The sequence below is a fragment of the Cupressus sempervirens genome, chromosome 2 (genome assembly GCF_028749045.1).
Source record: "Cupressus sempervirens isolate cs-2001-9-10 chromosome 2, ASM2874904v1, whole genome shotgun sequence".
Taxonomy (NCBI): Eukaryota; Viridiplantae; Streptophyta; class Pinopsida; order Cupressales; family Cupressaceae; genus Cupressus; species Cupressus sempervirens.
Genome location: NC_143119.1, coordinates 421,127,997 through 421,416,354, shown reverse-complemented (window position 1 = coordinate 421,416,354; position 288,358 = coordinate 421,127,997). Strand labels below are relative to the sequence as shown.

The following is a 288,358-nucleotide window of genomic DNA, read 5'->3' as shown; positions in this document are numbered from 1 at the left end:
AGGGTTAACATCTAGGATGTCGTTCCTAATTATTTAAGTAATATTTTTTTAGCCAAAATAATTTAGTAACTTGTAGTCATCCTTTTACCATTATGCTTTGTTCTATTTGTACTTGTGAAATGTGGGCCTTTGAACCTCACAGACACTTCGACATTGTCATTACCTGCGAAATCATCCTCGAATAAACATTAGTTGTTTATCCAAGAGGTCTAATAGAGCGACCTGTTGCCTTCTATCTAGAAGGATTTGCCTAATTAATGTCCTCAGATTTGAGGTGTAGGCAACTAGACCTTCTAAGAATGAAGGATTTAAATGAAATGCAATTAGTCTATATGATCCTACAAAGTATTCTAGAATGAAAGATGCATTCTAATCTAAGAACATGTAAAGTAAATTAATCTAAATGTATGCAAGATTAAATCTAAGTGAAAATTAAGCTAACAATGAAAAGATGTAAAAATATGCTAAAGCAAGGTGGGTGTAAAATGCGACAGCAATTCGATAGCATGAAAATTCAACCCCTATAATGAGGAAATGAGGGTCTCTTAAATAGACTTTTTTGGAATCCATCAACGGTTGAGATCAATTTCAATAAACGGTCAAGATTGAAGATGAAGTCTAGTCATAAAGGAAGATTCCCAAATCAAAGGGAGTTAACTGGCTCAGATCTGAGTGTAAGAGCCAGTCAACTCAGATAGACTTCAATGTAAAAGCAAGTGATCTGGGTCACTTCTAATTTGATCAGTAGTGAACTGAGAATTTCCTTTTTGAACTAAAGAGAGATTTTGGAGAAATATTTAATTTAATAAAATGATATATGCTCTCATAATTACCTTTTTCATTTAATTAAATAATTATATTTAATTAATTAGAGGCACTTTTCTTATTTAATTAAATAACTTCATTTAATTAATTAGGAATGACTTCCCATTTAATTAAATAACTTTGTTTAATTAATTAGAAGTAAGTTCTCCATTTAATTAAATAATTTCATTTAATTAATTTAAATAGGCATATTTATTAAATTAAATAAATTTAATTCCATAGTACATTAGCCTTAGGATATAATTTAATTTAATTAAAATATAAATACTTAATAATTAAATTAAATATTAATCAATAGGTTTAATGTAACTAATATGAGTAAATACTATAGGAATTAAGTAATAAGCATGATGAATGTAGATTAGGGTTTTCTGCATCTGACAATTAAGTCAAGTAGCGAGTAGCAGAATAAGAATTGCCTAGTGACATAGGACTTAGAATTGATCAGAATAGACCAGAACTGGTGATCATGGCAATAAGCCAATTTTGGGGTATTACATTTTGCCCCTCTTTAAATGAATGTGTAAACAACACATTCAATTCAAAGAAAAAATAGAAAGTGTGATGCGAAGATGAGATTGGTTCCGAAGGTGATGACACAGAGACCAATTGATAAGCTTTTAAGGACCATCTCTAGAACAAAGCTTAATCCTAAGGAATCCAAGTAGAGCACGTAGATACCTAAGATTGGTAGCATTTAAAAGACTATCTCCATAATGGAACATAATCTTTAAGGATCCAGACAAAACGTCTAGATACTTGAAAATGATAAGCATTTAAAAGGTTTCTTCAAAACAAAGTTTGACCTTTAAGGATCCAAATAGAACACCTAGATACCTGAGAGTGATAGCATTTAGAAGATTATCTCCAGAATGGAGCGTAACCTTCAAGGATCCAGATAGAACACCTAGATACCCAAGAGTGATAAGCATTTAGAAGATTATCTCCAAAATGAAGTGTAACCTTCAAGGATCCAGATAGAACACCTAGATACCTGAAATTAATAGCATTTAAAAGACTATCTCCAAAATGGAGCGTAATCTTTAAGGATCCAGATAGAACACCTAGATACCTGAGATTGAAAGCATTTAGAAGACTATCTCCAGAATGGAGCATAACCTTCAAGGATCCAGATAGAGCACCTAGATACCCAAGAGTGATAAGCATTTAGAAGCTTATCTCCAGAATGGAGTATAACCTTCAAGGATCCAAATAGAACACCTAGATACCCAAGAGATTGAAAAAAAGATAACAAGGTCCAATCATGAGTCATAGAATCATCCCCAGAATGAGGCTTGATCCTTAGGAGTCGGGGTTTAGATTGTCCCAATACCTATCCATCGAGCTCTAAGAAGAGTTTTTATAAGGTTGATCAATTGATGAAAAGATAAGATAGATGGAAAAGATGCCAGATAGAAGGGAACAAGATGCCTGGAGTGATGAGATGCCCCAAGTGATAAGGACATAAGATGGGAACCAAATTCCCCAAGCAATAGGTATTCAATGATGTGATCATCCTGCCCCCTCGAGAGAGAAATGGAAAGATGACACACCAGAAATAGCTGTGAAGCAATATAGCAATAGATACAAAAGAAATCTGAGATGTAGCAAAATGTAGAAGAGATCAGAATGATCTGAAGAAAAGGGAAGAGATCAGAATGATCTAAAGAAAATTCAGAGTTGTTATGTAATGATTGCAAGGTCGCAAAGACCAAGTTTGACCAAAAGTTGACTAGATTTAGCTATAGTTGAATTGAGTTGACTATTTCCAAAATGAATTTTGAAAATATGGCGAATGTAGAGTTGAAAGGATGCCAAGAATCACAAAGTATCAAAATTATTTGGGCTACACAAGCATTTGATTGCGTCGGTCCCCAAAATTTTTAAAATGCATTTTTGAGGCTCTTAGGTGTGTTAGATTTTGAATTCGATCCCAAAAAATGGGTTCTAAGCAACCAAAGTAGCCAAGAGGGTAATTAATCAATCATTTGTGCAATTGTGGAGAATCCTAATATGTTTGAAGATGCCCCTGATCCTTCATCACACATGGGAGAAATGGAATCACAATCGAATTGCATGCTTATGCATGTGAGTTATGTAATGCAAGACTATATTAAATGCAACCCTAGGTCTAGTTACCAAGCCTCGACGATTTATTATCACTGGATATAGAACAAAGCTTGTAGGTCATACAATTCCCACTGACATTGCAATCATGGAAATATGAATATAACATACGTTATTGGTTTGTTGGGTTTGAATGTAAGCATTTGAGGCACAAGAAGCCAGAATGACCAGAACATTTGTCCCTTTTAATATACCAAGTTAATGTAAGCATCAGAGCATAAACACTAGGATGACCTGAATGTTTCTTGCATGACAAGCACACCAAACACACGGGAGATCCCTCTTATGCTAAGTATTCGGTATTTATTCTATCCACAACAACCCTTGTGTTCATAACCTGAGACAAAAGTGTGCTAGATATACTTGCAGTGACCCGTACGTTCACTTAGCAGGACGAGTATTAGTATTTATTGTAGCATGAAGATTTCACTCCAACAAACAAGGAGAAGAACCAACGGTATTGACGTATTTGTATAAAAAGAGTTGAGGTACACATGACCATCTAGTACGAGATGGAGGCTCTTATAGTGGACACCCCTTTTATAGGAATAGATCAACTTATTGGAACTAAACTGCAAACAAAAAGCAAAGAAAAAGATCATGCCCCCAATCATTGCTTCTCTAGTCAAAGATGACATCACTGAGTTGCTGGAGGAGATATGATAAAGAAAAACAAAGAAAAGAAAGAAAATGCTCAGCATATCCAAACAAGTATATCATTTTTGAGTTCAATGTTTTGAGATTGATGTCAAGTGTCAGTGTCCAGAACATGTTTGAAAGAAATCTCTTTAGTAGGGTGACGACAGTAGGCAGACGCAGTCAGAATGACTGGCAACTGAGGTCAAAGAGGAATCTTCACGATGAAGAACCTAAGAAGGACTGAGCAACAGTAGACAGACACAACCAAGATGATTGGTGATTGATGCAAGAGAGATCTTCCATAGAGGAATCTGGAGACATAACCCAAGCAATAGTAGGTAGAAACAGTTGAAACAACTGGTGACTATTGCAAAAGAGATTCTATGAGGAGAATCTTGAAGAGAGTGACACTAGCGATAGTAGGTAGACATAGTGAGGACCACTGGTGACTTTTGCGAAGGAGATTCTATGAGGAGAATTTTGAAAAGAGTGACACTAGCGACAATAGGTAGAGGTAGTGAGGACCACTGGTGACTATCGCAAAGGAGATTCTATGAGGAGAATCTAAAATAGTGACACTAGCGACAGTAGGCAAATGCAATGAGGACCACTAGTGACTATCGCAAAGGAGATTCTATGAGAAGAATCTAAAATAGTGACACTAGTGATAGTAGGCAGATGTAATGAGGACCACTAGTGGCAATTGCAAAGGAGATTCTATGAGGAGAATCCCAAAAAGAGTGACACTAAGGGGGAATGCCCCTGAGCTATAACCAGACTCAATCCATGGATATATGAGTAGAAAGTAGGAAAAGCAGAAAAGCAAAAGCATGAAAGCGACTGTACAGAAAGCCTGAAGGTGCATTGCAGGATGGAGCATTGGGAATAAGAGGCACCTATTTACCAGGTTTTCACCTTCTTGGTAGGATTTCCTTTTTCTGCTACCATGATGCCTGTTTCCAGGTTTTCACCAATGGCACTTTTCTTGTTTTTTATTTTTTTTTGTATTTTGCTCTTTTTGATTTTTTTTTGAATTTTTGAGATTTTTCACTTCTTCTTTTTTGTGTTACGAAGGCGCCTATTGCTAGGTTTTCACTTCTTCTTTTCCTAATATGTTTGAAGATGCCCCCGATCCTTCATCACACATGGGAGAAATGGAATCACAATCGAATTGCATGCTTATGCATGTGAGTTATGTAATGCAAGACTATATTAAATGCAACCCTAGGTCTAGTTACCAAGCCTCGACAATTTATTATCACTGGATATAGAACAAAGCTTGTAGGTCATACAATTCCCACTGACATTGCAATCATGGAAATATGAATATAACATACGTTATTGGTTTGTTGGGTTTGAATGTAAGCATTTGAGGCACAAGAAGCCAGAATGACCAGAACATTTGTCCCTTTTAATATACCAAGTTAATGTAAGCATCAGAGCATAAACACTAGGATGACCTGAATGTTTCTTGCATGACAAGCACACCAAACACACGGGAGATCCCTCTTATGCTAAGTATTCGGTATTTATTCTATCCACAACAACCCTTGTGTTCATAACCTGAGACAAAAGTGTGCTAGATATACTTGCAGTGACCCGTACGTTCACTTAGCAGGACGAGTATTAGTATTTATTGTAGCATGAAGATTTCACTCCAACAAACAAGGAGAAGAACCAATGGTATTGATGTATTTGTATAAAAAGAGTTGAGGTACACATGACCATCTAGTACGAGATGGAGGCTCTTATAGTGGACACCCCTTTTATAGGAATAGATCAACTTATTGGAACTAAACTGCAAACAAAAAGCAAAGAAAAAGATCATGCCCCCAATCATTGCTTCTCTAGTCAAAGATGACATCACTGAGTTGCTGGAGGAGATATGATAAAGAAAAACAAAGAAAAGAAAGAAAATGCTCAGCATATCCAAACAAGTATATCATTTTTGAGTTCAATGTTTTGAGATTGATGTCAAGTGTCAGTGTCCAGAACATGTTTGAAAGAAATCTCTTTAGTAGGGTGACGACAGTAGGCAGACGCAGTCAGAATGACTGGCAACTGAGGTCAAAGAGGAATCTTCACGATGAAGAACCTAAGAAGGACTGAGCAACAGTAGACAGACACAACCAAGATGATTGGTGATTGATGCAAGAGAGATCTTCCATAGAGGAATCTGGAGACATAACCCAAGCAATAGTAGGTAGAAACAGTTGAAACAACTGGTGACTATTGCAAAAGAGATTCTATGAGGAGAATCTTGAAGAGAGTGACACTAGCGATAGTAGGTAGACATAGTGAGGACCACTGGTGACTTTTGCGAAGGAGATTCTATGAGGAGAATTTTGAAAAGAGTGACACTAGCGACAATAGGTAGAGGTAGTGAGGACCACTGGTGACTATCACAAAGGAGATTCTATGAGGAGAATCTAAAATAGTGACACTAGCGACAGTAGGCAAATGCAATGAGGACCACTAGTGACTATCGCAAAGGAGATTCTATGAGAAGAATCTAAAATAGTGACACTAGTGATAGTAGGCAGATGTAATGAGGACCACTAGTGGCAATTGCAAAGGAGATTCTATGAGGAGAATCCCAAAAAGAGTGACACTAAGGGGGAATGCCCCTGAGCTATAACCAGACTCAATCCATGGATATATGAGTAGAAAGTAGGAAAAGCAGAAAAGCAAAAGCATGAAAGCGACTGTACAGAAAGCCTGAAGGTGCATTGCAGGATGGAGCATTGGGAATAAGAGGCACCTATTTACCAGGTTTTCACCTTCTTGGTAGGATTTCCTTTTTCTGCTACCATGATGCCTGTTTCCAGGTTTTCACCAATGGCACTTTTCTTGTTTTTTATTTTTTTTTGTATTTTGCTCTTTTTGATTTTTTTTTGAATTTTTGAGATTTTTCACTTCTTCTTTTTTGTGTTACGAAGGCGCCTATTGCTAGGTTTTCACTTCTTCTTTTCCTAATATGTTTGAAGATGCCCCCGATCCTTCATCACACATGGGAGAAATGGAATCACAATCGAATTGCATGCTTATGCATGTGAGTTATGTAATGCAAGACTATATTAAATGCAACCCTAGGTCTAGTTACCAAGCCTCGACGATTTATTATCACTGGATATAGAACAAAGCTTGTAGGTCATACAATTCCCACTGACATTGCAATCATGGAAATATGAATATAACATACGTTATTGGTTTGTTGGGTTTGAATGTAAGCATTTGAGGCACAAGAAGCCAGAATGACCAGAACATTTGTCCCTTTTAATATACCAAGTTAATGTAAGCATCAGAGCATAAACACTAGGATGACCTGAATGTTTCTTGCATGACAAGCACACCAAACACACGGGAGATCCCTCTTATGCTAAGTATTCGGTATTTATTCTATCCACAACAACCCTTGTGTTCATAACCTGAGACAAAAGTGTGCTAGATATACTTGCAGTGACCCGTACGTTCACTTAGCAGGACGAGTATTAGTATTTATTGTAGCATGAAGATTTCACTCCAACAAACAAGGAGAAGAACCAACGGTATTGATGTATTTGTATAAAAAGAGTTGAGGTACACATGACCATCTAGTACGAGATGGAGGCTCTTATAGTGGACACCCCTTTTATAGGAATAGATCAACTTATTGGAACTAAACTGCAAACAAAAAGCAAAGAAAAAGATCATGCCCCCAATCATTGCTTCTCTAGTCAAAGATGACATCACTGAGTTGCTGGAGGAGATATGATAAAGAAAAACAAAGAAAAGAAAGAAAATGCTCAGCATATCCAAACAAGTATATCATTTTTGAGTTCAATGTTTTGAGATTGATGTCAAGTGTCAGTGTCCAGAACATGTTTGAAAGAAATCTCTTTAGTAGGGTGACGACAGTAGGCAGACGCAGTCAGAATGACTGGCAACTGAGGTCAAAGAGGAATCTTCACGATGAAGAACCTAAGAAGGACTGAGCAACAGTAGACAGACACAACCAAGATGATTGGTGATTGATGCAAGAGAGATCTTCCATAGAGGAATCTGGAGACATAACCCAAGCAATAGTAGGTAGAAAAAGTTGAAACAACTGGTGACTATTGCAAAAGAGATTCTATGAGGAGAATCTTGAAGAGAGTGACACTAGCGATAGTAGGTAGACATAGTGAGGACCACTGGTGACTTTTGCGAAGGAGATTCTATGAGGAGAATTTTGAAAAGAGTGACACTAGCGACAATAGGTAGAGGTAGTGAGGACCACTGGTGACTATCGCAAAGGAGATTCTATGAGGAGAATCTAAAATAGTGACACTAGCGACAGTAGGCAAATGCAATGAGGACCACTAGTGACTATCGCAAAGGAGATTCTATGAGAAGAATCTAAAATAGTGACACTAGTGATAGTAGGCAGATGTAATGAGGACCACTAGTGGCAATTGCAAAGGAGATTCTATGAGGAGAATCCCAAAAAGAGTGACACTAAGGGGGAATGCCCCTGAGCTATAACCAGACTCAATCCATGGATATATGAGTAGAAAGCAGGAAAAGCAGAAAAGCAAAAGCATGAAAGTGACTGTACAGAAAGCCTGAAGGTGCATTGCAGGATGGAGCATTGGGAATAAGAGGCACCTATTTACCAGGTTTTCACCTTCTTGGTAGGATTTCCTTTTTCTGCTACCATGATGCCTGTTTCCAGGTTTTCACCAATGGCACTTTTCTTGTTTTTTATTTTTTTTTGTATTTTGCTCTTTTTGATTTTTTTTTGAATTTTTGAGATTTTTCACTTCTTCTTTTTTGTGTTACGAAGGCGCCTATTGCTAGGTTTTCACCAGGGTAACAATTTTTTCAAGACTTTTTTTAATTTTTATGATTTTTTTTAAGACATATAGATATGTACAAAGAGTTTGCTGAGATTAAATCAACTGTAAAATTGCTTCAGGTGGAGAGTGTTGAGAGGCTCTTTAAGCACTTCTCCTTCGGTTGTGGAAAGCTGATAGGTGCTAGATCCATATACTGCAGTAATGATGTAAGGACCTAGCCAGTTTGGTTCAAACTTTCCCTTTTACACTCACTGTTGTTGATTCTTAGGGTTCTCTCTCAGGATGAGATCACCTAGCTAGAAGTCATGTGGCCTGACCCTCTGATTGTAGCTTTGTGCCATTCTTTGTTGATATGCTCACAAATGATCACATGCCACTTGTCGTCATTCATCCAATAACACAAGCTCTTGAAGCTAAGCTATCATGTAGTCATCATCAGTGATAAGGCCTTTCATAGAGATTCTCAAGGTAGGAATCTCGACCTCTATTAGAAGCACAGCATCCACCCCATACACCAACGCAAAGGGAGTCATGCCTGTTGGATTTTTGATGCTTGTCCTAAATGCCCACAGAGCTGGATTGATCTAGAGATGCCAGTCTCTCCTTGATTTGCTGACTGTGTGATGAAGAATTTTGAGGATCGCCTTATTGGATGCCTCATCTTGGCCATTACCCTGGGGGTAATAAATGGAAGACCAATGTTGTGTGATCTTAAATTTCTTGCACAGTTCCTTGAGGTCTTTATTCTTGAATTGTCCTCCATTGTTAGTAATGATTGAGGACAGTACACCATATCTACAGATGATGTATTTTGTGATGAAAAGAGCTACAGTTTTTCCATCAGCAACTGTGAGAGGGACTGCCTCTACCCATTTCATGAAATAATCTGTAGCTGTGATGATGAACTTATGTCCATTAGAAGAGGTTGGGTGAATCTGCCCCACCAAGTCGAAGGCCCATTGTTGAAATGGCCATGTTGTAGTAGAGGGAATTAGCTCTCTGGCTGGAGTGTGAATGAGATCCCCATGTAGCTAACACTACTTGCAGGACTTAGCATACTTAATAGCTTCTTGCTCCATTTTAGTCCAGTAGTAACCAGCACGAAGGAATTTGCAAGCTAGTGTCAAGCCATTGGAATGAGATCCGCAAATTCCCTCATGAACGTCAATTAGTGCACATTTAGACTCGTTAGGTTCTAAACATCTAAGGAGTGTTCCATCGAGACCTCTTCTATATATATCATCAACAATAATAACATAATGTGAAGCATTATGGATTAGGTAATGTTTCTCATTCTGGGTCAGACCTTCCAGAATGGTTTGATTACAAAGGTAAGAATAGATGTGATGGTAGTGGGATGATTCTTGTCCTATAATAGAATAGATCATCCTGGAATCAGGGGTGTCATAGGCTAGGTAGTGTAACACTTCCACCAAGAACTCATTTCGGAGATCATTTTCTGGCATTTGTAATAGGGAGGCCAGAGTGGCCATGGCATCAGCCACTTAATTATCTGCTCGTGAAACTTGCTAGAAGGTGATGTGTGTAAAATACTTCTTCAAGTCATCAACCATGCACTTGTAAGGAATTAGTTTCTCATCCTTTGTTTGATACACATCGTTTACCTGGTTGATAACAAGCTGAGAGTCACCAAAGATGTCTAACTAATCCACTCTCCATTCAACTACAATTTTCATGCCATTGATCAAAGCCTCATATTTAGCAATGTTATTTGTACAAGGAAACATAATCTTCTATGCTTTGGGAAATGAGTATTTTTGTGGTGTAATAAAGAGTAATCCAACACCTAATCCCTGTTCTTTGAAGGACCCATCGAAGAACATAACCCATGTATGGTGTGTAAGTGTTAGAATTGACTCATCTGGGAAATCAATGTTCATTGGTAGAAGACTCTGTATGGGTGCCTCGGCTAGCTGGTCTACAATTTCTTGTCCCTTTATAGCCTTGCGTTCAACATATTGGATGTCAAACTCACTGAGTATCATGACCCATTTAGCCAACCTTCCTATGAGAGATGCCTTACTGAGCAAGTACTTTAGTGGATCTATTTTAACCACAAGCCGTGTAGTGTGGACAAGCATGTATTGTCTCAACTTCTGGGAAGCAAAGACAACTGCCAATAAAACTTTCTCAATAATGCTATAGTTCTTCTCATAAGAAACTAGTGTTCGGCTCAAGTAGTAAATAGCTCTTTCTTTGTTGTCTTTATCTTCCTGAGCCAACAGGATTCCCAAAGATGTTTCAGTGGTTGAAATGTATAAAAGCAAAGGCTTCCCATGAATAGGCATAAGAATTGGAGGATTGACAAGATATTGCTTAACCTGTGTTAAGATTTGCTCACAATCCTGGCTCCAATTGAATTTCACACCCTTATGTAAGGTCTTTGTGAAGGGTTGTGATCTATCCACCAATTGTGAAATAAACCTACGAATAGATTGAAGCCTTCCCTGTAGTCCTCTCGTCTGACTGATGTTCCGAGGTGGTGGCATGTCCATTATCTCTTGTCCTTTCACTAAATCTACTTCAATTCCTTTTGCAAAAATAATGTATCCCAGTAACTTCCCTGATGTGACACCAAATGCACATTTCTTAGGATTGAGCCGAAGACTAAATTTTTCCATACGATCTAGGATGGGTCCCAAATCTTGCAGATGAGTATCACATTTAGCACTTTTGACCAAGGTATCATTGACGTAGTCCTCCATGGTTCTATGCATCATGTCATGGAAAATTGTAGTAATAGCTCACTGATATGTAGCACTAGCATTCTTCAAACCAAATGGCATCACATTCCAATAAAAGGTTCCCCATGCACATGTGAAAGTCATTTTCTCCTGATCTTTTGGCTCAATTTTTATCTGATTATATCTAGAAAAACTATCCATAAGTGAGTACATCTCATAGCTAGACATCATGTCCATGATCATATCAATAATAGGGAGCGAAAAGTCATCTTTAAGACATGCCAAGTTAAGATCACGGAAGTCTGTACAAACTCTGATAGATTTATCATGCTTGGAAACTGGAACAATATTGGATATCCATTCAGCATAATCAATAGCACGGATGAAACCAGCCTTTAGGAGTTTCTCCAATTCTGCTTTGACAAGCAATGCAACATGAGGGTGCATTTTTCGAAGCTTCTATTTAACTGGTTTGATGCCTGGTGCTATGGACAAATGATGCATGATAAGATTAGGATCCAATCCTGGCATGTCAGAGTATGTCCAAGAAAAATCTATTTTCTTTTCCTTGAAAAAGGAAATGAATTGTTCCTTCTCTTCAGAAGATAGTGACTACGCCAGATGTATCATATAAGGATTTTTTTTGTGCCCAGGTTAATTAGCTACATCAGCTCTACTAACACTAATGATATCTCCTAAAAGTGACTAGGAAGGACATCAAATATCTCATCCGCGGGCACCTCAGAGAGGTTTTCACCATTGGATATGTCTTTTGTTTTTACTTTTTTTGGATCCGACACTGCCACAATGTGGTTTTCACCATCGGGCCTCTTGCATTTTTTCTTTTCAATTGTATGACTGAGATATTTGATGTTAGCCTCAGTCATGTTGATGCTCTTCTCATTGGTGGAAGATGTTACAAGTTCGATAGAATTTAGGTAACAAGCAAGAGCATAGTCATTCTGGAACATGGGGACTTGGTTAGATGCATTGGGGTTCCAGTCTATAAGCTCGAGATGTGTGAGTGAGAGAGTAGTGGCTGGTTCAATTGCATTCACAGTATAGTCATTAAGTGCATGGACCAGCAATTTGAGACCTACGATGACTTCGTCCACAGGTGTGTTCAAATGCCTCAGAATACAAACATTAGTAAGTGACGACTCTAGGACACTAGTTGGATCAGACCTATGTGACCTAACCCTAGATGTTTCACCCACTTCAATTTGGATTTCATAGACATGCACTTGGTCAATGTCTTTATCAGTAGTAGCTTCTGAAAGAGAGTCAAACTCATATTCATGAGAATCGGTGCTACATGGTGAGAGACTATAGAATTCCCCAATAGTGATAGGGACATACTCTCCTTCAGCCTCTAGGTTCTTACACAAATACTCAATATGGCATGACTGACTAGATTATCCCTTTTCTGAATGATATTTGAGTTGCTCAGTATTGTCCTCAGAAGAATCACTAATATCATCCACAATGCTAACACATGGCACAAAGTCATCTGGTTCAGCAAAGAATTTAGCGAGATCATAAGGGATAGGATGAGGATAGGAATCCTCCTCATCTGATTCTTCTTCTTGAGTATCTGACTCAGCTTGTGACTCGTTTTCAGATGAACTCTCAAGTTTGGGGATGAATTTATTTGATCCCAAATGGAAAGGGACCTTCTTAAATCCTAGGCCAGTTGTATCACTATTGCTTCGAGCTTTTGCTTTGATAGGATCGATTAGGCCATTGTTGTTGCACCCAATAGGGCCAGTTCCCTTGTAACCAAAATGCTTCATAAGCCTAAGGTCGGGCCCATATTTCTTAGGAGTAATTTCTCGAGCTTGTTCTGTTAGGTTCACTGGAGCTTCTTCTCTGTAAAGCCATGCAACAATGGCTCTGTTTTCACTTTCATCTTCTAAGGGAACTGTAACCTTGACAAAAGTGACATTATACTTGGTCTGAGGTGTCAGCATGAACGACTTCTTTGCCTCTGAGGGTCTCCCATAATATTGAGGAGACTCTGGGAGAGATGTCAATGACATCACTGGTTCAATGTGATACTCTCCCATGCAAGTTTCTTTTAGTTTGAATGATTGCTCAATTTGTTTCAACTTATTATTGTGATAATTAGTGGACTCATGGTTAGTAGGGATGAAATTTTTAGCAGCTTTGAGCATATTGCAGGTGTAGCTAGTGGTGGCAAGAATAGTAACTTCGGAGCCATGAAATGGGAACTTGATGCATTGGTGGTAAGTGGATGGCATAGCGTGCATCTCATGTATCCATGGCCATCCCAAAAAAATGTTGTAAGCCAAGGGAATGTCAAGCACCTGACAGGTAACATCCCTCTCTACAAGACCAACACGGATGGGTAAAACCACAAGACCTAGAAACTTTCGTTCCACTTCGTCATACGCTTTGATAGTGATCTTTCATCAAGGATTGATAGAGTCCTCAGAATAATTCAATTGTCTAAGCAGAGCAGCAGAGACAATAGTTAGGCTAGCACTGTTGTCAATGAGTACCCGACAAACACATGTCTGGTGGATCATAACCTCAACATGTGTAGAGGCTGATTGTGTGGGTGATTCAGTGAGTTGTCATCTTCTTCAGAAAAAGTGATAAGGTATGGCGAGGTCAGATGACCTACCATGGATTGAAATCACTCAAGATCAAGATCTTGATGAACATTTGCCTCAGCGAGGGATTTATCCAAAATCTGCCTGTGAGCAGGCGAGATTTTAAGTAGCTCAAAGATAGAAATTTGAGCATTAGTTCATTTCAATTGATCGAGAACACTATAACTGGTTGTTATCAAGTTCGTTGTGGGTTTTTCACCTTTATTGGATGGACCAACAAGGGCTTTGTCTTTGTGTTGTTCAGGATCTGAAGTAGGAGGCGCGGGGCCTTTGAGCACCAACTTGGCGCAAGATCGAGTTATAGCGTTAGGATAGTGTTGCAAAGGTGCATTATTCGTTGTATTAGAAGTAGGGCCCCTCAAGACAAATTGTGTCTTGGGTTTGTCGTTATCTTGCTTGCCCTTCATTGTAATAATGTTGCAATATTCAAAATCCACAGGTTCAACCATATGAATGACATTGTCATCATTGGAATATGTATAGTTGACCTTGTTGTAGGGTTGTGGTTTCAAAGTCTCTCCTTTTTCATAAGTTGGGAAAGGTTTTTTGAATGCCTTGTGATCTGAGTTTTTGTTATGTCCATCTACCACAAGATCACCAGCATCAATCATGTCTTGGACTTTATGGTGCAAGTTTATACAGTTGCTAGTTTTGTGTCCCTTGTTTTGATGATACTCATAGAATGAGGTCTCATTCCACCATGGTGGATGTGGTTGTGGATCATAGGGATGAGGGTTATCCATTGGTGAAATAAGCTTGTGTTGTAGCAATATTTTGTAAAGCACATCCAGGGGTTCTCCCAAAGGTGTGTATTCTCGCTTAGGGCGTGTTGCCCATGATTTTCTCGATTTTTTCCTAGAAATCTTATTGTTATGAGAAGGTTTCTCAACATTTTTGGTTGCTTTGAGGCCATCTATGAGATTAAATGCAGCTTTAGCAGTTTTGGGTGTGACATTGTCAACAACTCAATCATGTACAATTTCTCAATTCTTGTTGACATGTTTGGTTTTATCCCTATTGGAAGTGGAACCTTGTTTTATGTCTCTCTAAAGAGTGAGTTCACCTTTCTTGACCATAAATTCTTCGATACAGATAGCCTGTGTAATCATGTCTTCAAAGGTACATGGATCTTATAGTTGGACTCTATATCCGAAATCAGGTAAGAGGTTATCAGTGAAAATGTCAAGCTTCTCCATTTCTGGAATTTTGCGAGAATACTTAGTGTATAGTTGTCTCCACCATTGGAGGAAAGTGAGAAAAGGTTCACCAATCTTCTATTTAAGGTTGCATAGATCTCAAATATTGACAGGGTGTTGTATGTTATGAGAATATTGCTAAACAAAGAGATTGGCAATTTTGTCAAACGTCTTGATACCAGGAGGTAAATGTGAGAACCACTCCAAAGCCTGACCACCTAGGCTTCTAGGGAATAAATGCATGAGGTAGGTTTGATCATGTATAAACTCCATAGACAAAGCACCAAATTCCCGCAAGTAATCTTGGGGATCAGTAGTACCAAAGTACTTGTCATATTTGGGTAACTCTATGCCTCATGGGAAAGGCGGCATGTTTATGCTTTTGTCAAATGGAAATGGACAAAGAGCGTCCAATGTGTATGTCTTTGTGGGTTTCTCTTTCTCATGCATCATCTGAGCCAATTGGTCTTGTATAATTTTCAGTTGTTTTCAGAGTTTAGAAGTCTCAGTTTCTTCTTCAGGTGTGATAATGGTTTCCACATTGAAATGAGAGGGTAGTTTAGCTCCCTCTTGGTAAAGTTTGAGAAAGTACTTTTCTTTCTCTTCGTTGAGTAGGATTCCCATGACCTTTTGGAAGTTTTTATCTCTTCGACATTTTACTATGTGTTCAGGGAGTATTTTCACCTCTTCCTGTTTCTCATCGGTGTTATAGTCTTTCTCTTTCTCTTTGTCATTCCTAGGTGGTTCTTGATGTCGACTTTGACCACTATGTTCAGGTTCACAATTAGTCATTATAGGAACAATGTTCATTTTTAGTGTGTTGTGTTTCAAAAGGTCCTTTGAAAAATAGATCAGACATCGTGTTTGGTAATGCAGGACCTCTTCCTATCTTAGTATCCTCTTGGTACAAAAGATTTCTAACTTGTTATAGGTTTATGGAAAAATTTTGTTGAGTTTGAGGTAACCTGGCAGGTGAGGGGGATCGTGAAGAGGCCTCACTAGCCGGACTAGATACTGATTGTGTAATAGAAAGGTAAGCAACCTCTGCCATGATTACGACCCCTGGCACGACCACGTCTAAGTCTAAGAGGATAAAACATGTTGCCGCTTTTGGTTGCAATAGTCATAGACAAGGACAAGAAGCTAGAACCTAGACAAGGACTACAATAAGACTGAGTCTCAAAAAAGGACAAGATAATAGCAAGAATGCTATACACTAAGGCACAAATGGTCTAATTTAAAAGCTAGAACAACCAGAGATTATGACCAATGCAACACAAAGTGTGACAAGCATTGAGAAACGAAGACAAAAGGTGACTTAAGAGACGAGACCAATCAAAGTACAAGACTCAAGTCTTCAGCTAAGCGAAGTGTCACTATTTTAGGACTGTTGGCAGATAGAGAGTGATAAATGGACATAGAAAAAGATAGCGTGCAGGCCGTAGATAGCTAAAATAGACCCAAATTGGTAATATTGAAACAAAATCCCGTGCAAGAAACTTTTGCAGGCCGTGCGAAGAAGTTTTACAGCCCGCGCGAAGAAGTTTCCTGGTTCGCGCAAGGGTTAATGATAGTGTTTTAATTTCGCACGAGAAAGTTCACAGGGTCACACAAAGACTCATGACAAAAGTTTAATTTTGCACAAGAAAAAAATGGTTACACGTGAGGACCAGATGATTTCACGCGAGACTCAAATGATTTCACTTGAGAAGGCAGACCAATTTTACAATAGCAATTGATTTTGACAAGGTTTCTAGATAGATTGGGCAAATTTTTGAGACAAGTTCAATTGGATAGACAGTGAGATTAACCTAGCAAGACATTTGGACAAAGTTTCAACTTTTCAATTTAGGTAGAGTGTTCAAAGAAGACAATGGGAAGCAAGCAATAGTCGAAAACAGTCCTACCGAGGACAAGGCAACTCGATAGGATAGGGGAGTCTTGACTTTTGTTTGTTGTAAAATGGTTTGGACTTTGTTGATGACTCGATAACAGACATGCTTTATCCCTAGAAAGAAAAATTGGTAGAGGAGGCAAAACCTTTTTCCCACATCTTATGTGCATGTGTGTACCTCACATAGCCGTGTCACCCCCTAGAGGGTGCCCATTTTTTTGGTATATTCAAAGGACTCAATAGTATACACTGAATGAGCACCCTTGTGGTAGGGGATGAGCGTGTATATCACCTTCAAACGTCTAGTAGCATGCCTATGGTGAGTTCTACAGGAGAGATTCTTCCCCCTCCTTGCACAAAGATTATGCCTCCTTTCGGAGGTGAACCGAATAGCTTCTAACTAGGAGGTTTTTACTTGGCTTCTGTTCGAACTAATCCCCGATGGCTCCGCAAGCTAAGTTGAGGCCAGCAGCCCACACCAGCATCTGAAAGTGCACACTACTTGCTTAACAAGCCAGGGGCCAATGCCGACCAGTGCATAGACAGAGCTTCCCCTTGATATGTGATATCAAGAATTAAGGGGAAGAAATTAATCCGACTTTGGAGTCTTTCACTCTACAAAGAATCTTGATTATAGTGAGTTGGAATCTTCGACGAAAGGAGTGTACTCACTTGGGTCATTCCCAGAGGTTGGATCACTCCGACAGGCCCTCTAAGGGATTGACATGGACTAGTGGTTTAGATCTAAGGGTCTGAGTTTCTGATTTCCCTCAAGGGGAAAGAGCATAATCCTCTACCTTATTTCCTCACCCAAACATGCAAGACAAGTTAATTACCAACTTGGATTAATCAATCTAAACTCATTCTTCCTTAAAGATTTTGATTCCCTAAAAGGAAATCACTGTCTTATCATAGAAGAGAATAAGCATTGGAGAACCACCAAGCTGCTTGCCTTCTTCGGAATGCCATCTTTCAAAAGTGTTTAGGTTTCTGATTCACTCTTGGTCATGACCTCCAAGAAGTGAAGAGCATATTCCCTTATTCTTCCGTCTTGCACCCTAGGAAGTTCACAAGCTCCTAATGAGACTAATTTTGAAAACAAAAAAGGAAGACACACATTGTTTTTGTGGGTTTGAAAATATTGTCTTTAACAAGCGTATCTTTGATAGTGTCCTGCAAGAAAATTGTCAATCTATTTTCGAGTGGGTTTTAAAAAGGAATCTTCGGCAATACATCTTGCAAACAACAGTTAAGTTGTAAGAAATCAAAGAATAGATTAAGACAAGTATGTTAGCAAAACCAGATAAGTTGAAGATTGAAAAATAATGCTAAAAACTAAAACTATTGTCATAGGATTTCGCGCGAAATCTCTGTTTAAGCCACATGAAATTGTTCGCAGCCCACGTGAAATTGTTTCATGGCCCACATGAAGAAACAGGTGTCGCGCAAAATTTTGCGCGCTCAGGCACTTTCTCGCGTGACCCGAAGAGAATCTTCGTGCGAAGATTCTGGATCCTCACGTGAAAATAAATAGTTTTGCACGAAGATTCTTGAATCTGTACGGAATCGTACGGACAGAGAATTTAAAATTTAATTTAAAAAATGCAGAGAAGCCCTGAGAAATTGATTTTCTCGGGCCCCACGGTGGGTGCCAGAAATGTACCTGTGAAATGTGGGCCTCTGAACCTCATAGAAACTTCAACATAGTCATTACTTGTGGAATCATCCTGGAATAAACATTGAGTTGTTTATCCAAGAGGTCCAACAGAGTGACTTGTCACCTTCTATCTATAAGGATTTGCCTAATTACTGTCCTTAGATTTGAGGTGTAGGCAACCAGACCTTCTAAGAACGAAAGATTTAAATGAAATGCAATTAGTCTATATGATCATGCAAAGTATTCTAGAATGAAAGATGCATTCTAATCTAAGAACATGTAAAGTAAATTAATCGAAATGTATGCAAGATTAAATCTAAGTGACAATTAAGCTAACAATGAAAAGATGTAAAAATATGCTAAAGCAAGGTGGGTGCAAAATGTGATAGCAATTCGATAGCATCAAAATTCAACCCCTGTAATGAGGAAATGAGGGTCTCTTAAATAGACTTTCCTAGAATCCATCAATGGTTGAGATTGATTTCAATCAATGGCTAGGATTGAAGATGAAGTTCAGTAATAAAGGAAGATTCCCAAATCAAAGGGAGTTAACTGGCTCAGATCTGAGTGTAAGAGCCAGTCAACTCATATAGACTTCAGTGTAAAAGCAAGTGATCTGGGTCACTTCTAATTTGATCAGCAGTGAACTAAGAATTTCCTTTTTGAACTGAAGAGAGATTTTGGAAATATATTTAATTTAATAAAATGAGATATGCTCTCATAATTACCTTTTTCATTTAATTAAATAATTCTATTTAATTAATTAGAGGCACTTTTCTTATTTAATTAAATAACTTCATTTAATTAATTAGGAATGACTTCCCATTTAATTAAATAACTTTGTTTAATTAATTAGAAGTAAGTTCTCTATTTAATTAAATAATTTCATTTAATTAATTAAAATAGGCATATTTATTAAATTAAATAAACTTAATTCCATAGTACATTAGCCTTAGGATATAATTTAATTTAATTAAATTATAAATACTTAATAATTAAATTAAATATTAATCAATAGGTTTAATGTGACTAATATGAGTAAATACTATAGGAATTAAATAATAAGCATGATGAATGCAGATTAAGGTTTTCTGCATCTAACAATTAAGTCAATTAGCGAGTAGCAGAATAAGAATTGCCTAGTGACATAGGACTTAGAATTGATCAGAATAGACTAGAATTGGTGATCATGGAAATGAGCCAATTTTGGAGTATTACACTACTATGTTCATTGCCTTTACTAGTTTCTAATGTATAACTCCTTTGGTACAGTCTTTACACACTTGTGCACTTGCACACATCATAATTACACTATGTTATATATGTCCTTAACCACACACAAGCCAATTATCACTCTATCATTCACACATGATAAATATTTTCCTATACTGCTAGTGAAACTATTTGATACTAAAATAATTTTATGTTCTAACTATGAAATACTTATTTGTAAACTATGCCTTCTTTTCCTAAGATATATGTTTCCATAAATGACAACTCTAACTTTTCCTACTTATCCATATTTCTAAAAATCCCCCCTTTGGCATCAATGTCAACATGTGGGAAAATTGGAAAAGTGCCAAAATGTTGTACAAACAAAAAACTTTCTTCAAAAATTGGCCTTCAAATTTTTACAAAACTTCAAAATTCAAAATTCTGGATTATTACATTATAACCATCTTTCCTTATAACTCGTATTACAATATTGTGTAATACTACTTCCTTTTAGTATATTTGTGTTAATCCTCCTTACATTATACTTTATACAATTTTCTTGTACTTCTCTCCCCCTTGACATCAATGATAAAGGTGTAAGAATTTGTATACATGTGAAAAATTTGGTTCTTTATCTCTTCACTAGGCTAATAGTCAAGAAATGCAGTCTACAAAGCTTACCTTTGGAATCTTCAAGTTCTTCTCCTAAGTGTCTTTAAATCCCTTTGATATGATGAGGAGAGTGCATAACTCATAGGATGCAATTGCTATAGAGTTCAAGTCTAAGTATACAAACTTGTCAAAGGATGTCTTTGCTTTCAGATACTCCTCCACTTGTTGTTCAAGTGTGTTGATCTTCAATGATAGATTTTCTCTTAGAAGTGAGAACCTCTTTGTGTCATTTCTTGATTTAGATCTATTCTACTTATCTCATCATAAGCCTTGTTTATTTTCCCTTCAATGTCTTCAACTTTGGTGGTTTATTAAGTAAGCTAATTTGCTAATGCCTTAACTTCATCATGCTTTCTTCTCAGCTCATCATGACTATCTATAGTGAAATTAAAATTCATACCACATTTGACATATAATTCCTTCAAGCTCACATCTCCTTAGCTCCTTGATATAGTCATCAAGAGCTCCTAGATCATTTCGAATGTTTTGAAACACTATGTCAAGCATTTGAGCATCATGCTTTTCTTTTACTTGAAATGCTACCACATATGAAAAGTTGGTGAATTTTGCATCAAATACTTGAATCAATACCTTATCTATGTCCTCTGGACCAGGATCTAATATTCTTACAACAAGTATTCCCTGTAACTTTTTAATTACATATATGAGATTTTTCTATAAACTCTTCACATGTTTATTCTTGTTTATTATCTTATTTAAAGATAATATCAGCTCTTTCTGTAATGAACCCTTTTGCATAGTAAATGGAAATATTTAGGGAGATCTATCACTATAAAAGGTTTGATGATAAATTCCATGAAAATTTGAATCTTGCATTATTTCCTCATAGTTGCCCAATTTATTAATGGGTTGTGAAAGAAGATAATTTATTTGAGGCTGTGTAAGAGTAAATAGATGCATTAGAAAGAAATAATACATTGTGGAAAATGGTAATAGAGTAATAGGCCTATCGTGGAAATTTATGAAGTGAGGCCTCTTCATTAGCAAGACCTCACCATATTATAAGCATGGTAACATAAGTCACTAATTAAGAAGGTCACAATGTCATGAGTTACATACTGGTCACACTACTTAAGGTAGTAACTATACATTAAATGTGTGAAGTAGACCATCTAAAGGGTACTCTATATATTTAATAATTATATTCCATTCATCACTACAATATAATATGGACTTAAAAACATAAATATATATTTTGAAATATTATCAATATTCAACAAGACTTCAATAACTATTGAAAGTACTTCTAAAAATCTTTTAAATAAATTGATTTTAGTTATTCCTATAATCTACTAAAGAAAGGATGCACTAGAAATATTGAATGAATAGATGACAAATACTAATCTCAAAGTAGGGTAAATCTAAATAAATGGTGATTTTGATGTCTGTATACAGTTTCGAGAGATTCTATACCTTGCACCAGACTGGAAATGCAAACAATCTCACAACTTTCATCATGTGTAACATTGGTGAAGAAGTCAGCCCTGAGGTATGGTACCTATAATTGAATAGAGACATTATAAGTATTAGAGTTAATCTTCTAAATATCAAAAGGTGATTATTTCCACCATAAAAATTTTGTAGATAGTATGAAGTACAATACTGTAAACTAGGTACCACTAAGATTTAAAAGGGTACTTGGATAGAGTGTGCAGTTGATTTTACACAAACAAATGACCCATAAAAAGTCATTACAAATGAAAGGACCCGGGAGAAAACATATTTACAATAAGAAACCCTAATGTCCCAAAAAGGGGACATTACAAATGGAAATGGAAATTGTACCTAAAATATCCTATTATTTCCATTTGAAATATCCTAAAATATCCTACAATTTATGTTTTATTAACGTATAAATTGTAGCATACGTTTATATTAGTTGGCTTAGGTTTATTTAGTAGGTTTGCGAATTAATGTTTTGGTTAGTATTGACTTAGGTATAGTTTATTAGCTTTTTATATATAAATGTCTATAATATATAAAGACATTAATTAATAATGTTTATAATTAATATCATTATGAATAATATAAAATTATGTTATTATTAAATAGTTGAGTTGAATAAATGGGCTATAAATATTTATCCTTTCAAAGATAATATATATTTAAATATGTTATTTATATATTATTGTTAAAATATGTTATATAATATTATATGTTATTATAACATATTATGTTATGTAAGTATAATACCATATTGTATTATTGCTTATATTAATTCTTATATATTATATTGATTAGTCTATTTAATCAATTTATTATAATTATCATTAGTTATTAATATCATATATATTCAAATGTGAATATATTATAATCTTCTTTGGTTTCATAATGTAATTATAATATTTATTATTATCTATTCATTATTATTCTTAATTATTATCATTGTGTAATATGTTATTCAAATATTCATATATCCTTAAATTTGGGCTCATGACACTATTTGATCATCATCGTCTGAGCTTGGTAGAGCTCCAAGAGTAAGAGATGTGCTTGGTGCACTTTTCTTCTTATCCTCTTCTTCTTTCTTCTTCTTCTTCTTTTCTTTTCTTCATCTTCTTTGTTTTTCAGTTCCTCTACCTTTTTCATCCTTTTTCTCATCTTTCTCTTTCTTCTTTTTCGCTTCTTCTTCATCTACTTCCTCTTCAAAGTTGAAATCACTAGAGATATTGTCAAGAATGTTTATGTCATGATCCTTAAAAGAATCTTATGTTCTATCAACTATGACCTTAGTTCCACCAATTTACATAGTATATGTCCCAATTGTGATCTGGGGTGTTTTTGTTATTTCTTTATTCAAGTCTCCCATCATTTGTACAATTGCCTTTTCAATTTCTTTATTGACCTCCTAATAGTTTCCTCCCATTATCAGCATGGCCCTTTTCTTATTTCTAAGATAAGGTTATAATTTTTTTATCAAACTTGCAATATGTTGTTTGATGTCAACTTGGCATAGTTTTCTTATTTGATTTTGTCTGATGTTCTTATCTTCTTCAACAACTCTTTTTCTTCTTCTTGTTAGCCTCTTATAGAGGTCTTTTGCAATCTCATCCTTAACATCCTTAAATTTCTTATTAGATAGGCTAATATTTCTAATAAAAACATCCTCTAGCTCTTATCTATCAATCCCTATATATAGATGATAAAACTTGTTCAATTGAACAAAGTTACCTTCACTAATGATGGCATTATTTACCTACTCCATTTTAGGTTTCCAAGTCTTCCTTCCTAATTGCTCAACTTCTAGTTTCTTCTCTATAGCTTTCTGAGGCCCTACTTGACCTCACATCTTCTTGCTAGGTATGCTAGGCATTATTTCTTTCTGTCTCTTATTGGGTCCTATTGTCATTGCCTTCATTCTTTTCTTCCTAGAAGAGTAAAGTGACTCTTGCTTCACTTCTTCAAGTATGACTAATTTTTTCTTCAACTTCCTTTTCTTCTAATTCCTTGGTCAGTGGAATAGCATGTGTAATGGGTGTTTTTTGTTATGAGGCTACTGCATAGGGGGCAATAGGTGCTATAGTAGCAGGTGCAACCATTGTCACTCCATTTGTTGGTCTTGCAGATGCTAAGGATGGAATATGAATTATCCCTTGTTGACCAATTTTCTTAATGCTAGTGACTTTTTTCATCACTACACTTTCTTCCTCAATTGACATTCCAGCTTGCTCCATAGTCTATTTCATCACTACCTCTACTTTCTTCTTGGTTGATTTCTCCAATTGGGCTTTGATTTGTTGATTGGATCAACTCTTCACTAACTTGCCAAATTCCTCATCTTTATCTACTTCAAGGGTATCTTAGGCATATCCTTCTTCTTCTTCAGTGATCTCGTATCCCAAAGGTTCAACATACAACATCATTATTTCTATTGCCTCAATATATGTAAAATTTGTGTCCACCATAAAGAAAATATCTTCTTTTTAATTTTCTATCATAGAGGGTGGGATTCTAAATCTTTCCCTCATCCTAGTCTGGTATGTCTTCATAACAAGATTAGCAATATCATTAACCTTCTTTATAAGGTGTCTATTATACACTTCAAAAATCTTCTCCATTGTGCTTCTATCATTGCTTACTATAGTTGATGCTTGGATAGAAGGAGATCTTTTGATTAGATGGAAAAACATATGCATAATCAAAGATTGGAATCTAAATTGACTATTTTAAACTTTATTAATCTTCTTCATATTCTCTATCAATTTCACTCTTAGGATCTCACATTAGTTGACCTTTTCCTTATCTACACAGATCTTATAAGCTACTTGTATAAAGCTAGTTCTCATATCATCTTCTCTAGAGGTGTAGCACATCCTTGCTGCTATGATTCTGCTCAAGAATTTGGAATCATGTTTCTTGATCTTTCCTATCACAATGCCTCTGCCATTTTAAACTAACTTAGTGTTGTCAAACACTAACTTCTTGACATTATTATCATTCATTGGTATATTTCCTTCATTGCATAGTCTAGTGACCTCATGAATAAGGTTGGAAAAGATTTCAACCACATTATCTCCCAACCAAAACTTACCTTCATGAATTTTTCTTAATACTATCTTGGCCCACTCTTCATCATCAAACTCATAATAGAAGAGAAACTTAATTAGGTCATTTTATCTCATCTATTTGTAACCTTGTTTATAACTCATGTATTGATTATAAATATGATAAAATTCCTTAGAGATGTGTTCTTCTCCTACATTCTTAAATTTACTTCTTAGATAACTAGCCACATCCTCTAAATGAATGACATTCTTAGGCATTTTTTATAAAGTGGCACTAGGGTCATCACTCGCACATGCTTAACAAGGTTAATCTTCATATGAATTAAAGACCTATACATATCTATACTTGAATTCTTGACACAATTTTTAGATTAAATCATTTGTTAGGTGTAAAACACCTTGTTTTATTGTGTAATTAGGGCTACCTATTCTTTGCACTTGAAAACTCTTCAAATCTCCTTTAAGTATGTTGTCAAATCACTCTTGATTGCTTCTTAACTCTTCATATGATTGAATGATGCCCATAATCGTTCTCACATGAATTATATCTTTTCAAAATGATCTTTGCATTATTGTGCAACTACTTAATCCACAAAATTTGTTCTTTGATAACTAGTAAACTTGTTTTCATTTGTATGCATTATGCAATTTCAAAATGACATGCACTCTTAACCAGAGCTTCCTTATGACTCATTTTACCACATAATAAATTTACAACTTCCAACTCAATCTCTAACTCTTGTTCCATCTATTTGATTCTCCATCTTAAATAGATAAATGCTTAATTCAAATAAGATGAATCACATATAATTGATGACTTCAATCTTTCATTAGGTGCATCAAAATATTGTTCTTTTAATACCACATGTGAGCTTGATGGGTCTTTTGCCTTCAAAAATACCTCTTTGAATTCTTTAACATGTTCTTTGAGTGCATCTTTGACACAAGGATGAGAGAAAATAATGAGGGCCAAAGGTACATCTAGCTATCTAGACCACCCTACAAGAGTTAACATAGTGGAAAGACAACACAAGGAACAACAACCAGAGGAGGGAGAAGCAAAACAATTTATTGATTCTTCAAATACTCAACATGCATGCCTAGTTATAAGGCCTTCTAGGTTACGGCTAGATAAAAAATACAATCCTTAGATCCATGATCAAACATAAATTTTCATTCATAGGCACATATCTTTTTCTTTTAATAACCTTCTCTATTCCCACAAAATCTCAATCCTAGACCTCCTTAAATATTTGTGCGGCTATAGGTCATCCTATCACAAAACTAAACCTTACATTAAATTCATGCTTAGCCATAGGTTGGCCCACAATAACTACTTATACCAAATTAAATGAGAGAAAGGTCAACCCAAACTAGAATAAGAAATAGACTACTCAAAAAATGGAAAATTTGCAAAATATTGGCACTCGACAACCATACACACTTGGTGACCACACGAGCTCGACATCCAAAAAGATCACTTGACAATAATACACACTTGACAAGCAAAGGGTCACTCGGCACCAACTATGAAATTGACATCCTCCAATGCTCAACAACCATGGAGAACTTAGTAACCACAAGCACTCAGCAATAAAGGATCACTCTGAAACAACTACAAACTTAATATTCTTCAACACATTGCAACCATTGAAAGCTTGGCAATGCAATACATTGGAACTTGGTAGAAAGGAAAATTGAAAACATGCAGGATAGCAGTGCAACCCAGGATGCTCCTCCATTAGACAACCAAGGTTAGAAGAAATGATTCTCCTAAATCATGCAAGTGTCACAACCTGAGTTGAATCCAACTTAGATTGAGAAATCCACATAGCATCTTCCATAGGTTTGTTCTTCCACTTCACCAAATATTCATAGTAATATTTTCCTCTTGTGCTCTTACCAACTCCCTGATCCAATATTTGTTTAACTTCTTCAATATTTTTCTTAAGATAATCTTTTGAGACAAAAAATTTATCATCTAACTCATTACGTATACAAATCAACAACATTGAATATAGGAGATATATCCATGTCATTAGGTAATTCAACTTCATAAGCATTTCCACTATCAAACTTCTTCAAGATCTTACAAGGTCCAAACTTCTTCATCTTTAGCTTACTATATGTTCCAACATAAAATCTTCCTATCTTCAAGTGAACCATCACCTCATCACCAATTTGAAAAACATGATGTCTTCTAGACTTATTAGCATTCTCTTTATACTTCTGATTACTTTGTTCCAACCTCAATTTTACTTCCTTATGCAAAGATTCCATAAAATCATAAAATTCTTCCCCTACAACACTTCTCTTCTCTTTACCAGCAACATCCCTCAAATTTGATACTCCTCTAGGCTTCATTCTAGTAACAATCTCAAAAGATGTTTTTTCTATACTCTTATTCATAGAATTATTATATGCAAACTCAGCTTGTGCTAACACTACTTCCCAATTACTTGGCTTATCTCCCACTAAACATCTTAGCAAATTACCCAAGCTTCTATTCACAACTTCTATCTATCTATTTGTCTGTGGATGGAATGTAGAACTAAACCTCAACTCAGTACCCATCTTCTTCCATAAAGTCTTCCAAAAATAACCAACAAACTTACTATGTCTGTCAGAAATAATACTTCTTGGTAATCCATGCAATCTCACAATCTCTTAAAGAAAAGTTCAGCAACATGCTTAGCATCTGATGTCTTCTTAAAAGGTATGAAATGAGAAATCTTAGAAACTCTATGCACAACAACAAATATAGAATCATTTATGCCCAACAGATGCCCGCTCTATAAAAATCAGTCTGAGTTGGGAAATCATATCTTCATTCAATGTGACTTTGCTAGGGAGGTGTGGAATTCTCTTAATAAAGAAATGGAGATTCTCTGGTGCTGGCCAGATAACCTTATCGACTTTTTTAGTCATTGGAAAAGCCTCTGTAAAATTGCAGGTCGACAGGATAATTATGCCTGGTTTTTGCCTCACTTCTGCTGGAGCATCTGGAAGGAAAGGAACAACAGAATTTTTAGGGACAAAGAGGAGTCGGCAATAATTTTGGGAAGGAATATTTTGAAAAACATAAAAGAAAACCTTCAAGTGATGAAGGAGGGGGAAATTCATATAGGGGACAGGAAGACGGTTAAAGAAAAAGATAGGGATCCCAAAAGACAGGATGCCAGATGGATTCTACCCCCAGAAGGATGGTCAAAAGCCAACTTCGATGGCGCTTCTAAGGGCAACCCTGGCCCCTTTGGAAGTGATGGAATTATAAGAAATAGTTTTGGGGAGGGGATTGCGGCCTTTTCTCTCTCACTTGGAACCTAGACCAACCATTTGGCCAAAGCCAGAGCCGCGTGCAGTGTGGTAAAGCTGGCTTTTGAAGCTGGCGTTTCCAAACTTTGGCTCGAAGGGGACTCCAAAAACATAATTAACAATATTAATGGTATCTCCCCTCCCTCGTGGTTGATTGCAAATATAATTGATGAGATATGTGCCGCCCTCACAAAATTTGAGAAGGTCCATGTCACTCATGCGTTTAGAGAGGCAAACCCAGTTGCTGACTGGTTCACTAACAAAGGGGTGGGAGTAGACAAAGAGATGATTTGGCATTCCAAAAAAGATATTCTGATGGAGGCTACGTCAATAATAGAGCTGGAGAAAATCCATGAAAGTACGGGTCAATCTAACTGTAATCATGTTTAATAAAGAAAGAATGGATGTTGGTACGAGCCATAATAAATTTCTTGGTTTTCATAATCTCAAGGGATTTTCTCCATCTTGTTGACACGTTTGGAGGATCGTTATCATTTTCACTTGCTATTGTATCAGAAAGGCGAATGATCACGAACCCAATAATAGAAACAGAGCCAAAATCTTGGCTGGAAAAAATTTACAGAGATTGTGGCTCATGAGAATTGTTGAAGAAAAAATGGACATCATGACTGGAGAATGGAGTAGAAAGGAGCCAGCGGGTGAAGTGGAGAAGTGGAAGAATATGGGCAAAGTCTAGAAAAAACTGAAAAAGGGCGGGGTTGCGAATTTTTTCGAGAAACTCCATGGTTTTGACCCTCAGGTCACCAACAACATGGTGAACTCGTGGAATAATGGCAAGGTCAAGGTGAACAGGGTTTCTTTCCAAATCACAGAGGAGGAGGTTGTGGAGGTCACTGGTATCCCTATGGAGGGTTTCAAATTCTATAGGGACAAGAAACTTTCATCCAATGCAGTCAAGGAGTTCGTGAAAATTTTTGCAAAGATGAACAAGCTGGAAAAGAAAGAGTCTTTCTACATGACAGAGACTATAAAGAAGTTCTGGAGGTATGTTTTATTTGCCCTCATTGATTATGTTACCCTGGACCCTAGGTTTTATCGGGTCAGAACTCACCATTTTGTGATTTTAAATCATTTTTGCCATAAGAAAAGAATTTCCACTCCCTTTTACCTTCTCACTTCTATGAAAAAGGAAATCTCTAGTTTCAAGAAGAAAGCCACTTTTAACCCTGCTTTGCATGAGGGATTATTGCTCCTCATCCATGAGCATTTCAAAGCTCAGTCTATATGCAAAAGCCCTCCTCAAGTTGAGGATGTTGACAAAGGCAACTCCAGCTTTTCTTCTGACTCTAATGACATTGAGAGCATTAGCTCGGAGGAGGAGAATGTTTCCTCAAGAAAGAAGAAAAAAGGTCAAGCCAGGAAACTGTCCACAGCTACAATTCCCAGCAGGAAAAGCCCTAGGGATCACGGCCAAGCCCAAGCAAAAGAGGGTTATGCTGAGGAGGAGGAGGAAATGGATACGGAAGATTCTAACAAAGTGTCGGAGGAGGAGTTGGAAGAGGAGAAACCTGGGAAAAAATGGAAGAGGGAGGTAGTGAGAGTTGAGGAGACTAGAAATCAGAGGATGGATGCTATTCCTCTTCCCCTCTCCCCTGTCCAGTCTCAGCCTCCTTCGGAGGAAAAAGCAAATGTCATCACTAGTGAGAATGAGGGGGAAGTGCAGGTCAAAAATAGGATAAAGTCCTAGAAAAACTTCAATGTGAGAACTGCTACTATGGGGATTTTTAGGGAAGTTATGAACCCTCAGATCCTGGTGGACAACCTAGAGCAGCCTAGGCTCAATGAGCTCATAGACCCAGCTATCTTGGCCATCTCAGACAATGCAAGGGAGACTGGAATGAACCTTCTCAATAATGCCCGCAGTAGTATGATTGACAACTTCAGATCAATCAAATGGCTCTTCCATGAGCTAGAGGAAGTAAGAGAAAGGGTATCCCAGATGGAAAGTATTAAGAATAAGACAGGTAATGACAGCCAGGAGGACTAGGATAACAGAGAAAGCTTAAATGATAGGAGATTAAGAAATCTTGAAAACTACAACCACAACCTGGCAAGTCAGATGATTTCTCTCCTGAGTTCGATGAATGACAACATCCAATCCCTTGCAGGTAAACTTAAGGACAGGGGCTTCCTAGTGGAGGAGGGAGGACAGAATAGGGATAAGGCCAGGCTAGATGATGACAAGGCCACAATCAGTGCGTTCACCAGTATGGATCAGGGCATGGAGAAGGTCTAGGATCAAATGGAAAAGGAGCAACAAAAGATAGTTGAGGTAGCTCAGACTATGCAGGAAATGGAGAAGATAACTGAAGACTAGTTTTCTTGTCTTTTTTCTTTTCGTCTTCCTGGCTTTTGGCTTTTGGACAGGCTTTCTATAGTCTGTTTTAGTTTGTTTGTTTTCTAGCCTTTCTGTGGGCCTTTGTTTTGGGCTGGGCCTTCGACCTCTGTTTTGGCTAGGCTTCTTTGGCTTATTTTCAGCCTTGTTTTTGTAAAACTTATGGGTTTCAGGATCCCTTAAAACTTGTTTATCTTATCAAAAAAAAATATAGAATCATACCCCATCATTTTTTTAGGCAATCCAAGAACAAAATCCATATTGATGTCATTCCAAGGTTTCTTAGAAACAACAATAGGTATATACAAATCAATATTTTGACTTACTCCTTTTGCAACTTGACAAACTCCACAACTCTTCACAAATTTCTAAACATCCTAATACATTTTTGGCCAATAATACTTTACTTTTCCTTGATCAAATTCAACATCATAGAACTTCTAGGAATACACAACTAAATACCTTTACAAACAACATACTTTCTTGAATGAAATATTCATCATACTTACTTATGTGATCTATTAAATTTGGTGCTTTGCACTCTCTCCATGACTTAGAAAAATTAGGGTCATTATCATACAACTCTTTCATTTCATCAAAACCAAGAACTTCAACTTTCATCTCAATTAATAAAGAATGTCTTCTACTCAATGCATAAGTAACTCAGTTAGTGACTCCACTCTTATGCTTGATAACAAATGTAAAATTTTACAAATACTCAACCCACTCCATATGTCTCTATTTCAATTTTGTTGACTTCCCAAGTACTATAAAGCTTTATGATCAGTATATAACACAAACTCCTTAGGAATCAAATAATGTCTCCACTTCTTCAATGCTTGAACAATAGCATAAAACTCTTGATCATATATAGAATACTTCCTTTTAGCATCATTCAACTTCTCACTAAAGAAAGAAATAGGTTTCCCTTCTTGACTCAATACAACTCCTATTGCACTACCACTAACATCACATTCAACTTGAAATACCTTATTGAAATCAGACAAAGCCAATATAGGCAACTCAACAACCTTTTGTCTTAAAGTCTCAAAACTATTATCAGCTTCATGTGTCCACTTAAATTCCTTTTTATCTCCTCTCATTGTCTTAGTCATAGCATTACAAATAGAACTGAAATTTCTTATGAACTTCCTGTAAAAACTAGGCAAACCATGAAATGATCTTACCTTAGCCACATTCTTAGATGTAGGCCATTCCAAAATTCCTTTTGCCTTCTCAGAATCCATCTTCAAACCATTAGCTAAAATCACAAATCCCAAATACACAATCTCCTCTTGCATAAAGAACACTTCTTCAAATTAATCATCAATTCCTTCTCTTTCAATCTCTACAATACTTGTCTAACATACTCAAGATGTTCTTCTTTATTCTTACTTAATACAAGAATGTAATCCAAATAAATAATCACAAACTTACCTAAGAATCTTTCTAAATTTTCTTTCATCAACCTCATAAAAGTAATAGGTGCATTAGTTAAACCAAAAGGCATAACCAACCATTCATACAAACCATCTTTTGTCTTGAAAGTAGTTCCATTCATCATGTTCTTTGATTTTGATTTGATGATAGCCACTCTTTAAAAAAATCTTAGTAAAATACTTTTCTTCAATCAAAAAATCTATTATGTCATCCATCCTCGACATAGGAAACCTATATTTTACTGTGATCTTGTTAATAGCTCTGGAATAAATACACATTCTCCATTCTCCATTCTTTTTAGGTACCAATACAGTAGGTACAACACATAGACTCAAGCTTTCTCTGATCAAACCTTTCTCCAACAACTCATGGACTTATCTATTAAGTTCTTCATTCTCTATAGGTACGAATCTATATGGTGCTTTATTTGGAAAACTAGCTCCAAGAATCAGATCCATACAATGACACATACTTCTCAATGGAGGTAAACCATCAGGTATATCCTCTACAACAATATCTTTATGCTCATTCATCAATTTTTTAATTTCTTCTGGTACTCAATCAATACTACCAATTGTCACTCGGCCATTACTTCCCAAACTTGGTCCTCTAGGGATTATAGCAAAACACACTTGGTTCCTTTTCATTTCCTTTCCAAATTGTTTCCCATCGACCATGCAAAATTTTTTTGTAGTACAATTAACATCATCTAGACTTTTAATCAAAGGCAGCAATATTTTTTCTTCTTGTTCACCCAAAGAGTGTATTGATTCAATCTTCCATCATGCATAACATATCTATCATATTGCCAAGGTCTACCCAATAAAATATGACAACAATCCATAGGCATAATATCACACAAAACTTCATCAAAGTAATGTCCAATTTTGAACTTCACAAGGTATTGATCACTTAACAATATCTTATGCTCATCTTTGATCCATGAAACACGATAGGGTTTAGGATGCTTCATCCTCTGCAACTACAAATTTGTAACTAGCTCTTCTGATGTCAAATTTGTAGAACTTACACTATCAATGATCACCTTGCAATATTTTCCAACCATCTTACATCTAGTTTTGTAAAGACTTCTCCTAAGGATAGGTTCCTCATCACTTCCTTTATTACATAAGGTCCTTCTTACCATCAGATTTTCACTAGCCTCATGTCCACTTGGTGAACCCTTAGTGTCTCCTTGAATCACAACATTTATGCTACCTTGCCCACTTTCAAAAGATCTACATTCAAAATATCTATGTCCCTCTTTACCACATCTAAAAAAATTACCATGAAAACCACCTCTAGAATAAGAATTAATACCTCCTCGATAAGAATTACCACCTTTCCATTCAATCTTGCCTTTGTCATCATTCTTCCATTCAAATTTTCCCTTATCTTGCATATAATTGTTAGATCTACCACCTTCTCCATAAGATCTACCTCTGCCTCTCTGGAATCTACCACCTCTACCTCTTTGTCTTTTTTCATGCTTCTTTGTCAATATCTCCTCAACTTTCAAGGAACATTGGTATGCTTCTTCCACAATTTCCAATTTCACAAAACTTATCTCATCTTGAATTCTAGATCTCAATCTATTTAGATATCTTGTAATTTTCTCAACATCATCATCCACATGTTTAGATCTAATGTCCAATCTATAGAATTCTTCAGAATACTTTTTCACACTCATGTTTCTTTGCCTCAATTTTTGAATCTTTATCAAAAGATAACTTGGTAATCAGCAGGAAGGAATTTGTTCTTTACCTTGTTCACCATCTTCACCCAAGTTTTGATCTTCTCCTTTCCTCTCCTTTGTCTATCAAATGCTCCCACCATAGTGAGGCATGTCCCTTCAACCTATTAACTATGATCTTCACCTACCTATTATTAGGAGTGTTTTCATACTCAAAGAACTTCTCCATTTTAGATATCCAATCCAACACAACATTAGTGTCCAATTCTCCATCATAAGGAATAACTTCTACAATAGGCTTTGAATTTTCCCTAGATAATACTCTCAACAACCTTGCTTCATCTTGATCTTCCTCAAGCTCTAGATTAGGGTTTGGTGCTACTACTTCATAATCACTTACATCATCAAGATGTGCTCCTCTCCTTTGGGCTATCTCTACAACATCTAATCTGGCTACAATTTGTCTCAATGTATCCAATATTGCATTATCAACATTTCCTCTACCTTAAACCATCTTTACAAATAAGGTTCCTACAAGATCATACTCTCTACAAGTTATAGGTCAAATTCATAGATCTACAACCCTACAACCAAATCTGAATTAGAGTTCTACATGATCTAAGGTCCTACAATAAACTACCTCACACTTTGATAAACTACTTGCACACTTAGAAACAACCATGCTCTAATACTATCAGACGCAAGGAAAAGACAAAATAACTAGGGCCAAAGGCACACCCAGCTATCTAGACCACCCTACAAGAGTTAACACAGTGGAAAGCCAACACAAGAAACAATAACTAGAGGAGAGAGAAGTGAAACTAGAGGAGAGAGAAGTGAAACACTTTATTGATTCTTCAAATATTCAACACACATGCCCAACTATAAAGCCTTCTAGGTTACAGCCATATACAAAATACAATCCTCAGATCCATGATCAAACATAAATTTTCATTCCTAGGCATATATCCTTTTCTTTTAATAACCTTCTCCGTATCCACAAGATCTCAATCCTAGACTTCCTTAAATACTTGTGCAGCCACAAGTTGGCCTATCACAAAACTAAACCTTATATTAAATTCATGCTCAACCATAGGTCAGCTTAAAATAACTACCTATTCCAAATTAAATGTGAGAAAGGTTGGCCCAAACTAGAACTAGACATAGACTACTCAGAAAATGAAGAGTTCACAAAATATTAGCACTCGGCATCCAAACAAACACTCAACAACCACATGAGCTTGGCATCCAAAAAGATCACTTGGTAACCAAACACACTTAGCAACCAAAGGGTCACTTGGAAATGGCTATGAGCTTGACATTCTCCAATGCTTGACAACCATGGAGAACTCAATAACCACAAGCACTCAGTAACCGAAGTATCACTTACCAATAACTACAAACTTAGGATCCTCCAATGCTTGGCAACCACTGAAAGCTTGGCAATGCAAGACATTATAACTCGGCATAAAGGAAAACTAAAAACATGTAGGATAGGGTACTCCTACATCAATATTTTTGACTATTATTGTTGTTTTCATTCTTTCTTTAATTTATGTTGTTGTTCCTTCTAAATTTTCGGTTCATGTCGACATTCCTCATATCCATTCTACAATATCTTATAATTTGACCAAAATTGTTACATAACTGACATACAGGTGCACTCCTTCTCTGATTAGGTCCATTTTGATTGAGTGGTGCTCTATAATTCCTAGCAATGTGTCCAAATTTGTTACATTCTTTATACATAATATTTCTCTTTGATCCATTATCTCCTTCATTGGATCTATTTGAGGATCTCCTTCTTTCATTACTTGCAGGGTTAGTATCCTTAAACATTCTACTATTGCTATTATTACTATCAAACTTAGGTCTCCTACAATCAACTTATTAATGACCAAAACCATGGCAATTATAAAACATAAATTAGAAATAGGTTTGAATGACTTACCTGTATTGTCTCTCTTTATATGAAAAAATTCATTGCATATAGAGCATCTACCTTTCAATTCATATCTTAGTTCTTTGAGTGGAGGTGGTTTAACTTGTTATGTTTTCTTAAGTTCATCACATTTCTCAAATTGATTTACTTGTTCAACTTCTTTAGGTGCTTCTTTAGATTTACTTGGTTTAATCTCATTCTAATCATTCTTCTTAGTCTTAGGAGTTTCAACAATTGGATTTAGTTCCTTGTTTCATATTTCTTTATTGATTTCTCTCCAATGACATACCCAAGACTAGTTTTATCATAGGATGGTCTCTGATAATATAGTTGCTCTTTAATTTTCTCACTACTAGAATATAGCTTCTCTAATTGTTTCTTAGTCTAGGTTAATTATCCTTTCACAATAGTATTGTATTGCTCAAGTTCTGCATGTTCTATTTTGATGGAATCAAGTTCATATGTCACTTTTATAAGATGGGATCTTAGATCTACATTTTCATATTTCATATCTGATTTAATCTTGCTATCATCTTTCTTCAGACTTAGATTTTGTTAAAAAATGTTCAATTCATGTTTCAAAATCTCATTTTATTTCTTTAAGGTTGCTACCTGATCATTATCTGTTGTCTCTGGTCTAGATTATTTTCTAGATTTGAGTTGATCAATCTTGTCTTTAAATTTTCCATTGTAGTCTTTTGCATATTCATACATTTCTTTCAGGTTGTCTCTTTCTTTAGTAAAAAGATCAATTTTCTCAAGGGATAATTCAACATTCTTCTTTAACTATTCCATATTCATAGGAATCTTACTCAAGTTGTTAAACCTCTTTAGAGTAACTAAGCTATGATACCAATTGTTAGAAATAGGTAATACTGAGAGTGGGGTGAATTAGTATTCTACAAACTTTTTCCTACAACTAAATACTGTTAATTACTTTATAAAATGCATATGAAAGTAAACTAACAATGTTGAGCAATAATGATAACCATACACAAAGAGAACTCATAACATCATATTTTGTTAACCAGTGTAAACCTAGCCAAGGGAAAATCCCAATGGGGACGGTACCCACAAAATGATCCACTTAAATAAAAGTATCTTGTTAAGGATGTTGATCCTATTAGGAGTCTATTTGTTGAAAATAATTATTCAATTATATGTTCTATTTGATGTTATACAAATGTCAAGCCTTTATTGAGCAATCAATGATAGTCAAGCTCACTCAAGCATCAAAGGAAATTTCATGTGTATGTCGAGCGTTGAGTGATAACCAATTTTAGAGATAATTTTGACCAAGCTTAGTTGGTTAATGAAATAGATTTTGTATTGATCAAGTTCACTTGGTTACCAAAGGAAACTTAGCATGAATTCAGTATTGATTGAGTTGAATTGGTTGACATTAGAACTCCTTTTCTAACTAAGTTGGGTCGGTTAATGAATGGATTCTCAATTTTGACCAAGTACTCAATTCTATATTAGCCAACTATCAATATATTAAGTTTGATAAATTTATTGGTTAATACAATCTAACTTAAGGTTTAATATTTGATTGACTAAAAGAGTATTCAAGCTGACTTGACAAGGTGAATCATATATATGAATGGTAAAATTGAGGATTGAACTATGGAACTAAAGAAGATTAATCAAGGAAGTGAATTTGAATCAAATCTCTTAACAGAGTTAGCTTAACAACTATTCAAAAAATCCTCTAACAAGGTGGCACTTCTAGACTGCAATGTCTAAATACCTCTAACAATGCCAATCCTAACAGGGTGAAATGAATTCTCTAACAGGATCACACCTAATAGTGTGTTTTGTAACTTTTAATAGGTTTGGATCCTAATAGGGCTCACTTCTTAAGAGTGAAAAATAGTAACTGGTTGCGATTGGTGGTTTTCCTTAATTGGGTTTCCAAATTAAATCTTTGCATCTCTTGTGTTCATTTTATTTCCTTTATGTTGCTACAACTAAGTTAATGAAGGCTAATTGTATTAATATCTTGAGATATAATTATTTGTGCTAACCATATGACAGTATTATTAAGTGTTAACTGAGTTACAAAAAGATTTGGTTTTATATTGTGTTGACATCTTAAAAGGGACTTTTGGATTATTTTTTATAGTAACTGATTCACCCCTGCCCTCCTAGTTACTTCTTCCCATTTCCAATAATTGGTATTAGAGTGTTTGGTGCTTGTAGATAAGGTTCCAATGACCTAAGCTAAAGATCAAGATGCCTTATAGAAGGGAGATTCCTAATATAAATAGAGATAACATCCAAGCATGGAAGGAACTCATGAAGCTACATTTGGAAATCATTATGGAAACATGCCTGGAATATTTGGAGGAACCTTCTAGAACTTTGTATATGAATCAAATTGTGAAAAAGAATAATCACAACATAATGATGATTGACATCACCTCTACTCTTAGTTATGTTGAATTTGATGAAGTCAAAGATTATCCTACTGCTCATGAAATGTGGAACAAGGTAAAAGATATCTATGGAGGAGATGAAAATGTGAGAAGAGCTAAGGCATGAAATCTAAGAGGTCATTTTGGGTGGGGGCCCTAGCTCGGTTGGCTAAATCTTCCCTGTTGCAGGGGTTTGGTCACGGGTTCTAGTCTCCCCTATCCTTGTGGTACCGGTGGGCGTGTCGTGCCAGCGCTACCGGTCACGTTAAAAAGTTTACCAGGCGCACTGCAATTTAAATAAAGAAATCTAAGAGGTCATTTTGATCAGATGATGAGTAGAGAAGATGGGAACATTACACAATACAATGAAAGAATGAGAGCAAGTATGGGTGTAATCAAAGCCTCAGGAGGGAAAGTAGATGATGTGATAGTATTCAGCAAGATACTCAAAAATCTTCTTCATCTTTATGCAATTATAGTTTCAGCTATTCAAGAAATGAGATGTGATCCTAAAAATGATATAACTTTGGATGCACTAGTAAGAAGGTTAATAGACTTTGAGTTAGATAACTTTGATAACTATGCTCCTAACTCTAGTAGCATTGAGTTTAAATTTTAGACTAAACTATCATTCAAGAAGAAAGATGCAAATTCTAAAATCAAAAAGTCTAACAGTGAAGATGAATATAATTTTGATGATGGTCTTGAAGTCATTGAAGCCCTGCTTGCATGAAGAATCCCATAAGGCAAAGGAAAGTACAAAGGTAAAATACCTCTAATTTTTTTTTCTTATGAATAAGTTGGTCATATTGTTGCATGGTGTCCAAAAAAAGAAGGAAAATAAGAAAAGAAGTATGAAAAGTACAAAGGCAAGAAATATTTCAAAAGCTACAAAGACTTTAAGGATAAAGGTAAGAAATCTTGTTACATGGCTAAAGACTCGAATAGTAGTGATGAAGATGAAATGGTTTGCATTACTATTAAATATGAATCAAATGATGAAAATGATAAGATGACCCTTATTTTTCATATTAGTAAGAATGATACATAGATTATTGATAGTGGTTGTTCTCATCATATGACTAGTGATAAATCAAAATTTGAGCACTTGGAACACTATGATGGTGGGAGTATTAGTTTTGGAAATGATGAACCTTGTTATGTAAAAGGAAAAGGTTGCATTACATTGATTGATGAACTTGGATGTGACAATGCTTACTGGGTTGAAGGACTGAAACACAATCTAATTAGTGTGATATAATTGAACAAAATTGAATTCAAGGTAGAATTCATGAATGGAAAGGTGAAACTACTAGATGGAAAAGGAAACCTGGTTGGAATTAGCAATCAAACAAAAGGCAATCTATTCTATCTAGATCTAACTAAAAGTTCATGTTTCCTAGCTCAAGTGGAGGAAAGTTGGTTATGGCATAAAAGGTTGTGTCATGTAAATTTTGATAACCTATTCAACATAAGTAATAAAAAAAGAGTGAGATGCATTCCAAGTCTAAAGAAACCTAATATGGGCATGTGCAAAAAATGTCAAATTAGAAAGATGGGAAGGACAAGTTTCAAAAGCAAGAACTATCACTCTGAAGAAGTTCTAGAACTAGTTCATACAGATCTTTGTGGAACCATTGGCATAGAAAGCTACTATGGAGATAAGTGCTTCATTTTATTTTTTGATGATCATTCTAAGATGAGGACAATGATGTACCTAAAAGATCAATCTAAAGCCTTTCAAAGATTCAAGTGGTATCTGGCTAGAGTGGAGAAAGAAATGAGAAAGAAACTAAAATAAATAAGATCAAATAGAGTTGGAGAATTAATCTAAAATGAATTCAATGAAATCTACGATGAAAGAGGAATCAAAAGATAGGTATCTTCACATGGTACACCTTAGTAGAATGGCATAGCAAAAAGAAGAAATAGATCCATTATTCATTGTCCAAGAACACTAATGATAGAGAAAAATGTTGCAATCAAATATTGCAAGGAAGAAATGAATGCAAAAGTTCATACCTTAAATTGAGTTTAGCTAAAGAAGGACTCAAATCAAACACCCCGTGAATTATGATATGGCTATAAACCTAATGTATGTTATTTCAAAGTATTTGAAAGCAAATGTTATATCTTGAAAGAAACCAGGAATGGAAAATTTGATGTGGAAAGTGATGAAGGAATATTCTTAGGATAATCCAACAAGAGAAAAGCATTTAAATGTTTAAATCTTACTACTCACAAGGTCATAAAAATTACACATGTTAAAATTAATGAGTTTGCAAAAAGGAGTGAAGAAAAAAGTAGAAAAGAACCTAAAAGCTATAGAATCTTTGTCTACTTTGAACCTAATATTGTACCTGAAATTCAAGCAAATGCAATTGGAAACCAACATCCTTCACCACCCAAGTCCCCTAAATCTACAGTTCAACCCAAGCTGCAACTAGTGCAACCTGAATCATAGTCTAAAGGACTTGAGTTTCAGCCAATGCAAACTAAGTCACAGTCTAACAGACCCAAGTTATAGATAAGGGGACCTAAGCATTATTCAGAAGATCATTCAAAGCATGGTCAATATAATGAAACAAGTTCTAAATACAAAGAGAAGGTACCTATACTTGATAGATATGTCAGAAGGCATCATGCACCTAATAAAATCATTGGAGATTAGTCAAAAGGTACAATGAAAAGGCACAAGTTAAGAGGTTAATGTTTGTGTACTAAGTTTGAACCTAGAACTATCAAAGATGCATTAGAAAATGAAAGTTGGATTGAGGCAATGAATGAAGATATTGAAATAATTAAAAGGAACAAAACATTGACTCTTGTTTCTAGACTAAGGACAAAAATGTAATTAGCACAAAATGGGTATTCAAAAATAAGTTGAATGAAAATGGAGAAGTTTCAAGGAATAAGGCAAGCTTAGTATGCAAAGGTTATACTCAAAAAGAAGGTATTGATTATGGAAAGACTTTTTCTCCTATTGTAAGATTAGAAGGTGTTAGAACACTAATTTCTTATGTTTCAAATTAAAGATTCAAAGTATATCACATGAATGTAAAGTCATCTTTCCTAAATGGAATCCTAATAGAAGAAGTCAACATTGAGAAATCTAAAAGTTTCATAGATCCTAACAAAAGAGATATGGTTGCAGATTACACAAACTTTATATGGTCTCAAACAAGCCCCTAGAGCCTAGTATAAAAGATTACATAGTCATATGGTAAAAATTGGTTTTCAAAGGATAAATGACAACAATAGTCTATACATCAAGGAAGGACTAGATAAGAAGATAGTGTTGGTAGAAATATTTGTAGATAATAAATTATTCACTAGACATGATGATTTATGAAAATATTTTTCTAAGGAAATGAGTAAAGAATTTGAAATGTCAATGTTTGGAGAGATTCAATTCTTTGTTGGCTTGCAAATTCAATAGATGAAAGATGCTATCTATATTACTCAATCAAAGTACATCAAGGAGATATTGAAGAAATTTGGAATGGAGGATTCTTGACCAATTGGAACACCTATGTTTACTGGACATAATCTTTCAAAAATGATGATTCCAAAGAGGTAGATCAAACTACATATAGATCAATGATTGGAAAACTTCAGTATGTAATACACACAAGATCTGATATTGCATTAGCAATTGGTGTGGTGGTAAAATTCTCTACTAATCCAAAGGAAAATTGTATTGATCACTAGAAGAGTACTAGTGGTGAAGCATTCTTTCTTGGAAAGAATCTAGTGTCTAGGACAAGCAAGAAATAGAATTGCATCTCTCAGTCTATAGTAGAAGTAGAATATGTTGCAACAATTGGTAATTATTCCAACATCATTTAGTTCAAATAATTGTTGGTGGGTATGAACAAATAAATCAAGGATCTATTGTGGTACCACAACGCATGACCCATTTCCTAAAGGAAATGGGGACCCCCTACTTTTTTTAAGATTCAGGCCAATTCTGAGGCCCTAAGTCCTGTCAAAAAATCAAAAAAACCAAAAAATCATAAAATTTTAAAAATCATAAAAAATGAAAATTGGAAAAAAAAAATAGACCAACGCACCTACACTAGTGCATGGTTTTAGAGAGTGCAATACTCATCAGTGATGCGCAAGGTGTGCACCTGCACACTTGTGCAATTGTGCATCATGCACACCACCGACAGTGGTTGGGGTTATATAATCCCCCACCCCCTCCAAACTTTTCACTTTGCTTTTATTTGCATTTGTCTCTACAAAAAACCCCTTCCGCATGTCAACTCACTACACCATGCCATGTGCACCTCACCAAAATGCGCATCATGCGTTGTGCACCATGCCCAGTACCATACCTCAACTCATCCAAGTGCTAGAAAATTAAAAATGTTAAAAAACTTTAAAACCTTAAAAAAAATGTAAAATACAGAAAATGAGGTGCGCAATTGCACACTTGGTCTAGTGTACAGTGTGCACCTTATTTTTATTTTTTTATTGATAAATAATCGAAGGGAAATTGAATGGTTTTTGCATTTTTTTAATTTTTAGTTTTTCATTATTTTGAACTAATAAACATTTTTTCTTTGTGCAAATATAATGGTGTCCACATTTGGTGAGGAGATGGCACCTAAGCCCGTGGTTTTCAAGTTCCAAGGGGTCCTGTCCAAGTCAAGATTTTAGAGTGACTATGCAAAAATTAAGGATACTAATTTGGGACACACTAACTTGGGAGAATTTTTAAGAATTTTCCACAAACCCTTAGAGAGGTCAGCTTTGGTATCCACTTTGATCCGATCAAGGTTGGTGAGCACAACTTCGTACCCAACCTTAGTACAATCAGTAGAGTTAATCATGACACTAGCACAACACTTTGTTTTAGAGGAAAGGGTAGCTAAGAGTGTGACCAAAGAATTTGTACTAGACTTCCAACATGACAACATTAAAAGGGTCTTTCATCTCCTGAGGGAAGATCAATTCATAAGACTCTCCTATGAAGCAAAAAAAAGGTGGTATATGGAGCACCTGAAAGAGGCGATAGGAATCATTCAGTCATCTTACCTCATTGAGAAGACTCCTTTGGGCAGGGTGACAAGAAAAGTGGATATGAAAAGGGGGTATATGAAGGAAGATATTGGCTATTCCATCATTCTTCTAAGTAGGGTCATGGGTTTACCAGTAGCCAGACATTTGAATGTCTTCATGATTAACTTTATTGAGACAATCAAGATGACAAAGATGCCACTTGACTGGGCCACCACATTAAAAGTGAGAACTTGTGTGAACAATTGGAGGTAGTCAAGGATAAGAAGAAGTTTTATATGACTTCCTACATGGCATATTTGCTAGTGGCTAGGGCAAAAAACTATCCCAAATTGTACAAAAGAGGCAATATGCAAGATCCCAATGCTTGGCCCTACATTGTCTAACCTCAACTAGTGAGGAAGAAGCTCTCAGCATAGAGCAAGGAATACAAAATTGTGAATGATGTGATCATATTTGCAACCATCTAATTCATTGAGGGAGATTATGCAAACAGGTTATCTAATGAGGCAATAGCATAGATAATATCTCTTGGGGCCTACTACATCCATTTTAAAACATTCACATATATGCGGGTAGCTAGTGCCTCTATCAACCCTAAGAAGCTCCCTAGATATCCAAGTGATAAACTAGTTTTATTGGAGATTGCATGGTAGATTGAATTTGAATATGATAGGGTAAGGAAATAATGAAGACCATGTTGGACATGGCCCCTGGTCATAGGACCATACCGATTAAAGCAAAAGCAAAATATTTTTTCTTTTGAGTGGGAGTGGGAACATTATCTCCTTGAGGAATACAACTCTCCCTGGCCCTATTTTGACAACATTGGCAAAGTGGAGGGTCTAGCTGGTAGAGAATTCAATCACGAGGAGGCCATTGCAGAGCATTGGATGAGTGCAACAAAGGACTATGACATTCATATTAGGGACTACTGTAGAATAACTTAATATTTAGTAGACAAGGCTCTCAAACTAAGCATTCTAGAGGAAATAAGGCATCGAGATTCTAGGGAGCTATTGGACCCCTTGTCCAGCATAGACAAAATTACAGAGAGATCTATCATGAATGTTGAGGTTGACAGGGAGGAGGGTGATGATATAAATCGTTAAGAAAAGCATGTAATCAGAATGACAAAAGATTGGATCAAGAAACCTTTTCAACTTAATCCAATACCTAACACCGTGATCTTTCTTGCACAAGCCTACCCAAAGAAAGGTAAAAGAGAGAAAATTATAATTCCTACCTTTGCGGCCTAGCCTCCCATCAGACCAGAAACAATATGCCAACTTGACCACCTGGTAGGATACTATCATTCTCTAGAGAGGAAATAAAAGGGGAAAAGAAAGAGGATCTCTCCTCAAAGGGCTGAAATGGAAGAAGGTGAATTGCAAGCACCTCCGCAGCAGTAGGAAGAAGATGTACAAGGGTTTGAGGATACTGGAGCTGGTCAAGTCTAGGATGACCCTCAATTGCCTCCATTTGTGCTCGGCCAAATCGAAGAAGAAGCAATTCAACAAGTCTCTATTCCTCCTCCACAAGAAAAGCCAACATCCCCTTCTACCTCCACAAAATAGAAAAGGATTAAGATCCGTATGAAGAAGAGGCAAAGGGTGACTAAAAGAATGGTGCCTTGCCCATCTATCCCTAAGACCATTTAAGAGGAAGAAGAAGAGGAATTAGAGGAATATGAAGAGGAATAAGTGCCTTTGCAAGGGAGAACCCAGCCATCTAGAGTCATAGAACAAAAAAGGAGAAGACCCTATAGGAACCCTTGGAAGTCTCTTCTTCAAAAGATGAAGCACAAGAATGGGTGGATGAGTAGAGTGAAGAGGGCGATGACATTTTCAAAATGTTAGATTTTGATTTTATGCCCATGGGGATAGAGTTGGTTGGGGACAAGATTAGGGATACCCCTATAGGTGAACCCCAATAGGAAGACTGGATGCAAATGTCGCTTGATTCATAGGGTCTCGATCTTACTTCCCCATTTCCACCACAAGCCAGTGCGGTGGTAGATAAAGGCTTGGTTACTCCTCCTCCCCCACCAATTCCAAAAATAGAGCTTTCCATGCATCTGAAATGCATTCTAACAGTAGTTTAACTCTAACAAATGCCTAGTAAAGGATCAACTTCCATTTTTAGCACTTCTAGACACTTCCACTTTGACTCAAAGCTTTCTCATTCTTTCTTCTCTCATAATTATTTATTTTTTAACATGTAAATGTAAGGAAACTCAAGTGCAGAAACAACTTCCTACACTAACCTCTTAAGAGAAGTATGGTGCAAATCCTATTAAAATCTTTTACACTTACAAATTCAATATCATGCAAACAACAATATTTCAGCCAACCAAGCATAAAGAAAATAGATAGAGAAATAAACACATAACACAAAGATTTGCTGGTGGGGAAAAACCTTTCGGTAAAACAACCCCACCCCTAGAAATCCATATTTAGGTTCTGGAATCAATCAAAACTAGATGGAATAAAGGATTAGAGGTAATTTTGGCTAATCACAAAACATTCTTGGATAAATACCAACTGGCCCTTGCAAACCTCAAGCCTTATAGTGACAAAAAAAGGGGGAATTATCATGAAAGGGGAAATCATTCATGGCATTCAATCATATCAGAATGATCAAAATCAAATAAGTTTGCATTATAAGCTCACATACATGTATATATTGTGTATATAAGAGTTAAGTTTTGAAGACCGAATCATAATCTCAGGGGGAGTGCTATTTTTGATATTTTGTAATTTTGAATAGATTGCTAAGTCGTGACAAAATGTTTTTGCCACTAATGTCAAAGGGGGAGATTTTTTATCTCTAAGCCTTGTTTCCTATTAGTTTCCCCTTTTTTAAATTTTCTAGACAATATTGGTTGGTCATCACTACATCTGAGCCATCCAAAGAAGGTCGAGCTACATGGACTTATTTATGTTTCACTATATGTTGAGCAAGTCAAAGGTTATCGAGCACCCCAATAGAGACTGAGCTACTCTACATGCCAAGTAAAAATTATGAATATTGAGCAATGTACAGATAACTTATGCTAAGTGAGTTTATATATGCCAAGCCTATAGAAGCTAAGAGACATCATGAATGTTAGTTATGACCAAGTGTCAGAACATTCAATTGTTGAGTAAACCAATTTTGACATATGTGTTTGGTATGGCAGAAACACTTATGTAAATCATTTTGGCCAACTTCTATACAACATTTATGGATTGTAGAGATATTTAAGGAGAAAATTATACATTGTTTTAGAAGGCATTAATCCCTAGGAAGGTAGATTAACCAATTAGAAAATCAATAGGGTTAAATGACAAAAGAATGCATTTTGGATTGTTGATTATGATCTAGAACTTTCACAATTGTTTATTTAAGAAGGGATCTAACCCTAAACCATAATGGGAGTTTAATGGAAGCATAAAGGAGCATGATGAATGTGGAGAAGATTATGAATGTGTGAATAATCTAAGGATAGAGAAAGGAAGGCTAAGTTTGATAAGGAGACCAGACAAAGCAACCTAGCAGTGAAGGGCTGAACAAAGAAAATTAGATTAGGAGATCAGATTTAGACATTAAAGTGACAAGATCTGTAATCATCTTTGTGAGAGAAAATCTAAGGATCAAGTATTGAGACATTCTAATGAGTGTATCAGGGAAAATCTCTTAACAGATTGGTTTTAAAAGACCTTGCTAAATCTCCTAACGTAGTGCTTACTTCATTGTAGTTTTAAATCCTTTAATCAAAGTAGGCTTAAGAGTCTTGTAATTTTTTCAACTAATCAAACTCCTCACATGGTATATCATTAGAAGTGATCAAATTGTAGCCCTAACTGGCAAACTTTGTTATTGCAGCAATAAAGATTTGTGGGTGTCATCCCCACCCTAGTTTTACCTTCACCTTGGAGGATTTCTGGGATACCAAAATATTTGTGTTATGAGTTTACATTTTCATGTTGATGGATGTTATGCTTAGATAAATTTCATTTTATTTTTATAGTTTATGATCATATGGTATGAGATCTAGATATGAGATGGATTAGGAGTGAATCTAGTTAATCTATTATTTTGTTCAAGAAGTGAAAAGTTTTATAGATCTTGATTCCCCCCCCCCCCTCAATATCTTGCTTCCTAATAAGACTTCCAATAGTATCACCATAGTCAATTCCTTCTTCTTGGGCACAACCTTTGCAAAATAATCTTACCTTGTTCCTAACAACTTCACCATTTTCATTTAGATCTATTAGATTTCTACAATCCATGCTAATGCACTTACAATTTCTGGATTAGATTGTGTCAAGTATTTTTTTCATCAATATTTTAGATCATACTACATGATCCATCAGCAGGATGCTATAGAGAGGATCATGTTCTTTTCCTCTCTAGCATCTCGATGATGGATCATGTAGTATGATTTGAAACATTGTCGATAAAAAAATTGACATAGTCAAATCTAGAAATTGTAAGTGTATTTTCATTTAGTTTTTTTTCTAAAAATCTACTTTGTTCTAATCACATTCTTGTCAATTGGTTTTAGTACTAGGATCCATGTTTTATTTTTCTCAATCTGATCAATCTCTTTGTTTTGGCATTAATCTAGTTTTTGTCATCAAGTTTAGCTTTAGCAGTTCTTGGTTTAAAATCAACAGTTAAACATGTAATATCGTTCAACTTACTTCTTGTCATAAATTCAACACTTTTATCTCCAATGATTTTCTCAGATGAATGGTTCCTTCTTACATATTTTGGTAGCACAGGTTCAATTCTTTGATTACCAACATTATCTTCACTTAGTTGATGCTCTACATCCTGCTCGAGTTATTCTATCTATAACTTGGGTACTATAGGTTGACACTTGATGGCTCTCTATTATTGTTCATACATTATATTGGGAACATATTTATATACATATTAAAAAAAAATTATAATTAATTGGTTCCTTTTTGCTTTCCTCATCATTTTTATCTACAAACTCATCAAGTCTTATATTTTCACTTTCAATCATTGTGCTAGTATCCTTATTTAAACAATTATAGGCCTTGCTCTTAGAAGAATATCCAAGGAAAATACCTTTATCATCTTTATAATCAATTTCACCATTCCTTTCATCTTTATGAATGTAACATCTACTTCCAAATATCTTGAAATAACTCACATTAGGTGTATGACCATACTAAAGTTCATAGGGTATCTTGTTTTTTTACCTTTCTTTAGTTGAACTTGGTTGAGAGCATAAACTATAGTGCTAATGGATTCTACCCAAAATATTTGAGCAATTCCTTTTTCAATTAGTAGTGTTCTTGCATAGTCAATAATTGATCTATTTCTCCATTGAAGAATCCTATTCTATTGTGGTGTTCTTGGTGCTGACAATTATCTCGTGATGCCGTGATCATTACAAAAAATAGAAAATTCAACAATAATAAAGTCACCACCTCTATCAGATCTTAAACATTTCAATTATTTACCTATCTCTTTTTCAACTCTAGCTTAACACCGTTTGAACATATCAAAAGCATGTGACTTCAACTTCATGAACATGACAGTCATCATCCTAGAATGATCATCACCAAAAAATATGAAATATATATCACCATAATAAATTTCTACTCTCATTGGTCCACACGAATTAGTATGCATTGATTCCATAATGTCATTAGAAGTATGGATCTTACTTGAAAAACTTGATTTTGTCACCTTACTGAGCTGACATTATTTGCACATAGTATTCTCAAGTTTATGCAAATTTTTTAAGTCTCTAATTATTTTCTTTCTATTGACCTTAACAATATTCTCAAAATTTACATGACATAACCTTTTGTGCAAAAACCACACATCTTCAACTTTTGCAAACAATCATGTATCAACAGTAGGATCAAGATCAAACATATTACCTTTAGTTTATTCACTAGTGCCAATCAGTTTTCCATTATCATCATAGATCTTGACTTTTCCGTTATGAAAATCTAGGTTGTGACTTGTATTATTCAACTAAGAAACCCTCAATAGATTATATCTTAGTCCTTGCACCCAATATGAATCATCATATTTGATCTTGTCATTCAACATCAATGAACCTTTTATCTTTTACTAAACAAGGAATGCCATTTTCTAATTTAACAATTCCACCATCACATTCCTCAAATTTATCAAACTTACTAAGATATCCAGTCATATAATGTGAGCATCCACTATCAATGATCCATTTATCATTCTTACTAATATGTGAAATAAGGGTTTTGTCATCCTCATTAGGATCTTCTTTTCTAATGACATACACCACTTCTACTCCATCTTTCTCATCTTTGGTATCTTACTTGTTGTGCTCTTCCTCAATAATGTAGCATGATTTCTTCCCTTTGTCCTTATAGTCTTGGTTCTTCCTATACTTATGAACCTTCTTATCATTTTTGTCTTTCTTGTCATCTTTGTACTTGTTAGGACATTTTGTAGCAAAGTGACCAACTTCATTAGATTTGAAACATATGAGAGGTAATGTACCTTTAACTCTTGGTAACTTCCTTACAAGAAATGCTTCAATGTCATCTATGTCATTTTCTTATTCTAACTCACTTTCATCTTTACTACTTTTTTCTTGCTTCAAATTATCAATGATTAGTAAAGTCTTGAAAGAAGCTCCAAGTGTAGGTACACTATTGTCAAAATTGCTTAATTCAAATGTAGTCAATTGGCCAGCTAAACCATCAAGTGTAAGATTACTACCAAGCATAGCTCTAACTTCTTGTATTGCATAAAATTTTATATCATAAACAAGTAAAAGAGTTATGATAACCTTACTTATAGCATAAGAATCATGGATATCTCCTCCAACAACTTTGATTGCACTCACAACTTCCTTGAATCAGTTCACAGTTGCACAACATTTTCAACTTCCTTCATTCTCATGTCATTATATTTGCCTCTCATACTTTTTAATCTTGCTCTCAGCACATTCTCATCACCATCAAGTACAAGTGCCAACTTGTCCCACATCTCTTTTACATTAGTATAGTTCTTGATATCATTAGACTCAACATCATTCAGGGAAAATGTAATCTCAATCATCAAACTATTACGCTCTTTCTTCTGTTTCATCTCTTTCATAGTCATAGGAGGGGTAGGAGAAACATTTGTATTTTCTAGCTAGTATAAAGTATTGTTTCCAATACTAGATACATGTAGCCTCATTCTATTTATCCATGAGGAGAAATTCTCCCTATTCATATTTAGTACCCCTCTCTTATACATCTTCGAATCTTCAGGATTATTCATATCCAATTACCCTACACACTTTTAAAATAATTCAATACCAATTCAAACATTGTAACTTTTTGCAACAGTAACTTGATAACCACATTCAATGTCTCATATAAAACTTATAATATTTTTACTTCAAATTTTTATCTCATTGTCCTTTACTTTACCAAGTATTAGAATATTGACTTATCTTATACAGAGTTGCAACAATATGTAAATAACATGAAAATAAACTTGTAGCACATAAGCATTCACACATTTTGGCACAAATATTTAATGTGGAAACCTTGTAAAGGGAAAAACCACCTAGGAATTGTCAACCCAAAAATTTCACTCTTCTGAAGTTAGCTCTGCTAGTAGCCAACCTTGTTAAAGGTTTACATGCACATTTTTAGTGTGACCTAGTTAGAGGATTTTAACCAAATATAATCTAGACCTTATCACTCCTTGTCATTACTAAAAGTGACCTTCTCTAAAGGACTCACAAACATCACTAATCGATGTTGCTATATAGGATTTAACATACTTGTTCGGTCCACTTGGTTAAGAGATTTTATCTACTACAATGGTTTAAAAAAAGTAACAGTCAAATGATCTACTAGGTTTAGCACTATCTTGCTTGTTCATATCTTTGCTTCACTTAGTTTCTACCTTTTAATCTTTTTCTGGTTGATTCATGTTCTTTCTCTTTCACCTTGATCTTCCTTTGCTTGATATTTCATCCTTTATCTTGCTTAGTTCACCTTGTTCTTCTTTCTCCCCTTTATCCCTTTTAGTAGTTTACAATTTACCAACAATTTCAACAAACAATCAACCACCAAAAATGGTCTCATTCATCTCCCTAAATAGCTAACTACTTCCTTCCAAATCGTTCCAGATTTTGCCACTTAATTACAATCATAGATCTCAGATTTATTGCATCTAGTCATTTGGTCAATACTAGTTCACCTCAAAGTTTGTTCTCATTCTGAAAATATAAAATCTTCTCCATACAACCATCTTTGAATTATTCCAGTCATTGATCTTATAAAAAAGATTATTCTTATTTTTTATGCTTCTCAAACATTGCCAAATTCATCATTCGTCAACCTCGAATTAATCCTTTATTTTGTTCTTCACTCAATGAATATTGTGACTTCACTTGGGCAACACATCACTCAGTTAACACTAGGATTACTCAATTAGCACTGAACTTTAACTTTGCTTTGCCATATGCTTAGTGACGACTTTAATCACTTGATTAATACTGTGATCCTTCTTTCACTAAATCACTAGTTATGAACTTAATTACAACATACCATGACTGCAAAATCACCAGACCAACATTTTCATAGTCTAATTCATCCAAGTACCCATTGAATATCGATATTTATCAACTCTGTCATCATCGTACTTTCTTCAAATCCTCTTCATCAATCAAATGATATGGTACTCTACTTAATTAGCATAATATCTAACCAAGTAAGGCTTGATATCAATGACAACATAACAACTCATATGCCTCTTTTACATACAATAGAAACATTCTCAATTATATTATAAGTTGGGCCTAACAGAAACATTTTCAAATATTAAGGTAAAGAGATTTCTATCTAGCATTGAAGGATCCTTTGTGGAAATTTTTTCTTCAAGATCTAGCTTATTGTTGGCCATCAAGGGAGGAGATGGAGGAGATCTCCATTGAAGAATTCATCATCTTCTACATTGATGCACACTTACATCCATGATACCATGATGGGATTATGGTAGATCCGCTACAAATTATGGAGATACCCTACATTCATATACCTAATTCAAGATCTACAATACACTACAAAAAAAATCCTTATTGACAAGGATTTTAAGCAAGATGAATCCTAAAATATATATATTTTTTAGTCATTTATATTTCCCATTTACAATTAATTCCTTAACCTAGGGCTCGACCAAGGTAAGCCCTTGTCCAACCCAACAACAAAAACCCTTCATATTCTGTAGGAGCAGAATAACATGATTTCACATACAAATCTAGAAATAACTCCTCAGAAGCTTTCTAGAGAGTTTGGTTCAAATTTTTCACAATTTGGTTAGACTATGCCAACTCCATGGAAAGACATCCTTCCTCAAGGTTGACCTATTCCTTTTTTCCTTCTTGGCGAACAATTTATGGGTTTTGTTCTTTTCGCTGTTTCATTCAAGAAGCCACAATCATATATTCAAAAATAGGCTTAGATACCAGACTTTTAGATCTAAAATAAACTTTCCTCAAGGTGAGTCTTTTATATTTTGTTTCCTTTCAAACCCTAATCTTAGATGTACATCTTGATTGGGTTGATTGTATACACAACATCTAGATCTACATTATTTAAGAAATTGCTTTGATTTTACATACACATTATCCAATAAGTGCTAAAGAGAGTGTTTCCTTGTATTGCATTCTCCTTTACAATTCAAACCTGTTATTGGCACCCTTCATCATTTGGGTTCTAGATAATATAATTTGGACTATAAGTGCAATCATATTAGGAATTTTCCCCATTTCCCCATTTCCCTCACATACATATTTGAATGGCTTAGTAGCCTAGAAAAATGAAAGATCTACAATCCTATTAAAGTGTCTTCATTTCCCCCCTAAAGACTCATTCAATCTCATCCATTGACCACTTAGAGTCTGAAATCAATCTTAGCCATAAAATCAATCCAAATTATCTATAAACTATGAATTAACTTCCCATTTCCACAAATAATAATTTTATTAATTTCTTTTCTTCTTTTTCACCATTAAGCTTTTATGTTAGAATTGTCCACACTTTAACTTCTAAAAGCATTTGGTGTAGGAGCACCCTTCCAAGGCTCCCACCATATCATTTTTTGTGTGATGAACTTCTCTTAAGAAGTATGTGAATACAATAAAAGCATATAGCTCATGCTTGTGTGTCTAAGCTAGGATAGGTTTTAAAGATTCCTCTTTGGTCTTTGGTGGGAATGGTACCTTGACCTTAGATTGATATCATTATGAGTTCTTTGTTTTTCCATGTTGGTGAAAGGTTGAGTTAGGATTTTTTGTTTCATTTTGTGCATATGTGGGCTTTAGAAGAACTTCCAAGGTGGGTTATTAACTTGGAAGAGCACAATGCTTAAATAATGCAATGTTATGTAAAATATGTCACCATATGGAATAGATGTTGTCAAGAGTTTAGAGGTCTTAGGTGAAGCAAGGTGGTACTCCCAAGGATTTTTAGGGAAGATCTAACATGGTCTTAAAAGATGGAAACAAATAATTCCACCCAAGCAATAAAATTTGCTTAAAAGTTGCTAAGCAGCTTCTTCCAATTGTTGCAAAAGGGCTTACTTTGTAATGTGGCTATGAAAATGCCCTAAAACCTATTTATATCCTAAGGATAAACCTATTTAATCTTGGAAGAGCCCTAACCAAGGGTTGGAAAATCATTATTTGTACGGGTCTATACTGTTGCAGCACATACAGTAGACTATGACTGTTTTTATGACAACGTTTACTAGTTTTTAGTGTTGTTTTGAAGAAAATCATATTGTGAATATCATCTAGTTGCATGTATTAGTTTGTAAATGGTGTGTCCTTCACTGTGGATGCATTAGATTAGATCTGTGATCAAGTCTCATAAGATTTTCATAAATTTCTTTAAAGCTAACTGTGTGCTGTCCATTTTGGAGTTCTCTACAATGGAAGGGTTGTAGCTCTTGTTTCCACCATGGGATTTCCACGGCCTCTTGGATTCCAAGACTACAAAGCCTAAGTTCTATTACTATGCAAGAAAGGGCCCTAGAAACAAGTATAGAGAATTATTTGACAAAGCCCTAAGCAAGCTAGGGTATGCCCAGCTAGGAGTAATCAACAGAGAAGTAGTTCTCCATAGCAAAACACGAAGATTCAAGACTTTCCCTTCTCATAGATTCAAGAGAGGTATGACAAGGTTCTTTCTTGAAGAGGAGGAGTCTTGATGAAGTGTGGAAATGTTTTAAAAGTGCAAATAGCAAGCAGCCATATAAACCCTCCAAAACCCTCATTTTCTTCATATTTGTTGTACTGCCCTTTGGTGGCCAAAGACCCTAAAAATATTTGAGTATGGACTCTATGTAGAAATTTTTCTTAAGGCCAGATGTGTTGAATCTCTAAGGGAAAGGAGTTATTAGCCCTATAAATTTGGGTGGAGGCCTAATTAGGAGCTCTTCTAGTAGCCCTATTGTGAAGGAACTTGGTAATCGGGGAGGAACCCATTGTCACCATCCATTCAAGCACACTAAAAGTGTTCCAATAACACCTTAAAACTCATCAAAATGTTGGTTGGACTAGGGAGTGTTGTGGAACCCTGATAGACCTACATATGCCTTTTGGAAGAATTGCATTCCTAGGAGGATAAATGAGTCATGGAGCAAGATTTGATCATTTCACCTTGTGGGAAGGTTAGGAAAGGTCAGGGGATGTTCTAAGGATTAGGAGATCCTATAGACCAAGTTAGGTGTTAGGAGAACACCAAGATCCTAGTGTGGATTAGTGGCATAGTGGTGCAAGAGTACTCTCTCATGGAACAATGAAATAAGGGTGTTTGGGTCATTTATGACCTTGTTCAAGTTTATTTTCTATGTTTTCAATAACACAATTATTTTAGACTCCTAGGTTTGTGTGGTCCATTAGCAATTTGGGTGTTTTATAAGCCCATTGCTCAATCAGGCCACAAGGGCACAATTTATGTAATTTGTATACATATACTTGTAATCTAGGGTCTATTAGCTGTATTGAGTCAATTAAGACTCATTTGAATAGTTAAAATGCCTTTTAGGCTAAAAAATGTAAGAATACAATAAAAGTTGCAAAAGTTGTTATGCAACTTTGCAACTTCTTGTGCAATTAGGCAAAACAAGTTGTGATTAGTCCTCCAATGGTCACAACCTCTGAAAATTTGTTGGATCAATTAGGGAAGGCCTTCATATAGCCCTTTTCAGGTGGGTGGAAGGCATGATGTATGATTTTGCCTTGAAATCAATAAAGAATAACCTATTTTTCTACATTCTAGGCAAGTTTTCTGCATGTTATGGACCTATACGGATGCATAGAAGTTTGAGCCTAGTATGGTTGGATGCATATTTGAGTTATCTTTCTAATGCAACTAGTTTGAGGTCTTGAAACATCCTAGAACTCAAGTTATACTCATTTTAGTGTTGACAACCCAAAATTTGAGGGTTTCAAGGGTTTTGATTGAAATCACGTTATAACTTGAGATTCCACCATAGGAATTTTATGGCCTTTGGTATAATCTTTGTATTCTTAATGCTCTTTGAGATTTTTGTGGTTTTAGTTGAAGAGATGTAGGCACAAGGAAGAATTTTAGTGCCCTATGTGTATATCTCAAGTATGCACCTATGCACAGTTTGGCTATAAGTAGCTTTTGAACCCTCAAAACTTCATGTCTTGGTCTATAACTTTGCTCATAGAATATTTTGGCATTCCTCAACTAACCTAATTGGTTTCATTTTTTTGTCACATGCCAAAAGAGGACTTCCTTTGTAAATGTGGCCTAATTAGCCCTTTAGGCCTTGTGGTTGTCATGATGGTTTGGGAAATTACTTGCTTGTTGGAGTCTCAACATATTTTGATATATTTGTATATCTAAAATAGAAAATAATCTTGGTGGTTTGGTTCTTGCTTCCATTCAAAACATACAAGTTGCAAGCCAAAGTCTCATTCCTTGGGCTACTAGGGATCCTAGGACTTAACAAAGGAACTATGCCATTTTCTCAGTTTGGGGTCTTCATATTCAGTCCACATGTTCATGCTGATGTAAAAAAAACATTCCTTGATTTTGGGTTCATGGTCCCATGTCTGGAGTAGGTTTCATTTGATAAGCCATTATTGATGTCAAGGTGCAAGTGTGGGGTCTTGGATCTTGTTTGGCCTTTTAAACTGTGTTAAGGTATATTTGTGGGTTGTTCTCTCCCAACCTACATTGTCAGTACCCTAACCACTTGCATCACATAGATTGGTTAGTCTACCCTAACTCTACCCATCAGATTGGTATTAGAGCTTGAAAAGATGTGGGACAAAGCAAGTGCAAAGCAAGGTGAATGTAGTCACCTAGTGAATCTAGTGATTCTAACATAATGGTAACCAATGCTAAATTGACTAAGAGGGTAGAAGAAGAAGAAGAAGATAACATGTCTTTGAGAGAAAGATTGGCACAACTAGAACAATTGTTAAGCGAGGTCCAAGACACTACAAATAAAGTCAAGGACAAGATGGAGCAGAAAGAAGATAAGGAGGCTAAAGAGAAAGACATTGAGTTGGAAGAGGAAACTCCAACACCAAACCCTATTTTACCAGAAGAGCCTTTCTTGAACGCAATCAAGGTAATAAATAGTAAAGCCTTGGAAGGTATTCCTCTATTGGGTGGCAAGATGGATCCTAATCTCATAATGGAATGGATTGAAGGAATGGAGAACCATTTTAAATGTGATGGTGTCTTTGATGCTCAGAAGGTTAAGGTGGCAAGGTCAAGGTTGAGAGGCACTACTCTCACATGGTTGAAATTTGTGCAGACAAAGAGGGAAAAAGTCTTATTACTTCTTGGAAAGGAATGGTGGCTAAAATGAAACAAGACTACATTCTTGAAGACTATGAAATACAATTGCATAAGAGGATACAAAATTTGAGGCAAAAAGACATGGATGTGCATTCTTATACAAAAGAATTCCAAAAGCTATGCTTGAGGTCTAAAGTGGTGGAAGATGAAAGTATCAGGTTGGCAAGATATCTAAATGGACTCAAATGGTCTATTCAAAAAGATATGAGCCTTGTCACTCCTAAAATAGTTCATCAATGCTATCAAATGACCCTAAAAGTGGAAGAGAAAGGAAAAAGAAAGTAGAACCATACTTCCAAGAATAGAGGAAGAGGTAGAGATTCTAGAGGTTGTCAAAGAGGTGGTTCTAGTAGAGGTGGTGAATCAAGAAACAAGGGCAAAGTAGACTCTTGGAACAAAGTTCTGAAATCAACACAAGGGGATCTTTTGGTAGAGGAAGAGAATCTCAAGGAAATAGAGGAAGAGGAGTAGGAAGGGGTAGCTCCTACTTTGCCACCATGATGTGTTACCAATGTGGATAGCTTGGACATCCTACCTATAGGTGTCCTGATAAACCAAAAACCTCTAGTAGTGAGAAGAGAGTAACTTATGCTCAAGAAGATGGTAGTAGCTCATGCATTAATGAAGTCAACAAATTAGAATTAGAAATGGGTGAGAACTTGATGATTAGAAAGGTACTCATAAGGTAGCCCAATTAGAGTGAACCTAAGCAAAGGAGGGCTCTTTTTAGATTCAGGTCCAAGATTCAAGGCAAAGTTTGCAAGGTTATAATGGATTTAGGATCTACAGATAACATCATATTAGAGGAGGCAACAAGGAAGTTGAAACTTACAAAGGTTCCCCATGCAAATCCCTACAAGGTGACAAGGTTGAATCAAGAGCAAATTGTACTTGTTAATGAGCAAACATGGGTTGAGTTTTCTATTGGAGCTTATAAAGACCAAGTGCTTTGTGATGTCTTACCCATGGATGCATGCCATCTTCTATTGGGAAGAGCATGACAATTTGATAGGAAGGTGATCTGTGATGGAGAAGAAAATGCCATTTCTTTCAAAAAAAGATGGAAGGACTTTCAAAATTCAGTCCTTAATAGAGAATTAAGGGGAAGCTTCTAAGATACCTAGTGTGTTACTTAGTAGTGGTAAGGAGTTCTTGCAAGGTTTACAAAATGAGGAGACCATAGGATGTGCAATTATGGTCAAGCCAAAGGAGGAAGATACTAAGTTGCAACCAATACCTCTAGAAGTGCATCAAATTCTTGATGATTTGAAGGATATTATTTCAGATGGAACACTAGCAGTACTACCACCTAAAAAATCAATCAGTCATCAAATTGATTTTGTACTTGGTGCTTCTTTGGCTAACAAGGCAGCCTATAAGCTTACTCCAAATCAGAATAAAGAAGTGGTAAGACAAGTGCAAGAATTATTGGATCAAGGGCTGATTAAGAAGAGCATTAGTCCATGTGTTGTCCCAGTGGTCCTAGCAGCAAAGAAAGGAGGAAAATGGAGGCTTTGTACATATTTGAGGGTTATTAACTAGATCACTATCAGTATAGATTCCATATTCCAAGAATAGAAGACTTGATAGATTGTTTAGGAGGTGCTTTGTACTTTGCTAAGTTGGAGTTAAATGGTGGTTATCACCAAATTATAATCAAGGAGGGTGATGAATGGAAGACTATTTTTAAAACCACAAATGGATTGTATGAATGGCTTATAATGCCATTTGGGCTTACAAATGCCCCAAGCACTTTCATGAGATTAATGAATGAGGTCTAAAAGGACTTCACAAGTAGATTTGTGGTGGTATATCTAGATGATATACTCATCTATAGAAAAAAAAAAAAGAGCACCTGGAACATGTGAGGTTGGTCCTAAAGAGACTCCAGGAAGAGCAACTAGCCATTGATATGGAAAAGTGTGTATTCGTGTAGCAAAAATTGGTTTATTTGGGCTTTGTAGTGTCCAAGGGTAATCTAAAAATGGACCCAAGCAAAGTGGAAGAAATCTTGGATTGGCCTACTCCTAGAATAGGAACTGAAGTGAGAAGTTTTCATGGCTTGGCACAATTTTATAGAAATTTTATGAGGAACTTTAGTGGGATTTGTGCACCAATACTAGACACCATCAAAGGAGGGCTGAAAACAAAGTTCAAATGGACCGAGGCAACAAAGAAGGCATTTCAAAAATTGAAACAAGAGGTAGCTACAAAACCCATTTTAATCTTACCTACTTTTAATAAATTATTCAATATTGAATGTGATGCAAGTAATATAGCAGTAGGGGGTGTATTGAGTCAAGAAGGAAGACTTGTGGCATTTTTCAGTGAGAAACTCAATGAGGCAAGGAAGAAGTATTTAACTTATGACTTGGAGTTGTATGCATTAGTACAATCTCTCAAGAAGTGGAGACATTACCTCCTACCCAAAGAATTTGTTGTTTTTATAGATAATTAGGCTTTGAGTTATATAAACACTCATGAGAAGCTTAGTAATAGGCATTTGAAGTGTATGGAGTATCTACAATCACATTCACAATCAAGCATAAGAAGGGATAGCTCAACTAGGTAGTAGATGCCTTGAGTAGGAAGCTTTTGACTATCCAAGAAGTGTAGCTACAAAATATTGGAATAGTAGGTTTCAAAGATTTGTATAAAGAGGACGAAGACTTCTCCCAAGCCTACAAGGTATGCCTAGAGTTTGAGAATCATTTTCATAGTGATTTTGCAGATTATACCCTTCAAAATGGATTGTTATTTAAAGGTAATCAACTATGTGTACCTAAGGGATCCATGAGGGAAAATCTGATTCAAAAGAAGCATAATGGTAGCTTGAGTGTATATTTTGACATAAACAAGACATTGGAGTTGGTACAGAGATACTACTTTTGGCCTAAGTTAGCAAGGGATGTATGAAGATATGTTGAGCAATGTGGAATATGTCAAAGAGCTAAAGGAGGTTCAAGCAATGTAGGACTTTATCAACCCTTGCCAATTCCAAATAGGCCTTAGGAATGTGTAAGTATGAACTTTGTGGTTGGACTCCCTAAAACCAAATCAGGTATGGATAACATTTATGTTGTGGTAGTCAGGTTCTCTAAAATGAGTCATTTCATTCCATGCAAAACTACTCATGATGCAAGTTATATAGCATATCTCTTCTTCAGGGAGATAGTTCGGATTCATGAACTCCCTTTGAGTATTTTGTCTGATAGGGACATCAAGTTCATGGTTCATTTTTGGCACACCTTATGGAAGAGACTGGGAACTAATCTCTCTTTCAATTTAGCATACCATCCTCAAACTAATGGTCAAACTGAGGTCATCAAAAAAGTGCTTGGGAACTTGCTAAGGTGCTTAACAAAGGAGTATGGGTAGACTTGGGATCTTGTTATATCTCAGGTTGAATATGCTTATAACGACAGTGTTAATAGGACCACAAGAAGTTCTTTTGAGACAGTGTATGGTAAACACCCTAGAGGAGTGAGTAAGTTAAGAGACTTAGGTCCTATGAAGTCAAAGAGTGGACAAGCTGAATATTACACTCAAACTATCCAAGAAGTTCAAAAACAAGTGAAGAAAACTATGTTGGAATCTACTCAAAGACTCAAGGCCAAAATGGATGAGAAGAGGAAAGAAGTACAGTTTCAGACTGGAGACTATGTCATGGTCCACCTCAACAAAGCAAGAATGTAGCAAGGTATACCCACTAAGCTCCAAATGAGAAGAATTGGCCCATGCAAGATTCTAGCTAAATATGGAGAAAATGCCTACAAAGTGGACTTGCCATTAGACCTAGCCATCTCACCACTGTTTAATGTTGCAGACCTGATCAGATTGAAGGGAGAAATCAGTCAGCAAAGTGCAGCTCCACCAAGGGTCCTACAAGACCTTGACACCAATGCAATGCCCAAGAAGAAGCCAACCAAAGAAGAGAAAGTATTAGAATCCAGGGTGAAGAAAGCTACAAGGAATCAAGTTTATATGGAACATCTGATTAAATGGAAGGATCAACCTGAATTTGAAGCCACCTGGGTTGAGGAAGGACATTTCAAGAAGTCTAGCATTGATCCAACACTTCTTGACCCCAAAGTGCCTTAGTTTGTGCTAAGTGGGGGGAGTATGGTGTAGGAGCACCCTTCCAAAGCTCCCACCATATCATTTTTGGTGTGATGAACTTCTCTTAAGAAGTATGTGAATACAATAAGAGCACATAGCTCATGCTTGTGTGTCTAAGCTAGGATAGGTTTTAAAGATTCCTCTTTGGTCTTTGTTGGGAATGGTATCTTGACCTTAGGTTGGTATTCATTTTAAGTTATTTGTTTTTCCATGTTGGTGAAAGGTTGAGTTAGGATGTTTTGTTTTGTTTTACACATATGTGGGCTTTAGAAGAACTTTCAAGGTGGGTTATTGACTTCTAAGAGCATAATGATTAAACAATGCGATGTTATGTAAAATATGTCACAATATGGAATAGATTTTGTCAAGAGTTTGGAGGTCTTAGGTGAAGCAAGGTGGTACTCCCAAGGATGTTTTGGGAAGATCTAACATGGTCTTAAAAGGTGGAAACAAAAAATTCTACCTGAGCAATAAAAATTGCTTAAAAGTTGCTAAGCAACTTTTTCCAATTGTTGCAAAAGGGCCTACTTTGTAATGTGGCTATGAAAAAGCCCTAAAACCTATCTATATCCTGAGGATTAACCTATTCAAGCTTGGAAGAACCTTAACCAAGGGTTGGAAAGTAATTATTTATACAAGTCTGTACTGTTGCAGCACATACAGTAGACTGTGACTATTTTTATGACAACATTTGTTGGTTTTTAGTGTTGTTTTGAAGAAAATCATATTGTGAATATCATCTCGTTGCATGTATTAGTTTGTAAATGGTGTATCCTTCACTGTGGATGCATTAGATTAGATCTATGATCAATTTTTATAAGGTTTTTGTAAATTTCTTTAAAGTTAATTGTGTGTTATCCATTTTGGAGTTCTCTACAATGGAAGGGTTGTAGATCTTGTTTCCATCGTGGGATTTTCATGGCCTCTTGGATTCCAAGACTACAGACCCTAAGTTGTATTACTATGCAAGCAAGGGTCCAGGAAACAAGTGCAGAGAATTCTTTGACAGAGCCCTAGGCGAGCTAGGTAATTCTCAACTAGGAGCAATCAACAAAGAAGTGGTTCTCAAAGAAAAGCATGAAGATTCAAGACTTTCCCTTCTGAGGGATTCAAGAGGGGTATGATAAGGTTATATCTTGAAGGGGATGAGTCTAGATGAAGTGTGGAAGATGTTTTAAAAGTGGGGACAATAGGAAGCTGTATAAACCCTCCAAAACCCTCATTTTCTCTATATTTGTTGTACAACCTTTTGGTGGCCTAAGACCCTAAAAATCTATGAGTATGGACTCTATGTAGCAATTGTTATTAAGGCTAGGTGTGTTGAATCTCTAAGGGAAAGGAGTTATTAGCCCTATAAATCCAGGTAGAGGCTTAATTAGGGGCTCTCCTAGTAGCCCTATTACGAAGGAACTTGGTAATTGGGTAGGAACCCATTGTCACCATCCACTCAAGCATACTAAAAGTGTTCCAATAACACCTTAAAACTCATCAAAACCTTGTTTGGACTAGTGAGTGTTGTGGAACCCTGGTAGACCTACATGTGCCTTTTGGAAGAATTGCATTCCTAGGAGGATAAGTGAGTCATGGAGCAAGATTTGATCATTTCACCTGGTGGGAAGGTTAGGATAGGTCAAGGGATGTTCTAAGGAGTAGGATATCCTATAGACCAAGTTAGGTGTTAGGAGAACACCAAGATCCTAGTGTGAATTAGTGGCATAGACTGGTTAGTCTACCCTAACTCTCCCCATCAGATTGGTATTAGAGCCTGCAAAGGTGTGGGACAAAGCAAGTGCAAAGCAAGGTGAATGTAGTCACCCAATGATTCTAACACAATGGTAACCAATGTTGAATTGGCTAATAGGGTAGAAGAGAAAGAAGAAGATAACAGTTCTTTGAGAGAAAGATTGGCACAACTGGAGCAATTGTTAAGCGAGGTCCAAGACACTACAGGTAAAGTCAAGGACAAGATGGAGCAGAAAGAAGAGAAGGAGGCTAAAGAGAAAGACATTGAGTTGGAAGAGGAAACTCCAACACTAGACCTTGTTTTACTAGAAGAGCCTTTCTTGAAGGAAATCAAGGTAATAAATAGTAAAGCCTTGGAAGGTATTCCTCTATTTAGTGGCAAGATAGATCTTGATCTCATCATGGAATGGATTGAAGGAATGGAGAACCATTTTGAATGTGATGGTGTCTCTGATGCTCAAAAGGTTAAGGTGGCAAGGTCAAGGTTGAGAGGCACTGCTCTTGCCTAGTGGAAATTTGTGCAAACAGAGAGGGAAAAGAAGGAAAAGGTCCTATTACTTCCTGGAAAAGAATGGTGGCTAAAATCAAACAAGCCCACATTCCTAAATATTATAAAATACAATTGCATAGGAGGATACAAAATCTAAGGCAAAAAGACATGGATGTGCATTCTTATACAAAACAATTCCAAAAGCTATGCTTGAGGTCTAAAGTGGTGGAAGATGAAAGTATCAGGTCAGCAAGATATCTAAATGGACTCAAATGGTCTATTCAAGAAGACATGAGCCTTGTCACTCCTAAAATTGTTCATCAATGCTATCAAATGGCCCTAAAAGTGGAAGAGAAAGGAAAAAGAAAGTAGGACCGTACCTCCAAGAACAGAGGAAGAGGTAGAGATTCTAGAGGTGGTCAAAGAGGTGGTTCTAGTAGAGGTGGTGAATCAAGAAACCAAGGGGAAAGTAGACTCTTGGAACAAAGTTCTGACATTAGTACAAGGGGATCTTTTGGTAGAGGAAGAGGATCTCAAGGAAACAAAGGAAGAGGATCAGGAAGGAGCAACTCCTACTTTTTGCCACCATGAAGTGTTACCAATGTGGACAGCTTGGACATCCTGCCTTTAGGTGTCCTAATAACCCAACAACCTCTAGTAGTGAGAAGAGAGTAACTTATGCTCAAGAAGATGGTAGTAGCTCATGCACTAATGAAGTCAACAAATTAGAATAAAAAATGGGTGAGAACTTGATGATTAGAAGGGTACTCATAAGGCATCCCAATCAGAGTGAACCTAAGCAAAGGAGGGCTCTTTTTAGAGTCAGGTGCAAGATTCAAGGAAAAGTTTGCAAGGTTATGGTGGATTTAGAATCTATAAATAACATTATATTAGAGGAGGCAAAAAAGAAGCTAAAACTTACAAAGTTTCCCCATGCAAATCCCTACAAGGTGACTTGGTTGAATCAAGAGTAAAGTGTACTTGTTAATGAGCAGACATGGGTTGAGTTTTTTATTGGAGCTTATAAGAATAAGAAGATCAATGTAGGCTAATAAAATTGAATATGTTTGGTTTACATTCACTTTGTTTTTAGTATTTGAATTCTATCTCTTAATTGAGTAGATTAGCTTATTTTCATGAAATTAGAATCTTCATTCAAATGACATGTTCTATTGAAAATAAATATTTTTAAAAACTCTTTTTACTTAACCCATTATTTCTCCACTTGAAGTGTTCTCATTTAATCTCATCCATTGATTGCTTAAAGTCTCAAATTAATCTTAGCCATCAAATCAACCCAAATTATCTATAAACTATGATTTAACTTCTCATTTTCATAAATGACAAAATTTTGATTTATTTTCATCCTTTTCACCATCAAGCTTTTATGCTAGAATTGTTGCACACTTTAACTTCTAAGAGCGTTATGTAAGAAAGAATAAGAAGATTAATGTAGGATAATCAAATTGAATTTCTTTGGTTTGCATTTGAATTTAATATCTTCATTGAGTAGATTATCTTTATTTTCATGAATTTAGAATCTTCACGACGATCCATTGTTCATGTGTTTCCCTTTGGATTCAACTATACAAATAATATTTTTGTCACTACCAAGTTTGTTAGTGTGAAAGGGGTGTTTTATTTAGCTAGTTCACCACCTAGGTCTTATACACACTTGTTCTTTAAGTTTAATTAGAGTGCACATAAGATAGTCATTGCTTAAGTCTTAAGCCATAAGATTAAGAAACATGTAATAATATGACACCATCCTATGTACACCATGCCCTATATAACCAAGAGGTTTCATTTGTAACCTAAATTTGTTTTAGTAGAGCATTTTTGTCCTTTGATAAAATATTATTATTCTCTCATAGTTGATCTATCTTGTGTTTTCACAAATCACTTAAATATTGGGTGGCTATAATTTTCAACCAAATCTTGTATGGTTTAGAACATTCTATACCAATTCTATGAATGTCTAGTGTGTAACATGGGTATTCTGTCTTTTCACTTTTATTCTAAAATCTTCTACCTACTCAATTTACACATAGATTAGCATTAACCTAATGCATTATTAAATTATAATCATATTTATTTTCTATGCAAACTTAATTGATACATTTACCAATTAGGTCATTGTCCCATGCAACTAATTATGTAAATTTAGCAAGTGATCCCATGTAAATTTTAAACCAAGTATAAATGATGATTTCAAATCTTCTCTTATAACGACATACTACAATTTAAAGATTGAAAATAAGTTATAAAAATAAGGAGCTAAAATTATACATTTGCTCATAATGGAAAAAATATCACATATCATTTTTCCTAAAATTTCATCAAAATTCTTTTACAAACACATAACTGATATATTATTCATTTGTGAATTATTTAAATTATTATTTTTATATTATTTTCTTAAATCTTTAAGAGGAAAGGATCAAGTAGCCTCCATGTTCCAATAATAGTCACTCTACCTTTGCATAACTATAATATAAGATACTATCTTTAAAATAAACAATACACAATAGTTAAACCTCGATTAAAATATTCCACATAAGCTAACAGATGTCTATTGATGTATTAGTAGTTAAGATTTAAATATCTAACCAAAGGAATTCTAAAACATTTTTGGTAATAATAGTACATGATTATGTGGTATTTACGCATAGATACTGGTGATAATAGTTATTAGAGGAATATGTTTTGGATCACTTGTATTTTTTTAAATTTTTTTTAAGACATCTATGAATAGGCATTAAACGCCACTACTAAATGATCACCATTGACCTTTGTGCATATTACAAATCCTCTTGCATTTGTTGAGACTGTCCATAAACTAAAATAATAGGTTTAAGCTCTCAAATCATGTATAAATAAACCTATTTTTTAATCAAATTTAAATATTACCACAAAAAAATAAAATACTCAAAACTTAAGATAGATGGCTACTAAAATTCTTTCTCCCACTATGTAATCCCTCATTTGACTTGTGTACACTTAACATTTGTCATGTTAATTAATTAAATATTTTAATATTTAATTAATATTATTCTTTTATTATGCAAGAGCATGACACAATAGTAAATTGTGTGCCTCTAATTTGAGAGGTCTTGGGTTCAAATCTACTTGTGTTTAAAAAGTAATAATAATTTATCATAATAAATAATAATAATAAACCTTGGCTTTGGCCTTTTACCCATAAAAAGAGAACATTAGTCCTTTATTAACAATAATATTTTTCAAAATTTATTCTGTTAATTCACCTAGGTTATGTCTCATTATCCTAAGTCTCCTAAATTAATCCTATTGAGTGATTTTTTAAATTACTTAATTGCAAAATCATGATTTGATTAAGTTTCCTAGTTCATGTCACTTGTCCAAGTTATGTGATACATCACCCTTGCACCAATAACTAATGTAAATTAATTTTTAATTATCCCTATTTATCATCATCTACAAGTCTTATTCTTAAGTAGTCAAGGAGAGGTATGCGTTTACATTAGACTTAGTCCTGTGGACACTTGTCTCCTTATGACAAAGTCCTTGCCACCTCCCCTACAATCTAGTGGACAATCATGCCACCTCACTTAGTCAAGGGTGACCATGGGACACTTTACCAATAGTCCCCGTGAGGATTGAGTTTCACCACCTTTCCCTCAAAGGTCTTTGCAAGACACATGACATGTCTCTCCCTCCCACATCAAACACTTTTGTGTCAATGTGAGAGGAACATAGCCCCTATACTTCCTCTTACATTCCAACCACTCCCTCTTTTCTCTCAACCCTCTCAAATAAGTCAATCTCAACCTTCCACTTGTCCAACTTTCTCTTGCAACCTTTGGATTGCGCCACATAGATTATCATAATATTCTACTATCATTGGCATGACATTTTTCATAATGTCATTATGATCATAATTCACTCGTTTGCATGCATCATGATATTTGTATCATTATAGGATTGATTATTCTAGTTGTACATTAGATTCAATAATCTCCAAACTTTTGAAATAAAACTTGAAGGAGTTGATTTAAACAAATTCAAGAGCTTACCAATCAAACACTCATTCCCGCTTGAGAGCTTCTGCAAAATGGTAAGGATGTAGGTCAATATCAGTAAAATTGAAGTCATGATTTTTTCTAAAAGCAATAAATAACATCAACATAAGTTCCATTTTGAGGGAAATGTTCTTGAGGATGTTGTTGAGTATAAATACCTTAGAATTGACTTCAACAAAAATCTAAGTTGAGAAGGTTATAGGAAAAAAATCGTTTTAGCAAGATGGAAGGCACTTTATGTGTTTCAAAATAGGCATCATGATGCAAAGGTTTAGGATTGGAAAATTACTTAAACTTTGTTTGGGCTACTTGTGCTATTGGTTGTTCTTTATGGATGTGAAACATGGCTAGCAATACTTCAACCTTACAATTGAAATAAATCGTGAGGATTCAGAAGTGCTTGATCACAAGCAAGTTTAAAATCAAAAGCACTATTTCATATGATATCATACTTAACGGAGTCAGAGCTACACTTATCGAGGCTCTTGCCATGGTTTGCCTCATCAACTATCTTAAAAGAATTAAAAAATGAGTGCAAGTAGATGGCCTAAAGTGTTCTTTGATGATATTTTATGCAAATGTAAAAAGACATGGATGCAACAAAATATCAAGTGGATGAGAAAATTGAATATCCATTTCATTATGTGTCTCATAAATGATTAAAAAATAAAGGTCTTTGTTATGGAGAAATTCTAAGAGTTATTGGGGAAATGAGTTTGGAAGGAAAAATACTTTACATCAACAAGTTGAACCCACATGCAATTAGCTCCAAAAGGCTTACATAGAGGCCAACATTTTTTGGAGAAACTCTTATTGCACAACTCAAAACCAACTCTCGCCAACTCTAATGTGAGATTAGATGTTGGAAGAGGCCAAAAGAGTCTTTCAAAGAGAGAGTTTGCACGTTTGCAACTCTGGGAAGGTAGAAACTGAACAACACTATATTTTAGAATGTGATGCATACAGGGACAACATGGTCAAATTGCAAATATTATATCTAACATCTCTTTATACAACTTATTCAACATGAAAATCATTGAGAAGTTAAGTGAACTCATCATCAACTTGCACAAAAAAGAATTGGATTACTAAAGTTTATTTAGTGGGAGACTGTCCCATAGGCTATGTTTAGTCCTTAGACATTTAAAATCTATCTATCTATCTATCTATCTATCTCAAAGACAACTTGTACATGATAAGTGTAAAATTGTCATTTTTATGACTTTTGTATTTGTATTCTTCATTGAGTGTGCATTAGTAGCTTAGTTTTAGTAATTTATAACTTCTAACTCATAATTTTGCATACAATACCTTCTAACACACAAAATGAGATATAACAACCGCAAAAAGAAAGAAAGATTTTTTTTAACATCCATAAGACTAAACATAGCCTATGGGACAACCTGCCACTTTCATTAGATCAAGTCTTTTCCTATTTAAAATGCCAACGAGGGCCCCAAGCTTGTCAATGTTCTCCTCACTAAAAAGGTTATGCTAGTTGCACACAGTCAGAACATCAGTGAAATTGGCCATGTTGTCCTTAAAAGCAATGCATTCAACCACAAAGTGATGCTCTATTTCCACATTACCAAAGTTGTAAAAGGTATAAATTCTCCCCCCCCAAGCCTATTTAAGCCTTTTCCAATGTCTGGGTTCACTGCAGAGTTGATGCGAGTGAGGCCTCAACTAAGCAATAAAAAGTTTAGCTTTCCAAGTAAGGCTTTTGAATTTTGTTACACGTGGGATTAAACTCATTGATTTAATACCTTTTTTCCTTACCTATTTTCTTATAAAATTTATCCAAAACAAAGACCTTAATTGCTTTGTTACTAGAAGGACACACATTGAAATGTTCATTTACTAATCCAATTGATGTTTTGCCACACCCATGTCCTCTTCCTTTTGCACAAAATATCTTTAAAGGCAATCTTAGACCATTTACTATTTTTCATTTGTTGAATTCTTATAAGATAGCACATGAGACTGATCATAGGGGTAGCCTCAATTTTATTCATATCTAGGTAATCCCTCTTGGTTTTTTCGGTGGACATTTGTATTCATCCATGTCGTCTTTACCAGAACACACCACTTGGTTTGGGGCAAGTAGGTGTTTGCCGCTGGGATGATGAATAAACTGCGAAATTATAATCGAAGTGGACATAGGCAGTGGAGTCGTCCGCTGGAATAAGCCCCTTCTATGTGATCACCCGCTTTCGACATTGTTTTATGCTCCCCAAGAGCAGACCTTAATGTTGTTACTGCTGTAGGGGAAGCGGCGGTTCTATACTAACTAATTCCAGAGGGAAAGAGAGATTCGCGTTGAGATCCGAGGATGGAAAGGAGTATGACGCCGCGCTGTGGGTTTGGACTGCTCATTTTTTCCCTGATGTTTCTGGCCTGCGTATGTATTCTTCCTAATTATTTCCTTGATATTCCTTAGTTCTTGCTGTTTCGACAAATTACACACACATCACTTCTCTGTGCTGAACGCATTCGGAATTAATTTCAGATAATCTGTTCAATTTTTCTGGTTTTTGAATTGGCTTATTGTTATTGGCAGGCCATTTTTTTTGATTTTAGCATTTGCTTTCCTTCATTACATAGTCTTGCTTTTCCGTCCATTGCCAAGTTATTCATAGCAACCACTTATAGCTATTATAACTATACTTTTGAATATGTTGACGATCTGAACTCCATACATGCATCAACTGGGACAGAGTAAAATTATAAAGATATTGAGGCAAATAGAAATCTTAAGGCAAAATCTTCAATAAATCATCTATGCGAGTGCCCCATGTAAGGCAACCCGATTTTCTGAAGTTAAGGGTACTATTAGAATGTAATGGCATGTGTCATATCGCGAGCAACCTGGCAGCTTCCTATCATGTCGCGAGCAACCTCATTGACAGTGATATTCGAGCCACTTGAAAATTTCCTCTTAATTAAGAGTTATGTCAGTTTCTTAATAGTATCCTTATCCTCCTTGACTTCCAATAAAAGAGTTAAAGGCATACAAGTTGTTCTTGTGATTTGCAGTCCATTTGTCGTTGTTTACAAATATGATGAATTGGAGTGTTCATTTCAAAAGAAATAACAATTAAGTGCATCGAAGAAGGAGATAAATGAAAGTGTAAGTTCATCATTATTTGGAGGTTCTTAAAAAAAGATCCTAACATTTTCATTATGATCCTTCAAATGGAACGAGCAAAATTAATATTGACTGGTTATAACACTTACACCTTTTGCATTGTTTTGACTACAAACATATCTGGTAATGATGATGTACTGTCCATTTCTAGAATTCTTTTTTACCAAATAGTAGGTTTTATGCATAAACAAAAACACTCATTGAACAACATGATTCACTCTTTGTTAACTTTATCCAACAACTATAAATTATATTCAACACCTCAAAAATTAGCACAAATGATTCAAAATTCCAATAGAATTGATTATAATTGATCTCTACAATAAGGGACTATTACAATAGTCATCACATAGAAACACACAATGGTAGCTTGTTCACATTGACCAACTAGATTATCTAACAAACACTTGAAGCTCCAATGCACTCCACAAGTGAGAATGCCCTCCAAGAACCTAAGAGTTTTCATCTTTCCATTCTAGCAACTAACGGGTTTTTTTCCACCTATTGCAGTCTGCTATGCATTTTCATCATTAGAAAGAATTGAACACAAATTATCTGGTAGATAGAGTAACGTAACATACCTCGCACAATCAAAATGTTTTCTTGGTTTTATCTTGTACTGCTCAAAGAACAAACTTGTTGGCCTAGATTAAAATGGCGATAAGGCTCAAGTTTAAATCATACACAATACATCACAGATTGGCCTTGTAGACCTTACAAATGTCTTTGATGGAGGTTTAGAGTTTTTCTTCCCTCCCAACTTGCCAAAGGATTGGCAATACTTTGATCCAAAATCCTTGTGCTGTTGAGTTTGTGCCATCCTTTTGCTTTGGCATGCATTGAGTCATAACCCTTAACCCTACTTCAATGGCTCTTTGACATGCGTTGGGCTGTAAACTCAATGTCTAATTTGAATGGCTCCAAGGCATGGGTCACTTAGTGAAGAGTCTATCAATTCATTGAAAAAGGGATGTGACGAGTCCTCCCTTCCTAAGATTGCTGATCCTCAAGCTTTCCAAATTGGGATCCTCAAGTATCTCATGTCTTGTATATATCATACAATGCAACCCTTGCCAAAGGGCTTTATGCAAACTTGAATGTTTAAGTTTCTCCATGCCAATGGCATGAATCCAACATGATATCGTGCAATCTTGGTCTCATAGCTTTTCCACCTTCAACTTAGAAGCATAGGATCAAAGGATGGCCCATGAATCTGCCTTCATGGTTTTGTTGCACCACTCTTGTCTCATGATAAAGATGTCTCCCTTGAGTTTTAAGAGGCCTTTCTACTGTGTTGTAGGCTATTATTCTCATGAGTTCAGACTAATCAGCTTGCGTACATGCTAGAAAGAAGTTGCATTCAACAAAATTTATTCCAAGCCTCTTCCAAAGCATAAAGTAGCATTTGGAACAGTTGTTTTTTGCAGATTCAACAGCTGAAGCCTTTCAACAATAGCCTGATTCATGATAATTTTCCATAATTTGTAAACTGGTAGCTAAATATGATTGATATCAGCAGTATAAAATAAAAAACTGACCCAGAGATCATGGTAGGAGTGTCCTCAATGAAGATGGTCAAAACCATGCAGAATGAGTCAACACAGTGGAAGCAATCAACTCAAATACAAGAACAGATAACCAACATGCTAAACCGATCTTTGCATTATCTCAGAATCAAGGATTTACATCAAACTGGCCTGCAACATGCAATTTACATACTAGTAGCATACATGCCTGATTATAACAAAAAATCCAATTCAAAACCCTATCCAAAGGTTATTTTGTGACTCTTCAATTTTATCCCAAATCGCCCTGCCCTCCCGCCCCCCCCACAAAATAAAAGCAAAGACCAAATGCCTGAATATGTAGAGCCTTTGCTACTAGCAAGTTGGTCTAGAATGAGCCTTTTCTACAAACAAGTTGGTCTAGAACAATTACATTCTTCAAGAAGAAGAAAACATATTACAAATATAGGACATGACCTAAATTACATAGATCTTATCCCATAAGCCGTGAAATTAACTGCGAGCTAGGATTCAAGTCCACACAAGATCCAAGAACATCAAGATATGTGCCATTATGCTTCACTGATTGGAAATACCTCGGTGTGTTCAGAAAACATGAACAAGCTACAAAACTGTGAAGAGTCCAACATAACTCCAACAAAACTCAAACATGATGTACCCAAATGATATACCTTCTCTAGAGCACATCTTTAGCTATGCAACAACTAACTCAAAGATTTGAAGGATTGTTGCAAGAAACACTCCAACTGTACCAACAATAAATTGAAGGACAACTAGAACCGAACAAGAATCTAGAATATCTTCCAAGACATAGGTAGAAAAAGATGTCCTGATTTTACTCCTAAGTTTGCCACAGCAATCGAAGGTTTGCTACCTAAAACACTAAAACTAGAAAATAGGAAATTGAAAGGAAATATTTTTGGGTGATGCAAGATTGCCATCGACCTAAGAATGTTCCTGCTTAAAACACACCTGGTGAATAGAAGATGTTCCATAAGAGGAACTTATGAACATCTTATAGGATTCAAGACATAAATGTTACACTCATTCTTAATCGTAACATCCTTTTTATCCGTAGCTCTCATTTTCTGTAAATCTGCTTTATTCATTGTTAGATTCATCAGCCTACTCTACTGTCCACGATGTCCTTCAACAAGATCAGATAATAAAGAGTTTATAACTACTACCTGCCCTCTTCTGCTTATTTCATTTGCATCTGCTACAAGTCTTCTTCTGATCAACAACTAAAGTACTCTACTGCTCAACTTTACCTCTGTCAGTTTTTAGCACCCTCTCGCTCTCAGATTTGTTCACAAGATCATTGTTCTCCATACCAACCTCTGATTTATCTTCTGCACTCTGCTTCTCCAAATAGTAAGTCTTCACGATGCTCAGATTTCTTGCACTTCTTCCCTCTTCCTCCTTTAAAAGAATCATTGTAAACTTCTGCCCATCCCTTTTTATTGAGACCAACTTTCTTCTGCAATAACGAATAGCTCCCCTATCATATTGCCAAGGTCTGCCCAACAGAACATGATAAGCACTCATGGTCCCATGGATACCACTTCACACAATACTTCATCTTTGTAAGGTCCAATGTTGAAGCTCACCAAACATTGTTCTCTCACCTCCACCATATGATTGTCTTGAAACCAACTTATTCCATAATGACAAGGATCTTTAAGCCTCTTCAATCCAAGCTTCCACACCATCTCTTTGATACTGGTATTATCAGTACTACCGCTATCCATTTTAACCTTACAAGATTTACTTCTTGACTTGCATATAGTCCTAAATAAATTCCTCCTTTGTATAGATTCAATTTCCTTCTTACTCAACATGATTCTTCTAAGCATAAGAGACCTCTATCTCAAGTTCTGCCATACCTTCCTCAAATTCATCGGTAGTCCATTTCTTATGTGCGTCAAGATTCTGTTTACCCAATCCTTTGCTATATCCCTCGAAACATTGAAAAGCTCTATGCCCTATGGCACCACATTTAAAACAAGTACCTTTGAATTCCTTGCTGGCACTTCCTCTCTTAAGTGTTCTGTGATTAGGTTCTTCTGCAAAGGTCTGCTTCTCTTTGCCAATGCTACTAGCTTGCTTCTCTTTTCCTCTAGGATTACTCTATTTCCTTTTGAATTATCTTCTATCTTCAATGCATACTATATAAGCATCCTCAATTGTACTAGTCCTTAACATACATATCTCATCCTGAATATTGAATCTCAAACCATTGATATACTTGGCTACCTTTTCCCTACTCTCGGTGTCCAGATCTGATTGTCATCTTGTATAATTCCTTGGTGTACTCCTTCACACTCATGTCCTTCTGCTCAAAGCTCTGCAACTTTTTCAACAATTCTAATTCATAATCCACAGGTATGAATTTAGCCTTCAATCTACAAACCATCACCCTTCATCTAGTGATTTTCATTTTACCATTATCTTCTCTATCCTTTTGCAATTCCTTCTACCACAGGGCAACATGACTCTCAATTGAGTTTGTGCTAACCTAAACCTCTGTGAACCTTTGATGTCTTAAAGCTTAAAGTAATCTTCTAATTCACCTCTCCAATCTATCAATTCTTTCGGATGCAATGAACCAGAGATATTAGACACCAATGAGAAGGTTGCAGGAAAGACATCAATAAGGTTGCGAAAAGCCTAGTCAGGCCTGGCAAAACGAATTCCTGCTAACTTCGCACAAACCCAGGATGAATGCTATATTTTTTGGACAATATTTACCATTAAAACAAAGGAATAAGAACTCAGAGATATTAGTCTTTGCAATACACTATTTTCTTTTTACCTCTGTTCTTAATTCCACCAATGCCTTTAACCTCTTCTGATTTTTCTTCTTGATCTGCTATCATAATTTTGAATGTTCAGTAGTTCTTGTAACTTTGGCCAAAGTTTGAGATCTGGGCTTATAAGACTATCTTGTTAGATGTTGATAGCTTGATTGGCGAGAAAATCTGCTTCAGTATTTATTTCTATCTATATGATTTATATTATAGCAAGGTTTTTCAAATTGTTCAAAAGAGAAATCTGAAAAAGAGGCTACTATTCACAATTGACATTATAAGCTGTTAATTTTCTTTTTACCTCTGTTCTTAATTCCACCAATGCCTTTAACCTCTTCTGATTTTTCTTCTTGATCTGCTATCATAATTTTGAATGTTCAGTAGTTCTTGTAACTTTGGCCAAAGTTTGAGATCTGGGCTTATAAGACTATCTTGTTGGATGCTGATAGCTTGATTGGCGAGAAAATCTGGTTCAGTATTTATTTCTCTCTATATGATTTATATTATAGCAAGGTTTTTCAAATTGTTCAGAAGAGAAATCTGAAAAAGAGGCTACTATTCACAACTGACATTATAAGCTGTTAATTTTCCAGGTCTTCATTCTCCCTTTTTAACTGCTTTGCCAATTATCATTAACTCCACATCTATTTCTATATTTGTGAAGTTAATTTTTTTGCATATTTGAAGACCAATAATAAGGGCATGTATTTCTGCTCAATTGTTAGTACTAACTTTTGAGTTTTTTGGAAGCAATAGCAATAACTATTACTAAGTCATTTTTGAAAATACAACCTGTTCCTTTGAGACCGGTATTCCCTTTTGAGGCCCTGCTGAAGTCAAGTTTACCCCAATTTTGTTTTGGTGTAATCCAAATAGCATCCTACTTAACAGTTTGTGACTCAACTTTTCCATCTCTCTTGTTAAGGAATAATTTGATGCCTTACCAATTGTTTCTCATCTCATTATTCCAAGATGAGAAGGATCCTCCTTTGAAGGATTTTTTTAAAGACCTGTTATATAATTCTTCAACAATTGCCACTTATAATTTGTTTGAGGAGTTGTTTGAAATATTATGATCCTCAAGAATCCTTTAAATTAAGTATAGTATACAGTGCAACGACTTTTCCTCTTGTGATTCCAACCCACAATAATGAAAGTATCAGCAATTATATAGAAAATATTAGAAAGATAGTTCACACATGGGGGTGACACTTTTCACAAGATTAATCACTACAAATTTGAGAACCAAGCGTAGCTCAATCAAGTTGCTTTGTAAAACTCAAAAAGATGTAGCTCTCGAGAATTCCCTAGTTCTTGGGTTGCCGCCTATGTCTACTCCTGAATCATAGATCCCATGAATTATTGGACAACCATCCATTGCTCCATCAAGTTGTGTCATGACCCTCAGAAGGGTATAATTCACTTAATCCAGAGACTCACAAACTATTCAGGCATTAATCCATATTGAGTTCATGTGAGCCTTTCCCCATCTTCAAAGAGATAACAATATATGCGTCCTTTAACTCTATCAGCATCAAAAAGAGGAACGCAGAAATCACATATGCTTCTCATACAAAGCACCATCTGTAAGCAAGTAGCTGTCTTGAGATGATGAGAAACTTGCATCCTCTAATGGTGAAGACTCAATATAAGTGTCCATCAATGGTATCTTTCAAACAATTTAAGCACCATCTAGACGGTCCTCATACTTAACATGATCTTCAACATAGGCTAAGTTAACGTAACTTGATTTGTTTTGAGTTTTCCCTTAACATTCTTAACATAATCTTCAACATAGGCTAAGTTAACATCATCTGATATTTTTTGAGTTTTCCCTTAAGAACATCATTGGCTCGAGCTCTGCAAGTCTAAGCCATGTGACCTTTTTCCTTATAACATTCAATTTCCTTTTTTAAAGAATTATTGCCTCGTGTGTATAATACATTCTAATGTTGAGATCAACTTTTGATTTTCTTTTGCATTGTTTCTTTTTTCTTCTGCTATAAGCGCTGAATTTCTTCTAATGTTTGAGAAGTTTTTTAAGTTTCCCCTTAAGATAATCTTATTCGAATAGTCTTAATATTTTAAGTATCTTTCTATATTTAGCTAGTTATAGTTAATGATCTTTTAGGCTTTCTCTTTAGTTAACTCCTTTAGTTCTATTTATAGATGTCTTTATCAAGACAACCTTGGTTTTTTGTTCACGCTATAATTAGCATATGTAAACTCTAATCAAGAGTCCATTGCTAATGCAATATTAATTCCGTTTTTTTTGTTTATTCAGTTTTTAACAATTTCATGGTAGTAGAGTAGGTCGATGGGGTTTCAAAAATTCGGCAATATTATTTTCAAACAGTCCTAGTTTCTTCTAGTCTAGAATTTCATTTCAGAAATAACTTTTTATTATATTTTATGAAAATAAAAAATTTGTTAAGGGATCTTTTTTAAAGTTTGCAGTTTAAAACAAACCTGTCTAGGGTTTATTGCAATCAGTATTTCTGGTTTTCTGGAGTTAGGACAAAACTTGTCTAGGGCTATTCTGTACTATTTTCAGTTGTCCATTTGCATTGGCAATTAGGGTGGCATTCAAACCCTATTATTTCCTCACCAAAAAGAACAAAAGAAAGAGTCAACATCGTGCCTAGTCATTGGCAGTTCACAGTTTGACAGAGTATGCATTTTGTGGGAATGGCATTTACCTGCCATGTCAACCTTCTCACCTGAGTTTTCTGGCTCCACACTCCTCCTGTGATTCTTTTGTGTGGTTTCTGCCAGGTTCCCATCTACAAGTTTGGACTCTCTTGGCGTTTGTCTCTTTTAGCAGCCATTGTTTTCTGCCAAGTCAGCAACATTGTTCAATAACTCTGTAGTCTCATGCACACCCTTTTTTGTCGGATCTTAAATTTTTTTCCGCCTTGGACTTGCAGTCCACACCTAATCTTATTTACCTTGTCAAACACAGGTAGTCACAGGGAATGTTTCGGCAAGTATTGGTGTTTATTTCAACCACCTTAGTAGGTTGGGAATTTTCAGTCTTCCATCCGTCCAACACCTGAATATTGTTTTAAAAATCTGCAATGTCTGGAGTATTTTTTAACCTGCAGTTTTCTGGGGATTTCCAACCAGGTTTTTTTTGCAATGCAAAGGACACATCAGATGGGCATTTTTACTTAGTTTTTTAGAAATTTTCTCGGATTTTTTGTTTCTAGGTTTTTAAACCCTAAACACAATTAGGGTTTTTTGATTTTTTTTTTTAAATTTAAATTTTTGATGAGTTTATTATTTTTTCCCTAAAATTTTTTTGGGAGGGTTTTAATAATTTTTACCTAAAAAAATTATCTGATGGGTTTTCTTAAATATTTAGGTAGGGTTTCATAATTTTTCCCTTTAAGAAAAATTCAGTTGGATTTTATGGAGTTTTGTATTCTCTGACTTGTATCTCTTCTTTTGTTTGGTTTTGATTGATTTTTTGTTAAGTTGCCATATTCGTGCATCCGACCCTTGATTCGGATTCGGGTCCGGATCTGCATGTGGATCCTCGAGGATCCGAGCAGGATCCATAATCTTGATGGATCCACAGGCAGGATTACGGATCCTGCCTAGATCCTCGAGGATCCACGCAAATCCGTGGCAAAGCCCAAGAAAACAAATAAAAAAGTGGGCTTATTCGAGTTTCTTAATGTTTTTTTTTGCCTAAAGGCCCTAAAGCCTAAAAATGACCTTCTAAGTCATAATGCAAGTTCATTTACTCTCTATTTTGCTCTCTCATACTTGCTAGTTTGAAATGAAGTGCTTGGATTCAAAGGAGATCGGTTGTGAAGCTCCAAATACCTTGCAAGAAGTGTTTAAGGTATGCATTTCAACCACATTCTTGAGTTCTTTCATAGATTATTGATTTATTTTTAGTTTTCCAAATTTTCAAATTTTTGTGTAAGTGTGAAGCATGGTTTTCTTTCATTTTTTTTTTCTAGATTGCAAGAATAGAACAATGAATAGTCAAGGCTCAGTGGGTGGGGGTGGGGCTGCATCACCAAGCTTTAAAATTGATAAGGGGTCTCCTTTATGGAGACACACAACAAGTCTTGCACAATTTCCTGGGGGTGGGGCATATGTATGGAAATGTAATTATTGCAACATACAACATAGAAGCTCCTATTCCCGAGTGAAACTACATTTTTTCGGCCCTGTGGGTGAAGGAATTAACATGTGTCATGGCAATGATAAGAAGGGATTACCAATTGCACAAATAGCAGCGTTAGCAAAAGAGCAAGATGATGCTAATAGAGCAGATGCAAAAACAAAACGTGGTGCTTTCAAAAGAACAAATACACCAACACCATCATCCAATCAAACAAACACAAGAACACATCCTTTTTTGCCTATGCCAACTACAAATGATGAAGATGAAGACCCATCTCTAGTCACTCGCAAGAGAGGCCCACTAGATAGGGCATTCCAAAATGAAAAGAGAGACATTGCTGATCACAAAATTGGACGTTGATAATTGCAAATGGTGTTTCATTTAATTTTGTGAGATCACCTTATTTTAGGGAGATGGTGCAAGCAATAAATGAAGCACCTAGTGGTTACAAACCACCTGGTTATGAGAAGTTGCGCACTACCAGATTACATGATGAGAGGAAATCTGTAGAGGTTGAACTTCAACCAATAAGAGATTTTTGGGTTCAATCGGGTGTGTCTATTATTTTGGATGGGTGGAAAGATTGTAGAAACCGTCCATTGATCAATGTTATTGCTGTTTGCCCCAAGGGGGCAATGTTCTTGAAGGCAGTTGATTGTGAAGGGCAAGTGAAAAATGCAGAATTTATTTCACGCATTCTCATTGATGCCATAGAGTCAGTGGGTCCTGATAATGTTGTCCAAGTGGTCACAGACAATGCAAAAGTTTTTAGGGCTGCAGGGATAATTGTAGAGTCTACATATGATCATATCTTTTGGACACCATGCATCGTCCACTCTCTTAATTTAGTGATGAAAGCAATCGGCACCGAAATAGATTGGTTGAAAAAGATATATGAGGAAGTCGAAGAGATTCAAATGTTTGTGACAAATCACCATATTTCACAAGCAATTTTTAGGAGTTTCCCGGACTTGGAATTATTGAAGGTAAATTTGTATATTTAATATATAATTGAATATTATTGGATTCCATAACTTTTTGTTGTTGAGTATATTATATTAACATGTTTTAATTTTTAAATGTATTACTAACTTGAGTTTAACATATTCTTAGGTTGCTGAAACCTGCTTTGCCTCTCACACAATCATCTTGAGACGACTTGTGAAGGTAAAAGAAGTATTGAAACATATGGTCATTAGCCCCCAATGGGACATTTGGAAGAATTCCAATACAACAAGGGCCTTAAATGTAAGAAGAATGATACTAGATGAGGATTGGTGGGGTCATGTGACTTATGTGTTGGAAATCACTGATCCAATAATGGCAGTGCTTCGCTTTGCCAACAGTGATGAGCCATGTCTTGGGGATATTTATGATTCCATGAACACTATGGTGGAAAAAATAAAAATGGTAAGTTCTACGCCCTTTTACAACAATTTTTTTTTGAGAGATATCTAGATTCTAAAGTTTAAATTGACATATTTATTAATTATAATTATTATTCATATCTCATATCCTAGGTCATATAGAGGAGGGAGAATGATCCTGAGGACACCCTTTACAAGAAGGTGGAAAAAATTGTTCATCATCGATGGAATCAGATGACCACACCTTTGCACCTCCTTGCATATGCTCTATCCCCTAGGTACTGTAGTTCTTATCAAATGCTTGTGCTTATTTTATCCAATGTTTGTGCTATTGATATTTGATAGTGTTCCATTGTCTTTATCCCTAGGTACAATAGTGTAGATGTACTTCGCCTTCCAGGTAGAGTGCCACCATTTAGAGATGCAGAGGTTGCAAATGGGTATAAGAGGGCACTAGCTAAGATATTCCAAGATGCAGAGATTGGGTAATTGTGAGGAGTGAATTTGCTGCCTTCATCTTAGGTGAGGATTTCCATCCTATTGCCATAGCAGACCAAAGCAGGATGGGTGCCATCAAATGGTGGTACCTTCATGGGCAAGCCTTCACGTACCTCCAACCTCTTGCCATAAAGGTCCTATCCCAAGTATGTTTGAAAAATTAAGCTTAAGGTTAACACACTCAATTCCTTGAATATATTATTTAATTTAATAAATTTATTTATCTTGATTGTTGTATTGATAATTTTTAATTTCTCTTTAGGTTGCTAGCTCTTTTGCAGCTGAGCGGAATTGGAGTACTTACTTCTTTATCCACTCAGTCAAACGCAACCGGTTGGCTCCAAAAAAATTAGAAGACCTTGTGTTCATTCACAACAATTTGCGGTTGTTGTCACGAAAGGATCCAATGTACAAGAAGGGGCCCGAAAAGCTTTGGAATGTAGCACCCAAGACTCTTGATTTAGATATGACCATGTGGGATCTTGCTAGATCCACTTTGATTGATGTGGATGATGATGAGGAGGATTATGAGTTCACAATCCCCTCTACTACTAGTGGTTTGGGTTCCTCTACTGATATAGATGCAACACTTGCAGCTCATTAGTACCCCTCTGATGTGGATTATTTTGCAAATCCATTTGATGATTAAATCAAAAACTTTAGTCTTGAGTCTTGACTCTTTTATGAGTAAATCATGTTACAAACTTTAAGTTTAATGATCTATATTTTAAATGTTACAAACTTTCACTTTCAGTATTTCAACGTGAATGTGTTGATTTTCTTTGTAATCGTGAAAATAGATTAATTATCATTCATCAAGTATACTAGATTCATAGATGCATACTAGAATCATAGATTCATACTATGAAATGATTTAGTTTAGAATTATATATATTTCTCTTATTTTTTAGTGTGTGTGTGTGTATATATATATATATGCATGAATCCTCCACGAATCATAATGGGGAAAAAATCCCGAATCCATGGATTCGATTTAAGTGCCTGAATCAGATTCGTGTTACAAATTGGCAACTAAGATTTTTCACCTTAGAAATCATGTTTGGTTTTCGTCAGTTTTTCTCCTCAAAAATTGTTTATGGTTTCTGTAATATGCAAAGTCATGTAGGAAGTTATTGTAGAGTTTTTATGATGCATTGTAGTCTTCAATCATGGTATTTTGCAGTCAGTTTTGGGGCATTTTACTCATTTGCAATAGTTTAAAGCTATGTCACAAGGTACACCGAATTTTAGGCTACAATTTTGAAATTCAGCAAACCTATAAAAAAAAAATTGTAAAAGTTCGCCATAAATTCGTACGACAACAAAGTCATTATCATTTCTAAGAAAAAAATATTTTAATGTGTCTTTTTTGGGGGTTTTTGGCAAAGGAAAATAATAAATATGGCCCCTCTGTGCAATGAAATGGCATCAATCGATAGATTATTGTCACTTACAGAAAATAGGGCAAATATATTCAATCTGTTTGTCTGCAGTATTCACTTGTGATGGCCATTGCTTGCCTGGTCCAATGTTTTGTGATCATATTTTCCTAGGCATCGGTGCTCCCTGGTTTGTGAACAATGTTTGGCGGCAATTCAACAGTGTTTCTTCTACATTTTTTGTGGTTATTATGGTTTGTCTGCTGCTCATGGCTCTGTTGCAAGTGATTCTTCTGCTCACGGCCCTGTTCAACATTTCACAAAATCATCCTGTTGATGGCAATCTGCAATTTTAATTATGTTTCAATTGACTAAAATTTATTGAGTATTTCTTTAGGTTTGAAGATTATTTAAATGTTTAAGTTTATTTAATGCGATTTATTTAAAGATTTGAGTTTATCTAATGATCTAAGTTTATTTAAAGATTTAAGTTTATTAATGATCTAAGTTTATTTAAAGATTTAAGTTTATTTGTAATATTTATTAAAATATTAATATTATATTTATTTATTAGTAACAATTATAGTACTTTATCTGTAATATTTTTATTTTATTTATCAAAGGAAAAATAGAATTACATATAAAAAGTATGGCGCTCCCGATTGCCTCTGCTGCTGTTGCGGCGCCTAGGGTTTTTTCTTCCGGCTCGCTGCATGGCAATGGTCGAATTTGATGGGCCTCCTCCCCACTGGCTCAGCTCGGAAAGGCTAAGGACAATGGCGGAATGGTCAAAGGTATTCAGGCAACGAATGGTGTTGGAAGCATTTCTTCAACGGATAGGGACAAAACCACCATTGCAAACAGTCACTTCTTCATTTCGGTGGACCCAAGAGCGTAGACAAAGGAGGGCATAGGATTAGCGACAAGGAAGAAGGTGCAGATGGAGGTAAATGGGGTGCACAGGGTTTTAAGAAAGTCAATGGCCAGAGTGAGAAGAGAATCAGCAACGGGGGCAACAGAGGCCATGAAAGGGTAGGAAGTTTTGGTGGCAGAAAAATGGGAGGCTTTTCTGCTGATGGGGGTGGATTTAATGGTGATGACGAGGATCTTGCTAGTGAAAGCAATGAGGGAGATGGGATTGTTGGAGGTGAGTGTAATGAACGCCATGATGGAGGCAGAAAACAGGGTATAGTTTCGAGACCCCTTGTGCAACAAAAAAGAAGGGGGTTTGTCTATAGTTTTAGATACAGGTGCAAATGAGGAAGTGGTGCATAATGTTTTAGTCTTCTCTGAGTTTGGATTAATAGGAAGGTTCAGTGGGTTGTGGCCAAGCTTGAGCGAGCTGCATAAATAGATCTCAGAGAACTGGGGACCCTTGTTAACAGGAACAATCCAGATTTACCCTGCAGCTAAAGGGTTTTTTATTGTAGTGTTTGAGAACACCCAAGATAAAATGATGGTCTTGTGTGATCATTTTTGGTGTTGGGAGGATCAAAATGTCTTGATGCTGAAACCATGGCACCCAAATTTTCGTCCGGACTCATAAGGTTTTGAGATGATCCCAATATGGGTAAGGCTTCCCTATTTTCCTTTACACTTATGGTTTAATTTCTGTTTGGAAGCTATTGGGAATTCGTTAGGTGATTTTTTAATGGTAGATGAAGGATCCTCAAACCTTCTACATTCCACCTATGCTCGGGTTTTAGTTGAAATGAATATTTCACTTGGGCTACCGACATAAATTGAGATTAAAACTTCAAAGAGTTGCTGGATTCAACCCTTGGATTATGAAGGCATCCCATTTAGATGCAGGAGATGTCACCAAGTGGGACATATGGCTTCAAATTGCTCAAAAATGAGAGTCCAGCGAGAAGCATCTTGGTGGAAAGATAGCAAGGAACAACACTACACGACAGCGAAGAATGTGGATGGGGGTGAGAAACAAAAGAGTTTCTCCCAAATTGTTACGGATTCTTCGCAAAGGATATCTCCAGCAGCCACAAATGTGCCTCCAAAATTGAAAAGAAACTTATCAATCGAGGGAGGAAAGGGCATGCAACAGGCTGAGGTAGGCACAGATACTCTAAAAGGACAGGAGAAGCGTAAACACTATGAAAAGGTTGCAGCACTAGTGACATTGCAAAAAAAGGATAATGGAGAGGTTTCTCATTCTCAGAAGGAGTCGGCATGGCAGATGAAAGTCACAAGGGTGGAGGATGGATGGCAGGTGGTGAAGGGCAAAAAGGAGAAGTGGGGGGCAAAAGAGCCTTTTGAGATGATCCTTTGGTCTTAGTCTCGGGGTAAAGGAAAGTCATAGTTCCTAACCCTTGTTTTAGTTGTTGATTCTTCCTGATCTATTGACTTTTTTGGGTTGGATGTATCTCCCCTCTTGTTGTTACTGGTTCGGGCCAAGGTTAACCCGGTTATAATCTTTATTTCAACAAACACTTACTATCGATCAAAAAAAAAAAAGAATTACATATTAATAATTTTTATGTTTAATTATTATTAAAAGTTAAATTATTAATACTTTTGTATATTTATAATTTTTTTTTTTTATATTACTTTATTAATATTTTGAATATTAATAACATATATTTATATATTTTTAAAAAATACATAAGGGGAATTTAGTGTCGATTTTTTTTCAATTTTTTTTGACTTGTTGAATTTCATCTGAACTTCATAGTTGTCAAATTCAAACTTGAATTCGAACCTTGTGACTTAGGTTTAAAGGGTTCCACAATTGTTCTCAATATGTATCTATGTATCTCTATTTTTAGTGAAGGATAGTTCAGTTATCCAATATCAAGTTGGATGTTTTTGTGATGATTTTTGGTCTTTAATTTTGCCAATTCTGGGAGGGCCAGTGGATGAGTTTGTGGCAGGTTCTACTTTCCCACCAGAAAATAATTTTGAAGAATGGGACAGTCTTATCTATTTTTTCCTAGGCTACTCTTGATCATTGACATTCTACATATGTAGGGAGGGTTTGCAAAAATTGTGACTACAACGCATGTATTGTCTGAAGTATTTGTGACTAGAAGACATACCGTTTATGTAAGGTAGTTGATAGAATGACCATTAAGGGAGGGTGATGCAGGAGCATCTATAAAAAATGCACAATAAGAGGCTCCATGAGAATGAAATACTTTATCTTTTAAATGTATTTTGAATCCATTTGATCCAATATGTAAGGCTAAATAAAGCCATTTGTAATATATTGTCAAAGTTGTCTAATATGGTCAAATTATGTAAATAAACTCATGGAAGGGTAAAATTTCATAAATTGTCATTTATATTCCATTTTGTTATGTTAGTAAGAATTTTATGAAGTTTAGAGGTCATTCGTAGGAAAATACAAAAGTTGTCAAATATGTGAGTAAATATTGTCATAAAATGTGACAATATGAAAAAGATGATGTAAAAGAAAAGGTGAAAGGTCATAGCAAGTATCCAATAGGTTAGAGGAATTGAAAGGACATTAAAATATCATGTAATGGTCATGATTTACACAGATTGGAATGGTTGGAAAATTATTTGAGGAGAATAGAAATGAAAGGAGGTTTTGTTTTGCAATTTTTATGTAAATTTTCTGTGTAGTTTTCCAGAAACCCGACTGTTGTTTCTATTGGTACAAATTCATTTAAAAAAAATACAGACCTGCAACTTATATTTTCGGAAAGGTATTTGAGTTATTTTTCTTTTGGTTTTGGTTTGGTTGAATTTCATTGTGATTTGAATAAGTTATGAGCATTTGAGTGCAGACTGGTTTGAACCTAATTTTTATGTAAGCAGTTTTTGAAGAAGATAAATAACTTTTATTCTACTAATTGGATTGAGATATAAATTGGGGAAAACATTTTAAAATTATCCATAATCAATCAAATAAAAGGAATTTGTGATATCTTTTCATTTGTAAAAGTTATGAGTAAATATTTGAAGCACTTTGATGTTGTCTAGCTCATTAATTTGGTTGAAAATATCCATTATTGAAACCTCTTGAGTTGTAATCCCAAAAGAAGTTTTAAAAAAGGTGTACCTCTGCATCAGAGGGTATTAGAATAATTCTAATAATATTTAGTATCTTACCACATTTAACTAGTAATTGTTGATGGCCATTTAAGCTTTCTTTTAATTTGCTCTTTCAATTCTATTTATAGACATTTTTGCTTCTTCGTGCTATAATTAGCATCTTTAAACTCTATCTAGGAAATCATTATTAATGAAATATTAATTCCATTCTTTCCATTCATTTAGTTTTTAACAATTTCACATCTTTGATTTTCTCTGAGTTTTTTGTAAGAACCGTCTAGATGCCCCCAAATGGCATAGTGACATTTCCTTGTTTCCTGCTAATTCTTGGGCAGGGGGATGACAGGGGGACACCCACTTGATATTTTGTCATCCTTGAAATGGCTATAGGAGGAGGATACCTGCCTCCATGACTAAGGACAGCTCCCTGTGTATCGTTGGTTGTAACATATCCCACCTCAATATTTATTTTGTGTGGATAGTGTAGTTGATACCTCATACAAATAGGATTTTCTCTTTTTGGCAGATCCAATAAATGACAAGAATACCAAAATGTAGGATTTTCTCTTTTTGGCAGGTCCAATAAATGACAAGAAAACCAAAATGCAAAGGCATAACCATGAAACCAGTTGAAGAAGGTTAAACCATTGAAAGAGCACTTAAATTTTTCATGGATTTATCAATGGAGAAACTTTACTCACAGTGACTGTTCTGCAGGTCTTTCTGGTTTTCTTTCAAAACATTTTGTTGTAGCTTGCCACTGCCATCATTCCTTGGGTTGCTGTACATTCCCCGCCCCCGCCCCCTTTGTACTGGGTTTCAAGGCCATCAGTTCAGTATATAGTTTTGGAAAGTTCCCTGGAAGTCTTTAATAGGTCTAAGTTTGAAGCATTCTTTTGGTCCCAGACCTTCATTATTTGAACTGATTTCCAATATTCTATTTTTATGAAGTGCAGTGATAACATTTTCATTTAATTTGTGTGGAAATTGAAACATTTTCCCAGCTGCACTCTGTTGCCCCAATTACCTTTTGGTTATCTTTGTTATGTTAAGGAAGAATTCATCAGCAGGTTTGGATTGTTGTTTGCAGTGTGCACAGCATTTATTACTACTTTTGATTTCCATTATTGTAATTTGTTTTCTCCGCAAGTTTTAGCTTTGGTCAGAATGAATGATTTATTTGTCTTTTAATAGGTGGATAGAAGTTATTTTCTTATCAATAATTGTTTTCTGTTTTACTTGGATTGAAAACTATCAAAAAATTGTGTAAATGTTGTCAATGCCAAGTTAATCTAGTCGATATTTTACAGCCGTGCAGATTTACAATGCCTAGAAGTATAAGCATATACATTTCTGTTTTTCAGATGTCTGCAGGAGGTTCTTTGAAAAAGAGAATTCCAGTGACAGATAAAGTTAATAGAGCTTCCGTACTATCCTTATTCAACCTTAAAGGCAGGAGTAAATTTTGGAGTGAAACCATATTAAGGGGCGGTATGTTCATAAATATTTATAATATCAGTGATTGAGGAAAGGTTTTATAATAGGGTTGTCACTTAAATGCTTGCAGTTTCATCTTTACTCTTTTGTGCAAATGCTTTTCATTTGGATTTGATGATTTTGTGGGGATTTATTAACAATCAATTACATAAGTAGATATATTTTTTCGAAACTGTTTCTTTGAGTGTATGCATGAATTTTACTTAACAAACTTCCAACAAGAATAGAAGACAGTAGCTTAATAATCATTTTAATATGTAAAGAAAAGAGCATTTGAATTTATATTAGAAAATACGTGCAAATATTGCAGATATAGGGAAAAAACCCCAAACAATGTGAAGGAGTTAACAGTTTGATTTATCTGTTAGAAGTAGATTATTAAGCTAAGTGATTCTATTGAGATAAATTGATATAGTTACAATTTTAATCCGAGCATAACATTGTTTTTAGACTTTAATTATGATATATTTAATAAAAACAAATAATTTCATCACCATATTATGTTTTACGTTTAGTTTAAATAAAAAATGTATTTAGTTTAGTGAAAATTTGTTGTAACTAATATAGTAATAGTGATAAAAACTGTGAAATATGTATAAAATTTAAGTTTCAAAAAACATCAAATCCAAACACAAAATTGGATGCACGATATTTATTCAGATAGATTGAATGTTATTGTATAATCAACAACAATATACAAGTTATCAATATTTTAAATCATGATTGAAATAAAAATAATAAATATGAGATTCAATCATCTAAAGTTGTGTTAACTACGTTGAGAGGCGCAACTCTACCGTGGTGCCACCATTCTTATCTGTTTCATCTAAATGAAATGCCAGGAGATAAGATGTATTCTCTTTTTTTTTCATTTTGAAAAGGATGATTGGATGCATTGTTTTTCTGCTGTTTTGTAAAGAAAAACAATATGTAGCTCTGGCAGTTTCTTCCACTGAATGTAACTGTTGGTGAAACATTTGACTTCCATATAATTGTATTAATTTTTTGTATATAATTGTCTTTTTCTTAAAATCTAATAGAATTAGAAGGAATTGACCACCGATGGGCTTTTGTAATGTCCCTGCTTTTAGGGTTAGCTTGGGACAACTAATACCTGTAAAATAAATGTCAGATTCTTTTAGCAAAATTTTTATATTTATGTTAACTGGTTCAAAAGGTTCCTGGAGAATAGAACCAGTGAAGAAAAACTCCAATCCTTGCCCTTCAAATTACGATATGAATTTTGCAGGAATGTTACATCTGTAAAAGTATAAAAAATTCCTATGTCTACCTATATCATATCCCTTTACAACCAATAGAACTATATAGATGCATACAAAGATAACCCCAACTATCTAGATACAATGAGTATCTCTTACATCAAAATAGTGCATGAGGCTAAATATAAAATTTTAAAAATTTGCAGCATCCAAATATTCATTTTGATATACATGCAATTGTGCATGTTCCATCATAATCATTTACACTAAACCCCCGAATGCAACATCCAAAAGTATGCAGGCCGAATAATCTGGGATGTCAACATAAGTACATAGTTGACGGCCAAAATCTGTTCAACAAAAAGAGCACTGCCACATTCAAAATGATCTGAAACAAAACATCTGCACAAGATTCAGCTATCATTGACTTCCATATCCCCGGTACCCTGTTTTGCATTGTCAACAAACTGGCTGTCAGTAATAAGATTATCCAAAAGAGAGAGGAATTGCTGCCATAAGGGCTTCCCAAGCTGAGTCTGCAAAGGAAGAATGAGCTTCAGATTCAACATCATGTGGCTATGTAACCACTCTATCCACAACGTTAGAAGTTGGGGAAGCCACACGTTCAGTATGATCATGGTCAATAATATCAACCAAGGCATTTACTTTGGAGAAGGCCTTGCTCTTATAATATAATATTCTACCCTTTATCCTAACCCAAATCTTAAAGACGTCTCCAGACTGGGATCCCTAACCCTCTTGAGGATCTCCAAGGTTTTGAACAATATAATATCAATTCTAGAACCATCCTTGGTTATTTCATCGTCTTCTTTAGAGTGCACCCCCTAAGGTTCTTCGTTTTGGGACATTCCTTATCCAAGGCATTATCACATATGCATATGTTGACTCATTAGAATAAACTGGCCATTATATCAATCTTATCTAGCCATTCATACGGGGATTAACTAATCTCTCACACTGACACTATCAACCATTCGTACGAGGATTATACTAACCTCTCATACTGCCACTATGAGGTTCTATTTATCCCATCTTATCCATTCATATATAGATGACCCCAAACCCTACGCTAGCTCTGTAGCCATTCATATAGAGATGGGCACAATCGTTATACTAGCACTATTGGAATTTGAAAATTACTTCTTTATAAAAGATATCAAATTTAAATAATTATTAAATATAACTTTTTGCAAATTAATATTTACATTTGTTACTGTTAGTGTAGTTTCAGTCAGATAAAATGAATTGAAGTATTTGTATATATATTGAATACTTTGTATATATATATGTGATATATACTTAATTCATTTAATGTATACATATATATAATATTTGATATATATATATATAAGTTATTATCTTACTCTTATTCATGACAATAAGCAAATGTTATTGATAACCAATGCGAGTTAAAGAGACATGTCTCTATGACCCAGCGAGGGATGAAGAACTAGGGCCAAAGGCACACCTAGCTATCCAAACCACCTTGCAAGAGTTAACACAGTGGAAACACAACACAAAGAACAACAACCAAAGGAGGAAGAAGAGCAAACACTTTCATTGATTCATCAAATAATCAGCATACATGCCCAACTATAAGGCCTTTTGGGTTACGGCCAAATACAAAATACATTCAAGATCCACGATCTAGCTTCAAATTCAGATTTCCAGACACATATGCTCCCAACTTTTGAAATCCTTCTGTCCTCAATTCTCCTAAATTCAATCCTAGACCCCCTTAAATACTTGTGCTACACAGGTCGACCTATCACAAAATTGAACCTTACATTAAATGCATACACAGCCAGAATTTGGCTCACATCAAATATAAACTACCAATACCAAAATTAAATACGCACAAGGTCGGCCCAAACTAGAACCAAACACAGACAACTCGGTCAAAGAACGACCAAGAAACAAAACGCTAACACTTGACATAGCTTAGCACAAATAGGAACACTCGGCACCAACAAGAACATTCGACACATGAAGGAACACTCGGCACCAACAAGAACAGTCGACACCAAGAGGTTCACTCGGCACATGATGGAACACACGGTCGACACTAGATTGCTATAGTAACTCGACATCCACTAGAGCTATAGTAACTCGACATCCACTAGCACTACAATAACTCGACATCCGCTAAACAACTTGACAGCAATAGAATATTTGGAAACCACAGGCACTCGGCTCCAACATGCAGAATGAACAAAGATGAGTAGGATAACAAGGCAACCAAGGATGCTCCTGTATCACTCTGCGGAGGCATGCCTCTTAAAATCATAGACATATGCTTTGAGAAGGTAACTTGAAACACACATAGAATCTACAAGTGCTATAACAAGTTACAACAAATGACAAAATGATCCTAATTTAATATGGTAACGGAGTAGTTTCCTTACCAAGAAGCGTGTATGTTCAAGATTACCTATACATGTTAGGACTAGTTAAAGGACATCAATGAACAAGCCATGATGGAGGCGAAGCCCAAAATGTTGAAGGATGCAGCCAACTTCATCTTACTTGGATCGCCCACGTGCATCATACGAATGAAATCCAACCTCAGTGGGATTGCTATGTAGTTACAAAAACAACTGTAATTGAATGAGGATACAATTGGTATACAAAAATCAAGGGATGAGGAAATTGTACCATTTGTAGTTTATTTTTATGTTATGAGAAGTCCTCAAGTAACAGGAGATTGCAAGGGACTTCCGACAAGTCTCATTGGATCAAAGTTGGACATCATTGAGAGCAGAAATATGGAGTTTCTTTTCTATGCAATGATTAACATAAGAATGAATCTCTATTAAATCATGTTCATGCAGTGATTGGTCATTAGTTATTTATTTTCTAGAAATATGTAAGAAATATCGATATATTTCTTTTGACTGCATGAAGAGATCAATATATTGTTGTATAATTTTTACCCAGTTGGAAGACAATGAAGGCATCATGACAAAACTAGGTTTCTAAGCCTCACTTTCAATAACATTAAAGGCATTAGATCATAGTGGGCAGCGTGAAGAAGCCCTCAATGATGACTGGTGGTTGTGAAGGTGGGAGTCCTTCAATTGAAGTATAGACGACAACATGGTCCTATTGATGAAGAACTAGAGTGGCTGCTAATACAAAGGATGAATGTAGTTGCAATAATATTAGTGTTATTGTTAGCACTGAGTATTAGAGAATCATCAAGTTTATTAATTGTGTTAGCACTGAATATAGCATTAATTCTTCAACATCAATATTTGTTAAAGGACATAAGATCGCCCACCTAGTTCATCATCAATTCCATTAAGCGTTTGACATAAGTTGATGCAATCTCTATACCTATTGATTGAAATTTACAAGGTTGGAAGCATATATTTATCAAATGTAAATTGGGGGGAATTGCTTCGTACACCACCTCTCAGCATGCCAGTTGAGTGAACAACGTTTCACTAGTTAGATGAAAACAAAGATGTTCATGCAAATTCATGATAAGATTATTAAATAACAGATGGCTTTGTTCTTGGCAAGCGGTGATTTGGAGAAAGTAAGCAGTCACAACCCAGTTGTGGATAGCGACACTAGTGTCTTTGACCATTGTTGTGGCTTCTACTAGTGAACGCTTGTCTTGAGCAGTGGATGCTTATATCTCTCTGGTGCGATATGTATCTAGATATATCTTCTAGAGGCCATCGATTCTAGTGATGCAAATAAATAATACTTAGTGACAAAGAAAGAGCATTTAACATCACCAAACTTTGGAATGTTTGTGGAGCTCAAACCCTCTGAAGCTCATCTTAGCTGCTGTGTATAACATATATTTGAAGATGCCTAAGATCCCTGAGACACATAACACACCTTATTGAATTTATTTCAAATTATTGAAGATACATCTACATATGTGATGGTCCTCTAAAGAATGTCAATAAATAAAACATTAGTTTTGACTCTCATAGATGTGGAATTGTGTCTAAAATTTGTAGATTATAGTTATGCTCCAATATTGCAAGGTGCCATGACCCAGTCACGACGTGGGAGTAAATACCATCAGAAAACATTGGGTATGGTAGAAATGAATAAGAAGAGAAAGAATTCCTCCCATTGCAATCACAAAGACCATGATTTGATTTTCCAATGAATCATAGTAATGGCTATGAGGATCAAATAGTTCCTTCTTATTTATATATCTACAATGGAAATTCACTAATAGGACCATTACAATGAACACCCAATTAACATCATTCTTCGTAATATCTAATCTAGTCAGTGATTAAAGAGAAAATAACCGGTTCCAAGACAATTTCGCACGTCCCTAATCCCATTCTTAGAAGCCAAGTATGATATGATTTCAGAACAATCATTATCAATATAATATTGTAATGAATATGAGAAATAAGGCCTAAAATATAGTCTTCAGGCCATTTTATGGAAGAGGAATAATCAATTTGTTAATTCATACCTAACTATTAAACTAAGGAGTGTAAAACACAATTATTATGAAAAACTACATATCTGTAGATAGTTGAGTTGGGAATCAACATGGAAAATATGTCAGGGACCTTATCTTTTATGAAGGCATTTACATGTAATCTAGATTTGATGTAATCATGCAATTAGGTTCGAAGGATGAGATTACATGTAAATGCAAATGAAGAATCAAATTACATGTAATTGCGGATGGAGATTAAGATTACATGTAAATGCTCTTGGAATGTAATTGCATGTGAAAGCAATGAACGCAATGTGCTTTGGCATGTGTTGGTGAAATGGTGTGATGCACTTGCATGTAAAGTTGGAAAGTGGAATGGTGAAGAACGATTGGGGATTGTTGGGAAAGAACCTTAAGCTTTTAGAAAAACAAGACAACAACAAACAACAAACATAAACCAAGCACAAAACATAAACATACCTTTGGCTTTTGACTCAAACATGGCAAATACCTAGCTACTTTCCTATGCAAATCCGAAATTGGAATTTGGGGAACTCCAAACACTTGAAAATGAATGTTCTCATCTTATTTAAAGAGAATTTGCGCTTTACATGGCATACATGTGGACAAATGTGCAATAACAAGCGATAATATGTATACAAATAACAAGATAACCATGAATTGATGAGCAAAGTTGAGAATATCTACTTGGAGGTTAAAGAACCAAAATAGGAAGATTGATAGGTTTGAAGACAAATTCTCCTCTAAATTCAAATCCACAAACAACTAACTTGTCACTTTCAATCTTGCAAGTGATGGATATTGATGAGCATTGAATGGACATTTTGCATATAGAATATCCAAAAACGTGGTCAAAGATCAGTTGAACACAAGTTGTTTTTGCTAAAAACTCTAAGAAAAACCTGTTTTTATAAAAATCGTGGTCTCAAAGAGTCATTACATGAATCATTTTTGCTCTTGGAATGCAAAAATGTGTTTACCAATAGCAAGATCATGCATTAAAACCCCAAAATGATTCCTCTTTGAGCAATAACGTGATAAAAAACCTCCAAATCTGGATTTTTTTTTGCCAAAGAGTGGCTCCAAAAGATTATGAAATGCAATGTTTTTTGCATGAGTTACATGGGAATGCAAAAAAACACTTCTACCTAGAGAGATTCCAAGCCATAACATGGACAAATCTGGGCATTATCGTCAAAAATGTGTTCTTTAAGGGCACAAGCATGGATGTTTTGGCCTTGGAGGCAAGATAAGGACTCCAAGTGGAAATGCATGTAATGGAATGTCCAAACACATTTTTTAAGAGAGATTACATGTTTTTAAAATGCATGCATTTGGTCCTTCTATGAAAACACACTCTCTTGGAGAGTTCACATATTTTAAATAACATGTAAGAGGCGAAATGCATTCTCCAAGCCTCATTACATGTTTTAAAACTTGCTTTTTGGAGTTTAGATGCAAAACACATTCTTGGAGTGCCTTTACATATTTTAAAACTTGTCAAAATGATGTAAGTAGTGCAGAACACACTCTTGGGAAGGCATTACATATTTTGAAACTTGCATGTAAAGTCAATCCTTAATAAACAGTAACACACATATTTTGAAAATATTCAATATGTAACATGTTTTTGACAATTTTGACTTTGAAAAGCCAAAATATGGACTTGAGATGCATTTGCATTTAATTTGAATTACATGTAAAGAAGGTTTTTAATGCAAAATGGACTCTAGGAATTCCATTACATGCATTTTTAGTACAAAACACACTCTTGAGGGTCCATTACATATTTACATGTAATGGTTTAAATGTTGCCTTTACATAACTTAAATGATCAATTAAACAGAGGTTTAATTGATTTTTGAAGAAATATCACTTAATTGGGTAAAAAATAATTACACTATATAGTTTAATTACTATATGCAAATATCATTCAAAAAGTAATATTTACTTAAATGTTTTAAATTAAAACATAAAGTAATAAATTTTTTAAATCAAACTATATAGTTAATAAAGTCACTTAAGTGAAAAATTTAAAAAACAACTCATCATGAAAATGTAACATAAAGTGCTCTATAGTCACTTAAATGATAAAATAACCTAAAAACATAACATAGAGTCAATTTATGTTATATTTTTCAAAAAGTGAATGTCAACAGTAAAATATTCCGTGATATTTTTTTTAAAATATGCAATTGCATCTCGAGTTAACACTTATTGGGCACATAAATGGTCGTATCTTTTGATTGTCGAACCCGATTAAGCCCTAAGATATATCGAATCAAAGGGAAAACCAAAAGCAAGGGTTTGAGCAAAACTAAAAGACCAAAAGCAAACGAACTCACACAAAAACATAAAAAAGGACGTTGAAGGCTTTAAAAATCAAGCACATGCTTAACAAATAGAAAAACTAAAAGGACTTGACGAAAGCCTTCAGTAAAAGAGTTCATTATATGAATTGAAGTCGATTGATTGATCAATAGATTCAATACTAACCAATTAAATAATGAACTTATCTTAGAGAAATGCAAAACTAAGTTGAAAAAGTTTCGTATTGCTACCTACATTTTGCAATGACAAAATGCATGACAATAGGTCCTAAGGATCTCTGAGGTTTTGAGCGATATAATATCAATTGTAGAACCATCCTCGATCATTTCACTGTCTTCTCTGGAGTGAAGGTTCTTCTTGGAAGGGATATTCCCTATTCAAGGCTTTATCACATATACATATGTCAACTCATATCAATCTCATTTACCATTCATATGGGGTGATGCTAATCTCTCACATTGACACCATTAGCCATTCATATGGGGATTGTACTAATCTCCCACATTGGCACTACGATGTTCCATTTATTCCATCTTATTTATTCATATAAAGATGACTCTAAGCCCTACATTGGCATGCGACCATTCATATTGATATGGTCACAATCCCTACATTGTCACTATGGGAATTTGATAATTACTTCTTTAAAAAATATATCAAATCTAAATAATTATTAAATATTAACATTTCAAATTAATAATGATTTCCATATATAAGCTCATATATATATATATACCATTTTCTTATTTTTATATAATAATACAAAGAAAACTTTAAATATATAATATGCCGCATACACTTAATGGGGTTGGTGCCTCATGCCTTTACCACCTTATTTGGATGCTGTAGTTCTTATGTTGTAAATGCTAGGTGTATACAATTATAAGTCTTCTTGGTTATTTCCTTTTAATTCCTTCATGCCTTATCATTGGGTATCTCAATACTAATCAATTGGTTTACTTAATCAATGCCTTAGGACTTGTTCTTATTAATTTTATAATCAATTAAAAATATCTATTGCTTAGCAGTATCGATTAATACATTTCATTGATTTCCTCCCTTTCCATTTATTAGGACTAGTTATCAGCAACGATAATTATTCTACTCCTTTGTATAGCATGATAAAGGACTTCTTTTTTCGCCAGCATGAATTGTTTGACGCAAACATATATAATATTTATTATTCAATACAATAGATTTGTATTGTTTGTGTTCCATTCATTTCTTGTCAATGGTGCATTAATATTGTTTTCTTCTACATAGCGGAATTGCCTTAGTGATTCAATATTCCTCCTTGTTCTCCTGTTTAGTTATATTTATGTGGCTATGGTGTTGATTTGTGTTGAGTGGTCAGACAAGTACTGTATACTTTTCATGAGGCATTTTTTTTGATTATCTCGTCAAGCATTTTCAAGTCTACTTGTCAACCATTTCCCATGTTCACTCGTCAAGTATGGTTAGGGTTAACTTGTTAAGCCAACATAAGTTGTGTAATATTTGTTTAGGGATTTTCAAAAGAGATTATATAGCTTCTTGCAGCAGTATTGAGCTATAAGGGAGATGGAAGATTGTAATGGGTTGAAGTTATTGGATAAGAATATCGGACTCTTTGTTTGGTGGATGTAGCTCAGGATTGGGTGAACCACATTAAATCTTTGTGTATTTTGTTCTATTTATGTGTGCTTTATTCCTTTGTGATATTTGTTATATTTGCATGTAACTATTATCTTCCGCTAAGTAATCCTAACAAGTGGTGTCACGACCAAGTTGTTTCAATTATCTTCTGTAGGAAGGTCTCGCGGTCGAGTAGGTGTAATGGAAGACGAGGGTAAGTTGAAGGTTGAGAAGTTTAATGGGCAAAACTTTTAGTTATGGAAAATGAAAATGGAAGATTATCTTTATTAGAAAGATTTATGATGGCCATTGGGAGGAAAACCCAAGAAAGACCTAAATATGTTTGATGAGGATTGAGATATTTTGGATAGAAAGACACTTGGAAGTATATGTTTATGCTTGAAACAATCAATGGCATTTAATATTACAAAGGTGAAGATAAATGAAGATTTGATGGAAACCCTTGCAAAGTTGTATGAAAAGCCTTACGAATCAACTAAGGTATATCTCATGGAGTGTTTATTTAATATAAATATGGTAAAAGGTGGGTCTGCTACTAATCATTTAAATGAGCTCAGTACAATTACAAGTCAAATATCTTCTGTAAATGTCAATTTTGATGATGAAATTAGGGCTCTCTTAATTTTGTGTTCTTTGCTTGGAAGATGGAATGACTTGGTAATGGCTGTTAGTAACTCTATTTGTGGTTCAAATACCCTAAAATTTGAAGATATTGTTGGTGTTATTTAGAGTGAAGAAATTTTAGGAAAAGCTCAGGTGGATCTACATTAGGTAATGTTTTGAATGCAGAAAGCATGGATAGAACATTAGAGAGAGGAAATAATTTTGGAAATCGTGGGAAATTAAGAGGAAAATCAAATGGAAGTAGGTCTTAATTTAGAAGACCAAGAGAGTGCTGGTATTATGGGAAACCAAGACACAAGAAGAAAGATAGTTAGCCTTGAAAGAATAATGAAGGAGATAAAGAAGAAGGAAAGGAGGCAAATGTGGTAAGTAATAATTCTGAAAATGATGCTTTGGTTCTTTTCCTACAAAATGCAGATGATTCATGGATTTTAGATTCAGGGGCTTTATTTCATATTACATCCTATTGAAATTATTTAATTGATTATGTCTAAAGGGATTTTGGGCTAGTCTATTTATGAGATAATGAACCCTGCCAGATTGTTGGAAAGGGAAGAATTAAGATTAGGTTGTAGAATGGGAATCATTGGCTACTACAAGAAGCCAGATATGTTCCAAAGTTAAGTAGGAATTTAATCTGAGCAAAGCAACTAGGTGATGAGGGTCATATAGTTACTTTTAATGATAAAAATTGTAAGGTCTCAAAAGTTTCTTTAATAGTAGCAAAAAGTGTTAAAGTAGACACCTTATATCTTTGTACAGGACATATTGTTCCTTTTACTTTGATTGTTTCAGAGAAAAATCAATGTTCAGGATAATTGCTGCAGTTGAGCAGGAAGAATATCAAAAAATTGTTGTAGACTCTTAAACAACACTATGGTGCAACAGACTTGGCACATGAGTAAAAAAGATATGAAATTACACAGTTCAAAGAAAGTTGTGCTTGGTCTAAAATGTGTCAATATGGATTTTTGTGAAAGTTGTATGTATGTATGGAAAACAAAAGAGAGAGAGTTTTTTGAAGAGTAGGAAGGAAGATAAAAATGAGAAATTAGAGCTTGTGTATTCAAATGTGTAGTAACCAGCTTAGGTATCTTTCGTTGTTAGCTCGTTGTATTATGTTACATTCATTGATGGTGCAACCAGAAAAGTATAGATTTATTTCTTAGATAAAAATTTGATGTATTTGAAACTTTATAAAATTGGAAAAGCTTGGTTGAGAATGAGATTGGTAAAATATTAAAATGCCTCAGATCTAATAATGATGGTGAGTATTACAACAATTTTTTTCAAGATTATTGTTCCACTAATGGTATTTATAGGCACAAAATTGTTCCAAAGACTCCACAAGAAAATTGAGTGTCTGAACACATGAACAAGACAATAATGGAGTGTGCAATGAGTATGCAGATGCATGCTAGGATTTCCTTAAACATGTGGGCATATTATGAAGTAATTGGAAAATATTTGTTTGTTATTAACAGTGATCAAGAGATCAATTTATACAAGAGACTGAACGATGTTTTCTTAGGAAACAATAGTAAAGAATAGATACATTCTATTCTAGAAATAGAAAACTAAATATTAGAAACATTTTAATATTTATAGAAGATTACAATAGATAACCATTAGATATCAAACAGAGAGAATAGAAACTATCTATTATCGTTATACACTCTCTTAATGGTTAATTTGTCCAGAGCACGAAGCTGTCAAAAAGTGTAAAAGGCAGATTTTGTTTGCTAAAGGGGCTCCGCACTGTTCGCTTTGGGCTGCGAACTAGATTGCTTAGATAGAGTAGCTAAGCGCTTCCGACATTGAACCTTCATATGCCCATACTTGTGGTAATAGTTTCATTGAATGCTCTTTTTCCAGAAGCCTTTTGAATCTGGAGCAGAGAATTTCTACTGAGAAGATTGCTGATGGTACTTTGGATAATGCTCCAAAACTTTGCAAATGAGCAAAATGCTCCAAAAAAAACCACAAAAAACATGATTATTAGGAGAAAACTGAAAAAACTAAACATGATTTTTGGAGTGTACAATCAATCAAAACCCAACATGATTTTTCAGGTGAAAAATCAATCAAAACCCACTATGATTTTTGAGGTGAAAAAACAATCAAAACCTGACAATACAAAGCTTCGTTTTTTTATAGGAAAAACAATAAAACCCAACAAATAATTTCTGAGGAAAAAATTACAAACCCAATAGAGGGATTCCACACAACTTTGCGAATTACAAAGTCATAAATTTTTAAGGGAAAATTTATAGAAACCCATAATTTCTTTTTAGTGAAAAAAATGAAAACCCATCAGATTTTTTCTTTTTTAAGAGGATTTTTTTAATGAAAATCCACTAGAATTATTAAGAGAGGCAAAACACGAGACTTTGCATGGTAAAGCAGCTCATGCAAACAACATGCAAGTACATGCAACCCTAAAAGAGTGGAGACCTAGAAAATTTGAAGGGTGACCCAGAAGAGAGCCCGAAAAACCCAAAAAGAATATGTTGTCCATTTTTGGATTGGTTGGCTCAAAAATTGAGGCACTTAGAAAAAATAGACAACCTAGTTGAGATCTCAAAAAACTCACCAAGAATCTATAATTTTTTTGATTTGGTACAAAAAAATTAGGGTTTTGAACAAAAATGACCCTGCTGCAAAAAAAATCCACAAATGGTGGAAATGTGAAGAAAAAACAGATGGATTTGGATAGAAATGGGTTGCAAAACCGAAGTAGCAGTCGATGGATTTAGATCTCTTAGAACGGAAACCCTAGTCAGATTATAGAGAGTTGGAAGCTAATATGCATGTAGATAATTTTATAAATAAAAGATAGATAATTTCAACCAAAAATTTATAATTATTTTTGATTCTTTTTAGAGTATTGGCTCTAATACCATATTACGAAGTAATTGGAAAATATTTGCTTGTTATTAACACTGATCAAGAGATCAATTTATACAAGAGACTGTACGATGTTTCCTTAGGAAACAATCGTAAAGAATAGAAACATTCCATTCTAGAAATAGAAAACTAAATATAAGAAACATTCTAATACTTACTAAAGATTACAATAGATAACCATTATATATATTAAACAGAGATAATAGAAACTATCTATTATTGTAATAGGGTAGAGGCTGTAAAGGCTATTGTTTATTTAATTAATACAGGTCCCTCTACTCTTTTGGGTTGTGGTGTTCTAGAGGAAGTATTGATACGCAAGAAGGTGAGTTATTCTTTTCGCAGAACCTTGGTTATGAAACTTTTGCACATGTAGACTCTGAAAATAGGACCAATCTAGAGGCTAATTGAAAGAAATGTATATTTGTTGGATATGACATTGATGAATTTGGAGATAGGCTTTGGGATTTTGAAAATTGTAAAATTGTAAAGAAGCAGGGATGTCATATTCAATAAGAAAGTGTTGTACAAAGATCTGTTGCAATAGTATGAGAAGAAAGAAAATGATAATGTAGTGTTGAGTGGTACTCAAAAATATGATGTTCCAGTGGTCCCTCATGCTTTGTAACAACAACAACAACAACAACAACAACAACAACAACAACAATTGCCACAAACTCCATTGATTGTTAGATGGTTAACATGGCTAAGTGGACCTCTTGAAAGACCCTCTGTGTACCTTATTATATTAACAAATGTTAGTGAACTAGAAGGATATGATGAAGCTATGCAAGTGGATACAAAGATTTGATGAGAGTCTGCAATGAGAAAACAAATGGACTCCTTGCTGAGAAATCAAATTTGGGCATTATGTAAGTTACCTGTAGGTAAAAATGCTTTACAAAATAAATGGTTTTATAAGCTAAAAAATGAGGATGGAAGTAAGAAAAGAGTTAATGCCAAGTTAGTTGTAAAAGGATTTGTATAGAAAAAGGACATTGATTTTGATAAGATCATTTTTTCAGTTGTTTAAATGACTTATATTCGTATTGACAAGTAGGAGATAATTTTGATAAGATCATTTTTCCAGTTGTTTAAATGACTTATATTCGTATTTGTTTAAGTATTGTGGCTACTGAAGATTTACATCTGGAGCAACTTGATGTTAAAACAACTTTTCTCCATGGTGATTAGGAGAAAGATATATATATATATATATATATAGAACAACCACATGGATTTGAGCTCAAAGGTAAGGATTATTTAGTGTGTAGATTGAAGAAAAGTTTTTATAGCTTGAAGTTAATTCTATGCTACTCTGATAATCATAACTGGTTTGAACTATAGATCGTCAGATCTAGTAAAGTATGGAGATCCTTACAAAGGATCGTCTCTTAAATACCTTATTTGCATAACCTAATCATCGTCTTCAATGGGAGCACTTATTATGTTCTATTTGCATAGTATAGTTAGTATATTTACTAACTAATCATAATATCCTTGAGATGCTGATTCTTGGCAAGATAATTGTGAGTTTATATAGAGGGCCGACCTTGAAAGAGTCATGTACTTTCTAAGGACAGGCCTCTTGGTTGCCATATAAATAAAGGGGTAAGGATGTGGATAAAGGACACACAAAAATCATAAGGTTTGCTCCTTTAGTATTATTGCCCTATTCGATTTGTAGCAAGTATAAAACTTTTGTAGAATAATTATTATACTCCAAATAACACTGAAAGGCATTATATCAGTTTGGTTGTTCAGAATTTGCAGAAACTTTACATGGTATTAGAGCTCTGGTAGTTGAACCTAGGCTTTGCAAATTGACAATCGGATTTAAAATATCTAGCAACATCCTTCTACCTTCAATGGCTAGCGCAATTAGACCCGAAGATAGGTTTGATGGAAAAGAACACCTCGTTGCTTGGAAATTCAGAATTATGATGATTCTTGAAGAGAATGATGTGAAACAGTTTGTTGATAAAGAATCCAAGCAACCTGATGCTGATCCTCATAAAACTATCTGGAGTTAAGGAAACAGGAAAGCCATGCAAATCATATTAGATGGAGTTAAAAATGAAATAGTACCAATGCTAGTGAAACATCAGACAGCATTTAATATGATGAGTACATTATTAAATGCATATGAGGTTAACAATGCAACTAGAACTCTTGCACTAAAAAGGCAACTAAATCATATACAGATAAAGAAGGGAGAATCTATGAATTCATACTTCCTAAGGGTGGCTAGTCTTAGAGATGAACTTGCAAGTATAGGGACCATAATTGAAGACAAAGAGCTAACACTTATGGCTATAGATGGGTTACCGGATTCATGGGAAACATTCATACAAGGAGTAAGTGCTAGAGACAATCTTTCAGACTTCAATAGACTTAAAGGAGATCGCCTTCAAGAAGAATCTAAGAAACTTAAGAAAGGAGGAAAATTGAAAACTGAAGACGAAGAACTTTATGTTCTCAACAGAAATTCCTATAAAGGTAAGAAGAAACACTTCAAGAAGAAGGGTAATCAAAGAAATGACAAACCCGAGAGAGATTTATCCAAAATAAAATGCTTCAATTGTGAAAAAATTGGACACTATAGATCTAATTGCCCTGAGAATACAAAGCAACAAGTAAACTGTACAAACGTTACTAATAAAGAAGAAAACTATGATTCTGAGAAACGTGTATTGTATTCTGCACTATCAAATGAAGTATCAAGCAAAGCATGGATAAGTGATAGTGGATCATCTCGACACATTACATGATACAAAGAAGTACTAGACTCAATATCAAAAGAAGTTAATGGTGAAGTTACCATAGGTGATAATTCCACTCATTCAATCAAAGTAATTAGCAATTGCACCTTGAAATTGAAGTCGGGTATTTCTCTCCATCTCAAAAGAGTACTCTATGTACCAAGGATAAAGAGGAATCTAATCTCTGTTACAACACTTGAAGATGATGGACATAATGTTGCATTCATTGCTGGTAAAGTTATGACTTGGTCTAAGAGCTCCTTCATTTAAGAAATCAAAGTTGATTGGTCAAAGAAAGGGATGCTTGTATAAATTAAACATAGAACCTATTCAAGCCTTAATTCATGAAGCTGCTGATATAAACGAAATGTGGCATAGAAGGTTAGGATATCTAAACTTCAAAGCCTTATTGACAATGGGGAAGATGGTTACTGGTTCACCTAAGTTGAATAACGATCATTCAAGCATATGCAAAGGATGTGCTCTAGGTAAGAACACCAAAAGTCCATTTCAAGATAGCACTAGAAAACCTAACAATGTTTTGGAATTAGTCCACTTGGATTTATGTAGATCTATGTTTGTTCCTTCTCTTGGAGGATTTTGGTATTATATACTTTTTATAGATGATTTCTCTAGGAAAATATGGATTTACTTCTTAAAATGTAAAGAATCAAAAGAAATCCTTAAGAGATTTAAAGAATTCAAAATGTTAACTAAAAATCTATTACGACACAAAATTAAATCTCTTAGGACTGATAATAAAGGGGATTATACTTCAGATTTGTTTAAAAGATTTTTGTAAAGAAGCAAGAATTAAGAGGGAGTCTACTACTCCTTATAACCCACAACAAAATGGGGTAGTAAAAAGGAAGAATAGAACAATTATAGAAGCACAAAGAGCAATGATATTTGATGAAAATTTAGAATATTATCTTTGGGCAGAAGCCTCATGTACTATTGTCTGTATTCATAACAAAAGTGCTCACTCCCACCTTAGAGATAAAACTCTTGAAGAAGTCTTTTCTAAGGTTAAACCAAATATAAGGCATCTTAGGATATTTGGGTGCCCAATATAAATACATGTTCCAAAAGAAAAGAGAACTAAGTTAGAACCCTCCAGAAAGAAAGGTATTTTTGTTGGGTGTAATGAAACATCTAAAGCATATAGAGTTTTCATACCTGGTCAAAAAAACATTGAACTTAGTAGGGATGTAATTTTTGAAGAAGATTTAGCATTCAAAAGAGCCCTTAGTAATGAAGATCCTACAAATATACTTAGTTTTGAAAAAAATCATGAATCTGAGTTTTAGAGGGAGAACATTGAAGAAATTGAAGATGAAATTCAAAATCTTAATCTTGAGGAAACTCAAAATCCTAAGAAAAGACCACTTTGGGCTATTAAGACTGTAGAGGAAGCACAAGACTTCGCTGCAACATCTGGAACCTTTAGAGAAAACAAAAGACCCAAAAGATTTTTTAGTTATGCAACAAACATGACAGATTTATCTAAGAACCAACCAATGTTTCAGATGCTATTAAACATACAACTTGGAAGGATGCTATGATGGAAGAATACCAATCCATTATTAAGAATGATGTTTGGGAAATTGCTCCAAGGCCTAAAGAAAAATTTGTTGTTTCTTCTAAATGGATATTTAAAATCAAGCATTTTGCTGATGGTAGCATTGAAAAACATAAAGCCAGATTTGTAGCCAGAGGATTCTCTCAGAAGGAGGGAATTGATTATGAAGAAGCCTTTGCTCCAGTTGCCAGATATGCCTTTATAAGAGCAGTCCTAGCTATTGTAGCATCGAAGGGATGGAAAGTAAATTAGATGGATGTGAAAACAACATTCCTGAATGGAAAGATTACAAAAGAGGTATATTTGGAACAACCTGAAGGATTTGAAACTCATAACCCTAAACTCTTTGTTTGTAGGCTCCAAAAAGCTCTCTATGGGCTTAAACAGGCTCCAAGGGCATGGTATGAAAGAATTGATAAGTATCTCTCCAGTTTCGGATTCTCCAAGAATGAAGCTGATCCAAATATCTATTATAAAAAGGATAAAGATGATATGATAATTTTGATACTACATGTTGATGGTTTGTTAATAAAAGGTGATGATCATCTTATAGATCAATGCAAGAAAGATCTAATCAGAGGATTTGAAATGAAAGATTTAGGACTCCTTCATTACTTCCTAGTATTGGAAGTGTGGCAAAACTCTAGCATCATCATACTTAATCACGGAAAGTATACATTAGACATCTTGAAGAGATTTGGAATGTGGAACTGCAGACCTATGTCTTCTCGAATGGAGACTAATCTACACAAATTTAAGGAAGCAACTATAGAATCACCCTCTATAGATTCTACTCTTTACAGACAGATGATTGGGTCTCTTATGTACCTGGTAAATACAAGACTTGATACTTGCTATGCTATTAATGCCTTAAGTTAGTTTATGTGTGAGCCAAAAGAGATTCACCTAGTTGCAGTCAAACACCTTATGAGATACTTATAAGGCACTCGTAACCTTGGGCTCAAGTATGAGAAAGTTGACTTGGGCTTACATGGGTACACAGACCCAGATTGGGTTGGAAGTGTAGTGATAGGAAAAACACTTCAAGATGTTTTTTCAATTTAGGCTCAACGATGATATCTTGGATATGCAGAAAATAGGCATCAGTAGCACATAGTTTCACAAAAGCTGAATACATTGCCACAACAATGGCCTTTCAAGAGGTAGTTTGGCTTAGAAAATTACTTGTGAGATTATTTGGTCAACCCATGAATCCTACTATTATTCATTGTGATAATCAGAGTTCCACCAAGCTTTCTGTGAATCTAGTTTTACATGACAGGTCCAAGCATATTGAAATTCTTTTCCATTATGTAAGAGATATGGTAGACAAGAATACTGTAAAATTAGAATACATTTGCATTGCAAATTAGACAACAGATATTCTTACCAAACCTCTCTCTCGAGTGAAGATAGATCACTTCAGGAAAAGACTTGGTATGGTTGAATTATAATACATTCGTATTCTTTAATTATTAATGACATAATTTTGAGTTAAAATTATTATTGTCAGGTTATTGACTGTTATGGGCTTCACCATTTGTATTCATTATCTAAGAGGTGACAATCTTTGAGATAATGAACACTTGTATAAAAGACATTATGAGAGATGATGATCTCTAAAATAATGTATTGAACAATAGAGAACTACTGTCAGAGCTGGATGAGTTCAAGATCATATTGTTATGTGGACATTTCTATGCCTATGAGTCACAACTTGGAAAAAGGAAGAATTTAGTCAATTTCCAGATTTTATCCTGTGTACTGGTAGATCTTAACTCAAGATCATATTGTGATATAGGCCTGCCAGTAGCTATGAATCACAACTTGGATAAATGAAGAATTTAATTATTCTCCAGATTTTATCCTATATGTTGCATTTCATGCAATACTGTTATCACTAGTATAAGTGATAAGTCATATCACAAGGATAGTAATATGACATAGTATCATGTGTTCAATGATACCACATGCTTATAAGATTCAGATAGATATAGAGTATCAATCTATGCTTATTCATCTTTATTGATGGTGCTAGATATGTCATCTCTCAGTATGATTATCAAGTTAAGAGGAAGTGTTAATTCTATGTAACTTTGATAATCATAACTGGTCTGAATTACAGATCATCGAATCTAGTAAAGTATGGAGATCCTGAGAAAGGATTGGTCGCTTAAATACCTTAGTTGCATAATCTAATCGACATCTTCAATGGGAGCACTTATTATGTTCTATTTGAATAGTATAGTTATTATATTTACTAACTAATCATAATATCCTTGAGACACTGATCGTGGCAAGATAATTGTGAGTTTATATAGAGGGCCGACTTGGAAAGAGTCATGTTCTTTCTAGGACATGGCTCTTGGTTGCCATATAAATAAAGTGGTAAGGATGTGGATAAAGGACACATGAAAAACATAAGGTCTGTTCCTTTAGCATTATTGTCATATACGATTTGTAGCAAGTATAAAACATTTGCAAAATAATTATTATACTTGAAATAGCACTTCATATACAGGTCTGATATATTCAAGATCATCTTTAGCAAATAGAGAAAGGCATTATATCAGTTTGGTTGTTCAGAATTTGCAAAATCTTTACAGAAGTAAGCACCTTGGCAATGCTGTATTAAATTTGATAGCTTTATGACTGAGTATGGATACAATTGGTGTCATTTAGACCATTGTATTTATTTTAAGAGGTTGGATGATGATAGCTATAATATTTTATGTTTGTATGTTGATGATATGCTTGTTGTGGTGTCAAACATGGATCATATTAAGGTGTTGAAACAACAATAAACAAATTCTTTTGCGATGAAGGATCTGGGGGCAACAAAACAAATTCTTGGTATGAAAATTTGGAGAGATAGGAAAAACAGAAAATCAACTCTATATTAGGCTGACTATGTTGAAAAGGTGTTGTAGAGATTTTATATGGTGAATGCAAAAGCAGTTAGCACACTTTCGCCTAGTCATTTGAAATTGATTAAGGAGATTTGTCCATAGACACAAGAAGAGGAGGATAAAATGTTCAAGGCACGTTATGCTTTAGTAGTAGATAGTTTAACATATGTCATGGTATGTGCTAGACCAGATATTGGATATGTTGGGGAGTCGTTTGTAGGTATATGATTAATCCTGGAATTGAGCTTTGGAATGCAATCAAATGTTATCTTAGATACTTGAGAGGTACATTAATGGTTGCATTTTGGGGGCTCTACTATTGATTTACAAGGCTTTGTTGACTCATATTTGACAAGAGATTTAGATCTCAGGCGGAGTACTACAAGATATGTATTCACTATTGGTGAGACAACAATGAGTGGTATTTTTGATTATAGAAGGTGAATGCTTTATCCACTACAGAGGCAAAGTATGTTGCTGCTACAATGGCAACTAAAGAGATGATATGGATAAAATCTTTAATGGAAGAGTTGAAACACTTACATACTAGAAACTATCTATATACAGATAGCCATAGTGCTATTCATCTTACCAACAATTCTGCATTACAGTCCAAGACAAAACATGTATATAGTTGCAATATCATTTCATTTAGTCAGTTTTGGATGATGGACAATTAAAGATGGAAAAGATCCATGTAGATAACTATCCAACTGATATTTTTATTGAGATGGTTCCAAGGGATAATTTGAACTCCTCTTCAACTTCGGTTGGTCTTCTAGACTGAACATAATAAAAAAACAACAGAGTCTAGGGTACATTAATCAAATGGATCTTCAAGGGTAGTGGTGTGGCTAGAGGATCAATCACCAAGTGGGAGGTGGTTTTAGTGTGGAACCTGATTAGTCCCCAAGTGGGAGATTGTTGATTTGTGGTGACTGATTAGGCAAGTACCATACACTTCTCATAAGGCATTTTTTTTATTTGGTTAACTCGTCAAGCATTTTCGGGTTGACTTGTTAACCATTTCCCAATGTTGACTCGTCAAGTATGTTCAGGGTTAACTTGTTAAGCCTACATAAGTCATGTAATATTGGATAAGGGTTAGAGTTTTTCAAGAATATATAGCTAAGTATGGGGTTATATTGATTAGGGTTAGGGTTCTTCTGTTCCATTTATTTGTGCTTTATTCCTTTGTGATATTGGTTATATTTGCATGCAATTGTTATTTTCTGTAAAAGTAATCCTAACATATGGCTCATGTTTGTGACTTTATAAAGCTCGTCGACCCATGATACATGTTTTCTAGTTTATTAATAATTACAACCAATTACTTTGTTAATTTGCCTTGATATGTATTGAGGGAAATATTAATTGTATATTGATTGATAATGCTTGATGATGCATATGGTTTAGTATTATCAATAATATAAATTGTATAACTATTAATTAATTATTGATATTGATTATCGATGGACTACTCATTATTGTTTGTATTGATTATAAATGGACTCCTTATCAATATAGATTAGAAGTGGGCTATTGTTATTTATGTCGATTATTATTCATAATATATAATAAATATTTTAATTAATTGATACATTATGATAAGGACCTGTTTATTTAGAGAAATACTTAAAATTATATATATATATACACACACACACACACACACTATGTTCATTATACATCAATTAGGGTTTATGACAATTCTGTTAGGAGTGCTTGGGTGTGATTTCTTGAGTTGTAGAACTGAACTAGAGTGAATTTTCAGGAGGTAGCCTGATAGAAGACAAGCCCCCAGAATTTTAGTGAGGAAGACTTGGACTACCTAGGTGTAGATGTTAGTTTGTTCCACTATGGCATGCAAAATCAAATATCCAATGCTTTAAAGTGAAACACTAAATACTCGACCTTCTCTTGAATAAGGATGCTCATATGTGAAACAATGTATCTGGGTTTTGCTGTTAAATGAGACAACTTGAAGGTTTATTCTTAATTGTGAACTTTTACTTAGTTTTTTATGATGTGATATGCTGGTTATCACAAAGGGACTTATACTATTCATTCAATGGATATCCACACTTGTTTTTAACTTCTTCCATCCAACAAACTACAGAGGATAAGAGTTTAGAGAAGTATTCTACTCCTACAATGCAAGAAATTGTGAATGTCTTTGCGACGCTGCTAGGCTTAGTTTAGCCATCAGTATCAACCAAGCTAGTGCAATTTCCCAAAGTAGATGTAAGATGCTCAAACCATTACCATTTCATTAACACCATCCATCGATGCATATCAATGTACAAGCAACAATTGAAGTAAAGCTCATTAAACTTCCAGTTGATCACAGAAGGCAAACATATAATCAACAAGTAGCTAGTGGTATGGTTAGACAAGTTCCAGAAAGATTGTTTCATGATCACTGACCTAATCTATGTGAGGAAAATGAAGGAACCTAGCAATGCTCCAAAATGTTACACAATTCATCATAAAGTGAATTAAGAACAATTTGACAATATCATAGCAACAATTTCAACAAGTCTTGCTTTACAAACGAGAGGGGTGGAGTTTATATAGGAGCCCCAATTATAATGTATGGCCAAGATTTATTTAAAATTAATGGCCTAGATCAATCCATTACAAACCCTAATTAGAGAAACCGAGAATAGCCAATAGAAATGAAGCACCGCAAAATTAGCCAATGACAAAATTCAAAGGCTTGAGGACTGATAGGAAGTAAGGAAGCTGCCTAGTCATCATACAACTTATCATTATGAACATGTATGTCTCTTTTCTCTTGCAGTCTTTATCTTAATTCCACTTACTATTCTTAGGAATTCTTTGTTGTTTTTGGAGTTCTTTCCCTTGGATGTCTTGATTTTGTAATGCGTGAACCCTTTGTTTTTCCACCTTCACTATTTGGAGTTCTTTTTTCTTTTCATTGTGGGACTTGTTCGTTGGAGCAATCCTTTGAACATGTTAACATCTTCCTTGGCTTGTTAAATCTTCATTAATCCATTTCCTTGTAGGATTCGACCATCATCAAGGCCATTCCCGTGATGGGAATCTTGTCCTTGAATCCTTTCTTGCTCTCGACCTCAAATGTTTGTGTTAGAATCGCCCTTGAACATTTCTTGGTATACTTGTTTGATCCTCATGGAAAATTGATGCGAATAGTGACAAGTTGTTCTCCCTATAAGATAGTTCTTATTGTTGAAGAGTTCAATCAAGTGTAAAGTTGCCTTGCATCAGGACACATAAAAATTCATGAAATATATATATATTCCAGTTATGTCTTTTTGTTAAACTTTCTCTTAATTATGAAATGACCCTCAGCATTGTATCTACAACCATTGTATCATCTGAAGGTATCAAAGGCTTAAAATAACGTGTTTCTATAACCTTAATGATTTAATGAATCTGATAAAGAACCATTAATATCTAATAGTAGTTACTCACCATATTCTGTCCTCAACTCCATTCAAAGCCGAATCTATTTAGATTGCATAATCAAACACTTACCTTTACATACAATAGTACCAAACTTAGAAAGAACTAAAACCCCAAACAAGGCTTTTACTGTCCATAATATTTGTTACTGTCCATAATATTTGCAGACAATTTTTGAACGAACTCCATGAGTATTGTTTTAGATCAACATTTCAGATCCCACCACCTGATCCACCAGCAGGATGAATCTCATGTTTGGATTGCAAACTAGAGCTCCTCATATAGATGGCTTGAATAAAATATATGATACCTTTCATTGGTCCGTCCATGGAAAATAATAAATGCATAAACGAGCTGGTACTAATATTTTTAATGAGATTGACAATTACAAATCATTTAATGGCACAAAATATTTGCCACATCTAGCTAGGCTCCCAATAGGTTCTATATATAGTCATCCCAAGTACAATTCTAAAGTTCCAGGAGGAGTTAGATTATAAGATTTTAACAACCTTTTGAATACTTGTATTACTTACAGTTGCATACATAGAGCTCATTTTAGCATTTTTTTCTTTCTGTAAGTTATTGTTCGTATAATTTGGGATCCTGTTGCTTTGTTTTTAAGTATAATGCTTTTTATGGCTATCTTACTTGCAGCCTTCGAGGACCTTGAAACTTCAGACCATTCTGGTTCAGGAAAGATGGCTTTGTTGAACTATACAAAGGCAGGTACTGGCATAGAGACTGGGTCTTCTAGCTGAGAAATTCATTTGATTAGTGAAAATCATAGAAAAGTGACAGCACATGGAAGCAAATTGTTAAACTGGATTTTGACGTTTGCATTGTGTATGGTCTAGCCAAAGTATCAGGTGCGCAACTTCACAAATAAATTAATAACTTGTGATCTCTTATCTTGCAGGTTTCATGGCAACCTACTTGAAGATGTCACCTGTGGATGCCATATATCTTCCAATTCCAATAAATTTCATCTTTGTGGGTTTTGAGGGTAAAGGCAATCAAGGTAATTATGTGTTGTGGCTTCTGCAACACCCAAGATCAACAGACTTTTTCTGATGCTTTTGATAGTGAAGTGTCACGAATTTATCCTTCCATCATAGGGTCAAGCCCATTAAATCTGCCAAAAACTAGAAAGTATTCTTAGATTTCCAGAATCCGGATTTCTATTTTAATATGCCTCCTAAAGAATTTGTCAAGGGCTTACCTCCTAAAGAGGTTGTCAACAAATAAAAGATGAGTCAGGTGACAGTTGTATCTCTATATAAAGGCTTTGTTACTTGCAACATTTTGGAATGTGCAGCTAATATTGATGTTTGCCCTCAGAAATGTGAAAATTTTGAACATATTTTTAAAAAGAACAAGGGTTGCAATGAACATTGTCAATATACTCGGAAGAAACCAATAGTTTTCTTTTGATAGGTAAGAGACCAAAGCCAAGAATAATAATAATAATTTGTTAAGCTCGGGTAGAATCGACCCTAAGACCTCCCAGATAAGAGGCTGACAATTTACCCTTGTGTTGTAGGCTCTTGCCTAGAGGAAATCAATAATTGATGCTAAAGAATAATATGATAATCTAATGAAACTTGGCTTTTTAAGCTAGATGTTTATGGCTATGATATGTTAATTGGTCTTCATTATGCATTTTAATCTATGTTATCTTAGATTTCTTTCTGATTTATTTCATGTTGCATGTATGACAGAATTCAAACTTGGACCAGAAGAACTTGAAAGATGGTTTACTAAAATAGATCATGTTTTTGAGCATACTCGAATTCCTCAACTTGGAGAGGCACTGACTCCATTTTACAGGGTTAGAGCAGACGGGGTTCAGCGTCACCATCTTCCACTCATAAGCTCTGTTAATTACAAGTGATGATTCAATTTTCTAATATTTTCTAATATTTTTGTTTGGTTTAAATTCAATTACTTTGAAATGAAATTATTTTTTATGATTTATTCTAAATGGCTTGAGAGTTTAAGATTATGGCAGGGCACAATTATTCTTTTGATAAACATAGGCAATGCATCTGCAAAATGGATGATTTTGGGTATGTTTTGCAGTTTTTCAGTGCATGCCATAGAAATGAGTGAAAAGGTTACAGAAGTATTTGAGCGTGCAATAAAGGTTTTGTCCCGAAGGGAGAATTTAACAGATACCCGGTGCATACTCTCTCTTATTATTATTTGATTGTGAAATTTCATTCCTACAAATGTTGACATAAAATGACTACATAGCGTCCACTATTTTATGAAAGAAATTTTCTTCTTTATGCGAACGAGTACTCAAATATGTCCCTACCTCTTTGGTCTAACTTGTATAATATGCAGGTCTGATGAGGAGCTTCTATGGCAAGTCAATATTGATGAGATGGATTTTTTCTTCGCAAGTCTTGTCGAGTACCTTGAACTCAATGATGCGTATAATATATTTGTTCTTAACCCCAACCGTATGCCTAGTCGACGTACATATGGCTATAGGTAAGATCTCTGGCTTGATACAAAGAAATATATTATCTCTGATATTTTAGTAAGAGTAGTATGTGAAATTTCACTGTAATTATGTCTGTCAAATTGTTTGTTTGATGATTTGTTTTGTTCTGTTGCAGGAGAGGCTTGTCAGAAACAGAAATTGAATTGCTTAAGCAGGTACTTCATGTTTTCCAGGGCTTATGCTACCAATACAGTATAATTTATCTGAATATTACATACAGTGATAGAACAAGACTTGTTTATGTTTACCTGCTTGTTTTGGAAACTATTAGTCTCTCTGTGTATCATACTGTGCTTGGTTTAATGTTCTTTATTTGCTTGATCATTTCTATCTACCCCTTTACCTGAAAAGTGTTTTATTAAGCTGCATATTGGTTGAGGCAGTGATACTGTTCTTTGGTAATCAATTCTTGCATGGTATGCCCTGCAGAGCTTGCAAGGGCCTGACATAGGTAGCAGGATCATATAAACTCAAATATCTTCTTTTTAAAATAGTCATTGTGTGCAAAAGTCACAGGTCATGGCTGAGTTTTATTGTTTGGATCAAAACCCAGTTAGCAACTGTTTGATATATGAATGTCTAACGTGTCTTTTGATTGAAATTAGATCATGAGATGTATTTCTGCTTGGTTGATGTCGGTTAGATCAACTCTGCAATGCCCCTTTCAAATTACATTTATACCTCCTTGGCTGGCGTAAACTTCACGGTGGCCCCATTTTATTAAAAGAGACTATTAAATTATAACAATGTAATTCTATAAATAGAGTACATCAATTTTATTTAATTAAAACAATAAAGTAAATATTTTAATTTTTTTCTGAAACCATCACCTGGGCCCTCCAATTGAAAACTGATGATGCACCTTGTCTCTTGGTGATGTGAAGAATACCAGGTCAACTCCCAGTCTCCAAAAAAATAGTTAATTATCTCCAATCTTTCAGAATGGCTCATACAGATAGCAGATCATCTCCCAATTTTCTAATAAATAAGGACCATCCTAAAAAATAGTAGACTGCCAGTGAACATTTGAAATGGCTCTACAAGTCCGCTGCAAGACCACATGCTCTGGGTGGTCAATAGAACCATCATTTCTAAAAAAGAGGAACCCTTCCTGAAATGCTCCTCAACCTCCAAAGGGCCAAAGGACCCTTTAACGGGCTCCCTACCCATTGTAATAACATACAAGACCCCTGCTGATAGGTTAACCCCCACAAAAGATACTGACCTAGGAAATGGGTACATTACAGTCTGCCCTCCCCAAGATTGCTTGTTCTCAAGAAATGGTAGTAAGGCCTCCAATTAACTGAAATGTGAGAAACTCTGCTTTGATACCACTGAAATGCCCCAGCCCTGATCTGGATTAAAATTTTTGATTTTTTTGCTACTTTTGATTTCTCTGATTTAGTTTTGAGTTTTTACTTTTTCAAGTTTTGGAATTGTTAGAAAGAGAATGTAAAAATTCTAAAATACTTCATAACTGAAATGCAAATAGGAATTTGTTGATGTTTGGTAGCTTCAATTGGATAAACTATGAGATTAAAGTGCATATATATATATATATTATATTATTAAATAATCATTTGTTATTATATTAATTAGACAATAATGGATATACATGTCTCATGTCTCCGCATGTCTTTTCCTTAATATAAAATAGAGTGATATCACTGCCATTGGAAGAGATATACCTTACAGGCAATGCAGTTACATCTGCAAGTGATCCTCATTTCTCTACATGGTATCAGAGCCTTACTTGCAGATGTAAATCAAATAAAAAATCAATAAATAAAGAACAAGAATTATTGCCACACATACAAGAATCCATGTACATGCAAGGAGAATAAAACATGGAAAGTAGAACCCACGGCAAGGCACGGTAACCAATAATTCTGCACCACTAAACAAGGACTGTGCGACAGATAAATATTTGGGGCTAGGACTCCATATACTGCAGATGCTTGTCAGAAGGACTATACCATCACGTTGATTGCATCTCCCACACCAAGCGGCAACCACTTCCATCATGTGGTCATCATTGAGAAGGGAAGATTTAATATACTGTAAACATTACAGGTGATGTATATTGTTGCCCTGATCGTTCAGTGGTACTGAATGCTCCTGCTGACTATACAGTCTTTTGTCCTAAGCAACCATTGGCGGTTGGGGACATCAATGTGGCTATGGATATATCGGTCAACCCGACTGTGGTGCTATCATTATGGAATGGAAAAACAACATTGACAATTCAATGCAAGCCAAATTCACATGTAAGTCATTTAGAAGCAACAATCTTCAACGAGTGAACTCATAGAGATATGTATTAGACTGGACAACACCAACAGTGATGGAAGAATATGGGAATCGATTCTTACTTGCAGAATTGAGGAAATCAACTATCATAAATATAATTAACAAAGTTTTTTGAGATGATCCAACAACGCATGACAATACCATTAGACCCAAGATCGATTATGTAGGAAGAGAATGCACCAACGATGTGTATAGAATTGTAGAAGTCAGATACAGATAACAATTTAGAATATGGAATCAGTAGATAAGAACTCCATTCAGAATTATGCAAGATTGAGACTCATGTAGCATCAAACTTTATTCACGATAGCAAGAGAATTAATGGAGAAAAGAAGTTACTTATGGAGTATGGAAATGATAGATGAATCCGCCAAGAAAATTGTAATAGAAAGACAATACAACCTGAATTGGTGTCACATTTCACTTGGAGAATTACAGCAAAGTTGGTGTCACCCTTAAAGCTACATGGACAAAAAGGAGGCACAACTATCACTCTAGAATGTCTATGAACAAATAACCAATGATAAAGAAATATGAAGTGCATATATATATATATAAATTATTATTATTGCCTTTGGTCATTATAGTAGTCTTTCTCTTCTTTTTGTTTTAATAGGTACTATGAGAGTTATTTGCATTGATATTTTTCTAGAATGTTACTGTCGGAAAAGGGAGATTGATTTCAGACTCAGAGGGAGTTTGACACCTCTTCAAAGGTAACATTAGATGAGCAGTTATGAAGATTGATATTCAGAGGGAGTTACAAAGTTCATGTGTGTGACTGGGTGATTTTAATGGGCCTACCCCTTGTGTACATATGAGGAAGTGACAACTTCCAAATGATTATCACTTGTATTTACAAAATTTATTGAAAGGTGATGATCTTACAATAACTTAGTTTTCTATTATGATGGATATCTTATGATATCTATGAAGATCATGATAGATTATACTTTTCATGGTGGATATTCATATGGTAAGCATTATGAGAATGTACGTGCACATACCTTTACACAAAGTGCGTGGTCTGTATCAAATGAGTTGACATTCAGGAGGCCATTACTCACAGTTTTGGTGAATATCTTGCAACTCAACATTTAGGAGGCCATTGTTCAAAGAGTACATGGTGAATGTCAAATGAGTTGACATTTTGGAGGCCATTACTCCCAATATCTTTATATTACATTGAGGTAATATATAGTCATGTGTTTATCCTCCCTAGCTAAGAGGAAGTGTTGATGTTTGGTAGCTTCAGTTGGATAAATTATGAGACTAAAGTGCATATATATATTATATTATCAAATAATCATTTGGTATTATATTAATTAGACAAAAGTGGATAGAGATGTCTCATGAGGAGACATGTCTCCCCATGTCTCTTCCTTAATATAAATACGAGTGATATCGCTATCATTGGAAAAGATATACCTTACAGGCAATGCAGTTACATCTACAAGCAATCCTCATTTCTCAACAAAATTTAGGACTTGGACAAAAATAAATTAAACTGTAATCTACAACCACAAAGCTAAAAGCGGAACTTATATATTTTAGTACATACTGAGTAATAAACCTTATTCTCTTAAACCATAGGGTTGCCAGACAATCCAACTCCAATGACTAACTGGAATATTTAATAACTTGCTGATGGATAGGATAATTCTAATAAATTTGTGTAATCTGAAGTAACAACAAGAATCCTGATCTTTATATATTTTGAAATCTTCAATGTCACCTCCTAGAAAAATTATACATGTGTGCAATTGGTGTTTGTGTGGCCCGTTCTAGATGCACATAAAACTGTTGTAGGGTGTCGAAAATGTTTAGATCTACCTTTATCTTGAAAATTAAATTGGGTTGCAAGCATAGTGGGTTTAACCATGGAGGAAACTCTTTAGTGAAGTGCGCTCAAGCTGGAGTAGTACTAGGATGGGTGATCTCTCGGGAAGTCCTGGTGCTTCACCTTTGTGAGCATTACCTAGATCCAATGAGTGCTAAATGTTCCATTTATTCTCATGAGAGATGGGTTCATGTTGAATAATTACTCATGAAATATGGGCCAATGAGTTTGACTCAAAAATTACATAGTTAAATCCTGATAGCAATATCATAGTTTGACTTGCTGTGGAAATTATCTCCTACTTAACAATGAACCCTGCCAATTTTTCCTGTTGCATTTGGAGAATAAATCCTTCTATTGATTTTTCAAATAATATAACTCGTAGAATGCTCTTGGGTGATCTTTCTTATCTTTCTATAATTTCATTCTCAAAGTTTAAAATGCTATTGAAACACTTGCTCTCCACAAGAAGCCAAAAATCTCCAATTTCCAATTCTCAGGAATTAAAAATCAAAAGCCTCCAATTTTTATGTTCCCAAAAAAAAACACAATTTTTGGGGTTGCTAGCATTTTATAAATTCTTTTTGTTAATAAAATCTCATTACTTAATGATTAATCATTTATTCCTCCAAAATAGCACATCTTTTCATAAACTTTCCTTTTTATTATTTTGTTTTTAAAAACACTTATATCACCTAGGGTGGCATCAAAATTCATGGTGGCCCTCTTTATTAAGAGACTGTATTACATTGTAATAAAACAACTTTCCACATAAAGTACTTTTATTTAATTTAAATATAATATTAAAGTAAATACTTAAATATTTTAATTTTATTCTAAAACCATTACTTCACCATTGCAACTGAAAGTCAATGATGCACTTGGTTTTCTGGAGATGTCGAAGTACCAGATCAACCGTCAATCTCCTAAAATATATGATTCCTTCTAAAACATAGAAAGTTGTCTTCGATCTTCCTAAACAACTCATACAACATAGCTGGTCATCTCCTAGTCGCCTTCTGAGAAATTGGGACCCCAATAAAAAATAAGAAGTTGTCTTCGAGCGTCTAAAATGGTTCATCAAGCCTTGTACAATGCTCCACATGCTCAGGATGTTCAATAGTTGAACTATCAGTCTCATCCTAAATAAGAGGATTCCCTTCTAAAAAATTGGAGGCTTTACATCATCACACAAACAATAAGAAATGAATGATTTACTAGGCTTAGGAATCTTTCTTTCAAGGGTGTGACACTTCTTAAGACCTAGATGCCTTCATAGAAACCTGGTACAATTTTTTATATCCGTCGTAAAGAAATCCTTGCTTGTTACGACCAATTGTATAGTGAGGGCGAATTGGGAAATAGGAGTTGAACTCTTGTTTGGGATGCCAAGCTTTTAAAGCTCTAGACATTAAATGCAAAGAAGAATCTCTCTCTATTTAGCACAAATATTCAATTTGAATATTAAGCACCATTGTGAGTTCACCTCTACACCAACTAGGGAGATATTCCTTTCTCGAAACCAATCTACACATTTGGGTATTCATACAAGGGCTGTAGAAAATTGCTTTTCTCCCCAATTGAGGATCTAGAAAAATGCCAAATAATCCAAAATCCAAAATACGGAAATGTCTTCTCACAACCTTCCTTTATTACTCCTTTTTGGGGTCTTTCTGCAATTTTTATTTTTTAACCATTAAATAACTTTGTAGAAAAATAAATCTTTATCTGCTTATAAAGTAATTGTTTGTTTAATTTGCTTCTGAACCATATGAGATCACTTTGTAAATATAGTTTTTTTTTATTGACAACCATTTGGTTGCAGAAGATACTAAATATTCAAAAGAGACCAGTTGTGAATTTCAATATTGCCATCATAACCTTATGTAATATCTTGCCCAGATATTTTCCCAATTTTCCTCAGATATTTCCAGAAATATTACAAAGAATTTATGCAATAAAAGACAGCAATATTAGCCAACAGATGCTCATTTATGAATATTCAATAAATAGTAATAGCATTATAAACCAACAATACGATAACTTGATACGTAAGGTTACAGCCAGATTGGATAATAAGAAAGAACTTGAAATGCAAGGTGAACTCCGTTGCGAATCCGCTCTGAAGATGAATTGGGTTTCCATCCATTCCATTGAGAATCCTATGTTGAGTTTTATATGATCGTGTTTTGCAAATGTAATAACACTACCATTTATTTCTGTGTATTCCAAATGCAGATTTGAATGTCATATGAATATGAGAAGAGGAGACATGTCTCTATATGGTAAACTATAAGTTAATCATCATTAGACAATATATTAACAATTTTATATATATATATATATATATATATATATATATATATATATATATATATATATATATATATATATATAGGTCCATTCAATCCGATTGAAGCTACAACATTAACATCCTGAAGGTTTCTATCCTCTAATGTTCAGCAAGAGAAAGCTAGAAGCTTCCCAGAATTCTTCAATGAGAAATTGGAAAATCAATCACAAATCCAAGCATGGAGAGAATGAGTCTCTAAAGGTCCTTTTGTAGCCATCTCTATGTCTCTTCCTTTCCCTCTGCTTTACTCTTCGTATTTCGTCTATGTCTTATACCTCTTTTAATTAATGTCTCTATTTAATAATAAAGTGGTATAATAAATAGACTATTGAATATTCTGGCATTAAAATAAATAACCTATCAAACTTAGAAAGCCTAGTGTAACAAGTTGTCAAAATGTTGTTGGCAAGATGCACCAATTCCAAAATTGCAATGGCCAAAAACTGAACCCATGTGACTTACTAAACATAGTAAGCATTCAAAAACACTGTCAAAAGTACTTTGATTGTCCAACAGCTGAAAGTGCCTAAGTTGAAGCTCGCATAGATCATCTCTAAAGATCAGTTTAGCCTGTAGGGCTATGGTGGGAAGGGCTAACAACACATTGATGATAAAGGCCAAAAAAAGCGGACATTATGGTCCTCCCTTCCCAGAGATTGCTTTCCCTCAAGCAATCAACATTTGCACGCTATGACCACAATATGTGGGTCTTATATCATCCATAGGAAAACTGCTCCATTAATCCGTTGTTCTACTTTGATATAAGCAATGTATCCAAATTGTAAAGCCACTTGGCAATATACCACTGAAGTAAGCATCAATCATTCCAATACTAGGTTCCCACACTATTATGCTGTCACAATCATTAGATACGAAGAGATATAAATATCTCAAGGAGCTATTAATACTGGACAACCCGCCATTTGTGAATGATCTTCTATTGTATCACATGCTGTCATGTCCCCTTTTCTAGGACAGTGAATTTTGTTGCGTCTTTAGCTTGCTTTTCCTTTGTCCTGTGGGTTAACTGGATTTTCTCTGGGATCAGATCATGTTTTGGCATAGGCAGTTCTAGTTGCCGGCCATCTGAGGTCGTTTCAGTGGGGTTTCTAGATACTTACTATTTTTAATAAGTTATCAAGCTCAAGATTCTTGGCATTTCAGGGTTGGACTAAGAGCATCTCGTCGAGACCTTTCCAATGAGCTATCACACATGCATATTAGAGTCCATTTGATCAGTGACTTTTATGCCTGAATAATTAATTGATTAAAAAGTTCATATTATTAAATGTCACATTATTATGGGCACTTTATTTCCTTAGTGGGGAAAAAAGTATTATTTTGAAAAGAAAATTAAGCAATTGAAGAGGGAATGTGAAGAGTCATCGGGTTGTGTTTAAAGGAAGGTAGAGGAGGCCTTTTCAGCATACTTGCTTTATTATTTTGTATCTCAATTTTCTCTCTTGGAGAGGTTCGATAGCTTTAGCTTTTAGCTGGTGAGAGGACGGAAATTCTCGAGCTTGGAGGCAGTGGATGGAAACCTATTTTCTGCTGGAGATATCACAGAGGTATCTCAGTTTGTGCTTTAAATCTAAATTTTATTTCATCTAATCTGATTGTAGTTTCTGTAATTACGATTGGATCCTGTTATCTTGCTGATGAGATTAAATGCAAAAGTTATTTCTGAGACTTTTTTTATATGGATATTTTATGGGGTTTTGCTGATTAAATCTGAAATACATTGCATGAAATTGTTGTTTAAAAATTTCTGAGATTTATGTGTGAGATTCGGGCAAATATCTAGTTATGGATATTACGGTGGTATTGGAGCTGGTTTTCCTGCCAGCATGTGAAGCTATATCAAAGACAAATTTACACAAGGTTTTAGCTGAAGGAACCATCATTTTACCTGGGCAAAACAATTAAAATATGACGGTGATTTTATTTAATATTTGACATATTGCTACATATATCAGGCATGGAGATTGCGCAACATTAATATACTTTCTCCTTAAAATTATACAACTACCTTATACAACGAGATAATAAAGAAGAACTGTGATAAATAAGCGGCAAATATTTCTGAGGTGCATGTGGTGCTATTAAATGTTTTCAAGCATTAGCCAAAAGGAAATTAAGGTGGAGGAGTTAATTAATTTCTTTTAACCATTCCTTGAAGTTTAGTATTGTGGATGCATGTGGCAAAACATTTGAAATTTAATAAATTTTTTCTTTGCCAAAGTTTACGCACAGAGGATGCAACTTGAATAATTATTTGCCAGGGATATTGAATATTTATTTTCCATTAGTATTATTGTTGAGTAGAACATTGGCCAAAAGCAAAGTCTTAGGCAAATATTTGTGGATGGCCTGATTCTTCAATAAGCTGAAGGAAAATATTATAATATTGACACTATGTTTTAAGAGCACTGTCCAATTGAATATATATTTTACCTCCAATTGTTTGAAACTAAGGCATGTATTGAAGCTATCGATTTGGAGGTGGGACCTGACTAATAACCTTTCTTATATAATGGTAAACCTTAGCATATGATTTCATTATCATGTTCATTGTGCCTTGAAAGAAAGAAAGAAAGGAAGAAATATATATATATATATATATATATATATATATATAGTCGGGGGAAAATGATTGAGTTTATAATATTGTATCTGCCAAACAGATTCATTTAGTTGGCACATATAAACTTAAGTGAACATTTGGAGAGAATTTTTTGCAGAACCTAATTCTGTGTCCAATGTGATTATCACGAAGTTAGGTGAATCCAACTTCGATAATTTATTGAGGTGAAATATTTCCTTGCAAGATGTTTGAAGAACTTTAGCCTTTGCTGTAAATTTCCTTTTTCAAATGTCAGGCTTCTTGGTAGTCGTCTCTTCTATTGCTGAACGGATTTTATTGATAGGAAAGATTCCTGGAAACTATTATCTGGTGCCATTGATACTTGAGATGCTCATGTATGCATTGTTTACTCTGATTCAAGTTTGAGATGAATATGTAGACAGAGTCAAAATGATTGAACATATTTTTGTAACTGTAGCTTGAAGAGATTATGAAACGACATGCTAAAGCTGATGACTCCTTGCATTTTGAGCTGTGCAAGTTGAGCGTTTAGTATCATTTGCTGAAGATGACATCCTCTGTCTTCTGTGAATAAGAGTAGGGCCAGAATCATTAAATTTTTGATGAAATGATTCAATTAGTTCATTCTCTGCGTGCCTCATATTTTCCATCAATCTCAACTTAAGGAGGAATAAGTTATGGTCCACTATATTTTGCAGATGTACGGGTAATTGTAATTACTTTAAAGGACAAATTATGGAAGTTTGTTTTTGAGCTGTTTGTAAGTCGTGATTGAAGGGGGAGTGAACATCATTTTGTCATTAAAAAGTCAGTATTGGTGAATGCCAAATACTAGCTGGGCATTGTCATATTCCAGTCTCTGCGATATTTTTTGAAACTCAATTCACTCACGGGGTATGTGACTGGGGCATCCTCATCAGCTGAAGATTAATAATTATTATTAATGTATAATCAGGATTAGTGTTTTGAATCTGAGAATTTGTCAATGTTTGCAAACTAGTCAAATGGATAAGGTTTGTAAAATCATAATAAACATTTACCATAGCTCTCTTGCTAAGTTTGTAATAGAGAACTTCTCAATTTAAATTCAGAGCTGAGGATTCTTATATCTGATTCAACTCAAGGATAGACAGGAAAACATTGATCATAGTTTCATTCCCAATCCAGTTAACAGTGAGCTATAAGTTTTGAGCAGGGGTTTGCAGACTAATTAACAAAGGAAGTCTGCAAAGTGTTTGACCAAGTTTCAGCAGGGGCCTGATAGCAAAACTCTAATCCTTTATGCGTACAAGTGATCTCAAAACTCAGTTTCACTTTCGAATGTGCAATATTTTGTGTTGCTTCCTTATTTGTGGATACTACCATATGCATTGATTGCTATTGCAAATTAAGTGCAGAATTAGAACCATTTGTGAGATTGAAAATCTAAACTCCACAACCAAGTGTACATCCTTTCCTGCAAATTGTTTGACAAAATTCTGTGAGATAAAAGGCAGAATAGAGCGTTGTGAATGCATCAATTGTCAGCTATGGGAAAAATGCATTATTGGGAAAAGGTTATAAAGGAGCTTGCTCAAATACAGCAGCAGTTAGTTCATAATTGACAGCTGGATAAAAGAAAAAAAGTAATCAACAAGTTGGATGAATATTAGAGAGATTTACCCTTCATTGATTATGTGGGCATTCAGCCAGGTTTATAGAACAAGAAAATTGTTGCAGAGAACAATACCATGAGGTAGCCTATGCAATTTTGGCACAAGGAGCTTGCAAATAGTCACATGAGGAGTTTTCAGCAGTCAAAAGTCAGCCTTTAGGTTGACCAAATTTCAGAGAAGAATAGGAAGGCAATGAAGAGAAATGTCTTATAGAGGTTACAGGTGGTCTTGAAAAAGAAGAGCAACCAACTATCAGTGATTTGCAGCTTGCTCATTGTCATGTGAAAGATGTTAAATATGACAGGTTTATTGATAGGTAGTATGGAGGTAGAGGTATCTTGTGGGGCTGCCTACACTAGTGCTCTTGATGGGCATTTTGATAAATCATGGGAGGGGATTGTCTAATCAGCCAATAATGACAACTCCACATCTTTTGCGAGTGCTGATGCTTATTTTGACCCAGACTTAATGGTCTGTATATATGGTATGGATTCTTCTAGTGATGAATTTGTTTTTGAACAAAGTGTTGCCCCTAATTCCTTTATACAGTTGGGCATGAAAGATGACATCCATGACATCGATGTGTGTGATGAAATACAGTCGCCTATTTCATATGTACCTGATTTCTCTAATACTATTGCTAGTATACATATTTTAGAGCATCAGATGAGGGTAACTGAAGATAAACTTGTTGTAGCTCTATCACATTTTGATAACATATATGAAATGGTTGAAAAGCATTTTTGGAAAGAACAATTAGAGAGAAGGCAAAAAGGACACAAAGATGAGTTCTCATATCTACAGATGGTTAAGGGATGAAAACAATGAAAGTATATTGTCTACATCTTATTTCAGATCGTGATCATCTCAATCTCATAGAGATCTATTCCAAGACATTAAGGAACAAGGAAGAAGTGGACACTCTTGCATGTGAGCTCGTGAGCATTGAGGACACCTTAGAGCTTGCCTTAGTGACATTTAATGAAGCAAAAAATGAGATTGTTGAGCTTAATCAGAAATTAAATTTGCACGCTCTACTTTAGGTCAACATTCAAATTTGACAGTGAGGAGGTTGTTGGTGATGATAGCGTGAGAGTTGATCAGGTTAAGCAAGATTCATCCACATTCAGTGTGCAGATTATACTTTATGATGAGCCATTGATCGAGGTTGAAGTTATTCATTGGGACTTATATAGTGAGGAGTGCTCATCATTTTTTTTAATCCACACATGGAGGACTTGATGAGGCATAAGTGTGGATTGTCTAAGATATTATACCATTCATTGTGGGGGGGAGGTCGGCCATCTTAGAAGATGTGAATAGAGGCACCAAGTATCCGACTCAGCCGATTTTAGGGGATTTGTGACAATGGCACCAACTAGTTTTCCATCATAATGATATGTATCCGAGAGGGTTGATTACTTCTATATCACAAAGGTCTAATGCAAATATAGGGTTACATGGTGATTATGGTGTGAGCTATTGCAAGTTGGATTACTTGCATAGTCAACACATCTGTGGAGGTCTTGTAGAGGTTGTATCTAGTTGTGGGGTTGTAGTTTCTTATAGTGGTTTGTATCTTCTTATGACCGATGGATGTGAGAGCAATTTTCTTTGGGACTGAGTATTGACAGAGTTAGTAGTATAGCTTGGGCAAGTTCCATTGATAGGTTTCACCATTTCTAGCTTGATGAAGATGAGATTCGAGTCGAGCGACAAGGACCCGATGATCTTCTTGGACCTATTTTGATTCTGATAGTTGGTATGGTATTTATTCTTGCACAGTTAAGGGAGGTGTGACAAGTTGACTTTTTGAGTTGCTCTCTACTGAGATATTCACTCTTGCAACGTCTACAGTTGGATTACTATTTCTAGCATGGTGGCATGGTGTGTTAGTTGGGCAAACATTATCATCTTCATTGGTACATGTAATATAGTGATATGAGGAACATTATAGAGCCACGTGGAGCACTCACATTGGTTATGGATCAAAGAGTTGGAAGGAGTGATATGTTGCATTCCTTTATTGATCGAGGTTGGTATACTATTGAGCTTCTGCCTTCTGACATTAGAAGTGTATGTAGATACAACTGGTGTGAGGTACTTAGTTGGGTAGAGAATATTTTCTTTTATGATAACAATGCATGACAGGTTGTCTCTATTGAGCATACACATAATATGTTTTGGATTCTTGGTATCTTGTTTTTTGGTGTTTTGGTTCATGTTGAGGTATTTCATGACTATGGGGTTGGAGATGTTTACACCAGTGTAGCACAACAGAGGGGTAGAGCATTAGCGTTGAGGCAACTTTGGGATATAGGAATTTGGTTTCAACATATACACGCAAATTGCTTGGGGCAAACAACTTTTGAGAAGGGAGAACTATCATATCCCCTTTTCTAGGACAGTGAATTTTATTGCTCTGTTAACCTGTTTTGCCTTCATCTCGTGGGCTAACAGGGCTTTCTCTGGGATTAGATTGAGTTTGGCCTGGGGAGTTCTATTTGCCGACCAGTTGAGGTTGTTTCAGTGGGGTGTCAAGACACTATCTTTAGTAAGTCAACATTCATGACATTCTAGGGTTGGACTAAGAGCGTCTTTGCAAGACCTTTCGAGCAAGCTATCACACACGCATAGCCGAGTCCATCTCATTATTGACTTTTATGCCTGAAGATTTAATTGATTTATTAATAAACTGACTTTATAAAACAAGTTTATATTATTAAATGTCACTTTATTATTATGGGTAGTTTATTTCCTTAGTGGGAAAAAAGTATTATTTAAAACAGGAAATTAAGAAACATAAAAGGGAATGTGGAGAGTCACCAAATTGTGTTTAAAAGAAGGAAGAGGAGCTGATTTCAGCATACCTGGTTTTCTATTTTGGATCTCAATTTTTTCTCTTGGAGAGCTCCAAAAGCTTCATCTTTCAACAAGTGTGAGGACATAAACCCTTGAGCTTGGAGACAGTGGATGAAAACTCACTTTCTACTGAAGATATCACATGGTTATCTCATTTTGTGCTTTAAATCTTAATTTCATTTTATCCAATCCTACTATAGCTTCCGTATTTACAATTGGATCTTGTTATCTTGCTGCTGATATTAAATGCAAAAGTCATTTCTGAGACTTTATTTATCTGGATATTTTTTTGGGGTTTTGTTGGTTAACTCTGAAATACATTGCATGAAATTAGTTTTAAAAAACTTATGAGTTTTTTGTGAGATTCATGTAAATATTTGGTTAGGGATATTGCACATGCCAGCTATCATGACTGTCCATCCTAAACTGCCGATGAAAGAACCAAACTGCTCAATAGCTGAAATCATTAACAAAGGCACAGGGAGGCAAATATTACTATCATCAAAATTTCCCTGAGTATATAGGTTTAATGGGTATGGAAGGGATTGAGATCCCTTTCTTTATAATCAAGATATAACTCTCATCAATCACCGACCAAGGTCTATCCAGCTGTTCAAGCATAAAATTCATCGCATTCATGTATAAATTGAAATCTGAAATAGTGTATAACCTCAAAGCAGCAGTACTAGCTGTGGAAATCACTCCATCATTGTAGTCCTATGACCAAGTCGCATCACCAATACATGCACCTAGGTCCCAAATCTTTCAATCAATCTCATCCTCACATTTGAATCAGTAGGATCTTCCTCAGCCATTTCAAAAAGAGGACTATCAAAAGTCAAATCAGCATCCACCTCAAATAAACAATTGTCAACCAACTCAACTCGACATTCCAATGGTTCCAACAATTTCTTGGGGTAGCTATCCATGTTATAAGTTCCTTGATCATTTCCAGGAAAAACTCATGCCTTCCTTTGATCTCTTGTTTCCTAGATTGATTGGCAGCAACAATCTGTTTTTGTGCTTCATGAAGAGCAATCGTGTATTATCCAATGCCTCTTTAGCAACATTAAGCTCCCAATTGAGCTTATTATCCTCATTCTCTTTTCCCCTCAATTGTTTAGCATATATTTCAACAACCTTTAAAGATGTGATCCATGTTTTGAAAGTAGATATAAGTAATCTGATTTCAAGGACTCAAAGGCTACTCTAACCCTCTGTAAATCAACAGCATAAGAATCACTTTCCATTCCCATCTGCCTCTTTTCTATTTGTGCCTTCCCATATAGATCTTCAATGGTATCTTCAATAACTTTCAGTTGCTTCTTCAAGGCACACTTCTCATCATTGTCATTGTGCAGTGCATTTTCTGATTGGTCATCCAAAACACCATCATTTTTGAATACCATCTTTTTTTGGTTGTCTGAATCACTTTCTTGTATAAACGAGTTACTGATAGAAACACATTATCCTTCTCACCTCTCAAGGATGTCATCATATGTTTCAAACTCCCTATTTGATTGATTTGTATGCAAAGGCATGGTTGCTGCTATGCCATTAAACAATTCCTCATGACATGGAGTTTTGTAAATTTCTTTAGAAACATCCAACATGCTCTCCTATTGAGTATGACTACCCTAATAGAATGTTTATCGATTTCAATCTTTGAGTCGCTAATGTAGAATTTTGAATATCCCATACCTTTGACAAAGCCATCACCATTAATTGTGTTACTTTGTAGGGGCAAAATGGTGAAATTCTTATCATCTCCATTGCTGGTCTGAATTTCTTTTGCTGCCTTTTCTTGATCACAATCATCACAAATTTGATTAGGTGTCCAAGTTTGCTGGCACGTGAAAGAAATTTGTTCTTTCGTCTAATTTTTGCTCATTTTTAGAGAACTTGCGACCTGTTTACCTGCTGATCTTAGCTCCTCTTCAGTCATAAACTGCTTGAGTATTTCAGTTTTATGCTCAATCAATCTTTTGGAGAATTCGTATGCAACGGAAGATACAATATGTTTCTTCCTCCAAACGACCAGCAAAGCTGATTGCAACTGTTTGCATATATCATCATTTTCGTCAAGGATCAAGGAGATCAGTGTATGCATGCAAGCCTTCACATTATTTGAATGATGCTTCTTGATTTCAGCCAAGAAGCATCAAAACATGTAGAGAATTAGATCACTGCATTTGAGCTCAATCGTAATGGTGAATGATCTGACCTTTGTCATAATTTCTAAGATTTTAACTTTCTTAATAAAAGGCAAGGCCTTTGTCTTCATGCAATCCCATGAAATCTTCCCACAATCAGCTGCAAAACATTCCTCTACACATCTTCATTGTGGGTTACTATAGGCTCTGTTACTCGTGTAATCTGACTGAGACACGAAGCAACTGCAAGTCTAATATCTTAATGAGGATGTTTCATTCAGGTCTGCAAGGCCCAATTAAGAAGCCTACAATCTGGTTGATCAACTTTAGATTGATATGAATCTAATTTTTCTAATTTAAGAGGACCACTATCCAGGGCTTTCATGGACTCCAATTGTATGCTAATTATATACAGTCCATTGCCTACTTCATGTTCTATCTGCAAGTTATGTTGCTGACTGCCATTTAAGGTATCATTGACTTCTTTTGAGAAGACTTTACTTTTCAGATATTACATTGTATTTATTAGTGGTAATTTGTGCAGTGCTCAGAATTTGTTGAGTTTTCTTTACAGATTGATACTATATTTATCTGAAGTTTTAGGCTCTAACATCAAATTTTGATTTAATTCCACTGTCGGTCACAAGCCAAGAACTGATGGTTTAATATTTGAAAATTGTGTTTCAATCTTCACTGCCACTACACAATTTAATATAAACAATTTCTAGTCTGCAGTCTCGAAGTCTTAATTTTTTAAAAAACACTTTGCACAAATTATTTACCAACTAGAATAAGAATATGCACACTTAATTCCCAATTGCTGAATTTGTCATATAGTTCACTTGTGTACTGGAGGTCTGTAATACCAAAAATAATATAGGATTCACTGAAATGGTAACAAGCATACCTGATTACAGACTTGGAGTTTCAGCCTCATAACAACAGCAATAGTGATGCAGTGAATGAAGATCATGAAACTGAATCCAGCAATAAACAATCTTGTAAGGAAACTCTAGTGAAGACCTAATAATTCCATGTGTCCATCTGAATACAATCAAACCAATCAAGGACGCCAATTTCTGGTAGGGGAGTGAGAACACCAATTGATTATCCGATAATGGCATATGAGAAGCCACATTGAGAATTTTATAGCGAGCACCAGAGATTGGAGATGGCTTAACAAAAGCCTTCAAAGTTACTTCCAATATTCTCTTGATTACGACCAATGAGAAAACTGTAGTAAATCGTGGACTCTAGCAGGGCTAAAGTTTTGAAATATTTGTCCAATTTTGACGGGGAAAAGATTAAATTTTTTTGCCCCCTTTATAAGGAAAAGCACTGACATATTCCACATTCTAGACTTTGGCTAAAGTCGTGACCATGTGTATTGTTGAATGCCTCAATTAATGCCAGATAATAATTTTAATATTTATGGCAAACACATTAAGAAGGGTTCCCTTAATGTTCAATTTGAAGCTTCGTTGCACATTTTCAATTCTTCCATGTCCCACTTATTAAAATAATATTACGAAGTAATTGCAAAATATTTGCTTGTTATTAATAGAGACCCAAGAGGTCTATATATACAAAAGAATGGAACGATGTTTCCTTAGGAAATGATTGTAAATAATAGAAACTTTCTATTCTAGCTAAGAGAAAACTAACAGTTATCTACAACTAATTAAAAAATAGAAACATTCTATTCTAGAAACAAAAACCCAAATATTAGAAACATTCTAATATTTACAAAAGATTACAATAGGTAACTATTAGATAATAAACAAAGATAATAGAAACTATCTATTATCGTAATTAATAAATCTTCCGCCGATTAAAGTCAGAAACAATTTATGTGGCTTGCGATTTCCAATTGATCACGGCCAGCGATAATTATTTCTCAAACCCTTCTATAAATTGTTTCTCACAAACTCCACATGATGGCAAGACTTTTATCTCTGATACCACTATAATATCCCACCCGAACATTTTCCCAATTTTTCCTTACAAATATTTTTCAAAAAACGACAAAATATTTGTGACAAAAAACAGCAATGTTAACCAACATTTGCTCATATAAAAATACTCGCTAAATAATTATTGTATTATAAACCAACAATATAATAATTTCATAAATATTTCAATCCCAGATACTGAAGGTTACGACCAGATTGGATAATAAGAAAGAACCTGAAATGCAAGGTGAATTATGTTGCAAATTCACTTTGAAGATGAACTAGGTTTCTGTTCAATCCACCTAGAATCCTAAAGGTTTATGTCCTCAGGTTTTAGTAGGAGAAAGCTAGAAGCTTCCCAAAATCCTCCAAAGAGAAATCAGAAAATTAATGAGCCTCTAAAGGTCCTCTTCTAGCCGTCTCTCCATCTCTTCCTTTCCGTGTCTTGGACTCTTCATATTTTTCAAGTGTCTTAGTGCATTTTTAATTAATGTCTCCATTTAATAATAAAGTGGTATAATAAATAGACTGTTTAATCTTTCGGCATTGAAATACCTATCAAACTCAAAAAGCCATGTATAATAGCTTGTTGGAATGCGCTTGGCAAAACGCACCAAATCCGAAACTGCAACAACTAAAAACTGAACCCAGCTGACATACTAAAAACAGTAAGTATCTGAAAACCTTGTCAAAACTGCTCCAATTTGCCAGCAACTGAAAGTACCTATGCCGAAACTTGCACGGATCATTTGTTAAGACCAGGTTAGCCTGTGGGGTCATGGCGGGAATGGCTAACAACACAACAATAAAGGCCCAAAAAAGGGGACGTTACACCTTAAGTTTGCAGGATATCAAACTTAATGAGAATGACACTTCCCAAGAATAGCAGACTTCTCCAAGAGATGTGCAATGCACCTGGAATGTCTACACACCATTTGGGAAGTACCATTAAACTCACTTTGAATTCTTTAATTCATTGTCATTACTGGAATTCCATTTTGAAAAAGATCAGCACTCTTCCAGAAAATTGGACTCTCCAAAAATATTGGAAAGGCCACAGAAGGGGGCATTATAAACTTTGTGGTTTGTCTGACTACTAAAGCTATCTGCTTTAACCAGTTCCATGAAGTATAATTAGACATTAACTAATAGAAGTGTAAAATTTGAACAGAGATACAAGACGACTGCAAAAAGATTCAAAGATGATTAAATGTAAAACATCCTTTTGGGCCCCAACACACAAAGAATAAGCTTTACTCTAGGAAATATGGTGGTGGGCAAATTCAACATGTTTTACACATGCTGAATTCACTCCAGCTAAAATAGAGGTTATCACAGAAGCATTTATCTCAAATTCTTCTCTGCTTCTGCTCATAAATGATAAATTGGCAAATAATTGAAGGAAATTCAATTTATAATGTCAACACATTCCCACTGGTTTTTGGACCAATTTTTTGCTCAATTAATCACTAAAATGTGTGATAAACCACAAGTAAAAAATAATAATATTTGATTGAGTAGTTGCAATGGAGAGAAAATCATTTTCCCCTTCATCTCTTAAGTGATCTTAGCTTTTGGGGTCTCCATTCAATTCAATTGCTTTTACAACGGGATAATCATTAATTTAATTATTTAAGCTCTAGTGGGAGGATTATTTTATAAATGAATAGAGTGGTGATGTTGTTTGAATAAAAAAGCTTGTAGAGCATTGAAATAATGCTTCAAAAGTTTCTATGTGTCATGGAGGCTCTATTGGAGCAACCGAATAACAAATTTTGCATATTGGTGGGGACGAGGAGACAAAATTACACTCTTTGGGTTTCTTCCCACATGGGGGTAAACTGTTTTGTTGCTTCATCTCATTTTGTGTTTGGTTTTATCTTATGCAACACCAATTATTAGCATTTGAGGCATCACAAGTTAGGATTTTTTTTGTTTTAAATCAGTGTTGAAAAGGAAGCTAGAAGTATTGGAAAACATAAAAGGAATATATACCCTAATTATGAATCGGAAGTGTATCAGTGCAGTTTTTTTCTTTGGATTATGTGGTGATAATTCAAGGGGAGTGGGTGATTTGATTCATTAGAGTGTGAGATATTCATGTTCAGGTGGAATACAAAATTTAGAAGAGCAATGGCATAATTGAGGGAAAGAATACTTTGAAATGACGAGTATCGAAAAAGAGAGATTCTTGAATCTGGAAGTGGATCTTTGAAGCATCTTCCATCAAATGATTAAATTTGATAGGATAGAGTATCATAGAGTCCCTATTATTAATGATAGGTTTTCCCATTTTAGGTATCACTGATCAGCATTGTGACAGTCGCAATGATCATGTTAATTATAGATGACCATAATAGAGTTGTGATCAGTATAGGAATAATAATTATTATCATCTGATCGACCATATGACGACCATGATCATCATTAGCGATTGAATCTATTATCAGCACGTATTCAGAATGAAGGAGTTGATTATAAAATGAGTTGAAGCTGCTCAATATGAAGGATAGTCTCATTGATATTTTGAGTATCAATAAGGAAAACAATCAGAAATGAAGATACATGGATCAGTATAGAAAAATGATAGTATTACGGCAGGCATGATTTAAAGGTAACTTCAAGAGTTTATGGATCAATGGTTAGGATCATTGATTTTGTCGACCAATCTATGATTATTCATGACTATGATTAACAAACAGCATGGAAGACGGCAGGCTATCATATTTGAAGATTGGATCAATGACAAGAAAGGCCAGATAATAATCAATATTAGTGTCAGTGTAGTGGTTAAGTTATGAAAGGGCACGATGATAATTATATCACCAATTAAGATATCGACTAAGTCAGTCAGCATAAAGTGTTGATTCAAAAAGAAGATTAACTAGTCATCAGAAAACACTAATTAAAGGAAGTTATTGATTAAGTTGAAAAGAACCGAATCATTATGAAAAATGGATTGGAGAGGGACAATAAGTAAATAGTGATTGCTAGTTGAAAGGATGCAATTAAGTCTAATCAATAATGGAAAGGTGCAATGATTAAGAACGACCATAAGACATATCCATTATTAAGTTTGCAAGCATACGACTATCAATTTGAAGCAGCAATGTATCACTTGTTGTGATATCTATATATTTGCATGTTTAAATTGACATATCAGATATTGCAAACCATTGCTGAAAGAAATACAAACCAATTGCATAAGTATATTGTGAGAATCCTGACCCAGTAATACATCAATATGATTTTTAAATCCAATAAGTTATAAAAACTTGAAAGCAAGAAAATTTGAGTCATATCATTCTCCAAATACATCAAACCAAGTATCAGTTTTACTTACTATTGAACTTGCAGTAATAACTAGAGAATAAGTTCATACATTCATATTTAGGGACTGTGCCAAGTGAAATCTGAGGATGCGCACTTGACCTAAAACCTAAGAGTGCCCATGCAAGGATGTCTCCGGGACAGGTATTGGAGTACCTAGGTACCCTCACTGCCACCCAAGTCTCGTTCCACCATGGCTGCACTACTTGGGTGTTTGGGGATGTCAGGGTGCTTGGGTGCTTCATCCACTCTCATATGAGGAACAAACTTACCTCTAATTGGGGGCTTGGGAGCTTGCATGCTTGGGTGTTGCATCCACTTTGTGAAGAGGAACATACTTATCTCTAAGAGATTGCATCCACTTTGTGAAGAGGAACATACTTATCTCTAAGAGATTGCATCCACTTTGTGAAAAGGAACAGACTTATCTCTAAGAGAGTGGAGAAGCTAGTTGTACATAGTTTCTTGCATATCGTAGATTGCAAGACAGAGGTGTACAAAGAGAGCCTAACAACAAGATGGGTTGTAGAGCCAGAGGATCCATTTCATATTGCTGATGATGAGATTGCAACAAAAACAAATGTAGGGTTGGTTGGGGTTCCTTATGTGTAACTTGAGGGTGAGGAGCCGAGTAGTTTCAATGATGAGGACTTTGGTTTTTGGGATGATTAGAGGTTTCTCATCCCTACATTTGTCATTCTGACATGATTTTGTACTCATTTTAATATTTAACATGACTCATATCATTCATGATGCTACTCATTGTAATCATCTTTATGATTTAATTGATATTTGATAGAACTAATATAAGTCCTATTCGCTGATAATTTGGATTTCTTTTTAAATTTTGATTAATGAATGTTACTATTGGGTATGTACTATGTTACTATGTTGAATGCTCAATAGTTTTGGTTCTATGTACAATTATCTTTATTTGGTATGCTAAATTGAAACCTCATTTCATAAGTAGCATGCAACACCCTTCCCCGCTCCGCGCAACCCCCCCCCTGAAGCCCCCCTTATCGTCGCCCCCCATTGTTCCTCCGTTTTCCCTGAATTGAGGCCCTTTTTCCCTCTCCCACAGCAAATCGCTTCAACATCCCCTCGTCCAACATCCCCCACACTGATGTTACACTGGAAATAAATACCCTCCTCAAATGAACATGCACCATTACATTATTTTGTCTACTATATTCTGTTTAAATTGTGCTAAGGTGAAGTATTAATTTGTGAGATCTTATGGAATTTTAGCTAAGTTGTTTACTTGATTAGAGGTTGGGTTTGATATTGTGCACTTACTGAATTGGCTTTTTAGTAAATTCAAGTATTATAAAATAGGCAAATAGAAAATGTTCTGGATGCCCTTGAGATGGTCAAGACACATCTTAGATGCCCTATCTTGCAATCATTTCATAGGTTTTTGTGCTCTTTCAAGGTCTTCTTGTAGTTTTGGAAATGTTTGGGGATGACTAGAGCATCCCTCTTGGAACCACCACATGGGATGGGACCACTGGTTTCAGGGCCAAGATATTTCCCTTTGGAGCATAGCTTTTTAAAAGTTTTCTCATATCATGTAAATATAATCACTAACCTCCTATTTCTATACTTGGGCCGGAGTCCTAAGGATCTACTTTTTGAGAAGCTTGCATATGATGTTCTGTCTTGTTTCATGATATTAAATGCTACTTTTTCTTCAAATTACTAACTACAATCTTCACTATTTTCTCCTTAAAGAACTTGAGTTTTTAATACTTTTATCTTTGGATTGAAGATTATGACTTATTTTGTTGAAAATGTTGAATTTATACTTTTTGCAGCTTGAGTGGCTGTTCATTGTATGATTAACAGTTCCATGGAATGGTCTTTGGGAATTTTTAGAGATCAATAAATTTTTTCTTGTTCTGAATAATTAAGAGACATGTTTTTAAATGTTTCTTTACCGGCTGTATCTAGCAGTGACGTTGGATTTGTTCAGTATAGCAATACATGAAATTACTCTAATCCTTTTTTCAACCATTGATTTTTATTTCATAGGATGGAGCTATGCGGACAAATCTTCTCAAATCTAAAGGACCAGTAGCAAATCCATTAGGTGTGTCAAAATTGGGACAATTATCGTTTTCACTCAGAGTTTTATGTTTGCTGTGGGGGTCTCATATGAAATTTAGAACTGTAGGCTCTATGGTGCTGGTAGCTAGCATTTAGCGATTTCAAGACTATGCCAATTGTTGAATTTTGACATTACAGTAAATAATAATTCCCTTTTCCGTTGTAGACATTGAGAAGATAAGAAAGCCTTTGTATTCGAAGCATCCTATGGTGAAATTTGCATGGACAGCTGTTGAAAGTGTTGAAACGGTATGCTCGCTTTCTTTTTTTGAATTTCTGTTATTTAATTAAGTTGCTTTTCTTTACCAACTATATTTCACATTTTTCTTTGTGTTGCTGTATCAGCAAGATTACAATTTAAGGAGTAGGATCTAAGAGCTTTTGCTAATTATGTTTATTTTAAGCCTATTAAGAGTATTTCAATATAACCATGCTTTTCCTGGGCAAATTGAGCCTTACAATGAATAAGTTAAAATACTGAATTTCAAAGTGTTCTTATATGATTCCAAAGGGGAAGATGAATGTGCAAGAATGCTGTTGTTTCCTATCAGATATTAGGGTTAAGCAGAAGGTAATTGTTGATAGGTAAACTGCTGTTATGATCCATCCATAGTACCAATGTCTGATAGGTAAGCTGCAAAGAGTATTCTTCACATTTTATGCATTGCACATTTTCTAAATCTATTTTTTTTATTCTGGGCTTCAAATATTTATGACATATACACTTTGCAATGATGCATGTGCACATATGGTTGATGCACATTTTGCATTCTCGATTCACACTTCACCAGGTGTATAGTTTGTTGAATAACATGGATCATTTTCTGCAAATGTACTAACATTGCCTTTGTAATTGATGTATTCCAAATGTAGATTTGAATCTCATATAAATATGAGAGGAGGAGACATGTCTCATGAAGAGACATGTCTCTATGTTTTAATCATCATTTTATTAATAATAATATATTAACAAAAATAATATGTATAACAACATATACATACATACATACATACATACATACATACATACATACATACATACATACATACATATATATATATATATATATATATATATATATATATATATATATATAACATACATACATACATACATACATACATACATATATATAACATAATATATATATATCTATTGTATACTATATTATATATATATTATATACAATAATATATATTATTTAACATGGATAAGTATATATAGAAAATGATGATTTACCAATAACAATAATGTATCTCAGATCGAATTAATCCAATTGAAGATACAACCTTAACACTCTCTCTTAGCTAGGGAGGATTTGTAGAACACATTATGCTCTCAAGTATATGAAGAGCTATCATCTCAGTATGACGAGATATCATCTTAGTATGATATTCGTGGAATGTCATATTTAAGAATATCAACATAAATTCATCAACTTAGATGTTGTCTTTCAATATGATCCGAAGTATGATTCAACAAGAAATATCAATCATATGATATTCATCATACCAATATTCTTTTGGTATGTGCACTGGCATCAAATCCTTGATGCCTACCAAAAGAATTTGTTATATCCTAGAAGGATATGAGTTATTTGATTTCCCGCACTCCGGGACAACAACTTACAAGAAATCACAATGTCATGGTCTCTATCATGACAAGTATCATGTCTCTGGCACTCTGGGACAACAACTGAATGAAGTCTGATCATGATACGTTCGTTATCATGACTTCTAGCACTCTGGAGCAACAACTTAATGAAGTCTTTCATGATAATAGGTCTACCATTATGTTTAATAATGATATATTAACAAAAATAATAATATGTATAACAATATATATATTATAGTTAATTAAATGATGATTAAACCATAGAGACATGTCACCTCTCATATTTATATGAGATTCAAATGCTGAAGGTATATTTTCTTCAATTCTCTTAGTTAATAATGATATATTAACAAAAATAATAATATGTATGACAATATATATATATATATATATATATATATATATATATATATATATATATATATATATATATATATATATATATTTAACATGGGCAAGTATATAAAGGAAATGATGATTTACTAGTAACAATAATGTATCTTAGATTGAATTAATCCGACTGAAGCTACAACCTTAACATAGTTGTGTTCTAGGCGCACGTGTGTGCATTTGTGTGTACGGGCATGAGAGGCTCAAAATAATTGTACACCAGTCATACCTACTTATCAAGATTGAGTTAGGAACATTAGTTAAGTTCATGCATGGGTTTGAAAAATCAATAACAATATACTTTTGAAGATGCAACCAATAGCATTTAAAAAAAATAGAAAGCTATAATGGTCAAATAATGAAGTAGAAGGAGATCATGTTTGTTTGGAGAAGAAAAGCACATCACATGATTGGTGCATATATCCAAACTTGTGGCATGCGATATTAGGATCCAATTACATACTTTGACGGCCACCATCTCACCTATTTGATATGGCATATAAAGATGAAGCTAATTAGAACTTCATTTTATTTCTTTTGTTCTCACTTTTACTTCTCATGTTCTTTCTTTCTATTTTGTCATTGGGAGTCTGTTCCTTGTGGTTTCTTGTCTAGCCATCTTATCTATTATTTTATTTCTAACCTAGGTGTGTGTGCAATCTCTCTTCCCTTGGTCCCTATATTTTTTGGTCAGTCAACATTTGCAATTCACTTTGTCTTGCATATCTTGCTCTCTTTCATCATGATGATGGTTCACAGAGTGTGATTCAAAACGTTGATGGTAAAAATCTTTACACAATCGAATCTAGAAACAAATCAATGCAGAACTTAATATGTTTCCTTAAAGAGATGTCTGAGGGTTTTGTTAGTAACAATTTGCTTAAAGCCCATATATTGAGTTATGATATGATTATTGACAAAAGAAATTTGGATAATATCCTTGATACATCTATTTAATATTATCATGACATTTCTGGTTTCTACCGATCAATATCTGTCCTAGCATATGATATGAAGATGAAATTGAGTAGTGTCAAGAAATCTTGAGTTATAGGGAACCTAAAGAATCATATTTAAGCATATCATTGCTCTTTTAATAAGAATATATTATGAGTTCCTTATGATGATTATGAAGTGGATTGCAATGATAAGAGTGCTCAAATGCAAATGGATGGTTTCATGGAAGTTAAAATTGCTCCACTAAATTAGGTGGGTGGAAGGTAAAATTAATTGGATTTAGTGAAACCGACGACTTTGATTTAGACACTGTTTTTTCGATCCAATCATACAGTTTTTACTTTGTCATGGATGAAGTTAGTTAGCTCGATCATATTTTTCCTTAACTTTGGGACACAGATGGCTTTTGTCCCTGGGTGTGGGTTACTGCTTTTTTCATGTGCAGTTTTGGATCTAAATTATTATGTGTTGTTTAAGGTTGTGTCAAATGGTTCTTATGGTGATTTGGTTCTAGGTCTTCATTGTGGAAATTCTTAGTCTGTACTACTCATGTCTCGCCTACTGGTCGCAAACACGTGTAATATGAATGGAGTCATGATTACATTAATTTGCCAATATCGGTACACATGATTTTAATTATCAGTTTTAGAACCAACTTTAACCTAGCCTATTCTGAATTTGGGTTATTATTATTAGTTGTGAATCTTAAATCTTTATAAATTACAAGATATATATTATTTTTAACAGAAAGATAAACAAAATTATAAAATCTTCCCCATAATCTCTGAAGTAGATGAAGATTCAGATAGTCTTGTATCCCTTACTCAAAAGAAAAGTAGAAGATGTTGATAATGCAAAATAGTAGAGATGAATTTGAATACGAATTTGACAATTTAGTTTGTAAGGGGAAGCTCTAATTTTAGTCTGAAAAAGATGGAAAAAATTAAATCAATTGTGGAACAAACTGGATGCTGTTAATTGGCTTATAAAATCATGACACATGGTGAAGCTTCACAGCAAGGATAATCTACTTGTAAGAATATCCTAACGAGACTTGAGAATCAGTTGAGGAGGAACAAATAGGTCTTTGATTTCTCCATAGACTGTTATAGAAACCTACACATACCTTAAACCTGTTAGTATTTTGTAGCAGTTATACCTTAAACCTGTTAGTATTTTGTAGCAGTTGGAACAAGGCTCTATCAGTTGACAATGATATGGGTTTGATTTATTGCATTTCATTAGATGCTTTTCTTTCTACCTTAAAAAGAGCTCAAGATTCACGTTCAGTTGTATAGAAAATATTCAGGTGCCAATTAGAATATATGGGTAGCTTTTTTCTTTTGTTACATATACAACAATTATCACATTTCTCTGTGATGATAGCATTCCTCTAGCCTAGCAGTTTTTTGTAAGCCCTTTTGTTAGTGCTAGATTATTTTGTCATTGATGTCAAATCAGACTGTTCAATTTGCATTTTGAACAGATTATATTACACATTGAAATCAGTGGATACTTGGAATATCATATTGTTGAATCACGAAAACATAAAAGCATTTATTTGTATATTCAAATGGACACATTTGTTGTTTGTTGCACCAGAATTCCGAAATTGAGGATTGTGAATTATTCCTCATTATGATTAATGATGATGTCTGTCATGATATTGTTTAGAATCTGTGAGATGCAGTTCAATGAGTGCGCAGGAGTTAGCAGATATTGACTAATGTTTATCATATTGAAACAACATTCAAGTCTTCTTAAATATTGAAATGGGAATATAAAAAATGGTCATATTTGATGGGATGATACCTGCAAATAAGATGAATGAAAAATGAAGTTCATTTCTAGTGAAGCCTAGGGACTCACACCCCCCTCCAAACCTTGAAGTACCCATCCTTGAGACTTCCCTACATCGAGTACTTGGAGTACCCAAGTACCCTCTCCTTTGTTAGATGTCTTGCACTGGGTACTTGGAGTAACCAAGAACTTGAATTTCTATTTGAACGTTGATTTTTGAATGTTACTATTGGGTATGTACTATATTGTTATGTCCCTTCTCCTGGACTGAGTAATCGATGTTAAGAACCTATAGCAGCTATTAGTATATGAAAGAGATAACATATATGAACATGTAACCATTATTAGTAACTAACAAGATAAATAATCATTAAATCATCTAAGCTAATCCCCATACTGCACCCACCTAATCCTTAGAAGGAAACTCTACTCAGATTTACCCAACCCCCTAATGAGAATAACTCTCAGTTAGGCAACCATCATATTGAGATTGCTCCTCTAAAGTCTTTGGGATCTCTATGAATGATTGAACTGATTAACAATGATTACTTGGCAAAGATCCCACCTTTAACCAAGCCTCTTATTTTTATCATATGCATATGTTCAACCATGAAAATATATGTTCAACCATGAAAATATATATTGCCTCTAAGAGATTCCCTATGAATCTTTCTGGATTCCAATTTGAAGTCTCGTCATTCACAAAGAATGCCCTCTAATTTCTGAGTTCTCTTAAGAAAACTTGACATTCTGATGAATGCCCTCTACCAAGCTCTTGCATGGTCTCTATGAGAACTATAAAGTTGTCATCTCAAGCATGATTATCAATCGTTGACTGATAATTTATCTACCATATTTATTTCTGATATGAAAATATCAAATAAAACATACATCTGGTTCCCTTGAATTCTGCACTGTATATTCCTTCTCAAAATGTATATTATTTTAATTCTTTATTTTCCTTCTCATATATATATATATAGTTCTCTATTTCCTATACTCTGTTGATTTTGCAATTCAATTCTCTTAGAAAATAATTGTTTTCTAGTCCTACCATATTAGATTTGTCATTTATGTCCTTTTGAAAAGTCATGACCCTTCATAATCATAATCGTTTTGAAAAGTCATAACCATTCATAATCACACCCGTTTTGAAGAGTCACATCTTTTCATCATTTCAACCTTTTGAAAAAGTCTCTTCCTTATTTTCTTCTCATTCTTTTCCTCTTCCACTAGTCCTTTCACTCCTATCTTCCCCTCCTTCATCTTTCAAATGAACTCTCCTCCCTTTAATGTCTTAATTTGAAGGAGTCACACTTCTTTATTGCACATCTTATGACTTTTCATTGGATTTTGTCAGTGACTGATAAACTTATGATCAGACTTGCTATGGTTAAGACTTATTTTCAGATTATATATATATGTATGGACATGGCTATCCTCCCAACAAATTGCACCATTGACTAAATTTCAACAAAATGAAAACATAATGATTGTTTTTGAAATTTTCAGCATTTGATATTCATGATCAGTATATTTTGTGATAAAAAACAACAAAATTTTAAGAAAATTTCGCCGTGTTTTTGTGAATCTAAAAAAGATCATGTTCGACTTTTTTTTGTCTTTGGTGCATTTTGTCTGGAGATTAACCAGTGCCTATTTATATACATGCTTTGCTTGCACGTGATGATTAAGATAATACAAATTAACTCAATTCTAAAACTAATTGCAAGGTGTGAATATTATTACTGAACTGCAGTCCCTATATGGAGATATGTATATCATTTATTGAATTTGATGATTATGATCTCTTGAATCGGTGCTCATTTATATTCACACCAATAGTCAAGACATGGGCAGACATGTCTGTTCATCCATGAAAAGCCACAATGGTATAAATAACAAATCATTAAATGACCTGATCCTTAATTGGGTATATTTAGCTTATTAAGTAGGTGCTTTTATGATTTTTTTATCTATACAAGGCAATAGATTATTTTCTCGATCTAATGCATGATCAATATTATGTCGAGAACATAATTCTTGATCAAAGAGAACTATAATCTGATCATTCAGATTTCCATGCTTGGTTTGATAATGATATAATCAGTTTAATACCAGGATGATCTCAGCAAGGTAAATCTAACGTCCATACATATGTGTATATGCATGTAGATTAGTTCGCATGGTGAATTGTTATACACACATACACGTGCATATAGTTGCCCTGTTGGCAATTCTGACCGATATTATCATTTCTTAACACTCCCTCATAGCTAGAAAATCTGACTAAGTATGAACTAGTCTAGATATCACCTAACATGTGATATCAAGGATTATACAAAACATCAAGTCAGATGACATTTGCATATCCTAGTTATGGTATGTGCACTGACACCACGTCGCATGATGTCTACCATAACATATCATGGCATGTCTATAGGTATTATGTCTTATAATATCCACCATGATTCTCTCATAAAGAACATATTGATATACAATCGATATCGAGTCAACATGATATCTATTAATAAGTTCTAGAGATATTAACTATCAAGACATTTACATGAATATTAAGTCAGCATAATATTTGCAATGATAGTGAACATTGTAAAGTTGTCACCTTACAATGTTGTATACAAGTGAACATGATCAGAAAGATCATCACCATTTAGTAATGTACACAAGGGCCCATATAGTCATAGAGTCACACATGACAAAAGAGTTTACACATTAACCATCTTTATATATATATATATATATATATATACATATATATATATATATATACATATATATATATATATATATACATATATATATATATATATATATATATATATATATATTAGTTCAAATAAAACAAAATTTTGAGATTTAGTCTCAATAAATTACATTTCAACCATAATAAGTTTCTTTTTGAAGTGCTCCACTTCAACTTTGGAGAGAGGCTTGGTGAAAATGTCCATTGTTTGATCATTTGTACCAATATATTCCAACTAGATTACTTTCGTTTCAACCATATCCCTCATGTAGTGATAAGGATCTCTATATGCTTGGATTGATCAGTGAAAACAAGATTCATTGAGAGCTTGATGCAATGTTGATTGTCACAGTGTATAGTAGTAGGTTTCAAGGATTCACCAAATAATCCCACAATCAACTTCCAAAGTGATAATGCTTCTACAACTCCCATGGCGACCACGATGTATTCTACTTCAATAGAACTTTGTGCTATGGAAGGCTGCATCCTACTTATCCAAGAGATCATGTTTGATCCCAAACTGAAACAACATCTAGACGTGCTCTTTGGATTAGTCACATTTCCGGCCCAATCTGAATCTTAGCATCCATGTAAGTCTAATTCAGCATTCTTATATTTGAGCACATATCAAATAGTACCCTGTAGGTACCTCAATATACGTTTAGCAGCAACAAGTTGCATCTACCGTGGTTCACGCATAAACCGACTCATGACTTTCACTGCATAGAAAATGTCAGGTCGTGTGTTAACCAAGTACATCTGAGATCCAATAGTCTATTTGTAGAGCGTAGGATCTGCAAATCTGGACTCTTCTGCAGCCTCTTTTAATTTATGCAAGTTTGTTCCCATGGTGTGGACATAGGCCTACAATTTAGCATTTCAAATCTTTTCAGAATATCAAGAGTGAATTTTTCTTGATTCAGAAGAATACCGTCAGGTTTCTGCTAGGCTTCCAATCCTAGGAATTAGTGTAAAATACCCAAGTCCTTCATATCAAATTCTGAATCCAAATCTCTTTTGCATTCAACATATAGGATTAAGATTAACATGTCACCTTTAATAATTTTAAAGTAGAGATTTGGGTCTGCATTTGTAAGAACAAGAACTATAAATGTGAAGAGGGCAGACATATAAAGAGACTTTTTGAAACTAATATTAATGTGAAGGAACTTAGTTTCCATCAAAATATTTAGAACCTCTTGCAAATGATTATTGTAATAGAAATGGGTGTTCAATGCGCCACGTAGATATCAGTTACAACTGTTACTTGTAACTAAAGTCAAAAGGTGATGAAGATTAGAGAGTGTCTATTCATGCTTTGAAAAAATTACGCAGAAAGATACGTTGTTGGTTCAAAGACCAACTTATTAACTTCCTCGCCCAACCATTCAAACTTTATAAATATGCATAATTTTTTTCAAAAGAGATGAGGGGTGTGTCAGTGGTCCGACATATACAAGAGGAAGTATCAAAGACAATTAAATATTTTTAAGACAGACTTCTTTGTAGTGAAGAATGACAAAGATTGTTTGCAAACTTTCAGGTATTCAGGGAATTGTGTTCTATTTTCAATTTGCAGCAATACAGACATCAATATTCGCTTAGTATCTTGAGATGATTCGATTCTGATATCTGAATTTTTTAGCATGCTGTGTATCAGAACTCTGACATTGTTTTCAGATACACAGAAAAAAAAGGTTTTCCTTATTTACTTAACATCAATATACCAGACATTTTGAATATTGACCTATGTCAATATGTTATAGTTCAGAATCTTTGCTGTGACAATCAGATTTAGTACAGAGAACTTTCAGATTGATGACAATATTTGTTCTGGTCTTAGTTGCTGATTTGGGTTCCGGATCACATTTGGGTCTGAGAATCCAATTTGTGGATTCATGATTTTTTTCCCATTAAGATTTGTAAGGATTCATGAGAATATATTTAAATATATTTATATAGATGTACAGAGAGAGAGAGAGAGAGAGAGAGAGAGAGAGAGAGAGAGAGAGAGAGAGACGTGCCCACGCACACACGCATATGCATTATATATATGGATTCGTATGTACTTATTCCAAGTTTGGCCTATGGATCCTTAGGGAATTGCATTGGATTCTCCTAGGTTCGCGTGGATTCATGATGGATTCATGCAGGGTATAGATTTGACCTTGTAGGTTTGTCTAGACAAATCCACAGGGTCAAATCTGGATCCTACGCGAATCCCGACCTGGTATGGACCCCGGATCCAGTTCAGGGCCCGGATGCACAAATCCAGTAACCAAGGTTTGGTTGATCAGACTTCATTTTGTATTAAATCATCGTACGATGTTTGTTGTGAAAATATGTTTTTGATTGTTGAGTTGGTGCTCAAAGACTGGTCTGCAATCAGATCGTACAGGCAGCTAAGATATTTATGCTTCATTAGGTGCCCTAAAAGACATTGTAATATTTCTTACTGTACCTATCTATTATTGTAAGATATTTATGCTCGAGTAGGTTCCCTAAAAGGTATTGTAATATTTATTTACTGTACTTTGTACTAGTGTTCTATATTTGGATATGATGGTCCTTACTGTACTATCTATCATCACGCATACGTTTGGTAAATAATATAAAATATTTACTTTATGATCTCTGCATATCCATAGGAGCTTTTTGTGTGGAATACTCATCTCTTAAAGATGGCTTCCATAAGCATCAAGTGAACTGTTGCCGTTCAACATTGTCTTATTAATTTACTTCTGGAAAACATTAAATAGATTTAATTGATCAAATTCTTTTGCCACATACACTGCAGAATTTGTCACTCACAAGTGTGTAGCCAAACATGATAATTTATGTTCCTATTATGGTCTGAACATTAGTTGAAAATTTGATCCAGACTGTGGAGTTGGTACTGACTGCTTTTTGAATTCAGATCATGGTTTTCTATAACTGTCCCATAAGTATTCTTACAGAATGCATATGTTTCAGGCTCAGTGGGTGACGTTATGTTTAGAGGCTCTCGATAGTATTGAAAAATCTCTCAGTGGAAAGACAACAAATGACATTGTTTACAGGCAGGCTGAACAGGTAGGATTTTTATTACATGAGTTATAAAGAGTCAAAATGCTGATCATGTTTTTTAATGTTTTCTAATTTTTTGTAGTAACAACAAAATCACTTTGTAACCACAGATTTTACATGGGAAGAGCTATGACATTGCTATGGCATTACGGAAAGACCTTAAATCTGGGCAAATGACAGGGATTCATCCAGAGTGTCTTGTAGATGCGTGGGTTGGTAAAGAGAGGTTGGTGTTATCGTGAACAATGTTGTTATGGTTAAGGTCATAGAGTATGAATACGTCAACCTATTTTTGAAACTATCAAAGAAATTAGTAGCTACCATAACTTGCATTTATCTCTTTTATCTCTGTTATTTCCTACTCTTCAGGTGGGCTTTTGCTGATTTGTCTGCTGGTCCGTTTTCTTGGGGTCCAACTGTTGGTGGCGAAGGTGTCCGCACAGAGACAAGCTTGCCTAATGTAGAAAAAACCATAGGAGCTGTTGTAGGTAATTGTTCTGACACTCAATTTATTTGATGTAGCTTGATTGTAATGGGTTTAATGAAAACGTATATTATATCTGTCTTGGTTTAGTTATCTATAGAAAAATCAATTTACACAATGCCATCCAAAATATTGATGAAGGAGTTTGTACTGCACTCTCAAATTGTTTTTGTGTACAGGATGAGTCTTTCTTGTTTCTAATTTTCATATAGATGTTCATGCTACTTTTTTCTTATCCTCTTATTCAGGTTTGGGTTCATATACAGGTTCGAGGAACTCGTTTTCTGATACAGCAAGATATTGAAGTGGGGTTTGTGTTTGTTTGGTTCATTAGTACGAAAGCATGTAATGTATATGTGTATGTATGTATATGCAGCCTAGAAGCATGAATTAAGATGAGAATGTCACATGGTATCATATAAACAACAAAAACACCCTATACTAGTAATCAGAGCATCATATACTTCAACATTAAAATAATAAAAGAATAACATCGAGTACAGGCATAGTTGAAAAACTCGGTTTCGGCAATATCTCGGCTGGCTGAAAAAAATTGAAAATCTCAGCATCGGCAAAAACTTGGCAAAAAAATCAGCAATAAATTGGTACTTTTTTCGAACATTTGAAAATATACAATCTTATAGAATATTCTTAAAAATTAAAACACACATATACAACAAATTTGTAGAACACATAATGATTTGAGATATCCACCATACATTATTCAAAGTGAAGAAATAGGTAGACTTTGAGGACCTTGCCAATAAACAACCAATTATAGTTAGAAAGTGTCTAATAAGTGACAATTTAATATTTTGTAAATTTGTTAAAATACTATTATAAATCTACCAAGATCTATTATAAATCTATAAATATATATATTATAAATCAATTACAATATTACTTATAAATATATCAATTATAAATCTTTTAAAAAATACAGTCGATATTATAATATATATATAATAGTTAAATTTGTTAAATAAAACAACATTATTGTAAATTTAAAATACACGGTAAATAGTAAATTATTTACTACATTTTAAATTTTAAATTTTAAATTTTTATCAAAATGAAATAATAAATTATTTAATACATTTTTGTTTTTACAAAATAAATTAAGTTTTAAACAATTAATTTAAACCAAATATATTACAATTACAAAAAACAATACAAAATAAAATAAAAAAATACTGAAAGTCGATGGCATGATGCAAACAAATTCAATGGCACGATGGAGGCAAGTTGAATGCAAACATATACAAGTCAGTTGTGAATACTCGCCGAATGCAGTGAGAGGAAGATTGCTGGCGCTGAATGTAGGAGACCGAATGTCGTTGCGTCAAAAACTATGCCTCAAACCTAAAATTTTTATGACTTGTAAACGCTTTTCCCTAGTGTTTTTCCTTGAGTTTTTGTGCATTTTTTTGGCTTGCAAATTGTTTGGCGCAATATTGCAGGTTTGGCGAAATAGCGGCGATTTTTTCAACTATGAGTACAAGTATCATTCTTCCAATTTCAACAATTGAAACTTAGTACTAAGTTTCAATCATCAAATGGATTATCTATATATATTTGAAACTAGATTATCTATATTCTTCTGTGTCTTTATCATCATCATTAGTGGCATTAGTTGATTCACAAATACTGCAAATGCCTATGGGATCAACTGCACCAATAGTGTTCTCTATTTCCAAGTCCTCAAATGCTCTAGATCGATACCCGACATCTTTGACTCCCCTTCTTTGTATTCATTTTATTTGTGTGAAAAGAGATTGATGTTGGAATACATGTATTCTAGGTTCTCCGCTCTTTTTGATTGCAATCTATTGTGCTTTATTGATAGACAAACTAGCAACCTATGAAGACAAGACAAAGTAAACAATTAAATAATTTAAGTTATAAAATTATTATCAACATATGAAGTCAAGTAAATTAAAATTATGAACTAAACTTGTTATACAATTTTGTTTGCAAGAGGTTGTAGGAATCCGAGGGATAGGCCATGGAGGTACTAACAACTAAGAGCATCCTTCTTAAATTGATGACAAAGAGCATCGACACTTAGACGTTTTGCATTAAAAAATTCTATGAATTCATTTGTAAGAAAACCTCGCATATCTTCATCAAGAAAGAATCTAAGAAATTTTGTCTTTTACCCCCATTAGAAACTTTTAAATCTCTATATGGTGGAAGCCTTCCTTGCATATCAAAAATTTGCTTGCTATATAATTTTGGAGTCAATGGATAGGAAAGGTGTAGTGGAGTAGTCATCTTGTTCCATCTTTCTACAAATATTGCTTGCAATTGTTTGAACAAATTCTCCTTAGGGTCTTGCTCTTTCCTATTTACAATTTCCTTCATCTTCTCAAGCATTGAGCTGATACCTTCATACACCTTTCCAACACAAGCCCTATCCATGTTAGTGTAGCAAAGCATGCCCATAATGGGCTTGATGAAACTAAGGAGATACTTTGCACATTCCCACCATGAGTTATCTAATATCCTTTTCTTTATCTTTGTTGCTCTCAATGCGACTTTGTTTCCATATTGTAACAAACAAATTTTCTTAACTAAAAAGATAAGAGCTATATTCTGAATTAAAACAGATATGAAAACAATACTTCAAACCAAATTACCGAAGTGAACATCTTTAATTCCATTTCATGTGAAATTAACTGAAGTAACATCGAATTGAAACAACCAATTGAAATAACTGATTTTTATCATAATTACAAGAGAAAGTAAATGCATTGTAAAGAATGGTAGAACATACAAAATCTAATTGGAGAGTCTCGTAATGGTTGAGCAAGCCTTGGTGGAGAAGCATTAGCTTAGGCTTAACCTCCCAACCACGAACTATATCAATCCCCACACAATCTTTTGATAAGAAAGACTCCCTACCCCAGGGCGAGGCTTGGGGCACTATTAGTCCAACCATCTGAGCAATACTGGTGTTTAGAATGTCCGCTCAGTAATAGATGGGCATGTTCTAATTAAATGGTGCCATTGACAACATATGATCTATAGAAGGCAAGCATGCTTTTAATGACCTTGGCCAAGGTTTTAGATGGGTTTCTAATACCCGATCACCACCGCTTGACGTGACAACATGGTAAGTAGATTGGACATGCATGAGCTTATTAGATAGTTCTTAAAAATTAAAGTTACCATATCAATTCTGATTCCTGTTCTTTGTTTTTGTAGAACTTTCTTTCCACCTCTTCACCCTCTCTCTTGGCTATCCAACTGGGGTGAGTCCTTGGTGTCTGTTCATAGATGATATCAATTCATTTGCTGAAACTTAGCTAATGGAAGATGATAATTTAGTATTGGCATGAAGCCGTCCTTGAGACTCAAGGACTTCTCTCAAGAAAATCAGAGGATTATATTTCATAATTAAAAGACAAGCTGATTCAAAAATGAAAATAGAAACATGGCATATTCATTCAGTTTCAGACTCGAATATGGTCAAGTAACTTGGTAAGCTTGATTGAATGAACTATTTGATAGTCATATTTTACTTCACAGACATGCATTGAACAAATAACATTGGAAATCCTTAAAACTCCCTTGCATCTAGATTTTGGATGCAATAAATATACCAGATAAAGAATAGAAGTTGTTCACATAACTTGATTAGTGATGGATTTGAACTTAGTTAATCCTGAATGGTCGGGTCTCAATAATCTGGATTGCCAAAACGGATTTCAGAAAACAGAGTCCCTTTGATAACGGAAACAAGCTCAGATTCACTTCCAATAGCAGCCATATGAAAAGAGTAAGAATATGAAAAAGGAAGAATGGTGAAGGAAAGTAGTATCAATGATAGCTGCTAGAAACGCATTCGAGCTTAAATGTGTAAACAATAGAGAAGGCCTCAATTGAAACCGTGGCTTTTGATGGCATTGCAAAAAAAAGATTATCGACTTCTTGGTTCACCGATTCAAAAGAAGGAATTATCACCAAGTGTACTCATCGTCCCTCATAGAGACTTATAATTTCTAAAAAAGAATTTGAAGGACTCCTTATTAAAAGAATAATCTATAATTATATATATATTTGCATATATATATATATATTATTTTCGAATGGTGTCATCATACTCTTATTGTGTCCAAAGTCATACCTATTAGGGTATGCATATCTATATATGTGCATAATTTGGAGAATTTATTTTATCTTCATATCCTCCCAATGTATATATATATATATACACATATGTTAATAGATATGAGCTTGGATAATTTAATACCATGTTGGCACTATACCTTTATACATATGTGCATATATATATATATATATATAATGAAATGATGAGAATACCAACCTAAACCATGTAAAGGTACGGATTTTGATTATGTTTAAATATTTAATGTTTTATTTGTTGTCCAAATAGCTCATGCGTGTCCAGTGTATGTACCCTATTATGTAGTCGCTAGGTCCTTACCAAGGTAGTTAGAGGTCATACCTGTCATTCGGATAAATGCACTAAAGTAGTGCCCCATTCCATAGATTCCGTTAAGCAATGCTTCCCCCCTTTGTCTACTCCTGCAACCACCCATGCAACATTTTCCACAACAATAACAAATTCTTTATGCTAAATCCATACCAACATATAACACAAATAGTTGTAAAGAAAATACTTTACTGCCATCATTTAGTAAACAAGCAACTGCTAACTACCATCATCAACATATGACAGTAACGACCAACTACCATCATCAATAAGCAGTTATACATAATAATTGATAACAACCAAATTCATATGAAACAACGGTTACATATAACAACCCATTTCACATTAACAGGGAAAAACAATAGTTTTTAACTAATAATCTCAACGACTATAATTAATTTTTAAATAGGTCAAAATTCTGGGATGTAACATACCCTTCCCCTTATGTTTTCATTGTCCCCGATGAATTCTACAAATAAAACTTAAAAGTAACATCTGATTAAAGTTTTTTTAAAACATTGCAGCTATAAAAGAAAATGAAGAAAAAGATCAGGCTCTAGCCTTGGAGAGAAGATGGGGATTTTTTTGGAAAATCTTATTGTAGTCTTCCCAAGTAGCATTATCCTCTGCATATTGATCCCACTGGACCTTGCACTAAGTCATGTCTCAATTTCATAAGTGTAGCTTATGTATCTCGAGTATTCTGAGTGGTTCTATTTCCACCACCCTTGGATCTTGTACTTGCAGTAGGTTCCAATCAATTATATGATCATGATGAGTGATATATTTCTTAAGATATGACACATGAAAGATGTCATGCATCTTGGCAAGAGCTGGAGGTAGTGCAATTTTGTAGGCTATTAGGTTCATGATTTCCAATACCTCAAAGGGTCCCACATATCTTGGAGCAAATTTGGCATTCTAATCGAACTTGACGGTATTGTTTTGGGGTTTTACCTTTAGTAGCACCTTTTCTCCTACTGAGAATTCTCTAGGTGTCCTTTTAGTATCTGCATAACTTTTTTGTCTATCGTTTGCTTCTTTCAATCTTTGATGGATTTGGTGTCCGATAATAATTTTGTCCTCAACACGATTCCAACTTACAGAGGTTTTGTATTTGTGACCATATAGGGCCTCAAAGGGAGCCATCTTATTGGTGGATTGATATGAATTATTATTAGCAAATTCCACCAAGGGTAGATACATTTTCCACTAATATTGCCGATCCATACAATAAACTCTTAGATCCTCCAAACCCTGGTTTGCTCTTTTTGTTCGACCATCAGTCTCGGAATGATAAGCTGAGCTAATATTTAACTTAGTTCCTAATGCTATGAATAATGTTTGCCAAAATTTGGAGGTTTTTCTAGCATCCCTATCTAAGATAATTTTCTTTGGAATTCCATGAAGTCTAAATATCTCTTTCATGAACTTGTGAGCGATTTCCGGAGCTCAATCGGTTAGGTTTCCTGGTATGAAGTGAGCAACCTTAGTCAATCTATCTACCACTACTAGGATGGTGTTGTGTTTGTTTCGTATCATAGGTAGTCCTTGTACGAAATCCATGGAAATTATCTGCCATTTCCACTCTGGTACTTTGTTTGGGTGTAGGAGGCCAGCTAGGTAACGATGGTCTGTTTTTACTTTTTGGCATTCCAGGCATCTTGCCACAAAATCCGTTATCTCTTTTTTCATTTCTTTCCAAAAATATAGTGGTTTTATATCTAGCAACATTTTAGTCACCCCAGGATGTCCTGAATAAGGAGCTGATTGGGATTCCTCTAAAATCATTCTTCGAAGTTTGGGTTTGTTGGGTATGTATATCCAATCATGAACCTTAACAATCCATCTTCTTCTATACTAAAATATGTGTACCTATGATCTTGTGTGTCTCTGATAAGAGCATGGCTGACCTCTGTATAGAATTCATCCTGCTTTAGATGTTGTAGTACTTGATCCCTTAATCTGAAATTTATGACGACCATTGCGAAAATATGTCTTCGTCTGCTTAAGGCATCTGATACCTTGTTTTCTTTACCCTTAATATAATTAATGTCAAAGTCGTAATCTGCTAGAAATTCCAACCATCTCCTCTGCCCGACGTTAAGGTTGGGTTGAGTAAAGATATACTTTAGGCCATGGTGATTAGATCGAATTTTGAAAGGCTTCCCAATCAAATAGTTCCTCCACATTTGGAGCGCATGCACAATAGCTACTAGTTCCAAATCATGAGGAGCGTAATTTTTCTCGTAGTTCTTTAACTTTCTTGACTCATACGCAATCACTTGCTCGTTCTGCATTAGTACACCTCCTACTCCTTCGCCAGATGCGTTAGTTATAACTACAAATTTCTTTTGTGGGTCATGTACACTTAGTATAGGTGCAATAGTTAACTTCTCTTTCAAATACTCAAAAGCTGACAGACATTTTTCAGTCCATATGAATTTCTTTCCCTTCTTTTGAAGTGATCGGATAAGCTATTTTGAAGAAATTTCTGACAAACTTCCTATAGAATACTGCCAACCCCTAATTGCTTTGATTTTTGAAGGATCTACGACTATTCCTTTAGCTGAAATAATGTCCTAAATACTAGATTTCTTTCTGATAAAAAGCACACTTAGATGATTTCCCATATAGTTTATGTTCTTTCAGCCTTTATAGAACTTTTTCTAGATGCTCTTGATGTTTTTTTTCGTTTTTCGAGTAGATCGGGATATCATCTATGAAGATCAATACAAACTTATCCAAACAATCTTGAAAAATGTTGTTCATCAAATTCATGAAAGTTGTCGGAGTGTTGGTTAACCCAAAGGGTAGTATCATGAACTCATAATGCTCGTATCTAGTTTTGAATGTAGTCTTGTGAATGTCCTCATCCTTGACGCAGAGCTGATGATAACCTGACCTTAAGTCAATCTTTGAAAGTACTATAGCACCTTTCATTTGATCAAAGAGGTCGTTGATTCTAGGAAGTGGGTATTGGTTCTTGATCGTGACCTTATTGAGCAACCTATAGTCTATTCACAATCTCATAGTTCTGTCCTTTCTGACGAACAATATTGGGGCTCCCCAGGGTGAAACACTGGGTTGAATAAGTTTCTTATCTAACATATCCTGCAACTATAATTGTAATTCCATTAATTCCGTGGTGGTCATCCAATAAGGAGCTCGAGAAATTTGTTCTGCTCCGGGTACTAAATCTATGGTAAAACCAAAAACTCTGGATGGAGGTAGTCCGAGAAGTTCTTTTGGAAACACATCCTGAAATTTCTTAAGATATGGATACTTCTCCTTGAAGGATTCCTTCAATTTTTCTCTAATTTCTCCCTCTTAAAAAATGTGGTCCTCTCTATACGTGGCATCCATAGGTTTCCTCAAATCTTCAATCCTTACTGCAAAGATCTCACAACCTTTTCTTCTACATTCTTGAGTTGCATGGCAGAAATTTGTCTTGGTTTAATTTCATGTATTACTCCCTTAATGCTTACAAGTTTGCCTTGGTCATCTAAATAGTCTACAATTTTGGCAAGACAATCAACCTTGGCCCTATGCTCACTGAGCTAGTTAATGCCTATAATAATGTCGTAAGACCCAGGAGGAAGATGTGATTGTAATGATATATTTACTTGTAGTTTGAGATAAACTATTTACTATGTTGCTTCCCTTCATCAACATTCTGCATGAGAATGCGATTTTGTACCTACTATGCATTATATATATCTAAACCATAGTAACACGGGGATGCATTACCCCCTTTTGCCTCTCATCCGAGACTTGAGGACGCACCATGGACTTGGGGACTCCGTTCTGCCGTCCTTAGCGGCACCAACAAATTCTGCCACCTCCGCCGAGGATGGGGGGACGTCTCGATGTTGAATGTTTGTTGATTCGACTATTTATGATAAATGTTCGATGTTCCAATTCAATGTAATGTTCAAGTATTTACTCTTTTACATCTCTATATCTTATATTGTAATACATCTTTTCATAACTAGCATTTTAACTACCATATGTATAGTATATACAACCCCTCTCGTCTCCTGCCACCGTCCCCCCGTTGTCCCCAAAGTAATGGCCCTTTGTTCCCTCATCCCCCAAAGCAGTGGTATCTATGATCTAAACTTTACTTGTTTCTTTTGTGTTCTCTTTCATTAACTCATTACATGCATATTCTCATTGAATTTTGAAGAAAATTTTAATATATTTCAATCGAATTTAAGCTATTTTTTAGGTTCTTGAGTTTTTTGCAGTGTTTTTTCTGAAAAACTGGTCAAATTTTCTCGATTTTGTTTTTTGGGTTTGGGGAGTTTTTGCCAAGTGAGAGTTTTCCAACTATGGTATCAAGTATCCAATCTTCCTAGACATCATAAAGATATTTAATAAGGACAAGTGCTTTTATTAATGGAGTACAATTAAACTCTTGTTTGGTAAGCTAAATAGAGGTTGGAGTTGAAGAAATAATTGCGAAATTTGAATGGATGGTAAATTAATATGTAGATTAGTTTGCAAGGTTCTTCAAGGAGAGTGCCTCCTCAAAAACCACATGTCCCTTGTAGAGGGACATTTTTTAGACTTGGGGACTTGGGGGAAATCTCACCCCACAAAACCACGCATTGCAACCTTCGCTGAGGATGCTGCCAGGTTGCTTTCTATATGATGCATGCCATTACATATTAATTGTAACCTTAAACTCCAAACTAGTTTGCCTTTCACGAGGCATACTCAAAGATGTTATCTTAATGATTTTTCCTTGAAGATTTCAATTCACCTCATGTTGTATATCAACGCCACCGCCCATTGCTGCACTATCACTGTCCCCTTGCTGCCCCCAAATTTGGGCCCTTGGTCCTCCCATCCCCAAAACTAATCCCAACATCCCTACATTTCCTATGTTAGGAAACTCCGCGGAACTACGCTATTTTTTGAACCATAAACACCATATATAATATGGCTGAAAGAAGGAAGCTGCTAGAATTAACTTGTGCAAAGATTAATGGATGCGGAATTATCCATGTTTTTCAAATGTCACTATGGAGCATTGAACGCACAGTTTGGATTTCCAAATGTTTTATGAAAATAGAGGAGGAAGAATAATTAGTGTGGATGATATAAATTTTTGTTTTGATATTTCAAAATGAGAGCTGGATGCATTGTTTTAAGAATACTAAGAGGTTTCAACAAACCAAATGTTGCTTTACTAGAGAGTAATGAAAAAGAGACTAGTAAATAGCACTTAAAGAAAAAAATGTTAGGATTGTTTCTCCTGAATGCATTTTAAAAAATATTAGATGAAAGATTCTAGTCATGGACTTGGTATTTTGTGTTAGAAGATTTTATTTTTCCATGGTGATGATATTAATTCCAACGATTGGCACCCTATGGTTTCAATTAAAGCCACTTTTGATGGTAACTTTGACTTGCATATATGGAAAAATAATTTTTATGGCTGATAGATGTATCTTTGTTAGGTTTGTGGTTACATTTAGATTGATATGATCACGAGTTTCATTATTGAGGATAAATCATCATTAGATAAATATTCTTTTATATACATATATTATTATATATATAATATATCATATATATATATGTATGTATGTATGTATGTATGTATGTATGTATATATTATACATATGGTTATTTATATTATTAGTATGCTAACTAATGATCTTGAAACCTTGGAGACATGTCTCCTCTCATACTTATATGAGATCCAAATTTGCATTTGGAACATATCTATAAAAATGGCAATATAATTACATTTGCAGAACTGATCCATGTTACTTAACATGGTATCAGAGCCTAATTGTAGATGTAAATCAAATGAAAGGTATATAAGAAAGAGATTGTGAGCATGAGGATATGCAAGTTTTGTATTTGACAATCGGGAATAATCTGATTGTGAGCATGAGTGTATGTGAGTTTTGTATTTGACAGTAAAATAAAAACATAAAAAAATAAAAACATAACATTAGATATAATAGAAGCTTTGAGTATTGGAAAGAAAACATTAACATTTGGCAAATGCATTTATTTGAAATCAAATATCTCTCAAGTACTGACTTGTAGCCGACAACAGTGGACCGTTCCTCTTGAACGGGTATTACAAAATCCATATTGAGCGTACACCATGGAAGTCAGATAGAACATAAACATATCAAGTCTCAATCAAGATGCCCTCTGCATTAGACTCGACAAGTAGACAGATGATCTCTTCACTGTTGTATTTATTGCAGAGCACTTGTAGTTCTAAATTGGGAGATCAAATAAGCCTCCATCACTACAACTCTTGGCGGGTAGTACAGTGGTTCTATTCTTGTGAACTTGTCATTACACAATCACAAAAGAATATGCATCTTGTGTTTGATCCGAAGATAAGCTTATGCCATGATGAAGTTTGTATTTGAATATATTTTTAAATTCTGATTATGTTAGAGTTCATGAGTCTAAAATAGAAGGACGTCGTCAAACAAACAATTCCCTATGTATTATTCTCATGAGAATCTAAATGTTGGAGATGCTTGTACAGATGTTATAGGCACTTCATAGTCCATAACCGGAAAAGGACACCAAGAGGGTTGACTGTGCTTTGGCTCATCAAATAAAATAAAATAAAATTGTCTCTTCTAGTTAACTCACTTGCAGAAGGACGTCGCAGGCCCCAAATTTAAAAATAGCTATGTAGAAAAAGGTTTAACAATTTCTATTTCAGACTTTACTCTAATTGACAGTGGTAACATCAAAGTTCCATTTTCTTGATAACTCAAGGGTATTGTCAAGAGCTTGGACCTCGACCGATCATGTGGAAATGACTTTGATTGAAGCTATCCAAAAGAAGATTAACAGTTATTAATTGAGATATCCAAGAAACAAAATAATGAATTCAACAAGCTCGTCCTTGATAGCAGGAGAATGGTAGGTATTATCATTGATGAAAAGACACGTATCGTAGGAACCTCAACAACAATTGGCAACCTAAACCAATTGAGAGGCGCCCAAAACAAAAAGCAGATGAATTGTATAAAATGGTGATGGATACTTCTCATTGAGCACACCACATGGTGGGCGATCAACCCCACAGTGAAGGACAATCAGACAAGGTAGACCCCACATAAGGTATGTGTCAACTCCTGCCAACGAAAATAATGAGGAGCCCCCAAACATTAGAATGAGAAAAGAAATGTGAAGCCATGGATAATAAAAGATCAAACCTCTTATATACAAAGCGATGATGTGGATTCCATCATGTCAAGTATCGACACAATCCAAAAACTTGCATACATAGTGTTTTCACTGTCCAACATATAAAGGAAACTATATTATGGTACATACATAGAGTAAGGTGCTATATTTCTTCATTGAGTGTTGTCTGCCCAAAGCAATATAGTACAGTTTGGTGACAAACCCACCAAGGTAAAGGAGTATAGATGGAATCGAAGGATGAGCCTCTTGATTCTACTCTTAAATTCAAGGTTTACAAAAAGAAATTACCCATTACATATATTTTGTAATGGAAACACCGCCAATAAGAAGTTAAGGTAATGTTGGAGTTAGTATTAATTTTTATTCCTTATGAATACAAGTGATTACAGATTGGGAAATTAAAAATTTAGACTTTTAATTTGTCGCATTATTAAGGAAATAGTATGTTAAAATATATATATATATATATATATAAAAAAAAAAATAGAAGTTTGAATGTGTGTATATATATATATATATATATATAAATAGATAGAAATAGAAGTTTGAATGTATGCATATATGGTCAATATAAATTTTATTAGAAGAACTATTTATTATCCGTGAGTGTTATTGTAGTCTTTATTTATGTTATTGTAGTCAATACATACTGTAAGAGCTATGTGCTTTGATCTTTTCTGAGAATTTTCTTATAGGAAAAAGAGGGAGTTTGATGCTCCATTGGATGAGAAACTCAAAAGATCGATTTAGAGGGAGTAACCATGTTGAGATGGATTCTCCAGTGATCAATAAAGTGTAGTAGTCAAGAGGACTGCGATTCATGAATATACCTTGTCATGATGTGATTTTAATCGGCCTACCCCCTGTGTACATCATGAGGAAGTGATGACTTCTAAATGATGTCACTTGTATTTGCAAAAGTTACTGTAAGGAAATTTGAGATGTTAATGAAGTTAAGAATTCATTTGAACCATCTACGAGTCTCTCCTTGATGAATGAAACTCGACATATGAGTTGTAGAGTCATTTATGTGGCACAACCATGCTTAATCGGGATATTGGCGTATGGTGGACGCGTTTGATAAAATAGGACATGTTTGCTTCACTGTTAAACTAAATGAATATTTGGACCTTCAATGGACGAAAAGAGCAAGTTGGAACCTGGAAAGGAGTTGTCTTTTTTGATACAAAATTGTTCAGCAATATAAGAATAAGTGGAAATTTTACATTGTGCGGGGAATAATAGTCAATGTTCCATTCCCACTTGAACCTTATTTAGAGTGGAGATGTTCCATTCTCAAATAATCTCAAAAGACAATTTTTGAATCTTCATGTGCAGATAAGTATTTTAATCTTTTACATTTACTACTCTTTGTACTCTCTCTTATTTGTAATTCTATACATACTATAAGGGTTATTTGCCTTGATCTTTTCCTTTATGTTTGAGGATGTTCTTACAAGAAAAGAAGGTTGGTACTTTACACATGCTATCAAATATTGTGCAGACTCAATCTAATGATAGTAGCTCCAAAGACCCTGATGAGCAAGATGGATGAAGTGAGGCTTTTGAAGCAAACATCTTTGATGATTGAAATTATGAGATCCTTCTGCATTAAGAGGGAGTATGACACTTCTTCTAAGGCAATGCAGAAGCTTAGAAGATTGATACTTAGAGGGAGTCTAGAAATACATGTGGGTGACTGCAAGATGTTGATGGGCCTACTCCTACGTATAGCATGAGGAAGTGATGACTTATCACTACAAAACCAAAAAATTGATATGAGATTCAGAGTGAGTTCGACAGGCGTCCTTGGGTGAAGAGAGTTTCCGAGGAAGTAACTAGAGGACCTGACTTCCCAGGATTGATGTTCAGAGGGAGAAATTTTGAGATGTAATCCTTTGTGGATGATATCTTCTCTATGAGGAGAAGTTCTAAGATAAATTCTTTGTAATGTACTCTCCTCTATGAGAGAGAAGTCTAAGGTGAAAACCCTTGTTCTACCCTCTAGTAGCAGCTATGGTGGGTCTAGCCTCTCACTTGGTTCATGGTGGATATCATGTGAGTTACTACATGATGTTGTTGTGATTATGTCATGAAAGGTGACAATTTTTCATTGATGTATATATTTAGAGGGGAGCTATTGAAAGGTGATGATCTTATGGACCTATTATCATAACAGACTACATTAAGTTTTTATCCTAGAGTGCCAGAAGTAATGATAACAAACATAAGGTAACTATTGAAAGGTGACGACCTTATCACCAAAATGTGTTGGAGCAAGTGTTATCATGGTTCTTTGGGCAGATTTTGCCGGACACCTTGATAACCAACTCATCATGGTTGGTCGGGCCGGATTTTGCTAGACACCATGAAATTAATTTGTTATGGTTCTTCGGGTCAGATCTCGCTGGACACCATAACATAAGTTTATTATAGACCACACATAAGGTGGTGTTTCAACTTATATTAAAGTTATGGAATTTGCTTCAATTCCCTCTTTGCTAAAGAAGTGTTGAGAAATTTAGCCTCATTGTAAATCGAAGCCAATACCATATGTAATATAAGTTATTATATATATGTTTGTGTGTTGATAGATTTATGTTGATATCCTTAAATATGCCATTCTAGGAATATCATACTGAGATGATAACTCTTCATATACTCAAGAACATAATATATTCTATATCAATCCTTCCTAACTAAGAGGGAGTGTTAAGTTTGTAGTTACATTCTGATTGATATGATCATGAGTTTCATTATTGATGGTAAATCATCATCAGATAAATATTTTATATATATATATATATATTACATACATACATACATACATATATATAATAATAATAATAATAATAATAATAATAATAATGTATATATTATACATATGGTTATTTATATTATTAATAGACTAACTAATGATGCTTAAACCTTGGATACATGTCTCCTCCTTTCATACTTATATGAGATCCAAATTTGCATTTGGAACATATCTATAACAATGGCAATATAATTACATTTGCAGAACCGATCCATGTCACCGAACAATCTTCATGGACCTCTCTTAAGATTTTAACCTTTTCAAGTTCCAAAACCACCATTCTTATTGTCTCCTATCTTTTTGTTATATGAACTTTCCTTTCAATTAGTGTTTAGGGTATAGCTTAATGCAATAATCTATCACTTTCATTCTTGGGGCTTGTTTTTGGAACTTTCCCTATAGGGAGTAGATTGGCTCCTTAAGTGGGTTCTTTCGGTGCTGCATTCATTGTAAAGAGGTTTTCTTCTGGTAGTTCTTGCTCAATCAGTTCTGGTTCTTTCACTATATCATTTTTGGTTGTTTCCTTGTTTAAACATGATTCTAAATAAATTTTTTCAGAAATAGTAATAGCCATCAAATGAATTCCTTAGAAGATAGTGTCTAAAATTTTGAGGCGCATATACCATGTTTAGAGAGTTTCTCTTTGTGATAATACCTTTTATTTCTCCTTGTGACAATTTGTGGCTAGCAAATGCAATAATTGAATGATCTTTATTTCCTCCGGGTTGTCCTAAATCACCTCTAGTTGTGTTCCTTAAGTATCCACATAGACATGAAAAGAGATATTTCAATCTTGAAATGCTTGGCTTGGTGCTTTTACTATTTTCCTTTTTAGTGTATCAACTCCATCTTGGCATTGTTTTCTCCACTGGACGTTCTTCTTTATTTTATCTTTCATGAGTTCTTCTACAGGTCATGCCACATCCTCATTTTTTTTGAGGAATTTTGTATCATGTTGGTGCAACCCAAAAATGTTTACCCTTGTAACTACCTTTTTTATTTGATGATTTAGGATTATTGCCAGTTTAATTGGGTCCACCACTAAGCCTTTTTTTGCATATAATATACCTTAGCAATGTTCCAAAAGGTATTGAAAGTATGCTTTCCTCAAAATTTAATAAGATTTGTAAGATCCTACACTTTTCTAGCATCATAAGAAGTGCTTGGACATGATCTTTGATGTAATGCCCTTTTTCTAGACCATTAATTTTTTATGTGTCGTGTGCCTATCTTGCCTTGGTCCTGTGGGCTAACTTGGATTTCTAGTGGTCAAAGTGAGATTTGGCCTAGGCAGATTCCTTTTTCAACTAATTAGGGTTGTTTGAGTAGGGTTTCTACATACTTACTATTTATGGTAAGTCAACAGGGCTAAATTTTCTTGGCATCTCAGTGTTGGATTGAAAGTGTCTCACCGAGGCATTTCTAACGAGCTATCACACATGACTATCCGAGTCTGTTTGATTAGTAATTCTAATGCATGAAATTAATAAAGTGACTTTTAAACTAAAGCACATTATTATATGTCACTTTATTATTAAAGGAGCACTTCATCCTCTTAAGTGGAAAAAATGACAGTTTAAAGGAGAAATAAAGAAATGAAGAAAGGAATATGAAGTCATAGGTTTGTTCTTAAAAAGAGGAAATGAAGCTGATTTGCAAAATGCTTGGATTAGGGTTTAAGTTCTTCTATTGGAGAATTTGGAAGCTTATTTTTCAGCGATTTTGATGATGAAAGTCCTCAAGCTTGGAGGTAGTGGACAAAAACCCATTGTTTGTTGGAGATATCAGAGAGGTATCTCACTTGTTCTTAAAATCTTTATTTCATATTATTCAATTGGATTGTAGTTTTTTGTGTTTACGGTTGGATCTTGTTATTGCACAACTGAAGATTGAAATACAATAAGTTTTCTGAGACTCTTTTTTATCTAGGTATTTTGTTTGATAATTTGAAAACCTATTGCATGAAATTATTTGTTAAAATATCTAAGATATCTTTTGAGATATTTGGGGCAAAAATATCTTGCGAGGATATTACAATGGTATCAAAGCTAGTTTTCCTGCCAGTCCATGAGGTTTCATGAGTAATAGCAATTCTGATTTTTTAATCTGATTTGACAAGATAATATTATTTCTGAATAGCAAAACCATATGGAGACAAATTTGCTGTAAGCTCTAATTGGATGGAAAATGGCAGAACTTTTCTTGTATGCATTGGATTGATATGTTCAAAGGTTTTATTAGAGATTGATTTATGAAGTCAGTAAGTTGCTCCATTAAAATACAGTCTGAGTTTGAATGTTTCAATATTTATGTGGGACCTAACACATTTCCTGTACAATGGTATAAGAAATAATATGTTGACTCATTGAAGTGAATTTTCAGTGTGGGGTTTAATAAATCATATTGAAGCTAATTACCGACAAATAAGTATACACCACTATGGAGTTAAATAATAAATATTTCAATAAAGATATTTTGTAGGCTAGAAATATTGTAGTTGTTGTGGCTTTTGCATTAAGTAATTGAAGGCATTTGTATTGGATGGAAATAATTATCTCAATGGCAATGAAGTTTTGAAAATGAAATAATGATGCTATGATCCCTAGTTTGATTGATTAGTCCAATATTTTCTATTGTGTCACACATATTATCAAAGAGTGAATTTAATGTATATGGCAACAACAATATTTTGTATTGGATGGAAATAATTATCTCAATGGCAATGAAGTTTTGAAAATGAAATAATGATGCTATGATCCCTAGTTTGATTGATTAGTCCAATATTTTCTATTGTGTCACACATATTATCAAAGAGTGAATTTAATGTATATGGCAACAACAATATTTTGTATTGGATGGAAATAATTATCTCAATGGCAATGAAGTTTTGAAAATGAAATAATGATGCTATGATCCCTAGTTTGATTGATTAGTCCAATATTTTCTATTGTGTCACACATATTATCAAAGAGTGAATTTAATGCATATGGCAACAACAATATTTTCTGTGTGGGCTCTAATGTGCACATTAATTTTAAATGTGCAATGTGGATGTAAATTGAACGAATTGATTAAATGACAAAGATAAAACAGATCTAGAGGTTATATGTATGCAATTGGTCCAATTAAAGTATGAAAGCAGATCTATGATATGAGATGAGAAGCAGAGAGAAAGCTGACTTCAAGTTGTGAAAGGGAAAGTGCTTTTCTGCTCTGAAAAGTACTGATCTGCAACTGTACAGAAAATGTTATTGTGGATCTATGAGAAGAAGAAAAAACCCAAGAAACCCTAAAAATCTTATATCGCTGGGTACAAGTCTATTTGGGTGACATGTACTAGTAGGTTTACGGGATGACGCACATGTTCCTGGAGCACAAAAATGAAGTTGACCTAGATTTTTATTAAAGCTTCCAACTGTTAGTTTCTGGATCCGAATTCGCAATTCCGATAACCTATTCTTGCACACTTGAAAAATTGATTTTTGTTGGGGGGAGGGGCTTGCCTTGGTCAAGCCCTTGCTTAGGAATTAACCTTGAAAGAGACAAGTGTGTAAAAAAATGTAAAGAAGTTAGACAAATGTACATTTCACCTTACTTGATGAAACCCTTGTCAATAAGGCTTTTTAAATACTTGAATATTGTTGATGTTAAATCTTCAATAGGAATATAGGAAATCTCCACAAATGGAATGGATATAATCAATACCAAATCACGGAGCCATTATTGTAGATGTTCACAAGGGAAGAAAAAAATGAATGCTACAATGTAGATCTCCAAAAAAATGCTAGATCTTGAAGAAGAAATGCTCACAAAGGATCCTTGAATCTTGAGAACATCTCAAATGCTCGATGAAAATTGCCTTGAATAATTTTGCTTGTTGAATTGCTTGAGTTCGTGTATATAGAGGCCTTATGCTTGCTTGCAGATCTCTAGCTCATGTGAAAGTAAGGCACCCAAGCTTCTGTTTATACTAGTTTTCAGTCTTAGAAACAAAGCAAGCTGATTGGCTCACCCAACTTTCAAATTTGAACCCTCGAGACAAAACTGGCCTCAAGATTAGAAATGTTCAGCTTACAGGTCGACATGGCTGACCTATACCATATAGGTTGACTAGGTCGATCTATACCAGGGTTATCTTAAGAAGGGGTAACTCGAAGGTCTCAGAAGCTTCACAGATAGAATTGGAAAAAAAGAAACAGAGGAGAAAAGACAAACTTGAGCATAAATGTATCCATGGATCATAAAATCACTAAAGGGCTGGAGCTGAAAGACCTTAAATGATGGGTACTTCCTTTTTTAGACGATACATAAACGAAAACTAAAGATTATATAAACTGAAATGAAGAGAAAAGATTAAAAAGAATAGGAAACTATGTATTTACAAATAATATGAACAAAAGGAGAAAGGAAAAAGGTGAAAATAAGAAAGATAAGTAAATTAACTAAAATATATGGTAATGAACAACATATAAATATATAATAATAGGAAAGAAAAGGATAATATGAACAAAATGAAAACAATAATTAATGTGTATATATGTATAATATGAATACTAATTACATGTATACATAAATACTATCTATGTGTATTTATTATAATATACAAAATGAAAATATATAATAAAAACAAAAAACATACAGATATAATATGTATGGTAACATAAAATACAAATGTATGTATGTTATACAAACCTACAAAAATTATAAAATAAATAAAACTATATATTAGAACTTCTTCAGAGAGGATGAAGGAAGCCATTGAAATCTTCAAACATCCCTCCAATCTCATCCCTTCGATCTCAATTGGGATGATGGTTGGTCTCTTAGCCTTTCTTGACACTCGTTTTTACCTTCCCTTTTTGTCCTCTCCCTCTCCTCTTTATTTGCCCTCTCCCCTTGTTGTGTTTAGCCACCTCCCCTTTTTTATGCTCCCTCCCCCTCTCTTTGTGCCCCGCCCTCTCTAGATTGACCTTTTCCACCAACTATCCCTTCTTTTCCGGGTAGCTCTTGGTTTCCTAGTTCCTCTTTTTTTTGGGTAGATTTTTATGTAGTTAATTTTCTTATTTTTAATGTATTCTTGACCTTTCTTTTGTTTATGCTCATCTTTGTGTCACTTGTTTTATTTTCATTTTTTTTGTGTTTTTTTTTGCCCTTTTCTTTTTCTTTTTTCTTGCAATCACTCACACACATATCATTATATATATATTGTATAGTTTTATTTATATTATAATTTTTATAGGTTTGTTTTTTATAATATATGTATATTTGTATTTTATGTTAGCATACATATTATATATGTAAGATTTTTGTATATATATTGTGTTTTTATTATATATTTTTATTTTGTATATTATAATATATATATATATATATATATATATATATATATATATATATATATATATATATATATATATATATATATATATATATATAATTTATTTTCATTTTGTTCATATTATACTTATCTTTACTATTATTAGATATTTTATATATTGTTGATCATCATATATTTAAGTTATCTTATTTATGTAATTTTCTTATTTTTCCATTTTTTTCTTTTCTCTTTTTGTTCATGTTATTAGTAATTATAAGTGCCTATTCTTTTGCTTTTGTTTTTGATTTTGTATGTGTATTTTTATTTTTTTCATTTTTCTTTGTTTCATTTTATATATTCTTTTGTTATTCATTTCCTTGTTATTTATTTTTATATTTTATATTTATTTTTCTATTATTAATATAAAAGCATGTTCATGTTTTTTCTAGTGTTATTTATCATTCATATTTTTGTTCTAATTTTTTTGTTTTCTTCCCATTCTTTTTGATGTTTTTCTTCCTCTTCTTTTGTGTGCCCCCTAGACCCTCCCTCTCCTACCTTTTTACTCAGTCTATATCCTTGTATCATTTCCATCGTAGCATGCTTGTATCTTGATGATGGATCACTGAGTATGATCTGAAATGTTGATGGTAAAAATATTTTGACACAATCATACCTAGATAAAATAATGCACAACTATGATGGATTATGGGAATCTGTTGTCTTTAATATTAATAATATATACAAATGCTCTAATAATGCTATAGTTATGTCTCTTGTAGAAACTTCACAAATTTTGACTCATTTGTCAAGATGTGAAACAAATTGGATGGACACAATTAGGGTATCAAATAGGGGACATGACACTGTAGCTCATATCTTTCATTACTTGTTTGTTTTTGTTTGATAGTTGCACATATTCTTATAATGTCATACTTTTATTATTAATTAATCTCTATGCTGGACCCCAATCATTCATATTGATGCACATATAATATGTCTTGCTTTGCTTGTATCTTGTTTAGTCTTTGTTATTCATTGGAAACTATGCGGTAATGATGTTTGAGAAGAAAGGTATTCTCATTAATCTCTTTAGAAAGCGCTATTCATCATTCCTGCCAACATGAACAATGGATAATAGGAATGATTAGAATAATCATGTGATGATGCTTCCATTCTTCTTGGTGAGCTTAATTAATGTTCGATACTTTGTAGTGATTAGTTCCCTTAGCAAATATTGATGTCTATCTTAGGAAGACATTCTTTGCACCCATTAGTCGATACCAACTTAAGATATCGATGCTCCTGTATGTAGGATTTGATAACCATAATACCGAGATAGGATATGTTGATGAAATATCAAACTCTAGGTATTCATTTTGTCATGCTTTACCACAATAAATTAATTGCTAGCCTCCCTTCGAGTAGTTGTCTTGAAGCTATGATTAATTATATAATATTGGCTTAGATTATATGGGGACCTTACACTATTTGGAAAAGAAAGTAAGGAAGAACATGTAATTAAGTCAAACAAAAATTACTTTTGAGAATGATCTGAATATGCATGTGATGAATAATTAAATTTCTTTGTTTGTAACATACACGTGTTGATGCACTTAATTTTAGTGCCAATTTTTTGCAGCATAAGGTTAAAGGCAATGGGAAGCACAAGATCCCCAAAAACATGCAAACAATGCTCTCAACAAATGAGTAAGCTGCTCTACTATTTTTTGGCATTGTCTATTATTACTTGAACAGTGATTCATGGCCCCACTTTTTCAATAGCTTTTGACAATGTTTACATGAATGCAACATTCTTCACCTGCCCCCCACAATTCATTGCTCTCAAACTTATTGGGCCTTTATGAAACATTTCGGTGATGTTGATCAATGACCAATTCTTTACATTTTTTGCATCTCAAACTTCATTAAATTTCTTCTTCTCACCGATAATTACTATCACTTACATTGATGGAGGAATTCACCATTATTTATTGGGCAAGATGTGATGCCTTGTCCACAAATGCCAAATAAATAGGCTTTTGCCCCACTATATGAGTTTCAATAAGTTTTTGCACACATTATCAAAGCCTAGGCTTTTGTGCATTTTGCAATACGATGAGTGAACAACATTGACAGCCAATTCATTTGTGTAGATGCATCTTGCAATGCTGGCCAATAATCTCTCAAGGCTAAATGTGAATTGTGAATTACAATGTTCCGTAAGTTCTCTTATGTGTAACATTCATGGCTTCTTTAAGGCTGACAAAAAATGGGCGAACCTGCACGTCAAGTTTACGTCTAGATGATATAGGAGGAGGCTTCATTTCTCAAGATCCTTTCTTTGCGAAAGGGTGATTTTATCTATGCCCTACTACTTCATCTACTTTCTTCTTCTTACATATAAATGCTATCACTTGCCTTGAATGAATAGTTCACCATTATTTATTGGGGAAGGTGTGATGCCTTGTCCACTAATGCCACATAAATACGCCTTCACATCATTATATGAGTTTGAATACTTAACACACTCATCTTAAATTCAATACAACCCTTACAACATAAAGGAAAGAGTTTTTGTTTGTTTGAAGTGGGGTTGGCCCATAAAGTTAGAGTTGGCCTCCATTTTAATCATTTCAGCGATAAGTCTAATAAATAACAAAATTGTGTATGTATCTATTTATCTACATACCTGTGTCTAACTAACTATCTATCTATGTAGTTGTTTATCCATTTATCCTTCTATCTATCCATATATTCCTCTGTCTATCCATCTATCAATCCATCTATCCATCTAGCAATCAATCAATCTATCTATCTATTCATTCATCCATCCATCCATCCATCTTTTCATACCTTTATCTATCCATCTACCTATCTATCCATCTATCCATCCATCGAGTAATCTATCTATCCATCTAACCATTTATCTATCCAGCCATCCATTAATCTATCTTTTTATTCATCCATCCATCTATCCCTCCATTCATTCATCGATCTGTCTATCCATCAACCCATCGATCCATCCATTGATCTATCCATCCCTTGACCTATAATCAATCCATCTAGTACACACAGAACCTATTTTAAGCATATGCCACAAAAATGTTGTATAATGAGAGCAAAACAAGAGAGGTCATTTGTAAAACAAAGTCAATCAATCAATCCATCTAGTACACACAAAGTCAATCAATCAATCCATCTAGTACGCACACAGCCTATCTCATTTAAATTTTTCATGCATGTGCTGCAAAATTGTCGTATAATGAGAACAAAACAAGAGAGATCATTTGTAAAACAAAGCTGTGGGAAGAAAAACTTGTATCTTTGCAACAATTGAGCTGTGGCTTGCACTTAGGAGTAGAAAATAAACCATTTTTGGACCCTTCACTATCAATCTTCATCTCTATTTGTGCAATAACAAGCAAGATCGAAAATTCAGCAAGACTAAATAGTTTTTTGTTTGTTTGTTTTGCATTCATAGTGAGGTAAAACTGGTTTGTTTTAGCCTTTCAAGTGCTTTAACATCACTCCAGGGTTGGTGATTTATTTTTATCCATCATGATCAAAGTAAAATGCCAAACAAATTTAAGAAAGTAATCACTTTTTGGAAAAAAATGTCTAACTGTTCTCATGTTTGCTTAGGTTCATCTGAGATGTACCCACACATGAAAGGTGCCCATGGCAAACTTTTTGGCTAAATCTAATTGGATCCTGAACAGATTGCACCTGGATTTGGGGCCCTTAGGCACAATAAGTCAATAACTAGTCATTTTAATTGTTTTTAAAATTTAAGCTTCTTGTAGGTCATCTAAGCCAGGCTCAGGTAATGAATATTTGGATTTGTTTTCTCTTAAATATAAAGGTAGCTCAATGAAATCCAGTTCTCTGGATTTTGAACCACTGTCAAATTATTATCTACCTACTGTCCATATGAGAATATCAACAGTTACAGCATATGCACCATTAGAAGGTACAGTATATACATGTATAGACCATTTACACAACATTTCTGGCACACGACAGTTCTAGATACAAAAAACCTAGCTTAACAGTTCTGGTACAGCATAGTAAAATATAAAATACCAACAGACTTTGACAGAGCATCATCAGCCAGGCAGGTTGCTTCCGATTCTTTTGAGCCAGCCCATGGTAGTGGTGCATCCAACCATTTAAGCACCGTAGTCTCTGCTGCTACCGGATTGGGATCCAGTTTACCACTTGGTACTATTACTGCAAGGTGGATTGCTACCTCAAGTTCAGCATCAACTGTTGCTGCTTCTGTTCAAGCGTCCTGGTCAAACTCATGTTATCTTCCATATCTGCCATGAAATTGGCTAGTCCAACCTCAAATGGAGTTCTGTCTTCTGTCCTCCTAGACCAGGTGTCTCCATGTGAAATTTCCCATGTAAAAGTTCTCTGTGCAATCTTGTGCAATGCCCCTTTTATTTAATCATGACACACTACTTGAATTCTTCTCATATCAATGAATATAGAAACAATTTCTTCTATTAAAGTAATATCTCATTAATGCTTAATTCCAAATGCATGCACAATATGGTTCAGATACATATGATTGCACAACAATCAAGATGATATATATTTGTTGTTTTTGATATACAGGAAATTACATACGACTACTGAGGCAAATTTCAGTACCTTGTACTTCTTGCTGTGTCTGATATACAATTAAGAAATGTGCAAAATATGCAGGCCATCTCTGATATAACTTTATATGTATGCTTTGAATATTGCGGTAAGCTGTGTTTTGTATGGCAATAATAATATGCTCAAATGATGATGGCCTCTCTGACTGTAGACTTTATATGCTTGCACTGAATGAATTGCAAAGGCAATATGCTCTATTGTAGAATGAATCCTTACATGATACAAAATATAATAAGTTCTCCAAATCATGCCTTGATTGAATCATATGATCATCATAATACATGCGCGATATGAAAGGTAGAGCTGCATACAAAAAGACACCTCTCTACTCAATTTCTAACCAAATAGCACACTAATCATGCCATAGTATGTGATGTTCCAATAACTGCTGCTCCGTTACTGGCTCAAGTTAGTCCATACACTCAACAGGTCATGGTCAGAAAGACCGTACAACAGTATGCAGGATGTCATACGGTTGATGTATTCAGCAAGGTAGGAGAAAGGAATGATGTCTGTAAGACTGGAGTTGGACAACCGTATGGTGTACGGTGGAAATGGGTGGCCTCCGTATGGAGTCACTGGGAATGGAGGGTGGTTGTGAATGCATATGGTTGAGTAGGGGTGACTGTATGGTGGGCTGAGTGGCATATAGAAGGCTGTACGGTATGGATGGTGGCAGGAATTGGATGTTGCAGGTTGTAGGGAGATTTTTGGTAGGAAGGAGTATGGAAGGGGTGTACGGTAAAGACTTGGGCATATGGCCATAGGGGGCAAGCCAACAACATATGGTGGGCATTGGATGCCGATGCCTAAGGTGTAGGTATGGTGTTCATGCAACATCTCCAAAGCTGGCAATTAACTTGGAGATACCAAACTGATGTGCCAAATATAAACAAATGTATGCCAATAGAGATATTCACCAAATCTAGAAGATCCGCTCAGAATGGACTCTAGAGATTGTTGCCAAACTTCCATGATGCAAGTACATTAATTTCCAAATGATGATAGTACTTGATTACATATTTTGGACAAGATCGGAGCAGATACAAGGTAGTCGCCAAATGACGGTTAGCAAATCTGGATGACATAGTGAGATATTTGAACGATATCTCTAATCGTAGAGTAGGGTGGTGTTGAACCACCGAAACTGTTGTAGGCAGAATACAAAGGGTCTTCCACCTCCGGTATTGTGCACAGTTTCCTTAGCGTCTAATCTTCGAAAAATACAAAGAAAAATCCAATCCAATCCATGATGAATTGCAATGCCCAACCATCGCCTTATAAAGGCCTCCAAGAAGCATCTAGAGATTTACAATTACAGGCTGACAAAATCTTTATTACATTATTTTATTAATTTGGGCCCCATATTTATTAATTAAAATACTTCATTAAATGTTCTTTATTATTTAATTTAATTTCCGGGACCAAATAATTAATTAATTAAATTTAATTATTACATTAAAATCGGGGACATCACATAATATGTTTAGTTATGCCATGTAAAGATAATCATAGATATAATGCGAGTTATGAGGAGTATGGTAAATGCAATTTTGATGCAATAACAATATGATGCTATTACATGCGAGGGCGAATGGTAAATGCAATTTTGATGCAATAACAATATGATGCTATTACATGCGAGGGCGAAGCTATGTAATGTGCAATGTTATGTAGTGGCATGATTATATGAAAGATAATGTGTTATTTTTTGAATATGGCAAAATATGAATGCAGTTAAAATCCTTAGTTTGTATGCATGTATGAATGATAGTACAATGTGCCATTGTTGCATATAGGCATGACAGTGTAATGACTGTGGTGTATATGTATAAGGTAGAAAACTGTGGTGGATATGTATACGACAGATTGCATATATGGTATGATTTGTTATGGACGCATGTATGCGAGGTGATGGATGTATGAGTGTAGCTCTATTACTATTTAATTGAAATACATATTATGAAGGTGATTCCAAGAGTATGGATGGCTTCAACCACTCATCAAGTCATCAGTCTCTCGTATAGCTAATATGCTATGATGAGATTTACAAGTGATTCTTTAGGTCACTTGTGAGGCTTTCACATCATCGCTCCAAAATTTTTGGGGACCCTCTTTTTTTCAGTTGCCTTAGCAAATTTTTGGAGTTGTCCAAAGGTTTTTGATTTGAAAATTATACACCTTGGACGCCTTCGGGCCAGGGGGGATTTGATTTGGTTTATTTCTCACTTCGTGTGAAACTTGATTTTCCGGACCATGTAATTTTATCCTTAGGCCAAATAGAATTCAAAAACAACATTTTTTTCGATGGTTAAAATGAATACTTAGCAGGATAAAATTGCAAATTTTTGGACTTAGATGGATTTTTGAAAATTTGAAATAATTGTATAAGCTTGAACATTTTCAAAACAAATTTGTTAGATTTAGTCATTTTGGAAAATCTTGAATTTCTTTTTTTTTTTTTTTTTTTTGGTGAATAAGAAATTTTTTGATAGTGCAATTGGAATTGGAGTTTGAATTTCGATTGCTAGGAAAAGGATTTATTTTGTTAAAAAAAATTGAAATTGCATTGCAAAATTGAAATCGAATTAAATTGCAAAATCACATTAAATTGGTTGAAATTTAGCCTAGAGGATTTTAGAAATGTTAAAGAAAGTTGGTAATTTGGAATTGAAAATTGATTTTGGCTTGCTAAATTCGATTTTAATGATATTTTAATTGCCAAAACATTATTAAATGAAAATTTTGACATCTCCTAGGCTTACCTTGTTTTTATTTTGCAATTTTTGATCAAAACTAGCAACAAAATGGGCCAATTTCACTATAGGTCTAAGTAATTTTAATGTTGCATTTAAATCTGGGCCATTGATTAAGGGACTAATTTAATTTTTGTTTTCCCTCTAGGCAGGGTGGCCCACTTGGAGAGGCAAAAGGTTTGATATAAGAGGGGCTTCCCCCTCTCTTATTTCCTCATTCCTTTTTCCTCCTCCTTGGATGTGCACTTTTCCTCAAGGGAGGCAAATTTCTTGCTCACGGAATTTTGGGGCAGATTTTCCATGTCTTGGTGATATTTTTCTCTTTGTTTGGGCGAATTTCTACCCTAGGGCGATTTGTTGGAGCAAAAATAAGCTAGACCACCCTAGGATTGAAGTTGAGAGATATAAGTGTAGTCCATTCTAAGGTAACAAAGAGGCAGAAATAAGTGGTAGTCCCACCCCTAGGTTGAAGTTTGGAGATTGATAAGTGTAGAGATAGGACTTGGAGAGATAGAAATAAGCTAGATTTCATTGATAGAAAGAAGGTTGGAGATTGATAAGTGTAGTCCAGATCATTTAGAATGAAGGGGCAGAAATAAGTGTTTAGAATGATAGATGTTAGTGCAAGCAAGAACCCAAAGGGAATGAATACCAAAAAAGACAAGGAAGACATGATGTCGAAGACCACCTTCTTCTCGAAAGTGAGGTGAATAAGTGATACCAATACCGGTACAATGAACATGATACAGTTGAAGGACATTTGAAGGAAAGACAATCCCTCATGGCGAAGAAGATCTACAAGAGCGGAATTGTACATGCGGCGGCTTTCCCTCCTACCTTGCTTTGTCCAAAATCGGTAATGGAGTGCACATCTTGGTTTGATATTGTTACCAAGTCCATCATTTTTGATGAGGGGAAGTGAGTGTTGGCTAACATCAAGGAACAAGTGGTCGAAGAAGTATTCAATATTCCCCAGTATAAAGGCATGACAGTGGTAATGATGGATTAGGCGGCCAAGTTATTTCGGGATAATCAAGAGGCTTACTTCATTCATCTAAAGAAGAATTGGTTACACGAAGGCAAGAAGGGAGTTACCAAGTCGTCGAAGCTCACCAGGTCAGATTTCAAATCAAAATATGGCGATCTTATTGTGCTTCTTAGCCGAATCATGGGTGTGGTTCAAGGAATGCAATTCAAGAATTGGGTGTATTATTTTATTGATGAAATTGAAAATGGAAAGAGAAAATTTGATTGGGCTAGGATCATAAGCAAAAATTTAGAGTTGCAACTTAGGACAATGCAAAATAAAAAACAATTCTATATGGGGTCCTATCTTTTCTATCTGATTGCAAGAGTATATGAAAATCCTAGACTTAAGGCCTTAGGAGTGATTGGCAATGGGCTAGGGCAATGTTTGGTGCATGAGTGCTATTCACAGCTTCATTTGCACAACACCAAAGATTATAAGATGTTTTATGACGCCTTTGCTATGAAGACAGTAAGGATATTACAAGGGACACTTGCTAGGAAGCTCTCATCGGAAGTAGAAGCAAAAGTTAAGAAGTATGGGAGTTGGTTCGTCCAATTTCTGCAATTCACATATATTAGAGTGGCAGGAAGTATAGTTTGTCCCATGAGGCTTCCAAAGTACTCACCCGACAAGGTAGTTTTGATTGCTATACCGAAGGTAGTTTAGATTGCTATACCAAAGGTTAGCAAGGCATTGGATGAGATTGTAGCTCAGGAGTATGAAATAGTAGAGCATAACTTGGGATAAATCATAGATGACATGGAATGTGAGGAGATCCAGGAAGGCATGGTTTCAATTAGAGAAAGGTTGAGGAAGGCAAACGAGAGGATTGTAAAGTTGGAGGCCGAGAACAAGTATTGGAGAGATTGCTAGCCTATCCAACAGTTGCACTAGACAGCCTTTCCTCAAGACAATGGGAGCAACATAGAAGAGATATCGGCTTAGCTGCACGAAGTCAAGGATTGGATCGGTGATATAATTCAAGATGGGCGAAATTTCTTGCCTTCCTTTATCTCGACATTCAGGCCATTGGTGGCTATTAGAGACAAATTCAAAGCATTTGAAGGGGAGTGAAAGGATTTCCTTCCAGTCAAGGACTTGGCCATTCCTAGGCTACAAGCATTTATCGAGCTATAGGAGAGATATTTGGAAAGAACCAAGTTGGTAGATGAAGGAGGAATGAGTACGGTGGAGTCTTGGTTTGTTGCCTTGACTATCCGATTGAGGATACTTGAAGAGATACAAAATGAGATTGCACAACACAGCTAGGCGTTGACACTTCCATTGCAACCATGTTGGGCAATGTTGGGGTTGCACTTGATTTTTGAAGGTATCTAAGAGGAGAACGTCAATGAGATAGAATTTGGATCAAGATTGGATGAGTTGGGGAATGTTGTCATCAAGAGGAAACATTTGGGCACCCTTGCCTCCCTCAATGCCTTTATTGGATATGCGAAAGAATATGAGAAGGATCATGAGAAGACACTATGAGCAGCAAGCCACATGATGAATTCAGTTGAGCTCAAGATGAAACATACGCTTTGCCCTCCCATGAAAGAAGTCAACGACCGGCTAGCCAAGTTCATCGCTTTGGCTAAGAAGATGAAAGAAAAGGGTAGAATTATATTAGAAGATCATTTGATGTAAGCCCAAGCGGCAATTTCTCCTTTCTTTTGGGTAGGATAGATGTTTGATTCTAATTGGCTACCATTTTGGTGCCTTCTCATTGGTTGCCACTTTTCTTTTTTTTCATTGGTCCATTGATGAGGTGGCATCTTCTCATTGGTTGATGTGATGGAAACCCTAATTAGGGTTTCTGGGATCTAATGTGGATCGTTGATTTTGCCTCTTAATCTCAACCGTTGGTTGTAATTTTGGCCTCTATATAAGGCCATTTGCTCTCATTTGTAAAGGATTGAAGAAAATTGTTGCTTAAGATAATACCAAAATTGCCTCTCTTTATCATTGTTGTGACTTGCATGGTGATTAAGAACATTTGGTGTTATTGCATGGTTTCTACTTCCAATAGTTATAGTTAAATTTCATTGAAGTTGTTAAAGTAGATTTCATTTCAAGAAAGTTGTTAAGAGTAAGAGTAGATGAATAGTTGCATGTTGATATTAGTGGATGTTTGATAGGGATCTATAAACTAGGCCACTAGCATCCTAATGGCTGGTTAGGGAGCCTTGTGTGTCAATCTAGTATTTTTCCCTTGAATCATTGCATCTATGGAGGTAGAGCTGCTGGTAACCTCTCATCAGATTCGATCCCCATCCATTTGCTAATCTTTCCATTCATAGGAGTAGGACTAGAGCAACAAGTAGTTTAGTAGTTGGAGTTTTGAAGAAGAAAGTTAGAAAGGCATAATTCATTTGAACACGCACCCTCCATCATTTGAACACGCACCCTCCATCATCACCATCAACATTATTTGGCGCTTATATACTTTACCAAGCTAGACATCATCACCGTCACAATGAGAGTCCGACAATCCTTTAATGAACAACGTAAGGCCGCCTACGTGATTAACCAACAAATCACATTAATATAACTGAGTTAGTATCTACAGGTGTAAGGAACATTGGAGTTTTTCTCATGTCTTCATGAGTATTTACTTTTCAAGAGAGGGATTGAGTGTTTGATATTCCGTATCAAGTATTCAAATGCTATATGTTATGTAGTGGTACAAAACTGATATCAACAACTTGTAAACAACATCATAGCCATTTTGTCTACATGGTGGATACATGGTTTATAACTGATTCAGAATGTTGGGATGTTACATCTTGCAGTAGCTTTTTTGAATTTGTCTTTGGAGAGCCTCAAAGCAACCAAAAGCTGCCAATCAATATCAGGAACTTTGAGTCTCCCGAGAGACTCAATAAGTACTCTAACACGACCATTAAAAAAACATTATTCCTAGATTTTGGAGTAGCCAAAAAAATCACTAGAGAGGATTGACAATAACAGATTAGAATCTTTCTTCAAGCTATAGATCTATCCCATAAAGACCTCCCAAAGACTAATTTTAAAACCAGTAAAAAATCCAAACATATTCCACACTTCTTTGGCAAAGTGCAAACAAACAATGAAAGATTTGATTAACAGTTTCAGGCTTCAAATCAAAGACCTCTTTTCAGGCTCAATAGATCTTCTCCATAAGCTGTTGAGCATGGTATGCCATGAAGAAGGTCAAGAGCAACAGTCTAAGAGGAGGAAAGATGGGAAAGAATATCCAGACTGACAAAAAGGTGAGAGTAGACAGTTTTAGCCTTAACCATAGGAAGAAGAGAGCCATCCGGCCAGGAGAAAACAGTGTGCCTATCATGAATAGGAACACATGGTCTAAGAAGAAATGATGCAGCACAAGCCTCTCTAATGATAAATAAGGCTCTCCAAAGGGTAGGAGGGATTGTAAAGTCTCTATAAAGCTCATTCCATGATATCAGTTGACCATTTCTAATAATCTCTTCAAAAATTGTGATGCCTTTATTGGCTTAGTGTTTGGCCAAACATCCTTGCAAAAGAGCAAGTTGCTTGTTTTTTTATATTTGAGGTTCCAGCATATGGATATCCCACCTCAAATTTTCTGCCTATTTTCTATAATGCCATTCTGAGAGATGTGTTGTCTTACCATATCCCATTCTTTCCAAATAGATTTAAACTTAAAGACAACTGACCCAGAAGGTCTAACAACAAACTGCCCAACATTGATGTCACAGGGGGGAGATCAACCCAAGAGGGACATTGCATAGGAACAACTGTAGTGATAATGTGCCTCATCAGAACTTTCTAGGGTCCATCTACTTCTAAGGCCTTAAAGATCCATGTAGCTGCTAAATATATTCTTTGTAATCTGAGATCCTTTATGCCCAAACCCAGTTTGCATATTCTCATTGTGCACCATGCCCATTCCACAGCATGCTTCTTCCTCTTAATTTTTCCCTCTGACCCTACAAAGTCCCTAATCTTCTTTTGGATATGATTAAATGGGTATTGACTAAACAACCATGTAAATGATTAATAGATAATGTAGGAGGATGTAATTTCTTGGCAGACTGTACCAATCTGTGTATGGTTTCCCTGTAAATTATTTAACCTGCTCTGTGTATCCTTATCATTCACCCTTAAAACAATCCAGTACCACTGTGCTACAGATCTGCTTATTCCACTTATAACTCAGTAAAATGACCGCTTCCTCCTTATGCAAAGAATGATTAGTGTTGAAGAAAGCCACATCTCTCCATATACATTTCAAATTTATTTCAAGTTAGAATTGTACAGCCTTAAGCTTTTGCAGAAACAATATATCTACATGCTTATGAGATCTTAGAAACCCGCTTGACAACATACTTTCTCTTAGGGTATACCAACCCCCAGAAGTTCTAAAAATGTAGTTCAGCCCCATGGGCATAATCTAGGGTTCAGAATGCATTGGAGCCTAGAAAGACAGATAACATCTAGGCAACTGCCCTTTAGATCCTCTTGTAGCAGCCTTGGATACTATGAGTCCACTGAGTCTGCCCCGTTATTCTTTAAAACAAATACATTCTCTGAACTAGATGAGGATTACTATCTCTCCTTGCTCTCTTCTTTCTTTTAGGACCCGCCATGTTCTTAGTTTTCAGGGTCTCCCTATCCTTGATAGGCCCCAGCAAAATGTCCACTAGCCAATTTAGGCCTAAAGGGTACAATTGCCCCATCATGAGTATCTCCCTTCTCCTCGGGAGTTGACAATTTACTTCCTCCATTATCAGCAACAAGCCCACTAGTATGGCTAGGGGGTGACCATCCATGAGTCATGACATCACCCTGACCCTGGTTACTAGTTTTCTCAATTTCATTGAGATGTCGAGCATTAAACTCTTCATTTTAATGACCCACAACCAGATTGGTGCCATGACATGAGGCCTCTTTGTTCACAGTCGTGGTCTCCCTCCTAACAGGGAGGGTCTTCTAAGATGGCTGTTCAACAGAGACATTGTGATTATTGCTAGTTTTCCTGCTCACTTGCTTAGTACAAATATATGCTTCAATCCTTATTTCAATGTCAGATATTTTATTAATTTTTTTGACTACCAGCTGCTGAGCATTTGAGTCTTGTATTAAACAGGGCTTTTCTGACCTCCAGAAGCCCCTGGTTCAACAAAACCACTGGCAATGGAAGGGATAACAGGGGCAGCCTGGGCACGAAAAGCCTTTTTAACAGCAGCTTGCAGGATATCAAGTTCCTCTACAATGTAGAGGGATGATTCAATGGAGGGGGATGGTTGAACAGTGGGAAAAGACAGAGGAAGGTAGATCTCTCCATTGCAAAGGGGAGCACCCAGTTTACGGTTAACAGGAGTTGTCTCAGCAGAGGGGAGAGGCGGGACAACATCCAATGTAGACTAACCAGCACAGCTTCCTATAAAGTATTAACTTTACAAATTTAAATACTGATTTTTGTATAGTATCTCAATAGCTCTCCCCTAATTGTCACCAAATTTTGAAAAAAAATTGTAGCTCTCAAAATCGATCCCTGTATCCCTGAAACTTGGAGCAGCACGCATTTTTTAGCAATTTTGTCAACCTTAATCATCTTCAATTGTCAACTTTTGTTTTGCAGCCTGAGTTGATAATTTATATGAAATCATTAATATACTGCATGTTTTGAGATAATTGCTTGAAAACTATTACAATGTATTCTTGGTTTTTTTGCCAAATTATGTTTACAGCTTTTTTGAAACTGTCTTATTTATTTTTGAATTAATTTTTTAATGAAGATATAGACTATGTGTACAAGGTATAATGAATGCTTTTTCTTCTACAGAGATGACCGAGGAAGAAGCTGAGGATAAGTTCCAAAGTGTGATTCAGGAAAAATTCTCTATTTTTGGAGAAGTAAGATTTTCAACACTAACACATTCATTTATGTTGTGAATTTTTCTTGGAATCATTTATAGTTTTGTTATTGAATGCTGATGTATATGTGCCAGACCTGCAGCTCTTCCCAGTAATAAGGTTAATTGTTTCCTTGTACATTTTCTTATATTTACATTTTAAATTTTTTTTATCAGGGTTATATGCTTGTATAATTCCAATGATTCTTTTGTCAGTATAGTTTTATAATGTATCTGAATGGTTCTGTAATGTAATTTTTAACTAATAATTCCCAGTTTTGAGATCAAATAAGATTCTTCCATAGTCATTAGTCATAAATAACCTTTTCCTTAATCTGCTGACTTTTGCTCTCCAATTTTTCATGTTTCTTTTGATTTTTCTATTTCATCATTTATTGCGTTTCTATATTTTTCTTGGAATGGATTCATAAAATATCAATATTTCAGATAAAAGCAATTCTATGCATGTTGGGTCTATTCTGGAGAAGTAGAGTGGTAATACTGTCATTAATATGTTAAAGTTGGAGGGACTAAAATTTTCACATCTGGTCAAATGCCAAGCTAAAAATATCACACAATTGTTGGCATGTCAGCTACTTTTTTGGATTGTTCTCAAAGACAAATTTCCAAGCATTTGTTGTTTCACTAGTCCTGGATGCAAGTTAAGCTATAACAGATCGTAAATTTTCACTTCAAGAGTTTTTTCAGTGCCCATCAAAAAAATATTACCATTTCCAGAAAAGTTGCAGGTTCAAAGCTTTTCTGGTTGGAATGCTAAATTTGAGACCAAAATATGCAATGTTTGCAATATAAGACATCACAAGGAAGATTGACTTTATTTCTGGAAGATCTAAGAGAAAAGAAAAAGTGCTTTTTTCAAATTCTGGACTGGTTTTTGACCTTGGTCATAGACTGATCTTTGAACTTAAAAAATGTACCTTTCTGTTAAAGATTGCTGCCCTAGAGCTTGGCAATAGTCTGTTTAGTAGTATTTTAGCAGATTTTGAGATTTGTTTGTAGTATTCCCATGGGTTGTTTAGCAGTGGACAAGTCTAAAAGTTTAAGCTTCAAAATTCGAGGAAGATAATGGTGTTGTGATTTTTTTAGCAGTAGCAACTGTGAAAAATAAGGGAAATCAAAATAATTCCCCACTGAACATTATCCCTAAATTTATTGGTGGGAAACACAAAAGTGTAGATGATTGATGTGGCAGAAAAGCCTCCCAAGATAGCGGGGAAATTTCTAGCCCCACCTCAAAGGCAGTGGGCACACCTTAAAAATCTACAATTGAAAAAAATAGGGCTCCAATTCTCTTTGATCATATTCTAATTCATCTTGTAGATTGACTATATTGTTTCATGGGATCCTGTCCTACAGGAAAATTGTTCTTGAAATGGGCTCAATGGGAATGCTTCCTTACAGTATTTTTGAAGGCCCACTTCAAGGGCATAAGTGTTAGAAAGTAGAGTCCACCAAGATAACTTGGGGGGCGGGGGGGTGGGGCGGCGCGGGTGAATTAGTTACTAGATGAATACCACTTTTATCAACCATAAATCTTAAACATGTGATCAATATCAACAACAATCATAAGAAGACACACATACACAATAACACCAGATACGTTAACTACAGAAACCCTTGATCAGAGGGAAAACCCCGTTGGGAATGGTACCCACAAAATGATGTACTAATCTATGAATTCCTTCTAAGCTGATGGACTCTGGTAGGAGCCAGTGTAATACATTCAGTACATATAAGTCCTTGTTAGGAGACTTTGAATACCTGTTAGGAGTTGTAGATGACAGATGGATCCACTGTCTGCACAACTCTAGGGGCAAGACCACCGAACTCATTGTCCAACTCGCCTCTGTATTATTCTTTTCAGAATAATAGAAATATAACTGATCTCAGAAACTCAAATACTTGCTCTGTCCTCTTACCGTGCCTCTACCGCAGCAAAACACTTCTCAGATTTCAATACTAGATCTATAAACTCGAATCGCAATAATCCCTTTTATCGCTTACTCACATTTACCAATCTTGTTTTCTTATTGCATTCACAAATAACTTGCATACTTCATCACAAGGAAAATAACGTTCTTTTATACCATGTCCTCAAAATAATTCATTGAGTCAGCCTTGATGCTTTCCCAATTAATTACAATAGGACCTCATTAAGATAACATTATTACATCTTTTCACAATTGCAACACATTGTCGGCTCATAGTCTTCACAATTTCTCACATGTGCAACCTTGGACTCTATGCACTCGCTGACCTCATCATCAAGATGTCTTCTATCGCTGTCTAAATTCGCTCATTCAGATTCTATTCCTATTAGGAGATATATCTCCTAAACATTAGAAACCACTTCTTAAGAACTCTGTTTGCAAATTGTCTTCTGTAAACGCAAATAACTACTACCAGTCTTCGATTTTCTGTACGCACTTAGCCACATCATCAGGACACACTATAGAACACGTCCTCAACTGCGCTTGACCTCATCTTCAATACTTGATCCATTTGACCTCAATCTTTCTACTTTGCCAATCTTCATAGCATGTTGATATCAATGACAAACATAGTCATGAATGCAACACACAGTCATACTGTCAATCTCTCCATGTTCCAGCAATGCTAGAATACTCCCCCATAAGATTATCGTTAACATTCATGCTAACAATAAGTACATCAATAGATAGGCATTTTTGAGTTTCAAAAAATATTGAATACCATAGGCACATGTGTGAAGAATTTTTTTTTTTCTTTTCAGGGAAAATATGCAATTATACTTTGAAACATGTGCTCATGCATTACAAAAATTACAAGACAGAATAATTATTAAGATATTTGATATTTTTTCTTTCTTGGTAATTGTTATTCGCTTTTGACTTGAGGTTTGAACTAGTGGGGCCACATTTGGGGGATCCCATCCCCAAGGTGATTGCATTGCATAAGTACCTAGGCATGAATGCCTTGCTAGATATTATCATGCCAGTTTTTAATTCCCTAGCAGACCTTATCACTCCAACATATATTTCTTTATAACTCCCACAACTCCTTATCAGTCCTTAAAACCTGCTTATAACTCCCAAGCATCATTGAAACACTCATAACTCCCACAACTCCTTATCACTCCATTAAATCTCCTTATAACTCTTAATCTTCATTAAATTTTCTCACAACTCTATGGATCTACCTTATAACTCCCGAATCCTTATCACTCCACACGGTGATCCCACCACCATATAATGCTCACGGAAATCACCAACACAAGAAGAAAAATGAGGGCCCACAGATTGTCACATCGTCTGACAGAAGCTGTAACATAAATGACCACTTTGTCAGACCAAACCATTGCACCGCACCTGAGGACAAGCTGGAAGCTACCGGTCAACATTATTGATTGGTATGAACTAAATATTTATTGGTAGAAGCCCTGTGAACAAATCCCCTGCCAAACACCCTGAGCACGTGAAGTCAACGACCGAAATCCATCGCAATTTGAACCAATAAACATGCTTTGAAGTGGGAGGAGAAGAGAAGCAAACCTGCGATACCCTACCAATTTATGTAAGCCTCAAACCATGGGGTGAACCTCTAAGATATTTAATATTAAACAAGGAGCAAATGTCTCTTTAAATAAGAGTTATAAAAGATGTATCGACAAAGGATAAGTTTGACACATGATAAAGAAAAGGACAAAAATTGAACTTAAAGAATTAAAAAATATTTGTTTATTCTATCTTGAAAGTTTGAGTGGCCATTTATGAATTACTTAGGTTGCATGGGTACATCTACCCGCACCCCTGGGACACTTACCTACGTACCCAAGTACTGTGTACATGTACCCCAAGTACTGGGTGCTCAGTGGAGAGCATCATTTCCAAGGATCTTGACTAGGATTTCTGATGTTTGTTTCGGTTTTTCGTTTCCATACCACCTTGTTGTTTATCAAGCTTAATTCAATATGTAGTCAGTTTGAAACTTTGATACAATACTGATTAACTGTAAACTATATCACTGTTCAAGTCAAGAGTTTATCATTTTCAATATATCATTGTTATAACTTATATGATTCATGATCTTCTTGTTCATGTTTAGAGTCTGCCTTATATTTTAAGCATCTAAATATTAATCATATACTATTACTACTGTTTATGAACATATTGCAAATCTGAAACTGAAAACAATACATACATCTGCAAAATTTATCACAGTGTTTGTTTTGAAAAAGTATTGTCATGATTCATATTAAATTATATTTAAAAAAATGTTTGACATACAAAAGTATGCCCATCACCTATTTTGAAAAATAGCAGCACCTGTACCCGTACTGGTATCCTAAGTACCAAAGGACCCTGTCCCCGTGCAACCTTGTAAATTACACATTACTATAAAGCTTGAATACCCTCCTTTAATGGTTAATCTATTGGCTACATCAAGTTTATTAGGACCATAGGACTTGGTAAGAATGTCTGCAGTTTGGTCCTTTGTTGGACATTACTGCAACATCAGATATCCATCTTCTATAGGTTGTTTGATGAAATAACAATGAAGCTCCACATGTTTGTGCACTCGTTGGTAATCTTTTGCACCCCTTTGATTGTCACAAAATAAGAGTGAAGGCCATACTCTGCTCCAACTTAAGCATCCTTCATAGCCATACTGTCTCCCATGTTGCTCTGGTTGTTCCTTGATACTATGCTCCTATTGAGGAAAGAGCTAGTACTTGCTGCTTCTTGTTGGGTCATGTGATAGGACCCCTACCAAGATTTTAAATATCCAAAAGTGTATTATTTGTCATACAGAAACCTACCCAATCTGAATCTTGAACTTAACTAGCCTAGGATCTTTGCTACTTTTATATAGAATGTGAAAGTTATGTGTCCCTTTCAGCTATCTCAAGACCCACTTTGCTGCAACATAATGTTACCCCTTTGGCGCCGTCACTGTTAAAATATGTGTAATATTTAAATTATGATACTTAAATAATTATATAATTATATTAAATGAATTATAATATAACATATAGAAACATTTCAAACAATAATGGACTTGCATAGAACGCATGAATTTCCATGGTGTAACAAGCTATTTTTCGTAACCTTCAATAACATTTAATAAAATATTGATTGCTTTACTTTCCATATTCACATGCATGAAAGATAGTTCTAATAGTTACTTTATATATTCATATGAAAGAGATTAACGATTATAACAGATTAATTGAATTCTAGATAATTGGTTTTATGAAGGAAAGATTAATTTCATTGTTCAAATAAAATTGCTTAAAAACATGAAAAAGATAATAACATTAACAAACTAACTAAGCATAATTTCAACTGAACTTGAAAAATATACAAAAGTAAAATATCTGATAAATAGAGGAGACATGGGTGTAGATAGAGAATCTCAGATATAAATTGCAGGATATAAAATGCTTATAGGAGCAGACTGCTGTAACTATGTGTCCTACAATCTGCATTTACAACCTACTTATATATCCTTTCTAAAGGTTAAGGGACATAACCCTTCCTAACTTGGCACCTATAGGAGAGATATGTATATCATTAAATGCTAACATTAGAGATATATAACTATTAAGAGGAAGTACGGTCTGTACTGTCAGACCTGTAGGTTTATCTTGGTTAATATTCTTAACACTCCCTCTTAACCTGATAATTCTACAGAGAGATATTATATCTAGCAACACCAATACAGATGAATAAGCAAGAATTAATACTCTATATATATCTGTCTCTTCTTAGTATGTGGTATCATAGAACACATGATACAAAGTCATATTACTAAACCTGTGATATGACAAATCATTGCCACTAGTGATATTATACAGGATAAATCTAAAGAGTAATCTCTTCATTTATCCAAGTTATGATTTCATAGAAACTGGTATTTCCATATCACAACATGATCTTGAGTTTTAAGATCTACCAGAATACAGGATAAACTCGGAGAATACTAAGATTCTTCCTTTATCCAATTTGTGACCCATGAACATAGCAGTGTCAACATCACAATATGATCTTCAACTCATCTAGATCTTACAGTAGAACTCTACTATTTAGCACATTATCTAAGAGATCGTCACCTCTCATAATGTTTTATACAAGTGTTCATTATTTTTAGAGATCGTCACTTTTTAAAATAATGAATACAAATGAATACAAATGGTGGAGCCCATAACAGTCTATAGCCTGATAAAAAAATTTATTTTATTAATAATCAAGAGAGTACAAATGGATTACAACTCAACCATACCAAGTCTCCTCCTAAAGTGTTCTATCTTCACTCTAGATAGAGGTTTGGTGAATATATCTGCTGTTTGATCTACAGTGCAAATGTATTGTAATTTTACAGAATTTCTGTCTACCATATCTCTTACATAATGGTAAGGAATTTCAATATGCTTGGACTTGTCATGGAAAACTGGATTTATTGAGAGCTTGATGGAACTCTGATTATCACAATGAATAATCGTGGGATTCATAGCTTGCCCAAATAATCCCACAAGTAACTTCCTCAGCCGTATTGCTTCTCAGGAGGCCATCGCTGCTGCAATGTATTTGGCTTTTGTGGAACTCTGTGCTACTGAAAACTACTTTCTACATATCCAAGATATCATTGCTGATCCCAAACTGAAACATCTTGAAGTACTTTTCCTGTCCTTAACACTTCCACTCCAATTTGAATAAGTGAATCCATGTAAGTCTAAAGCAACTTTCTCATATTTGAGTCCGAGATTAAGAGTGCCTTGTAAGTATCTTATAATGTGTTTAACTGCGACTAGGTGAATCTCCTTTGGTTCACACATAAACTGACTTAAGGCATTAATTGCATAGCAATTATTTGGTCTTATATTTACTAAGTACATAAGAGACCTAATCATCTGTCTTTAGAGAGTAGAATCTATGGATGGTGATTCTACAGCTGCTTCCTTAAGTTTATGTAGATTAGTCTCCATTGGAGAAGACATAGGTTTGCAATTCCACATTCCAAATTTCTTTAAAATATCTGATGTATACTTCCCTTGACTTAGTATGATAATGTCAGAATTCTACCGTACTTCCAGTCCTAGGAAGTAATGAAGGAGTACCAAATCTTTCATCTCAAATTCTCTAGTTAGATCTTTCTTGCACTGATCTATGAGATGATCATCACCTATTATTAGTAGATCATCAACATATAGTATCAAAATTACCATATCATCTTTATCTCTTTTTTAATATAAATTTGGATCCGCTTCATTCTTGGAGAATCCTAAGCTGGTGAGATACTTATCGACTCTTTCATACCAGGCCCTGGGAGCTTGTTTAAGCCCATAGAGAGCTTTCTTGAGCCTGCAAACAAAAGCGTTAGGATCATGAGTTTCAAATCCTTCAAGTTGCTCCAGATATACTTCTTTTGAAATCTTTCCATTTAGGAATGCTGTTTTCACATCCATCTAATGTACCTTCCATCTCTTTGATGCAGCAATTGCTAAGACTACTCTTACGGAGGTATATCTGGCAACAGGAGCAAAGGTTTCTTCATAATCAACCCCTTCTTTCTGAGAAAATCCTTTGGCTACAAATCTGGCTTTATACTTCTCAATACTACCGTCATCAACATGCTTTATTTTAAATATCCACTTGGAAGAAACAACAGATTTTCCTTTAGGTCTTGGAACAATTTCCCAAACATCATTTTTCATGATAAATTGGTATTCTTCTGTCATAGCTTCTTTCCAAGCTATATGTTTAATGGCATCAGAGGGATTGGTTGGCTTTGTTTTGGATAAATGACTTATGTTAGTTGTATAATCAGAGAATCTTTTAGGTCTTTTGCTTTCTCTGACTGTTCCAGAAGGTGCAACAAAGTCTTGAGCTGCTTCAACTGTTTTAATGACCCAAAGTGGTATTTTTTTTGAATTTTCTTCAAGGTTCATATTTTGAATTTAATCTTCGATTTCTTTTAAGTTTTCCCTCTGGGACCCAGATTCACTATTTCTTTTAAAAGTAGATAAAGGAGAAGGTTCATCAGAACTTATGGCTCTTTTGAATGCAATATCTTCTTCAAAGATTACATCTCTGCTAAGTTCAATAGTTTTCTGTCCAGGTATGAAATCCTATATGCCTTAGAAGTTTCACTATACCCTACAAAAACACCTTTCCTCCCAGAGGGTTCTAACTTGGTTCTCTTTTCTTTTGGAACATGGATATATACATGACATCCAAAAATTCTAAGATGACTTATATTGGGTTTTACTTTAGTAAATACTTCTTCAGGGGTTTTATCTTTAAGATAGGAGTGAGGACTTCTGTTTTGAATATATAGAGCAGTACAAGAGGGTTCTGCCCAAAGATAGTATTCTAGGTTTTGGTCAAAAATCATAGCCCTAATAGCTTCTATAATTGTCCTATTCTTTCTTTCTACTACCTCGTTTTGCTCTGGGTTATAAGGAACAATGTACTCCCTCTTAATCCCTGATTCTTTACAAAACCTTTTAAACAAGTTTGAGGTATATTCTCCTCCGTTATTAGTTCTAAGGGCTTTAATTTTATGTCTTGAAAATTTTGAGTTAATGCTTTGAATTCTTTAAATCTTTGTAGGATTTCTTTTGATTCCTTGCATTTTAAAAAGTAAATCCATGTTTTCCTAGAGAAGTCATCTATGAACAAGATATAATACTAGAATCGTCTAGGAGAAGGAACATACATAGGTCCACATAAATCTGAATGAATTTATTCTAGTACATTATTTGTTTTCCTAGTACTATCATCAAAGGGACTTCTGGTGCTTTTACCCAGTGCACACCCTTTGGAAATACTAGGGCGGTCTTTATTTTTTTTGGGTAATCCAGTAACCATCTTTTCCATAGTTGATAAAGTTTTAAAATTTAGATGTTCTAATCTTCTGTGCCATATTTCATTTGAATCTTCAGCTTCATGGACTAGGGCTTGAATGGATCGACTAGATTCTGTATTTGATTCATACAAATATCCCTTTCTTTGACCAATTAACTTTGCTTTCTTGATGGAAGAGTTCTTAGCCCAAGTTAATACTTTTCCATCCACGAATGTAACATTGTGTCCATCATCTTCAAGTGCTGTAATTGAAATTAGGTTTCTTTTAATCCCTGGTACATAGAGTACACCTTTAAGAAGAACAATATTTCCTGATTTTAGTTTCAAAGTACAATTTCCAATTCTTTCAGCGGAGTGTGCTAAGTTATCACCAATGGTAACTTCATCATTAACCTTATCTGATAAAGAATCTAGAGTTTCTTTGTATCCCGTTATATGTCTAGAAGGTCCACTATCAATTACCCATGCTTTATTTGAAATTTCATTTGATAGAGAGGAATACGAAACACGGCTCTTAGGATCATAAGTATCTTTTTCTCTAATGACATTTGTACAATTTGCCTGTTGTTTGGAATTTTCAGGACAATTAGATCTATAGTGTCCAATTTTTTCACATTTGAAACACTTTATTTTAGGTATATCTTTCTTGGGCTTTCCATTCTTTTGATTTCCTTTTTTCTTCTTGAAATGCTTCTTCTTGCCTTTATATGAGTTTGTATTAAGAATGTGAAGTTCTTCATCTTCTACTTTTGGTTTCCCTCATTTCTTTAGTTTTTTGTATTCCTTTTGAAGACAATCGTTCTTGAGTCTGTTAAAGTCCGAGAGCTGATCTCTGGCACTTATTCCTTGTGTGAATGTTTCTCATGAATTTGGCAATCCATCTATAGCCATAAGTGTTAATTCTGTGTCACTAATGATGGTTCCTATGCTTGATAGTTCATTTCTAATGTTGGCAACTCTTAAGAAGTAAGAACTTATCGATTCTCCTTTCTTTATCTGAATGTGATTCAGTTGCCTTTTTAGTGCAAGAACCCTGGTTGCATTGTTTACTTCACAGGCATTTCATAATGCATTCATCATATCAAAGGCAGTTTGATGTTTTGTAAGCATAGGTACAATATCATTTTTAACTCCATCCAAAATGATTTGAATAGCTTTTCTATTTCCTCTGCTCCAGATAGATTTGTGAGGTTCAACTGGGGGTTGTTTGGATGCTCCATCAATGAATTGTTTTACATTGTTCTCTTCAAGAATCATCATGATTTTGAACTTCAAGCTTCAAAGTGCTCTTTCCCATCAAACCTGTCCTCGGGTCTGATTGTGTAAGCCATGGAAGATAGAAGATTGTTGCTTGATGTGTACAAAGTCTGATTATTGAAATTTAGCAGAGCCTAGGTTAGATTACTAGTGCTCTGATACCATGTAAAGTTTTTGTTAAATCCTTATCTCTTAATCAGACTTTTAATCCAGTCCTATATGCTGAGAATGATCTTCTAAGTAGTATGAATGTTGATGAAATTAGTGCTTATTATAATGCAAATACAATACTGAATATTTAACCTTTCATTGTAATAGAGAATCTCAGATATAAATTGCAGGATATAAAATGCTTATAGGAGTAGATTGCTGTAACTGTGTGTCCTACAATCTGTATTTACAACCTACTTGTATATCCTTTCTAAAGGGTATGTCCCTCAAGGGACATAATCCTTCCTAACTTGGCACCTATAGGAGATATATATATATCATTAAATGCCAACATTAGAGATATATTACTATTAAGAGGAAGTACGGTCTGTACTGTCAGACCTGTAGGTTTATCTTGGTTAATATTCTTAACACCAAATATACGTATTTTTATGTATACTTTGATTTTTTAAGTATACGTATACATACATGTACATTATGTTTGAATATACACATACATACATATACATGTATGTACATGTACAAATGTTATGTAAGTACCATGGGTACCATTATACTAGAACATGTCTGCCAATCCATTTCTTAAAGGTAACAAGCGTTCTTTAGTTTATTTCGTATTCAAGTGGATATTTTTCATGGTAATCACTTGGTATACTCATGCTTGCCTAGTTCGTTTTGCCTTGGTCATTGTGGTTTAGGACTCTTACCTGTTTGCTCAATGGTAGGTTGATGCCCTCATGTCCATTTGCCTCTCTAGCAATGCTTTCGCCCCTTCGTCATGTTCCTCCAAGAAAAGAAATTTATCATGGTAACTGTTAAATAACTAAGATCGTTTCTGCAAATTTACTTTTCATTGCCATTGTAATTGATGATTTCCAAATGCAGATTTGGATCTCATAGGCGTATAATATGAGAGGAGACATGTCTCTTCAAGAGACATGAAGAGACATGTCTCTATAGTTAATCACCATTTAGATTATCAATAACTATATACATAACTTATCTTTAACACACACACACACACACACACACACACACACACATATATAATATTAATGTATTAACCATATATTTAATATAATATAATATTACTATATTATTATATAATAATATATAATGCATAATATATATAATACATATTATATTACATATATCATATATATATTATATATATGAGATATATAATGCATAATATATAATATAATATATATTACATATATAAGAATCACCAATAACAATTTATCTGAAAAGATAAACACAAATTAGTATATCAAATGATCAATGTTTTACTTCTACTGATGCTAAAACATGAACACTCCTTCTTTAGCAAGGGAGAAGTAAAACATCATTAGATTAGAATCAGAATCATTATGTAATCAACACAATGTATATTAAAATCTCTTAGCAACATAAAGTATTTCCTATGATCTCTACTTGCACTTAAGCAATGTCTAGAGATGTCCATAGTGATTAAAATTTTCATGATCTCTACTTGTACTTAAGCAATGTCTAGAGATGTCCATGACACATTTGTAGTTCATGATCTCTACTTGCACTTAAGCAATGTCTAGAGATGTTCATGGTGATTAAAATTTTTATGATCTCTACTTGCACTTAAGCAATGTCTAGAGATGTCCATGACACATTTGTAGTTCATGATCTCTACTTGCACTTAAGCAATGTCTAGAGATGTTCATGACACACTCATGATCTCTACTTGGACTTAAGCAATGTCTAGAGATGCCCATAACACATTCATGATCTCTACTTGCACTGAAGCAATGTCTAGAGATGTTCATGATACACATATGATCTCTACTTGCACTTGAGCAATGTCTAGAGATGCCCATAACACACTCATGATCTCTACTTTCACTTAAGTAATGTTTAGAGATGTTCATGATACACATATGATCTCTACTTGCACTTAAGCAATGTCTAGAGATGCCCATAATAACAGGACTATCATTTGTAAGATCATCACCTTACAAAGATTACCTTTTGTTTGTTATCATGATGTTCGGTAGATTCCGGCCCAAAGAACCATGATAATAGACCTATCATATGTAAGATCGTCACCTTACAATGATTACCTTATGTTTATATATGCCAATGAAAGATCGTCACCTTTCATTACATATTTGAAACAACAATTATATAACCAGATATAGATTGAAATCAATATATCAAGTTTTACCTTTGAAATATTTCAATTTAACTTTTCCCTTTAGAACTTCTCATAGAGAAGATATCATTCATAAGGGATTGCATCTCAAAATTTCTCCCTTTGAATATTGATCTTGGGATGTCAGGTCCTCTTGTTACTTTCTCAGACACTCTCTTTTCCCAAGGATGATATATGTAGGAGTAGGCCCATCAACATCATGCAGTCACCCACATGGATTTCTAGACTCCCTCTGAGTATCAATGTTCTAAGCTCTAGCATTGCCTTCGAATAATCTCAATCATCAAAGATACTTGGATCAAGAGCCATACTTTATCCATCTTGATCATCAGGGTCTTTGGAACTACTATCATTAGATTTAGTCTACACAATATTTGGTAGCATATTTGAAGTACCAACCTTCTTTTTCTGTAAGAATGTCCTCAAACATAAAGGAAAAGATCAAAGCAAATAACCCTTATAGTAAGTATGGAATGAAAATGTAAAAGATACAAGTACTTATCTGCCCATGAGGATCATGGAATATCTCCTTTTCTAAGGATGGTTCAAGTGGGAATGAGACATTGCCTATTATTCCCCTCACAACATAAAGTTACCACTCGTATATCTTTGAACACTTTCACATCACATCAAATTTGAATACTTTTTTCTAAGTTACAACTTGCACTTTTCATCCATAGACGCTCCAAACCTTAAGCTTAGTAGTATAAGTGAACACAAACTTGTCCACAAGGGGTAGATCCATTAAATCGCATAGTTGCATGAAATTACAGTTCTCTTGATTGTTACAATTTATCGATCATTGAAGATTCTATCACAACATGGTTTACTCCCCCTGAATCAATATGATTGAGATCATCGAAGATTGACTGAATCATATCATCCATCTGCTCCTTCTCTTTTGAAATTGCCTGAAATAACATTCTCGAAGGAAAAGATCAAGGCACATAGTTTTTATAGTATACATAAGAATCTTAACATTAGTTAAGATTCCTACAACATAAAGTTATATTTCTCATTAATAATATCACAATTCACTATATAAATAATCTATAATTGTGAGAAAATAATTTTACATTTATAAAATGAAAGTTCAGAATGATCTAATTATGTATACAACATAATAATCTTTGCATAATTTCCAATATAATATAGATCAAATAAATATTTAAATATGTATATTTAATACATATTTTAATTTATGTTTTCAAGATATTATTTCCTCATTTTAATATTAAATATATTCCTCAACTATTTCTCAATTAATGTTCACTTAAGTACATATTCACAATAAAATAGATAGATACTTACCTGTACATAGACTTCTTTGATGCAATCTTTTACACTTTTTAATTCATCCTTTTGATACTAATATCAATACTTCCTCTACTTTATATAAATTATTCTATTCTATCATCTAAGTCAAGGACTTTCAGATCCATATATATATATATATATATATGTCTATTACTTTAATACATCTTACCTTATGTGTGAGCTCTTGTTCTCTATCTGTTCATCTTTATATATATATATATATATATATATTACTTTAGTACACCTTACCTTATGTGTGAACTCTTGTTCTCTATCTATTCATCTTGATTGAAATATATATATATATATATATATATGTCTATTACTTTAATACACCTTATCTTATGTGTGAGCTCTTGTTCTCTATCTGTTCATCTTGATTGAAATACCTCTTGCAATACCCATTTACATTTTATATGAATGTCATTGGAATATTGTCTTTGTTGTAGCTTTATAAGTATTCGCGTATACCAGCACAAAGGGTATTGTGGCTTCGTAGTTCATACTGGGTATAATGCGAGTCCATGGAGGATCCGTCGCCATCATCAAATACTTCGTCAATTGGGGAATGCAGGTGGGCTTTGGAGAATCAGAGTGGAATTGCTGAAGAAGATGGCGAGAACTTCAAAGTTCTTTCAGAGGATCTTTGGACAAAATATGGTCTCTTGAAGATGCGCTTCCTATAAAGCAAGCATTCAGGGCACGAAAATGCCCATTTAGAAATGGCTGGTTTTGGGGTATGGGCCTCTCCTCTTCCATGTGCGATCCTCTTGCTGCAATTAGAGGAGTTATTTGCCTTTTCTTTGGGACGATGAATGTTGTCTGGAATCGATAATGTCACCTTGTGTTTTCCACGGTATTCGTGACTCTTCCTTCCCTTTCGTATATGGACCTATGCGTTCGTGTCTTCTGTAGGCGGTGTGCCGAAAGCTTGCTCGCTCTTTATCCATGTCACTCCCGATTGATTGTAGTATGGATGACTCCTCCTGCGATAGGTATTTGCAATGTTTATAACCTGCAATGAAATCTCTCTCTTCCACATGGCTATGATAGTTATGTCTTTCGTAGTTCTATGACTTGTGATCCCTCCTTTTTCATCCACAAACTATAGTTTAAGTGGCAACTACTGCGAGTTCAAATTTATTTATGGCTCTTTCTGGTGCTATTGTTGATGCCCTCTGAGATCCGGTATATCCACGCAAATTCAGTGTTACAGGTTCCCAAACATACATTTTGTGCAGTGGGAAAAACTGGAGAGACATCTCTTCCTGCAATTTCGTTTCATATACAAACATCAGTAGAGTTTCTTGCACAAAACTTCACACCCTTTTAGTTTTATCTTTCCTCTGTGATCTGGGGTGCTATCGTATCTCCCTTTGCCGATGGTATAGCCTGAAGTCATCTCATCTCCCCATGCAAAGTGGGCTGGTGTATATATCCGTTGTTCAATTAATTAACTTGGCAGCATAGTCTCCTGCTACAAATTGATGGATGGTGTCTGACATCATCTGTTGGGTGTAGTCTTCAAGCTACCCTATCTGATATAGGCGCATCTATTTAATTTCTCATTCTTGTACTGTGCCATATTGTGGATATAAGCTATATTTTACATGACCTCTGATATACTTTTCGTCTGAGAATATGATAGTGCTATTTGTATTTTATATCTATAGTGTCTTCGTAAGCCTTGTCTTTTTTCTCCTCATTTTACAATAAACCCTAACATTTCTATGCTATTTGAGACGATGATATATCTCATTTGTATTCTCTGGATTTCGTGTGTCAACTTACTGGCTTTAGACCATCGGTTGCTTTCCTTCTTGCAACAATGTGGGTACAAAAAATAAAAATAAAAATATGATATAAAATTCCCTCGACCAAGTTTGGAAATTCGTCTATACTCTGAAGGTTGGAAGTTATTGTCACTAGACTATCTTACAACTTAACCAAAGTTTCTCAACAACATCGTAGGCCTTTCCTTCATCTTCCTGTTATTATTCATTTGTAGCCTGCTCTGATCCCATGTTAAATAACTAAGATCGTTTCTGCAAATGTACTTTTCATTGCCATTGTAATTGATGATTTCCAAATGCAGATTTGGATGTCATATATGTATAATATGAGAGGAGACATGTTTCTTCAAGAGACATGAAGAGACGTGTCTCTATAGTTAATCACCATTTAGATTATCAATAACTATATGCATAACTTATCTTTAAAACATATATAATGTTAATATATTAACCATATATTTAATATAATATAATATTATTATATTATTACATAATAATATATAATGGATAATATATATAATACATATTATATTACATATATCATATATATATTATATATATGAGATATATAATGCATAATATATAATATAATATATATTATATATTTAAGAATCACCAATAACAATTTATTTGAAAAGATAAACATAGATTAGTATATCAAATGATCAATGTTTTACTTCTATTGACGCTAAAATATTAACAGTAACAACATATTTCCAAATCATTTAATCAAAATCAAATAATTATTTACCTAAACCATTTTCCATTAATGTAACATCATAATGATAACCAAAATTTCTAATTTTCATGAATCATAACAAATAACCAACACTTCAATTTCACATGAAACCATAACGAATAACTAATTCAACCATTCAACTCAACTTCCATGAAGTCTCAACAGCGAAATAGAATATTTAAAAAATTAAGCAAATAGGGTATGTAACACATGGGAAAAACCATTCATAGTAAAAAAGCCCACTAAAATGACATCTATATAATAAGAACACTTACAAAGTAGTTTGCTAAAAAAATAGAACCTAGGGGTACTTTTCAAACTTCCAAAGCCCTCTTATGCAATTCACCCCAAAATCAATAATTTTTTTACACCATCCAAAATGGCGAGGACTTCTCCCTTAAATATAGGTATAAAGGTTGGTAAATACCTAAAAGGGTAGTTACCATACCTTTTCAATAACAATCTTTGTTTACAATTAATAAATTAAAAAGTACTAATAGTTCTTTATTAATTGTTCACATGAAATGTAAAATGCTTATAAAGAATTATAGTAAGAACATTATATATTATAAGGATTTGACCCCAAATAGTATTATGTTGTAATACTCCCCCTTAATATTAATAGGAACAAATCTTGTCAATCTCTTTAAGGAGAAAAATATGAAGTACCCTAATGCGTAATGACCACTTTTCTAGCATGTGTTCTATAATGTTTATAGCCTATTTCTCCATGGTCTCATCAGTGAACCATGACTTTTAGGGTATCTTGATGATATTTGGCCTAGGCAGTTTTTGTTATAGGCTACTGTGAATAGTTTAAAGACAGTTTGGGCATGCTATCTATTTATAGTAAGTCGTTCTAGGAATGACTATATCTAGTGGCAGTGACATGTCGACGGTAATTTTTTAAAATTGACAAGAAGATGTATTTCTCATTGTTGTGATTTATTAGGTGTTAATAAAGTTATTTTATAAGTTGAATTTAATTATTTAACTTTATTAATGCATAGTCTGTAGTTGTGAGAAATATTTAAATAAAAGAGTTCCCCTTTTTTCTATAATACATTGGAGACACAAAAAAGTGTTTGGGACTTAAGTTGAAGGAGAATCATTGTTACATGGCATGTGAAATATTAAAGAAATAACAATATCAATAAAATAAGGGCAAAAACCCACAGATATAGGAATCCACGAGTCCTATGTGGAGTCAGGCCTCCAAAGTCCTTTTGTCTTCAGACTTTGACTCAACTTTCCGAGTCAGCCAAACTCGGCTAACTTGGTCAGTCCCGTGGCTTGTATTGCTAAAAGGCAATTTTAAATTTTTTTTGACCCTTTTTTCATTTATTGGATTCTCAAAAACCTAAAATGGCCATTCCTTTGGAACACTTCTTGTGGGATTAACACTCAAGAAGTCTCAACAATGGGCTCTTGAACAGCAATAAGGGAAGTTTTGAACAAGTTCACTTCCTCAACTCTCCTCTTAGTTTCTCTCTTCTCTAATAGGTCTTTAACCAAAATCAAACAACGTCAATCCATCTTTAATCCCATTTCTCTTTAGGTGACCACTAGCTAAATGGCTCAATGCCCTTAAAACACACTCAACAACATGTGAGACCTTGAAATTTTGGGTTTGGTGTTAATAGCTTCCAAACAACTTGTTCCAACCCATAGAACTGATTTCCCAATCCAACATACTATACTTCCTTCTTTAGTTGCTCAATCTCCTAGTAGCTTTGTCCAACCTATTTTTTTTAACTTCCAATTTTTTCGAAGGACCTAGCAAACTAAAGGACTTTCAAGATACCCCTTTTGGAGTTGTATCTATCTCCCAATGGCCATTTTTGACTCCCAATACAAGTCCCTAATACTGACAGTTTGCAAAGACCTAATTGCCCCAATTAGGCCTAGAAATGTTGTCATAGTGATGGCATGTTGAGATCGGTAGGAGAGACCTGATTTCAACATGTCAAATACCTCCTAAGAGACTCATAGACATCAAAGACAACCCATACTACTACCTAGTGTCTATATTTGGCCATTGCCCATAATGGCTTTTCAACATGCCAAATGGAAATGTCAATTACAATTTTGGACTTATTGCTTTACTTACCTAAACAAAACACACCAAAATGACTTCTAACTATTCCGTATTCTATTAAAGGTCCCAAGTGATGTTATCCTCCTATTTGGCTTCAGTAGGTGCCCCTACACCATTCCTTCATTTGCAAACACAAAGAATAGAGAAAAAAGGCTTGAGAGAAGAGGCAGAGGCAGTAGCAATGACAAAGGAGGCTAGATTGCAATGAGACCTAGTAGAGTACATTGAGGTTGAGAGTGAGGGATCTGAGGATGAGGATGTGGGTGACACTAAGGCTAGTTTTAGACACAGGGAGAGAAGATGATTGTGGAATCTTCCATGACACTATCTTCAGTGTACACGTAGGAAGGTTGTGGGGTGGATTGGTCACTTACATAGGCTACTCTAAGTCTTTGTTACCTAGACTTCAGCTTTTATTTTGATATCGGCTTTGAACTTCTGATTCTATGGATTACATATTCCATGAATATTGTAGACATTTGACAGTATATTGACAGTTTTTTAGTTTAACTTATTTGCATAAGAAATATGCAGTTATATTTATGGGATCGATGTAAACTTGTGTATGTTTGTAAAGAAGCTTTTATCTTTCTCAATTATTGTGTCTTTGATGTAAATTGATTAAGTGATGTTTGAAATTTTTTTAAATCCTTAAAAATCTCTGAATTTCTTGGGTTTTCCAATTTGTTGAGTCCTTTATGAATTTTTGCCGAGTTTGAACTTTGAGTCCAAGTCCAAGTCAAAAATCAGCTTGCCTAGTCCGAAGTGAGTCTGAGCCTTGTAACTTAAAAAAAAGCAACCACAAGAAAATAGGGCCGAGAAAGAAAAAATCCCAAAATTATTGGAAAGGCCAAAAAAAGTGATTTTGTTTGGCCCACATTTTCAAGGTGAGTGGATGAGCTTGTAGAAAGTGTTATGAAGAGCTCTCTTTTAGCATGGTGGGAAAATATATGAAGTGTATGAAATTGTTTGGAAATTTTGCATTTGGGCTCAGAGGATAAAAAGCCCTTCTTGCTAACATTCTTTCTGCTGGGAGGATTTGCGTTTGCATTGCGAGGCAAAATCTTATTGCTATTTTTATAGTGCTGAGATTTGAGTTGCCAGTTAAGAGTGCTTGTTTGGAGATGATCTATAACTTTCTATGAATTTCTTTGTGAGGTCAAGTTAGGGAAATCTGAGTGATTTAAAAGTATTAGTTGCTGTTACACAAACCCTTCCTGCTGCCCGCCACAAAACTGAACATTCTTGGGTATTTTGTGAGCTATCCAATTATAGGGCAGAGCCGAAATCTGTCTAGAACTAACTTTCAGAAAGTTGTACAAACATGAAACACTTGCAACCATGGAGAACTGGGCTGGAGACTATAATTCGGGCAGCTGCACAGGTCTGAACATCTTGGAGGAACTGTAGCACATCTGGAGATGGTGAAATAAAGCTGCTGCACTCACTACCAGCAGCACTGCTGAGTGTATTTATCTGAAACTAATCATATCAGACCCAATCTGTAGGCTGGACTTAACGGAACTGGTATGCAAACACATTGGAGTGTTTGTAATTGATTTATAACCTCAGTGAATGAACTGATGTTAGTATATTTTATATTTAATGGATGAGGCTAGCATTGTAATTCACCACTGTTAACACATTCCAAGAACAATAATCTCAGACTAGACATTATTTATATTTGAGCCCAGTAATGGTTATGCTGTCACAAGTTTGCATTCTCAAGTACTAGTGAGTGCCATATCCATCTCTAACTAGTTAAAACTCAAGGACCAAACATATCAGAAACTATGTAAAGTGTTTGCTTGCAATTAGTTTGACAAAGTTACAGTGATAGAGGAAAGCAAAAAAAAATGGGTTGATCCTGATAGGTAATCAATTAATTCTCATAGTAACTCACTGCTGTTAACACAGTCCAAGAACAATAATTTTCATAGTTACATTCACCTTGCGAGACGGGATGGGGGGACAAGTTTTCGAGACGGGGGGATAGAAGGGCCTTGATTTGGGGACGGCGGGGGATGGTGGGGTGGCGGGGGGAGGTGGGGTGTATACACTATACATATGGTACTTAAAACGCTAGTTATGAAAAGATGTATTACAATTATATATTATAAGATACAAAGATGTAAAAAACTTAAACATTGAACATTGCATTGAAGTTTTCAACTGGAACATCATGATTCATGATCAAATGACAAACAAACAATGAACATTGAACATTGAACATCAGCAAATAATAAATATTAGTCTATATATCAGTCTTCAGATCAATAGTACGAGTATCTAGATTCTACTAGTAATCAATGATCATGTGTTAAATATTTAACATGATATTCATGCTGGTCTGAGAAGTGCAGACCGCACCTTGATCTTCTCCCCTTATACCATACGAAGGCAGTTTATATACTACACTTGACAAATAAATAGGGTGGCAATCCTTGGGGAAAAACATGTTTGTAATAATCATAACTAATTGTTATGTTAGTTACCATTATTGTTATCTTCTTAGGGGGCTGATTTATTTAAGTATTGTATGGGCCGACCTAGAGAGGATCATGTCCCTTTATGGGACATAGCCTTTGGTCTTGGTATAAGGGGTGTATGCTATTGTAGTTTGAAGACACACAATTAACACAAGTCTACTCCTCCAAGCAATATTTGTCCATCCAAATTTATTGCAGAGGTAATTAAATTAAGAACAGCATTCAATATTCTGATAACTCCTACATTTAGAAGTTAAAAAAGATTATCCACAGCAACCCAAGGGTATTTGAAAAGTCTGATTTATAACAGAATTTGTACAAATTTTACATGGTATTAGAGCTCTGGTAGTTGAACCTAGGCTCTGCAAATTAAACAATCAGACTTGATATATATCTAGCATCATTCTCCTATCTTCAATGACATTCGCAATCAGACCCGAGGACAGGTTTGATGGGAAAGAACACTTTGGTGCTTGAAAATTCAGAATCATGATGATTCTTGAAGAAAATGATGTAAAACAATTTGTTGATTCAGCATCCAAACAACCTTCAGTTGAACCTCATAAATCTATCTATAGTAAAGGAAATAGGAAAGCCATTTAGATCATATTAGATGGAGTGAAAAATGATATTGTACCTATGCTAACAAAACACCAAACAACATTTGCTATGATGAATACACTACTAAATGCACATGAGGTTAACAATGCGACTAGAGTTCTAGCACTAAAAAGGCAACTAAATCACATACAGATAAAGAAGGGATAATCGATGAATTCTTACTTCCTAAGGGTTGCCAGCCTAAGAGATGAACTTGCAAGTATAGGAACCATCATTAATAACACAAAACCAACATTGATGGCTATAGATGGATTACCAGACTCATGGGAAACATTCACGCAAGGAGTAAGTGCCAGAGATAATCTTCCTGACTTCAATAGACTTAAAGGATATTATCTTTAGTAAGAATCTAAAAAACTTAGGAAAGGAGGAAAATTGAAAATGGAAGATGAAGAACTTCATGTTCTTAACACAAATTCCTACAAAGGCAAGAAGAAGCATTTCAAGAAGAAAAGAGGTAATCAAAAGAATGACAAACCTAAGAAGGATTTATCCAAAATAAAATGCTTCAAATGTGAAAAGTTTGGACACTACAGATCTAATTGCCCTGAGAATTCTAAACAAGTGAACTGTACAAACATCTCTAGGGAAGAAGATCACTATGATCCTGAGAATCGCACATTGTATTCGACACTATCTAATGAAGTCTCAAGTAAAGCATGTGTGATTGATAGTGGATCTTCTCGACATATTACAGGATACAAAGAAGCACTAGACTCTATGTCAGAAAAAGTTAATGGCGAAGTCACCATCGGTGATAATTCAATGCATTCTGTTAAAAGAATTGGAAATTGCACCTTGAAATTAAAGTCAGACAGTTCTCTACTTCTCAAAGAAGTACTCTATGCGCTAGGAATAAAAAGGAATCTAATCTCAGTTATGACACTTGAAGATGATGAACATAATGTTGCATTCATGGACGATAAAGTCATAACCTAGGTTAAAAACTCCTCAATTAAGAAAGCAAAATTGATTGGTCAGAGAAAAGGGCATTTGTATGAATTAAATTCAGAACCTAGTGAACCTATTCAAGCCTTAATTCATGAAGCTGCGAACACAAATGAAATATGGCATAGAAGGTTAGGACATCTAAATTTCAAAACTTTATCAACCATGGAAAAGATGGTTAATGGTTTACCTAAACTGAATAAAGATCACTCAAGCATATGCAAAGGATGCGCCCTAAGTAAGAACACCAAAAGTCCATTTCATGATAGCACTAGAAAAACTAACAATGTTTTGGAATTAATCGACTCAAATATATGTGGACCCATGTCTATTCCTTCTCTTGGAGGATTTTGATACTATATTCTGTTCATAGATGACTTCTCTAGGAAAACTTGGATTTAAAGAATTTAACACCTTAACTAAAAACTTATCAGGACGTAAAATTAAAACTCTTAGAATTGATAATGGAGGGGAATACACCTTAGATTTGTTTAAAAGGATTTGTAAAGAAACAAAAATTAAGAGGTAGTATATCGTTCCTTATAACCCAAAACAAAATAGGGTAGCAAAAAGAAAGAATAGAACAACCATAGAAACTGCTAGAGCTATGATATTTGATCAAAATCTAAATTGTTATCTTTGAGCAGAAGCCTCTTGTACTGCCATCTATATTCAAAACAGAAGCCCTCACTGCTACCTTAGAGATAAAACTCCTAAAGAAGTCTTTATTAAGGTTAAACCCAATTTAAGTCATCTTAGGATTTTTGGGTGCCCTGTATATATCCATGTATTAAAAGAAAAGAGAACTAAGTTAGAACCCTCCGGGAGGAAAGGTATTTTTTTAGGGTATAGTGAAACATCCAAAGCATATAGGATTTCACACTTGGATAGAAAATATTGAACTTAGTAGAGATGTAATTTTTGAAGAAGATTTGGCATTCAAAAAGGCCCTAATTTCCGAGGAACCCTCTCCTTTACCTAGTTCTGAAAGAAATAGAGAAACTGAGTCTAAGAGTGAAAACATTGAAAATGAAATTCAAAATCTTAGTCTTGAAGAAACACAAAACTCTAAGAATAGACCACTTTGGGTCATTAAGACAATAGAGATCAGACTTTCCTACACCTTTTGGAATTGTCAGAGAAAGCAAAAGACCCAAAAGATTTTCTAGTCATACAACAAACATGAATGATATGTCTAAATTAGAACCTACTAATATTTTAGATGCTATTAAACATATAGCTTGGCAGGAAGCTATGACAAAGGAATACCAATCTATTATGAAGAATGATGTTTGGGAAGTTGCTGCAAGATCTGAAGGAAAATCTGTCGTTTCTTCCAGATGGATATTTAAAATAAAGCATGTTGCTGACAGTAGCATTGAAAAATTTAAAGTTAGATTTGTGGCCAGGGGATTCTCTTAGAAAGAAGGAATTGATTATGAAGAAACCTTTGCTTTTGTTGCAAGATACACCTCTATAAGAGGAGTCCTAGCTATCACAACATCAAAAGGATGGAAAGTACATCAGATGGATGTAAAAAAAACATTCCTGAATGGAAAGATTGCAGAAGAAGTATATTTAGAGTAACCTGAAGGATTTGAAACTCATTATCCTAACATTTTTGTGTGCAGGCTCAAGAAAGCTCTCTATGGGCTTAAACAAGCATCAAGGGCTTGGTATGAAAGAATTGATAAGTATCTCACTTGCTTAGGTTTCTCTAAAAATGAAGCCAATCCAAATCTATATTATAAAAGGGATAAAGATGATATGATAATTCTAATATTGTATGTTGATGATTTACTAATAGCAGGCGAGGATCATCTCATAGATCAATGCAAGAAGAATCTAATTAGAGAATTCGAGATGAAAGACTTAGGACTCCTTCATTACTTCCTAGGATTGGAAGTATGACAGAATTCTAACAGCATTATACTTAATCAAGGGAAGTATACATTAGATATTTTGAAGAGATTTGGAATGTGGAATTGCAAGTCTATGTCTACTCCAATGGAGACTAATCTATATAAACTTAAAGAAGCAGCAGCAGAATCACCTTCCATAGATTCTACTCGTTCAGACAGATGATTGGTCCCTTATGTACTTGTTATTTACAAGACCTGATATTTGCTATGTTCTTAATGCCTTAAGTTAGTTTATGTGTGAGCCAAAAGAGATTCACCTAGTTGCAGTCAAACACATTATGAGATACTTACTAGTCACTCTTAATCTTGGGCTCAAATATGAGAAAGTTTACTTAGATTTACATGGATTCACCGACTTAGATTGGGCTGGAAGTGTTAAAGACAAAAAAGTACTTAAAGATGTTGTTTCAGTCTAGGATCAACAATGATATCTTGGATACGCAGAAAACAGTCTGCAGTAGCACAAAGTTCCATAGAAGCCGAATACATTGCAGCAGCAATGGCCTCTCGGCAAGCAGTTTGGCTTAGAAAGTTACTTGTGAGATTATTTGGGCAAGCTATGAATCCTACGATTATTCATTGTAATAATCAGAGTTCCAGCAAGCTTTCGGTGAATCCAGTTTTTCATGACAGGTCCAAGCATATCGAAATTCCTTACGATTATGTAAGAGATATGGTAGACAATAATACTATAAAATTAGAATACATTTGCACTATAGATTAGACAACACATATTGTCACGAAACCTCTCTCTAGAGGGAAGATAGATCACTTTAGGAAAAAACTTGGTATGGTTGAATTGTAATTCATTTGTATTTTTTAAATTAATAAAAATGATTTTATTATTAGGCTATGGACTATTATGGGCTCCACCATTCATATTCATTATTTAAGAGGTGACGATTTTTGAGGTAATGAATACTTGTATAAAAAAAACATTATGACATATGACGATTTCTCAGATAATGTGTTGAACAGTATAGAACTACTGTCAGATCTAGGTGAGTTCAAGACCATTTGTGACAAGCATTTCCATACCTATGAATCACAACTTGGATAAAGAAAGAATTTATTTTTCTGACTTTATCATGTGTTCTAGTAGATCTTAACTCAAGATAATGTTGTGATATAGGATTGCATGTTGTGATATAGGATTGCTAGTTCTTATGAGTCACAACTTGGATAAATGAAGAATTTAGTTGTTCTTCAGATTTTATCCTGTGTGTATTGCATTACATGCAATACTAATATCACTAGTATAAGTGATAAGTCATATCACAAGTTGGTTATATGATTCATTATCATTTGTTCCACGATATCATTTGCTCAGAAGATTTAGATAGATATAGAGTATCAATTTATGCTTATTGATTGTAATTGATGATGCTAGATATGTTATCTCTCAGTGTGATTATCAAGTTAAGAGGAAGTGTTAAATATTTAACATGATATACATATTGGTATGAGAAGTGCTAACCGCACCTTGATCTTCTCCCCTTATACCATACGAAGGCAATTTATATACTACACTTTACAAATAAATAGGGCAGTGATCCTTGGGGAAAAACATGTTTTTACTAATCATAACTAATTGTTATGCTAGTTACCATTATTGTTATCTTCTTATGGGTGCTGATTTATTTAAGTATTGTATGGGCCGACCTAGAGAGGGTCACGTCCCTTTAAGGGACATACCCTTTGGTCTTGGTATAAGGGTTGGATGTTATTGTAGTTTGAAGACACACAATTAACATAAGTCTGCTCCTTCAGGCAATACTATCCATCCGAATTTATTGCAAAGATAATAAATTTAGAACAACATTCAATATTCTGATAACTCCTCATACATTCAAATTTTAAAGAAGATTATTTACAGCAACCCAAGGGTATTTGAAAAGTCTGATTTTATAACAGAATTTGCAGAAACTTTAAATATGAGTCATGATATAAAGATGATTACAATGAGTATCATGTGTCATGAAGCATGATATCAAAATAAGTATATAATGCAAAGAAAAACTACAAATCTCCAAGTTTCCAAATCAAAATACCAAATCAATGATCAATGATCATCCCCTAGAGGCTGGAAGTTGAAACTGATTGCCACTGGAACTATTAGGCTCTCCAAGATCAAGAGCCGAAAAGGGAACACCAACTAGCCTTGTGGTTGGATCTAAAACATCCTTCTCCTCATCAATTTGCGATGGCTTCTTGGGTTCTACATCCCATCGTGATGCTAGGCTCTCCTTGTACACATGTCTTGTGGTCATTGATACACAACACACTATGTACAACCACTAGCTTCTCTTCTCTGTAAGTCTATTTCTCTAAAGAAAGTGGATGAAGCTATATGTAGACCAATTCCTCTTAGAAGCTGAAGAACTAGAAACCTGAGATGAAAAATAATTGGCGAATGTGAGACTCGGGAATTAGAAGTTGAACAATGAACAATGAAAACTTAAATAGGTTCAAGTTGAGGAACTAAGTACCCGAGACAACAAACGAGTAGCTAGTGTGGTGGTTGTAGATTTTGCTCCATAAGTTGACCACCACAAAATGGGATCCCCTTGTGCCATAGTCTTGATATCCACCTTTGTCGCTTGATTGCAACTCCTAAGAGTAGCAAATTTGGTCCACTCAGTGTGAACCTTAGCTGCTATCACAAGGCATACATCCTATCTATGCACTTGAAGAACCCTTCCTTCACCTGAAAAAATTAAAAAGTAAAAATTATTAGCAAATAGAAGAATCAAGATGTTAGTAATGTAAATGATTTTAATTTATAAATTGTTAAGAATGTAAGCCTTAAAGTCAAAGTCTTAAAGTGTTATATAATATAAATCACCTTATCATCGTGAAGTGGTGTAACTCTACCAGCCTAGTCATGTACCACTTCGGATTCAATGCATATGCAGCCATGTGTAAGGGTTTGTTAAGTTTGTCTCATCTACGTTGAATAATAGGTTGAATGTGATCATTGTAGAAGGCTAATGTGGGGTCCTTCTCTTGCACAATTTCCCTCATCTGCCCAAGCATAAAATCAATGCACTCATACACCTCTCCAAGTGTAGGCTCATCCCCATCTCCATACCTGATCACCTCGAAGACTGGCCTAATGATAGAGACAATGTATTTTGCATCACTCCAAAATACATCACTCTTAACTATATCCTTCACCCTCATCTCCTGCTCTGACTTGGAACCATCCCACCTATTCCATTCATTCGTCATAAGCATTAGTTGTAGTGGCTCTTGTAACTCAAGCTTTCTCTCCAAGAGAATGAAGTAGGATGCATACCGTGTCTCAACTGGCTTCAGGAACTCCTTCTTGGGGAAGCTCCTAAATAGTGCATGTGAGGTTTGGTGGTTGCAAATATACATTTGCACATCTCTAGCATCACTCACCACTCCCTTTATCCAGCTAATCTTCCCCATGTCTTTTAGAGCATTGTTCATAGCATGCAACAATAAGGGGTCCACCAAATATGCCAATATGTGGCCTCAATAAGCTTCCCTGCTACTTTGCACACATGAGCTGCATCTGTCATTACTTGGACCACATTTTGTGGCCCAATCTCCTTAATGGCTTCTTGAAGAATCCGAAACTGAAAATCAACATCTTTTTGATGCCCTGAACAATCAACCGCCCTAAGAAAGAATGAGTCCTCTGTACATGTGACTATGACATTGATGAGTGGACAGTTTCTAATGTCTGTCCACCCATCCATGATAATGCTGCACCCTAATTCCTCCCAAACAGCCCTCATGGTCTCCATGGACTCACTAATCTTGGAATACTCATCATTCAAGATTTTAGCCCTCAATTTGTGCTCACGTGGTGGCACATATGATGGTGACCTCACCTTTGCTACTTTTGAAATGCCTCCTTAAAATAAGGAGATCGAGCAATATGAAATGGAACACCATTGGCAACTAACATTTTCCCAATGCATGCATCTAACTTCTCTCTCCTCTGGGCTGCAAACAAATCTGGTATAGGGTTATTTTCACTAGACCATGCCTTGCATTTGCCCTTGCTCGTCTGGGCTGCTGCTATTCCCATAGAGCTATAAGAAGAGGAAGGTGCAAAGGTTGCCCCTAGCAATGTAGTAGCTGAAGCTCTATACTATGGTCTAGAAGAAGACATGCGTCGGTGTTGTTCCCCTTGTATTTGTTGCTCATGCACCTCCTGTATAGTCTAAGTGTGCTGCCTACCAGCCAAGATAGTAGGCACTGGAAGGCCCAAGTCCTCTGGAACTCCCCAAAGCTTGTTGAATTCAATTCTAAACTTCAAGTTTTTGGATTCAGTCAAAAACTTACATGGTAAGACACCTTTACTTGTCCAAAAGAGGTGTGCGTTCACTCTAGTGATGCTACAATACCATACATCACCACAAATATTGCATGTCTACTTTCTTGTGCCACATGTTCCTAATCCGCTTGTTGTGGCAAATTGTTTTAAAGGAGATTTTGGATCAAACTTACCTCTAGCCCACTTTGCCAAAGATGGGGAGGGGCAATCAATAGATGGAGTACCAGTTCGTATAAAATCAGTACCCATGGAAGTGGAACTAGTTTGGGTCCCTTGCTGATTTGGCCCAGCCCCATGTCACTCTCATGCTCACCCCTCTCAACGGTGTCATCGTCATCCTCAGCCCCAACCTCAAGATCAAGTTCATATTTTGATTGATTGCCACCATCTAAATGAAATTCCATCTCATCATCGTATGAGTATCAATGGGGGAGCTCATTTTGACATTGCATTTCCCAAAATGAAAAAAATAATTATAAAGTTAAAAAAACAAATCTTCAGCCTATGACCTACTTTAAATTTTCTAAAATTTAAAACTAAATAACAAGAATTTGCAAAATGAAACATCAAGAATCTTAATCTATTAATTAATATTTATAAATGATTCAATGAATGAGTGATAATCTTGACTATAAGAAAATGAAACAACACACATTTAGAACTAAAAACGTTGAGCAATAATTTATAAACATGCATTTGAAAATCAGAAAAATAAGTTAAAAACCCTACATTTTGCTTGAAAAACTCCTTCAACAAGATGGTAAACCACCCTCTTCTTCTTCTTGCTCCTAGGCTTTCCTTTTTCACTTGCAAACACTTTCTTCACTCTTGCACAAACCCTTATCTCAACTCTTCACTCTTCTTCTTCTTGCTGTTGCAAACAATGAGAAATGCAAATGTGAATAAAAATGAAGAATAGAAGGCTTTTGAACAAAGGAGGAGGAAGGAATGGGCCCTACAACCCAATATAATAAAAATAGAAACAATAAAACATTAAAAAAATGCCTTAAACTTTTTATTTTTCCATGTGCCTCTTTTGCTTGCTGCGGGAGACATCTAGGTGTCCCCTCGCATTAAAGTGAGACACGGTCCCATCTCCCCGCACCTACACAGGTGACGCCGAGTTGTCTTGCCGTCTCAGAGACATCTCGTTGTCTCCGGCGGAGGTGGTACTCTAAGTGGCGCTGCCCGAAACATCGAGATGCCTTCCCCCATCCTGGATGTGTCCTCGTCTCCGAGATGGCCTAGTTTTGGGGGGCCGGGGGGGTTCACGTCCCCGTGTTACACTGATAATTTCAGACTAGACATTATTTGTATTTGAACCCAGTTGTGGTTATGCTGTTGCACATTTGCATTCTCAAGTATTAGTAAATGCCATATTCATCTCTAACTAGTAAAAACTCAGGGACCAAACATATTGGAAACTTTGTAAACTGTTTTCTTGCAAACTGTTTGACAAAGTTACAGTGATAGAGGAAAGCGAAAAAAATAGGGCAATATTGATAGATAATCAATTGGTTCTCACAGTGCGATGCCAAGGCTAATATTCTTAAAACATGTTTGGCAAGACATGCAAGAACAGGATTAACTGCTCTAATACTGCTTGTCTAGGGCCTTGGTAGAATCTTGGTGTAGAGCTTTCTAGAAGAGGTTCTAGATGAATTTATAGTGTATACAAAAACATTTCATCAATAAGCCAAAAATAAAGGTAGATATTGAATTGAAATAGTTCATATCTCATTCAATTATTCACACTTTACATGACACTCTTGAGAAGGATGTATGGATGTTATCTTCCATGTCCCATTCATTTTCTAAACTATGTTACAAAGATATGCATACATAAATTACATAGATTCATGTCATTGAAACCAAAAGTGGAACCATTTCTTGGATGACTTATCATTCCTTGATGGTTTTGGAGTGTAAACATTTTTTGGTGATGCGCTCGTGGATAACATGGGACACTGTGAGCCTCATAGCGGCCACCTAGATTGACATGTTGACCATACTGTATGTTGTATACAAGTGATGCTCAGAATGATGTATTAAGATTTTTTATGATTTAGAATTTTGCAGTTCGGCCTGGAGGTGCAGCAGACCTTGCTGTAGCCATTGCAGAAATTGCAATGTTTGGATGAAGTACGGTTACTACAAGAGTTCTGTGCCCATGCAGAGTGGTCTGCACCATTGTTGGAGCATTGGCAACAATTGTTAGAGGTAGATGAGAAGTCTTTGTGTTCCTACAAGCCTCTAGGAGAGGCCTTGGTGCACCACGAACCATTGAAGTGTTCCAAATGTTGTTGCAAACCATGAGAATTGTCATAGTATTATCTTAGGAACCATTGCTGATGAATCCTCATAGATTGGTTCGATGTTTTCTGTAAACCCTCCTTAGTCTCTGATGAGAAATATGATAATATCCAAAAGACTGCAGGCTTTTCCCTTGGTGGGGAATCTCAGCTAACTCATGGAGTTTCAGAGGAAGAATCGCTAGATAAGAATTTAGAAGTGTTGTCAATTGTCAATAGGAAGAAATATCTCTAATAAAATGATAGATCAGTGTAAATGATATTCTATTCCCAAATTAAAAGGGGAATGCAGCCTTTCATTCATAGATGGTTTCATTTAAGTAGTTATGGTTTGGCTTCCTTTTAGCAAACTAGGCTTCTGTTAGTACTTAAGGGCCTAGTTAAACAATCTTTTAAAGTTTAACTACATAGCCTTTTCTAAATCTAAAATTAATTTGAAAGTCAGTGGTAACAAAATGGAAGTACAAAACATCTCTACCTTGAGAACACCATAGTAAAAGATCGATTTTAACATGAGATTTTTCTGAGACTATCTTTGTAGCTTTTTAACAATCCATATATAATTCAGAAACAGATTCCTGCTAATTGGTTTTCAAGGATATCTAGCTGTTGATAAGTTTCTGGTGGCATTTAAAGCTTTGGAAAACATTCATTTCCATGTTTAAATGTTTTATATGCTAATCTTCCATAGAAATTGAATTTCATATCGGGTTGAAAACCTTATATGATTCGTTTTTTCTTGGTGACAGGATCATCATGCGCTTGATGTGCTTTTAGCAGAAATGGATATATATGAACTTTTTGCTTTCAAACATTGTAAAGGAAGAAAGGTCAAGCTTGCACTTTGTGAAGGTAAAGTGCTTCATTTGTTTTTATATCCATGGATTTTATAGTTTATTGCATCTTAAAATAGTAGCATAATGGTATCTAATTGCCAAATCATTTTCATCTGGTCACACATAATCACAATGTTTGGGAATTTGTTATGGTTTTATTCTGGCTTGGATCTACAAAAATATTGTGTGATTAACTAGTACCTGTCATATTCTGTGTTGCCTTTAGTTGATCACTTACTGCCTTGTGAATGCATTTTGCCTCTAGTCACATTATTTATTGGTCATTAAATTATGCATGCTTGCTTCTACTCACATCATTTACTGCTTTTGAGTACACATGCTTGCCTTTTCCTAACACGGTGTATTGCTTTTCGATTATGCTTGCTTGCCTCTAGTCACATTTACTTATTGCTTGAAAGCTTTCACTTTCCAAGATTTCTGACATAATAGAATAATTGTACGAGTTTTTATTCAGGTATTGATAAAAGAATCAGTCAAATTCGGGATGAGAAAAGATTTAGTCAAATAATTTGAACATTGTTTATTGTAATTGTCTCACACGACTTTATTAGAAAAAGTGTCTCAAATGCGGTTGATCCATGTTGCAGAGCTTGATGAGAGGATGGGTGATTTGAAAAGTGAAATGGAGACCTTTCAAGGTGATGAGTATGATGAAACCCAGAAGAAGAAGGCAGTTGAGGCATTGAAACGGATGGAACAGTGGAATTTGTTTTCAGATATGCACGAGGTATGTTTCAATGTGTTGTTCAGGTGAATATTAATGATGTGATTTCTTTCCCGCAAGAATATCTCTAGAGCCTGGGCTTTAGACTTCATTATATCCTTTATATTTAGCTGGCTCATAGCATTATAGTGAAACAATGCTTTTGTCCAAATATTAATGTGCTAGTCAGGAAAGTAAGTTTAAATACAAGTGTGAGCAGGAAAGAACAGCTTTTTAATGCGTTGTTGAAGATCAATTTATTTTATCGAGTGCACGATGTGCATAATAATAACTAGTTAAAGAGTTTGTAGCAAATGCATGCTAAACAATTATTGGGGCTATTTGCATTTATAATATATTTAGAATTATAGTCGAGAAAGATGCATTCAGCTGGAAATATGGCTGGCTAATTGGACCCCTTGTTAAGCTTTATAAAGGGAGTACCCAAGTATGTAATGAACACATTTGCAAATGTTTCATCCATTCTCCACAATTGGCTCAACCCAATCTTGTTTTTCAATGTCCTCCATTGAACTACTGCAATGTGTTGAGCAAAGATTCCAAAAACTGGAGGGCTATCTATCCATAAGTTGAACACCTACAGAAAACAAAATCTGCTGCATTCTTGGTGACTGGATGTGCTGCATTTTGAAATTTTCTAATTTTAAAGCTTCTCCCAAAACACTACAAGTAATTTGCATTCTTTACCTTCCCTGAAGTACTGGTTGACTTGAAATAAATTGTAGCACCAGAAGAAGAAACTAGTAAATTTAGTAGCTGTCTATTTTTTCTATCAGTCCACACAGTGAACATGACAGTGTAACCCTTCTTAATCCAGGTAGGTTGCTGCACCTGAATGAGAGACTTTACAGCAACCTTTTCTGACAATATTGGGGCTGCAAAGATCATCAATAGAAGGTTTTTGAGTTTTTGGCCAGTCATGACAATCACATTCATTGCTTGTCAATAAGGCGACATAAAACACCAAAATATAAATAAGAATGTAAAAAACATAAACCCTCAATAAAACTATGAAAGTAATAATTAAGAAAGTATTATAAAAATGAGATATAAAGAATTAAAATGTTACCTTGCAGCATTGAAGAGAATGTAGCAGAGCTACCAAATTGCCTATTTTTTCCTTGCCACTATGTGCTTGCCTCTGTTCCAACTTATGGTTTGCAATGACTGTAGGAACCAAGATTAGTTTGTGGAACAAACTCCTCAAACTGTGAATACTGGGCCCAATGCTGTAGAACCCAAACCAGTTGCACACATAGACACTGAAGTAGGGGAAGTTGCATAAGCGACCAGTTCTGGTGTTGTTTTAATATTTGTTCTTTCTTTTCTAAGGAGGTCTACATTTATACTGTTACCTCTCTCAAAACTGTGCGCAGAACATTTGGGTGTAAGGGATCATTACATCTTGCCTTGTGGGCAAGATGATATTTGAGGCTAGTGCTGCCTCCTAGAAACTCCATGCCATAATATTACAAATTTACAACAGAATTGCCCTTTTTTTGATCTTGGCATATCATGAGCCAAATAGTCTTTCCTTTGTTGTTTAAGAAGGGTAAATAAAAAATTGCAGGCAACAAAGTGAAAAAAAATATAACCAAAACTTTAGAAAACAAATAAGAAAGAGAAAATAAAGAATGCAAGGAAAAGTATTAAAGCAACATAATCCTAAAGTTTTAAGTTGTATTCTTTTCTTTTAATTTTTAAACCTGTTAAATTTTAAAATGTATAAAACTGAAATTTCTGAAAAATTCTAGTTAAAAAATGTAAAAAGGAAAGAATGAGATAAAATTTGAAGATTTTCAAGCTGAAATGTGCCCATTTCCCTCGCATCAACTTTCAGAGAATTACTCTATTTCCTGACCCGCATAGGCTAATGGAATTGTTTAAAGGGTCCAGTTTGAGCATTACAGAGCTTTTCAGGTGGCAATTGTCAGTCTCCAAATCTTTCTTATGTTCTAAGGCTAGGTTATTTGGAGGTTTCTGGCTATGTTTGGGGTGCTTACTATTTATAGTAAGATCTTGTTTCAGAGGGACCCTTACTATTTTTATTAAGGCAGTCAGATGCATAGTGGGAACAATGGTTGACCTCCATATTTGGACAGGATAGAGAGATAATGAGTTATGAAGGAGACATTAAAGTTTATATTGACATTAATGGTATTAATGATTGATGGTTATATTATAAAGTTATTATATAACTTTATAAAATGACTTTTCAGTGCGGGCCATAACATCATATTATAAGTTATGCTTTTATCACATTATAATCTATGGTTGACAACGAGAGCAATTGTAACAGTTATTTATAAGGTCATTTAATGAAAGGAGCCAAATGACTTAGTCATGTGCATTTAAATGTCACTTATTTAAAAGAGGCCTATTTATTATTAATTCCTTAAGTCAATGTGAGACATCAAGGAAAATATATATTTAATGTTTAATAAAATGCTTTTGCAATATGGTTTTGGCGTGTAGTATGCAAAAGCTTCATGAAGTGAATGGATCACATTATGCATATGCTTTTCTCTTGGTTTTTGGCATGAGACTTGGAAATTTGCCAAGGGTTTCAGTCTCAGATTGGAGAATTGTGAATTCTTCAAGTTTTGGGCACTTTGAATTGGTCGAAGATCCAATGAAATTGTGCAATTAGCTATGGCTTCATCCAGGAGTCATGAATGGTGATCAATGCTTTGAATTTGGTGAAGAATGGGATTGATTTCATTAACAAATAAGCAGAGGTGACAGGTAATAAACATAAGATTGAATCACAGACTTAGTCAACGTAATTGCAGCTTTTTTGTGGCAACCATACTGTATATGAGCTGTGTGGGATTTTAGAGGATGACGTCCAGCTTCCAGACTTTAATGCCTATGGTTTATTTTGCATTGCGTGAAAGTTGTGATAATTTCTGAGTCAAATAATAGAGCTGGGACTTCAAATCAGCTTTTCATAATTGTTAACTTCATTTGGATTTAAAGATACAAATCTATGACTTTCATGTCCGTGAAAATAACATTAGATTTCAATGCTGCTGTCATTTGTTAATTGATATATTTGCCAATCTGATTATATGCAAGTTCGAAATCAATTGTTGTATGAAGACATGATGTAAATATTACCATGGTTCATCTACTAAGTCTGTAACAGCTCTGTAACAGCTAACCATTAAATCCAAATTTACAACAGAGGAATTCTCTTGTGTCAAGAGGTGGTACACCAAGTGTTTTATGAATTGTCTCTGTGGTATAATTGATTACTTCAGCATGTTACGATCTTATAAATGTTTGACGGAATTTCTGTGCAAAGCACTCATAACTTATGTGGTGTTTTCGGTGATACAAGAACTCAGGAAAATAGATCAGACTTTACTTGCCAACTGTTTGACAAAATTCCTCCTAGACATATTGAACATTTAGGGCAAATATTTGATAAGCTGGTGGGTTTATTACACAACCTACCATGAGGTGATGCTTGAAGACGGAACTTAGAAATGTGTAGTCAAATTTAAGGCTTAATGTTAGCTCCTCCTTGGTGCAAATCCACCACCAGTCAAACGCTGCTCCTTGCAAAAGAATGCTCAGTTCTTTTCAAGATAAAAATGGTATCTACTTAGAGTTAAACAATGAGAAGGCAAATTGGCAAGTTAAAATGGAGATAAAATTTGAAAATTTTCATCTTTACTCAAATTTGTACTCAAATTGGTAGTTGGAAATGTGTACTCAAATTTAAGACTATTTGTTAACTCCTCATTGGTGGACCCACCATCAGTTAAACCCTATCAGATCCTTGCAGAAGAATGCTCAGTTCTTTTGAAGATAACAATGATATCCAAGTAGAGTTAAAACATGTTTTCAGAGTATCTTGACATGGCATTCAATGCTTCTCCTTACAGAAGAGTGCCAGTTCTGTTTGTCCATCTGTGCAAGGATGGACTGGTGTATATTTAGGCCGTGTTGCATCCGTCATTGACCATAGTTCTTTCTAGCAAATTGTGCAAGAAATTAGTATCTCTGTTAGACATGATGCATGATATTAATCAAAAGTCGACCTGTATTTTTAGAATGAGTAATGAAGTTGTTTCTCGAGCTGAGATAGCCTTCTTACATGGTGCAAGAATTGTTGCCTTTGAGAATTTATCTGCTACTTAATAAACATAATCAGTACTGCTTGAGAGGAAACCCAGGAAAATTGATTCCCAAGTTCTGTTTAATATTAGCTAAGGGGCATATGTTCCTATTTTTTTTTTGCTTGGCTATGGCGCATGTAGTAGTACACTTTGGGTGTCTTGAAATATCTGAGTTGGGATATGGTGAAAAGAATCACTTAGCTTATCCCACTAGGTCCTTTCCAACTTCAAAATGACCTGCAACATTTGTAAAGTGAGCCTCCAATACCAACTTTAGATGCTCCCAGATGATATATATATATATATATATATATATATATATATATATATATATATATATATATATATATATATAAGTCTAATTGCAAGTAATGATTTGGAATTGATCTAAAAACTTTCACTACTTGAAAGATTTTAGGCAAAGCTCAAATTTTCCTGGTATCATATTGGCCAAGAATTGGTCTCATATCCACCTACATAATGCATTAAGTGAAGAGCTTGAACTTGATGTGGACTGAGATATCCCAAACTAGGATATTGTTGCAAATCTGATTTGGGTTTTTAATTTTCGTCACGTTTTGCTTCATTTCATTGCAAAATACCAACATGCAAAGAAAGGAATATAAATTTCAAATTTCCAAGGAAATAAGTGATAAAACACAAATCTATCAATGATGATTCTGATATATAACGTTCATGGCTTTTACAACAAATATACTGTTGTTACAATGCTAGAACATGCTTAAATTTTCCTCCAAAACCTATTTAAAACGATGCAAATCTGCTCATTGATAAACCTTGAGTGAGCCCACCTCTCAAGCAATGCTGGGTCCCTGTCCAACATACAATTTTTAAGGGTTTATGTCCTCAGATGTGGCTGCTACCCAACAACAATGAAGAAATTATCAGGTACCAAATTAATATATCATAATATTTGGAGAAAGAAGCTTAATATATTCTTCAAACCACCTTTGCACCTGAAATCACAATATGCGATTCTTAATAAATGTTTTCCCTCTTTCCAAGAGGTTCATCCCACTTCTAAAAGACTTAATAAATAAAATAAATACTTTTAAAAACTTTTCCTTCATGATAAAGTCACTTTGGGCCTTTATTTATGTCATAACCTAATCACTTTAGTTTTGTAATTTAATTTTATTACCCGAAGTAACTATTCCCTTGTAATATTATTTTATGGTCTCAAAATAATATTATTTATTTTTCCATCAGTTAATATCTCACACTAGCAACAAATAGGATGGCAATGATGTCATCATTCCAGGGCAAAAGTAGAAGACTCATCTCATGAGGATTTCCCATCCAGTAATTGTGTCCCCACACATTCCAATGCATACCCATAGCTTCTGTAGACCTCAACAGTTCTAAAAATGTATTGAACAGCTATGTAGGATAGTCACTTGTCACAAAACAACCCTGGCCATTTGGCTCAAATGCCAACCAGTATGCACCTGTACCATCACAAGAACTAGGTGCCAATATCAAATTTGGAATGTAGATGGCATCACCAACGACAAAAATCAACTCATGAGCTGCTGGTCTGCTAATAATAAGTTCCATAGAATCATTATGTCTGCCACTAATAGTAATTTGTTGCAGGGGAAACTTGGTTTGTTGGGCTATCAAATAAGCTTCCTTTTGGCTTCTAATTAGTCAACCCCAATTGGTATAACGAATCCTTTTACTGAAGGCTTTCGTCAAGTCCTTTCGTTTTTCATTTTGTTAAGCCTATGCTTGATTTCTGAAGTCTTCAAACGTTCTTTTTTGCGTTTTTGAGTGTATTTGTTTCCTTTTAGTCTTTTGGTTTTGTTCAATCCCTTGTTTCCAATTTTCCCTTCGATTCGGTATATCTTAGGACTTAATCAGACTTGGTAGTCAAAAGATATGATCATTTAAGTGCCCAAAAGGTGGACTTTCCAAATGCAATTATATATTTAAAATATCATGTTATATTTTTAATGTTGACATTCACTTTTTGATAAATATAACATAAATTGACTTTATGTCATGTTTCTAAGTTACTTTATCACTTAAATTTATCGCTTAAGTGACTATAGAGAACTTAATGTTATATTTTTATGTTGAGTTACTTTTTAATTTTTCACTTAAGTGACTTTATTAACTATATAGTTTAATTATTTTGAACGTTACTTTATGTTTTATTGCAAAACATCTAAGTTAATTATTGCTTTTTGATTAATATTTGCACATGATATATCCATTATATAGTGTAAATATTCTTTTTGACACAATTAAGTGATATTTCCTCCAAAAACAATTATACATGTGCTTAATTGGTCTTTTAAGTTGTGCAAACTCAATTTACATGACAATTACATGTTTACATGTAAATGCATTCCTAGAGTGCAATTTGCACTAGAAATGCATGTAATAGACTTCCTAGAGTCCACTTTGCATGGAAAATCTCCTTTACATGTAAACCACTTTACATGTAATTGCCTCTTGAGGGTGTGATTTGCACTTAAGAGTCATATCATGGACTTGGACAAATTAAAAAATAAGTTATTAAAATATGCAATGGTCATCCTACAACGTGATTTGCAATGGCCTTTTACATGTTAAAATGTTACATGTTATGCCCTTGAGAGAGTGTGGTTAGGCATTCTAAAACATGCAATAGCATCTTAAGACCACAAATTTGCCTTACAAGGCTAAAAATGGCCAATGCATATTACATATTACATGTTTTTAAAATATGTAATGAAGCTTGGAGAGTGCGATTTCCATTGTTTGCTACTTGTATGCATTTTAAAACATGCAAAAGCACATGGAAAGTGTGATTTACATTGATAACGGAAAGAAATGCATTTTAAAACATAAAAAACCTCCCATAGAGTGCGATTTGGCATTGTAACTCATGCATTTGCTATTGGAGTCCACAATTTTGCCTCCAAGAACAAAAATGTCCATGCTCATGCAAGCCAAGGGCACATTTTTGATGATAATGCTCAGATTTCTCCATTCCAATCCATGAAATCTATCTAGATAGGGTTGTTTTAGAGTTTCCTTGCATATCCATGCATTTTTCGTTGATATTTCTTTCAAAATTGATTCATTTCAATGCATGGGAAGGCTATGTTATGGTAAAAAAACTTGCAGATTTTGACGTTTCCAACCCATGAATGTACATTCCAATGAGGCATTTGGGCTTTCCAATCTACATTCTTGCCATTGAAGTCCACATTTTTTACCATTTAATGCAAAAAAATTTCATATTCTTGTAAAAAAGGGCACCTTTTTTTCCAAAAGCATCCCAAATGCATGAGTTCTTCAAAAAGGTTGACATGTTGAAGGTTTGAGACCATGTTTTTGGGCATATACATACAAAATTGCCTCATATGAAGCCATCATTTGCAAGCATTGAAAAGGTCAAAGAGTTGTTTGGAAATTCGAATTTGGAGGAAAGTCATCCATTCAAACCCATCAATCTTCCACATTTGGCTATGTAAGTAAGTAGAAGTTTTCAAACCTTCGTTATTTTGTTGCATATTTTGGCTCATCAGTAGAAGTTTTCAAACCTTCGTTATTTTGTTGCATATTTTGGTTTATCATTGTACATTTGTTCAAAGATACACCATGTATTTTGCAAATTTTCTTTAAATAAGATGAAAACTTCTATTTTCAAATGCTTGGAATTTCAATCAAATTCCAATTTCGAAATTGCATATAGGAGAGCAACTTGATTTTCTGTCATGTTTGAGTAAAAAACCAAAGGTATATTTTTGTTTTGCATAGTTTTGTTTGTTGTTTGCTTGCTGTTTTGATTTTCTTTTTTCAAAAAGGCTTAGGATTCTTTCCCAAGAATGCAAGGGCATTTTACACCATTTCAAATTCCACCTCTTCACGGAAGTACATCACATCTTTTCATACCTCACCAACACGTCAAAGCATATTATCATCCATTTTCCAATATATGTAATTACATCCATTTTCATTTACACGCAATTCCATCCTCCCTACCCATTTACATGTAATTACATTCTACGAACCTAATTACATGCTTACATCAAGTAACAATTACATGTAAATCACTTTACATGTAATTATTTTTAGAGAATCCGATTTCGTTAAAAGGTCACTCTTTAAATACCAAATTCATCATTTGCACGTATCCTCATTCACCTAGCTTTCATTCCTTAAGCATTTACATGAAACCCATCCTTACCCATGTGCATTCCATCCTCCTAAGTCCCATTTTGGCCCTCTGCATATGTTTTCTGTTTTTGATCAAGCCTTTGCATATGATCTATGAGTGTCTAATCAATACTTCGAACAGACTTTGCTTCATAGATTCACCTTTGCCAATAAAAAATCAACATCTTCATGGAATCAATACCTTTTGGAACTTTCATGTTGCAGCACAAGACTCGCCTACATCTATGAAGTTCAAAGGAAAGATTAAGTGCCAGTATGACAAGGAGTTAGTTCATGCATCTGCATCTCATGTCTCATCTCCTCTAGATCAAGTATCTAACACAGAGATTGGACATGGTTACATGGCTGATTTCTTATAAAGGTTTGAAACTCTTTATAATAGAGAGATGAGACACATCAAGAGAAGTCACATTCATTTGGTGTCTACTAATCCTATGGCTGCCCTGTAACCAAAATTCGTCTTAGGATGTGCTCGACACTTTACTCCTAAGACCAAAACAATCAAGGATGCACATTGTAAGGTTATCATTGGCCTTGACTCAGTTGTTATTGAACAAATCTTTAGAGTCCCTTAGAGTGTAGAGTTCATAGACCTGTCAAAGGAGACGTATCTAGAGTTATGGAATGAGAAGAGGTCTGATTATCAAAAGTATATGAATGCATATTGGTTGGATGTCAGAAGAAATAACTTTTCAAGATGGCCCAAAACAATTCATAGATTCGATTCCAAGCCGAAATGCAAGGATTTGATTACTCTCCTTAGTGGAGTATGTGGCCTCAAGGAATCTAGTGACTTCGAGTCATGGATGTGCATGTTTATCTTTCAGATTTTTGATAAACCCATCTTTTGGGGAGAGCTTATTAGTACAACACTATGTGAACAGTTGATTAATGTGGGAACGTCAACGCCATTCTCATGAACTCATACTCGGTTTACATTACAACATCCATGGGCTCCTTCTCAGGACTTTCTACCAAAGGGGATTGTCTTCAAGTTGCTATTTGGAATTATTATGATCAAATCACGTTGACACAAAGCAAATATCACTATAGGAGAGTCCAAGATGCATTTTTTGGACATTTCAGGTGTCAATTTGATAAACAACTAGCAATCAAAAGAGTACTAGATAAAGCTTGGATTAGGGTAAATCAATTTGGTTGCATCTTTTTGCAGTTTCCAAATTTCACTTATTTGAGAGTTGGTTATTTCAAAAGAAAACCATATACCTTTTCGAGATATGCTACCGATAAAATCATTCTGATGGAGTTGGCCAAACAGTTCATGGAGGTGCAAACATATCAAAATACTTAGCACAGGCTAGGATTCGATATCACTACAACCAAGCCCTTGGTGATTGGTCAATATATGTTCAATTCAATCTACAAGGAAAAAGCTATGGAAACAAAACTTCATCTTATCACATTGAAGAAGCTCAAAGCTAGGTTTGATTTTGATTACCGAGGAATTCGTTCAAAAATTTAAAGAGCATTCACCCATGCTCATCGCATAGAGGACATATGGATTGATTTGTGCATAGAGTTGGATACAATGAAGATGGATTATTGTAAGCTCACATTGCAACAAATCATTGATCTTGACGTGGTTGAGATTCCACCCAATTTTCGTATTAAAGATGATTGCAACATTCTTCATCCAGAATATCATCCAACTGCTTTTGACAAGGTGTGTCCTTTTTTCATACATTGGCAATAGAAAGAAAGTGCTTCTATCTTTGATAGATTCTAATCCATCTTGGAAAATACGAAGTGGTTGAAAATCAATCATCGTAGAAGGGTATATCGTAAGCTTTAGGTGGATAGTGATCATTTTTGGACTAGTTGGAAGGACATATAAGGTGGAGATTACAAGCAAAGATGGTCCATCTTCCTCAATTTTGGTGAAATCTCCCAAGTTAAAGCTTAAAGGCCGAAAGGGATCAAAATCAGTTCTAGAATCCTCTCAAGCGCTTGTGCAGGTTCAGGAATTTGAGAAAGAATTTGAAGAAGAGTTTGATAAGGAAGAGGAAGAGGAAGGAGAGATTATGATCATATCTCCTTTGTGGCTGACAATGTAATGTCCCCTTTTTTGGCAAGTCTACACAGTTGATGGAGTTAGCTCATCATAGTGACCCTCGTGAGCTGATAGGGTGTTTTGGGGTTCCCAGCTATAGATTTACTATTTTTAGTACGTCTATTTTTGGTAGTTGCTATTTTTGGCAATGCAGTGGGTGGCTTCGGCAATTGGTCGTCATCTGCAGTAAATGAAGTTAATGATTGCATGAGCTCTATAATTCATTAATTATTAAGTTGCATTATTATAATAATGACATTAAGTGTTATTTCTAAAAAGTGTGTTAGAAAGATTCTAGTGTTGAGTTCTTTTGGGAAACTTCCACAATTTTTGAAGTGGAGTTTTTTAGGAAATTTTGGCCAACGAAAGATTATAAATGAGAGCTCATTTCATTGGAAAAAGCAATGCTTGAATGTACATTTTCTTTTTCTGCCTCAGTGACTTTTTCCCGAGTTTAAATTGTGAGCCCTTGCTGAAGTATAAGGGCCTTTGAGTTTTTGATATTTGAAGTCACTACTGAAGTATAGTGGTTTCACTAGTCAAATCTCTTATCTATCATTAGTTGTGTCTGGGAGAGAGTTTGGCATAGGCAATTGTGCCGAGGTGAATAATTGTCAACATCTCCTACTGTGGCTATTGTGGCTAAGGAGACTGAAATACTTAAGGAATTGATTGCATTTGCACATCTGATTATGGCGATCAAAATCAGGAAGTGAATTTTGGGAATTTTTGAGGTTGCCGTTTTTCTCTAAGACAGTGGTTAAGCTCTCTAACGCCCAAGAATCCATGTAAAAAAGGGAGAACCATTAATCTGAGGCTGAGACGACTAACTAGGAGCGACATTTGAGATAGAGGAATTACAAATTGCAGATCCGACACTGATTATACACCTGCAATTGTTGGGAGAGATCTGCGATTTAATTAAGAGGCCTGGCATTGTTCTTAAATTGTCTGCGATCAGCATTTGGGAGTAAGTGATCAGTTGCAGACTTGTATGTTAATTTCTTTGGCTCAAATTGATATCAGAGGCAGCTAGGGCATTCGCATGGGAGCTGCATTCTCTTTCCAGCTGTGCGTTTGATGGTTTTGTTGTTTGATAAGGCAGTGCAAAGGATTGGCATTATATGGTCAGGGTCTTGTGGTTAAATAAATCATTGTTGTGCATATTGTTAGAGCAAAAGTATATTAAATGAATTTAGAAATTAAATGTGTAACCTTGCCATTCCAAAGATTATTAATTTGCAAGAATTTATAGGGCAGAAATGTATATCAAAAATTGGCATTCATCTAACGTCTTATGAGCATTGATTGCATTATCTAGCTTGAATTTGAAACTTATATTTTGTGATATCTGGGAAGCCTACCAAATGTTTGATGAAATGTCGAATCCCTAAATTAGTAGGAAGAAGTTGTTTAAGTTAGATGTAACTGGACAGGGTTTTTACAAACAAACACTCAAGGTCCATCCATTTAGGAAATAACTTTCTTGGATGATATAGACCATAGATGAAAATCTCTCTGAGAAGTGGCAGATATCTCTACTTCTCACGAGAACTTTTGCAAAATGAGAAAACTTATGGTTTTCTTACAAGAAATTCAAGTTGAGAAGACCTTAAATTCCCGTCAATAAGTTGCCCACTTCTTTGCAATATATCATGGATTTCTCACAATAACTTAACTACTTCTCGTGGGTGGCACTAGTAAAGCTGGGACACCCAACCCCATTCATTGTTTATTTTGCAATTTTGAATGTTTGGAGGAAAGGAGAAGGGTTTTTTCAGAGAGAAATAACTTTTGGCATCTTTGTAGATCGATCGTGAGTGGTTTTGAAGTGGATTGAAAGAGATTTCTCAAGTGAATTTGGATTCACATGTAATGTTAATAAATCCTTTTTTAAGTGGGATGAGGAAGAGGAAGATGTAGATTAGTTTCATATTTTAATTGACATTGTATTTGCATATCTTTTTACAAGGACAACTTATTTCTAGTTCACTTTAGAGTTCAAAGTTTTTGAGTATGGCTGCTAGCCATCCACATTCCACACAAGGATGCAATTTTGTTACATATTGCATTTAAATATATCTAGATCAGCTTGTTTGGATTGTTTAATCATTAGATGCATTTTCTTATTGAATTTTGCAAAAAAATGTATTTCTAATTAAATTTGAGTCATTTTTCAAATTCTTGATATTTTCCCAAGAAGTTGCCGATTCATCTCCAATATATGCCGATAATTTTAATTTTTGCCTTGCCTATAAGAGGTAGAGAACGAGATTTTGAACTATGATATAGAGAATGACGCGAATTTATTTTCTACGGTTTTTTACATCTACCATCCCTGCTTCAGAAGTGAACATGTTGGCACTCCCCATCTCTTCGACAACTCCTATACTCATAGTTGAACAATATGAGAATTTGGGAAATGTGTTTGAAGACTTCCCAACTCTCATGGAAGGTCAGGTTTTCGAACTTGACACCTCACAGGTTGGCTTTGACATATCCATGGCAAAATCATCTCATTAGGCACCCATGAATTCAGTTGTGCAAACTGAAGCATGGACAACAACAATAGAAATACAATCAGTATCAATGTTTGTGGTATCCACTGTCCCGAGTTTAGTAGATGAGGGTTTTTGTTTGCTTGCATGGTTGGGTAAAATCACTATGAAGGGAAGATAGGTCATCATACCTTTAGATAATCTCCCTATTAAGAAAACTAAGTCTAAATCTTTGAAAGACAAGATTGTTTCAAGGATTGTTGTGAATTCTGAAAATATTAAGTTTACAGAAATTGCAGAACCTTTGGTAGATAAACCAATTAAGGAACTTAACAATTTACCAAAATTGAACTTGGTAAACAATCGTGGCTAGGTTATTTGCAGGATGCTCAAGATGCACTTGCCAATATGTCAAAAAGCAATCAGGAGCCGTAGGAGAAGAAGAATCAACTTAAGTATGAGGTTACTTGCCTAAGTGAGGTGATTCGTCAGCAATCTTCACAGCATATAGTCACCATGTCTTAGACACCTCGGGAAAAACGAATAATTGAAGTAGTAAATACTTGCTTTAGAGAAGTTGTCTCTAAAGGAGTTTAGGCCATCAAAGATGCGGTCGAAGTTTTTGAATGTACTCGAGGCATTGAAGAAATGTTAGATGTCGTGATTGCTTCTTTGAATTAGGAAGACAATACCTTGAAAGAAATATTGGGTGATTGGAATCAAATGGCTAATGCTTATTTAGATGGCATGATTGCATGTGAAGTCGCTCAATCTTCAGATATCTTCTACAGATGTCAAGGACTGATGGGTATACAAACAAAGATCATGTGCAATCTGGAACAAATGGGATGCAATGTCCTTACTGAGCATGATAACTTGGTCACAAAATAGGAAATGACTTCAGAGTATATAAACAGAGTCAATGCTGATCTTGATTCTAAAGAATTCGGATCACACACAATGAACAGATTCGTTGCATACAAATCAGTAGCAAAGCACCAGTGGGATTCACATGCAACAAACTACAAGGTTGTAAAATCAGCATATGTTGGCACAGTCAGAATTGAAGCTATATCAAAGACAATGGAGATGTCATATCTTCCTACACTGCATGACCGCATCACCAAATATAAAGCCCTTCAGAATAATCCTTATGATTGTTTCCATTTCTTCCATCATTTTCCTTCTTAAGTCTTAATGTTTGTAGTTGGAGAGGATAAATTGCATGAGATGCAATTATATGTAATTCGATTGCATGTCCTCATGACATGTAATCCAATAATTCTTCTCACTAAGTTAGATCGGGTCAGAGTTGGTTGAGTTGCTCCCACTTTTTTCTTATTTTTCACACTTCTTTTCCTATTTTTCACACTTCTTTTCCTATATAAGAAGTGCCTCCCTCATTGTTAAAATCATCTTTTATTGTATGCAAGAAAGCTCTAAACAAATTGTGCAAGCATAACTTTGATGGTGTAGTACTATTTTGGATGAAAAGTGATTACAAAGACACAATTGGAGCTGAACTTTGATCGAGTACAATTGTGATGAGTGCAAATTGTAAACTTTGATTGTAATTTGCGTCTGTCTTCTTTGATTCATGTTATTGTTGTATGGTTTAAATAATTGAGTATAAAGAGTTAAGAAACAATCAGATTCGAAGCTTTGACAAGGAGTGATTGTGGTGATATATAGACTAGGAGCTTTGACTGTAGCTTGTTTATCTTCTCAATTCACAGAAATAGTTAGAATTCTTTACTTCTGGAATCTTTGAGCCCCAATAGTAAATCTTATTCTTATAGAATAGATTAAAACTGGACTTAGAACCAAACTGGTATACTTTCAACTAACCTTTGAGTTAGTGTTGGTTTATTGGTATCACCGTTTCCAACTTTTAGAGAAAAATGTAGTTAGAGATGTCATTTTGCCTATTACTCGCTCTGCGGGTTAGTGAATTCTTTCCTGAAAGTTAAGAGGAAAGAATATTGGTAATACCTTTTTAAAATCTCTCAACTTCTTTCTTACCTTGAGTTGATCGAAGGAACATCGAGAAGGGGAGCCTTCCCTTTAAGGTAGGAGAGACTCTGTTCCATACACTGTGGCTAGTCCACTTATTTTGTGATTGAATTTTAATAAATTGTCGGCTGCAAAATATCGACCCAACAACTTCTTAATGGTCTTATACATCTGTTCATAGGTATTATTCAGTACCATATGCATAGTGTATAGTATATACCCCTACTTGCTTCCATCCCCAAATTGAGTCCCAATTGTTCTCCTGTCCCAAAAACCTGTCCCCCGTCCCTAATGACAATGTCATTGCAATAATGACATCCGATTAATATTTTTGAAATGCTTGAAAGAAGTCATTCATATCATTTATAAATTTTTACATATGTTAATCATTTCTTTGTGGACTTTCTCAACTTTTTTATCCCTTTTCTTGGTTGGTGAGGCAGGAAGGAAAGTAGGTTCAATCTGCCATTTTTAATTTTAGCCATTGATGTAACCTTTTATATCATTGTTAGATGTCTGAAATAAACAATGAATTTGTTTCCTTTGTTCCTAGAAATATACCTTTGAGTTCATTCACAATCACGCATGAGTCAAAATACAAACATGTAAAGTAAACTCACCTTCTAGAATTAATTAGAATTGTCATGCAATCAAAACCAAAAAATGTACTGCTTGAAAATGACACGCAAAAGAAACCCACTTCATTTAACCGATTTAAAAGTAGCATGCAACCATCTAGGTATCCACCAAACTACATGAAACACAAATCCACAAAATAGGTTTGCTTGAACATAATAGGCAGTGGTGGCCCTCTTCATAAATTGCTCCAAAACTAACATGTAATCATCTAGGTTTTCACCAAATTGCTATGCAATAACATCTGACACAAATACATGTACAAAATCTGACATGCAACTGAAAATGTTGACATGCATTTGAAAAAGATAACATGCAAGCTAGTAGGATTTGTGGCTTTGATACCATGGTAAAGATTTGTGGCTCTAATACCTGTTACAAGATTCAAGATGTTACAAGATTTAAGAAGAGTTGGCAGATTAACGGATTTCCGGATGATTGATTAATTAAACAGAGGAACAAATGTGTTCCTTATAAAGAATTACAAGGACGTTGTTTCTAAAAGAAACAACGTAGATTGAAGACGGAATTAGAAACAAAACTAGAGACAGGATAGGAAACATTCCTATCTGGACTGAAGAAAAAAGAGACGGGATAGGAAACATTCCTATCTAGATTGAAAGACGGACTACAGACAAGTAGTTGACTATTATAGAAAGTATAAGATATTATCTTAATACCCTCTCTTAATGGTCAATGTACGGATGTCGGAACATTCTGTGATAATTGAGACCCTCCCTGGATCTACAGAATGCTGAAACCAAGAAGCTTTGCCAGAAGAGTGCTATGACTCAAAATAAGTTGCAATTACAAAACTTCGTTTTTGTAGAAAAAACGGTAAAACCCAGAATCTCATGCAACCTTGCGTATTACAAACAACTTGAAATGATTTTTGAGGAGAAAATCAACAAACCCAGAATCTCACACAACCTTGCATATTATAGACAACTTGAAATGATTTTTGAGGAGAAAATCAACAAACCCAGAATCTCACACAACCTTGCGTATTACAGACAACTTGAAATGATTTTTGAGGAGAAAATCAACAAACCCAGAAAAAACAAAAACAAATTCAGAAGGCGAAAAATGCAGCTTTGCCTTGATTAGGACCTGGAGAAGTTGGACGTTGCGTAACACCCATAACAAGTTGAGCGGTGTTGCGATATTCGAAGATTGCAATGATGCGCTACTTCCAAGTTCCATAATTGCGACCATTGAATTTGGAATTATGTTCGAGTAGAATATTTGTCAGAGATGCCATGGCACGTTTTTCAATGAAAAACTGTGAAAATCTGTGAAGGCACGTCCTTCGAAGCAAAAATATGAAAGACCCAGAAGAATCAGAGAATGACCCGGAAGAGAGCTCGAAAAACACAGAAGGAATCTGCTATCGTTTTTTGGATCCGCTGGCTCGAAAATCGAGGCACAAAAATTGAGGCACCCAGAAAAACGCACAACAACCCAGTTGAGCTCTTGAAAAAACCCAACAAGAATCTGCAAACAAAATATATTTTCGACCCCAAAAATTTGGGTTTCGAAAAAAAACGGCCCTAGCTGAAAAAAGCTTGAAAAAACTTCATATTTCTTGATAAAAAATGGTCGAATCTGCTTCCCAGAGCACGATGACAGACTGAGACGGGACTAAAAATGGACGCGATTTTGAGAGATGATTTGTAGACAAACCCGAATTTGGGATTTGCAAACAGACCCGAATTCGGGATTTTTCCTGTAGACCGAAAACCCTAGGGGGGTTTCTAAGAACGAGCACCAAAAAAATTTCGAAAAATTATGCACTGATAATTTCAAAAGAAATTATAAGTTTTCGAAATAATGTACTAGCTCTGATACCATGTTACAAGATTCAAGAAGAGTTGGCAGATTAACGCATTTCCAGATGATTGATTAATTAAACAGAGGAACAAATGTGTTCTTTATAAAGAATTACAAGGACGTTGTTTCTGAAAGAAACAACGTAGACTGAAGACGGAATTAGAAACAAAACTAGAGATAGGATAGGAAACATTCCTATCTGGACTGAAGAAAAAAGAGACGGGATAGGAAACATTCCTATCTAGACTGAAAGACGGACTACAGACAATTAGTTGACTATTATAGAAAGTATAAGATATTATCTTAATAATAGCACTGAAATATCCCAAACTAGATTACTATTTCAAATTTTTTCAAATTTGATTTAGGTTTTCATTTTTTGCCACATTTCATTTCATTTCATTGTGAAATAACAACATGCAAACTAAACACGCAAAGGAAACAACATACATTTCCAAGGAAATACACAAATCTGTTGATAATGATTCTGATTTAAAACATGCATAGCTGATACATCAGATATACTGTTGCTACAATGCCAGAGCATGTTAATGTTTGGTTGCTTCAAGATGTATCATTTGTGCTTGCAATGGTTGTGCAAACTTTTTGCTGATGTTATCTTGTTCTCAATCTTTCTTAGATTGTTTATGGTGATCTATTCCTGCTTTATTGTTTGGCTCCTTTTAAAAAATGTTCTGCACATTGATTATTCATTCGCATTCTCTATTTGATTGGCTATTCTCATAGCTTCCTATTGTCAACTGTCATGAACATTAGAACTGAAATGGTTTGTTCATTATTGTCATTGTCATTTATGATGTGCCATTGGGTTACAACATAGTGGAATCAATCATGTTCACTTGCTTTAGGTGCATTGTGTTTGTCTTCTATTATTGTAATGTCCCCTTCTTTGTGCTAGCCTTAATGGCACCTAGTTGATCTATCTTTCCATTTGGATAGGCTAACGGCATATGTTTTAGGATGCCAGCCAGTAATAGGATTTTGGATTTCAGTTGAGGAGATTTAAATGGGAAATCCAAAGGTTTTAGTCACTTTATTTTATGGGATTGAAATATAAAGTACTATATTATTTAAAGTCATTTTAGGACAAAATGACTTAAGTGACTAAAAGACGAGATAGTCTTTTATCCCACATTGCTAAGTTGTTTGCATCTCTCCACACTTCGAGGTTACTTAAGAAAGCTTTTTGCCTTGGGATTGACACCACAAACGAATATATATTATTCTTATAAAACCTAAAGGTTGCTTAAATGTGACTGGGTATTTCCTAAAGACGAAGCCCCTCAAGGAAAAGGAGTGAGATTAGACGCAAACCTAGCCTCTCACCATTTGCACTTCAGAGTTATGTTTCTAGGTTGATTAAGATCTTTAACTATTGGGAAGGTAGCGACAAGGAGTATTCTGGTATTTGAAGACTTTTAAGAAGTAATGTGTACAAACGTATGAATGTTTAAGTTTGCATGGTGAAAAGAAATAACAGTCACTTCTGGGCAGTGATATAATTTTCCACACAAGTACCTTCCATCCTAGTCGGCTGTGACTGCATTGTTTAGCATCGAACTTCTGGATTTATTGTATAGTGGTTAAGAGGATTGGACAGGGGTTGACTTGATTCAGAATAGCTGCCTACACGGAATTCCATTAACCAAAAGTGAAAGCCGAGCTATAGGCAGTAACAGTTCAGGTGGGAGTATCTTCAACAACAGTCATACATTAGATTGGTAGAGAGTCGGGTGCAATGATGTAGCTCAGAAAGGTAACACTGTCATTCCGCAGGGATAAACATTCGGGCACTATGAGGGAGAATGGATAATACTACCATCTGGGTGGGCGTATCACAGTCGGTAACATAGTAACTATTGTAGACACCAAGATGTGAGCGTAGGAAGAACATTCTGACATCACCAGTCATCCTCAATGACCCTCACACTGTTAACGGGTCTGTATACTTACTGCCCATTTGTAACCCAAACATTGTGAAATCTATAATGTCTGCATTCAGAAACTTACCATTCTCATGTGTATAAATGGTGCCGGTTTACTAGTCTGGTTATAGACTATTTTTGCAATATAGTGTTTTCCTCAAAATATCATCCTGAACTTGACTTAATAAGTTAAATTAGTTGTTTCATATTATTTATGTGAGAAATCAGTACAGTAACCTGATAGAGGTAATATTACTTTAAGAATTTGATTACTGGACAACTCTTTGACAAAATTTTTGTAGTTCAAGTGTAACATTTCTGATCAAATTTGACAAAGGACATTTTAGTGGTATCAGAGCTATAGGTCTTGCCATCTTATGGGATAAGCAGAAAATAAAATGACAGCAGCGTATGATGAAGAAACCAAATAATTTCAGTCACCTCCAACTGGAGCAAGGAGAGTCTTCAGAACAGATTGACATAGAGGAGAGTTATTCAGTGGATGAGGAGTTAATTTTTGGAGTAGGTGAATAGGTTGAACAGGCTAAAGAGGTTTGATTAGATTGAACGGGCAAAACACGAAAACAACATCCAAATGACACGTAATGAAGCTGAACCGGATCGAGAAGTAAGGGAAACATTGCGGGCTGTTAGAGATGGGCAGAATAACATAGCTGATGCTTTTCAGCAACTTGCAAGTAATATACAACAATTAGCCCCTATTAATAGGTGAGCTCCGAGCCATCACAGCGGTGTAGTAGTATGGCGGGATCACCCCGAGTTGTTAGAGCTCCCACATGAAACACTGACAGGCCTTTAATGCCAATTTTTAATGCAAAAGAAGTAGCACCACCAGTGGCACCAAACTTACTACCAGACAATGTTATGGCAATGTATGATGAATGAGATTTGTTTCTTGATCCTCTTAAACAAAATATATCCTTTGTCCAATATCTAAATTAGAAAAGGATGTTAGATAAACAACAGCAAGATAGGAGACCTAGAGCACCAAACAGAGACTTAAAGCATGCTAAGAACAAACTATCTATCCCTACTTTTGATGGCAGCAGTAAGACATCTGTGAGAGCTTGGATTCACAAGCCAGACGCTTACCTAACACTTAAACGTATGTTAGAGACAAAAGCCATTCGATTTGCTATGATGCAGTTAGAGGGTGCGACGTATGATTGGTGGCACCACGGGTTGGTTACCCAGGATCATGGTCTCATTACATCCTATGAGATTTTCAGCTCTAAGCTGATTACTCGCTTTGATAGAAAGGATATAGAGGTCTATTATGGGTATTTGGCATAGTTATAACAGGGTGGATCTCTAGATGATTTCATTGACGAGTTTCAGCGGATCTCGGTGATTGTTCTGGACATGATAGAACAGCATAAGGAAATGCTGTTCACTGAGGGTTTACAGGATAGATATAGAGGTTTGGTTAAGGTACTTAAACCAAACACTCTGAATGATGCTATTAAGATTGCACACGATCTAGAGTCACCCTCTTCGATATTATAGCCCCCAAAGAAAATGTATAAGGGATCCACTTCATTCTAGAAGAACAAGAACCAGTATAAGGCTACACCTCCTAGGATGGACTTTGAGACACAAAATGAACTTAAGAGGAAGAAGCTATGCTTCACTTGCAGAGAGCCATGGACACCGGATCATAGATGCCTTGGCAAAGGCAAGATACATTATGTAGAGGTGCTTTTAGAGGAGGATGAGCAATAGGAGGGTAGCGATGTTGATGGCAGTGATGAGGAGAACGAGGATCGGCAACCTAGAGGGAGGAAGAAGGAAGGTACCTAGGGACAACCTCCTATCATAGCATCGCTTTCTAGTAATCCCACAGGACACCCCTTTCGTTTGAAAGGAATTGTTAGAGGACAACGTATTATATATCTCTTGGATACAGGTGCCTCACATAATTTCATAAGCTCACGATAGGTTACCAAGAGGAGGTTACAAATTGATGACATACCTGAGTTTGAGGTTAGGGTGGCAGGAGGCGAGAGATTGAGATGCGCAAGGAAGGTGTCAGGACTCCCGATCCATTTTGATGATTTCCTTCTTGAGGCAAAATTTTATGTGGTGGATTTAGATGGACTAGATGCCATGTTGGGGAGACAGTGGTTATAGACCATAAGTCGATATACAGTTGATCACGAGAAGATGTAGTTGGAGTTCTTACAGGATGGCCGATAGGTGATCCTCAAGGCTATGCCAGAAGGGGAACCCAGGTTGATTTCAGTCCACAGGATGGAGGCCATTATGAGGCATGATGACATGAAGTGGGCAACACACTGTTTCATTTCCTCTAAGGTTACCTTAGACTCAGGACAGTAGCTTCATATTGACATTCAGTCAGTGCTTGATAAGACTAGAGAATTTTTGAGGACATACCTCTAGGTACTCCCCTAGACAGAGGGTTCGAGCATATCATTGAGTTGGAGGAGGGTGCCAAACCCATCATCACGACACCTTATCATCATCCCAGGCATTATAAGGAGGAGATAGAAAAGATGATTAAGGAACTTCTCAATATGGGACACATCAAACCTAGCTCCAGTCCCTTTGCTTCTTCAGTTGTGTTAGTGAAGAAGAAGGATGGCACTCTATGCATGTGTATTGATTATCGTGCTCTCAACAAGAGGACCATCAAGAACAGGTACCCAATCCCTTGCATTCATGAGCTACTGGATGAGTTACATGGGGCAGTTTACTTCTCAAAGATAGATCTCAAATCTGGATACCATTAGATATGGGTTTGCTAGGAGGATGTGCATAAGACAGCCTTCCAATGTCACTATGGTCACTACGAGTTCTTGGTGATGCCATTTGGACTCACTAATGCACCAGCTACATTTCAATGCTACATGAATCACATCTTTAGGAAGCAACTGCAAAAGAGAGTATTAGTATTTTTTGACGATATATTGATTTTCAGCAGAACATGGGAGGAGCACTTACAACAACTAGATGAGGTCCTCAGTATCATGGAGGAGCACTTGTTGTTTGCAAAAGAGTCCAAATGTGAGTTAGGATTGACCGAGATCCTTTACCTTGGTCACGTGATTAGTGTAGATGGAGTGAAGGTACATCAAGAAAAGATTCAGGCAATGCTAGATTGGCCACCATCGAGGAATGTATCAGGCTTGAGAGGCTTCATGGGTCTTTGCTCTTACTACAAGAGTTTGCTAGAGGTTTCTCTCAGATTGCGGCTCCCCTCACCAACCTCACACGAAAAGGGGCTTTCAGATGGATAGTTGAGGCAGAGGAGACCTTTGATAGGCTTAAATAGGTGATGAGAACATGCCAATCTTGGCACTATTGGATTTCTCTTGATCGTTTGTTCTTGAGTGTGATGCTTTAGGGAGTGATATTGGCACGATGATTATGTAGGATAGGCACTTGATTGCTTATGAGCACAGGAATCTCAAGGATGGTGAGAGATTGTACTCCACTTATGATAAGGAGATGTTGGCTAATATGCATGCTCTAGCCAAGTTCAGATAGTACCTAGTGGGGGGAAAATTCACAGTTAGGACGGATCACAGTAGTTTGCGCTACTTCCTTAAATAGAAGGATCTTAATGAGAGACAACAAAAGTGGGTCAGCAAGATTCAGGCATATGATTTTGACATTGAGTATGTCAAAGGTAAGAACAATTTAGTTGCTGATGCACTTTCCAGGAGACCCTCAGTAGCAAAATGTTGTGCTATATCCGAGATTTCAGAAGATTGGAAATCTTAGTTGTTGGTTGAGTATTCTAAGAATACTCAAGCATGCCAGATTATGGATGGATAGCTTCAGGACAACAAGTATAAGGTAATAGATGATTTGATTTTCTATAAGGACCGTATTTACCTCGTACTAGGATCTAAACTCAAAAGTAAGATTATGGAAACTCTACATGATGCACCATCAGCAGGACACCTAGGATTCTTCAAAACCTATAGGCAGGTTAGGAAAGATTCTCATGGAAGGGTCTCAAGGACGATGCCCTCCAGCATAGCAGGGAATGTTAGAGTTGTCAATAGAACAAGTTAGAGCATGAGTTTTCAGCCGGGTTATTACAGCCTCTCCCCATTCTGACACAAAAATGGGAGAGTATTTCCATGGATTTTATTACGGGGTTGCCTAGGGTGTAGGGCAGGGATTTTATTTTTGTGGTGGTGGATAGATTAATGAAGTTCGCTGACTTCTTCACCATAGTAGCAGGTTGGTCTGCTTCTCAAGTAGCTGAGTTATTCTTTCAAGAGGTTTTTTGTTTACACGGTCTTCCTCACCATTTTGGCGACAGGCATAGCAAGTTCCTTAGCACTTTCTGGTAGGAAACGTTCAAATTGACCAGTACAGAGTTGACACCCAACACGAGTTATCACCTGTAGATGGATGGACCGACTGAGATAGTTAACAAATGGGTGGAAGGTTATCTCCGAAGCTATGTAGCAGGACAATAGAGGGCTTGGGTTAAGTGGTTGTATTTAGGAGAGTATTGTGTCCTACCACATGTCCATTCAAATGTCTCCATTTTGTGCTCTCTATGGCAGTGAGCTCCTGTCATTCATAGACTTGGCTTTGTAGGACAACAGGGTACCTCTTGCAGGGGATTGGATACAAAGTTAGTAGGATATCCTTAGGTCTCTTTGGGAGAACATTCTATTGGCCTAGAATCAACCAAAGATGTACGTTGATCGCCATTGGATTGAGCAGAGTTTTGAGTTGGGTGACATGGTTTGTCTCCATCTCCAACAATACAAACATAGTTCCTTGAAGAGTGGGTCTCAAAAACTTCAGCCCAGAGTTTTTGGTCCATATTGCATCACTAGGAGGGTTGGTGAGGTCGCCTATGAGCTAGATTTACCTGAGGACAACATAATTCATAATGTGTTCCACGTTTCATGCCTCAAGAAAGCGATTGGCCAGCATACAGTACCCTCCATGGAGTTGCCTCTGCTCGATGAGGAAGGGAAGCTTGTATTAGTTCTAGTAGAGGTGATAGAGGTCAGAGAGAGAAAGTTGCGTAACAGGGTCATCAAGGAATATCTGATTCCCTGGAAGGATTTACCTTATGAGGAAGCTACTTGAGAAAGTGAGTCAATCTTACAGCATTCGACATTGAGATTGCTTGAGGGCAAGCAATCCCGGGAAGGGAGGATTGTAATGTCCTCTCTTCCGTGCTAGCCTTAATGGCACCTAGTTGGTCTATCTTTCCATCCAGTAGGCTAACAACATATGTTTTAGGATGCTAGCTAATCACAGGAGTTTGGGTTTCAGTTGAAGAGATTTAAATGGGAAATCCTAAGGTTTTAGTCACTTTATTTTATGGGATTGAAATATAAAGTACTTTATTATTTAAAGTCACTTTAGGACAAAATGACTTAATTGACTAAAAGACAAAATAGTCTTTTATCCCACATTGCTAAGTTGTTTGCATCTCCTCACACTTTGAGGTTACTTAAGAAAGCTTCTTGCCTTGGGATTGACACTAGGAATGAATATATATTATTCTTACAAAACCTAAAGGTTGCTTAAATGTGATTGGGTATTTCCTAAGGACGAAACCCCTTAAGGAAAAGGAGTGAGACTGGACGCAAACCTAGCTTCTCACCATCTACACTTCAGAGTTATGTTATGTTTCCAGGTTGATTAAGATCTTTAAGTATTGGGAAAGCAATGACAAGGAGTATTCTAGTATCTGAAAACTTTTAAGTAACACGTATAGGTCAGTAGGAATGTTTAAGTTTGAATGGTAAAAAGAAATAACAATCACTTCTGGGAAGTGATATAATTTCCCACATGAGTACCTTCCATCCCATTCAGTTGTGACTGCATTGTTTAGCATCAAACTTTTGGATTCACTATATAGTGGTTAAGAGGACTGGACAAGGGGTCGACTTGATTTAGAATAGCTTCCTACACAAAATTCCATTAACTAGAAGCGACAACCAGGCTATAGGCTTTAACAGTTTAGGTGGGAGTATCTTCAGTATCGCTCATACATTAGACTAGTAGAGAGTCGGGTGCAATAACATAGCTTAGAAAGGTAATGTCGTCATTCCACATGGATACACATTCGGGCACTTAAGCCATTGTGAACGTGAGAGGGTGAATGGATAATACTACCATTCGGTGGGCGTATCACAGTCGGTAACATAGTAACTATTGCAGACATCAGGATGTGAGTGTAGGAAGAACATTCTGACATCACCAGTCATCCTCAATGGTCCTCACACTGTTAATGGGTCTGTATACTTATTGTCCATTCGTAATCCAAACATTGTGAAATCTTTAATGTCTGCATTCAGAAACTTACCATTCTCATGTGTATAAATGGTGCCGGTTTATTAGTCTAGTTATAGACTATTTCTGCAATATAGTGTTTTCCTCAAAATATGATTCTGAACTTGACTTCATAAGTTAAACTAGTTGATTCATATTATTTATGTGAGAAATCAATACAGTACCTGACAGAGGTAATATTACCTTAAGAATTTGATTACTGGACAGCTGTTTGACAAAATTTCTGTAGTTCAAGTGTAGCATTTCTAATCAAATCCGACAAAGGACATTTCAAATATTACCATTTCATATTAAAGGTCTAAGAGGGGTCTATGTGACTGATGAAACAGAGCAACTTAATCGTAACTATCATTGGGTGTTTGGTTTGCTCTGAGGGCTTTCATGAGAGTAGTCTTTGAATGCAATTCCAAGCATAGGGAGAGAAGAGTCTGTTTTGATGGCCATTATAGAGAGAAACAATGTATCTGTTGATATACCGTGTAACTTTTGATCAATAATGGGTCTACAAACTGTGACACCTATTAGAAATAGGAAATACTGAGATTGGGGGAGGAGGGACAGGGCGAGTGAATCAGTATTCCACAAACTTTTGCCCAACTATCGATATCATTTACAATCCTATAACTTGCATAAGTAAATAAACTAATTAAGCTGAATAGTAAACATAACCATAAAGCAATGCAAGACGTAACACCATATTTTGTTAACTAGGGAAACCCTGGACAAGGGAAAACCCCAGTGGGGATGGTCCCACAAAATGATCCACTGATCAAAAGTATCTTATGAAAGAGATTGACCTTGTTAGGAGTCTATGATATATGTATAGTGTCTCAGTCCTTGTTAGAGGACTAGGCCTTGTTAGGTGCCTCAATCCTATTAGGAGTTGTTATTAGAATTACAAAATGTATGCAAGATGAGCCCACTGCCCAAACATATAATATACAATGATATTTAGTACACAAAAGTATAGATACAATAACCTCTTTCTCAATGCTGATATCTTCAATATCTGATATGATTTTTGTATCTCACTGTGCCAACTTCGTATATACTGCCTCTTACAGCTCCGATCACAAAATTTGCATCACAAAAACCATAACATAGTTATTACAATAACCACACTTCACCTCGCATTTCAAATCTTTCCTTTATACCATAATATTTCATAATATTTGTTAGTGTCAGCCTTCATATTTCCACTCGTGTCCCAAATTATAAGTTTATACTTTGCCCACTTAGGGTTAACATCTAGGATGTCGTCCCTAATTAGTCAAGTAATTATTTTGGTAAACAAAATAATTCCTTAACATAAAATATCCGATTCCTTAACCCTGTCCTGTTTTTGTCTGTTCATAACTGCAACTGGAAAAACCATAATATCTCTTTCCGTATTGACCGTACTAATTTGCGCACTTAGGTATGGTATCCTGACATATTGTACTATCACCAAGTAACTACGCATGTGCCAATAATGTCTTTGTGAAGTTTGCCAATCAAAACTGTGCCTTACTGACAAATAACCTTTATGATAGACAATTTTTTAAGTCCTCCAACAAAATGTATCTTTATGATCTGCTGACTCCATAAATGACAACTCTATCATATCTACCCTAGCCAAATTGCCAACAATGAGCTGACAGTAAAGTAAAGTCCACCAAGATAACTGAGAAGGGGGCGGGGAATTAGTTATCTAATTAAAAGAACTTTTATCAACCTTATTAAATCTGAAACATGTAATCGATAAGTGCAACAACCATAGCAAGATTACCATACACAATAACAGTAGATTTGTTAGCCATTTTAGAGAGAAACAATGTATCTATTGATATACTGTGTAACTGTTGATCAATAATGGGTCTACAAACTGTGACACCTTGGATACCTAAATGATGTTCCTTCTAGGCAGTGTTGTGTAAATATTGAGTTTATCGTGTGGGGTGATGATTTGAGTGTGGAATTTTCAATTAAATAGAGAATATTGTTGTTGTATCCCGTTTTTAGTATCTTGGCATCGACTTTTGTATCACTAGGTTTCCTAGAAACCTGATTGGTTTTGCTTATTTACTGTATTTTGATTTAGAGTGTGATTAGTGGGATACACATTGTGCTTCGTGAGATGAAAGATCAATATGATATCATTAGTTGGTGTTAGAGATTATGATGGATTGATAGTTCATTGTGCGTGGTGACTTTTCTATAGAATCGCAATCATTCTATGTATGATTGATGGATGATTGACTTATGTGTGTAAGATGTTATCATCTGAAGTATCTGTGAGATGCTTGTAGCATTGTATATTATGCATTCACATAGCAAAAGTGATTGAACTTTGAATAAGGCTTATTGATTGATTGTTAATGGTAGGTTCTGATGCAGCTGCTAAGTTTATTTTGGCTAACAGCTGCTGCTCAGTTTTTTAGCATCTATTTGTGGAGCTGGTGGTCCCATGCTTATCAATTTTGGCTTCTTATTTTTTGAACAGTTATCTTAAAAACTATTATAAATAGAAGCCATAAATAAAAATGATTTAAAAAAAAAATTGCAGGCAAACTAAAGGAGGGAAAACAAATTGTGAAGCCATATATTTTTTCCAATTAGCAGTGGCTTCTTATTTCAAGCCCCTCCTTTTCTTCAATGCTTATTTTTATTTTTTAAGCAGGTGCTGCTCTACTTAAATAGGAGAAGATTCTATTTAATCCAGTTCACATGATTTAAAATATGCATGGGAACACTATTAACTGCTTAAAATTAAACAAAAATTGGAGTTAAGCAGCCGCATGAAGACATGGGGTAAGAGGTAATAGTTATAAGCTGGAGAACATTGTATTTGTTTTGAGCATAAAATAAAGAATCGATCTTTTGTGGGGTTGGGTTTTTCACCCTCAAGTGGAGGGTTTTCCCTGGATAATTTAGTGTCAATCTAATTTTGTGTTTCTGTATATTTCATTGTTGCATTTTGGTTCAAAATTCAACATGGTATCATAGCAGGTCTAAGGAAACAATCCAGAACCGGAAATTTTTAAGCATTGAATCATTCTTTTTCTCTTTTGTCAGTTTTCTTTTTTCAGCTTCCAACAATTGTGAATGAATTCAAAAGTTAAAGACAGGCTAGATGGTGCAACTGCATCCAACTTTATCTCAGGGAAATTCATAGTTCTTATTGCTCTTGAAGAGAATGAGCTTTTCAACTACGTGAAGGCTGATGTAGCTGAAGGCTGATGTAGCTGAACCTTCCAATGACACCAAGAAAGTTCAATGGAGGAAGAATAATATCATGACAAGAGAGATGTTGATTGATTGTATTAAGCATCATCTGTTACCTATCATATCATAGTTGAATTCAGCTAAATAGATGTTTAAGAGTCTTCAAAGTTTATACGAATCCATGAACATTAGTAGAGCTCTAGCATTGAGATATCAACTCCTACATATTAAGATGGCTAAAGGAGAACTTCTTGTATCTTTCTTTATGAGGATCGTAGAATTGAAGGATCAACAAAATGCTAGTGTAGAATCTATTGAGGACAAAGACCTGGTTATGTTGGCCATATATGGCCTTTCTTACTCTTGGATACTTTCATTCAATGGTTTAGTGGAAGAGATGAACTTCCCATGTTTGATTGCTTGAGAGCTGATTGCATTCAAGAGGAATGCAGATTCGAGGCAAGAGGAAATGGTGGGAATCTCACCACAAAGAAGATCCTGTTGTTGTTTCTTATACATCTATAAAGAAAAGGAAGTGAATGGAGAAAAGACAATTTCAAGAGAAATAGAGATAAGGATTCTGATTCAGCTCCTGAACTGAAGAACAAGGATGACTCCAGAATTCTATGTTTTGGATGTGACAAGGATGGCCACTTTGCCAAAGATTGTTTATGAAGACCAAAACATCAAGCTGCTGTTGTAAACGTTGATGTTGCTTGACCTCATAAAAAACCTGGTGACAATTCAAAAGGATTCTGAAATTATTACTTCTCTAAATTTAAATGTGTCATTTATATTGTGGAATCTGCATTAGTTTTTATTCTAAGAAGAGTTCTTCTTATAGATTTTCCGAGTCCAAAATTAGTTGTTTTGATTTTGTGCTGCTGGTTTTACTTCTATGGTGAAGGTATGATTTTATAACTATGGTTTAGTTGCATGATTGGAACTTTAGTCAGCATAGAATCAAGAATTCATTTATGCTGTTACATATGTAATGATGATGAATGTGGCTGATATCAGTCTAGTTTAAGTATTCTGAAGTGATTAACAAGGTAGTTGCCTATTTTTTGTTGGATACCAGAAGTCTTCAGTGTAAAGTAACACTATTATTTCTGTGGAGATTTATATTTCAATATTTTGAAAAAGAGTGAAAGAAGTCTTTTTGGCGGTCGCTGGTTGATTAGCAATGAGCTCAATACTAAGATTTGTTTAGAACTTGGTCTTAGTTTGCTGAGAATTTCAGATTATTGAAGTCATCTATTTTGACTTAAACTGTTTGAGTCATTTTAGAGGGCATTGTGTGAAGCTCAGAGACTCTGTTTCCTTGCTTCAGTTGCACAGTCTGTTACAACAAATTTGAGATTTTAGTTTCAGATGTATTTGTGTTCATTGGGATTGTTGGACAATTCTTAAAATCTTGTAGGAGCTTGTGTTTTTTACCTTTTGATCCAAGGAGAAGCTAGTGCCTATAAAGAGATAAGTACTTCATACTTCTAGATAATGTCTGTGAATCTTAAAATAGTTATTCATGTATTCTTTTAGCACTGGTCTGTATACTTCTCTTCAGGATAGTTTGATTCTTTGAATTATTTTTAATCCCTCTTGGTTGCAGGATGAGTTGATAAGCAACGGGATGATGAGAGACTACATAAGGAATTCAAGGAAATCAGTACAAGAGACATATTAGTGACTTATTTCTAGTTGCAAAGACTGAATTACTTGATCTGAGTGATTTTAAAGGTCATTTTCTGAGTTGTCCTCATCTCCATTATGGGTGGAGGTTTGCTTCCTATCGTATGAAGACACAAATCATTGTTGAGCCTGTAGCAAGGGTGCAATGTGCCTATATAGATAATGAGAGATTGCATTCTAAGGAGGAAAAACTTGATGCGACTTCTGAGGTAATTATGCAGGCTAAAGAATGGAGACTTAGAATGTCTTGCAACCAGTCTCTTCTAAGAGGAGGGAATGATACTCAGAGGGAGTTAATTTTTGAGAACTTCCTTGCAATCTTTGAGGCAACATGGATCAAGAGAGACTTTAGTGAAAAAGTGTAAATGTTAGTTAAGTGGCTCACAATGTTGTAGAGAACAAAATTGCACAACTCCTCTAGATTTGACATTGATAGCTCCCACAAACTTTTTATATAAGGTGATTTGATGAGGTCAAGGAGGACAGGCAACCTTGAATAATGTGGTCAGGAGGTTCGTTCAAGTGATTGAAGATTTAGAGGGAGCTTAAGCGGCATATGAAAATTGCCAAATCCTTTGCAGAGTATCACTAAGCTCACTTTAGCAATGTGATTGTTAAAGCTCATTGTTTAGTCAAACATTGGATCCAATTGTATGTTATTGTGGTAATCTGAGAATGCTGCCCTTGTTGTGAGTCTTTGTTGAGAGGAAGTCTCAACATTCAATTGTTCCTATTATGTGCTATAATGCATTATTCTCTTAGACGAGGTGAAATCCCTTGTAATGCATACTTCTTTGAGAGAGAAGTTTAAGGTACAACCCTTGTAATGCATTCTTCTTCATGAGAGAAGTTTGAGGTGCAAGCCCTTATAATGCATTCTTTTTATGTGAGAGAGAAGTTTGGGATGGCCCTTGTAATGCATTTTTCTCTGCGAGAGGGAAGTTTGAGGTGGAAGTCCTTGTTAATGCATTCTTTTCTGTTAGATAGAAGTTTGAGCTGAACGCCCTTTTCCTACCCTCTAGAAGTAGCCATGGTAAATGTCATGTGAAACTTTATAACTTATCACTTGTGTTTATTCACCCTCTGGGAGTAGCCATGGTGAACGTCATTATAAGATGATGACACCAGGTTGAGTGATTCCAAGAGTGCCCCCCTTGTGCTCATTTGCATTTCCATACATGGGAGTAGCCATGATGGATCTACTCATATGTGTAGCCATGGTGAACATTATGTTAAGTGAATCCATGATGCTACCACATTGAGAGAATCCATGATAATTTCCTTCTTTTCTTACAAAGGGGTGTAGCCATTTTGACTGTCATGCTGAGAATTTCCATGACATGGGAATCTGTAAATGGTATCTCCTTTGCTAAGAGAGTGTTAATGTTTTAGTAGCTTTAGGATATATCATTTGTATTTGCAATGGTTTTGCAAACTCTTTGTTGATGTTAACTTGTTTTGAAGCTTTCTCACATTATTAATGGTGATCTATCCCTACTAATACTTTGGTTCCTCTTCAAAAGGGTTCCACACATTGTTTATTTAGTTGTGTTGTCTGATTGATTGGTTCTCTCATGGTTTCCAATTATTTACTGTCTGGAGCATTGGAATTAAAACGGTTCCTTCATTACCATTACTATCATTCATGATGTGCTACTGGGCTATGACATTGTGGAATTAATCATGTTTGGTGGCTTTAGGCGTATTGGGCTCATCTTCTATTATTGTTGTTTCATATTACTGATGAAATAGAGCGACTTAATTGTAATTGTTGTTGGGTGTTTGATGTGCCTTGAGCGGTGACTCCTAGGCTCGCAACGATACTAGTCTTTTGGTGCACTACCAAGCACGGGGAGAGGAGAGTATGTTCTAATGGTCATTAAAGAGAGAAATGGTGTGTCTGGTTATATACTATGTAATGGGTGTTAAGCAATAATGGGTCTATGAACTTTGACACCTTGGCTACCTGCATGATGATCCTTTTGGGTAGTGTGATGTAAAGATAGAGGCGGGGTGATGATTTAAGGAAGTGTGTGCAACATTTTTCATTAAAGAGAGAACACTGTTGTTGTATCTTGTTTTTCGGCACTGACTTTGGCATCACTGGATCTGCTACAGACCTGATTGTTTTTGCTTATTTCTTGTATTTTGGTTTGGACTATGATTAGTGGGATACATGGTCGATATGATATCATTAGCTGGTTTGACAGATTATGACAGATTTATAGTTCATTATGAGTGGTGACTTTTGTACAGAATCGTAATCATTCGGTGTATGATGGGTGCGATCAACTTATGTGTGTAAGATGTTCTCATCATCTGAAGTATCTGTGAGATACTTGTAGCATTATATATTCTGCATTTACATAGCAGAAGTGATTGAATAAAGCTTATTGATTGATTATTAAGAGTTAACAATCATAAGCTTGAGAACATTGTATTTGATTTGAGCATAAAATAAAGGATCTATCTTTCACAGGGCTGAGTTTTTCACTCTCAAGTGGAGGATTTTCCCAGGATAATGTATTGTCATCTGTTTTTGTGTTTTTGTATATTGCATTCTTGCATTTTGGTTCAAAATTTAAGAGAACATGCATATTTTTTTCTCCAAAACCTGTTTAAAATGATGCAAATCTGCTCAGTGATGAACCCTGAGTGAGCCCACCTCTCGAGTAGTGTTGGATTTCTGCCTAACCTACAAATATTTAAGGGTTTCCATCTGCAGATGTGGATGCTACTGGCAAACCAGCATGAATAAAGAAACTATGAAGTATCAAATCGACATATCATAATAATTGGAGAAGGAAGGAAACTCCATATATATTTTCTGTAAACTGCCTTTGGACCTCAAATTACAATGTGCGATTTGTAATTAACTTTTCTCTGCTTTCAAAATGTTCGTCCCACTTCTAAAAGACTTAATAAATAAAATAAAATTCATTTTGTAACTCTTCCTTCATGATAAAGTCACTTTATGACTTTATTTCATAACTTGAGTCACTTTATGTTTTATAACCCAAAGCAACTTTTCCCTTGAAATATTGTTTTATGGGCTCAAAATTAGATTATTTGTTTCTCCATCAATTAATAGTTAACAATGCTAGCCTCTAATCCCTTATATCTCCAAAGTAGTCTACCAGGATGACAAAAGAATAGGCTAATCAACACCTGAATGATCACTGAGGAGAAGGGTACATTACATTGACACAGCAACCTAATTACGTTTTGGTGACCCTTTTCTTACTCATGATGCTCAAATGGAGTTGTTGGAGGTGCAATTTGTTCTATATCTCTAAGAATTACATTGGTTTATTGTTGGTATAAATGATGGTTTCTTTTCAGAATATACAGTACATCCATGTATGGATAATTGCTTAAATTCCTTGATCATATTTCAAATACACCCTTACTGCAACAGTGAATATTTTTTATTGTGGTAAGCTACTAGACAACTTGTGGATTTCTTCAAATGATGGATGAAGATTTAGCAGCTCAGTTATTGGCAACATTTTCAATATCATAGAGTAATTGGACACGCACATGGTGTATACAAATAGAAAGAGGGGATAGGTAAGGAAATATAGTAACTGTTTGATTATTGAAATAGAAATATCAAAAGAATTTACAGAAAGATACAATTGCTTCACTGAATTCCACTCATCAAATGCATTAACTTAAATTGTATCTAATATCTCCATATGAGCTATGGTTTAAGTCTTAGTTACCAGATGCTTTCCTGGATGCGGATGCATTGTGGTGCGGGATGTGTTCTGGGTGCTCTCTTGGTGCCTACAGGAAGCGCATCAGTGCCCTGTAGGCACCAAGATGTGCATCCACAAAGCATACACAGGGCGCTGGTGTGCTTCCTGTAGGCACCAAGAGAGCATCCATGAGCATCCAGATGCATGCAGGGCCCAGGATGCCAAAAGGCCAAAAGGATGCATACCAAGAACTGTAGATGACCTTAATTTGCAGAACCTGAGATGACCCCATGCAAAACATTTTCATCTATTTACTTTGCTAGATTCGATTCATCAGGGTTTGCAGATGTATGGGTGGGGAGAATGCATTTTGAAAAGCACCTTGCCAAGGTTAGTTGGGTGGACACTAGTGCATACTTAATCATTGATAATGATAACAATATAGATTTTTGCTGCCCATGCCAGAATTCGATTCAAATTATTGACATTAACTATCTGATCATGAGAATTAGGGATCAATGGAGACTTTGAAAGCTGAATGAATTGGTTTAAGTTCCCTGAGCTTGGTTGGTCCTATGTTTAGCAGTACTTGGGCATTCTGTTCACACTTGCATCATAAATACCTTCTCTATTTTTTACAAATCCTTTATTTACTACTAGGAAAATTAATTTACTATCAATTATCGTTTGCCATGCAGTGTGTTTACTTGACCCAAATTTAATTTTGCATATTTCATGCATTTCTTTCCATGTCTATATAAACACACCAAAATGCATCCAAAACCCCCCAAAACAAATTTCATGCATCCGCCAACCCAATTCTTGTACCCGCATCTGCATCGGCATCCAAATCGGCCACTTAGATTTAAGTTATGAGATTTTTCTGTTGGAATATTACAACTCTACTGGAACTGAAGAAAATCAAATAGGAAGTGCCTTTGAAAACTTGTGAGAAGAGAAAAGTTTGCCTGTGTAGAACTTGTTGGTATCACGTATTTTTTGGACACAAAAGTTTTCCTGTGTAGAACTTGTTGGCATCACGTATTTTTTGGACACACACCTATGAGATAGAAAAAGCCTGGGTAATTCACGGTAGAGAAACTTTTGTTCTATTTGTTGAGCTTAAGACTTACTTCTGGCTTTGGGAAATAATTGACCCATTCTTGGTAAATGTCTCAATTAGATATGGTGCCAATTTGTGATTAAAATTTTAATAAGAGTAACAATTGCTGCAATATGCAATGTTTCTTCCTTTCTCAATTTATTTAATGCTATTGGTTGCCTCTTAAAATTTGTTTCAATATATTCAGGATGTACAGAATTATACAGTTGCACGTGACTCATTCCTTTCTCATCTCGGTGCCATTTTTTGGGGATCTATGAGACACATTGTTGCACCTTCTAGTGCTGAAGGAGCATTCCATTACTATGAAAAAGTATCTTTTCAGCTCTTTTTCATCACTCAGGAGGTATGCTTTATCATTTGGAGAAGGTTTCTCTGAATATTTAGAGGTTAAATTGACTTATTCTGAACTGATATCTGTTGTGGCAGAAAGTAAAACGTGCAGATCTATTGCCTGTGGAAACAAGCGCCATAATGCAAGGGCTGACATCTCTTTTAGTTCCTTCTCAGAAGTCTCAGTTTACTACTCATATGTAAGTATATGTTTCTTTACAAGGCATGTGAAAAATTGTTGGATACAATCTGCTGAAGTTGAAACATCTGATTATTTTGAGGCTGGCTAGGTTGGCACTTTCAGAGGACCCTGCCTTGGCAATGGCATTCTCAATTGCACGACGTGCAGCCACTGTCCCAGTTTTGCTTGTGAATGGAACATATAGATCAACTGTTCGAAGTTATCTTGATTCATTTATTCTGCAGGATCAGTTGCAAAGGCTGAGTCAAGGGGGATCACTTAGAGGTGCATTTTTCAGCAGTGTACATGAGTCCACTCATGTTTTTGAGGCTTAAATGTAGCAATTCTGAATTTAATAATGACCTTAGATTTGAGATTATTGTTTCAAAATGATACATCATTCTTCTTAATTGCTTTTGGCCAGGCCTGAAACATATTACTTGATCACAAGCTGTTAAAAAATCTTTCTGATAAACAATTGTTGAAAATTTGTTGCGGTTAAGTGTAGAAGCTATATTTCTAGTACAATTTTTTCATGTGGCTTTAGTTTGTTTTCTTTGATTGATAAGGGTGTGCTTGACATAGTCACCTTAATATTTTGTGCTTGTGTCTTCTGAAGGGGCACAGTCTAATAGTCGGTCTACTCTGGAAGTTCCAGTTTTCTGGTTTATACAACAAGGGGAACCTCTTCTTATAGACAAACATTACCAGGCAAAGGCACTTCCAGATATGGTTATTGTTGTGCAGTCAGATCAGTCTGATTGGGAGAGTCACCTGCAATGCAATGGCCAATCGTTATTATGGGACTTGAGGTGAGCTTAGCTCTCAAATTATGTTCCTCATGCATACCATTTTTGGAAAGGTGATATTTGTTGAAGTCCATATATGAAATTCAAATATTAAAATTATATTACTTTGAAAATATCACGCATTTGCCCCTTAGCTTAAGAATTGTTCTAAAGGTATAATTACTACATTTATTGGCATTTTCCTGGTTTTCTTTGAGATTTCATAGTTGCAATTTGAAGTTTATGTATCTTGTTTTTAAAAGGATTGTTGTGACTTAAAAAATTTCATTTCTCATTTTTTTGTTGGATTTTACTATACTTTCACAGGAATCCTATAAAAGCTGGCCTAGCAGCAGCTGCTGAACATCTAGCTGGTCTGGTGCCACTTCATCTGACATACAGCCATGCTCACGAAAATGCAATTCAGGTGAGCAAAGTACCACTCGAGCTACTTGCTCTTATTCACTTGTATAAGCATAATGGTGTTGTGCATTGGAATCATGTCCATTGATCAACATGCTTGCTTGGACAGGATTGGGTATGGTCTGTGGGATGCAATCCTTTTGCTAGCACCTCATCAGGGTGGCATATATCATTGTTTCAAGCAGATATTGTAGCTCGAAATTATATCATAACCAGTCTTGACGAGTCTGTTAATCTTGTCAATTCTGCAATTGATCGTTTGATAATGGAGCGTACTAGTATCCTTGCTTATACATGCTTCTGCACAGTATGTAAATTACTTTAATGTGTTCACTGGCTAGTGATTCACGTATCATTTGAAATTGTTTTGACTTAATTTACGTTAAGGTGATTATACATTCAGAGCTTTCAAGGTTCAGGAGCATTCATTGGTTATCAGTTACAATACAGTTGTTAGCCTTTGGAGACGAGTAAGTTTTTTTTCCTTTGTGCATCTAAGATATTTCTTGCAATATGTATCTAATGGTTTTAGGTAAATAAGATCCCATTGTTTTGGGGGAGTAGTTGATTCTGCTTGCTTTGCCTAACTAAAGCAAATCACATGTGGGGCATGTGAGTGGTCTATTTTGAACCTGGGTCATTTCTGTGGAGTGTGCCTGACCTGCCACTTCCAGATGTTTACAAACATATCAAATTTGATGCTCAGAGATCTTGTCTCATACACAGATTGCAGGGGCAGTTGGGGAAATGCGTTATGCAGATTCTATGAGGTTGCTTCGAGTGCTTGAAGATGCATCTCTACAGTAATAAACTACTCTTGAGTATTAATCTTTTTTTCCTCTTTTAATTATTTATTATCTCTTCTAAATGCTGTTATCCACTTTGGTTTTGTCTAATGCTCTGCTGTGCAACAGTTTCGTGGAGACTACAAATGCCACACTTGCTGCCTTGCATCCATTTCATTGTACTCGCCAACGTAAGGTGGGAGTACAATTTGACAGAAATGAGATCTTTGGTTTATCTGCAATGATATTGGGTGTAGCTGTACTATGGTTCTTCACGAAATCTAAACGACCCAAACCAAAGATCAATTAGCTTTCACTTTCGCAAATGCACTGTACAAAGGAAGAGTTGTAACTTGGTGGCTAATCTCTTTCTGTTAAATCATCTGTGCAGTTTGTTTTCATTTAAGTGGAAACATTTTAGATTTTAGTTGCTTCCTTTTACTTACTGTTTCTTTTCATAAACATAACAAGATGTCAAATGATGGACCTATTGGTTGGTTATGTTTCATTTGCTCTATTTTCATGTCGATTATGAGTGCAAGGAATTATATGCACCAACAAGTTGATAGGTGCTGAGAGGGTAAGGGAACCTTTTTGGTCTATTTTGGAAGATATATTCAAGGTAATCTATTGTTACAGCTAGTATCTATATTGGATTGAATATTAGCAAGTCACTAGAATTTGTATTTAAGAACGATGTTCTGACATGAATAGAGATTTAAACCACTGTGTTGCATTCATTTACTCCTTTACTATTGCATATCAAGGAGCCAAAAAGAGATTACAAGTAAGTTCAGAGTACCAGTGAAGCACAAAAACAGCGCATCGGCTGGAACGAAGAGTTTGCAGCATATTACATCACTAGAAATGACACTACAGCATATAGATTAGTAAAACTATATTACTCTTCACCAGACTCCGATGTAATGAACCTCAGAGAAGACATAAATATCATGCTCAGCCCCTCCACTCTTGATCCTCTTGCCCTCCAGTTGTCTTCCCTTCGGATTTGTTGCACCAACTGCGACAAAGGGACATTGAAGTCGTCTTCAACAGTGCTGCAATCTTTCTCCTTCATAGTAGTGAATCCACACTTCAGTTCCTTCTTAGTCAGTAGTCCTTTTCCTTCCTGCATGAATTTCTGGAACTGTTCCTCCATTTTGAAGATGGCTATAACCTGCACAACAATGTCAGCCCTTATGAGTCTCCTTAGAGATGTAAAGTTTCTGCAAATTCTATACTAATCAGATCTGAGATAATACCTTTATAACTTGCTGTTCAAATCTTCCTTAATCCCTGACCTTTGAAATGAGATGACAATATTAATTGTTATTCTGAAATAATTATTTATCTCAGCATGTATTCCATTTGTGGCAGAGTTTCTTAAGGAACAGACTTGATATATTGTTGTGTGTCCTTTAACTAGAATCGCATTATCCTTATATACCATGACCAAAGGGCATGTCGCTTAAAGGCACATGACCCTACCTAAGTCGACCCACAATACCTTCTCGTAATCGGTGCCTCAAGGAGATGTAGTTTAACAATAAACATAACTAACTTAGTTGATATTGATGCTAATCATATATTCACCATCAAGGATCGCCGATCATGCCCAACTGAGGAGTAATGTATAAATAGCCTTCGGTATTATATCAAAGATGAGCTCTGTGCGATCTGCACAGTCAGACCAGTATGAGGATCAAAGTTATAGTTTTAACACTCTCTCTTAACTTGATAATCATAATGAGAGATAATATATCTAGCATCATCAATTACAATGAATAAGCATAGAATGATACTCTATATCTATCTGAATCTTCCTCTTAGCATGTGGTGTTTGTAAAGTTTCTATGGATTCTCAGGTGAATCAAACTTATATTGTAACTTTCTAGGTCTGCTGTAGATAATCTTCTATAAACAGTCTTGTTTGAATGAAGTAATATAATTTTGGAATGCTTATATTATTTCTGTATTTTGTCTTAGGGCAGTATTGTTTTAAGGAGTAGACTTCAATGTGTTGTGTGTCATTAAACTACAATCACACCCACCTTTTATACCATGACCAAAGGGCATGTTCCTTAAAGGGACATGACCCTCTCTAGGTTGGCTCATACTTTACTTATAGAAATTGGCACCCAAAAAGGAGATAACACATGTATTAACTAACATAAATGAATAGTTATAGTTATTGCATAACAAGGTTATTGCCAAGGATTGCCGCCCATCCTATTTGCCAAGTGTAATATATATAATGCTTTTGAATGGTATACAAGGAGAGAAGATTAATGTGCGGTTTGCACTCTCAGACCAATATGAATATCACTACTAGAAATTTAACACTCCCTCTTAACTTGATAATCATACTGAGAGAACATATCTAGCATCATCAATTACGATGAATAAGCATAGATTGATACTCTATATCTATTTGAATCTTCTGAGCAAATAGTATCATGGAACACATGATACTGAGTCGTAATAATCTTGTGATATGACTTATCACTTACACTAGTGATGCTAGTATTTGCATGTAATGCAATACACACAGGATAAAACCTGAGGAATGATTAAATTCTTCATTTATCTAGGTTGTGACTCATAGGAGCTAACAAACCTATATCACAACTTGATCTTGAGTTAAGATCTATTAGAACAGAGGATAAAGTTTGAAGAATAAATTCTTCCTTTATCCAAGTTGTGATTCATAGGCATATAAATGCTTATGTCACAAATTATCTTGAACTCACCTAGATCAAACATTAGTTCTCTACTACAACACATTATCTGAGAGATCGTCATTTTTCATAATGTCTTTTATACAAGCATTCATTATCTCAGAGATTGTCACCTCTAAAATGATGAATACAAATGATGGAGCCCATAACACTCAATTGCCTGACAATAAAATTATTTTATTAATAATTTAAAGAATACAAATGAATTACAATTCAACCATACCAAGTCTTTTCCTGAAGTGATCTATCTTCACTCTAGAGAGAGGTTTGGTGAGAATATTTGTTCTCTAATCTGCAATGCAAATGTATTCTAATTTTACACTATTCCTGTCTATCATATCTCTTACATAATGGTAAGAAATTTTGATATGCTTGGACCTGTCATGAAAAACTAGATTCATCGAAAGCTTGATGGAGCTATGATTATCAATGAATAATCATAGGATTCATGGCTTGACCAAATAATCTCACAAGTAACTTTCTAAACCAAATTGCTTTTCGAGAGACCTTCGTTGCTACAATGTATTCGGCTTTAGTGGAACTTTGTGCTATTGAAGAGTATTTTCTACATATCCAAGATATCATTGGTGATCTTAAATTGAAACAATATTTTGAAGTACTTTTCCTAACTTAAATACTTGTACCCCAATCTGAGTCAGTGAATATATGTAAATCCAAGTCAACTTTCTCATATTTGAGCCCAAGGTTGAGAGTGACTTGTAAGTACCTCATAATGTGTTTGACTATAACTAGGTGAATCTCCTTTGGCTCACACATAAATTGAGTTAAAGACATTTACAACATAGCAAATATTAGGTCTTGTATTTACTAAGTACACAAGGGACCCAATCATTTGCCTGTGGAGAGTAGAATCAATAGAAGGTGATTTTACTGCTGCTTCTTTAAGTTTATGTAGATTAGTCTCCATTAGAAAAGACATAGACTTGTAGTTCCACATTCCAAACCTCTTCAAGATATCTAATGTATACTTCCCTTGATTAAGAACAATGCTGTTAGAATTTTGCCGTACTTCTAGTCCTAGGAAGTAATGAAGGAGTCCCAAATCTTCCATCTCGAATTCTTTGATTAGTTCTTTCTTGCATTGACCTATGAGATGATCATCACCTGTTATTAGTAAGTCATCAACAAATACTATTAAAATTACCATATCATCTTTATCCCTTCTATAATATCGATTTGGATCAACTTCATTTTTGTAAAATCTTAAGCTGGTGAGATACTTATCAATTCTTTCATACCAAGCGTTTGGAGCCTATTTAAGCCCATAGATAGCTTTCTTGAGCCTGCAAACAAAAATGTTAGGATCATGAATTTCAAAACCTTCAAATTACTCAAAATATGCTTCTTCTGTAATCTTTCCATTCAAGAATTGCCTATTTTAGATCCATCTGATGTACTTTCCATCCTTTCGATGCTGCAATAGCCAGGTCTACTCTTATAGAGGTGTATCTGGCAACAGGAGCAAATGTTTCTTCATAACGAATCCTTTCTCTCTGAGAGAATCCCTTGGCTACAAATCCGGTTTTATATTTTTCAATGCAATGTCAATGACATGCTTTATTTTAAATATCCATTTGGAAGAAACAACATATTTTCCTTCAGGTCTTGGAATAGTTTCCCCAACATCATTCTTCATAATATATTGGTATTCTTTTGTCATAACATCTTTCTAAGATGTATGTTTAATAGTGTAATAACCCTAATAGGTTATAACTTCTTCAAATACCAAAAATCTTTATACTTCAGTTGTTTGACATTTCGTCAAACACTTTGCAAGCAAGCTCTGATACTACTATAATGACCCTCCACAAATTTGCCCTCAAAAAATGCTGATGGAAGCTCAAGGAATTTCATCAAACAATTCACATGTAAGGGACGTATGACTGATATAGTATTTCAGCTAGCTTCAAATGACTTTTTCTTCAATTTGCATCAATGAGAATCTTGTGCTAGAAGACTACAATGGACTACACAATGACCTAACATGAGTGTGCTACTAATTTTGACAATATTCAGTGCATATATATGACCTAAGCATGAGAAATGAACACCTACAACCAACTGGCATTTTTACAAACAGTTGGTATGCAAACTAACTAGCTAACAAATAATGATATTAAATTGCTTAAATGACACTAGCAATTATTATCTTCTTAATTGCAAAGAAAATTTCAATGCTCATGAAATATGGCCAAGACTTTGACATTTACATGGATTACAAAATGATAATGCTTGTATAATGCACACTTACAACTGAAAGCTTATAACACCCTAAAAAACAATACTAACAAAGAACCTGGTTGTAGATGGCTGTAATAATTTCTTTCAATGTTGCCCTTTTTGCTTTGCTTTTTCGATTTGCTTTTTTGACTGCTTTTTCGGATTCGCTTTTTGAACTGCTTTTACAAACTGCTTTTTCGGCTTGCTTTTTCGGTTCCGCTTTTTCGAGCTGCTTTTTCGTATCTGCTTTTTCGGACTACTACAATGTTGAATCTCAAGACCATATGTTTTAATGGCGTCAAGATTTCCAGCTTGAAGGGATTTCGTCCTTCAAACTATTGAGACAATCTCCAAATTTTTTTCCAATTTTTTGATATTTCCAAGCCTACTTAAAAAAAGCTCTTCCATTTCTTTTATAGTGTTCTCACAAGGGCTCCATCCTTCGTTTTCTCAATGTGGGATAAAACATAACTCTCTTTATGTAACTTATGTCTCCAATGTGTTATAAAATAAAGGGGACTCTTTTAATTTAAATATTTTTCACAAACCATAGTCTATGCATTAATAAAGTTAAATATTTAAATTTAACTTTATAAAATAGCTTTATCAATGCATAACAAATCTTATCAGTGATAAACAAGTCTTCTTGTCGATTTTAAACAATTACCATCGACATACCGTTTCCACTGGATGTTCGCCCATGCCCAAGATGACTTACTATAAATAGTAAGTATGCCCAAAGTTGCCTCAAAACCCCTCAGAAAGACCTGCAACTGAAATTCTCTAGGCCAAATGGCCTCTAAGTCCCTTTAATGTCCTGGTTAGCCTATGGGAGCGTGGGGAAATAGGCTAACGACAATATCATGCTATGAATGCTAAAAATGGGACATTACAAATAGCATTTCTAAAAAATTGGTTGGTTTTGATTTAGACAAATTATTCATGTCTGCTGAATAACTAGAAAATCTTTTAGGTCTTTTGCTTTCTTTGATTGTTCCAGATGGTGCAAAGATGTCTTGTGCTTTCTCTACTGTTTTAATGGTCTAAAGTGGTCCTTTCTTAGAATTTTTGAGTTTCTTCAAGATTGAGATTTTGAATTTCATCTTCAATCTCTTCAATGTTCTCCCTTTGAGACTCGGATTTTGTATTTATTTCAGAACTAGGTAAGAGTGTTTTTTACATCTTAGGGCTCTTTTGAATGCTAATTCTTCTTCAAAAATTACATCCCTACTGAGTTCAATATTTCTCTGACCACATATGAAAATCCTATATGTTTTAGATGTTTCACTATAGCCTACAAAAATACTTTTCCTCTCGGAGGGTTCTACCTTAGTTCTCTTTTCTTTTGGAACATGTATATAAACTGGGCACTCAGAAATCCTAAGATGACTTATATTAAGTTTAACCTTAGCAAAGACTTCTTTAGGAGTTTTATCTCTAAGGTAGGAGTGAGGACTCATATTTTGAATATAGACAACAGTAGAAGAGGCTTCTACCCAAAGATAATATTCAAGATTTTGATCAAATATCAAAGCTCTTGCAGCTTCTATAATTGTTCTATTCTTCCTTTCTGCTAACTCGTTCTGTTGCAGGTTATAAGGAACGATATACGCCCTCTTAATTCTTGTTTCTTTACAAAACCTTTTAAACAAATTCGAGTTGTATTCCCCTCTATCATTAGTTCTAAGAGTTTTAATTTTGTCCTGATAAATTTTTAGTTAAAGGTTTTAAGTTCTTTAAATCTCTTCAGGATTCCTTCTAATTCTTTGCATTTTAAGGAGTAAATCCAAGTTTTCCTAGAGAGGTCATCTATAAAAAGTATGTAGTACCAAAATCTTTGGAGAGAAGGAACAAACATAGGTGCACATAAATCTAAGTGAATTAATTCTACTGCTATTATGAAATGGACTTTTGGTGTTCTTACCCATAGCACATCCTTTGCATATGTTTGAGTGATCTTTATTCAGCTTAGGGATACCAACAATAATTTTCCCCATAGTTGATTAAGTTTTGAAATTTAGATGTCATAACCTTCTGTGCCATATTTCATTTATATCTGTAACTTCATAAATTAAGGCTTGAATAGGTCGACTAGGTTCTGAATTCAATTCATACAAATACCCTTTTCTTTAACCAATCAATTTTGCTTTCTTAATTGATGAGTTCTTAGCCAAGGTTATGACTTTACCATATATGAATGCAACATTATGTCCATCATCTTTAAGTGTTGTAATTGAGATTAGATTCCTTTTTATTCCTGGTACATAGAGTACCCCTTTGAGAATAAGAGCAGTACTTGACTTTAGTTTCATGGTGCAATTTCTAATTCCTTTGACTAAATGTGTTGAATTATCATTAATGGTGACTTTGCCATTAACCTTTTCTGAGATCATTAGGAAATGATATGAATTGAGAGGGGAGAGGGTTTTATTTATAGGTTAAGGAGAGGTGAGATGAAGACTCAGGATGCAAGGATGGAAGAATGGTGAGGGAGGGCTAGGATGCTCTAAAAAGGAATACATGGATTGTGCTTGTTTAGAGACAATTAGGGAGTGACACTTGTCACGAAGAAGATGAGTATGAGGGAATGGGAAAAATGGATGGTCAAAGGGAGTTATGAGGGAGGAGTGTGTAATAGGGATGCAAGAGGCATTTAAGGGAATTTATGGCATGTAGTTTAGTCCTTCTTTGTATCCTGTAATATGTCAAAAAGATCCACTATCAATCACCCATGCTTTACTTGAGACTTCATCTGATAGTGTCGAATACAATACACGATTCTCAGGATCATAATTATCTTCTTCCCTAGTGATGTTTGTACAATTCACTTGCTTATAATCTTGAGGGCAATTAGATCTATAATGTTCAAACTTTCACATCTGAAGCATTTTATTTTGAATAGAGCTTTCTTAGGTTTATTATTCTTTTGATTACCTCTTTTCTTCTTGAAATGCTTCTTTTTACCTTTATAGGAATTGGTATTAAGAACATGAAGTTCTTCATCCTCCGTTTTTAGTTTTCCTCATTTCTTAAGTATTATAGATTCTTCTTGAATACAGTCCCCCTTAAGTGTATTGAAGTCAGGAAGATTATCTTTGACACTAACTCCTTGTATGAATGTTTTTCACAAATTTGGTAATCCATCTATAGCCATCAGTGTTAGTTCCTTGTCATTAATGATGATTCCTATACTTGCAAGTTAATCTCTTAGGTTGGCAACCCTTAGGAAGTAAGATTTTCACTCCATCTAATATGATCTGCCTTTTTAGTCTGAGAACTCTAGTTGCATTGTTAACCCCATATGCATTTAGTAATGCTTTCATCATATTAAATTTCGTTTGATGTTTCATTACCATGGGTTCTATATCATTTTTCGCTCTATCTAATATGATTTGAATGACTTTCCTATTTCCTTTGCTTTGGATAGATTTATGAAGTTCAACAGTAGTATGTCTAGATGCTAAATCAACATATTGTTTTACATCATTTTCTTCAAGAATCATCATGATTTTGAACTTCCAAGCATCAAAGTGTTATTTCCCATCAAACCTGTCCTCAGGTCTAATTGTGTGTGCCATTGAAGATAGGAGAATGATGCTAGATATATATCAAGGCCGATTATTTAATTTGTAGAGCTTAGGTTCGACTATTAGAGCTTCGATACCATGTAAAGTTCCCACATATTCTTAGGTGAATCAAACTTATAGTGTACCTTTCTAGGTATACTATAGATAATCTTCTATAAACAATCTTGTTTGAATGAAGTAATATAATTTTGGAATGCTTATAATATTTTTGTATTTTCTCTTAGGGCAATATTTTTATCAGGAGCAAACTTCAATGTGTTGCGTGTCCTTAAACTACAATCACACCCACCTCTTATACCATGACCAAAGGGCATGTCCCTTAAAGGGACATGACCCTCTCTAGGTTGGCCCATACTTCACTTATAGAAATCGATGCCCAGAAAGGAGATAAGACATGTATTAACTAACATAACTAAATAGTTTTGATTAAGTAAAAATAGGTTTTGAAAGGACTAGAAACCTTGTACAAAGGGACAAGAAAGATATAACAATGAAAACCCAATTAGAACTGTGGAAAACCACCCGACAAACTTAGAGGGACACACAAAAGTCCTAACAAGAGGGCAAACAACCCAAGGCACAAAAAGGCCATCAAGATTTACATTTTGGTCCTTTCTTTTGAGATCTTAAAACCATATCAAATGAGGGAATGGAGGATTTCACTTTTTTCCTTTTAATTGTAGTCCAACCATCCTCCACCTTCTCTGCCATGCTTTGCCAATCCCCACAAACCCCCAAAACCCCCCCAGCCGAAGAGTGAGGAGCAAAGTTCTGGACAGAAGGGACATCAGTAGAAATTTGACTCAAAGTAGGCAAAGAGTTAGGAACCAATGAGTCAGTAGAAGACAGGACATCAACAACACATTGAGGCTGAACTATAGAAGGTACCCCAAGCACAACATTCGATGTATTAATGGAAACCTCATCCAAAGTGAGATCATTATGCGAAGGACTAATCAAACCCTCCTAAATCGATGCAACTTTCAAAATTGTATAATGATCATCTGAAGCCCCTAACCACCAAGACGAAGATTTCCTCGATCTGACCTTACCAGAAGAGCATCGAGCAACAAGATGACTAGTATCATAATACTTCCTACATCTGAAAGGGATACCTTCATAATCCAGAAGTTGGATCCAAGAACCACTAGGAGAAGGCAACTTAATCTTAGCAGGGAGCCCTTTAGAGAAATCCATCTTCACAAGAATGTGAGCATACGTTGTCGTAAAGATATTGGATGAAACCAAATCAACCATCAAGAAATCCCCAAGGCCATCCCCCACAGCCTCCAAGATCGAGTCCTGCCAAAGGTGAAGGGGAAGAATCGGCAAATGAATCCAAAGAGGAATCTTATTGAAGGATTCCATAGTAGGGTCAAAAGCTGGATACCAAGGTTTGGCCATAAGGGGGAACTGTTCCTCTCAAGAGAATCCACGACAAAGGATAGCAACCCTATCCTCAACATTAGCAAATTTCACAATAAAAAACTCTTGGCAACAGGGTATATCTGAACTAAATTTGAGACGAGTGGTTCCCAAACTTTGGATATCCAAGCATGTAACTCTACGAGAGAGGGTTAGAAACCCCTAAAGCGATAGATAACAGCCGTAGCAAAGAAATCATCAGCAGATGTGTTGACTTCATCAACAATGTCAGCATCAAGGTGAAGCAATAGCAGGTTACTAATAGGAACAGACATGCCTCCTGTTTAACCACAATCGGATGGGACCCCATCCTCAAAGCTAGAGCAATAACAGCTTCAAAGGCTGCCACATCTGCATAGGAGATAGCAGAGTGACTAGCAACCCGGGTAGAAGAGGCATTAGTAGGAACAACCACACCCAAAATAACAACAAGAAGAGGGCCAGAAATCCTAACTGGCGTAGCAGGAAGCAAGGACGAAGCAGCCGCCGTCCCACCACCAACGACATCCACCACACCACCAGCTTACCCCAAACTAACACAGGCAGGAACCACTCTTGACTTGACCGTAGCAGTAACATAAGCAATGCCCACGACAGCAACAGACAGTCGCCCATGGGCGGGAACGCGTGCAACGGCCATTTCAAACTTCTCTATTCCTTTGGGGTTGAATCCTGGTTAGTGTGTAACAAGGTTATTGCCAAGGATCACCACCCATCCTATTTGCCAAGTGAAATGTATATAATGTTTTCGAATGGTATACAAGGAGAGAAGATTAATGTGTGGTCTGCACTCTCAGAGTAGTATGAAAATCATTGTTAGAAATTTAACAGTATTATTGAATACATGATACTATGTCATATTACTATATCTGTGATCTGACATATCACTTATACTAGTGATAACAATATTGCAATGAATAATATATATAAGATAACATTTGGAGAATAATTAAATTCTTCATTTATCTAAGTTGTGGCTTATAGGTACTGACATTCCTATATCACAACATGATTCTGAGTTAAGATCTACCAAAACATAGAATAAACTCTGGAGAATAACAAAATTCTTCCTTTATTCAAATTGTGACTCATAAACAACAATGTCTACATCACAATGTGATCTTGAACTCGTCTAGATCTAATTGTAGAGCTCTACTGTTTAACACATCATCTAAGAGATTGTCACCTCTAAAATAATGAATACAATGGTGGAGCTCATAACAGTCAATAGCTTGACAATAAAATTATTTTATTAATAATTTAAAGAATACAAAATGAATTACAATTCAATGATACTAAGTCTTTTTTTAAAGTGATCTATCTTCACTCGAGATAGGTTTGGTGAGAATATTTGCTGTCTGATTTGTAGTGCAAATGTATTCTAATTTTATAGTATTCTTGTCTACCATATCTCTTACATAATGGTAAGGAATTTCGATATGTTTGGACATGTCATAGAAAACTGGATTCATAGAGAGCTTGATTGAACTATGATTGTCACAATGAATAATCATAGGATTCATGGCATGACTAGATAATCCCACAAGTAACTTTGTAAGACAAACTGCTTCTCGAGAGGCCATCACTACTGCAATATATTTGGCTTCTGTGGAACTTTGTGCTACTGAAGACTACTTTCTACATATCTATGATATCATTGCTGAGCCTAAATTGAGACAACATCTTGAAGTGCTTTTCCTGTTAGTGACACTTCCAACCTAATCTTAGTCTGTGTATCCATGTAGGTCTAATTCAACTTTCTCATACCTTAGCACAAGGTTAAGAGTGCCTTGTAAGTATTTCATGATGTGTTTGACTACAACTAGGTGAATCTCCTTTGGCTCACACATAAACTGACTTAATGCATTAACAACATAGAAAATGTTAGGTCTTGTATTTACCAATTACATAAAGGATCCAATTATCTTTCTGTAAAGAGTAGAATCTATGGAAGGTGGTTTTGTTGCTTCTTCCTTAAGTTTATGTAAATTACTCTCCATGGGAGAAGACATAGGCTTGTAGTTCCACATTCCAAATCTCTTCAAGATGTCTAATGGATACTTTTCTTGATTGAGTATGATGCTGTCAGAATTCTGCTATACTTCTAGACCTAGCAAGTAATGGAGTCCTAAATCTTTCATCTTAAATTCTCTGATAGGATCTTTCTTGCATTGATCTATGAGATGATCATCACCTGTTATTAATAAATCATCAACACACGGTATCAAAATTACCATATCATCTTTATCCCTTTTATAATATAGATTTGGATTAATTTCATTCTTGAAGAATCTTAAGCCAGTGAGATACTTATCATTTCTTTCATACCATGCCCTTGGAACTTGTTTAAGCCCATAGAGAGCTTTCTTGAGCTTGCAAATAAATTTTTTAAGGTTATGAGTTTCAAATCCTTCAGGTTGCTCCACATATACCTCTTTTGTAATATTTCCATTCAGAAATGTGTTTTTGCATCCATCTTATGTATTTTCCATCCCTTCAATGCTGCAATAGCTAGGACTTCTCTTATAGAGGTGTATTTGGCAACATGAGCAAAGGTTTCTTCATAATCAATCTATTCTTTTTGAGAGAATCCCTTAGCTACAAATATGACCTTATATTTTTCAATGCTACTGTTTACAACATGCTTGATTTTAAGTATCCAGTTGGAAGAAACAACGGATTTTCCTTCAGGTCTTGGAACAATTTCCTAACATCATTCTTCATAATGGATTCATATTCTTTTGTCATGGCATCCTTCCAAGCTATATGTTTAATAGCATCTAAAACATTGGTTGCTTCTGATTTAGACAAATCATTCATGTTTGCTGCATAACTTGAAAATATTTGGGTCTCTTGCTTTCTCTAAATGTTCTAGATGGTGCAGTGAAGTCTTGTGCTTCCTCTACTGTCTTAATGGCCCAAAGTGGCATTTTCTTCAAATTTTGGGTTTCTTCAAGATTGAGGTTATGAATTTCATCTTAAATTTTATCAGTTTTCTCCCTCTAAGACACATATTTAGTATTTTCTTCAGAACTAGGTAAGGGAGAGGGTTATTCAAAACTTAGAGCTCTTTTAAATGTTAAATCTTCTTCAAAACTTACATCCCTACTAAGTTTAATATTTTTCTAACCAGGTATGAAAATCCTAAATGCTTTAGATGTTTCACTATACCCTATAAAAATACCTTTCCTCTCAGAGGGTTCTACCTTAGTTCTCTTTTCTTTTGGAACATGTATATAAACAAGGACCCAGAAATCCTAAGATGTCTTATATTAGGTTTAGTCTTAGTAAAGACTTCTTTAGGAGTTTTATCTCTAAGATAGGAGTGGAGACTTTTGTTTTGAATATAGACAACGGTACAAGAGGCTTCTACCCAAAGATAATATTCTAGATTTTGATCAAATATTATAGTGCTCGCAACTTCTATAATTGTCCTATTCTTCCTTTCTGCTACCCCTTTTTGTCATGGGTTATAAGGAATGATATACTCGCTCTTAAATCTTGTTTCTTTATAAAACTCTTTAAACAAATCTGATGTAAATTCCCCTCCATTATCAATCGTAAGAGTTTTAGTTTTTTGTCCTGATAAGTTTTTAGTTTAGGTTTTAAATTTTTTAAATCTCTTAAGGATTTCTTCTGTGTCTTTACATTTTAATAAGTAAATCCAAGTTTTTCTAGAGAGGTCATCTATAGAGTATATAATACTAGAATTCTTGAAGAGAAGGAACATACATAGGTCCACATAAATTTGAGTGAATTAATTCGGATACATTGTTATTGTTTCTAGTGCTATCATGAAGTGGACTTTTGGTGTTCTTACCCAGAGCACATCCTTTGCATATGTTTGAATGATCTTTAGTTAACTTAGGTAAACCAGTAAAACTCTTTTCCATAGTTGATAGGGTTTTGAAATTTAGATGTCCTAACCTTCTGTCCATATTTCATTTATATCAACAACTTCATGAATTAAGGCTTGAATGGGTAGACCAGGTTCCTAAATTTAATTCATACAAGTATCCCTTTCTTTGACCAGTCAATTTTGCCTTCTTAAATGAGGAGTTCTTAGCCTAGGTCATTACTTTACCATCCATGAAGGCAACATTATGCACATCATCTTCAAGTGTTGTAACTAAGATTAGATTCTTTTGTATTCATGGTACATAGAGTACTCCTTCGAGATGTAGAGAACTACCCAACTTTAGTGTCAAGGTGCAATTTCCAATTCCTTTCACCGAATGTGCTAAATTATCACCGATGGTGACTTCACCATTAACCTTTTCTGATATAGAGTTTAGTGCTTCTTCGTATCGCGTAATATGTCAAGATTATCCACTATCAATCACCCATGCTTCACTTGAACTTCATTTGATAGAGCCGAATACAATACACAATTCTCAGGATCATAGTTATCTTCTTTCGTAGTAATATTTGTACAGTTTACATGCTGCTTAGAATTCTCAGGGAAATTAGATTTGTAATGTCAAAACTTTTCACATTTGAAACATTTCATCTTGGATAGATCTTTTTTAGGTTTCTCATTCTTTTGCTTACCCTTCTTCTTACCTTTATAGGAATTTGTTTTAAGAACACGAAGTTCTTCGTCTTCAATTTTCAACTTTCCCCCTTTCTTAATTTTTATGGATTTTTCTTGAAGACAATCTCCTTTAATTCTATTGAAGTCAGGAAGATTGTCTCTAGCACTTACTCCTTGTGTGAACATTTCCCATGAATCCGATAACCCATCTATAACCATCAGTAGTAGTTCCTTGTCATCAATTATGGTTTCTATACTTACAAGTTCATATCTTAGACTGGCAACCCTTGGGAAGTAAGAGTTCATTGATTCTCTCTTATTTATCTATATATGATTTAGTTGTCTTTTTAGTGCGAGGACTCTAGTTGCATTGTTGACCTCATATGCATTTAATAATGCATTCATCATATAAAATGTTTTTTGATGTTTTGTTAGCATGTGTACTATTTTATTTTTCCACCCCATCTAATACGATCTACATAGCTTTCCTATTTCCTTTACTCCAGATAGTTTTATTAGGTTCAATAGTAGTTTGTTTGGATGTTGAATCAACAAATTGTTTTACATCATTTTTTTCAAGAATCATCATGATTCTGAATTTCCTACATCAAAGTGTTCTTTCCCATCAAACTTTTCCTCAGGTCTGATTGTGTGTGCCATTGAAGATGGAAGAATGATGCTAGATATTTATAAAGTCTGATAATTTAATTAGCAGAGCCTAGGTTTGACTACCAAAGCTTTGATACCATGTAAAGTTTCTGCAAATTATATACTAATCAAATTTGAGATAATGCTTTTATAACTTGCTGTTTTGATCTTCCTTAATTCCTGACCTTTGAAATGAGATGACAATATTAGTTGTTGTTCTGAAATAGTTATTTATCTAGCAAGTATTTGATTTGTGGCAAAGTTGCTTAAAGGAACAAACTTGATATATTGTTGTGTGTCCTTTAACTACAATGACACCATCCTTATATACCATAACCAAAGTGTATGTGCCTTAAAGTGACATGATCGTACCTAGGTCGGCCCATAATACCTTCTCATAATTGGTGCCACAAGGAGATGTAGTTTAACAATAAACATAATTAACGTAGTTGATATTAATGCTAATAATATAGTCACCATCAAGGATTGCTGATCATGCCTAATTGAGGAGTAATGTATAAATAGCCTTTAAAATGATATTATATCAAAGATGAGGTCTGTGTGATTTGTATAGTCAAACCAGTATGAGGATCAATGGTATAGTTTTAACAAGAGACTCAATATGAATCCTTTCTTTACTCTGAAAAATGTTATTGTTCCTCACTTTCCATAGATACCAGAGTATGAAAGAAGAAAAGATAGACCAAAACACATTAAGATACTTGCTGCCACATCATACTTTGTCAACAATAATGTTCTCAACATAGAGATTTTCATCAAAGACAAAACCAAACATATTCCAAATAGCTTGAGCAAAGGGACACTGAAAGAAAACATGAACAATAGATTCAAGTTGGGAACAAATAGAACAATAATTAGGCTCACAGCCCCCCAATTTAGTGAATGGTAGCCTATGCAACATCATTCTCCAAATAAAACAAAGAATTATGGGTTATGGGTTCAATAGGCCTAACCCATAGCTGGATGAGAATCTTTTGCCAATCATTATGAGTAAGAGATAGGTTCCATCAAGAATCAAGATGCTCGAGGACAACAATACTGGAGGAGAGGGAGTAGTAGACATGCTTGGATTTAATCATGTGCAAGGGAGAGGAATCAAACCATCTCAGCTGGAATGAACATTAGTCAAGAGTATAAAGTATATTGTGCAATTGTAAATTCACCTTCAATATTGCAGGGTGAGTGATAGGTAAAGTGTGGAATTGTAAATTCACCTTCAATATTGTAGGGTGAGTGTTCAACTTCTTATTTGCAAATTATACAACTATGTACAAGTTTGATTTAGTGCTTCTAAGCACAGTTCACTGACAAAAGTTTACAAACTTGGACTTGAAGAGTGCTCAGTGAGCCCAATTTTTTTAACTTGATAAATAGTCAACATAAACTTGGCAACTTACAAGGTACCAAATTTAAATATCTTTAAGAAACATATTTATTTTATAAAATTTAATCACAAAATATAATACATTAAGAATTGTCATCTTGAAAGAGAAAATACATAGTTTTATAGCCAAAAAAAAAAGAGTGCAGAAGATGATCTAACCAATGTTTTACCTATGTTGACATTGCTAAACATGATTGTTTGCATCTACAAAAATGCAAGTGTAAGAGCCACAATTCTGCAACTCAAAGTACTCACAGGGTTTGCAAACTTTGCTTCTAAGTATTGAATACATTGTTATTCTTGTCACACACGTGCACTTTTACCATGCTTAAGAGTAGTGTGGTTCATATGAACATTCATATAATAAAGATCCTCCTATTGTTGTTGCAATAGTTGCTTAGTTTTTCAAGGGGTCTCTATGTTTGGCCACTTCAAAATTCATTTATTTGGCTTAGACTTGGACCTGCTTATTGGGGGAGGACCCAATAATTGAACACTAATTTTGTGTTACATTTCACACAATTGTATGTAGTCATTGTTAGTAATAACAACTTCAAGGACAATTATTGGTGCAATATTGTTAAAAATATTGAGCACTAGATTAACAAGTGTGGACATTATATAACAAGTGATATCATAATGAATGAAACATACTCAAATATTGGGTCCTCTCATCTCCTCTAGCTTTCAACCATCCATCTTTAAATTTTGTCAAAATTATAGTTCTATATTTTTGGGTTAATTAAAAATGGTAAATAATCACCTCTCAACGATGTTTTAAAGAAAGATGCAAATCTATTAAAGTAATTTTTAATAATTGCAAGAGCCATTATGTTACACTAGAGGAAAGTCTCCATGAATGAAACACAAATTGTAATGGTAAATCAGTGTTGTATTAAATAGGGAGATGAAAGTTTCTTGTATAGATTTAGAAAGATGATGTTTCTATTATGAAATAATTGCAAACTAAGATGAAAATATAAACTGCCTAATAAGTGAAAGACTATCTAAGATGACCCTGAAAAAATATAACAATATTCTAATATTGTCCCTTAATAGTCATCTAACTACCTTGTAGAAGATTGCACACCTCTTGTTTTCATTAATTCGTTCTAACATTTTTTTGTTGCTATTGAGACCTTCTCTTGATATGTAGAATGTTATTGACCAAGAGTATCCAAAACCCATTTAGAAAAAAATAGAAATGGTTGTTCCCTTCTTCAAAATGCTCTGCAACAAGAGACAAGCCTACCATTGGCTCTGCCACTAAGATGAATTGGCCACTAACCTAAACATAATCTAGAAAAATTTTGATTGAGAAATCATCTCTAAACGTCCAACCTGATGTTGGATAGAAAAGTTGTCCCTTTATGTAGCCAAAGACACATTGAGAAAGTTGACACAAGTTTGAAGAAATATTGGCAAAACCTTCAAACTTTTGTGGACCCATAACAAATTGAAAAAAACCAATACTTGGCACAAATTCAAGACATGGATCAAGAAGTAACAAAATTTGAACCAAAAGGATCTGAGTGTGAAAGAGTTTACAAAGGAGTTCAACGAGATGACAATTAGATCTAGAGCCAAGAGTCATCTAAGCTAAAGGTGGCTAGGTACATTAATGGCTCGAGGCTTACTATGTAGGATAATTTAAGCGTGTTCAGGATCAATGCAATTGGATATTCTTATCAATATTATCGCAAGACATAAAAGTTGAGAAGATGACAAGGAAACCCTAGAGGAAGGAACAAACAAGTTGGTAACATAAACAAATAGAACCAAGTGGTTAAAGAAGAATATAATTAGAGGATTCTTAGAAGAGACAATTATTGACCCTAAAGGCAATCTTAGTATTGTCTATTAGTGCAAAACACTAAGTCTTTCACAAGGTAGAGTTGGTTTGCCAACACTGTTACCGAGCCATAAAGAAGGTCGAGCTACAAAGTGCAGAAGTATACAAGTGTAGTAGGTGTTGAGCAATAGTGTCTATCCAACACATCAACAATTGCCAAATATTTCAGTTGTTGTCAAGAAATTCAAGGGAAACATATGAGTCGAGAAATACATAGATAAAATAGTTTAAGATGAGTGTCGTTCATGCTGAGGGACAACATTAAGAACCAAGCATGGTCAAGCATAAGGAAGGTATAAGTGCCGAGTTACATAGTTTCAGTATATGAGTTTGGAAGGACACAAAATCCTATGTAAACTACTTTTCTGAGCATGAATCATGGTTCTAAGTTTTAGGAGGTAATTATGCATGTGATTATGCATCATTAATCCTTATGCAGTATTATGAAGCAATCAAAAAATTGGAAAGGTTAAGTGAAAAAAAGGATGAATGTGGATCATTGATTTCAATCTAGAAGTTTCTTTATATAACTATTTAAGAAGGGTTTTGAGACATAATCATGTTGTAGGTGTATTAGAGGAATTCATGTATGCAAAGGTGAATGAGTGAGTTGTGAAGGAGTAAGGTGAGTGAGTAGTGTCGTGAGGAGATATTGCAAATCAATTATAGTGAGGTGATTATATATTGGAAAGAGAAGATATGCTATCACCATCTTAGTGCAAACCAAATGATCAAGGTACTGATACATTGTAAAAAGTGCATCCATTGAATCTTTTTACAGAGTGGTCGTAACAAGCCTATTGTAAATATCCTAACATAGTACTCTCTTAATTGTGAAGTAAAATCCTTTTGTAAAGGTAGATGTAGTCTTATAAGATTTTAATAGATTAGACACTCACAAGGTAAATCATCATAAGTGATCAAATTGTAGCTCTAACAAGAACTTTATTACTGTAGTAGTGAAGATTTTGTGGGTGTCATCCCCACCATAGTTTTACCTTCATCGTGGAGGGTTTTTGCATTACCAAATATTGTGTCAAGTGTTATTTACTTGTTTATTTGATTTGTTCATGCTAGTAGATGTTAGATATGGTATTACAAGTTGTTACACGATCTTGCATAATTAAGGTTAATGAGGTGTGTGATGAATTAATTTTAATATGATTTATGTTTGAAGCGGTAAAAGTTTTTGACATCCTGATTCACCCTCCCTCTTAACATCTCTCTTTAATTCCCATTAGATTTCCAACCACTGGTATCAAAGAAAAATTCTTTAGCCCACCCACTTAAGAGTCATAGATCTTGGAGATGGAAGCCTACAAACTCGACAAGGCAATTGAGAATCAAGAGCTTGATTTGTAGATTGCATTGGAACATGTTAAGGTTGCAAAGAAGGAACTTAAAAAATCCTTGAAAAGAAGGAAGGAGATGGCAATCCAACAAAATGACACACAATATTAGGAAGAAAGCATTGAGGACTCATGTGATCAAGGTAGGTCTAGTGAATTTGATGCCACAATAGAAAATACATGTAAGCAGTATGGTCACAAGGCAAATGATTACATATCTAATGCAAAACATAGCTGGGCACTTAAGAGTCAAGGCAATGTAGCTAGGCAGGCTAATGCAATAAATTGGGATTACAATACTTGGGTCACTTTCTAGTTATGTGGAAAGTATGGACATATTGCAACAAATTGTGCAAGAATACATTTCAGAGGAAGATGAGAAAATTGGAAGAACTTTGGTCCATTATGCTTTCACTGTTAGAAGGTCGGTCACCTAAGTAGAGACTGTAGGAATCAAGCATCAACACCTAATGATGAAGAAAACAAAGGAAAAGAAAACATTAATACTGAATAAGTGAGAAGCTAGATGAATCAAAGATGGAAGAAGAAATATGAAGGAGGTAACAATGTAAATGATGAAGTTGTGATCACCCAATCCAATGGATCAGGTGATTCCAACACCACAAAGTGAATAAAGAGATATGTATGGAGTTGTATTTCAAATTTTTGAATCATACATTAGTTCCTAAGACTATAAGCGTAAAAGTCCAAATTAACATAATATTAGATGCATAAGGATATATTTGTTGAGTGGATGTGTTTGGATGCCAAGTTGAAAAGTCAGTAATGACTGAATGTTAATATTGGAGAGTGAAAAGTTTTAAGTGATTGAGCAAAATTGTCAGTATAGACCTAGTTGTGGTATTGGTCGAGTTGAAGGAATTCTGGAAGTGTTACGTACGAGTTTCATAGTAGTGGTCGAGACAACATGTATTGCACCCACTATGGGTGTAGAGCATTAATGATGTTATAAAAGCAAATTTCTGACTTATATAGAAAATTTTGTCAATCGTTTTGATCACTTTGCATTTGAGTTTTCAAGAGAAACTAAAGCATGAGCTATTTCTATGCATGGTGAAGTGATTTTGAGAAGATTTCTTGCATATTGTCAGCATTAGGAGTGAATTGTGAGTAGTTGAGTTAAGATTGTGTAAAAAAGCATATCAAACCTTAATCATGATTATGACATCCAACTCATCAGTTTCTTAGAACACTATGGAATAATCAAAGGTTAGTAGTGTTCAATTGATTAGAAATAAAGCATGCAAACCACCTAAGTTCAAGGCATATCTTGAGATTGCGGGGAAGGGAGATTCTTTTAGAGCCCTATCCTTGATCCTGCGGAGAGTTATTTTAATTCATGATGTTTGATCATGCTACATGTGTAAGATTGGAGAGGTTGGAGATTTCAAGTTGAGAAGTGCATACGAGAAATTATGTATTGATGGTAGATTGAAGGAAGAACACAAACATATTGCTAAGAAACAGCTCATATGTACCCTAAATTTTCCTAGGGTTTTCAAATTGAATGGATAAATATTATCCTTGGTTGAGTTCTTGAGATAAAATTGTTTTTGGAAGGTAGACTATTTGAGATTGCCAAGTATATCGTTCATCGAGTCATTGGATATCTTGTCACGGACAAGGCTAAGACAATGCATTGCTAGAGTAAGGATGTTATAGGGGCAAACACACTAGCACAATGGAACAAGCATGGAATGACAAGTTCCATCATCAAGGATGCAAAGATTAAGTTTGTGGTGAGGGTCATTGGACATAAATTCTATCATTCTAGCTGATTGTATGGTGTCCCCTACGTGGTCATAGATATGGCATGGAAATTTTTGAAGAAGGGTCACACTTATGACCTTGCTGACCTCTAGTTGAAATAATTGGCTAAAAATATGGAGAGCATCAGGAAAGTGAAGAAGAACATGTGTAAGTTTGGTTCATTACTTGTTTGTACATTCTTTTATGTTTATAATTCTTTCCCCACAATTGGAGATGTTGCATGGTGTAACAAATGGTTTTTAATAACAAATTAGGACAACCGTCCTATTTTGTTATGAAAAACCATTTGTTACGTATGGTATTAGAGCGCTAGGTTTGACACTAAACCTAGGGTGCACTACCTTCCATGTAAACCTGGAAATTCTTATAAGAATTGTACAAGATGCAAGTATGTAAAATACCTCGCAAGAAGGCATGACATCCCATCTTCTTGTACTTAATTAAAAACATGCCAAACTTTGACTACACTTGCTGCTCCATGCCCCAAGACAATAGAACTTTGAACCAAGCTTTGCAACGAATGATAAGGGTGAAGAGGTCAGATGGAATTTGCATTGACATAAAAATAAAAGTTAGATGTGATACAATAAATTTAAAATAATTTCACTTAATAGCTCATGCTCATTCATTTTATTATTCCCTTGTTGTCAAGTCGAGCAGTGGTGATCGAGTCATTGAACCCATCAAGAAACCTTGGCCAAGGTCGTTTAAAGGAATGTTTTCCATTTATGATCACTTGATGTCAGTGGTGCCAGTTATTCAGACATGTCCATCCATAATTGTGCAAACATTCTAAACACCAGAATGCTCAGATGGCTGGACTAAAAGTATCCCAAGCTCGATCTTGGGTTAGGGAGGGCCTTTCTAATTCAATAGATTGTGTGGGTATAAGTATGGTCTAAGGTTGGGAGGTTAAGCCCAAGTCAATGCTTCTCCTCTTACCAAAAGTTGAGGCTTACACAACCAAATAAAGACTCACTGGATATTACTTGTATGTTCTTCTTCTTTTCGTGTTAAGCATTTACTTTATTTGTATGTAGGGAAAGATAGTTAATCAGCATTATAGTTATTTATGATAATCAATGTTACATTTATTTCAGTTACTCATTATTATAGTTATTTCTGATGATCAACATTATAGTTATTTCAATTAATTGTTATTATAGTTATTTCTGTTGATCATTGTTATAGTTATTTTCAATTAATCGTTATTCTAGTTATTACAGATAATCATTGATATAGTTATTTCAGTTAATCATTATTTTATTTATTTCAATTAATAGTTGGTAGTTAAAAGAAGATAATGTCCCATGAATAGGAATTTAGTTATTGTTTAAACTCCTAAATGATCATCCTATTTCATTATGAAAAATTCATTTGTTACATAAGAAACTAGTAACTCAACAAATTAATGAGTTCATTAATCAATTGGGAGATAATTTTGAAAAGGCCACAGATGGATATTTTGAGGAATTCAAGCATAAGATGAAAAATAGGTCAAGGATCCCCAAATCCATAGTAGACAAATATTATGACAATATATGTTTTCAAGTTGATACATACGAGACATATATTTAGGCAGTTATGCCTAGAATTACATGGTTGAGACCATTGGGATATGAGATAAACATAAATGAAGCTATAACAACTCTTCATGTTTACTGAGTGAGCCTATTGACAAGGACGTTGAACTATTCAATAGGTATGAGCCAACCAAAGTGAATATTTTGATGTAGACAAAATTTCCCAAGTTGGATAGGAAAAGGAAAGGAATGATAGAAAGTCTAGAGAGAACATTATGAGAAGGTGAAGAACAAGAGGAACTTTTATAGATCACTGAAGGTGAAGATATGTCTAGTGATGATGAAGGAGAAGGTAATGAAGAAGAAGATGAAGGAAAAGGGAAGGAAATAGCTTTAGCCAAGCCTCAAGGGAGTAAATAAAAGAAGGAAACAAAGCATGTCCCTTGAACACAATGAGTGACAAGACAAAGGACAAGGGCAACTACTATAGCACTCACTGAGCCCAAGAAAGAAGTAGCTAAAGCTACAAAGCCTACTCAAGGAAATATATTGACAAAGAGGAAGAATACCATAGAAGAAGCTAAGCCGAGAAAAGGTACAAAGAAAAAAAGGAGAAAGGTCATTATGCCAAAGTATGATGATGAAGATGATGAAGAAAAAACTGAAATAGAAGACACATGCCAATTTAGAATTGCACTGCATAAGCCACCCTAGACTATTGATGAATTTTATGAAAATATCATGGGAGTGTAGGTATGGATGGATCAAAATTTATTAAGTATGATGAATTAGATACTACAAATAAGGCCAAGGTTAAAGAGGCAGTGCTTGATAAGATGACAAATTTCAAGTACACACCATTGGAACTATGTAACCTCATACCTAACAAGTTTTATAATAATATTGATGAAAGATGGTTGTATGCATTGAAGTTTGAGAGGAAAATAAGAGAAGGTACACTTGCTAATGCTATGCTAAAACTAAGAAGGAAACAAATTTCCAAAGCCATGATTAGGTATAATGGAAAATTTATTCTTAAGAGGAACATTTCTGATTTTGAAAAGAAAGATAGAGACTGTAGTGGAAGAGAAAAAAGTAATATGGAAGAAAATCTATGGATTAATGGTTGATGATGAAAAAAAGGATGAGGAAGAGAAAGATGGGCCTAAAAATGTTGAGTTGGATAACACAGAGGACATTTATGATGATCCCATAGACATGGTTGAACAAGGTGAAGAATAAATTAACACATTTACAATTGAGGATAAGCCATAGGTCATCCTAGCTAAAGATGTATTAAATGAGAAAAATATCATGGTTGGACTAGAAAATATAGGTATATTGACCAGGCTAGAGAAGGAGGAATCTCCTTCAACAAAGCCATCACACAAAATTTTGTTGAATCCTAACCCTATGCTAGAACAAGTCAAAGACTATCTTAAGATTGATGCATAGGTGAGCACACATGTAGAATCAAAACTTGTTATTTCTATGATTCTTTTTATTTCACTTAATCTAAATGTTATTCAAGGAGATTTAAATGAGAGTCAAGCGAAGCAACAATGTTAGTGAGCCAATGAAGGAGGAAACACCCAAAGGAAAGAACAAAATAATGATGCCAAAGATGCCAATGATAATGTAAATATAGAGGGTGAGAAGACTAAAAAGAGTAAAGATGAAAAAGAAGACTAGTCTTCTATTGGTGATAGACCAAGTTCCTTAGAACCTCTATAGAAGGGAGGAAAGGAGGCCAGACAACAGATTCCTACTAGTGAAATTAAAATTGGTGATGATGAGGAGAAGACAAATGAATTAGTACAATAGGAGAGCACGTATGAGGATAAAAAGACAAATGAAGAGCCTCAGAAGGTTGAGGAGTCACAAAGGCATAATCTAGAAGCTCCTACACAAGAACAACAACAAATAATATCGAACTCTAGCACTCTAGATTCTAAAGGAAAGAGATTGATGAAGAAGATGAAGCAATATTCACAAACCATGAAGGGTAAACCCATTACTATTGATGAAGGGATTGAGATAACTAATTGGGACACATATAAATTGAGTGTTGAGAAAATGAGGACACTTAGTGACTTGTTGGATAGAAAGGCCAGGCAAGAGGTAATGAGGAAAGAGCATCAACAAAGAGAGGTATTTTATGACATCAAATATATACTTATTGATACTGTTGTTGTAGATAACCTAGATGAAAAATCCCCCATAATTGAATAGTTGATCAAGTTAGTGGAGAAACTTAATGACCCTGATATAGATACACAAGAGAAATTCATGCAGTGGTTAGAAAGAAAGTTTGATAACTAAGTAATGGAGAAAGTTGCAACTGAAATTGTAGTTAAGAAGGTTGAACTCTGCACTCTAATTACTAATTTAGAATAGTAAGTGAATATTTCAAACACATTGTTTTCTAAAATATGTAATGTCCCTGCATTTACCAAAGAAAAAAGGGAGAAGATGGATGAAATTGATGCAGATCTTATAAAGAGTGGATTAGATTTGAACTTGGATCCTAGTTCCATTTCAATATATTTTACAAAGATAAGATTTTGTAGCGTAAGTAGTCAAAGTTATTGTATGAGAAATGCAACATCATAAATGAGGCCACTTCTATGCAAGCATTGGTATTACCTCATTTGGAAGTGATGCAAAGGCATTTATAGGATGTTGCTAAGGACCTTATACAAAGTTAGCAATTGTCTTTGGCAAACAACATGGTGGATCTCGTAGCCAAATTGGATATTGAGAGACAAGTTCTTGAGACTCTCAAGATCAATTGCGATAAAACAATGGCCATTTTCATGAGATTGCAGCACCCATTTCTGAATAAGTTTGGTATAATCCCTGGTCCACAATTGAATGTCACTACTTAGCATTAGTGTCAAAAACAAGGGGAAAATGATAGGTATGATCAAGTATGAAGGGGGAAATATGTATAAAGATTTTGAAAGGGGAAACTATGTATAATAGATATACATATTCTTTAAGTTAAAACTTACTATATGATGAGCTACATCTATAGAAGTACACCCAAAGGGGGAGTAAATGTTTTGAGGTTTTTTGTTATGGAAGAATTTGATCATGATAAGTGTTTTTTCCACTAATGCCAAAGAGGGGAATTGTTGACCCTAAAGGAAATTTTAGTATTTTCTATTAGTGCAAAACACTTAGCCATTCACAAGGTAGAGTTGGGAGGTCAAAACTACGACCAAGCCACAATGAAGGCCAAGCTACATAGTGTAGAAGTATACAAGTTTAATAGGTGCTAAGCAATAGTATCATCCAAGCACATCAACGGTTGCCAAATATTTTAGTTGTTTTTGAGAAATTCAAGTGAAACATATGAACTGAGAAATATAGAGATAAAATAGTTTAAGCCTAGTGTCATTCACGCCAAGGCACAACATGAAGATCCAAGCATGACTAAGAGTTAGGAAGGTATAATTTTTGAGTTACACAGTTTGAGTATATGAGTTTGGAATGACACAAAATCCTATGTAAACCATTTTTCTGACCATGAATCATGTTTCTAAGTTCAAGGAGATAATCAAAGAGGTAATTACACCTGTGATTACACATCATTAATCCCTATGCAACATGATGAACCAATTAAAAGTTGGAAAGCTTAAGCGACAAAAAAGATGAATGTGGATTGCTGATTTTGATCTAGAAGTTTCTTTATATGGTTATTTAAGAAGGGTTTCAAGACATAATAATGTTGCAAGCATATTAGAGGAATTCATGTATGTGAAGGTGAATCAACGAGTTGTGAAGGAGTAAGGTGACCAAGTAGTGTAGTGAGGAGATCTTGTAGATAAGTCATAGTGAGGTGATCATATATTGGAAAGAGAAGATCTCTTATGAACATCTTAGTGCAAATCGAAGGATCAAGGTACTATTACATTCTAACAAGTGTATCAGTTGAATCTCTTAACATAGTGGTCCTAACATGCCTATTATAAATCTCCTAATATAGTACTCACTTAATTGTGAAGTTATATCCTTTTGTAAAGGTAAATTTAACAATATTATAAGCTTTTAACATAGTAGAGCCCTCATAGGGTAGATCATCAGAAGTAATCAAATTGTAGCCCTAATAGGAACTGTGTTACTACATTAGTGAATATTTTTTGGGTGCCATCCTCATCACAATTTTACCTTCACCTTGGAGGGTTTCTACATTACCAAATAGTGTGTCAAGTGTTATTTACTTGTTTATGTGATTTTTCCATGCTAGTAGATTTTAGATATGGTATTACAAGTTGTTACATGATGTTGCATGATTAAGATTAATGAGGTGTGTGGTGAATTAATTTTAATATGGTTTATGTTTTAAGTGATAAAAGGTTTTGGAGATCCTGATTCACCCCCCACTCCTCCACATATCACTTTTCCATTAGATTTCCAACAACAATTATTTCAAAGGTTCTTGCTTGAAATGTGGGAATATAGGACATAAAAATTTATAATGCTCTAATAAGGGGGTTGGTTAAAAAAATCTTATGGAATATTAGGGACATTCTATTGATGAACACAAAATAGGAAAATCTATTATGATGAGGAAAAATATTTTGAACAACAAATAAGTTGATCCTATGCAAAGGAGGAGTTTGTTTATGTCTATTTTCAAATTCGGAGGCAATTTTTTTAGGCATTTTATGGACAACGATAGTACTGATAACCTTGTATTTGAGGTGATGACATAGAGCTTGGCTTGAGGAGATTTAAACACCCTTTTCCTTGTGGGATAAGATAGTTCTATGATGATTGTATAGTGGAAGTAAAAGAGTAATGTTGGGTCAATTTCAATATTGGGTCTTACAAGGATGAGGTATTATGTGATGTGGTTAACATGAGTGTTTGTCATATTTTTGGGTAGATCTTTTCAATGTGATAGAAATGTTATTCATGATTGTAGAAGGTGATTGCTATTGTAAAGGATGAGAGGAAGTTCTCTTTGATTCCTTTGTAGGAAGAATAAGGAAAGACAAAGAACTTGAGTATGATTAAGACTTAAATAATAGAGAATTGTACTACTATAGATTAGACATAAATTAATGTGCAATAGGTGTCTAAGGGTGCATTTAAGGTTATGTAGTTGGGAAAGGAGATGGTGATTGGATCTAAACCTTAAAAAGTCTTGGTGATTGATAATAACATAATGGTGTTGTAGCAACAGAAGTAGACAGTGATTGTTGATAAGTTTTTCTATTAAGATTGTTTAAACATTTACAAGTATATATGGGAGTCTGAGATAAAATAATAGATCACACCCCCATATACATATATAGTTACAATTTTTTTGGGGGTGATAACAAAACTTAAAGGATCCAAGTACTATCAAATTTTACATTTACATTCACTAATTACGACTTTGTATATATTTATCATAAAAAAAATCAAACTGAAGAAACAAGCTAGCTCTAGCCATCATTCTAGTTGTCATGATCAAGTTGAGTCCCTAGAACTTCATTAATGCTCTAAATCACATCAACAGTTTCCTGCTCCTGACTGGCTGAACTGTATCCTTGCAACACATTACTTACATTGTTCAAATCTACTACCTTTGGAGGAGCTAACAAACTCTGGTACTCAACAATATAATTTGCTAAATGCACATTATCCTTATTGATCAGCAAGCTGCCTTCTTGCATAAGTATCATGAAATCACTCCTAGAGATATGTAATACCAAAGCAATCTGAGACATAATGTGAAAATGGGTGAGTTTAAAATTAAACTCAGTAAGTACTGTCCTCTCCTCCTGAAAGATTTCTTTGTACATGTCATTCCAAAGAGTCCATAAAATCTTAGTAGAAAGAGAAAACCAAAAAGTGTTAAGTTTAGAATCAAATTTCTCTACATAACCAGCAAGAATTTCACTCCAGGAGTTACTACCTTCACAATTCCATAGACTAGAGGAGCCAAGAAAAATAGACCACAACTTATGGGCATAAACACACTTGAAAAATAAATGTTCAAAAGACTCAATCACATCACACAAAGTGCAAGATGCAAGGGATAAACCAATAGAAGAAAGAATTTGACCAACGGCTAGCTTTTTTAACAATAACAACCATTTAAAGCAAATCTTTTTAGGCTCAGCTTTACCCTTCCAAAAAAAATCAAAAAAGAAAGACCAATCAAAGAATGGATTAATTTGCCCCCAGCACTGGATCACTCTAGCAATGAGAGAGGAATCATTCTTCATGCACAGATACAACCCTTTAGTAGTGGTATCTTTCAACAGAACACCATTAGCCCATTTAGCTTTATCAAGAAAGACCTTTGAATCTATAATATCAAAGGGCTATTAAAACTTAATCACTTTCTTAATCAAAGCGTAAGTCTTTTTATGAGAATCAGGAATGTTAAATTTTCCTTTTAAATCCTCCCACACCCCTAACCTCCCACCCATCAAGATATCTTGAATCAATGAAATCCTCTTCAAGTTCCAAGCTTTGGCAGAACAACTCTGAGTAAGGGCCAAAGCTTTATTATTATATGAAAGCCCCCACCAAATGGATCTATTCATCACAAGGAAATAAGAAGGTCCTCCTGATGCTTCTCTTTCTTGTATAAACTTTCTCACCTGGGTCCAAGCCTTCCAAAACGTTTGAAATTTTTTTAACCCAAACAATCTCATCTTAAACTCCCTTAAAACAATATCAATCACTGGAATATCCTTCCAATTCTTGTCTTTCCTAATGATTGATTTTAAAAGGTTATTTCTAATAAGGATTTTCCATGGCTGATCTCCCCATAGGGCTTTTAACACCCAATTGGATTGCTAGAGCCATACCTTGGGCTTTAAGATCCTTCAACCCCAAAACTCCTTGACTTCTTACTTGAAAACACCATTCTCACTTAACACAATGTCTCTTCTTACTCCCTTTTCCATCTGACCAAAGAAAATCTCATAGTGTTCTTTCTAACATATCCACATGGGAGTTAAGAAACATCCAATTCGAAGCACAAAAAATATGATGAGAGGAAAGAACTTTCTGCAAAAAGGAATGGGTTTGCCATTTCAAATGCTTATTAATTTTTTCATACACCCAATCCCACATCTTATTGAGATTTGGATCAACTGAGAAGAGGATACCCGAGTATCTAACACTCTGATTAGGACTAGACCAATGCCAACCCTTACTGACCGGCCAATCTAGAGGATCAATAGACCAACCCAACACATTAGACTTTGAAGGTGAAATCTTGGACCTGGAGGCCATATAATAGAAATTAATCCTTTTATAAGCATTCTCAAAATTTTCCTCTGAAAGCCCTAAGAACAAAAAAGTATCATCTACAAACTGAGCATTAAGAAAAACCTCCCCATTAGGCAAGGAAATACCTTTTAGTGGTGGACTCAACTCCTTTGTCCTTAGAATGTAGAACAAAGCATCCATTGCAATGAAAAACAACAAAGGGGCAATTAGACAACCTTTCCTAATCGACCTTTCTAGCACAATAAGTTCTGACATGCATCCATTCACATCAATGACAGTATTGGCATCTTTGAATAAAATATTTATCCAATTGCAATAAGTTTTTAGAAAGGCAAATGCTTTAAGCATACCAATAACAAATCTCCACTCAATCCTATCATAGACTTTCTCAAAATCTAATAGAATCATTGCTACATCTTGCCTATCACTTTTAGCCCAATTCATGGCCTCGCAACTAGTGATAAGATTCTCTAGAATATATCTCCCTTGGATAAAACCTATTTGTGTCTGTGAAACAAACTTATTTAGTAACAAATCAATTATTCTCGCAAACACTTTAGCAAGAATTTTATAGGATAGGTTTAGTAAAGTAATAGGTCTCCAATCCTCAACCAGAGACTTATCCCCCACTTTAGGTAGAAGCTTAATAACTCCTTTATTAATAGAGCCCCCTAATGAACCCTTCTTAAAAGCTTCTTTATAAACAACCAATAGCTCAAGACAAATCCAACTTTTATTTTTCTTATAGAACTCAGCCGAAAATCCATCCAAACTAGGAGACTTTCCATTAGGAAAGGAATCAATAGTAGCTTCAATTTCCCCCATCAAGATCTCCTTGCTAAGATTAATCGACTCCTCAGAAACTTTGAGAGGAATGAGTTTAAAGAAATCTTCCATCACTATTCTGCTATCTAGAGTAATCTCTAAAGAGAATAAGTTATTGTAAAAATATAAAAAGCATTCTGAATCTCCTTAGGGTCACTTGAAATTCTATCCCCTACAAGAATATCACTAATCAATTCTCTTTTGTGTTTATCTTTGATAATTTTAAAAAAGTACCATGAACCTTTATCCCCTTCATCAATCCAATTCATCCTTGCTCTAATTCTCTATCGTTGAATATTGTACCTCTATATGCATCTCAAATGGTGCTTATTGCTTGCTAGTTGCATTTCTAGTTCCTCACTTTGCCCTATTCCTTGCAATTCTTTTTCTGCCCATATCAATTTGTTTTGCCACAAGGATTCCTCTTGATTCTTGTCCATGGCTAACTTTTTACCAATTACTTGAAGGATATTTTCAGAGATCAATAGGATCAAGCAAAGGGTTACTAATTCTAAGAATCTCTATTACCATGACTATGGACTCAACATTATCAGGATCCTCGAGGAGCGAAGAATTAAGCTTGAAAGAACTATGGGTCCTCTTCGGAGCTTGAGAATTCCTAAAAGCTTCTATCTTATAACAAGTGTGGATAGGTAAATGATCAGAGAGAGAAGCTGGAACAACTTGGACCACAACATGACTATTTTGTTGTAGGAAGGAAACATAGGAACCGTCCCCATACACCCTATCTAGTCTACAATAAAACCTTTGCTTTCCTGTCTGGTTATTGCACCAAGTGAACCAAATGTCTTGAAACTTAACATACATATTTTCCATGGGATCCACCAAGTTGAATTTTCTTTTGAATTTATACCAAAAATACATTTCATTACCTTTCCAATAGTGAGACAAACCTCCAGCTTTATCAATTTTGTGCTCCACCATGTTAAAATCTACTACGACTACCCATGGGATTTTTGGCAAGTACACACAACACCACTCCCATAGCTCTGCTCTTTCTCTATAATTATTTGAAGCATACACATTACAAATACCAAAAACACTTTCACCTTGCTTGACAATAACCCAAATTACACTCTGACACACAGAACACCCATGGCTTGCAATAGAGCTTTCCCATTTAAGGTGAATACAAATACCCACACCACCCTTTCTTCTCTCATGATTGGAGTGGAAGCCTATAGACTTGTCCCAAAGGAACTTCAACATAGAATAGGCTTGAAATCCAACCACTTTAATTTCCTATAAACAAATAAAATCCTTATCCTTCAACTTATTGCACCATCTTCTAACAAGGTATTTCCTATCTAGCATTTCTAACCCTCGAACATTCCAACTATGGATATGCAACATCATAATAATTTAGAGGGAGTTTTGAAACTCTTTCATAACTTATTAAAAAAATCAAAAAGATTCCTTCTCCCTCTATCCCCTAAAGGACTAGAGCTTCTTTCTACAGTCTTTCTCCTCTTCCTAACAACCTCTGTAAATTGACCCTTCGAATTAGATACTTCTAGGGCTAAAGATCCAGGTGAGGAAGTAGGAGCCGAAGGCAAAGAAAGCACCTCCTTATTTTCTTGTTGAATTTTATTTTCCCTCTCTTTAATGGATATGAGGGCTAACTACTGAGCATTTAGAGCTGGCTAAACATTGATGACATCTTGGGGGATATTAGACTGACCTCTTGATAGGGGGGAAGCTACGAGTGCAGGAATAATAGCCGAGGCACAAACACTAGCTTGCACCACATCAAACTCTTCTTCAAAAAGTGGGTTTAACAGTGACAAAAAACTATTGCTCATAGGAATGTCAATAGTATTAACATGAAGGCTGGAGACCCGATATGGTAGCGGGGTCTTCCGACTACATACTACCTACCTCCTTAGCATGATTAATAGAACCCTCATCTTTATTGGGGATTTTTCTTGTGTTATTATTACCAAGAACTGGTAAACCAGAGGGCTCCTTGTTATTGACCACATTAAATTTTTCTTTATGAGAAGGCTGAGGAGCCGGGCAATCCTTTTTCGTATGCCCATTATGCCTGTAGTGAAAACATGCATTTAAATTTCCCAACAGGGGAATCTCCCAACAAAACCTTTCTCCCTCAAAATCTAAAGAAATATTATTAGGAAAATCCACATTTGAAGCGAGAGCCAAAAGAACCATAGCATTAATGTGAGGCAAGGTAACCCTAGATTGCTCAACCTATAAAATAGAACCTAGCGGTTTAAGAATTTGCAGAATGAATGGCCAAAATTCCACATTCAGGTTCTTAATTTCTACCCAATTTGGTGGAGCCTTAGCAACCACCTTATCAAAATCACCCTTCAAAGGCCACAAGTAGACCCTGAACATCGACCTACCAACATTTTAGAACTTTTTTTCCAAAAGTCTTTCTTGCATGTTGTGATTTTTCAGAAAAATAACAAACAAGCCCTTCTAAATCATTCTACAATATGTCACATAAATACCAAACCTTTTACCCCACATTGCTGCTAGCCAATCATGAAAAAACTTCATAGTAGGCAAAGCCTCTTTATCCAAGAAAATGAAGACAATAGCAATTCTTAAAAGCGTAGACCTTTCATTCAAAATAGCAGACACCATGTCCTCATTCGGGGAAAAGGAAAGAATCTTAGGACCAAGAGAAAGGATACTTACCATTCTCTCTTCTGTTTCCAGCAATGGTGGCACCGCTTCCATTTGAGAATCCACCTCCATTGGTTGCGGCCCATCTTCCTTCTTCTCCTTGCAACTCTAGTTCCACATTTTGTCTATGAATAACACCCTTGAACACCGTGGCTGCCGAGAAGGTCGAAGAACTTTTGCCCACCACTTGTTTGTGACATAATTTTCCTTCAACATCACCAACATTCCCAAATGCAGTTTTATTAGTGCCCTTCTCAGTCATACTCCTACCCATGTCATCCTGCAAATTGCTATCCTTCCCTCCGCCATGATTCAACTCTCCCATGGCATGAGAAAACCAGGCTGAGGGAAAATATCACAGAACACCACGGGGGCACAAAATAATGAAACAATAAAATGCAAGCCAAATGAAGGACAAAAGCAAATGAAGTACTTGCTACAACCAAGAAAATAGTACAAGTGACACGGGACACACAACATGACTCACAAAACACAAACCAAACAAACTCCAAGGTCGACATCATTGAAACAAGTGGCAAGTTGCAAAGCCCATCTTTTTTCCCTCCTACATTCTGAATATTGGAAATCATGAAATGGATTTTTCAATACAACCCTACTTTTCTCCGTGATTGTTGATAAGTTGAAAACTAGTGACTAAGATAAATTGCATGAGTTTGGTGATTATAAAAAGGGTAGTAGGAGAGTGTTATTTAATGAGGAAAGGTGTATTTCTGGGATTGTGAACTCTGAACACAACAATAGTAATAGTAGTCATTTGTAGACTATGAATATTGTAAATAAGGAGGATATGTGGATGAAGATAAACATGGGATTTATATGAATAGTCCTGCAAGATGTTCATAAGTTCCTCCTATGGAACATCTTCCATTCATCTAGGGTGTCTTATGTTACAAGTTAGAGTTGCTATTGCACCAAAAGATCAACCTGTTAATGTCTGATAACTACTAGACTTATAGAACACAGGAGGCAGTTAAACCATGCCACGAATCCCAAAGGGGAAGGCTAGTAGTTAGTTGAAAAATTCCCCCCTCAGCATTACCCGAGTAGATTTGAACATGTGACCAAGCTTTGATACCACTTGTTACGAGTTAGAGTTGTTGTTGCACCAAAAGATCAACTTGTTAATGCCTGATACAACCACTAGAATTATAGACATAGGAGGTGGTTAAACCATGCCATGAATCCTGAAGGGGAAGGCTGGTGGTTAGTCCAACATCTTATGCATGAACATCCTTTGGGAGCTGGAAATATTGCACCACCCAAAAACATTTCCTTATGTTTATGTTCTTTTTTTCCAATTTCTATGCTTAGTGTTGCAATCAATCCTATTGGTTTTTTATTCCATGTGATCCTTATGATGTGTTCTAGACACCATCGTATATATGTGTTTCTAGCTTTAGATCATGATCTATTGTTTCCTAACAAAGTTATCTTAAGATTGGTATATTCCAATTTGTTTTTAATGTTCTAACAATTAA

General features: G+C 35.0%; 1 protein-coding gene across 1 annotated transcript; it reads left to right on the top strand.

Annotated features, from left to right (window-relative positions):
- Positions 1–69,370: 69,370 nt before the first annotated feature.
- LOC149572887 (uncharacterized) lies at positions 69,371–253,766 on the top strand. Its single transcript, XM_089813992.1, has 25 exons — positions 69,371–69,776; positions 87,644–87,770; positions 112,319–112,390; positions 112,581–112,682; positions 113,383–113,551; positions 113,744–113,842; positions 114,011–114,160; positions 114,289–114,328; positions 137,268–137,325; positions 137,509–137,591; positions 147,842–147,940; positions 148,045–148,160; positions 148,304–148,422; positions 182,482–182,552; positions 214,332–214,434; positions 215,027–215,166; positions 250,704–250,862; positions 250,946–251,049; positions 251,140–251,315; positions 251,650–251,842; positions 252,146–252,245; positions 252,351–252,519; positions 252,629–252,711; positions 252,968–253,044; positions 253,156–253,766. The coding sequence occupies exons 1-25, from the start codon at positions 69,708–69,710 to the stop codon at positions 253,334–253,336; spliced, it is 2,859 nt and encodes a 952-aa protein (XP_089670118.1). The 5' UTR covers positions 69,371–69,707; the 3' UTR covers positions 253,337–253,766.
- Positions 253,767–288,358: the final 34,592 nt, after the last annotated feature.

What these genes read in the sequence shown, in the direction of transcription:
- LOC149572887 (XM_089813992.1), top strand. Translation starts at nt 69,708, where the DNA reads ATGGAAAGGAGTATGACGCCGCGCTGTGGGTTTGGACTGCTCATTTTT. An exon ending in TGAAACCATATTAAGGGGCG is followed by an intron (nt 87,771 to 112,318) that starts GTATGTTCATAA and finishes TCTTACTTGCAG; the next exon opens with CCTTCGAGGACCTTGAAACT. An exon ending in TTTGATAATGGAGCGTACTA is followed by an intron (nt 252,520 to 252,628) that starts GTATCCTTGCTT and finishes ATTTACGTTAAG; the next exon opens with GTGATTATACATTCAGAGCT.